The sequence below is a fragment of the Salmo salar genome, chromosome ssa15, assembly GCF_905237065.1.
Source record: "Salmo salar chromosome ssa15, Ssal_v3.1, whole genome shotgun sequence".
NCBI lineage: Eukaryota > Metazoa > Chordata > Actinopteri > Salmoniformes > Salmonidae > Salmo > Salmo salar.
Window position 1 is genome coordinate 72,798,038 of NC_059456.1, and position 243,793 is coordinate 73,041,830.

The following is a 243,793-nucleotide window of genomic DNA, read 5'->3' on the forward strand; positions in this document are numbered from 1 at the left end:
CACTGTGTACCCTCTATACCAGAGTTTTAAAAAGTATTCCTAAAACGACCGATGACAATGATGTAGGAAAAGGGACTTGTATACTGTGAATTCAGTTCAATACAACTTTATTTATAGACAATTTAGAAAGGTGGGTTATATTGGGTAGTTCAGTACACAGCGCCCCATGTCCCCCGTCCTCAATGTGGACACATTGCACTAGTATCAACCAAGCAGCATCAACAACACCCCTGTTCCCCTCCCTCTACACCCTTGTGCCTTATTAGACTTTCATCAAATGGAGGGTTAACCAATTTCATTCCCAAGTAGTTTGATGTTTTTTTGTTTTTTTTACATGCAGCATATCATTTTCCCTTGTTAGCAGGCCTATATAATATGATAATATTGTTATGTCGTGCATTTGAAGCCAAACGGTGCCATCTCCCTATATAAGATCATAAAATGGTTTTAGGGGAATTACCTATTGCGTAAACCAAATTGTACCAGAGTTGTGGACACTGGTGTCACATAATCAATTTATATTTAGCCCAATATTAAATTGTTATACATCCCAAAAATTTGGTATGAAACGGAATCATGTTCATTTCAGACCGAAAAATTGACTGATGAGCTAGTAACTACGATGAAAAGTCTTACATTATTGTATGTCACTCACCAATAACTTGACATTGACAGTGTCTTTTTTTATTCAGAAATGAATAATGAAACGTAACTGTTGGCTACTGTGAGCATGTTATGGTTTCAATGTGAGGTTTGTGTATGAAGATTCAGGACCCTCACCAAAGGGGATTTTAGACTCACTTTAAGCCTAGTGCCAATTAAGGGCAAAGCAGGCAACTTTGAGTGCTTTGAAATTCCTTTTAAACTCTCATTTACTTCTTTGACTTTGGATATTGTTACCATAACATTTGCTGATAACATCATGTAAATAATGATATGGAATGGGATCAAAAGGACAGTTGTGATCAATAACGTCTGATCTTTGTAATTGAATGGTTTTTGAATATCTGTTGGAGGTTCTTCAGATTAGGATGTTGATTGTTTGGCATTGGTAATAGTTCCCCCAAGTAACACCACGACTAAAAAAAGTGGTTAAAAATCACCTTTTCCTCGCTCACCATTTAGTCGTTTCACTTCACTATAAACAAGATGTGTGTGGGAATAACAGTTGAATGGACAGATACTATTGTACACACACAAACACGCATAGTCATCGTCGTCGTTTTTCAAACACTACCACTTAAGTCTACCTTCTAGATTGTGAAGTGTCGTTTTGCAATGTTTCTGACTTGTAATGACTCTTCCTTGTAGTATTTTAGTAAGTCCGAGTGACAATACCCATTCACGTAATGGTTGACAGTCTAAACCAGGGCTGGATCATTCCAAAAAGCTAATCCTGGATTGCAGAATGTGGACTATTCAGCAAGCACCAGCCAACAAACAGTTGAACCACAGCATATTGGGCATTTTCCCTGTGTTATCTATTCGCTTTTATTTTAAGTGAGCACGGTAGTTGACGATTGATTCATAGACGTGTTTCCAGGATTCAGTTGGGACCATATCTTGTGTCAAGGCAACCCATTCTTTCCTTTTTTATTAGTCCAGTCTAGTTTCCATTTTTTTTATTTTATTTTTTACGGCAATTGACAAACACTCAATCTGTGTTTTGATAGTCTGGTCCTACCTCAGTCTCCTCCTTCTCTGATCGTTGTCTTTCACTAGACCGTCTCACTAGATTACTTTTAAACTGGTTTCGGTCTAGACCTGTTTAATTTGCGTTTTTAGAGGGCCATTTCTTTAATTGTGATAGTTTTAGACCTGAGTCAGTTTTTCTTTAACCTCAACCAACCTCATTGGTCAAACTCCTCTAAAACGCTTTTAGATGGGTTTTTTGTTTCGCTACGTTAGCTACTCTGATCGCCGTTTGAGATTTTGAATACTTTACCTTCAACCTTCGCTGCAGATAACACTTAGCTTTTGCCTTTTTAGATTTTTTTTTTTACAGATAATCTCAGAAGTTAACACACCTCTTTCTCAGATACCTCTATTTTAATGTTAGACTGTACACCCAGTGACACTCAGCTTTACTTAAGAGACCAGTTTGTTACCTGGAAAACCTCTTGTAACCTCTGACCTCTTTCGGTGTTAACAAGTAAGTGAGCACTCCCTTTAACGTCATGGCAACGTCTACTGTTGCATGACTACTCTACGTTCATGTTTTACGTTGAAATAAACTGCAAATGATAAGGGAACTGAAGCTCTTTCCGCCACCTATTGTTCATACATAATGTTGTATCTTGTTGGGAGTAGTGAAGACTTTGTGTGTAGGTTACATGTGTATTGCCATGGTTTAAGGGGAGCACTAGTCATACAGCTACGGTAATGATTATGCTTAAAAACCAACACACTCCTCTATGCAACCTTTCACTGTACAAGGAACCAAACCATTTGTGGTGTTTGTTCTCCTGAACTACTACTACTTTCAGCACCTATGTCAAAGTGTGTATACAGTATGTATCATGTCAACTATGAACTTTTTGTTCAAGAAGCTAACTTGAGCCATTAGATGTTTTAGTAAAGCATCTTTTTTTGTTGCTGTAAATGTTTGACAACTTCAGTTTCTCTTGAAATAAATTATAAAAAACAAGTCTTATTTTTTTATTAGGACAATCATCAGACCAAATCTTTCATTACACATGACAACTGCATTTTATAATTAATTGTCCAATATACTGCTATCAGTCTAATCCTTTATGAACTGGTTGAACCACCAAGTGCATGGCACATAGTATCTAACCACCAAGTGCATGGCACAACTAGAATAGACAGATTGCATTATAACAAATTATACTCCCACATTTAAGAATGTATGACCATTTTGGTCCTAGTCTTTACAAATGTAATTTATTATAATTATAGTTGTCAACCTCTCAGACTAGGCTGTGTTATCTCTGTCTGTCTGTCCCCCCCCCTACTGTCTGTTAGTCTGGTGGTCATCTGATTGCAACTGATCTGCAGCAGACTGGGATTCCTGTATATTTGTTTTAGTCCTGCCACCCAGTCACTGTAGGGCAAACAGCCGCTCTGATCCAAAGGTGTGGGAAACAACTTAGTCCATTTGGGCCTCTACTAAATACACAGCATAGGAGGCTGCTGAGTGGAGGATGGCTCATAGTAATGGCTGGAATAGAATAAATGGAATGGTTTTGAACATTGATACTATTCCATTCACTCCATTCCAGCCACTATTGTGAGCCGTTATCCCCTCAGCAGCCTCCTGTGCTGTATTTGTCTGTAAATAAATGTGCTAACTAAATTCTTCATTGGCGTAGGCTACATTTCCAGTCTGATCATTTTATTTCAGTTGTAAGATGTCAGTCTTCCACGCATATTTTTCCTGTTTTTGATTTAGTTCAGATGGTCTGCTAGTTTTATTCTACAGTTGTTCGTTGCAACCAGGTTTTTTTGGGGGGCTCGGATTTCCCTGTAATCTCCGTTAGTAGCTGTTAAGAAATCCAGTGGTAACCCGCAGGTTCTGTGTCTTCATTGCAATACTATGGTTTTAATGAGCTCAACACATTACCCTGTCTCTCACCATTGTATTCCTCAAAAATAACATTACTGTTTGCACTGGTATTATATAACTGGGTGTTTATACGCTTTATATATTGTCCATTGAGGTGGATCCCTGAAAATGAAAACTAATAAATAACTTTTTTATATAGTCATTTTAAAGACCACAGAGACTACCTTTATTGGGGAGCCAAGCTGCAATAAAGCAGAGCGCAAACTGATAAGCATACAGTCGTGTTGAGGCATGGTGACAAACTTGACTCATTTTGGCCTGAGATGTCTCCAGTAGGGATAGATTATGTGACTTCTTGACTATTGCTTAGCTCAATATGTACAGCTGCGCCATTTAGCTACATTTGTCTAGGAACAGCCAAGGGCCATGTCTGTTCACAACGCTCCTTGAACCAGAATAAATTCACAGTGACGGGTAACGTCTTCAATGTCATCCAGTCTTGAGCTGGTTCTAACCAATTATTACAAAGATTTAGCCCATATTACCCCTGCATGTGTATACTAATGATAATGAGGATAATCCTGCATGTGTATGCTAATGATAAGATGAGGATAATTGCTCTTTATTAGAAAGCTGACAGAGAGAAAGGAAGAATTAGTGTAGTCATTCATCACAATTGAAGCTATTATCCAAACCAACTCTTTTCAATCATAGCCACTTCCACCCCCCCTCCTCCCCATCAGGGTTCAAAACCAAACTCAGTGAAAGCCATCCAGAGGACCCCTGTCTCTCCTCTTATTGTCTGACTGGCCTGTATTTCTTTCCAATAGAAGAGGAACGTGGGGAAACCTGCAGAGTGCCCCTTATTGGCCCCATACGTACAGAGTGCTGTCATCACACTGTCAGACCAGAACATGTTAATTGCCCTGCCCTGTCTCTAATACTGTATGTGAAAGACACAGGAGCGCACACGCTCTGCAGACAATGTGTAGCTCATGTTCCCATTTTCAGCTGGGTACACAATGTACTGAGAGTATATGGAGCGGTGAGGAGGTTTGGCAGGCGGGGCGGTGTGGGCTAAAGAGGAGTGAGGGAGGGGAAGTTGAAATGGGCGGGGGGGGTGTTCAGAGAAGGGCAGCTTTGACATAGGAGGTAATGACCCAGTAGGGATACCGGCAAAGAAGCGGAGTGTCCAAAAGCACCCAATACCCCAGCAAGCAACAACAAAAAGTGCTGCTTGCTGTGATACACCTTCCAAAAGCAGATGACTATCAAGTCCTAGCACCAGCGGGTGAGCAGTTTGCCGCTTATGGGTTGATTTGCATCTCTGATGGGTTAATTTGCACACTAAAGATGGCGGCCCACCAGTAAGGCCTCTGTACAAGGCTACTGACAGTGCGCCATTATCACTTTGGAGGGCCACCTGCCTGCCAATTGCTTGATACTAACTGGGACACTGTCAGGGATATTACAGACTACAGTGTTGTGTTATATGGGGCAGTGTCTGTTAGTATTTCAATAAATATCACACAGTTCCAAAAATATTATTTACAATTTTTACAATTGATATGGTGGTATACATAGCATAATCATTCTAATCATATTCTATTTTCTTTCAATTGTGGTCTTATTACAATTTCCTAGAAAACATAAAAATACATTTCAACGTGTTAAACGTTTTTTTTTAATTCATGTTCAATATGGAATTAAATTTTAGAATCATGTAGACAGCTGCTGCTGTTCATTTTGTCCTGTTCATGTTCTGCTACATAATCTAACACCTTTCTAAGAGTTCAACATGAAATAAATATTGTGGTCACAAACCAACTGCAGTTTGGACTACGGTGAAGTCACAGACATCTGGAGTTGTGTGTCACAGGTTTGCATGTCTTCACCAAGTGCATTAGTTTCTTTCCGTGTGTCACCTATATACGGCATATGTAAAAAATATATATATATTTTTTTTTTAAACTTAAGACTCCGATTCTCCAATCCAATACATTTGGTCTTGGACTGTGCACAGCTGGGAGAAAACAACACGAAGCTAGCGTCGCCTATAGAACAGAAGGGCGGCCTTTAACAGGGGAACGTGCCATGGTACAGAGTGTACTTTAACATGGGCTATAGGTTGGGAGAGTGAGAGAGTGCTGGAGATAAGTAACCATATTTGAACAGGAGAGTAAGGCTGGGAGTGGGTGTTGTTATGCCCATGGAGCTGCAGATGCAAAGAAAGAAAGAAAGAAAGGGAGAGTGAGCGACGTTGGTACAGCTGAGGGGGTTGTCTGGGTCGCAGTGGTGTCGGTGACACGTAGTTGAATACCCCCTACACACACACACCCCCCCTCCTCGCAATAGGAATGCAAACACAAACGCAAACACAAACGCATGTATAGACATACGGACATACACCACCACCCCCCCCCCCCCCCTTCCCTCAGAACAGTTTCAGTTCAGCTTCAGTTCATCGGGACATGGACGCTACAAGGTGTCGAAAGCGTTCCAAAGGAATGCTGGCCCATGTTGACTGCAATGCATCCAACGGTTGTGTGAAGTAGGCTGGATGTTGTTTTGGTGGTGGACCATTTTGTGATACACACGGGAAACTGTTGAGCGTGAAAAGCCCAGCAGCGTTGCATTTCTTGACACAAACCAGTGCTCCTGGCACCTACCGACTACCATATCCCAGTCAAAGGCACTTAATAGATATTTTGTCTTGCCCATTCACCCTCTGAATGGCACACACACACAATCCATGTCTTAATTGTCTCATCTACACTGATTGAAGTGGATTTAACAAGTGATATCAATAAGGCATTATAGCTTTCACCTGGTCAGTCTGTCATGGAAAGAGCAGGTGTTCTTAATGTTTTGTAAATGTAGACATGCATCGACCCACATACTCATGGAAACAAAGACACTTATATGCTTGCATAACACACGCGGACAACCCACACGGACCACATCCACACACTGCACACATTGGTTACTCATCGTATGATTTCTTATGGGCTACACACAGGCCGTACATACAGTCAGACCAGTCTCTCACTTCTCAATAACTCACCTCCAGGTAATGTAAGCAGAGTAAGGTGTTTCACGATCACACTGACTGGGGCTGTAGCCAAATATGTTCTCCCATGTGAACTACCTTGCAGGAGAAGCACATTAGATGAGGTGATGTAACTTGCAGTACAGCCACCTGACAGAGGATACACTGCACTGTTCTAAAAGTCACAGAACACCTGTCACTGTCTTGCCAATCAAAAGGGTTAAAGAGGTTTTATGTCAGTCATCACAATATGGCAACTTTTGACTAATAACTGATTGGGCCAAGAGCTGATCCCTGACTTCATTTGTAGACAGGGGAGTTTAGTGTACCAGTAAAGGCCTAAGAGGCAAATCCCTACTTCCAGTTAAGTCAAATTTTCACTTACTCTCCCATTGACTTAAGTGAAAGTTAGGATTCACCCCTAAGAGGGTGGCCCTTTACCTGCCTCTTGATTGCTATATTCCACTGTGGAACCACTTGTGTAGTATTCAAGGGCAAGGGCTGTTGTGCGATAAGGCACTGGCACTTGTGCCATTAGAGTATCAGTAACATGTTGAGACGTGGGCAGGGAGTCAATAGCATTGTTCTACAGCCTTCCGTGACCCAGATGAGTGGAAATTGAAAAAGGTTTTGTAAGAGAGACTGAGGACGAGGGGACTTCTGCGGTCTGAAAGTGGCACGTGCCATGAAAGCCTTTGACAGGAAATCATGGTTAGGACAGAATGTACTGTAGACTGACACGCACAGTACACACCACAGAAGGCTGCAGAGGGGAGGATGGATCATAATAATGGATGGAATGGAGTAAATGGAATGGTATCACACACATGGAATCTATGTGTTTGAGTTCGGTTCCATTGATTCCGTTCCAGCCGTTACTAAGAGCCTGTCCTCCCCAATTAACGTGCCACCAACCTCCTGCAGTACACAGTCATGCACCCAAACACAGACAGACAGTGGTGGCTTTTTCATGCATCAGCACATAACTTGCTCAACTAGCTCTCTAAAATCTGTAACACCCGCATTCCACTTAGTGTGATATGTGTGATAGTGTGATATGACAATAAGTCATATCACACAGCCACTTTGATCACATGCAACTTTTTGAGGACAGATAAAAGCATTAAGCACAATGCTCCTATAACAGTATTGCTTCCGCCCCTCTCCTCGCCCCTACCTGGGCTCGAACCGGGGACACTCTGCACACGTCAACAACTGACACCCACGACTGTCCCGTGTAGCTCAGTTGGTAGAGCATGGTGTTTGCAACGCCAGGGTTGTGGGTTCGATTCCCACAGGGGACCAGTAAGGAGAAAAAAATGTATGAAATGTATTTATTCACTACTGTAAGTCGCTCTGGATAAGAGTGTCTGCTAAATGACTAAAATGTAAATGTAATGTAAATGAAACATCGTTACCCATCGCGCCACAAAAGCCGCGGCCCTTGCAGAGCAAGGGGAACAACTACTTCAAGGTCTCCGAGCGAGTAACGTCACCGATTGAAACGCTATTAGCGTGCACCCCGCTAACTAGCTAGCTATTTCACATCGGTTACACTCACCCTCCTTTTCCGCAGCAACCAGTGATCCGGGTCAACAGCATCAATGTAACAGTATTGCTTCCGTTCCTCTCCTCGCCGCTACCTGGGCTCGAACCAGGGACCCTCTGCACACATCAACAACTGAAGCCGCGGCCCTTGCAGAGTAACGTCACCGATTGAAACGCTATTAGCGCGCACCCCGCTAACTAGCTAGCCATTTCACATCAGTTACACTCCCTTTTATGTAAAAATATGCATTGACAACATCAGGAAACAGTTTCAATTAGTTGAGTGAGACATCCATTAATCAATTTTTCTACCTCACTGAGCTCTATAGATAAAGCTAATGTAATATTTAATGCCAAATTTTTTCCATCCAAACACTGTTCCAGAATGTGGTTTAAAGACATGGTAGTTCAGAAAGGCAACAACACGTGTACATTTAAACGCCCACACCAGTAGAAATCCACTGTTTCGAGCTGAAAGACGATGGCCAGAGTTTACCCATGATGTTGCACAACGATTTAAGACAATAAGTCATCTTTTTAGTCAAAGTATGAGATATTTGGACTTGAATTGACAAATCCGAACTGCCTACTTGTGCATATCCGTGTGAATGTGCTGTCTTTCCTATGATATAACCTACAAATAATTTTCTACATTTAGTTTCGGGGCTGGGCTTTATTTAAATGTTACAACCCACCAGCATGGCATTGTTTATTAATAAGAAACAGCTGCAAAGTTCAATGTTATTTGCAGAATGCATGATCATGAGCAAAGTCATTGAAGCCTATCATTTCACTTGTACCACAGCCGAAGCTTGCCAGCAACCTACTTAGCAAAGGTTGCACTGTGTCCATTACAATGTTGAAAACCGCATATCAGCTATCGTTCAATCCATATTACCGGACCTTCATCTTATTCTTTCTAACTATTTCTATAGCGGATTCGCGGCCACAATTTATGGAAGATGCCAAAACGTTGGACATAACAATAGATGGCGAAGTCAAAGATAGTCCAAGATAGTCCATAATTCTTATGACAAATCCAGCTTCAGCTATAGAGCCAGCTGGCGAATCTTTTGAATACGGTGTAGTTATAAAAACAGCAACAACAGATAGCATGCTAACCTTATCTAGCTAGCTACACTGACAGCTGTCAGTGCCCTATTTGTTGATGTTTATCAAATACAGGTGGAAATTCCCACACTCAAATCGTGAATATGTATAAGTGGCCTTCGTCATTCTTCGGAGGCCTAACCTAAACCTGCATTTGCATATTTCCGTTAGGGAACACCTACTCTGGGAATTGCACCTGTGCAAAAACTCAATTTGCCTTTGCACGCCTTCTAAACAACACAATTTTTTTACAACTTTGGCAAATGATTAAGTATACACAACTTAGTCCACTCTGTTCATAACATATTCTAGTTTTGGGAACAGAAAACGGTATTGAGATCAAATGTTTAATCGATGAGAAAATTTGCAGAATGTTTGCCAAAATCCATCTCGTTCCATCTTATCCCGCTGCCGGCAATGGGCTTCCTCTCACTACCATATTTGGTAGTGAATGGAAACGCCAAGCGAATGCTTCACATTTATACATCCGGTGAAATATTTGTCTCATTGTTCTGTGATGATATGCTCGACGAAAACCCCTGAAGGAATAAACAGAACCCAGACAGGTGGAGGTGGGATATCAGAAAACAGCAAGCGTAGCGAGTAACAGCAGCAACAGCAATGGCAGCAAGAGACACCCGCGCTTGCGTGCGCGTGACATCCAGCGTCGAGGAAGCATCTGTCATGACGTTGCTCTCTCTCTGGGAACAGGGAGCACAGTTGACCCCCTCTCCCTTGCACCATCCCCCTACCTACCTCTCCCTACCCAGCCCCTGTGAAGGCGGTCGTAAAATTCTAAAGGACAATGTCCTGCCGCATGGCCCAGTTGAGACAGAGAGGGGTTTCATAGAGAGACAAACGAAATTCTTCCAACTCACAGAATTGGGGAACCGAACGACATTTATGTTCTGGAGAAGGTATAAAAGATTTGTGAAGAATCCAGCTACGAACTGGTCCGCTTGGTACAATTTTGTGATACCCATTGGAGACAATAGTACCATATTACCATACTAAGGTTTATATAATAGCCTCAGCTATGGGACTTGCATCTAAATGGTTGTATACAATGATTTAATAAGATTAAAGCTATTTGGAATATGTAGAGAGGCTATGTACTGATGTTAATGTGATAGAATTGTATTTCTGTTCAAAGCTTAACTCAGTCATCGTCACGCCCCCAGGGATACAGACAAGACCTGGCGTCATGAGACAGCCTTTTTCTGTCATTCCGAATAAAACCCCCACCCAGGGTTACTTTCTTCAGACCAGGCCTCCACTCCATTACGAGTTGGCCAATAGGTTTGACCATGTATTCCTCTACTGAACTTTAACCATACCACATGGTTAAAGTATCGATACAGAATAAGAACAAGTCTTTGATATTAAGTACTAGTCTGCAGCTAGAATTCGGTATCATCGAATGCGAAGACTGATGAAACATCCATTCTATAACGACGTTAATGAATGTCGCTTTGAAAGATCCATTCTAACCGAGAGAGAGAGAGAACGCGGACAAAAACTCTCCAACAGGACAAAAACTCTCCAACAAGGATCCCGACGACACACTGAGCGTAAATATATATTGATTGCAATTGTTCCCGAATGATTGAGCGTTCATGTGCAAAGGATTAGCATATCAATTGTTAATATACTGCTCAAAAAAATAAAGGGAACACTTAAACAACACATCCTAGATCTGAATGAAAGAAATCATCTTATTAAATACTTTTTTCTTTACATAGTTGAATGTGCTGACAACAAAATCACACAAAAATAACCAATGGAAATCCAATTTATCAACCCATGGAGGTCTGGATTTGGAGTCACACTCAAAATTAAAGTGGAAAACCACACTACAGGCTGATCCAACTTTGATGTAATGTCCTTAAAACAAGTCAAAATGAGGCTCAGTAGTGTGTGTGGCCTCCACGTGCCTGTATGACCTCCCTACAATGCCTGGGCATGCTCCTGATGAGGTGGCGGATGGTCTCCTGAGGGATCTCCTCCCAGACCTGGACTAAAGCATCCGCCAACTCCTGGACAGTCTGTGGTGCAACGTGGCGTTGGTGGATGGAGCGAGACATGATGTCCCAGATGTGCTCAATTGGATTCAGGTCTGGGGAACGGGCGGGCCAGTCCATAGCATCAATGCCTTCCTCTTGCAGGAACTGCTGACACACTCCAGCCACATGAGGTCTAGCATTGTCTTGCATTAGGAGGAACCCAGGGCCAACCGCACCAGCATATGGTCTCACAAGGAGTCTGAGGATCTCATCTCGGTACCTAATGGCAGTCAGGCTACCTCTGGCGAGCACATGGAGGGCTGTGCGGCCCCCCAAAGAAATGCCACCCCACACCATGACTGACCCACCGCCAAACCGGTCATGCTGGAGGATGTTGCAGGCAGCAGAACGTTCTCCACGGCGTCTCCAGACTCTGTCACGTCTGTCACGTGCTCAGTGTGAACCTGCTTTCATCTGTGAAGAGCACAGGGTGCCAGTGGCGAATTTGCCAATTTTGGTGTTCTCTGGCAAATGCCAAACGTCCTGCACAGTGTTGGGCTGTAAGCACAACCCCCACCTGTGGACGTCGGGCCCTCATACCACCCTCATGGAGTCTGTTTCTGACCGTTTGAGCAGACACATGCACATTTGTGGCCTGCTGGAGGTCATTTTGCAGGGCTCTGGCAGTGCTCCTCCTGCTCCTCCTTGCACAAAGGCGGAGGTAGCGGTCCTGCTGCTGGGTTGTTGCCCTCCTACAGCCTCCTCCACGTCTCCTGATGTACTGGCCTGTCTCCTGGTAGCGCCTCCATGCTCTGGACACTACGCTGACAGACACAGCAAACCGTCTTGCCACAGCTCGCATTGATGTGCCATCCTGGATGAGCTGCACTACCTGGGCCACTTGTGTGGGTTGTAGACTCTGTCTCATGCTACCACTAGAGTGGAAGCACTGCCAGCATTCAAAAGTGACCAAAACATCAGCCAGGAAGCATAGGAACTGAGAAGTGGTCTGTGGTACCCACCTGCAGAACCACTCCTTTATTGGGGGTGTCTTGCTAATTGCCTATAATTTCCACCTGTTGTCTATTCCATTTGCACAACAGCATGTGAAATGTATTGTCAATCAGTGTTGCTTCCTAAGTGGACAGTTTGATTTCACAGAAGTGTGATTGACTTGGAGTTACATTGTGTTGTTTAAGTGTTCCCTTTATTTTTTGGAGCAGTGTATTTATCAACTCTGTAGGGTCTTCTCAGCTGCCCTTTATGACCCTTTGTTTTAACAAGACACCAGCCATGCCGGTTTAGCCCACTAGGGTACATTTCTCTACCAATTCTTTGTGACGATATTTACTGTTTGTATGCTTTATGTGAATTACTTTGTTTAGTAAATAAATTATTTTAAGACAGTTGATGTATGGATGATTTAGTAAAGACTGGGTTCGTGCAGATAAAACAATTTACGACGTTTGGAATGAGACAGACGCGAGGTAAAATACACCATTTAAACCAGAAGATAATCGGCCTATACTATAATATAATATAATATATAATGTTATAATATAGGAAAGTTATATTAGGAAAATTATAACTTTGTAATCTGAATATTTTCCTTGGTGCCACGATCTCCTTGTTAATTACAGTTAAACGATTAATCAGTTTAATCGTGTAATAATAATAACAGGGAGTTATTTGATAAACATGTCTTCAAGTTAATGGTGCCCAAAGACACGACACATCCCATTGGTCACGTATCATATCAACGTCAATTCAACATTGTTCCCATGTCATTTCACAATGTTGATTCAACCAGTGTGTGCCCAGTGGGATGTGTAGAACTGGTCAACTTAAATAGACTGCATGTAAAGTAGTGTGAATCCAATTGGTGCAATATCTGCTGATGCCACCACACACGGGTTTCCCTGCTGAATACAATTGTATAGCACTGACAGGCAACTGGCTAGATGGCTTATGGAAAATATTATGGGAAAGTGAATGAAAAGCGTGTCCTTTTAGAATGTAACTCCACTCTTAAAGCCTCTACAACAGGGTTCATCCTCCAAACATCCTCCTCCAACTTCAGGACTGACATGGCTGGAAATCCAACTTTCCTTCCAGCGTTGCAATAACACACCTGATTCACCTAATCATGTTCCAAACTGCAGTTGATTGATATTTTAATCAGGTGTGCTAGTAAAGGCCCAGTAGCCCTCCAAGACTGGAGTTGGAAACACTATCTGGACAAGAACCTCACATGAACTTAATACACAAACCACCCAAAATGATTTTAGAGGGTTGAGAGAGATTTAGGACATGCTTTTCTACGTTCTGTATAACAAAAACAAGAAGAAAATGTCAGAAGAAAATGAGCCCCTATGTCAATCAGTGATTTTTTTAAAACGACACATTACAATACACAGATAAAGAAACAAATGTTCACTAGTACAATGTCTTCACTAGTACATAGTGTTCTGTACTGTGAGTGGACTGCGTGCTGTGAGCTGGGCTGGGACCAGTGGTTAGATAAGTGACGTCTATAGGCAGTAGGCTACAGACCACTAAACCCACACATGGCCCTGAACTAACAGACCGTGGCATGAGTGCCCCCTATGAGCCATCATAGGCATTGCATCTGTCCATTTTATGCACTTCACTGTTCTGTTGTTATGACATTTGAAGTTGTCAGGTGATGTAGAGTCTGGATTACCCTGGATGAGTTTAAATATATTGATTTGGCGGGGGGGGGCTTTTATTTCATCACATTCCCAGTGGGTCAGAAGTTTACATACACTCAATTAGTATTTGGTAGCATTGCCTTACATTTTTTTAACTTGGGTCAAATGTTTCTGGTAGCCTTCCACAAGCTTCCCACAATAAGATGGGTGAATTTTGGCCCATTCCTCCTGACAGAGCTGGTGTAACTGAGTCAGGTTTGTAGGCCTCCTTGCTCGCACACGCTTTTTCAGTTCTGCCCACACATTTTCTATAGGATTGAGATCAGGGCTTTGTGATGGCCACTCCAATGCCTTGACTTTGTTCTCCTTAAGCCATTTTGCCACAACTTTGGAAGTATTCTTGGGGTCATTGTCCATTTGGAAGACTTCCGGACTGATGTCTTGAGCTGTTGTTTCAATATATCCACATAATTTTCCTGCCTCGTGAAGCCATCTATTTTGTGAAATGCACCAGTCCCTCCTGCAGCAAAGCACCCCCACAACATGATGCTGCCACCCCCGTGCTTCACGGTTGGGATGGTGTTCTTCGGCTTGCAAGCTTCCCCCTTTTCCTCCAAACATAACGATGGTCATTATGGCCAAACAGTTCTATTTTTGTTTCATCAGACCAAAGGCCATTTCTTCAAAAACAACGATCTTTGTCCCCATGTGCAGTTGCAAACCGTAGTCTGCCTTTTTTTATGACGGTTTTGGAGCAGTGGCTTCTTCCTTGCCGAGTGGCCTTTCAGGTTATGTCGATATAGGACTCGTTTTACTGTGGACATAGATACTTTTGTACCCGTTTCCTCCAGCAGGTCCTTTGCTGTTGTTCTGGGATTGATTTGCACTTTTCGCACCAAAGTACGTTCATCTCTAGGAGACAGAACGCGTCTCCTTCCTGAGCGGTATGACGGCTGTGTGGTCCCATGGTGTTTATACTTGCGTACTATTGTTTGTACAGATGAACGTGGCACCTTCAGGCGTTTGGAAATTGCTCCCAAGGATGAACCAGACTTGTGGAGGTCTACCATTTTTTTTTGAGGTCTTGGCTGATTTCTTTTGATTTTCCCATGATGTCAAGCAAAGACGCAGTGAGTTTGAAGGTAGGCCTTGAAATACATCCACAGATACACCTCCAATTGACTCAAATTATGTCAATTAGCCAATCAGAAGCTTCTAAAGCCATGACATCATTTTCTGGAATTTTCCAAGCTGTTTAAAGGCACAGTCAACTTAGTGTATGTGAACTTCTGACCCACTGGAATTGTGATACAGTGAATTATAAGTGAAATAATCTTTCTGTAAACAATTGTTGGAAAAATGACTTGTGTCATGCATAAAGTAGATGTCCTAACCGACTTGCCAAAATTATAGTTTGTTAACAAGAAATTTATGGAGTCGTTGAAAAACGAGTTTTAATGACTCCATCCTAAATGTATGTAAACTTCCGACTTTAACTGTATATGCCTCTATGTGACCTCTATCTGGCTACATTTTCTCTAATTGTCCGATAGCATCTGGTTGTCTCGGTGGTGGCACAGGGCTACTCATTTCTCCTAAATAGAGATTTTTTATTTTCTCTCTCACTCATCTGTCCATTTTCTCATTTGAATTCCATGGTGTCACTTTCACATGTCCACTAAAGCTTAACATTGTTGTCATCTATCGCCCACAAGGTGCCCTTAGAGAGATCCTCAATAACCTTGACACCTTAATAAGATCAGTTCCTGACAATGGCTCTTCGTACATCTCAACTTCAACCTCCCAATATCTACCTTCGATTAATTTCTTTCCAACTCTTTCTTTCCCCTCCTTGCCTCTTTTGATCTAATCCTTTCCAAGTCCCCTCACCCTCACAAGTCAGGTAATATGTGTGACCTCAACTTTACTAGAGGCTGTTCATCTACTAATATCACGGCAACCCCCTCCAGGTCTTTGATCACTACTTTGTTTCCTATTCTGTCTCCCTCTCCTCCAAACCTAACCATTCAGCCCCTACCCAGATGGTCATGCGCCATCTCAATCTTTGTTCTCTCTCTCCCACTACTCTCTCCTCTTCTATCCTATCATCTCTTCATTGCTAAATCCTTCTCTCTCCTGTCTCAGGATTCTGCCTCTTTGACCCTACTATCCTCCCTTTCCGCATTCTATGACTCGCACTGTCCCCTTTCCTCCCGGCTGGCTCGAACCTCCCCTCCTGCTCCGTGGCTGAGTGACTCATTACAAGCTTACAGGTCAGGGCTGCGGGCAGCTGAGCAAAAATGTATCCGCTGCTAAAGCCACTTTCTATCACTCTACATTTCAAGATTCTGCCCTAGGAAACTCTTTTCCACCTTCTCCTCCCTCCTTAATCCTCCACCCCCTCCCCCTCCCTCCTACTTCTCTGCGGATGACTTCATCAACCACTTTGAAAAGAAGGTTAACAACATCCGCTCCTCATTCACTCAGCCTATTGAATCTACTGGTCCCGCTCACAAATAACTACCCTACGCCTTGACCTCTTTCTCACCTCCCTCTCCAGATGAAATCCTGCGACTAGTGAGGTCTGGCTGCCTGACAACATGCCCACTCGACTCCACCCCCTCCTCCCTTCTCCAGACCAACTCTGGAGACCTTCTCCCATTCCTAACTTCCCCCATCAACTCATCCCTGACCACTGACTTCAAAATGGCCCGAGTCGCTCCCCTCCTCAAGAAAGCAACACTCAACCCCCTGTTGTCAAAATCAACAGACCGCAATCCCTTCTTTCTTTCTTTCCAAAACACTTGAGTGTGCTGTCTCGCTATCTCTCTCAGAACTCAGAACGATCTTCTTGACCCTAACCAGTCAGGCTTCAAGACGGGTCACTCAAACAAAGACTGCTCTTCTCTGTGTCATGGAGGCTCTCCGCACTGCCAAAGCTGACTCTCTCTCCTCTGTTCTCATCCTCCTAGATCTATCCGCTGTCTTTGACACCGTGAACCATCAGATCCTTCTCTCCATCCTCTCATGGCTGGGTGTTTTAGGTTCTACACACTCTCGATTTGCATCCTACCTGGCAGGCCGCTCCTACCAGGTGACGTGGAGAGGATCTGTGTCTGCATCGCATACTCTCACTGCTGGTGTCCCGCAGGGCTCGGTTCTAGGTCCTCTCCTCTTCTCTCTATGCTTGGCTCTGTCATATCCTCACATGGTCTCTCCTATCATTGATATAAGGATGAAACGCAAGTACTTTTCTCCTTCCCCCCTTCTTACACCCAGGTGGCGACACGCATCTCTGCATGCCTGGCAGATATCTCAGCTTGGATGTCGGCCCACCACCTCAAGCTCAACCTCGACAAGACAGAGCTGCTCTTCCTACTGGGGAAGGCCGACCCTACCTCACACAGAAAGCGGCACAGGTCTTAATCCAGCCACTTGTCATCTCCCGTCTAGACTACTGCAACAAACTGTTGCAACTTATCCAGAATGCTGCAGCCCGCCTGGTGTTTAACCTTCCTAAAATTCTCCCACATCTGAAACCCTACCTCTGAAAAGAGTACCTTAAATAAACCCACAGCACCCCCCCAATAAAAGAATGAAGCCTTTTCTGAACTAAGATTTGCACTTGACTCGTTTCTCAAACTTTACTCTTTCCCTCTTACTAGCTCTGACTTTGCTAAAAGCTATGAGGAAAAATGTATTTACTATGTATTTACTATGACTGTGATATGTGGTTGTCCCACATAGCTATCTTAAGATGATTAATACCTTTTTTTACCCCCCGCTACAGATGGCTATATCGGTCTGCTAATACAGGACTAGTAATGGCCCAGTGCAATTATTATTACTTTTTTATATATCTTTTTTTTTACAAAATCAGAATTTTTTTCATGGGGAGCTGTAGCACCGTCAGCACCCCTATTTCTCGTGGCTCTGCACACACACGCAAACATACTCTACTATTTCTTTGCAATATCACTATTTCTCTTCACTCCCATATGGTAAAAAATAAATTTAAAATATTTTTTTGATACTTCACATGTATCCTACAAAATGTATTTGAAATTGGACAAACAATGTATATATATACAGCAGCAGTCAAAAGTTTGGACACACCTACTCATTCAAGGGTTTTTCTTAATTTTTACTATTTAATGCATTGTAGAATAATAGTGAACACATCAAACTATGAAATAACACATGGAATCATGTGGTAACCAAAACAGTGTTAAACAAATCAAAATATACTGCTCAAAAAAATAAAGGGAACACTTAAACAACACAGTGTAACTCCAAGTCAATCACACTTCTGTGAAATCAAACTGTCCACTTAGGAAGCAACACTGATTGACAATAAATTTCACATGCTGTTGTGCAAATGGAATAGACAACAGGTGGAAATTATAGGCAATAAGCAAGACACCCCCAATAAAGGAGTGCTTCTGCAGGTGGAGACCACAGACCACTTCTCAGTTCCTATGCTTCCTGGCTGATGTTTTGGTCACTTTTGAATGCTGGCGGTGCTTTCACTCTAGTGGTAGCATGAGACGGAGTCTACAACCCACACAAGTGGCTCAGGTAGTGCATCTCATCCAGGATGGCACATCAATGCGAGCTGTGTCTGTCACCGTAGTGTCCAGAGCATGGAGGCGCTACCAGGAGACAGGCCAGTACATCAGGAGACGTGGAGGAGGCTGTAGGAGGGCAACAACCCAGCAGCAGGACCGCTACCTCCGCCTTTGTGCAAGGAGGAGCAGGAGGAGCACTGCCAGAGCCCTGCAAAATGACCTCCAGCAGGCCACAAATGTGCATGTGTCTGCTCAAACGGTCAGAAACAGACTCCATGAGGGTGGTATGAGGGCCCGACGTCCACAGGTGGGGGTTGTGCTTACAGCCCAACACCGTGCAGGATGTTTGGCATTTGCCAGAGAACACCAAGGTTGGCAAATTCGCCACTGGCGCCCTGTGCTCTTCACAGATGAAAGCAGGTTCACACTGAGCACATGTGACAGACTTGACAGAGTCTGGAGACGCCGTGGAGAACGTTCTGCTGCCTGCAACATCCTCCAGCATGACCGGTTTGGCGGTGGGTCAGTCATGGTCTGGGGTGACATTTCTTTGGGGGGCCGCACAGCCCTCCATGTGCTCGCCAGAGGTAGCCTGACTGCCATTAGGTACCGAGATGAGATCCTCAGACCCCTTGTGAGACCATATGCTGGTGCGGTTGGCCCTGGGTTCCTCCTAATGGAAGACAATGCTAGACCTCATGTGGCTGGAGTGTGTCAGCAGTTCCTGCAAGAGGAAGGCATTGATGCTATGGACTGGCCCGCCCGTTCCCCAGACCTGAATCCAATTGAGCACATCTGGGACATCATGTCTCGCTCCATCCACCAACGCCACGTTGCACCACAGACTGTCCAGGAGTTGGCGAATGCTTTAGTCCAGGTCTGGGAGGAGATCCCTCAGGAGACCATCCGCCACCTCATCAGGAGCATGCCCAGGCGTTGTAGGGAGGTCATACAGGCACGTGGAGGCCACACACACTACTGAGCCTCATTTTGACTTGTTTTAAGGACATTACATCAAAGTTGGATCAGCCTGTAGTGTGGTTTTCCACTTTAATTTTGAGTGTGACTCCAAATCCAGACCTCCATGGGTTGATAAATTGGATTTCCATTGATTATTTTTGTGTGATTTTGTTGTCAGCACATTCAACTATGTAAAGAAAAAACTATTTAATACGATTATTTCTTTCATTCAGATCTAGGATGTGTTGTTTAAGTGTTCCCTTTATTTTTTTGAGCAGTGTATATTTTATATTTACAGTTTCTCAAAGTAGCCACCCTTTACCTTGATGTCAGCTTTGCACACTCTTGGCATTCTCTCAACCAGCTTCATGAGGTAGTCACCTGGAATGCATTTCAATTAACAAGTGTGCCTTGTTAAAAGTTCATTTGTGGAATTTCTTTCCTTCTTAATGTGTTTGAGCCAATCAGTTGTGTTGTGACAAAGTAGGGGTGGGAAGACCCAGAGTTACCTCTGCTGCAGAGGGTAAGTTCATTAGAGTTACCAGCCTCAGAAATTGCAGCCCAAATAAAGGCTTCACAGAGTTCAAGTAACAGTGCAGAAAAGTGTGAGTTCCATCGCTCCACCATTCCCTTTCTGGGCTACATCATCTCTGCTGGGAGTGTCCAGATGGATCCCAAGAAAGTGAGAGTGGTGGTGGATTGGCCTCAGCCTACGTCCAGGGTGCAGCTGCAACACTTCCTGGGGTTTGACAACTTTTATCGCCACTTTATCCGGGCTTACAGCACCCTGGCCTCCCCCCTGTCTGCACTCACGTCTACCAAGGTTCCATTCACGTGGTCCTCTGTCACTGACCGGGTGTTCCGAGACCTTAAACACAGCTTCACCATCACATCCGATGCTTCGGATGTCGGAGTGGGGGATGTCCTGTCCCAACGATCTGCGCTGGACCTTAAGCTGAAACCCTGCGCCTTCTCTCACCGCCACAACGACACGGAGAGGAACTACGATGTGGGGAATTGGGAGCTTCTCGCGGTGAAGATGGCGTTGGAGGAATGGAGTCACTGGCTAGAAGGGGCAGAACATCCATTCATTGTCTAGGCCGACCTCAAAACCTGGAGTATCTCTGAACTGTCAAGCGCCTCAACTCCAGGCAAGCGAGATGGGCCCTGCTGTTTACCCGGTTCAACTTTTCCCTCTCCTACCAGCCGGGGTCCAAGAACGTCAAGCCGGATGCCCTGTCTCGCAGCTATAACCCCACGGTTACCACCCCGGAGCCCGAGACCATCCTTCCCACCTCATGCCTGGCGCGGCGGTCCCAGCCGAACCCTGAGGGGGGCCCAGATAACCGGATGTTTGTGCCTGGCCAGATGTTTGTGCCTGGTGCTGTTCGCTCCGCGGTCCTGTTGTGTGCCCATTCCTCCAGGCTTGCCTGTCACCCGGGCTCTAGTTGGACCGTGGCCTTCGTGCGACAACGCTTTTGGTGACCTACTATGGTTCCTGATGTTGCCGCCAGCACGGTCTGCACACAGAACAAGACTCCTCGGCAAGCTCCGGCTGGTCTTCTCCAACCACTGCCTGTCCCTCACCGTCCCTGGTCCCATATATCGCTGGATTTCGTCATGGGTCTCCCCCCGTCTGAGGGCAACACTGCCATCCTGACTGTGGTCGACCCGTTTTCCAAAGCCGCCCACTTCATTCCTCTCCCCAAACTACCCTCGGCCAAGTAGACGGCCCAGCTTATGGTGCAGCACGTCTTCTGAATCCACGGGCTCCCGGTGGACATGGTGTCCGACCGGGGTCTGCAATTCTCGTCCCGGTTCTGGAAGGCTTTCTGCACGCTCATTGGGTCGTCGGCCAGCCTGTCCTCCGGATTCCACCCCCAGTCCAACGGCCAGTCGGAGCGAGCCAACCAGGACTTAGAGATGACTCTTCGCTGCCTAGTCTCTGCCAACCCTACCACCTGGAGTCAGCAACTGGTATGGGTTGAGTATACCCGCATCACCCTTCCTTGCTCTGCCAGGGGTCTCTCGCCCTTCAAGTGTTCCTTGGGATATCAGCCTCCGCTCTTCCCTGAGCAAGAGGAGGAAGTCAGCAATCCCTCTGCCCAGATGTTCATCCACCGCTGTCGCCGTACCTGGAAGAGAGCCCGGGCCGCTCTGTTGAAGACCACTTGATCAAAAATACAGTGTAGACATTGTTAATGTTGTAAATGACTATTGTAGCTGGAAACGGTTGATTTTTTGGGAATATCTACTTAGGCTTACAGAGGCCCATTATCAGCAATCATCACTCCTGTGTTCCAATGGCACGTTGTTTTAGCTAATCCAAGTTTTAAAAGGCTAATTGATCATTAGAAAACCCTTTTGCAATTATGTTAGCACAGCTGGAAACTGTTGTTATGATTTAAAGAAGCAATAAAACTGGCCGCCTTTAGACTATTTCAGTATCTGGAGCATCAGCATTTGTGGGTTCGGGTACAGGCTCAAAATGGCCAGAAACTGAACTTTCTTCTGAAACTCGTCAGTCTATTCTTGTTCTGAGAAATGAAGGCTATTCCATGCGAGAAATTGCCAAGAAACTGAAGAACTCGTACAATCAAGCAGAGTTGCAAAGAAAAAGCCATATCTCAGACTGGCCAATAAAAAGAAAAGATTAAGATGGGCAAAATAACACAGACACTGGACAGAGGAACTCTGCCTAGAAGGCCAGCATCCAGGAGTCGCCTCTTCACTGTTGACGTTGAGTCTGGTGTTTTGCGGGTACTATTTAATGAAGCTGCCAGTTGAGGACTTGTGAGGCGTCTGTTTCTCAAACAAGACACTCTAATGTACTTGTCCTCTTGCTCAATTGTGCACCGGTGGCTCCCACTCCTCTTTCTATTCTGATTAGAGCCAGTTTGCACTGTTCTGTAAAGGGAGTAGTACACAGATTGTACGAGATCTTCAGTTTCTTGGCAATTTCTCGCATGGAATAGCCTTAATTTCTCAGAACAAGAATAGACTGATGAGTTTCAGAAGAAAGGTCTTTGTTTCTGGCCATTTTGAGCCTGTAATCGAATCCACAAATGCTGATGCTCCAGATACTCAACTAGTCTAAAGAAGGCCAATTTTATTGCTTCTTTAATCAGAACAACAGTTTCAAGCTGTCCTAACCTAATTGCAAAATGGTTTTCTAATGATCAATTAGCCTTTTAAAATGCTAAATTTGGATTAGCTAACACAACGTGCCATTGGAACACAGGAGTGATGGATGCTGATAATGGGCCTCCGTACGCCTATGTAGATTTTCCATAAAAAATCAACCGTTTCCAGCTACAATAGTCATTTACAACATTAACAATGTCTACACTGTATTTTTGATCAATTTGATGTTATTTTAATGGACAAAAAATGTGCTTTCTTTCAAAAGCAAGGACATTTCTAAGTGACCCCAAACTTTTGAACTGTAGTGTGTATATATATAATCAGCACTGTAGAATGCAATGGCTATAGTTAATTCTTACATGTTCTATGTTTGAGCTGCTTTTGAAAGGAAAAGTCTAATTGGTTAGAGAAACTAGCAAGTCTGTTTGTTTGGTTACCAAGGCAACTACTGTAGCTATTTAGTAAACACATTTAACTGCTCATGAACACATTGCTAGCAGCAAATGTGTTAAATTATAGCCATGGTATAAAAGGGATAATCAACTCAGGGCTCTGCATTCTCTGGAAAATAATGCAACTCTAGCGCATCGTGGAACACACCTTCCATGTCGTTCATTATTTTCTATGGAACGCATTGCCCCCCCATTAAATATCCCTTACAGTCCTACTATGTTAATAACATAGTTATTACTGTGTTTGTTACATAGTAATAGGGGCAATTTAATGTAAAGTGTTAACCAGTTGGCTACTGTAAAAAGGTAGCACAGTGTTGTATTCCATTTCTGCCTAATGCAACATTGTACAAGATTACCTTTTCTGATACAGTATCGCCTGTCTCTGTGCTTGAAATTGATCAGCTTAAAGTGTATCAATGAAATTCAGATAATGAGTGGAATATATTGTTATATACAACCCAGGTATTTCACCACTGCATTGTACACTACATCATCATTTCAAATAGCAGCACACACTGACTCTTTCCACTTTGTCCTATTGAAGCACACTGGCTGATGGAGGATAATGATGTGTATTTACTGCCACATCCACATAGTATTTGGTATAGTTGTTAACCTTCCAAAGTAAATTGATGTCAGTTGTTTTATGCATGATTTAAAAATATTGAATTTACAGTGTTCAGCATTTCTCAAACTTTATACAGTACGTAAACTAAACACTATTCAATTTTGGTTCAGTAGTCATCAGTTTTGAGCAGTTTTATTAAGGGATAGTTAAATGTATTGTTAACAAATAGCAAGAAAGTCTTATCAAAAGTAATGTGAATATTTCATTTTGAAAAGCAGATACTTAAAATGATAATGTATACACATTGAAAGAGTGATTTGGTGCAGTGAACAAGTGACTTTGTTTGTTGTACTCAGTCAATTGAAAATGTACTTAGTTTGATTCTAGAAAACACTTGTACTACCAGTTCTGAAAATGTACCACATACTAGTGAAAAATGCACCAAAGAAATAAAAAAAAGTAACTAATGCTATCTGGCGTGTTAATTAACCTACCTAAAGTAAATCCACTCTATGCCTCATTATCACTGACAACTGAGTACAATTCTCGGGCCAATCTGAAACCACACAGCAAGGGACTCACAACATGCGTCCTTTGCCCTGCAGTGACGTGTCCATTCACACTTTATCTGATGGCGAGTCAAAAAAGCCCGGTGTGACGTTCGTCTGTCACCAAAAAGGTCCTGCATTGAGAGAAGAAAGGGGAGTAGATTGTTTGTAAGAAGGATTAGCACAATTTAATTAACTGGCTTATGTTATGAGTAAAATAAAAAAAGAATGATGTTTTATTGTCACATACAGCTACAGATGTAGGATCTTTATTTGAGCCAGTTTGCTCCAGCAGGAAAATGATCCTGCAGCAATAGGAAATGTGAATTATTATTTGGATTATAATTAATGGGGAATATTTTATGGGTTGAAATATTTTTCGTAAGGGAAAATCAATTCTGACATTTCAAAGTGGAAATTACAAACTTCAGAAGCCTTTTCAAACCTCAAATACACTACAAGTTGTAAATGTCCTGCATTGCAGGAAAGTTCTCCTGCAAGAGGGTGATCAAATTAAAATCCTACATCTGAAGCTCCTCCTAATCCTTAGCTCAGAGGACGCTAATCGCCTGGCCAATGTAGACCAGAGGAGGTAGACTAGCCAGCGCCTTAGCCCAGATAAGATACCATAGGATAGGGCCTGTCCAGTGCTATGGACTCTCACCATTGGAAGGAATGAGAACACTGAAAGGGATCAGGGCTCTATAATTGGGGTCAAGGGAAGGAGAGCACATTTCATTTCAATGACTTGAATGGTTTAAAGAACATAACTTTACTAGGGGAAACAGCAAAATAGGAGTCTTAAACTCAAGGCCTGGGAGCCATATCAGGTCCAAAAGCAGATTTTTTGTAGCCCCTAGACTGATTTCTATACTATTTGGAATCAAGCCATGTACACAAATAGGTTTATTTAGTACTATGGCATATTACAGGCCATATTTAAGCAACCACAAACCACATTGTCACGTGTGCTCCCTCTCCGGCCTCTAGATCACCAGGCTGCTTGTTATGGCGCACACCTGTGCATCATCAGACTCACCTGGACCCCATCATTTCCCTGATTACCTTCCTTATATATGTCACTCCTTTTGGTTCCTTCCCCAGGCATTATTGTTTCTGTTTCAGTTTCATGTCTGTGCATTGTTCGTGTTTCTTGTTTTGTATTACGTTTTCATTTATTAAAACACTCACTCCCTGAACTTGCTTCCCGACTCTCAGCACACATCGTTACACTCGTAAACCGGCACAACAATCACAATAACTTGTGCAACAACTCCAATCACTAACAGGGAATGTTAATGAGCCCCCGACATCACAGTATATGATACGATTTTGCGCATTGCTGCCGATACTGGAAATGGCCCCTATGTGAACAGTAAATAGAACTATCACATTGGCCACCAAGTAATTTGAGTTTGAGACCCCTGTGGTAAAAACAGGAAGAGGGATTGGCAGCACCTCCAAACATGCCTGCAAAAAGAAGGCCTGACCTTTTAGTTTGTAATTGCCGGACCACTAATTACAGCCCCTGTGTGTCCTCCAATCAATTCACCGGCTGCCCCTTAGAGCAATTAACTTCAAGGGCTATGTTAGATTACTGGAGTCTAAAATGAATATGCCTAGTGCCAAAATAAAAGTGCAATTATCTCCCAGTTATCGTTAACCTGTCTACTTAAGAGACCTGGAGGTTTGAGCATCGCCGTGTACTGTTCAATAGGTTTGTTATAAAACCTAACCTCCACCCTGGACCACAAACAGGGTTTATTCACAACAGACAAAGACAGGGATGACCTTGCCATGTAAATACAGTTGAGTGGGCGTCTTTTAGTCTGTCTTCCCTTACAGCTCCAGTTGGTCTATCTAATCTCTGAGTTAGCTGCCAGTGGCTCAAAAGACAAGGACTCTCCAAACACATCGCCCACATCGAAGCCGACGGACAGATGCGTAATAGAGAAACAAAGTGTGTTTTGTCATTGTTTTCTCATGACTCGGACCTTGGCATGGATTATCACTGTAAGGTTGCTGCTCCATGGTGTAGGAGGATGGACAAAACATAGTTTTGTGGCATCAAAGGAGGACTAGGGTGAAGAATAGGCCTATGCAGCAGCTATATTGCCAGAAGATAAACTATGTCTGTCTATCAAGTGGACTACAAAGAGAGTGTCCTTCAGCTGATTTAATGAGTGCTACATCATCGAGCCAGCATTGTTTGTTTTTTTCAATCGTTTTTTTTACACATCTTTTCTTAGGAAAGTGCATGGACCATTCGTCAACCTAAACAATAGCGCCTCCTATTGTTGAAATGAGAAGCTATTCATTGAAACAAAGCTTCCTGAATCAGTATCACCTTAGAAGTGGAGTTTGGCACTGTTTGTGTATTTCATGCCGTCCCTATAGCATTTAGACAATTATGTTATTTAAATTCTTTATGAAAGAGCAACATCTTCAGAAAACGATTACAAATGTTCTCCTGTCACCAAGTTCTTGGCGTTAGAACTTGCTTATGTACCGTATGCATAGGGAACTTCACACCCTGAACATTTTATTTCATTCCACAGGTTGAAGGGTGATGATCAAACCTCGCTCACACATAATTGGTTGCATAGTAGGTTGTGACAAATATAATTAAATTGTCTCATAATGTGTTGCAATCGCGTCGAAAACAAGAGACCACATTCATTATGTTCAATACCAATATGGGGTATTGAAATCTGAGGGGTGTGAAATGTAGATTAATAGTGAGCCCTGATTTGAATGTTAGATACTATGACAGTATTATCACCTTCTGGTCAGGTAGGAACACATACAGATGGATCACCTACAAACCTCAGACGATGTGACAAAGCCAGACGAACAGTCAAGACAGTAAAGGAACTTGACGTAAAAGTTTTGTATTATCTTTAAAAATGTGGCTGTCGTGAATGTTCACCCCAACCCTCAGGACAGACCTGACTCTGGCCGGTCTGCTTGAGTCTGATCAAATGTTAGCACTGCCAAATCAAGCATGGCCCCCAATGCAGTGGAATTCAATTCTATGTCCCCGCAAAAGAGAGGAAAAAATGACATGTAATATGTAGAGATGACATAGTGTCTTATTTATACATGACTGAGAATCGGGTTCTGACTTTCTGAATACAGCAACCCCTGAGTGCCAGGAATACAGTTCAAGACTTTATGAAAGGCTGGAACCTCTACACCAGGGATCATCAACTAGATTCAGCCATGGGCCGATTTCTTTCTTGAGCGGATGGTCAGGGGGACGGAACATAATTACAAAGAATTTTAGACTGCAAATTGACCGCAAAAGGCAAAACAGATATAATTTTTGACTAAATATAATCATTTCAAACCTTGCTTACATTTATATACGATCATGTGTCTCTCTATTATGCGTGGGAATACTTGGGAATGTATATATATTTATTCTCAGAAAACTTGGGAGACCAAATAAAACCACCCGCGGCCCAAATTCGGCCTGTGGGCCGCCAGTTGGGGAACCATGCTCTACACTACCCATTGCTGTACCAGGTTATTGGGTTTGCCATAGAATTAGATAAATAGTTCCCCCTAGTGGCTTCAGATGATCCTAAGCTAGACTTTCTTTTTAACACTGACCAAGCTGTATGTTTATAATATAGTTATTGTTGTATTGTTTATAAGTGTCTGGTCATCTCTATAGGCTATTCTATAACCTACTAATTTATCATCTTCACCCAAACAGCACCAACCTGAAGAACTAATTATATTATTTGAAGTTCTTTTACATGTGTGAGACAGAGACAGAGACAGAGACCGAGACCAAGCTGTCATAGAGCAGCACCATGAATAGGTCATTATATAAATTCACAGATATGTCATCTTGGCTCAGACATTAGAATTCATGTTTTATGAGACCATTCATTCATGAGATCTTGAGTCTGGAAGGGTTCTGCACAACACGACACTTTATAGTCTGTATTTATAGAGACTAGATGGAGTTGTCGAATCGAGAGGCTTATTTTTATAGTTGTGTATAAATATGCCGGAGCTGGGTTTGCCTTAATCCTGTAGGAGTATTGTCTTTCCTCTCCAGTGCAAATGAAAAGCCTGTTTAGGTTTGTCTAGTGAAATTATGAGCCTGTTTGATTTAGTATATGGCAGGTTTCTCCAAAGCCATACTGATGCTTGCTACTGGACCGGATCTCCATTAATCCTGGGGTTCCAGAGATTAATACCACCCAAAAAATATTGTATAGACTAAAGTTGTTTGGTTTAGAGTTTAGAAATTACCCACAGCAAATTGCTTCATATTGACTTCACAATTCGTCCCAAAACAGCTCTGGCGTTCATCAAAACAATGCAACAAATTGAGCGATGATTGGGGGATACTTTTTGGGGTGGATACTACCTTTTTTTCAGTGACAGCTTGCAGTGTTATTTTTACAACCATGCTTTACCCATGTTCTATGTCTTGCACTCAATACACTATTTTTCGAGTTGCATTAATGGATTCCCCATGGGACAATGGCTCTCTATATGATCCCATACCCCTGATTCTATCACTAACTTCAGCATCTAAATGTCAACACGATCTATATCAGACCTGGGTTCAAACACTATTTGAAATCATTTTAGATACTCTAGCTGGGATTGGTTGAGTTTGCCTAGCGCAATGAATCAATAGAATAGCAGCAAAACTGCAAATCTTGCCCACCTGGCACTCCAGGCAGGCTAAAACAAATGCTAAAAGTATTTGAAAGATTTTAAATAACATTTGAACTCAGGACTGGCCTGTATTCCTCTGTTTGGGAAAGATATGTCTAGGGTGGAGTATTTTTTTAGTGCTGGACACAAAGGAGTAGAAGAGGCTAGCAGAGACCAATAACACAGCCTTTACAGATCAATGCCGCAACAACAGCAATCTGGCTGGCTTATAAACCAGAGAGCCCTTTAAGCTTTTCAACTATTTGTTTTTGTGTAAATTATGTCAGTGGCCTGTATTGCTCCGTATGATGTTAATTGCACACACACCCACCATGCCACGTTTTGTGACAGTTGTTTTTCTGATCATTAACTGTTGTGACAGTTTAATTCACATGGATGGCAACTATTGGTCCCTGTGGTCCCTGTCCCTGGTGTCGGGTTCTCAATTATGACCACGGACTGACAACACAACACAATTCTTTGTTCCTAATGAGTTCCTCATCCCAAAGATAAGGGTGTCTTTGCTAATTAACGCATGCAAAGTTATCAATGGCATTGAGGGCTGCAACCCCATGGGCCGTTGGCTAATGGCTACTGTACATTGTTGAAAGGATGTTTGAAAGACGTTGAGCAAGACGTTAACGTCACCAATGACTGTTCATGAGTAGGCTTCGTATGTTGAGGAGAAAAACATAGGTCACAAGGCAACAATTCTAACCATTCATAAAAGTTTTACTTGACTGAAATGGCCATCTAAACATATGAAAACTCAAGCACAGTTATGGCCATGGCACACACTTGACTGAGGCTGAAGTTAATGTGTTCCTGTACCAATGGCACATATACTTTTATAGGCCTAACTCAACATTACTGCCCATGACATTTTCCATCCCAGCAGGCATTCAATATAACATCCAGTTTAATATCCAAGATAAACTAACCCTATCATTTATTCAGCAAGACCTGTGGAGACTATGCATTAGATGTTCCAAAACATTGATGGTCACAGGCTCGCTAGACTATGCTGTACTTGTTCAAGCACGCAATCACTGGGATTTTATGATCCTACTCAATAGAATGGGGTGCCCCTGACACATCATTTCATGGTAGGAAATCCTCTGCATTTTGGCCTCTATTGAAAATTACATCATATTTTATTCATGGTAGCGCCGAAGATCTAGTATTGAAGTTGAATGCCAAATCGGTATAATTACATACATAAATTCAAGTGAGTACCCACTGGGCACAGATGTCAATTCAACGTCTATTCCACATTGGTTCAACGTAATCTCATTGAAATGATGTGGAAACAACATTGATTCATCCAGTGTGTGCCCAGTGGGAAGAGAGCGATAAACCTTTGAAAAATGTGCTTTCAGACACTAAACAGAAAAAGCCAATGGAGAACATAGAGCACTTCTTTCAAGCTGCACTCTAAAAAAGAAAAGGTTCCTGGTGACACCTTTCGGGGATTCTCAGATGGAAACACTGGCGGAGCCCCTAAAGTTACTTCCAGGAACCTTTTCCTTGAGGAACCTTTTTAAAAGGTTCCTCAAAGAACCTTTCAGGGTGTTAAGGTAGGAACTGTAGGAACATTTTATGTCCCATGTATTCTATTCTGAATAATAATAATATTAACAATAATACAAATAACATTGAGTGGCAAACTTGTAAATTCACAAATTAATTTTGTTGACTTTAAAAGTCAGAGAAATCTCACTTGCAGACATCCCAGAAATCTCTGTTCTTCCGTATCCCTATCTACAGCAAAAAGTTTGTCATTCGTACATTTGTTGGTAATTTGCCCCCGTTATCAATTCCCAGAACACATTTCTGAATGAACAACATAGTGCTTTTCACTGATGCTGCATACTAAATATTTTTGAGTGTCACCTATTGCCACTCCCAATCCCATGGAGATGTCCTCCAGCTCTTCAGTGAGTAGCTCCTCTCCATCCAGGAAGAGTTGGATGTGGCTCTCATCCGCAAAGGGATTCCCCTCTATTCTTATGGTCGGCGATGGGAACTTTACACACTAAATAAAAAAATGTCAAATGAAGGTTACTCAAGTCATATTTTAAACAGTAAGTTGACAACTGAGCACAGTACACCTTACACAGTACTACTAACTTTACAATTATTCCTTTTTCTACTGGGAAATACATACCCTGTGTGTGACGTACAGATAGGGGAGGAGCAAAATGGCTGCAGTTATCTTCAGACCTTAAATTGGAGGGTGTGTAATAAAAAGGCTGGATTAGAATGAATAGAATTAGAACGGCTCCATTCTGTGAAAGGTACATTTTACATGCAGTGCAGTAACATTGATTTTTTTTAAAACTTTGTGAGCCTCCTCCGTGTGTGAGAGAAGTGCTGTCTTGTAGAGCTTCAGCAACTCCACAGCCATACCCCTCCTCTCCGTTTCTGCAATGATTTTTCCAGCCATTTTGCCAAATTAGGACAGAATATTTTTGTCCACAACCATACAGATTTTGCTTCTCATCTCTGAGAAAATCTGAAAGTCAATTTGTTTATAATGGATCATCAATATATCTTGGATTCAAATGACAGTACTTGGCTATGTTACATTAGTTGTGCTTTTTACTATTTCTTTCTATCAGACTTTTTGTATACTTACAATGGCTGACAAACGGAGTGCTGGGTACTGTTTTAATATGTCCTTGGTGCCTTGTTGTTTCATAAAAAGTTTTCTTTTTCAGTCCTTTTCATTTGGTCTTGTAGAGAACTTATGGTCGGCCTCTTTTTTTGGCACTTTTAAACATGTAACTTCTGACTGAAGGAATCCTCACAAGTCTCAATCTGAAAATGAAATACAAATATGATCAAATATTGATACATACAGCATCAAACAAGATCAAAGTATAGAAAAAGGCAAAATGTCCCGTATTCACAAAGCATCTCAGAGTGCTGATCTAGGATCAGGTCCTCACTGTTACATACAATCTTATTTATGATCTTAAAAACTAATCCGGGATCAGCGGTTCGGCTTTGAAACACTGAATATCGGCCATTATTTGTATGCAGTTACCTTGGCTATTTTAGTCGGGTCTTCATTTTTGGGTGTCATCTGGGTTTCTTTTTTTCCCTTGCCTCCCAAGCCTCTGCATTTCCTGCACTTGTGCAACGTGAGCAAGTGGCTGCCTTTCTTATTTGTATTTATTACTTATCATGCCTTGCCATGACTCCTTAAAACATTTTATATGGAGAGGAGAAATGTCATGGCGGATTATTGGGACTGAGGTCAGAGGAGCAGACTAGAGATGGTTTTCTTATGATGCTGGAAATGTGATGGTTTATAATGGTTAACAATGTGAGAAGGAAATATTCAAGCCAGCAAATGATGGTCTGGGTAGGCACAATGGTGTAAAAAGGTTATTAGTGTGAATTAATATGAGTAGGGAAACTGAAGAATCTCCCACATTGTATTGCGCGTTGTTTACTGCAATGGACTTTGTCTTGGTGACACATTTTACTCTGATGGCTTCTTCAAATCTGGCACTTAATACTGCACGGGCAGAGTTTACATGCAGCGGAATGTCTTGTGTCCACACTGTGTTGCTAAGGCAGCTGTTGTTGGTTTGCTCCCAGCATTGTCTGGGCTGATGTTTTTTAGTTATATTTTTTTTTGTTTTCCACAACTGCTGAGAGCCTTTTGAAATATTGATGTTTTGCTTCAAATCGCATGGTGGACTGGTGGATCAAAGGTCCATAGGCAAATAGCAGGCTAGGGTAGTAGACGAGGTAGTGCATCTTTGGGATTGTCTTCCCTGGAAACAGTTTTTGCTCAACCCTGCAATTGTATGAGGTTGAGGTTATCTGCTGAGATTGTTGTGATTTTGCCTCGGAAGGTTTTGTTTTCACCATTGCATGATAACTTCACACCCTGTGTTTCCAATTCTTAGATGTCACGTGTCAAAGGCTTGAATACTTTTTCGTAAGTGGTGACTTGTTTTTGAATGAGGCAGTGATGAACCAGTGTGGAGAGGTATACATTTTGGAGTTGGGAAGCGTCCTTGTCGTCAAGATATCCTAATCTAAAGAACACTGTGGTCAATTTGTGTTTGCCTTTTTTAGAACTCAGTGGATAGACAACTTCAAATGAATCTATATAGTATAAAGTAAAGTCTATATAGTATAGTATAGTATTAATCTATATATATATATATAAAGCAGACGGATGTTCTGCTTTGTTAGGTTGGGATTTGATTTGAACAATTAATCGTCAGTAAAGTCTTCTAGAATTTCATCATTATGTGGCTTTTGGTCTTGATTCAAGGTGGCCCAGACCTCTTCATTACTTGCTATTTTTGCAGTATGCTGACCAATGGGATGTACTGAAATGACCTTGTTTTATAACCTTCTTTGTTGCTCAGGGGTACTTCAATTGGCCTGACCATGCCCAAATCTTTCATACAGTAATGCTCCAGCATCCACTCAGAGCATATGCATCTAATGCATTCCTCAAATACTGCAGAGTTGTTAAGAAAGTCCCTGAGATCGTCGTCTTCATCCACATTTATTTGCTTATTTTTAAGGTGAAACCTGAGGGCATCACTGTAGCATGTCATAAATGCATAACAAAATAGTTATGATGTCCTCAAAAATTCTCTACTGTAGCTGGGATGCAGTGTTCTTCCCTGATTTTCAAAATAAAAATACATTATTTTTGAGACCTTCAAATAGCTGCTCAGTGTTGATCTCTGTGGCTTGAAAATGTTCAGGCTCTGGCAGACTCTACATCACTCACGTCATCTTCAATGGGATCAGTCCTAGTCTCAAATTCATCATGAGGGCAATTTTCATCGAAGTTGGAGCTTAAAAAGGCTCTCTGTGGTTTCGGTAGATGTGTGACCGATAGGCGCTGAAACATCTACGTATTTGTTTTCCCACAAACATTAAGTCCACGGGTAATAAGAAAATATGGTTTATGCTTGTGATAGAGGCCAATATGTGTGAGTCGTCTGGACACATAGAATGTATGTTTGTTGCAAAGTGGACAACTGAATAGAGTTGGCATTCTTCAGACAGACTGTGAACTTTGGAATGATGGGATGGAATCATGGAGATCATTGGTACTCAGCCACTTGCAGACATCATCAATGGACCAGTCTTCCACAGCCACACTCAAATTCAAGTTGACACTAAAGGCAAAAGTGAAATTTATTAGTGTTGAGGATAAAACAAAACCTATACCACTCTTTCCAGACAACCACCTGTCCTCCTGTTTTGTATTCATGGTTGTTCCATAAAGAAGCAGAGCTTGTCAGGAAAGGTGAAGATGTCGCTCTTATTTATCTGATGCCATATTTCTTAGCATGGGACATTATGAGATTCTGCAGTACCACATTTAAGTGCTGACTCAGACAATATGATGGTCCAAATGGGGCATTAAGTTCTTCTTCCATGTCAACCCAAATTGGCCTATTAGAGTTCTCAATAAAGAGAGCCTATTTGGGCAGTTATAAAGGCTTCTTGATATAATTAGGGAGCTTTAATCCTCCCTTCTAAATATTTGCCTGCAATCTAGCTAGATTAATCCATGCTATTTTAGTAGTCCAAATAAACTGAGTCATAATTTTGTCTATGGTGTGTGGTGGTTAATTTCTTTACTATCAAATGAGGAGAGACAAACTTATCACACAAGTCAGAGTTATATTTAAACTAAATCTTAATAAGGGAGCAGGTCAATACAACACATACATGTAAAGTGAATCGATTGAGTGCTCTACGATAACGATGGCTGGTCGACGAATCACCATCAGATGATTCTTTGAGAGCCCCGAGACAAAGGTACAAAGGTCTTTTATAGCCAAGATACACCCGTTTCAGTCTACATGACAAACAACAGATGTATGGAATGGGTCACAAGGTTAAGATTTGTATGAAAGATACTTATAATTCACAGCAGACAGTATCTGCTGTAAAAACTGTTCTCATTGTGTAGAAACCAGGGTCTGGCCACGAGCCATCTCTCCCTGGTACCTTATAGAATAGAAACATTAACTCATGCTCTGGAATGTCAGGTTTATCACCCAAAGACATCGTAAATATCCTGTCAGTGTTAAATCTCCCAGAGGCCCACTTTCAGTTCACACAGACACAGAGTTATAAGAACCCTCTATTCTGTTGCATAAAACAACCATTTGATGCAATTACAGTATTATAATATAATCTTGCAATTTTGCTCTCACAGGTGTTAAAGGTGTAGGCAGGTATGGACAGTGGAAACATGCTGATGACGTAATTCAATTTAAGAGCTTTAACCATCTTTATAACATGTGGCCTACCCCACAATGGGATTTGTAGTTTATCCCAGTTTTTAAACTGGAGTTGAATTTTTTTGAAATATACAGAACCAAAAATAAACATTTCCCTTACCCTAAGAAACAACTTCTCTTCTCACATACAACAAGACAAAATGACACCAGATATTCACCCTTCAGTTAGTATTGGAAAAGACAAAGGAATTACACAGAACACACAATCACACTGTATTAATTGATTGATTGTAAATACATTAATTCACTATTCAGTTGGTATTTCAAAAGACAAAGACAACGGACTTACAGAACAAACAATAATCACACTGTAAATACATTAATTCACCATTCAGTTAGTATTGGAAAAGACAAAGAAATAACACAGAACACACTATAACCACACAGCAAATACATCCGAAGACTTTATAGAAGCTAACCTGTTCGTCGATCCAGTGAGGTTTAAACATCGTCTTGCTTTGAACAGGCCGCCCCAATACACCAACACGAAAGACATCAATTAGACACAAGCACAACATGAACATTCAATATCAAATGCATCTAACTAATATGATCAGTTTTATGTTTTCTTCTTTTTGTCAAGTTTAACATAACCTACATTGGGTCGTGTGTGTGTCTTACCTGTTAGTGGAGGTTGATACATTTCTCTATTAGAGCTCACAGCTCCCAAACTCTCCACCACTTAACTGGACAGGGAGGGGCAGGATAAACCAGGTACTAAAAGGAGGGACTAAAGGGAGGAGCATGGAAGGAGATGGGGAGAGTGCATCATGGGTATAAATGAGGACAGAAATGTCTCAATATTGAATCTAACATTACAGTAACTTTAACTAGCTAACTTACTGTAACGCTAACTGGCTAATGTTAGCTAAAACGTATCAACACTTATACAACAATTACCAACTAACATTACAGGCTATGTAGCTTGACTAGCTGATGAAAAACGAAGAGTACATTACATTATGTATTGTTTATTAGTTATTTGACAGTAGTTTGATTAATTATTATCTTAGCTAGCTAATAGCTAAGGTTCACTCACCTTTCACGTCGATCCGTTGCAAGTCTTCTCTTATCTGTCCCGTCTCTTTCTTGTCTTTAGACCAAATTCCTCAATTTGAATTATATGCACGAGATACCTTTACGCGCGAGCGCACTGCTGGTTCCAAAACGAACCCCTCTTTTGAAAAGGGTTCATCAAAGCATCCCTTAAGTCTACAAAGGTTGAAAAACGAACTGATGGCAGATTATACAGTGGCAAGAAAAAGTATGTGAACCTGTCACGTGTACTCCCTCTCCGGCCTCTAGGTCACCAGGTTGCTCGTTATGGCGCACACCTGTCACCAGCGGTACGCGCATAATGACATTCACCTGGACTCCATCACCTCCTTGATTACCTGCCCTATATATTTCACTCCCTTTAGTTTCTTCCCCAGTCGTCATTGTTCCTGTTTCATGTCGATACGCTGTTCGTGGTTTGTTCTTTTATTTATTAAATGTATTCACTCCCTGAACTTGCTTCCCGACTCTCTGCGTACATCGTTACAGAACCCTTTGGAATTACCTGGATTTCGGCATAAATTTGATCTGATCTGCATCTAAGTCACAACAATAGACAAACACATTGTACTTAAACTAATAACACACAAATTATTGTATTTGTCTTGTCTATATTGAATACACCATTTAAACATTCACAGTGTAGGTTGGAAAAAGTATGTACCCCTAGGCTAATGACTTCTCCAAAAGCTAATTGGAGTCAGGAGTCTAAGATTAAGAATTGTTGCCTTGCATAAAGCTGAAAAGGTTTACAAAAGTATCTCTAATAGTCAGTCCACGGTAAGACAAATTGTCTATAAATGGAGAAATTTCAGCACTGTTGCTACTCTCCCTAGGAGTGACCGTCCTGTAAAGATGACTGCAAGAGCACAGCGCAGAATGCTCAATGAGGTTAAGAAGAATCTTAGAGTGTCAGGTAAAGACTTTCAGAAATCTCGATGCTAACATCTCTGTTGACAAGTCTACAACACATAAAACACTTGTAACGCCCTGGCCATAGAGAGGGGTTTTTTGTTCTTTATTTTGGTTAGGCCAGGGTGTTACATTGGGTGGGCGTTCTATGTTCCTTTTTCTATGTTTTGGTATTTCTTTGTTTTGGGCCGTGTGTGTGTGTGGCTCCCAATCAGGCACAGCTGAAGCTCGTTGCTGCTGATTGGGAGTCACACATAAGGAGCATGTTTTTCCTTTGGGTTTTGTGGGTAATTGTTTCTGTTTGAGTATTTTCCTAACAGGACTGTTTGCTGTCGTTTTTGTTCATTTTGTAGTGTTCTCTTGTTTATTTGAATTAAAATTCGAGGCGGCGAGAGCTGAGAGGCGCTGGTATGAGGAGAGGGAGCACAACGGACACGGGAGGCAGCCCCACAATTTTTTTTGGGGGGGGGCACACGGGGAGATTGGCAGAGTCAGGTGGTAGACCTAAGCCAACTCCCCGTGCTTACCGGAAGCAGCGTGGTACTGGTAAGACACCGTGTTATGCTGTGGAGCGCACGGTGTCCCCAGTGCGCGTTCAAAGCCCGGTGCGCTACATACCAGCCCCCCGCAAGTGCCATGCGAGTGCAGGCATCGAGCCAGGGCGGATGGTGCCAGCTCAGCGCGTCTGGTCTCCAGTGCGCCTCCTCGGTCCAGGTTATCCTGCGCCGGCGTTGCGCACTGTGTCTCCAGAGCGCTGGGAGGGTCCAGTTCGCCCAATGCCTGCTCTCCGCCCGTGCCGGGCCAAAGTGGGCATTCAGCCTGGAATGTGGGTAAAGAGTGTCCGTACCAGAACTCCAGTGCTCCCCCACAGCCCGGTTTATCCTGTGCCTCCTCCTCGGACCAGGCCACCAGTGGGTCTCCCCATCCTGGTCCATCCTGTGCCACCTCCCAGGACCAGGCCTCCAGTGGGTCTCCTCATCCTGGTCCATCCTGTGCCACCTCCCAGGACTAGGCCTCCAGTGGGTCTCCCCATCCTGGTCCGTCCTGTGCCACCTCCCAGGACTAGGCCTCCAGTGGGTCTCACCTGTCCAGAGCAGTCAGAGCTGCCCGCCAGTCAACAGTCGCCAGAGCTGCCCGCCAGTCAACAGTCGTCAGAGCTGCCCGCCAGTCAACAGTCGTCAGAGCTGCCCGCCAGTCAACAGTCGTCAGAGCTGCCCGCCAGTCAACAGTCGTCAGAGCTGCCCGCCAGTCAACAGTCGTCAGAGCTGCCCGCCAGTCAACAGTCGTCAGAGCTGCCCGCCAGTCAACAGTCGCCAGAGAAGCCAGACTGCGCTGAACTGCCGGAGTGGCCAGACTGCGCTGAACTGCCGGAGTGGCCAGACTGCGCTGAACTGCCGGAGTGGCCAGACTGCGCTGAACTGCCGGAGTGGCCAGACTGCGCTGAACTGCCGGAGTGGCCAGACTGCCCTGAACTGCCGGAGTGGCCAGACTGCCCTGAACTGCCGGAGTGGCCAGACTGCCCTGAACTGCCGGAGTGGCCAGGGACGCCCGCCAGCCCGGTGAGTCCTGTGCCTGTGCCCAGGGCCAGGCATCCATCATGTCTCCCCAGCCTGGTGAATCCTGGGTCAGTGCCGCCGGAGCCGCCAGGGACGCCCGCCAGCCGGGCGCCGCCAGGGACGGCAGCCAGGGACGCCCGCCAGCCGGGCGCAGCCAGGGACGCCCGCCAGCCGGGCGCAACCATCGCCGCCCGCAAGCCGGGCGCAGCCAGGGTCACCCGCCAGCCGGGCGCAACCATCGCCGGCCGCCAGCCGGGCGCAACCAGGGTCGCCCGCCACCCAGGCGCAGCCATCGCCGCCCGCCAGCCGGGCGCAGTCAGCGTCGCCCACCAGACCTTCGGCGCGGCCAGGTGCGCCACCTAAGAGGGCGACACCAAGGGTGGAGCAGAGGCCACGTCCCGCACCTGAGCCGCCGCCGTAAGAAGGCCCACCCGGACCCTCCCCTTCAGAGTTAGGTTTTGCGGCCGGAGTCCGCACCTTTGGGGGGGGGGGTACTGTAACGCCCTGGCCATAGAGAGGGGTTTTTTGTTCTTTATTTTGGTTAGGCCAGGGTGGTACATTGGGTGGGCGTTCTATGTTCCTTTTTCTATGTTTTGGTATTTCTTTGTTTTGGGCCGTGTGTGTGGCTCCCAATCAGGCACAGCTGAAGCTCGTTGCTGCTGATTGGGAGTCACACATAAGGAGCATGTTTTTCCTTTGGGTTTTGTGGGTAATTGTTTCTGTTTGAGTATTTTCCTAACAGGACTGTTTGCTGTCGTTTTTGTTCATTTTGTAGTGTTCTCTTGTTTATTTGAATTAAAATTCTAATGATGAACACATCCTCTGCTGCACCTTGGTTCCCTCTTCCAGACAGCCATTACAACACTAAACAAGAATGGTGTTCATGGGAGGACACCATGGTAGAAGCCACTGCTATCCCAAAAAAACATTGCGCGTATGAAGTTTGCAAAAGAGCACCTGGATGTTCGACAGCGCTACTGGCAAAATATTCTGTGGACAGATGAAACTAAAGTTGTGGTGTCTGGAAGAAACACACAACACTGTGTGAGGAGAAAAAAAGGCACAGCACACCAACATCAAAACCTCATCCCAACTGTAAAGTATGATGAAGGGAGAATCATGGTTTGGGGCTGCTTTGCTGCCAGCTTGCTATCATCGACGGAAAAATGAATTCTCAAGTTTATCAAGACATTTTGCAGGAGAATGTAAGGCTATCTGTCCGCCAATTGAAGCTCAACAGAAGTTAGGTGACAACAACCCAAAAGACAGAAGTAAATCAACAACAGAATGGCTTGAACAGAAGAAAATATGCCTTCTGGAGTGGCCCAGTCAGTCCTGACCTCAACCCGATTGAGATGCTGTGGCATGACCTCAAGAGAGCGGTTCACACCAGACCACCCAAGAATATTGTGGAACTGAAACAGTTTTGTAAAGAGGAATAGTCCAAAATTCCTCCTGACCGTTGTGTAGGTCTGATCCGCAACTACAGAAAACGTTTGGTTGAGGTTATTGCTACCAAAGGAGGGTCAACCTGTTATTAAATCCAGTTCGCAAATCCAACCTGCACTGTGAATGTTTACATGGTGTGTTCAATAAAGTTTAAGTTTAAGCAGACTGTGTTTGTCTATAGTTGTGACTTAAATGAAGATCAGATACAATTTTAGGACCAATTTATGCAGAAATCCAGATAATTCTAAAGGGTTCACATACTTTTTATTCTCACTGTAGGTTCTTAAATTAACCTGAATGTTATTTTTTAACCTTAAATTATCCTGAAGGATCCTCCAGGAACCTTTTGTTTTTAGAGTGTGCTTTATAGCATTTCCTGCAGCACTCTTTTAATTTCATGGAGCACAGTCCAGAAGTCAGTAAGAGACTTCAATTTACTATCCCTCCCTCCTCAGGCAGATATGAAGAGTGTCCGGGTCACTTTCTACACAACAAGTGCCTTCACATGAATTATGTTGATGAAATAGCACTCAAAAGTTGACACCAGCCAGAATGATGACCAAGGCACGATTTACAGATTCAATCTCATAATTTGCATTTTGTTTACCTTGCTCAGCTTTTGACCTCAACCTGAACCAGCAGTAGACCCCACTGACCCTTTGCTGACGAGATGAACTCTGACCCCACACCATCAGGCTTCCCCAGCCAAGCTAATACCATTACCCAATAAAATACACACATTTGGCATCTAGATTTCCTGGAGCATGGTGTTTGCAGTGTTGTTTGCAACACGAGGGTTGTGGGTTCGATTCCCACGGGGGGCCATTACGAAAAAAAAAAAAAAAGTATGAAATTAATTGAAATGTATTCATTCACTACTGTAAGTCGCTCTGGATAAGAGTGTCTGCTAAATGACTAAAATGTAAAAATGTAATTCAGCTGCTGTAGAAATTATGGTATTGTGAAAAATAGAGTTCTGTGGTGAAAAATATCAATTCAAATCAAATCAAATTTATTTATATAGCCCTTCGTACATCAGCTGATATCTCAAAGTGCTGTACAGAAACCCAGCCTAAAACCCCAAACAGCAAGCAAAGCAATTGGTGATTTTCCATTTGAACAACCTCAGCAAATAAAAATGAGAGGAGAACGACTTCATTATTTCAATTAATGATAAGGCTGTGTGCGAGGATAGCTAAATTGTAATGAAGTCGATGTGGCCCTACATCTGATGTTATTTCTACCTTTTGAATGCTCTTTCGAATGCTCTATATGTATGAGGATGACTCAACACTTTACAAGTCAGCTACTACAGCGACTGAAATGACTGCAACACTTAACAAAGAGCTGCAGTAAGTTTCAGAGTGGGTGGCAAGGAATAAGTTAGTCCTAAATATTTCTAAAACTAAAATTTGGGACAAATCATTCACTAAACCCTAAACCTCAACTAAATCTTGATATACATTTATTTATTTATTTATTTATTTCACCTTTATTTAACCAGGTAGGCAAGTTGAGAACAAGTTCTCATTTACAATTGCGACCTGGCCAAGATAAAGCAAAGCAGTTCTACAACATACAAAAACACAGAGTTACACATGGAGTAAAACAACATACAATCAATGATGCAGTAGAAAATACTGTGGAAATTGAGCAAGTTGAGGTGACTAAACTGCTTGGAGTTACCCTGGATTGTAAACTGTCATGGTCAAAACATATTGATACAACAGTAGCTAAGATGGGGAGAAGTCTGTCCATGATAAGGTGCCACTCTACCTTATTGACAGCACTGTCAACAAGGCAGGTCCTACAGGCCCTAGTTTTGCTGCACCTGGACTACTGTTCAGCCATGTGATTAGGTGCAACAAAAAAGGACTTTGAAAAATTGCAATTGGTTCAGAACAGGGCAGCACGGCTGGCCCTTGGATGTACACATAGAACTAATATCAATAATATGCATGTCAATCTCTCCTGGCTCAAAGTGAGGGAGAGATTTACTTCATCACTGCCTGTATTTATGAGAGGTATTGACATGTTGAAGGCACCGAGCTGTCTGTTTGAACTAATGGCGCACAGCTCGGACACACATGCATACCCCACAAGACATGCCACAAGAGGTCTCTTCACAGTCCCTGAGTCCAGAACAGACTATGGAAGGCGCACAGTACTAAATAGAGCCATGACTACATGGAACTCTATTCCACATCAAGTAACTCATGCAAGCAGTAAAATTTGATTTAAAAAACAGATTAAAAAAAAACACCTTATGGAACAGTGGGCACTGTGAGGCAACACATAGGCACAGACACATGCATACACACACACACACGATAGCATACGCACTATACACACACGTACACATGGATTGTGTACTGTATATATGTGGTAGTGGTGGAGTAGGCGCCTGAGGGCACACTGTCTGTGAATGTATTGTAATGTTTTTAAAATTGCATAAACTGCCTTAATTTTGCTGGACCCCAGGAAAAGTAGCCTTGGCAGCAGCTAATAAAAGTCCATAATAAATAAAAAAAAATTTGAGGATGTTTTTGTGTATTTCAATCACTGAAATATACCTTTACAATGTGTTTTGTAATGTACTCGTGGTAGGCCAGGGGTGGGCAATCCTTATTTTTGTTACACTCGGTTAACATCCTATTTAAAGTGACATTACACCTTCAAACCAAAGTTTGTCATAAGTTTTCAGACCTCAAAAGTAGGCTAATGTCAAGATGAATTCATGTCCCATGACATTAGTTGTGTAGATCCAGCTCATATGCCTCAATCCCAAATTAACTGAAAAGATAAACTCAGAATATAACCAGGAAATCAAACGGTGCTCATATTTTCCATTCATTTGGGTTGGAGGAATAGCTGGATCTACACAACAGAGACGGCCTGGGATGTGGACATATCTCAACATTATTCTACTTTTGAAATCTGAAAACATCTGACAAACTTTTATTTTATTTCTCCTAAAATGGAGATAACATTTTGATGTAGAACTGTAGTAGTAGTAGTTGTAGTAGTAGTGGTGGTGGTGGTGGCTGCCTGGTTTCAACAGCTGTGCATCAGCAGACAGCTTAAATGATGGATGTGTCGATCAGTGAACAGCAGCAGCTTGCCTCTGTCCAGTCAAATGGAACTAGTCGGTGGGTTATGACGAGATGAGCGCAAGCCATGATGATTGTAAATCAACGCTCTGCTCACCCCCGATGCGGCCTGCAGACAAACACCCACCAGCCATAGTCTGGTTGTTAAAGCACAAACCTCCTCGCTCTCATAAGGGATAGATTTGTGTTAGTGTGTATGAGCAACTGGGCTACAAACAATTGCAGTCCAAAGGTTTTACTTTCATCCTATAATGTCCTAACTGATTTGTTTATCTAAGCAAGCACAGTTTAAGTGTCATTCCCTTTGTCATGGCAATCAGCTTGTTTATTCTCACTTGTACATGAACAATGTAGAATTCAGCTTCAAAACCCAGAACAATCATTGTTTTCTACAAAGAGGTCAGTTGGGGGATGATTCAGCATTAATTGCTGAATAAGTGCTAACGTTTAACAATATTGCATGAATTCTGTGTTGATTGTGTAATACTTGAATATTGGTTTGAACAGATTGGTTGATTGCTCAATTGGCTTGTTGACATTTACACTTTTGTTAAGAGTAGCTATATTCCCTATATCTCCCATAACCTTTCATGTGGAACATGGAGAATTTCTCATGGTCTGGGATTTAATGAACTAATCATTTGGTGTTATGTGTATGTCACTTAGTACTAGGGTAAGGCCATACAAACTTGCTTAACAGATCATTTTTTTTACAAAGTGCGGTGAGGGAGCAAGTAAAATAGAGAAATACAAGTGGACCACCTTGTTAAAAATACTGTATCGACCTAAGGGACCTTAATACTATAGCGAACTTATACCTAGCGACCACGTCAACAGATCTGAGCCTTTTCATGTAATGGTTAAAGTTTGGAAATGACAGTCAGAGGGATCACGGTTTGAGTCCCAGGCTCTGAGGCACAGTTCATTTTTCATCATCTGAGTAGATGTTTGTTCTGTATTTCTTTACTGAAAGCTTGATGGCATTATTTGCTATAATCTTAAAACTTTTCAGATTTGTATTTTATTTTTGAGAAATGTGAGAGGCATCTGTTAAACAGTTAATTGAATTTGTTATACAAGAGTAGCCTATCGCATTTTTTAAAGAAACACTTGATTTAATAACCAAGATAGGAGGAAAACACTTAGAAATAGATCCTATTTAATTGGCAGTTTAAAAACCTTGACATTCCATCTTCCACAAATGCATAAATAGTCCTACAGTTTTTCCAAGGTGCAGGACTTTCTTCAACGGTTTCAATTATGCTTAAAATATATTGATCTCTTTTTCCATAAGTCAGATCACAACAAATGGTAGTTGGCTGAGGAACGCTCAACTGCATTCTCTTATGTCGAGGCGGAGTTGAGTGTTGATAACTAACTGGTCGTGGTATTTGCTAGCGCCAAAATTTAGTTTTTTAAAATATTATTTTAAGGTTAGGGTAAGGTAGATAGGGTTAGTAGTGTGGTTAGGGTTAGATAAAAAAATTAATCTGATTTTATGACGGTGCCAGCTACTGTCCACTGCAGAGCTTCCTCGTGAGTCATCGCAATAAATGCCAACCTGAGTATTGCACCGTCACTTGTCTTTGACAAACACTGCCATCTGCTGGATAGAAAAGGTCATGCAGCTCATTCCCTCTCCACATGGATGAAAAGTAGTCCCGCCTCCTGTGTTGTGGTGCGCCGAGGAATCACGTGACATGCCTATATTCTTGTTTTGCTCATCTCATTTCCTACACCGTCTCCGAAATTCTCAATATCGCCATAAAAATGGTGACACCGGAGAACTTGCCCGGCGAGACAGGTGCTCAAAGGGAGCCCAAATTTGACCGGGATACATCCACGACGGCCGTGGACACAGCAATCGTGCTTCTCGGAGCCGGGGTGACAGCGATCACACACCCGCTACTCTACGTCAAACTGCTAATTCAGGTAGCTAGCTAAACTTGCAAACTCAATTTATCTAGCTAAATCCACATAATTCGTTTGAGTTATGAATTATTTAGCTAGCGCGAAAGCTATCACTTTGAAGTGCCACCTCATTGGGGTGTTTGAGTTTGCTTGACGCTGGTTGTGCCGACAATCCTCTCCCCCTTCTACGACTTGCTTGCTAGTTGAGATTTCTGCTCTTCACTCGGTTGTCAGTTTAGCATACATTTCACTGATCTTAGTAGCAGAAAGCATTTTTGTCTGCAGTTTTCTGTTTGGCTATTTGTTTCAAGTGTATGTGGCGGTTGTAGCTTGTATGTCGCCCTGGGCGAACCCCCTCTTCGGGACTGCGCCCTGCCCATGTGTCCCGTACCTAAATCCTCTACTGATTTGTATTAGTCTATAAATAATTATCTTTGCCAAAATTCGTAATCTGTCCCATATCTTATTCGACTAGTATTTTTGAAAGTGTAAGGATAATAATTCAGCCATAGTTGTTCTGAGATGTTTATTGCTTGCCAACATTTTACTCCCTCATCCATGTTTAATATAACACACATACATTACTCATTAATTTCGGTCGCCTATCCTGACGTGAAGTTTGTTCTATAGAAAGTATTTGAAAGTATTGGACTCTAGCCACAAAATTAAGAAAATTAGAAGGGGGGGGGCGTGTGTGTTCTGGCAGGGGGGAGATTTTCGGCATAACACCGGCTAGCTGGGTGTCATAGGGCATCATCTCTCCTCCTTTGCCTAACCTCAAATAAACCGCGATGCTATCTCACATAAGTGTGTCTGGGGAAGACAGAAAGCAATATTTTCATATTATTTACATTAAATGTTAATGTAAATCATCATCCCTTCAAGTTCCTGTCACAATTAGATGTATTTGTTATTGTTTGTTTATTGGTATACACAATTCAGCTTTTGAAAAAACTAAAAAGATATGCTAAAATAACCTGCCTGCCGACCTGCCCTCTTTTCATAACTGTACTTGTCAAGATGATGCCCCTTCTTCTAACTGCAAGTGCATGCCAAGGTCCTAACACTACAACTAGCTATACGAACAAACATATAAACGCAACATGCAACAATTTCAAAGATTTTACTGAGTTACAGTTCATATAAGGAAATCAGTCAATTGAAATCAATTCATTAAGCCCTAATCCATGGATTTCACATACCTTAACAAACAAATTGGGGCTTGGATCAGAAATCTAGTCATTATCTGGTGTGACCACCATCTGCCTCATGCAGCGTGACACATCTCCTTGGCATAGAATTGATCAGGCTGTTGATTGTGGAATGTTGTCCCACTCCTCTTCAATGACTGTGTGAAGTTGCTGGATAGTGGTGGAAACTGGAACACACTGTCATAAACATAGATCCAGAGCATCCAAAACATGTCTGGTGAGTATGCAGGCCATGGAAGAACTGGAGCATTTTCAGCTTCTAGGAATTGTGTACAGATCCTTGCGACATGGGGCTGTGCATTATCATGCTGAAACATGAGGTGATGGCGGCAGATGAATGGCATGACAATGGGCCTCACGATCTCGTCACGATATCTCTGTGCATTCAAATTGCCATTCATAAAATGCTATTTTGTTTTTTGGTCTGTAGCTTATGCCTGTTCATACCATAACCCCACCTCCACCATGGGGCACTCTGTTCACAATGTTGACATGAGCAAACCGCTCACCCACACAACGCCATACATATGGTCTGTGGTTGTGAAGCCGGTTGGACGTACTGCCACATTCTCTAAAATGACGTTGGAGGCGGCTTATGGTAGAGAAATGAACATTCAATTATCTGGCAACAGCTCTTGTCGACATTCCTCCACTCAGCATGCTAATTGTATGCTCCCTCAACTCGAGACATCAGTGGCAATGTGTTGTGTGACAAAACTGCACATTTTAGAGTGGCCTTTTATTGTCCCCAGCACAAGGTGCACCTGGGTAATGATCATGCTGTTTTAATCAGCTTCTTGATATGGCATACCTGTCAGGTGGATGGATTATCTTGGCAAAGGAGAAATGCTCACTAACAGGGATGTAAACACATTTCTAGGATCTTTTCATTCAGCTCATGAAACATGGGACCAACACTTTACATGTTGCGTTTTTTTTCCTTCAGTGTAGTTACAGTAATAGCTAGCTAGAAAATATCGAAGTGCTTCCCCTCTAGTATGCCAGCTTGATTGCAGTAAGTTGTGTGCTTTAAAAAAAAAAAAAAATACACCCTTGCCTTTCATGAACTAACATTCGCACTTTACTTTTTTTCTTCTTACTAGCACTGACTTTGCTGATGTACTTACTATGACTGAGATACTGTATGTGGTTGTCCCACCAACCTATCTTAAGATGAATGCACTAACTGTAAGTCGCTCTGGATAAGAGCGTCTGCTAAAAATGACTAAAATGTAAATGTAGATTGGACATGAGCCCCTCACCCCAACTGTCGGAACCACCATGTTTGGGAGGAAAGTGTTGTACCTCCCTGGATTCTTCTCCTATGGTGAGTGGGTCTTAATGGCTTATCATCCTAATTCATCACCCTGAATGGGGAAGAAGAGGTGACAGGAATGTGATGTCTATATGTCCACAGCACAGCACATCATAAGGGTGGATGGAAAGAGGGGACTCTTCCGAGGTCTGTCCCCTCGTATTATGTCCAGTGCCATCTCTACCATGGTCCGGAGTAAAGTCAAACAGGTGAAGGAATCCTAGACCCAGAGGAGAGGTAGTTCATACTTAGTAGTAACATATTGCAACTGCTCCCAATCGGTCTTTGAAATGCGCAACTCTGGCCACAAAAGCTTATAATCCAACCAATCATTGGTGCTTGCTAACGTACAGTCAGAGTATCCTTATCAAATGAGAGACAGATGTAATTAAATAATACCTGTGTGACAGAATGCTGGAAGTACTTAATTTATGTAGTTATTGAAGGCCTGACATCTTTTTTCTCTCCAGGCCATTCCAGCAGAGCAGGTAGAGAATGTATCGAACAGAGATGACTTGAAGACCTCCCTCAGGAAAGTGGTCAAAGAGGTGAGAGGTCAAAGTGCGATAGGGCACATAAAATGACTGTATCAAATGTCAGGTGGGTCTATGTAAAGCCAGTTGAGTTTAGTAAATTGTGAGGAATAGTTTTGTGAATCATTCTTTTGTGAATCATATCATTCTCCCTTTCCTAAACATTGTTTAAGTATTATGATTACGATATCTGTGTGTGGGTGTGTATATTCCTATTTAAATAAACTCTTAAATAAAATAACTTGAATGGCCAGCATACCTGTAACAAGTAATTAACAAATCCACTCTTACATTATAGTTGATAAAGTATAACATTATGTTGAGAAATTCTTAATTTGCTGGTCTTATCTCCATCTTTGTTTGCACTAGCTTCCAGTGTAGTCTACTTGGTGATTTCTGAACGGATTAGATGTAGCAGTTTTGCATAACTATGCCCGCTGCACTGTTTGATTTCCTCTTTCTCTCAAGACCTCACATGAGATGGTCATCCAGTGCCTGTCGAGGATAGCCACTCATCCCTTCCATGGTAAGTCCTAAGGCTATTGCTGTTTTTGTCTGTCTGTTTATTTTCTCTGTTGGCAAGGAGTTCATAGCTTTGTATTTTAATGGACACTGCAGATTGGCCTAAACTAAGGTTTAGTTTCCTTGTGATGTTCTGCAGATCCAGTCGCTAGTGAAATCCTACACACCCCTTGCAAAGTCTTTACATTTTGCTGCCTTAAAATTTGATCTAAAAAGGAGTATATATGTTTTTTTACTCCTACCGATCTACACAACCTACTCCACATTTTCAAAGTGAAAGAAAAATGACAAACTTTTGAAATTGATAATAATAATTAAAAAAATAAAATATATATATATATATTTGTCTTGATTTGTATGTCTTCACGCCCAGAGTTAATACTTGGTGGAAGCACCTTTGGCAGCCATTACAGCTGTGAATAAGATTTTACCAACTTTGCACAGCTCAAGCTCAGTATATTTGGTTGGGAATCATTGATGGACAGCAATATTCAAATATTGTCTCAGATTTTCAAGCTAATTTAAGTAATGATTGAGACTGGACCACTCAATACCTCTTGGAGAGCCTTTCTGGTGTGTCTTTGGCATTAACATCTGTGTAACTGTCTTGCTGAAAAATGAAACTCTATTGTAGGTTAGGTTTTCAGAAGACTGAGGTGGGTTTTCCTCAAATATTTTACCTGGGCTTTGCTCCTTTTATATTTATTTTGATCCTGACAAACTCCCAAATCCCTGCAGGTGACAAGAATACCCATAACTTGATGCTGCTATCACAATATCTTAAAATGCAAAGGATCAACAAAATTGCATTCATGCCACATTACTGGTCTGTATGTCAAAGTGAAAAGATGAAAGCATGTGTTAAAGAAATCCACTCCAAATCATCCATTCTGTTTTTTAATTGTATTTATTTTTTTATTTAACCTTTACTCAACAAGACCGTTAAAGCCAGACTCAGTAAGTCTCAATTACATAATTTGTGATTATGAAATATCAAACTTTAGGGGAGACAAAACAAACCCAGGCAAGACGTCATAACGTGCTCTGAGAGTTCTCAAGCGGCCGCTGGGCCAGCCACCCTTAGATCGGTCAGTATCAGACAACTGGTGTGTTCGCGTTTGCTTGTAGCCTACAAAAGTTGTATTTTTCAGCGGGACAATTACACAAATGTTAATGCCAAAGACACACCAGAATGGCTTTCCAATAGGTGTTGAGTGTTCCCCCCCCCAAACCCCCCCCACATTTACTGAGCTTGAGCAATTTTTACAAAAACAATGGATATACTGTACACTACCGGTCAAAATCAAATGTTTTTTTTTTGTTTAATTTTAAGGCAGCAAAATGGGAAGACTGTGTAAGGGGTGTGTAGACTTTCACTAGGCACAATAACAATGTTTGCTCCCCTAATGTTCAGTTGTCCTGTTTTTAGTGATCTCAGTTCGCTGCATGGCCCAGTTTGTGGGGAGAGAGATCAAGTACAGGTAAGGTGTGACACATGCAGCATACCTCAGATTTTGAATGCAAATTTACAAAAGGAGTAGTTGACTCATACAGGGAGGAGGTGAGGGCTCTGGGAGTGTGGTGCCTGGAAAACAACCTCTCAAAGTCAACAAAACAAAGGAGATGATTGTGGACTTCAGGAAACAGCAGAGGGTGCACTCCCCCTATCTACATCGGCGGGACCGCGGTGAACAAGGTGGAAAGCTTCAAGTTCCTTGGGGTACACATCACTGACAAACTGAAATGGACCACTCACACAGACAGTGTGGTGAAGAAGGCACAACAGAGCCTCTTCAACCTCAGGAGGCTAAAGAAATTTGGCTTGTCACCTAAAACCCTCACAAACTTTTACAGATGCACAATTGAAAGCGTCCTGTCGGGCTGGTACGGCAACTGCACCAACCACAAGGCTCTCCAGAGGGTGGTGCGGTCTGCCCAACGCATTACCGGGGGCAAACTACCCGCCCTCCAGGACACCAACAGCACCTGAAGTCACAGGAAGGCCAAACAGATCAAGGACATCAACCATCCGAGCCACTGCCTCTATCATCCAGAAGGCGAGGTGCATCAAAGCTGGGACCGAGCGACTTAAAAACAGCTTCTATCTCAAGGCCATCAGACTGTTAAACAGCCATCACTAGCACTTTAGAGGCTGCTGCCTATAGGCATAGACTAGAAATCACTGGCCACTTTAAGGAATGGAACACTAGTCACTTTAATAATGTTTACATATCTGGCATTACTCATCTCATATGTATATACAGTTTTCTATACTATTCTACGGTATCTCATTCACTTAATGTTTACGTATCTTGCATTACTCATCTCATAAGTATATACTGTTTTCTATACTATTCTACTGTATCTTAGTCCGTTCCACTCTGACATCGTTCGTCCATATGTTATATAGTCTTAATTCATTCCTACTTAGATTTGTGTGTATTGCGTATATGTAGTGTAATTTTTTTGATATTACTTCACTGTCGGAGCTAGAAGTACAAGAATTTCGTTACACCCGCAATAACATCTGCTAATGACGTGTATGTGACCAATAAAATTTGAATTGATTTGACTTACCTGAATTCATCAAACATTTAGGAAGAATGTCATTACTGCAACTTAATGATTCCACTGACAGTGACATGGTGCAATACAGAATGTTTACTTATTATGCAAAAATGCTATATTAGAGGTCTACATTGGTTGAAGTAGTAGAATTGATAGCTTAGTTGCATTCGAGGAACTGAGGTTTTAAACACGTTGTAAATTATTAACATTTGGCTGAAACTTTTCATCTTTATTTCCTCTGGGATTGACTCTGGAAGGGGGTTGTTCAGCTGCATAGCCAACATCTTCAAGGAGGAGGGCGTTGGGGGATTCTTTGCGTAAGTCATGCTTTTTCATACCACTTTGTAAAGTAATTTCATTTCTTAGCAGTCAGACAAGTGGGAGAAGTGAGACACATTTTCTTCTTGGAATTAACCATCATTCTCACTGACTACATGACCGCAATGTTTGTATGGGTGTCCTAGTTTGTGTAGCACTATAGGTTAAAGGACATCATTATCCTTTATCTATGTATACTACCTCAGCAAACCAAATTCAAATCATGGTATGACTCAATATTACTGGTTCAAAACCTTAAATTGTTTTGGCCTGTACTATATTTACGGCCTTGTCTATTATTGGTGTGTTTGCAGGGGGGTTGTGCCCCATGTCCTGGGTGAGGTCATCTTCCTGTGGTGTTGTAACCTCCTGGCCCACTTCATCAACACCTACGCAGTGGACAACAATGTAAGCACAGTACAGACACCTCTAAGCACTGGTCTAAGATCAGCGGTCACTAAAATAACCTCAGTTGTAAACCCCAGTGAGAAATTGTTGAAATTGTAGATACTTTGAGGCCATATGGGTAGGAAGAATACAATAACCTACTTGTCTTGTTACCCACTCTTGAATAACATGAAGAGAATTCTTAAAACATATTCTACTTCATCCTTTGTCCAGTAACGGACATGAGTTTTCATCAGATGCAATCAGGAGTTGGAACCAAATGTATTTTATAAGCTTTTTATTCTGAACAGAAACACTTTTTTTTTTGTTCCGTTCCACTGTTCCGACCAGCAGAATACAGTTCTGAACCGGTTCGAACCAAAGAAAAGTACTGGTTTATATCATTCCTTTCTGTAGCTTTTTAACCTGTGAAGTCAACCGTTTTTAGCTCATTAAGTTACTTCACCGATCAGTGCGGATAGAGCAGGCAAGCTAGTTGTTTACATGCGTGATGGACAGACAAGCGTAGCCTATGGCGCAAGATGCGACTGAAATTTTGCAGGTGGTGAGAGAGGATTTATGAGGAGGCTTGGTCTGCTGGACATGTTGTTATGGCATGCATTATCTGAATTACGTCCACAGATTTATACCTAGGAGGAGCGGCTTCAATTAAGTTACTTTTATTGTAACTTGCTAGCTAGAAAGCTTGTGTGTATGCACAGTGGCACCAGAATTAAAAACGCGTCCAACCTTTTTGTAGTTATTAAATCCAACATGAAATGTTTATCCATTCATCTCAAGCTAATAAACATCTCTCTCCCTATCTTCTGAATCACACACGTAACGTCAGTATAGTAGCCTACGCTTCGGATGGGGGAGGGACAGGTAGCCTAAACACGCGCGCACACACACAGGCAAAGATTTTCAGCTGGCACTGGAATATGTTTCTGAGTGACAGAGTAAGGGCTTTGCATAGGTGCTTTGTTTTTTTTGTGGGACTATAAAAAAATGTCTAAAATGTAAAATAACGTTATTAACTGCTTCGCATGCTTTTAAAATAAAGTTTCTATTCCGGAACAGTGTGGATCACTTTCGTTCTGTTATAATTACTTTAAAAAATATACATTTTTGGGTTCTGTTCCCTGAATCGGTTCCATCCCCTGTCTGGATGCAATGTATCCTTTCTACTTTTTAATGAGCACAAATGGATAGGAATCGTAAAATATGGTCCAGGGTTCAAGGCCTTCCTTGAATCTGTCTGAGGCAGGGGCTGGTAATCCAGTGACAATGGGGTACAGGGTAGGGGTTGATACCTTGCAGCTGAACACTGGGCTGGAGGGTCTGATCAATCCAGCAATGACTGGGTAACCAGTTGACATCTGGCCCGCTTAACACTGGTTCAAGATCTAATAGCTCAGGGCAGATGCCCCAGAGTCAGGGATGATAGAGATCATGACATCATGTGTTGGAATACAGTATGTTCATGACGGAGCACAGTAGAAAACCAACATGATGAAGCTAAAGAGGAACATTTTCTGTCCACAAAACATGCCTTGCATCATGCAAAAGGTGACGACAAGAGTATGGAATACTGGATCTAGTGATTGCATCGCATGCAATACATTTTCACTGAGTTTAAATCCTCTTAAATAATCACAGCTTGCTTATGGACACAAGATACATTCTCACTAGAAATGTGAATAATACAGTATTTTTTTGGCATATTTCCAAGCTGTTTTGTGCACAGAAAATGCCTAACGCCATTATTTTATAAATGCTTCACTCTCACACCTTTTTACAGTTCAGCCAAGCCCCAGCAGTGAGAAGCTACACTAAGTTTGTGATGGGCGTAAGTTCAGCTGCACAACCTCTGCATGTCATTGTACTATATTTTTTATGAATGAACTGTGACGGCGGTGCTATTTTGACTATCTGTTTCCCTTGTTTATCTCAGTTCTAAAAGCCTCCTTGTTTTACAATGCTAATCAGATGGTGTTGCACCTATGACAGTTGTGTTCACCTTGTTGTCCCATGTTTGATCTCCCTATCTCTGTCTCCAGATTGCAGTGAGTGTGTTGACGTACCCATTTATGCTGGTGGCAGACCTGATGGCAGTCAACAACTGTGGGTAAGTGATTAGTAAGGCTGGGAATCACACCTCCGTTTTTTTGTCTGTTTAAAAAAGTTGAAATGTTTTTAACTCAAGATGACCAGAGCACTCGCAATACAGTGCAAAAACGTGCAAGCTTCTCGTTGAAAAAAATAGAGCTTTGATTGTCTGCTTAAAATATTCTGTTGGTAGGTATAATGAAGATCAAAATGCTGCTGCTCTTGTTGAAAAGATTGGGCTGAAATGTTGATTTTGGGGTGTTTTCATGGTCATCAAGATTAGTTGTGATGAAGCACAGTTGAGATCAAAATGATGCTCCTGTTGGGAAGTGCTGGCGATCTCATCGAAGAGAGAACTTTGTCTGGCCTCTTCTTTTTGTTTAGTTTACTTACGTGAATTCTCAATTTACTGTATGTTTGCCATTCTGCTGTGTTGTCAGACTTCTTTGCTATTCCTTTTGCCTTATGCCGCTCAGCAATTCATCATCTATCAATGGGGGTTTGGCAGTTCTAACAGTCTGTTTCTTGATGGGCGCAGTTTCATACATGATACAGACCAACAAATATTTTCTCACATCTTCAACATAGAAGTCATTAGAAAACCTCTTGTATGATTGCTTATACACAATTTTAGGCCGTCTTTGGAACTTAGTTTTTTCTAGATATGACTGTTATACTATGATCACTACATCAAATGGGTGTAGATACTTTTTTAGAACAGATTCCAGAAGCATTAGTAAAGATGTAATCAATACTCGTGGATGATTTTATTCCTGTTCTGTTTGTAAACATCTTGATATGTTGACTGATAACCTGAACCAGATTGCAGGCGTCAGTTACAGTTTAAAGCTTATTTTTGAGTGGGAAGCATGATGACAACGAGTCAATATTTAGGTCACCCAGAAAATATACCTCTCTGTTGATATCACATACAGTGCTTTCGGGAAGTATTCAGACCCCTTGACTTTTTCCACATTTTGATACATTACAGCCTTATTCTAAAATAGAATAAATAGTTTTTTTCCCTCATCAATCTACATGCAATACCTCATAATGACAAAGCAAAAACAGGTTTTTAGAAAACGGAAATATTACATTTACATAAGTATTCAGACCCTTTACTCAGTACTTTATTGAAGAACCTTTGGTAGCGATTACAGCCTCGAGTCTTCTTGAGTATGATGATGCAAGCTTGGCACACCTGTATTTGGGGAGTTTCTTCCATTCTTCTCTGCAAATCCTTTCAAGCTCTGTCTGAAGCGCTTCTGCACAGCTATTTTCAGGTCTCTCCAGAGATGTTCAAGTCTGGGTTCTGGCTGGGCCACTCATAGACTTGTCCCGAAGCCACTCCAGCATTGTCTTGGCTGTGTGCTTAGGGTCGTTGTTCTGATCGCTCTGGAGTAGGTTTACATCTAGGATCTCTCTGCTCTGTGCATCTTTCCCTCGATCCTGACTAGTCTCCCAGTCCCTGCCGCTGAAAAACATCCCCACGGCATGATGCTGCCACCACCATGCTTCACCGTAGGGATGGTGACAGGTTTCCTCCAGACGTGACGCTTGGCATTCAGGCCAAAGAGTTCACTCTTGGTTTCATCAGACCAGAAAATCTTGTTTCTCATGGTCTGAGAGTTCTTTAGGTGCCTTTTGCCAAAACTCCAAGCGGCCTGTCATTTTTATTTTACTGAGGAGTGGTTTCCGTCTGGCCGCTCCACCATACAGGCCTGATTGGTGGAGTGCTGCAGAGATAGTTGTCCTTGGAAGGACAGAGGAGCTCTGTCAGAGTAACCATTGGATTCTTGGTCACCTCCCTGACCAAGGCCCTTCTCCCCGATTGCTCAGTTTGGCTGGGCGACCAGCTCTAGGAAGAGTCTTGGTGGTTCCAAACTTCTTCCATTTAAGAATAATGGAGGCCACTGTGTTCTTGGGGACCTTCAATGCTGCAGACATTTTTCGGTACCCTTCCCCAGATCTGTGCCTTGACACAATCCTGTCTCGGACCTCTAAGGACAATTCCTTCAACCTCATGCCATGGTTTTTGCTCTGACATGCACTGTCAACTGTGGGACCTTGAATGCCTTTCCAAATCATGTCCAATCAATTGAATTGACCACAGGTGACTCCAATCAAGTTGTAAAAACATCTCAAGGATGATCAATGGAAACAGGACGCACCTGAGCTCAATTTCGAGTCTCATAGCAAAGGGTCTGAATACCTATGTAAATAAGGGATTTGTGTTTGTTTTATTTCTTAAAACCTGTTTTCACTTTGTCCCTATGGGGTATTGTGTGTAGATTGAGGCTGTAACATAACAAAATGTGATTTTACTTTACTACATTCCTAAAGAAAATACTGTACTTTTTACTTTACTTTTTACAGGAAAATAGTCCAATTCACTCATTTGTCAAGAGAACATCCCTGGTCATCTACTACCTCTGATCTGGAGGACTCACTAAACACAAATGCTTTGTTTGTAAATTATGTCTGAGGTTGGAGTGTGCCCCTGGCTATCTGTACATTTTTTTTAAAACTGTGCCATCTGGTTTGCTTAATATAAGGAATTAGAAATTATTTAGACTTTTACTTTTGATACTTAAGTTCATTTTATCAATTACATTTGCTTCTGATACTTAAGTATATTTAAAACCAAATACTTTTCGACTTTTACTCAAGTAGTATTTTACTGGGTGACTTTTACTTGAGTAATTTTCTGTTAACGTATCTTTACTTTTACTCAAGTATGACAAGTGGGTACTTTTTCCACCACTGGAATTGAGTGTAGGATCACTCACTACTCATAATGCAAATGTTGAACTTTTATTATTCAAAAACTAAAATTACCGTCAAATACCATCATACCGTCCAATTTTTTTTAAATACCGTGATATAATATTTTGGCCATATCGCTCAGCCCTAGTATATAAACATTGGGTTGTTATTTTACCGGAAATGCACAAGGTCCTCTACGACATGTAATCCACAGATAAAACTGTAAACCGAATTTGTTTTTCGTCATCTCCCCTCCTTCCTTCTGCCTTCTTTTTCTTCTTTGGACTTTATATGGCAGTTGGCAACCAACTTGACAGCATTACTACAACCTACCGGAGTGTGGACCTAAGTTCATCTTTCCATCACCCTTGTGGGTATATGCTCCTAAAAACCAACGAGGAGATGGGTGAGGTCGGACTTGCAGCGCGTTGAGCATCACAAAAAGAACCAATTTATATTTTAGCACCTGGCCACGCAGACACTTGCGAGCAGTGTGGGTGCAATGGTTGAATGACATGTATGTGTAAATCTATTACGCGACGCGAGCGGTGTGGTCAGCATGTCAGGCTACATATGTTAAATTGGGTAATTTTTTTGGTCAATTTCTGGGTTGCTTGCTTGGTTTTAGTGCTATTCTGAGAGGCTGATCCGAGGAAGACATTTACATTTGAGCCAATGGTACTGAGTGGGCTGCCCACAGTGGGCTTCTTCCTAAGGCAGACAAGACAGTAAAACTCACTGCAAATGGTGGAATTCAATACTATGGGCTTATGGTTATTGCTGACAATACCCTCGGAGCTAACACTTAAAGGGACATAGATTAGGTTACTTACATTGACATCACTTATATTTCTCTGGGATATAATATGTTTTCCATGACCTCTGATGCTTATTATGACAGGGAGGACTGGAGCGCTACCAAACCCAGACTGTCAGTCTCTTAAGCAGTTCGCTATGTTGATGGGTGAATCCCGTCTCTTTTAAAGAGTGTTGGTTGCTCCCACAGCAAGTCAAAATTGTCACAAAAGGAGACATTCCTGTCTTTGCAAAGTTTCTTCTGGAACTCGTTTAGGGCAGTGAGGAAGCTGTAAAGTTCCAAACCCCTTCTATAGCACGGCAGGGGGCCGGAGATGTTTATTCTCTTCCCTGTGCCAACAATGAATTGCAGTGATTCTAAATGAACAATGATTCCAAATGAATTGCAATGAAGCCAAATAGACGTTAGCCGATGTCACACGAAGCAGTCTGGACGCAATTTCTGTTGCTTGCAACAAAGTTGCATTTCGGTTGCTTCGTGTGTCATCCCCCAATTTTTTTTACAAAAATTGCTTGCAACTAGGTTGCATTGCATGACATAGAATTCAATTCTATTTCACGCAACTGATTGTATGAAATGTCCAGTTGGTGAGCAGAAAAAGTAGCTAACATGTCATAAATGACCGTTGAAACGTTATCTAGCTAGCTAACGTCAGCTAACTATCATCCCTACGTTTAGCTAGCTAGCTCTAAATACTTATCAGTATTTATTAGCTAGTATAATAATGGCGAAGAAATCAGCTGCCTTTACATGGACACACACCAAAGAGGTCCAAGTTATAGAATACTTCCAAGGTATTGACTTTTCTCAGTAGGCTACATTCATGAGTCATGAATGTCATGAGATCCTCTGAACTTTACAGGAATGTCTCTGAATATATATATATATAACAGCAACCCCTCCCCCGTTGACATTCCTGTCTTTTCTATAGATGTTACATCCTTGTATTTCTACTGCTGTATCATCAAAGGCGCTGTCTAAATGAGTCTCAGAAATGGCTGATATATTCATATCTGAAATGAACAATTTTTTATCATGAACTTTGTTTCTAAAACTACATATATTTATATGAGCAAATTTGAAACCTTTCCTGGGTAGCTTATCTAAAACTGAACTCATAATAATATTATAGGTTGTATTTCTAATTCTATTTCTGATAATAACAAAATGGATTTTTGGCAGATTATGTTCAGCAGATGCCTTATCTGGTTTAGCTCGGCTGCAGCAGGGTGCTCTATTTTTCCTGCCACTTCAGTATAGCTGTCTTGCTGGAAAGTTATTCAAAATCGTGCAGGGGGGTACTGTCCTGTCGGTATGGGGGGTAGTGGCGGGGGTATGGGATGCTCTCCTGTCGGCATGAGGGGTAGTGGTGTGAGGGGCTGCTGTCATGTAAGCATGGGAGGTAATGGGGTGTGGCGGTGCTGGCATGTCAGCATGAGGGGTAGTGGGGTGGGGGGTTTCTGGGCGAGTTAGTGTCTGGGTTTTATCATATAGTTGATTGGTTGTGGTTGGTAAAACTAAACCATTGCTCGAGTGGATATATTTAGCTGAACATTTTTAAATGCAGTCAATAAGAATAATAAATTGATTAGTTATCACTGTTCAATTCCCAACTGTCTGTGTACAACATCTCACTGTCAAAGTGTCATAGTATTATTTGCTGGAGGACAAGATTACTGTACATCATACATCATTTGTTATTACATAGGTAATTATTCAATTCAGTTTGTAAGGGTTCCAAGCATACCCGAGTCAGTGATCTCTCACTGAAGCAAGCCCATCTTCTTTAAGTCAAGAGCACAACAACAGTAGAAAGTACCAGTGATTATGCCCTTGTTACGGTCCGTTTCCTGTACTTAACTGTACTATAGCTGGTGCCAGTTGAAAATAGTAATAATGTTGTATCTCTTAACTTTCACATGAAGTCAATACATAGACTTGATGGGATATGGTTTCTATTGATTTGTTTGACGTCCATTAGATCAATCCTTTAGCTTGTGGGTTCAGCTTTTAATGGATCTCTGCCTTGTGTGTTCACAGCTTAGTGGCTGGTGTTCCCCCTAACTCTCCCATCTTCAAGTCCTGGTTGCGCTGTTGGGCTCACCTGAGCCATGAGGTACAGTCCACTTATGTGGAGCAAATGGAACCCACTCATATGTGTGAGTATATTTTTGTTTTCTCTGGTAGAGCATGTCTGAAACCTGTCTTTTTGTGCCTCACCCATCAGGGCCATCTCTTCCGAGGATCCAGCTTCTTCTTCCGCCGCGTCCCTGTGAAAGTGATGGCCTTGACTGAGGAGTGATGTCATCAACCACCGCACAACCTGTGCCACTGTTCTCCCTCCTAACTGGTACCTCAGTGAGACCAACGTACAGTCCACCAAGTCAAACCTTCCCCTCACGTTAAACACCCTGGTGGGTACAGCAGGAGCAGCAAGATATCAATGGGCTGGGTGATCTACTGAATCAAAGTTACTTAAAAATTAAGTTATTTTGTTTTTAATCTTAAGTATTAGTGTAGCCACTCAAAAGTAAGAGGTTGGAGAATTAATGTGAGCAAATCAAAATGCTATCCAATAGATGTCCTCTTGGTTGAATGCTGAGAGTATAATCTCCTTTTACTGTCCAAGCCTAAAGTTGCACAATTTTTTTTATTTATTCAAATCTATCACTTCATTTTGCCATTTTATTTATTTTTATATACAGTTTAAGTTATATGTAAGCTTTGGAATGGGATAGTTGATGACGTCATCTATTGAAATATGCCAAATGTTTATTTTTCAAATGAGCTTCTTCCCAGTAGCATGATAAGTGTGGTTGCATTCAAAGGGGATCCTTTGCCTCCTATCAGAAGTGCTTTAACCAAGAATTATACCTATTCAGAAACATCATAAGCCCACAATAACTGGAGTACTCTCCTTTCAACCATAAGACTAATTAGACAACCGGTTTCTCGCAAATTCTTACAAATTGCAGCTCCAGTGTTCGCCTGCCATGAGAGGAGTAAGAAACGGGAGGAATTCAGAGGGCAACCGGTGGTTTTCAGTGATGTCAAAAAACTTAGCCTTCCATCAAGAAAAGGTTTTCTGTGGCCATATTGACAACTGTCCTTGATGTATAATATATAAAATAAGTGATATATCTAACTGGTGCAAAATTATGGATATGTTTGTGTTACCAATGACAAAGAAATGCTAAATTATATGATGACAATGGCTGAGCATATTATGCATATTATGATACATTTTGCATTCAGGCTAAGGCCTGATCTTCGAACCGACCATGCTGTTTGTTGAGTTCCTTTTTGACTGCAGTTGAAGATCCCAATTAACCTGATCGTTTACAGTTAAACACTTGTAATAGCATATAAATAAAAGGAATCACCTTACCTCCTCGTTAACATTATCATATTGTGTCTCCCCCTGCCCCTATGATCAGTGTTAACCACAAAATGATCTTGACCGGGTTTGGTATGGGCTGTTTTTGTGTCCTTATTCCAGGTTTTTTTTTGCGATGGATTGCTCTAATCATGTCTACTTGAAATAATGTGTGGAAAAAAGCTTGCAGAAGAGACATGCTTTGCCAAGTGTGTGAGTGGGGTTATTATGTGTGCATCTTTATACCATGCAATTGAGAATATTGTGTCCAGTGCTTAATCTTTGTTTTTTTCTTCAAAATGTCATCAGTATTCACTCTCGTGTGTGTGTGTGTGTGAAAGTCAAACATTCCCTGTAAACTGATCTCCGAAAGAGGGAGAAGCAAGGGCGAGGCAGTTGCTTTGCAACCTTGCATTTCCGATGTCTATTATTTTCCTGAAATAATATGAAACCTGGCATTCTTGTCTATTCTACAGTGTCTGTGTTTGTTTTAACCTATACTTTGATCTGGTTTTATATTTAAAAAATGAAATGGCATGGATGATGTGATGGTCTACAAGTAGTCATTTCTCTGGGACCAACTGGGCAGACACACATACACACACATTTTTGTGCCAGGCAGCAGCTTGAATGAGAGGGTCAAAGAGTGGTAATTTCCTGTAAATGTATTAGTTGGGACACACACATACTTTTTGTTCCCTGTATAGTTAATCATTCATCAGCTTTTCATTAAACCCATTTGTAATATAAAATCTACCTGACCAGTTAAAATCCATTGTGCATGCCAGGAGTTGTTCTACATGTCCAGTCTGCACAAAGCAGTCTTTCTTGTACCCAGTGGGTCACAGAGGTGACCTGTCTTGCCATGAATGATGTTCAAAACCCCAAAATAACTAGTTGTCCCTGTTGATGAAATAACATAACTTGAACAAGGCACTCACCTTGCAACAAATCTAAAAAGGTTGCGTGTTTCTGATCCTAGCACCAATAAAAGTAAAATTAGCATGTTGAACTTACAATTTATAGCCAGACCAACAGAGCTCTTGCAAGGATTTAATAGAAGGTGGATTGAAAAGAAGAGTTGTAGACTGTTGGCCTAATGATGACACAAGGGCGAAATTTCTGGGTAGCTCCATCTCTAGGATTTTGGATATTTTACATGAGTAACAACTATAATATAGTTGATAGATGCTATATATCATTTAACAATGTGTTTATCCAAGCAGTTATCCAAAATTCGTATATGTACAAATTTGAAAGGGTAGAGGCACTATACTTTGTTGTTACACTGAGGTTATTAATAATTGTTTATAACGTGTGTTTATTCCTGGATTAGGAAAAAATAAACTCAAATACATTGATATGAACCTATGGCAATATAGATACAAATGTATTGACAAACACGTTCAATGCCGCATTCAGGTTCTTGCGCAGCTGAGGCCAGAAGACTTCCCCTTATGACAGGCGCAGTATTCTGGCCATCATTGGTTCAGTTTGTTACAGTACAAGGAAAGAACCTAAATGGAGCATATTTGAGTCATGGCGAAGGTTTTTCAAATTACTTGAAACCTCATGAGGTGGCACCATGGCACATTTGAAATACTGAACCGAAGACCGGAGCACCAAGGGCATGAAACTGGCGTAAGTTTTAATATTTTAGATACAGTAGTCTATGCAACATGTAGCAACTTGTCGCGGTATTCCAAGTGACTATGCAATATTTGTATTTTCTCAGAGTAAGCAACGAAGCTAATGTATCAATGATTTGACTAACGAATGGCTGGACGAAGAAACGAACGCGGAAAGATAGCTGACTGACCGTTTTTAAACTAGTTATCTGAATTAAGGCTTTCCTTCAGGACAAGTATGTGCCTATCGACTAATGTAGACCTATTTATGAATGATGACCAGGGACAATGCGACTGTATTACAAGACTTCAATGTAAAAGTCACATGGTGTTCTCACAATACAGGTTCCACACTACGTTCTAGAACTCCGGCGATACTGTAGATTGTAACACACATAGATATCCTATTTAATTACTAGAGCGGACTTGTCATAAACCCTAAACGTTCCAGAATGGTCCAAAAATGGCAGCCATTGTGGTCAGGGAGAAATCCAACCCAGTCCAGTTGCAATGAATGGCAGTAGAGTCATAGGTGATTCATTTCCTGATTTTACTTATGCAGGAAAATAAAAGTAAGGCAATTGTGTAATATTATTGTCAGCGTAAAATAGTCATATATATATATATAAAAAAAATGGTACACATTTTCTTTATAAATAGCCTCTAAAATATGTAAACTGACCATACATTTCGGCGGATTCCAGCCAGTGTATGGCCATGGATTGACTACATTGCTTACATGGAATGTTGGAATATTGGCAGTTATTTAGCAAATTTATGGAATCATTCCTCTAAATCTGTCGGGCTAGCTAGCTAACAAACAGAGTGCAGATAGTGTAAAGAAGATTATCTTATCACAGCAATGGCTGACCATGGTTGACCAACTCCCTTAGCAAAATGGCTGACCTTTTATACCACCATAAGAAGGTTTATGTTCATTCTAGTATTCTAATTCGTAATTCTATGGTAACACATTTGATATGACATATCAATTTATGGTAATTATTAAACAAATAATTATTTTATGAGAGTCTAGGCTATTTAACTTTCAATTCTATTTTAGACAGCTAGACTCCTTTGATGATTCAGAGGACAGTAATGTTGACTTGTCTAGCAGAACAGGAATGTACAAGTTGGTTCTGGTTGGTAAAGGGGCCGGGACAAACTCAATATTTATGCTGTTCACAAAATATGTTTCATAATTGTAATGTGCATGTTTCGTTTTTACAGTGCCTTCAAAAAGTATTCACACCCTTTGACTTTAAAAAAAAAATGGTGTTACAGCCTGATCTTCAAATGGATTACATTTATATTTTTGGGTCACTGCCCTACACACCATAATGTCAAAGTGGAATTATGTTTTTCAAAATGTTTACAAAATAAAAAAATTAAAGCTGAAATGTCTTAAGTCAGTAAGTATTCAACCCCTTTGTTATGGCAAGCCTAAATAAGTTCAGCAGTAAAAATGTGCTTAACAAGTCACAATAAATTGCATGGATTCACTCTGTGTGCAATAATAGTGTTTAACATGATTTTTGAATGACTACCTCATCTCTGTAACCTACACATACAGATAATTGTAAGGTCCCTCAGTCGAGCAGTGAATTACAAACACAGATGACCAGGGAGGTTTTCCAATGAATTGTAAAGAAGGGCGCCTATTGGTAGATGGGGGGGGGGCATTAACTTCACCATGCTCAAAGGGATAGTCATTAATTACACTTTGGATGGTGTATCAATACACCCAGTTACTACAAAAATACAGGAGTCCTTCCTAACTCAGTTGCCATAATAGCATTTCACTACACCCGTACAAGCATTTCGCGACACCCGCAATATCATCTGCTAAACACGTGTGTGACCAATATAATTTGATTTGATTTACAGTAAGGAAATCGCTCCGGGATTTCACCATGAGGCCAACGGTGACTTTAAAAGAGTTACAGAGTTGAATGGCATTGATTTGACAAAACTAAGGATTGATCAACAACATTGTAGTTACTCCACAATAATAACCTAATTTACAGTATATTACAGAATGTCCATATTTTCAAGCATAGTGGTGGCTGCATCATGTTATGGGTATGCTTGTTATCGTTAAGGACTGGGGAGTTTTTCAGAATACAAAAAATGTATGGAATGGAGCTAAGCACAGGCAAAATCCTAGAGCAAAACCTGTCTCAGTCTGCTTTCCACCAGACACTGGGAGATTAATTCATTTTTCTGCAGGAAAATAACCTAAAACACAAGGCCAAATCTACACTGGAGTTGCTTACCAAGAAGACAGTGAATGTTCCTGAGTGCCGAGTTACAGTTTTGACTTAAATCTACTTGAAAATCTATGGCAAGACCTGAAAATGGTTGTCTAGCAATGATCAACAACCAATTTGACAGAGCTTGAAGAATTTTGTAAAGAATAATGGGCAAATGTTGCACAATCCAGACATACAGACTTACTCAGAAAGACTCACAGCTGTAATCGCTGGCAAAGGTGCTTCTACAAAGTATTGACTCAGGGGTGTTAATACTTATGTAAATGAGATATTTCTGTATTTGATTTTCAAAATGTTTTCTAAAATGTTTAAAAACATGTTAACTTTGACATTATGGGGTATTGTGTGTAGATGGGTGAGAAAAAAAATCAATATAATCCATTTTTAATTCAGGCTGTAGCACAACAAAATGTGGAATAAGGCACTGTATGCTGCTCATTGTAACAGCAGTGCCATGTGAATAGGCTACTGTAATGTACCGATGATTAACTCATTCTTCATCTAATGTTGGTTTAAACTCTAGGGATTTAGTGAACGATGTATTACATTTTATAAGGTTTTTTGGGTGATGACTACCACTGTCATTATTTTTAAGGGGAATCTTGACAGTCAGATGAATTTTGACAGTCTGGATTCTAAAGCATTTTCATGCTAATATTGTTGCAGCCCATTCAATATTCTCTCATGAAATCATCAGAATCCTGTTGATTTTGAAACAGACCTCAGAACAGCTCCCAATGGCATCCTCCACAGTAATCTTTTTTTTTTTTTTTTTTACAGATCTTAGAAACAGCCAATCCTACAGTCATCTCCAAGTGGCCAGGTCCACCCACAGTAGGGGGAGAGACGGCTAGAGGAAAAGAGACGCAGAAAGATGAGCGGATTGAAAGAGGGAAGAACGGACCCGGGTACCGTTCACCGTGAGAGGGTCACTCTGGTTGTGGACGGTAGCCATTTTGTGGTGGACCCCGCCACCTTCACTGCACACCCCAACACCATGCTAGGAAGGTACAGTGGAAAATTAACTTAAATAATTATATTTTATTTCACTTACTTATGAATGTACAGTACATACAGACATGAAAATGTTACTTAGAGAAAACATAGTTGGTTAAGGTATCAGGGTTTGGGTTACATTTTTTCAAGTTGTCATTGCAGAATGTTTGGCCCAGCGCGACAGCACAACTTCACCAGGCCCAATGGGAAGGGCGAGTATGAACTGACAGAGGGCATCAGTGCCAGCATCTTTCAGGTCATACTGGTGAGTTGGCACAATTTGAATATAAGAACACTGTCCTAATGTTGAGTGGAACCCAACCTTTTGCAGGAAACTGTTGAGTGTGAAAACCCCAGCAGCGTTGCAGTGCTTGACACAGACCTGTGCGCCTGGCACCTACTATGTACCCCGTTCAAAGGCACTTAAATATTTTGTCTTGCCCATTCATTCACTGAATGGCACACATACACAATCCATGTCTCAATTTTCTCAAGGCTTAAAATCCTTCTTCAACCTGTCTCTTCCCCTTCACCTACATTGATTGAAGGGGATTTAACAAGTGACATCAATAAGGGATCATAGCTTTCACCTGGATTCAACCTAGTCAGTCTATGTCATGGAAAGAGCAACTGTTGTTATAGTTTTGTATACTCTGTGTATACTTTATAGCCTCGACTCAACTAACTTCTGGAGACCTTTTAAGTGCAACACTTAAAAGCTCTCTTCCAGTACTTGTGATGGGGCTGGCATTTTTAAAGCCGGTCTCTCATCTCAGTGAAATGACAGAAATTGCCACAGCTGTAGAGGTACCAAAAACAGTCAGTTCATTCATTCAAATGTGTATTTTTCTGCTAGAACTTTTATCAGACGGGTGTTATGAGGTGTCCCGATGGCATATCAGTGTCGGAGCTGAGAGAGGCTTGCGATTACCTCTGTATCAACTTCAGTGCCGGCACAGTCAAGTGTCGCGACCTCAGTGAGTATAACCACCCATTATGTGTACTCCATGTGTAAACTGACCAGATTAGGGGATTGCCCAAGGTAGGGGTAGTGGCAGGCAAAAGGAATGGGATATGCAGTATAGCAGGCATTACAAATATATCTTCACCAGTATGAGCAACTCTTATGACAGCACAACACGTCGCAAGGATACCCACATCTATGAATCTTAACAAGAGCAAGTTGAGGTACTAAATGTTTTTGGAGTGAATATTTTGTTTGAGAATGATTGCAAAATGACTTCATAGCATTCAAACCTCCTTGAAGTCTCAACAAACACATATCCTTCACTTGATTATCATGATAGTCACTTGACCAACCTCACTGTCTCTTTCTGTTCCCAGGTGCCCTGCTTCATGAGCTGTCCAACGATGGGGCACGGAGGCAGTTTGAGGGCTTCCTGGAGGAGCTGGTGGTGCCTGCCATGGTGTCATGTGCCCAGGGAGGGGAGAGGGAGTGCCACATCGTGGTTTTGGCCGATGATGACATTGTGGACTGGGATGAGGAACACCCTCCACCCATGGGAGAGGAGTATTCCCAAAGTAAGGCACCAGTCACAACACACATCACAAATCCTAAAGTACTCTGAAAAATGACCAACTTCCAAAATCCACGGCAATTCAAAATTGGTCACATTTAAAAGGTTACGCAACAGGAGACACCTCGTCATTTTTGGAAGCATGTTTTTGATGCAGCAGTGTTAGGGTTTCTATCAAGAGTGTATGTAGGAGTGGTTGCTTATTAACTGTTAACTTTAGGTACTAGCTAACCATCTCGCATAACTGTGCGCTGGAACAATTTCAATGTTGAGTGAATTAATGTTTCTCTCTCCTCTGTCCAGTTTTGTACAGCTCCAAACTCTACCGCTTCTTCAAGTACATCGAGAACAGAGACGTTGCCAAAACCCTGCTGAAGGAGAGAGGTTTGAAGAACATCCGGATAGGCATTGAGGGTGAGTTGGGCTTGTTCTACCCAAGCTACCCCTGGTAAAATTTGAATTGATATACATTACACATGGATTTCCACTGATCTGTTTCTGTGTCCCAGGGTACCCAACCTATAAGGAGAAAGTGAAGCGGCGCCCGGGAGGAAGGTCAGAGGTCATCTACAACTATGTGCAGCGGCCCTTCATTCAGCTGTCTTGGGAGAAGGAGGAAGGGAAGAGCCGCCACGTGGACTTCCAGTGCGTCCGCAGCAAGAGCGTGCCCAACCTTGCGGTGCCAGGGGAGGAGGGCGGAGGTGGGGCGGCCTGGGGGGGCACCATGCCCACCCCGCAGGTGGATGAGCTGGACAGGCTCAACGGGCCAGCGCCCTCTCGACTCCCCCAACTCTCCCAGACTGCAACCAATGAAAGCTGAGACTCTCGGACCACACCCCCACCTCAAATCTGCTGCTACCCATCTCATCCCGAGGCTCTTGGACTATTTCCTTCAAACCAGTGGAAGTTGTTATTCCCTTGGAAGCAAGCATATTGGCAAGAGCACAGTGCTTGTCTTCAACAGGGTGCACATTAAAAGTTAAGGTATTGTTGGCCATGTTGGATATATTGCACCTCTGATAACTGCAAGACTGTCCTCGCATACAGAGGGCTATGTTACTGTTCTAACTAGGCACTTCTATTGTTTGGAATGCGAAATCGTCATTTTGGTGGATAGCTTTGAATGTCATATGACTATTTCAGAGATAGCTTTTATACACATACATGTGCAATATATGCACATTCTATGACGTTATGTGTCGTCTGTGATGGTATGCATTTAAAATACCTGCTGTTTTAGTCACTGTTGTAGGCATGCAAATGAGATGTAGGCCTATGAATGAAGCCAATTTGTTTTATATTCCATTCCAAATGACATGTTCCCATGGCAACATGACCTTATGAATGTGTGCCACGTTCAACATGTTGATGCGTCTGCCATGTTATACTGTCTCCCTGAGCCTGTAGATCCTATAATCAGTTGTAGGCTAGATGAATGTGTGCCTTGAGTAATTAAAGAGCATTATACATATTTTTCATGACAAATGTGATGTGGGAAGTAGCTATGCCGCAGTTCTGTCTTTAGCCCCTTTTATACCTGGTGCTAACATGTGTCCTGATCTTGTCCACATGTTTAAACAGGTGGTGTAGATCTGAATGTGATCAGATCTTCATGACCATCACCAGAGGTAGTCTGGGATTAATTGATTGGTTGCATGAAAGCTCAGTGGGCAGAGCTTAGTGACAGGTTAGTGGGTGGAGTTTCCAAGTGAGAGTCAAATAAAGAAATTTGCTCCCAGGGAGGTAGGTTGGAGGTGTATGAAGGGTGTTAAAAAGAGTGTTGTGAGGTCGCCAGTTCGAATCCCAATGCAGCTTTTATTTATTTTCCAACCTTAGCCAATATTCTAATCTACTGACATTCTAAATGACGGCCTGACTGAACAGCTTTATATACACACAGTCTTTGGAAAGAATTCAGACCCCTTGACTTTTTCCCCACATTGTTATGTTACAGCTCTATTCTAAAACAGATTAAATAAAACAAAATCCTCAGCAATACACAAACTACCCCATAATGACAAAGTGAAAACAGGTTTAGATGTTTTTGCAAATGTATAAAACCTATACTACCTTATTTACATAAGTATTCAGACCCTTTGCTATGAGACTCGAAATTGAGCTCAGGTGCATCCTGTTTCCATTGATCATACTTGAGATGTTTCAACAACTTGATTGGAGTGCACCTGTGGTAAATTCAATTGATTGGATATGATTTGGAAAGGCACACGTCTATGTAAAGTCCCGCAGTTGACAGTGCATTTCAGAGCAAAAACCAAGCCATGAGGTAGAAGGAATTGTCCATAGAGCTCAGAGACAGGATTGTGTCGAGGCACAGATCTGGGGAAGGGTACCAAAAAAAAATGGTCTGCAGCATTGAAGGTCCCCAAGAACACAGTGGCCTCAATCACAATCCTGATTGTGATTGAAGAGTCTTGGTGGTTCCAGAGCTGGCCACCCAGCCAAACTGAGCAATCAGGAGAGAAGTGCCTTGGTCAGAGGTGACCAAGAACCCGATGGTCACTCTGACAGAACTCTAGAGTTCCTATGTGGAGAAACTTCCAGAAGGTCAACCATCTCTACAGCACTCCATCAATCAGGCCTTTATGGTAGAGTGGCCAGATGGAAGACACTCCTCAGTAAAATAAACATAACAGCCCACTTGGAGTTTGCCAAAAGGCACCTGAAGACTCTCAAACCACGAGAAACAATATTCTCTGGTAAGATGAAACTAAGATTGAACTCTTTGGCCTGAATGCCAAGCGTCATGTCTGGAGGAAACCTTGCACCATCCCTACGGTGAAGCATGATGGCGGTAGCATCATGCTGTGGGGATGTTTTTCAGCAGGCAGGGACTAGGAGACTAGTCAGGATCGAGGCAAAGATGAACGGAGCAAAGTACAGAGAGATCCTTGATGAAGTCCTGAGTGCTCTGGAGCAGGTTCTCAGACTGGGGCAAATGTTCACCTTCCAACAGGACAATGACCCTAAGCACACAGCCAAGACAATGCAGGAGTGGCTACGGAACAAGTCTCTGAATGTCCTTGAGTGGACCAGCCAGAGCACAGACTTGAACCTCTGGAGAGACCTGAAAAATAGTTGTGCAGCAACACTCCCCATCCAACCTGACAGCTTGAGAGGATCTGCAGAGGAATGAGAGAAACTTCTCAAATACAGGCTTGCCAAGCTTGTAGCTACTTACCCAAGAAGACTTGAGGCTGTAATCACTGCCAAAGGTGCTTCAACAAAGTATAGTAAAGGGTCTGAATACTTATGTAAATGTAATCTTTTTTTTTTCTTAATACATTTGCAACCATTTCTAAAAACCTGTTTTTGCCTTGTCATTATGGGGTATTGTGTCAATTGATGAGGGAAAATCAATTTAATCAATTTTAGAATAAGGCTGTAACGTAACAATGTTGAAAAAGCGAAGGGGTCTGAATACTTCACCCCCTCCCTTTTGAAACCTTCAGAGGGACAGAAACTAGGAGAGGAAATGTGGAAACAAATGGCTAGTAAGAAATAACTCTCCTTCTCCGTAGCGCATCAGACAAATTACGGTTAGAGGGGTGGAATCCAAAAATACATGGGTAAAGTCATAACAATACGTTTAACTAGATGTGCTAGACATTTTATAGAGAAAAAAGGTGGCATCATTTTTTTAATCTGTACATACTTTGAGGAATACGAGCTGTTTCAGAGGGGTTGTGGCTGATTTCAAAACGGTAGGAGACAGCGGAGCATCCTTCACGAGGAAAGGAGGAATCTCTTTACACTGCAGTTATTCTGCAATTACTGCGTCAAATACCAAAACTGCAATCTAGGGGGAAACCTTAAAACCGATATTTCTTCACTAATTTAAACCTAAGCCAACTGTACCCCTAAAGACAGGAATGAAAAAAATAAGTTCAACATAGGGGTTTTATTTAATGCTGTTCAAATCTACCACCATAGTGCAGGTCAGTATTGCTACCTTCAGTGAAACAAGTGGACTGCCATTGACTGGCTAAATGTGCTCTTTGAAGGGAGAAACAATAAAACTAAAAGCCAATTTAAGCCTGATTCAAAAACGTGGTCGGAGGCGCCATATGGATGGTGTGACGCAATTGCAGAGCCTCCGGAGGCATGCAGAGGCCAAATTGAGTGCCGTACTGCATCGCCTTGTGCCTCTCAAATGTAACAATGCAGAGGGGCTCCGTATAGCTCCACATTTACATGATTGGTTGACGGTAGGTGAGAGCGGGAGGTTCTGTATAAACAAACAAACTCACTTCCTTAACAAAAGCTCTGCATTGCTCGGCGAAGTATGAATTCCCTGACTTCTGCAGAGACCATATCCCCGTAAATACAGCACGGCCAATGCAGACGTCAGATTGATCATACAGCAACTTTTAACCCAATGTTAAGTGGCTACCATATTCAAAAGGATGCATGGTGTGTGAATCAAATGAACAGAACACCCTGCACACCTCGAACATGTAGCGTTCTCGGTTCCTCAGCCTCAAGTAGACTATTACTAGCTTAGCTAGTGCCTTTGTGGAACATTGGTAAGGAATTCTCTGAAAGCCCTGGTGGAATTGAGGACTACAGTTTCCACAGCTGGAAGGTAAATTCTATTACAAGACTAGTTTCTGCTGTTTAAAAACTGTGGCATACATGACAACTCAGCCCTGTAAGAAATTCTTCACAATATTGAGTGATGACAGAGCAATGACTGGGTGACTTTTCCATCATGGGGCTTGAGAAACTGGTTGGTCCTGCTAACTTTCCCCCTAGCCTCCTTTGTTTTGGAGGTTAGCCTTGCACAAAAGCCAAACATGGATAACTTCACCCTTCTGTTTGGATAGGAAAAAATAAAATAAAAACTGGTTCCACTTAATAGAGTCTGAATCGGTTGAGTAGCAAAATGTGGAAGCCAAATTAGAAATAATTCATATTCAAGCCCTTTGCCACAAGCTGTTAGTTCACTGCATTTCCATTATTCCACCTCATTGAACTACAGAAAAGTGCCAATTTAAGTTGTGGTTAGTTTATAGTAAAAACTATTTCCAGAAGAAAATGTTTAAGTCCTGCACATGGCTAGCTTGCTTGTTCAACCAGTGAAATGGCATTAATTCCACTGGTCCATCAAAGCAAAACACTGTAGAAATGCTCACTACAAAATTCTAAAGACAGCAGATTTCAGAGGTGCCCATTCTTTTGCTGTACAAATCAGACAGACATTAAGTGCAGGGTTAGTTATTGTCAAATATACACACATTAAATACAACCCCCTACTTTTGATTAAATGTTCACACACCACAAGTTGACACCTACTCATTCAAGAGTTTTCTGCATTGTAGAATAATAGTGAAGACATCAAAACTATTAAATAACACATATGTAATCATGTAGTAACCAAAGAAAGTTTTAAACAAATCAAAATATATTTTAGATTCTTCAAAGTAGCCACCCTTTGCCTTTGACAGCTTTGCACTCTTGGCATTCTCTCAAACAGCTTAACCTGGAATGCTTTTCAATTAACAGGTGTGCCATGTTAGAAGTTCATTTGTGGAATTTCTTTCCTTCTTAATGCGTTTGAACCAATCAGTTGTTGTGACAAGGTAGGGGTGGTAGAGAAGATAGCCCTATTTGGTAAGAGACCAAGTCCATATTATGACAAGAACAGCTCAAATAAGCAAAGAGAAACAGTCCATAATTATTTCAAGACATGAAGGTCAGTCAATACAGAACACCAAGAACTTTGAAAGTTTATTCAAGTGCAGTCGAAAAAAAACCCATCAAGCGCTATGATGAAACTGTCTCTCATGAGGAACGCAACAGGAAAGGAAGACCCAGAGTTACCTCTGCTGTAGAGGATAAGTTCATTAGAGTTACCAGCTTCACCAATCACTCAGATTGCAGCCCAAATAAATGCTTCAGAGTTTAAGTAAGACACCTCTCAACACCAACTAGTTGAAATCAGGCCTTCATGGTGAAATTGCTGCAAAGAAACCACTACTAAAGGACACCAATAAGAAGACTTGCTTGGGACAAGAAACACAAGCAGTAGACATCAGACCGGTGGAAATCTGTCCTTCGGTATGAGTCCAAATGTGAGATTTTTGGTTCCAACCGCAGTGTCTTTGTGAGACGCAGAATATGTGAACGGATGATTTCTGCATGTGTGGTTCCCACCGTGAAGCATGGAGGAGATGTCATGGTGCTTTGCTGGTGACACTAATTTATTTAGAATGCAAGGCACACTTAACCAGCATGTCTACCACAGCAATACACCATCCCATCTGGTTTTGCCTTAGTGGGACTATAATTTGTTTTTCAACAGGACAATGGTCCTCCAGGCTGTGTACGGGCTATTTGACCAAGGAGTGTGGAGTGCTGCGTCAGATGACCTGGCCTCCACAATCAGCTGAATTCAACCCAATTGAGATGGTTTGGGATGAGTTGGACCGCAGAGTGAAGGAAAAGCAGCCAAACAGTGCTCAGCATGTGGGAACTCTTTCAAGACTGTTGGAAAAGCATGACAGGTGACGCTGGTTGAGAATGCCAAGACTGCAAAGCTGTCATCAAGGCAAAGAATGGCTACTTTGAAGAATCTCAAATATATTTTTTGGTTACTACATAATTCCATGTGTGTTATTTCATAGTTTTGATGCCTTCAGTACTATTCGACAATGTAGGAAATAGTACAAATAAAATAAAAACCCTTGAATGAGTAGATGTCCAAACTTTTGACTGACACACACACACACACACACACACACACACGTATGCCTGGGGGAAAAGAACAGGTGACATCTACAAAATAACTTGAGGTTATCAGTGTGGGTTAATCAAACATCTCATTTTTACTGAGCATATCAACCATTCCTCTGAAGACAAGCAAATCACACACACCAAGCAGCATAAATTAACAATACAATTATCTTTAAAAAGTCATATGCACATTCCCACCTCATCCGCCCAAATAGTTTTTAAACCCGGCATTACAGAATCATTTGGACATCAAGCATCAGTAAAACATTAGACAGTCTCAAAAAAAAATAAAAAAATAAAATCAGCTGTCGCTCAGTTGTAAAAAATAAATAATAATCTGGCTATTCAAATTTAGCAAGTACTCTAAACTACCCAGAACACCATACAGGGATTTAAGAAAAGACCAGATGACATCTTCCCTGGGTGACAGAAACCTACCACTAATGGTGGCTTAGGCTACATTCCATTCAGCATTTTGGAATTAACATGGCATGAAATTAATCTGCCACTACACCTTGGGATTACATTCGATTCAAATGACACAGCATTTGGGATTTTGTTTTAAGGACAGTCACATATAGCCCTGGGTAGAGTTAAGGTCAGAGTTTCTCCCTCACACCTCTTGAAAAGTAAGGAACTTCCAGATGACATATCCTTGACAAAACTTCAGACAAATGCAATGTTAAAAATGTTACTCAAAGCTCAGTTGCTAAGAAAAAAAACAAGCGACCGCAAGAGGAAACTATAGACAAGACAGGAAGTGAAAGGTGACGTGAATGAGCCGAACCTGGGGTCAGAGTACACAGACCCTAAGTGTCACTCAATCTAAAAAAAGGTGCTCCTTTTCTATTCCCCGTTCCTTCCAGCTCCACTGAACCAACTTGCGCTGCCTGCCACCTCACCTACCAAGCCCCTACAGACCAATGGTCAGGAAGTAAAAAAAAAAAGTAAAGAGAGAACAAACAGAAGATTGATGTCTTGGCCTTACTTCTAGCTCCCCTACCACAAAAGGTCCATTGAAAAGTAAACCAAAGAAATGGTCAGTACACGCACATTTTTGCATTTGACTTTGCGCTCTAGCTAAAGGACATGCATATCCAGTAAAAGTTATAGGTCTAACAGAGTATTGGCGAATAATAAAAACTCAGGACAGCATGAATGCTACCCTTCAAAAGTGGATGATTGTCAAATCAAGAATGAATCTAAACAAGTGGGCTTCTGGGAGGTGTAGTTCCACTTCAAATGGAATCATATTCCAGAGAGGTGATTCTATTGCTATAAACACTTGCATAAATCCATGTATAAAAACAGCTCTACCATTGATGGTATTGAAGTGACAATGACATGGGGACAAAGCAATTACATTGAAACCCTAAAATAATCATCTCAGCGTCTTTGGTTAAGAGTTGCAACAGGCAACCTGTCGGAAGCACTAGCACCCAAGATGCTTCAGAGAGCTCACTAAAAACTCATTAGTTCCTGTCAAATGACACTCCATTTCTAATGGTTTTAATAGGGGGAACTCATTTCTAAAGATGGAGAATTCGATTGTGTGTGGAGCAACATTTTTCTCTCATTGAAAAAAAGGACTGAAGAGTAAAGCTAGCCCTTTGACAGAAAAGCGAGGCATATTGGATCCCAATCCCTTGATAATTGGCCGCTCCGCTAAGACTTCAAAGCCTGTTTATGACGGGGGAAGTGAAGGAGTGTGGGTATAGCCGGTTGAGTGTGGTCCGCTGGTGTGACAACGGGCTCTGGCCCCTAGGGTGACCGGTTATGCTGGTATCTTGGTTTGTTCCTGTGGAATAATGAATCAGTCTTGGCCGAGTTGGACCGATGCTAGTGGAGATCTATGAGAGATGTTATCGCCTTAGTTTGGGGAACATCTCCAAGACTGCTCTTTGGTGGATCCCACTTTAAAAAAAGCTATGGGAAATTAAATATTGGGGTGGAACAGCATGTGAGTTTACATATAGAAAAACTATTATTCCATTAAGAATTGAGCTTGCAGACAGTGTAATGGGAACACCGTCCATATCATCCAGTACTATACTGGCTTTTTTTTTTGTTGATCGACACAGACTAGAGTTGGAGTAGGCCACACTTCTCTACACAGAGCCCTTCAACAAGTCCCATGCAAGGGAAGGAGGAACGTCCCTTCAGCAGGAAGGGCCCAAAACAAGGCTAATTTAGTTTCTTTTGGAGTTTGGAGCGGTTGCTGGGTTCCATGGTGTATTCCTTTTGAATGCCAGTCTGAGGGGCAAGTAGAGTGAGTGAGTGAACAAAGAAATGATTCATCTCTTCCCTGTCTTCATGTAGGAGGGGATGGTCCCTCGGGCTGTGAGGCCCTCGAAGCGCTTGTAGGTGTAGTTGATGAAGACCCAGTCCTTGTTCTTCAGGTCTGCCTCAGAATGGTTGGACACCACAGGGGCAGCTGAGGAGGAAAAGTTAAGGGATTATTTCACACAGGGCAATGGAGGAAAACAAAGGATATATATTATTTTTTAAAAGACAGCCTTGTTTCAAGGTGGTTGACCAGCACTGTGTTCATTAGGTACCAAATGAAAGAAAACTGACAACCTGGGAGGGACTACCAGGGGTGTATTCATTAGTCGCAGACCATTGCAAAACATTTTGCTAGGGAAAATGTTTACAGTTTACTCTAGGAACCTAACGGAACAGAAGGAACCAAAAAACAGGGAGGGACCTAATGAACATGATCCTGTCGATCGATGACTACTGACAGCCACTGGTTTGTGACAATCAACGTACCCGTTGGCTGGAGGATATCGGAGTCTGGGAACTCGTCAAAGTTGGACGTGTCGTCGATGCTTTTGATCTGGATGGGAATGGCAGCGGGCCTCTCTCTGTAGGGACAACACGGGACCCTGGTTTTACAACAGGACTCTTCCCACCCCTTTTTTTAAAAGGCACCGCTACATTGTCAGAAAATGCTAGCCAGGAGATTATGGAGGTTGGTAAATAACCAGCTAATAAACTTTTTAAAAAAGATGGTTTGGATGAAAATACACAGACCTGCCAACCTTGAATCATCATTCGAATACCACTTCACAGCACACGCAACACCTACACTGCTCAAATAATAGGAACATGCCAATTCATGTTTTGCCTAATAATGATGTTGGCAGAAGACTGCCTCCATAGGAATAGTAGGCTATACAGATAGACTTATGGGTACTTGGCTGCTCTTCAGTAGCTAACAAGATAAAAAAAAGTTTATGTACAATCAGGGCTTTTTGTTGGACGGATATGGGGGAGGTCCAGAGGGGGCAGTCAACTTAAAGTTGGAGAATTTTGCATTTGAAAAACATGTAACTGACATTTCCTGAAACCTAGAGTCATAAATTATATATTTTTTTAAATGTAGCCAACACAGAAGTTTTGGGTTTGATCCTAAATTAAATTGAGTTGGTCTCAATGAATCTTTCATTTTTCTAGGTAAAACTTAGGGGTAATGATTATTCTAATTAAATAGAAAAATGTAAATTGTCTAATTTCATTTGGGGAGACATTTTTTAATAATTCAATTACTGGATGCAATGTAGTAGTCTAGCTTACAGTAGGCTATTTGGAATATGAAACAACTGAACTAGGCCTATATGAGCTTGTTTCAGATCTCCATGTTCTCGCCCAAGTCCTGACTCCACTCCAACTTCGGACGGTTATATCAAAAAACACAAAATGCCAATTTTTACATATTATAGAGTAGTTTTTCCATACCAGAGTACTTTGACCTCAAATTGCATGCATGGTATACAAAATGCATGCACGTTGGCAGGTCTGCACACACCAAAAAAATTAAATAAAGTGAAATATTATTTTAAGACCTACCTGATGTGGTCGTAGTCCACCCCTTCGAAGAAGGCGTTGCACTTGATTTCCTCCACCCCCGTCGCTCCAATCCTCTGCTCCTCTTCACAGCAAAACCTGAGGATGAGGTCCTTGGCCTTCTCGGAGATGGGCACTTCCGGGGGAAAGGTCAGCGTTTCCCGCCAGTTCATCACCTTTCTGTAGGTCTCCTGGGGGGTCTCCGAGCAGAACGGGGGATAGCCTGGAGCATAATACAAGGGATCAACACATAAGCCAAACATGGCCGAATGGCATTTTGTGACATTCATAATATGCACTATATTAGACAAAGTATGTGGACACCCCTTCGGCTGTTTCAGCCACACCTGTTGCTGACAGGTGTATAAAAAAATCAAGCACATAGCCATGCAATCTCCATAGACAATCATTGGCTGTAGAATTGACTTACTGAAGTGCTCAGTGACTTTTAACGTGGCACAGTCATAGGATGCCACCTTTCCAACAAGTCAGTTGGTCAAATTTCTGCTGTGCTAGAGCTGCTCCGGTCAACTGTAAGTGTTGTTATTGTGAAGTAGAAACATCAAGGAGCAACAACAGCTCAGCCGCAAAGTGGTAGGCCACACAAGCCCACAGAACCGGACCGCCAAGTGCTGAAGCGTGTAAAAATAGCCTGTCCTCGGTTGCAACACTCACTACTGAGTTCCAAACTGCCTCTGGAAGCAACGTCAGCACAATAAGTGTTCGTCGGAGCATCATGAAGTGGCTTTCCATGGCCGAATAGCCGAACACAAGCCTAAGATCATCATGTGCAATGCCAAGCGGCGGCTGGAGTAGTGTAAAGCTCACCGCCACTGGACTCTGGAGCAGTGAAAACACATTCTCAGGAGTGATGAATCACGCTTCACAATCTGGCAGTCCAACAGACGAATCGGGGTTTGGCAGATGTGAGGAGAACGCTACCTGCCCCAATGGATAGTGCCAACTGTAAAGTTTGGTGGAGGAGGAATAATGGTCTGGAGCTGTTTTTCCATGGTTCAGGCTAGGCCCCTTAGTTCCAGTGAAGGGAAATCGTAACGCTACAATGACATTCTGTGCTTCCAACTTTGTGGCAACAGTTTGGGGAAGGCCCTTTCCTGTTACAGCATGACAATGCCCCCGTGCAGCAAGCGAGGTCCATACAGAAATGGTTTGTCGAGATCGGTGTGGAGAACTTGACTGGCCTGCACAGAGCCCTGACCTCAACCCCATCGAACACCTTTGGGATGAAATGGAACACCGACTGCGAGACAGGGCTAATCGCCCAACATCAGTGCCCAACCTCCCTAATGCTGTTGTGCCTAAATAGAAGCAAGCCCCTGCAACAATGTTCCAACATCCCAGAAGAGTGGAGGCTGTTATAGCAGCAAAGGGTGGGGACCGACTCCATATGAATGCCCATGATTTTGGAATGAGATGTTCGACGAGCAGGTGTACACAGATTTTTGGTCATGTAGTGTATGTTTGATAGACAATTTCCAAAAACTACCATCAATGGCTTTGAGAAGGCTCCAAGTAGAACATGTCAATGAGAGCTCACCTATCAGCATCTCATACATGATGACTCCCAGGCTCCACCAATCACAGAGCTTGTTGTATCCGTTCTGCATGAAAACTTCTGGGGCGATGTAGTCAGGGGTGCCCACAGTGGAGAAGGCCTAAATGGAGAGAGCAAACACAGTATTTTAAAAAATATATATATTTTTTAACTTGATTCAAGGCTTCATAGTATTGTATAAATGTGACTACAAGACCACACCAATACAAGTGTGTCTGTAGAATATGCTACCTTCCCATCTAGCTTTATTTTCTCACCAGCTGTCTCCTGTTCCTCTTCCATGTCTCTGCTTTCCTCTTTGAGTTCATGTTATTGAATGCTGTAAAGAAAAATTAACAGTTCTATAAAATGATGCAACTTACATACTGGTTAAACCAGTTTAACTCGCCTGCAGGTTAAGATACGGTGCATTCAGACCACTACACTTTCAGCATTTTGTTACGTTAGTCTTTTTCTAAAATGGATAACTTTATTTATGTTTATTTATTTTTTTAAACGTCCTCAATCTACACACAATACCCCATAATGACAAAGCAAACTGTTTTTTTTTTTAAAATGCATAAAAAATTTCCGCAACAGAAATACCTTATTTACATAAGTATTCAGACCCTTTGCTATGAGACTCGAAATTAAGCTCAGGTGCATCCTGTTTCCATTGATCATCCTTAAGATGTTTATACAACTTGTTTGGAGTCTACCTGTGGTGAATTCAATTGATTGGATATGCTTTGGAAAGGAACACACCTGTCTATATAAGGTCCCACAGTTCACAGCGCATGTCAGAGCAAAAACCAAGCTATGAGGTCGAAGGGATTGTCCGTAGAGCTCCGAGACAGGATTGTGTTGAGGCACAGATTGGAGGAAGCGTACCAAAACATTTCTGCAGCATTGAAGGTCCCCAAAAATCACAGCTGCCTCCATCATTCTTAAATGGAAGTTTGGAACCACCAAGACTCTTCCTAGAGCTGGCCGCCCGGCAAAACTGGGCAATCGAGGACAAGGGCATTGGTCAGGGAGGTGACCAAGAACCCAATGGTCACTGACCGAGCTCCAGAGTTTGTTTGTGGTAGAGTGGCCAGACGGTAGCCATGACAGCCCGCTTGGAGTTTGCCAAAAAGCACCAAAAGGATTCTCAGACCATGAAAAACAAGATTCTCTGGTCTGATGAAACCAAGATTGAACTCTTTGGCTTGAATGCCAAGCATCATGTCTGGAGGAAACCTTGTGCTAGCATCATGCTGAGGGGATGTTTTTCAGCAGCAGGGACTGGGAGACTAGTCAGGATTGAAGCAAAGATGAACGGAGCAAAGTACAGAGATCCTTGATGAAAACCTGCTTCAGAGCTCTCAGACTGGGGTGAAGGGTCACCTTCAAACAGGACAACAACCATCAGCACACAGCCAAGACAAAGCAGGTGTGGCTTCAGGACAAGTCTCTGAATGTCCTTTAGTGGCCCAGCCAGAGACCGGACTTGAACATCTCTGGAGAGACCTGAAAATAGCTGTGCAGTAACACTCCCCATCCAACCTGAAAGAGCTTGAGAGGATCTGCAGAGAGGAATGGGAGAACCTCCCCAAATACAGATGTGCCAAGCTTGTAGCACCAGTCCAAAGAAGACGAGGCTGTAATCGCTGCCAAAGGTGTTTCAACAAAATACTGAGTAAAGGGTCTGAATACTTGCGTAAAACGTGATACGATTTTTTTTATACATTCGCAAACATTTCTAAAAACCTGTTTTTGCCTTGTCATTTATCAGCTCTAATCCAGTGATTTACAGTCAGGATATATTCAATGACTTTGTTAGTAAGGATTGTAACATGCAACAACAAAAATATGTACACTGGTAAATGCAACAATACTTTATATAAAAACACTTAATAAACAAATGTAAGTTCTTATCTTTAAAAAAAACAAAAAAACATTTGAAATCAGAACCAGGTTTGTAGAGAAACATTAAAAAGGCTCAATCTGGGACATTTCCTACTGTTCAAATACATTTCCAATTAATAGAATTTATAAATTCCTTTTGAGCTTAGAGTAAAACAGATGCACTATCATAACCCAAATATTATGTCATTGTCATTTGAAAGTTCGCAAACAAAGTAGCTCCAAAATATGCTTCCAAATATCATGTCAATCTCAACAACTATAAGGGCTCAGACACAATCTCCAGATTGTGGCTTTAACGTTGATACAGGGTGTTAGTATGTAAAGTAATGGATTGATTGGAGATGCCTGACTTTGCTTACTGAAGTCACTGGGGAGGCTGTGGTTGAGGTTCTTGTAGAACTCCGTACGATGGGCCCTCTTCAGACCCGTGCATAGACCAAAGTCCGACAGCTTCACATGGCCCTGAAACAATCAAAAGGCACCTTCAGTACAGGATCATATTCATTATTGCACACCAAAGCAAAACTTTCTGCGCCACAAAATAAAAACAAGCATTTCTTATTGGACAAGTTCAGTCCGTTTTCTTCAGTTTGGTGCCTTGTGAATTCGACCCAGTTGTGCAAACCCACTTATCCAAACCACCAGTCTGAGCTCATATTTATGTGTCTCTAAGTCCGTGCTCAAACTCACCCTGGAGTCTAGTAGCAGGTTGTCAGGTTTGATGTCTCTGTGGATGAAGCCTAGTTGGTGGATGGAGTCGATGGCTAGCACTGTCTCAGCGATGTAGAACTGAGTGGCCTCCTCAGTCAGAGTATCCTTCTTCATGAGCAGGGTCATCATGTCACCTGTAGGGGGCAGCAGCATGTTAAATCACCACATTGCAACTGGACTTTGAGGCGTATTCAGTGAGGCATTAGTTTGTTTTGGTGGAATTACAGATAGAAATGTGTTGCATAGAATTGTTGATTTTGGACAATGGCAGGTTGCTTGTTCTATACAAAATGTGTCTTTCTGCAACATTGCTTCTCAATACTGGGATTGTATTCATAAAGTGTCTCAGATTAGGAGTGCCGAGTTTGGATCAGTTTGGCTGAGTCAAGTGGAGTAGGCATGCCTACTCCGAAACACTATGAATACAAGCCCCGAGGTCTAAATACACATGCCAGACTAGCTAATCTGGGAGTTGCTCACTGGACAATAGTGCCTTAGTGTAGGAGACTGTTCAGGTTTTCGGGGGGGGTCGTACCGCCAGGCAGGAACTCCATGATGAGGTAGAGGTTCATCTTATCCTGGAAGCTGTAGAACATCTTGACCACCCACAGGCTGTCCGCCTCCACCAGAATGTCTCGCTCGGCACGGATGTGACCCACCTAGGAATACACGCACGGCACCATAATTTTTTTTCTTCTCAATTGCATGACAGGCAATCATGTTAGTATCAAAGACACTGCTTTGGATATTTGAGAGAAATTACTGGCCATCAATGTATACCTCCCCTACTCCTTCTCACCTGTTCCTTCTCCAGCATGTCAGCCTTACGGAGGATCTTCATAGCGTACACATGGCCTGTGTCCTTTTTCTGTACCAGACGCACCTGGGGACAAAGAGGACCAAAACGTGTCAATAATGTATTGAATGATAAGCTGAAAGTCTGCAAGGCTACATAAAATACGTTTCTACAAAAGGGATGATGCCTACCTCTCCAAAAGCTCCTCGGCCAATCACCTTGAGAGACTCAAAGTCCTCCAGGCCCAGGCGGGTTCGTTTGAGACGCAGGAAGTCTGTCTCTTTCCTGGCGTGCTGAGAACGCCGGATACACTTCTGCACAAGTAGAGGGGGCAATGGTTAGTGTGCACGTGTCAAAAGGTTGTGTGTGTCTGTATCAGGATTTCTGTTAGCCGGTAATAGCTGGCTTGTGTCTGAAAAATAAGTTGAAAAGCAGATAAATAAAAATTGGCACCGGCCAATTGTCCGGGAGAAGGAAAATAAATCCCATTGGGAAATAATGCTTTTAAGCCTATTCATTGATGGAAATACATTTGACTGGTGATGCTTAAATCTATAGGTTATTTGCATAATTTAGTGGAATTAAACTGGCGCATGTACAGCATATTCGTTACCTTATCACATGCGTACAGCAGAGAGCCTTTGAGTGGGAGACTACTGGGAACTCGAAAATACGAGGTCAAATCATGATGTCAGTGATCTTCAGGTCGGGAAAATCTGAGCGCTAGAAAGAGGCCCGATTCCAGAGTTGGAATTACAAGTTGAAGACCATTCAAAACGATTTCCACCCCAGTCGGAACTCGTTTTATTCCCAGTTGTCTTGAATGCACTGAAGCCTGAGATTTGAGTCGTTTTGAACACAGCATCAAATGGCAATGGGAGGCAGGCTTCATCAGCACGTCACACACCACTTTGCAATGAGCTGGAGGCAGTATGCATTTTGAAAACATATACTTAATTGTTTTCCCGCTAATTGCATTATGGAACTACCATTCGACTGGAGTCTACTGCCTCGCTGCGCTTATGTGAAGAAATAGTTATTCAACATTAAGCTAAATGTCCCGATCTGCTGCATCAGACTCATAGCTTTTTAAGTTATTTATTTTTTATGTAGCCTAGGTCTACTTGTTGTATGAATTTAGGATCTATCGTCCCACGACTGTCCCAGTGTGTTTGGAATAGACCATTTCTCGATAAGCTGCCCAATACAATAGGTAGCCTAAACCTTTGTACTATAGTAGATTGACATTGGCTAGCGATTTTACTGTTAGTTACTCATCTTGTTGGCTGAGGAAAAGTCAATTCTAACATGTTCAAAGTGCACATCAGAATTCAGTAAGGACGGCACACCGTTGCAATCTAGACTTGCATGTTCTGTTAATATGAATTCCCATATCCTAAATATGATTTGTCTTTCAGAGCACCGTGGGTGGACGCCCTAATAAAAAGTAATGCACTCAATGCATATGGGTCCAGTAAAAAAATTTTTTAAGAGTACACAACCTCACCTCTTCATCAACCAAGCCCTCTTGGTCCATCACCTTTTCCAACTTTTGCTGCCTGGAACAGAAATGCAAAAATAATTCACTTTCATCCAACTAATGTATATGGTGTTGGGTTGATACTTTGTTCAAGAACTGACACTGCTTTGAGAGGGGAAGAGTTCCAGCTGAGCCACATAATTATTCTCCTTTAACACCAATTAAGTGCACCATGTAAACACAGCCACACATCTCTACCTTGAGAGAAAGAGTAACCTTTCACTGGCTTGTCTAGCAAAATGTGGAAGGGACTAAGAGTTTTATTGCGTCATTGAGCAGTACCCTTCCAGAAAAACACAGACTGGTGTCGTTCAGTCCTTATGCCCACATGCTTTCTATGGATCAACCCCATCACCACAACATCAGGCTCGTATTCACTAGGAACAACACAGAACATAAGAATTGCTTGTTTTCGTTGCAAAATGATTTGCTACGGTGTGCACTAATGAATGCGACCCAGGGACTTACATATTAGTAGTGTCATTTCCTTCTCTGAAGCCGCTGAGATAAGAGACCGCCGCGTAACCTTTGGTTGCCAGTGATATTAATAGGGCTATGTGCTAGTAGGGGTTGGATTGGTGCCACTGTGTGTCATGTTCACTTTTTATCAGTTTCCTCTTGAAGTCGACACAAACAAGGTCCTCCTGTGGCCATGAGGGCGAAACCGACTCAGACCACAACTTCACAACAGCCAACTGTCATGTCTCCACCATCAGCTGCGTGTTTAATCATTACTCAGGTGACAGTTTTTGAACAAAAATGGTAATTTACTTACACACATACACACACTTTGAAATCATGTCAAGAATTTGTGAAACATTCTGGTTTATTTCACTCAACCTCTGCCTACTTTTTCCAAGATCACAAGTTTAAAAAAGCCCCCAGTCAGTGCCACACACATTCATTATTCACACATCAGTTGTTTTTATCTCAAAACTGAAATGACCTCAGTGTGCTAGAGCGCACACAGACAGGGTGTGGTTTCCATCAAAGAGAGCCAGGGAGGTAACATGAAAGACCGCAGACAATTTGCATTAGAAAGAGCATAGAGGCCTACCAAGCAAGACAGACAAGTGTCATCAGCCCAATATTTTTTTTAAACAGGGGAGGGAAAAGCTACTGTTAAAATGTGAATATCTTCTACAGATATAATGCAGTGGCCACCATTTCTTAGTCTAAATCGTCAGCCAACACATTCATAAAGCACAAATACCAAAGTTAGCAACCGCCACCTTGAATGTCATAACACATAAGAAGAATGTAGCAATAGAGAAATTGGAAAAGATGGCTGTCGGTGGAAAGCATTGGTAGAACGCTGCCCATTGGCTCAGCCCAGACGGGTGCATGCGTGTGCAGTCGGAGGCCTACCTCATCTCTCTCTCCTCGTGTTGGGCAATAAGGTTACTGTAGAAGTTCTCCAGGGTTACTTTGGCCATGGTCACACGCTCCTTGGTGTGGTTACTCATTGAGGAGCAGGAACTCTGGCCCATCATTGCCATGGTTACCTGAGGGATGTACAGAAAAGGGGGGACTTTACCCCTACCTACATGTATTACCTCAACTACCCTGTACATTGAATCGGTACCAGTACCCTTTGTACATAGCCTCGTTATTGTATTGTTGCTCTTTTATTTAGTCAATACTTTTCTTAATTGCATTGTTGGTTAAGGGCTTGTAAGTAAGCATTTCACAGTAAGGTTTACACATGTTGTATTCAGCGCATGTGACAAAACTTGATTTGTTTTGCAATTAAGCAGCCTTTATCCTGTAAACCAGTGGTTCTCAATCCTGGTCCTGGAGCCCCAAAGGGGTGCAAATGTTAGTTTTTGCATTAACACTACACAGTTGATTCAAATGAGCAACTCCTCGTCAAGCTTTGATGATTTTAGTGCAAAGGCAAAAACGGGTTCCCAGGACCAGGATTGAGAACCACTGTTCTAGACCAGGAGTAGGCAATTAGATTCAGCCACGGGCCTATTTTTGTCGAAGTGGATGGTCAGGGGGCCAGAACATAATTACATTGCAAATTGACCTAATAGAGCTTAAAAACAGACTGTATTTGATAGGGTTGGGAATTGCCAGGGACCTCACGATACGATATTGTCAGAATACTTAGGTGCCGATACTAAATGTATCGCGATTCTATATCTATTGCGATTTGATACTGTGATTTTATTGCGATTCGATGTTCCAAACATATTGATCACCATATGTCTGCTGCAGAAGGATGAGAGAACATGAGAAAATGAATTTTGATCAGTCAGGGAAATAAGTGCTGAAAACAAATTGGCTCCCTACTTAAAGATTGAAAACAAGCTATGAAGAAAAAAAAAAAAGTACTGGAGTTTTAGTGCAGGTAGTCAACTAGCGCAAAAACAATACTGTGATCTTGTCAAAACTATACCTATATCATCAAAAATAATATCCTGATGTCTTTTTTTGATTACCTTTCACATTGAGACAATTTTATTTGTGATAATATTTGGGAAAAGAAATCCTAAATTAAAGTCATTTTTGCTGAATTCCTGGTGATTTTACAGTTTTTTTTAAAACCAAAGGCTCACTCACAGGCAGGTTTCAGCCCGTGGGCCACCTGTTGCCAACCATGATAGACAGAAAGAACTGCAAATAGGCGTACACTAGCATGATTAACTTCAAGTCCAAAGGAAGTTGTATTCTTCATAGTCCCTGTAATTGTGCTGGTTTTCTGTCACACACACCAGCCTATAGACATACCCTTGCAAACACTTTCACTGGGTCATTACATTGCTTTTAAACTTTCACTACAACATTTTCAAAGTGCTGAGACCAGCTCTTTCTAAAACAACGTGCCAAGAAGAGTTAAGACAATTGGTCTCTTTCAGTCGTTGTACTGCAACTCAATGCCCACTACATGGCTGAGCAGCAGGGACACTGTACCCTTGAGGTAGCATGAAGATGGGCACGTGGAAAGAGTCTGCCGTTTGGCTATGAGCTCCAAGCATATACAAAGCCCTTGATTTGTGTCTTGCCGATGCTAGAAGGTCAGGGTAATTCAGTTCTCTGTCAGACATTCCGTTTGGCACTGAATAAGGTCATTAAAAGGAATGACTGGTGTCCTATAAAACGAGAATTAAAGTCGCCATGTGTATTGTATTACAATAAAGCCTGGTCAATAATATTGTGACAGAGCAGTTAAAATGATGGTGTGTAAATCAACTTCGTGCACCCAATGCTGGTGCGCATTACTGTGAATCAGAGACGGGTAGGCTGTGTGCACAATCATAGAGTGTAAACTGTGCAGAAAGCATACGTCACCTCGTCTGTCCAAGCTGTTAAGAAACCCCTACAAGACATGCAAACAATTCAAGCATGCCTTACTCACAAATAGCTACTTAATATATACAAATAAAATAGGCTAGCTAGCTGCAAATCTGTCATGTAGCTAGCTAAGCCAGAAATAGCTATAGCTAGCTAATTAGTACATTCAGTCTGGTTTAGTTTGACTGTCTGCCCTGGAAAGATGCATTCGTTAACTTGAGCTGCATGTAAATAGCTAGCTAGGTAACAGCAAGCCGTGTAGAGTTATTGGCTAGCTCAATGACAAGTACAAAGTGGAGAGTTTCATCACATATGAATGACAATTGGCTAAATAGCTAAAGTAAAATACCATCCAAGTTACCCAACACTATCAAACTTGTCACAAGGCAAGCGTGTCTAGCTAGGTAGCTAGCTAAGAGACCAGCCTACAACCAGTCAACCCGGCTAGCTATCAGTATCTTTGACCAAGCCATCAAATCCCATATATTTGACTTTGCACACGTTTGTATGTCTATTGATGTAGCTATCTACATCGTGGAGTTGAGGGAACACACTTGGATAGTTAGCGGTATACAACTAGCCTGTGTTGTTGTGGCATTAAAAGACAGCTTACTAACTAGCCTAGCTGTTTACTGCTGCCAGGTAACGTTAACTAGTTCCGCAAACCCAATCAGAACGTAACATACATAGCTAGCTATAGTAATGTTAGCTAGCAAGCAAACGTACTAAATTCCACACCAAAGTACATTGTATATGCATTTCAAAACGGTCTAACCACAGCCAGGTAGCTTGCTTAATCCAGCTAAGGTTAGATGGCATAGCTTCAACAAAGGTAGGTAGCTAGCTAGCTAAAATAGCACAGTTAGCTTAAAAGTGGGAAATATAACTTAGATAACTGACTACACTACTACTGATAGTTAATCATTGATGCCTGGCTGGCACTACTGTAACGTAACTTGCCCAAGAGACAACTAGAAGATACGACGGGAGGGGGCATATTGACCATAACATTTCATTTCACAAAACTAGTAGACGTGTTATCGTATAAAAATTATAATCGGTTTCTCAGCAAGTTTGTCTTCTGTTATCTTACCTTCGCAGGAACGACTCTCTCGCTCTCTCTCTGCTCGGCTGTGTGTGGCTCAACTCTGTGTTTCCCTTTCGCTTTAAAGTCATCATGACGCTTGGTGGCCAACAAGGCGATGCGCAACGATTTGATATTTGCCACACCGCTTCTTCTTCCGGTCACTCTCTCCATTAGTCTCTGCCTACAGGAATCCTCACCCTGTACCCATCTTCCTCTACCTCTCTCTACACTGCTTCAGCATTCGACACTTTCTGTACTACCTGACCCTAGCAACCTCAACATGCCTTTCTCTCACCGTACACCTCTTATCTCCAGCCCCATGGGCATCCCCACAACTAACACACAACTTCTCCACCGAAACTACACATTCCTTCTTATCATGCCCTCATGCACACGTCTCATATCTTGGACTCTTTCCCGTGTACATACTGCTGCAAACATGCCCATAAACTTGACACCTACAACGCTGAAGTATTTTAGGAACAAACGCTCGCAAGGGATAAATTACACACCTACCTTAACCTTATATGACAAAGACTCTACACCAAAACTCAACAGAACAGACATCTCCGTTTCCCCAAGCTCTCCAACAAATCTGCGTCGCACCAAACAGCGACTGTCACAGACAACGGGAATCTGTTTCGCTGTTGCTGTGTGCGTCAACGTTGAAATGACTGAGTTAGATGACCTGGTGAAAATATAATTTAGAATTGGCTTTATTAAGGAAACTCGGTAGTAATAACCATATTATTGTTTTGCCCCTACTTTTTAATAATATGGTTATTATGTTCTAAAAGAGCAAGTATTTCTCATCAATCTAATGATATAATACACTCGTTCAAACAGACGTTACTGCTCACTCACGTTTATCAATCGAATAATCTAATTACTGGCAATTTCAGACTATACGCATACACCATTCTAACCTTCATGGTGCGTTAAGAGAACAAACAAATAACGTGCTTGGCACTGTCACTGAATGCTAAGAAAACTGGGGTTCAGTCTATGTCAGTCTGCCCTCCGAATTCGCTACAACGTTCTGCTGTGTAGCCTAGGCCAAAACCTTGCATAATGGAAACTATTAACGATCTTATCCATGGTGCTTTACTGACAGTAGTATTTCCCCCTTATGGAAACTATCCTTCTAACAACTATAGGCTAGTAGGCTACGTGAGCACACCAAATAAAACACGATCCTGGAAACCGTGTGTACGTTCCATGTCAAGCAGCTCTCCAAATTCGCTACAACACCACTATTTTGCAGCCCATTATAAAACTATAGTGGCCCACTAGATTGAGTACCTTAACCTGTAGGCTAATCGTAAATTACAGTGGGAAAGTGAAAGTAAATTATAGGCCTATCCAACGGCTGCGGGAGAAATGAACAATTAAGCAGGGGTTTTACGCATGTGTCTGTGGGAGGAGAGGCAACTCAACGACCACTCCTGCATGCGCAAATCAACTAATATGAGGCGCTGTTTGATTGTTTCATTACAATATATTCATGGATGCATTCTGCCTTTCTTGAAATAATCATTGATCTACATATACTGTAGGCCTATTAGATAAATTATGATAGGTTATAAATAAATAATAACTGATCGGACATGTCTTGGTTCGTGGCCTAGCGTAATTTCTCATTTCACTATCCATCTATCGGTCTTTATGGATGGGAGGAATGAAGGATTCATAGGTTATCCCAAAACAGGGGCATCGTCTACGTTATAGGCTATTTGTGTCAGTTATAACGTTAATTTAGTCCACCACTTGTTCCCCTTATAGAGACTAGTGGCTAGACCTGTTGGCTTTTAGGTTACAATAATGGAAATTAAAATTACTGTCTCAGACAGGGCTTTACCTAAACCCCTGCCCTCTGCTCAGTGACAAGGTCCATGACAGGGGTTTGGGGGCAGCCCTTGAGCCCGACAGGAAGCGCAATTCTTCTCCATGCAATCAGTGACCTACATTCACAAGATAATAAGCATAGACCTACGAGGCTACTTCATTGAAAGTGTAGCCTACATAAAACACCATGCCATTACACACTCATTTGTAAGTTAACCTTTCATTTCGATATACACTATATATACAAAAGTATGTGGACACCCCTTCAAATTAGTGGATTCGGATATTTCGGCCACACCCGTTGCTGACAGAAGTATAAAATCCAGCACACAGCCATGTAATCTCTATAGACAAACATTGGCAATAGAATGGCCTTACTGAAGAGCTCAGTGACTTTCAACTTGGCACGTCATAGGATGCCAAATGTCCAACAAGTCAGTTCTTCAAATTTCTGCCCTGTAAGAGCTGCCCTGGTCAACTGTAAGTGGTGTTATTGTGAAGTGGAAATGTCTAAGAGCAACAACGGCTCAGCCGTGAAGTAGTAGGCCACACAAGCTCACAGAAAAGGACCACCAGGTGCTGAAGCATGTAGCATGTAAAAATTGTCTGTCCTCAGTTGCAACACTCACTACCGAGTTCCAAACTGCCTCTGGAAGCAACGTCAGCAAAATAATTGTTCATCGGAAGCTTCATGAAATGGGTTTCCATGGCCGAGCAGCAGCACACAAGCCTAAGATCACTATGCACAATGCCAAGCATCGGCTGGAGGGGTGTAATGGTCGCTGCCATTGGACTCTGGAGCAGTGGAAACACGTTCACCATCTGGCAGTCCAACTGACGAATCTGGGTTTGGCGGATGCCTGGAGAACACTACCTGCACCAATGCATAGTGCCAACTGTAAAGTTTGGTGGAGGAGGAATAATGGTCTGGGGCTGTTTTTCATGGTTCGGGTTTTTTAAATAATTTTTTACAATTTTTATTTCACCTTTATTTAACCAAGTAGGCCAGTTGAGAACACGTTCTCATTAAAAACTGCAACCTGGCCAAGATAAAGCAAAGCAGTGCGACAAAAACAACAACACAGAGTAATACATCAACAAACGTACAGTCAATAACACAATAGAAAAATATATGTACAGTGTGTGCAAATGTAGAAGAGTAGGGAGGTAAGGAAATAAATAGGCCATAGAGGTGAAATAATTATTATTTAGTATTAACACTGGATGTGCAGATGATGTAGAGATACTGGGGTGCAAAAGAGCAAGAGGGTAAGTAATAATATGGGGATGAGGTAGTTGGGTGTGCTATTTACAGATTGGCTGTGTACAGTGATCAGTAAACTGCTCTGACAGCTGATGCTTAAATTTAGAGAGGGAGATATAAGACTCCAGCTTCAGTGATTTTTGCAATTCGTTCCAGTCATTGGCAGCAGAGAACTGGAAGGAAAGGCGACCAAAGGAAGTGTTGGCTTTGGGGATGACCAGTGAAATGCTGGAGCGCGTGCTATGGGTGGGTGTTTCTATGGTGACCAGTGAGCTGAGATAATGCAGGGCTTTACCTAGCAAAAACTTATAGACAACCTGGAGCCAGTGGGTTTGGCGACGAATATGTAGTGAGGGCCAGCCAACAAGAGCATACAGGTCGCAGTGGTGGGTAGTATATTGGGCTTTGGTGACAAAACGGATGGCACTCTGATAGACTACATCCAGTTTGCTGAGTAGAGTGTTGGAGGCTATTTTGTAAATGACATCGCCAAAGTCAAGGATTGGTAGGATAGTCAGTTTTACGAGGGTATGTTTGTCAGCATGAGTGAAGGAGGTTTTGTTGCGAAATAGGAAGCTGATTCTAGATTTAATTTGGGATTGGAGATGCTTAATGTGAGTCTGGATGGAGAGTTTACAGTCTAACCAGACACCTAGGCATTTGTAGTTGTCCACATATTCTAAGTCAGAACCGTCCAGAGTAGTGATGCTTGTCGGGCGGGAGGGTGCGGGCAGCAATCGGTTGAAGAGCATGCACTTAGTTTTACTAGCATTTAAAAGCAATTGGAGGCCACGGAAGGAGTGTTGTATGGCGTTGAAGCTCAGTTGGAGGTTTGTTAGCACAGTGTCCAAAGAAGGGGTAGGCCCTTATGAAGGGAAATCTTAACGCTATAGCATAAAATTACATTCTAGACAATTCTGTGCTTCCAACTTTGTGGCAACAGTTTGGGGAAGGCCCTTTCCTGTTTTAGCATGACAATGCCCCCGTGCAGCAAGCGAGGTCCATACAGAAATTATTTGTCGAGATCGGTGTGGAAGAACTTGACTGGCCTGCACAGAGCCCTGACCTCGTCCCCATCGAACACCTTTGGGATTAATTGGAACGGCGACTGATAGCCAGGCCTAATCCACCAACATCAGTGCCCGACCTCACTAATGCTTTTGTGGCTGAATGGAATTAAGTCCCTGCAGCAATGTTACAACATCTAGTGGAAAGCCTTCCCAGAAGAGTGGAGGCTGTTATAGCAGCAAAGGGGGGACCAACTCCATATTAATACCCATGATTTTGGAATGAGATGTTCGGCAGGTGTCCACATACTTTTGATCATGTAGTGTATCTATAGAAAGATGTGTCTCAATCCAAAAGCAAAAGCAATTTCGATTATGGTACAAAATAGTTGACTTTGGGTATTTCAAAATAAGAGTCCATAATACCACAAGGCCTTCATTTGACATACCACTGTTCATTCCATTTACAGTTCATTGAAGTTATTTTGATATTAAACTAATGCAATGGTTTATTAATATATTATTCTAATATATTGTATATCATACTAAATTATCATAAAAAGCTATTGAATGCAGTCAAGGAACCGGTCTTTTTAAATTGTGCGACGGAAGTGGGAAATCCCTACACCTGCCTGTCAAAAATCTTTCCGCTCTTTCTCAAAGCCGCGGTTGAGTTTCGCGATATTCACCTGCATCAGCTGATTGTAGTCGTCCCAAAAACAGCTCTAACTCGTTGGGAACTCGACTGCTGTCGCTGCACTTGTTTGCTTGTTAGCTACATATAAGCTGACAGAAGAGGCCGAGGTTGCCGTAGTGTAGTAAGCACTAGCTGTTAGCCAGACAACGATAGAGGCCACCGCTTCCGTATAACGGAATCAAGCTAGGTAAGAGATTTCCGAAGGACAACTGCATGTCAACTAAGCTCTTCATAATCATGACATTATTGTGTTGACAACCTATTTTACATTTTATACATATGGTAATATGATAAAATATGTTGTGACAGTTACCTTTAGTTAGCTACAGCTGATATTGATACATAGCTAGCCTAGCAAGGTAACGTTAGCTAGCTAGCCAGTTGATTTTGCTGGTAGCTAGCTAACGACGTTACCTAACAAGTACTGTAGGGCAACATTACATGAACCTCCTAACTAATTATTCAACATTGTTTTTTTAAATGTATTTTTCGTAGACATGATTTGGTAATTATTCACTATAGGTAAGCATACAAATGTCTACCCAGGGTATATACCCTTGTAATTCAATGCTTTAACTATTCAAGTCTTGCATTTATTTATTTATTTATTTATTTATTTTTGTCTCACTGACTGCTGTTTGCAGTATTAGCAGAATTTATCAGGAAAGATATGATAAGCATGTATGGTCGAGTTCCTGTTTTACCAGCCCTCCCGCTGCAGCTTGTGCTCAGTATGCTGCCACAGTCAAATTATGCTTAACATTACAGTCAAATAAAAGATAAATCTTTCTTTCTCCTCATTAGGCTTCAACCCAGTAAAACGGTTGTGGCCCCACTGTGGATTCCCTGGATTGGACCGGGGAGGAGGCAGTCGTAGGCAGAGCAGGCGCCACGTGAAGTGCGGTTTCGACTTCCCCTATGAGTAGCAGCACCGGTCAGAGAGCACCACGGACCCGGGCGGCGAAGGCAGGCCAGGGGGCAGGGGGGACAACGACATGGACCCCTCAGGACCAGAGTGTGGACCCTTCATACAGGCCTACTACCACTGCAGGCCCAACGTCAGCCTGCAGTGGTGGGGGGAGTTCCTGTGTCCTGAGTAAGCTGATCCAACTGCCGGCTGCGCCGCTGTCGCGCCACCAGCTGAAGAAGTTAGAGGAGCACAGATACAGCAGTGCAGGCCGCTCACTTCTGGAGCCCTTCATGCAGCACTACTGGGAGTGGCTAGTGGCATGTGTGCCGGCATGGATCGCCCCCAACCTCATCACTATTGTGGGCCTGGCCATCAACATTCTCACCACATTGGTGCTGGTGTACTACTGCCCCACTGCCACTGAACAGGTAGGTCCATGCAGGGGCATCACTGGGAATTCTAGGCCCTGGAAAGAATTTGATGTTGGATCCCTTTCACACACTGTCACTCATATGGCCCTCCCTCCCACTGAGTATGCATATTTAAATGAATTAATCAGCAGGTATTCCTACTAAGTAATGACCATGGATTATTAGGTCAATGTTTATGTTGTAATGGCTGTAATAATATACACTACAGACAGGACATAGAGAGAAGATGAGGCCTTAAGTATTTCTTTCAGAATTTCTTGATTGAAAAGTATTGATTGGGTAATTGTCATATATAGCCTACCCTTTCCAAGCAAGGTTTATCAAAATGTCTGTCTCTGTTTTGTCAGTGTTGGGTGCAGTTTGTTGTAGATAAGAATGCTACACTATACCTACTGTCCTTGTTGTCTCTGAGAATCAAACTATTCTAAACCATTTTACAGTAACAGTATTTGATGAACATGGTGTTATGGTAAAATACCAGAATGCCACAGAGTGACTTTTTACATTTACAATTGAGTAATTTAGCAGATGCTCTTATCCAGATCGACTTACAGTAGTGAGTGCGTACATTTTCATACTTTTTTTTTGTACTGCCCCCCCGTGGGAATTGAACCCACAACCCTGGCGTTGCCAGTGCCATGCTCCAACTGAGCTACACAGGACCAACTCACTGAATTTGAATGCCACTTCCTTGGCTGTCTGAAAACGTTACCTGCTGTCAAATCTTCCCTCCCTCCATCCTAGTTTCCGCAATTCCTCTCAAAGCTCATTGGAGGAGGTCGACAGGATTTGGATCCTCACCTCTAAATGCGCTTTGAGAGGAATTGAGGAAACCAGAATGCAAGGATTTGACACCAGCTAATGTTTTCAGACACAGAACAGGTGTAGGTGTTTTGGCCGCTATGCAGTCTTGGACCTGTGACCTTCCATGTGCCAGTCTAATGTCAAGTGTGTGAGTTGGTACTGGTGACATGTTTTTGGAATCTGACCTGTTGAAGAGTGATGCTAAGACTATGATTTTTCACTCAAACACATGTACTCGAACAGTGCAGAGGCAAGTGTTGGTAACAGAATGATGGCACCAACAGCAAACTGTCTTTCTGTTACCAAACTTAGCATTTGCACTGTTCTTCAACAAAATGTGTTTTTGTAAAATTTCTGTGGAAATTGTTAAAATTAGTCATTGTGCATAGAGTTATGGTTTGTTTAGCTTGCCAATCATTGGTTTTTGTTTGACATTTTCAAGTGAAAAATCTGAGTTTCAGCATCACTCTGTTACTGTGGAATTGCCCCTACGTAACATGTTGTTGTGTTGGCCTCATGAATGTCTGAAGATTGACATTTCAACTACGAGTGATTGTAGATTATCAACCGGTTCATGAAAGGATGTGTGTTTTATGAATGTACAAAGCTGAAGAACATGCACACATTCAGGTACTTTCCGTAGGTGCTGGAGTTGTAGGCAAACTCATGGAAAACAGAAAGGAAAGCGCCGAACACTGCTGCTCATGCTCCCAGGTGATATTTATTTATGACAACATTTTGGCCCTAAAGTCTTCATCAGGCATCCATATCCCAGGTGGTGGTGGAAGGTCCTATATATAGGGGCAGTACTCCGTGACATATCTTCCTGAAACAGGAGGTAAAAAATGTATAACATAAGTTCAAAATATTAACGTTCAATGTATCAAAATATATGATCATACACAAGGAATGTGATCAATATTTACAGTAACATACATACAATATTCAATTAGGATAAAAAACCCCACAAAAAAACACAATTTGGACATATTGGAACTAGCAGCGTGCTGCGTTTTCCTTTCTGTTTAGGAATGTTGCCTGTCAATGCGAAACCAGTTAGCTTGCCTTAATGCTTTTGCTTAGAAGATGTGATACAGCAGGAAGTGTGTGTCACCACAAAAGTGTTGTGCTTAAAAATGATTTAAGCAACATTGTAGAATAAAAACGATCAAGGGCATTTTAAGGCTGTCAATTTTAACAAAGTAGATATGACTAGGCTATGACTTTGTGAATGGAAAAAGGTTGACCAATTATTGTTAGTTTATCAATATTTAACATGACACGTTTTGCTTTTCCTTTCTCTTGGTCACTGGGGTCAGGCTTGCGCAATGCTCCATGTCATGTGTGCTTGTTTTGCTTAGGTGCGTAGGGATGGGGACACGGGGTGCCTGTCCCCAAGAGCCTCTTGGGGACAGGCACCCCGTGTCCCCGTCCTTTCAGGTTACACATCTAGCCTCAGGCCCCTTCTCCCGCCTCCCGAACCGTAGAGGGTAGGAATAGGCATTTAGAACGGTCTCCCTCAGACTAGCTTACTCAAGCTGGCTTAATTGTGAATCGATTAGAATCGGATGTGGGTTATGTATTTTTAGCTACACAGTTGCATGGTCTTTAGTATTTGAGTCCTCTTAAGTCTGAGTCATATACATACAGTACATTCAGAAATTATTCAGACCCCTTGACCTTTTCCACATTGTTACGTTACAGCCTTATTCTAAAATGGATTCAATCTACACACAATACCCCATAATGACAAAGCAAAAACGGGTTAAAATACATTTTTGCTAATTTATAATAAACTGAAATATCACATTTTACATAAGTATTCAGACCCTTTACTCAGTAATTTGTTGAAGCACCTTTGGCAGCGATTACAGCCTCGAGTCTTCTCGGGTATGATGCTACAAGCTTGGCACCTGTATTTTGGGAGTTTCTCCCATTCTCTGCAGATCCTCTCAAGTTCTTAGGTTGGATGGGGAACATTGCTGCACAGCTATTTTCAGGTCTTTCCAGAGATGTTAGATCGGGTTCAAGTCCAGGCTCTGGCTGGACCACTCAAGGACATTCAGACACTTGTCCCAAAGCCACTCCTGCGTTGTCTTGGCTGTGTGCTTAGGGTCGTTGAACCTTCCTCCCAGTTCTGCTCTGGAGCAGGTTTTCAACAAAGATCTCTCTGTACTTTGCTCCGTTCATCTTTTCTTCGATCCTGACTAGTCTCCCAATCCCTGCCGCTGAAAAACATCCCCTCAGCATGGTGGTGGCAGCATCATGCTTCGCCGTAGGGATAGTGCCAGGTCCGACGTGACGCTTCGCATTCAGGCCGAAGAGTTGAATCTTGGTTTCATCAGACCAGAGAATACTGTTTCTCATGGTACTGTATGGCAAACACCAAGCGGGCTGCCATGTGCTTTTTACTGAGGAGTGGCTTCCGTCTAGCCACTCTACCATAAAGGCATGATTGGTTGAGTGCTGCAGAGATGGTTGTCCTTCTGGAAGATTCTCCACAGAGGAACTCTAGGGCTCTGTCAGAGTGACCATCGGGTTCTTGACCACTTTCCTGACCAAGGCCCTTCTCCCCCGATTTCTCAGTTTGGCTGGGCGGCCAGCTCTAGTATGAGTCTTGGTGGTTCCAAACTTCCATTTAAGAAGGATGGAGGCCACTGTGTTCTTGGGGACCTTCAATACTGCAGAAATGTTTTTGTACCCTTCCCCAGATCTGTGCCTCAACACAATCCTGTTTCGGCGCTCTACGGACAATTCCTTCGATTTCATGGCTTGGTTTAAGTTCTGACATACACTGTCAACTGTGGGACCATTTATATAGACAGGTGTGTGCCTTTCCAAATCATGTCCAATAAATTGAATTTACCACAGGTGGACTCCAAGTTGTAGAAACATCTCAAGGATGATCAATGGAAACAGGATGCACCTGAGCTCAATTTTGAGTTTCATAGCAAAGGGTCTGAATACTTACGTAAATAAGGTATGTTTTTTATTTTTTATAAATGTGCAACATTTCTAAAAACCTGTTTTTGCTTTGTCATTATGGGTATTGTGTGTGTAGATTGCGGAGGATTTTATTTTTTAGAATAGAGCTGTAACAATGTGGAGAAAGTCAAGTGGTCTGAATACTTTCAGAAGGCACTGTATGCCATTTATCAGACACTCATCCAAAGCGACTTAGTCATGAGTGGACATTTTTCATATGGGTGGCCCCCTTGGGAATCGAACCCAAAACACTTTCTCTACTGACTGAGCCACACAGGATCAGTGGAGAAATCAAGTTCATGGGTTTGTTTTGATCGCCTAAAGCTTTGGAGCTGGAGGCTTGACTGTAATATAGGCAAGGTTGTTAAGTTATCTCATTTTCAGACAAGATCACTTGAGGATATTGTTTAATCTGCAATTGACCCAACCTCCACTCCATAGTGTTACATTTCTTAGTCTACCGTATGTTGCATTCAAATATTATCAGCTACAGTTTATCAGGGAAGCTTGCACAACGGTTACTAGATCCCTCCATGTATTCCTCCTCCCACGTAGTTAAGGGGCAGCTGTTCAAACAAACTGGCCCTCTTAGTCTGATATTAAGTGCACTTTTGTCAATACTGTATGCTGACACTTGGGAAGGTTTCGGTTACTTTCAACCCAATCAGTTGAAATATATTTTGAATGGATCTGTTGTTGCCAGGGGTTAAATTGGGCCGGGTCAAATGAAAGCCTGGTGGCTTTCAAATTGTTGTCATTCTAATTTTCCTCAGCCAACAACACAAATAAGCAACAGCAAAATCAGACAACCCCATATTAGAATAGTTTACCTATTCAATTGGCCAGCTTGTCACATTCTTTTCGAGAAGTTTCTCTCCGGTGCTTTCAAACAGTGAGTGCTGCACAGCGCATAGGGAGAGAAACATGCATGCCCAGTTATTGCACAACATTGTTAATGCAGTCATAAGAGAACACACCTTCTGATAGCAGTTTTGATGGCCACTGTAGGACCTGAGAGCTTTCTAGTGTTACTACACTTTTCTTTCTCAAATCCCCAACATTTGTGAACTGCAGCTTTTCAGAATTACAGTTTTAACAGCGTCTGTGCTTGCCAATGTCGTTTTGATGCATAGGGTAGACCGGGGCTAAATGTAACACGAGTCAGGTGCAACGGGTAGGCCAACATTAAAGTAACTGTCCAGGGAAAATGTCATATTCTGTTAACTCCTACCCAGATAATGTTGTCAACTCATCCTATACTTGTATTTGTGGCCAAAGCATACATTGGAGAAACCCCCCCCACCTCAAACAGACCGGGACACACTTTTCACAGCATTTCGCCCGGTGGGAGGTACTATACATCACGGTGGGCTTAGATTTCAGCGTGCGTACGGGTGCACACAGTATCGAGTCCGAACCGAGCACTCGCTAATGTCCGGATCGTGGAATTCATTCACAACATTGCGCTTAGTCAAATATATCCCATTTTCACTGAAGATTTACCTCAGTGTTTTGGCCTCTTGCGGTCAATTTGCAGTAAAAAACATTATTTGTAATTTATGTTCTATATCGTGGAGCTCTGCTCCTAGTGGTTTACCCCACTGCCTAGGCCGCGAATAGCCTGAGAGAGAACTATGCAGACACCTGCAGCCAATGGGAGTACAGGTGTCCCTATGTAAGGGGATGCTTCCCCCGCAGTCAGCCTCCCATTATTTTCAGTGACTTGGACTAGACTGAAGAAGCCGAGAAGGGAAGATAAGTCTCAGGATGAACCCGCCGTCGATATCCAAGTCTCGACGTCGTCCCTCTAGAATGAGCACTCCAGGTTTTCCACCTAACTCAAAAGCTCTTAAGAGCTCAGTGTCGCTGCTCCACCATGGCGACTGTGGACTCACACGACTTATGTTTCGTGTGTCTAGGATCACAGCACGCTAGGGGCGGCCTCACAGACCCCCGGAATGCCCAAGCTGCGCCCTCCTATCTTTAAAGGAGAGGAAACAGTGATGGCCGTTCTTTAGGGAGGATATCCCTCGAGGATGCCATGTCTGTGCTAGCCTCAGGTTCTGAGGTATCATATGATGATGCCGCCTCTAGAGAAGAAGAGGATATTGGGAAGTGTGTGGATGTTTCTCCGGAACAGTCCACTGACCGATTTTTGATTTAACATTTTTTATTTTTTTTAACTCTCTAGGGAGAGTGCTGGGTTTTTCTCATCCTTGGGCAAGGATGAGACGGGCTCTGAATTTTCAGCAGCCCCCTCCTATGCAACCGCCTCTTTGAGCTCTGATTTTCCAGGGCTCGTTGAGCGGGCTGCAAGTCGGCTTGAGATCATGCTGTCCTCCAACCCGGAAGTGGACATGATGGAGGGTGGCCCCTACTCTCGGCCAAGAAGGGTGGCGGTGCCACTGGCATCAGCCATGCCCTTGCTCGGAAAATATGTGGAAGGTTCATGGGGGGTCACCTTTGAGGGTGAGAGTGCTTGTAAAAGCTTACACCCCATTCAAAATCTTACACTCGTACCTCGTCCTGGTTTGAGCTCCTGGCAGTCACCCAAAAAGCCCACTCTACCTACGACAAAGGACAGGCTCACAGCTCAGCTGGTAGAGAAGTCCTTTGCATTAGGTGTCCAGGCTGTAGCAGCAGTGAACAATATTGCCAACAATATCCTGGCAGCCTCTCTATCTCGTCTCACCACGGGCAAGACTGAGCTGTCATGAGAGGAGATAGAAGAGGCGTCGAATTTCCGGCGCTGTACTTCATCTCACCCAGGTGTCGGCTGTGTGTGCGGGGCACACTAAGGGCAGCCAGAAGCAACCATGACAGGACGAGAGGGAGAGGAGAGGGAAGAGTGCAATGCCCTGTGCAACAGCACCTACTATTCCCCCCGCTCCCCTACAAAGAGATGGGGGAGCCAACAAGTTGTTTGTTGAATAAAGACTGGATTCCACGAGAAACTATTTTCCATAACAAACCAGAGACCGTTCAGGTTCTTTCTCTCTCTCTCCACTCTGAGTGTAGTACAGCCCACCATGGGTGCGTAGCTGAGCACACACATGAGAACGCTGTGAATGGCAATAATAAGAGGGCAGCAACGCGGACGCTCTTGATGAGCCGCCGTGCTATACCTCATAAAAACCCGAGACCCCAGACTCCTAGGAGCAATATGGCTCAGGGTTTAAAGAACAGCCTCCGTACACAACCCCATGTTGGGTCAATGACGCAATCGCTGTTGGGAGACGGCGCACTAACTCAGTCAATAGCCTCAGTGCAGTTCAGACCCGTGCTGCGTTCACGGAGGGCTGGAACCTCAAGGTTACGAGTATAACCGTGTCGTCGCCCCCGTTTTCTCACAGAACGCGTTAATATTTCCTCCCCCTTTCGAGGGGGCCCCACCCTGGGCTGTGCCACCACTTCTATGTCAGAGGACAGCGGCGGCATGGGCCATAGAAGAATACAGGTCCTTCCCACTGAATGCACCACAACTTCGCTCTCCCGCTCTCAGAGTATTATTGGGAGTGGCAGCGAAGTTGCACCCTCTCCCACTGGTTTAGCCGGACGCTGGAGAAGGGTTACCGGACTCCTCCCCCGTTTTCGACCGTGGTGGAAACTGTGATGAAATCGCCAGAGAAAGTAGCGGCTCTTGTGGAAGAGATTACGGAACTTTTGTCGAAGGAGGCGGTCACAGTATTGCCCCAAGAGCAACGGAACAGCAGGCTATATTCGCCCTACTAACTAGTGCCAAAAAAGACGAGGGGTATGAGGCCATTATTGGATCTACGCATTCTCAACGAGGACTTAGCCAAACGGCCCTTTTGAATGCTTACGATAAAACGTCTGCTGGAATGTGTCCACAACAAAGACTTTTGTATAAGCATAGACCTAAAGGACGCGTTCTTCCATGTGCCGGTTCATCCACGTCACAGAAAGTCTGCATTTTGCCTTCCAAGGGGTGGAGTACGAGTATGCGAGAATACCATTCGGGTAAACACTGGCACCTCGCACCTTTTCCAAATGCGTGGAGGCGGCAATGGAACCATTGCGTCGTCAAGGGATAAGGGTCTTGGCCTACGTAGACGACCTACTGGTTCTCGCTCCGTCAGCAGAGCTGGCAATCACACACACAACACACAGTGATTCATCTCACGCTTCTGGGGTTCGCTGTGAATAGGGAAAAGGGCGCACCCTGGCCCAGTCATCGGATTGTCTACCTGGGACTGCAGCTAGACACTGACTATGAAGGCTTGAATTTCGGATCCTCGACGCGCTGCCCTGTTGCTAGCCCTACGAAGGTTTAATCCGAATCACACGGTGACGGCGCATTCCGTCATGACACTCTTGGGTCTCATGTTGTCTGCCCACTCTGTAGTTCCGCTGCACATGCGCAGAACACAGCGATGGTTCACCCAACTATGACTAGACACAGTGCGGCATCGTAAACGGTTGTTGGTGGTTCCCCTCTCACTCAGAGCGGACTTGAACTATTGGAGAGACCCGTGCATTCAGACGCAAGGGGTCCCAATAGGTAGTGTCCTCCTATATTCCAGTGTTTACGCTTGTCTGACTGGATGGGGAGGGACATGTCAGGCTCAAGCGATCGGAGGTGTGTGGCCTCCCTCGGGACACCACATCAACCTCCTGGAGTTGGAGACATTTCTACTGGTTCTGACCCACTTCGTGTCTACCCTACGGGGTTGCGACGTGTTGGTCTGGAAAAACATTCGAACCACAGTAGCCTACATAAATCACCAAGGAGGAGTCAGGTCTCCTGCACTCCACCGGCTAGCAGAGGAATTGTGGCTGTGGGCTCACGAGCACCTTCGCTCGTTGACAGCAGCACACATTCCAGGCTATCAGAACGTCGGAGCAGACCTCATGTCTTGAGGGGGTCCCCGAGACGACGAGTGGCATCTGCACCCCGACATTGTTCTCCAAATATGGGAACGGTTCGGGAGAGCCGCGGTAGACCAGTTCGCAGTCACGTATGAACGCACAGTGTACCCTATGGTTCTCTCTACTAGCCCAGGACGAACTGCCACTAGGGATAGACACTTTTGCATACCAGTCGTGGCCGGATGTCTCCTGTACGCATTTCCACCGCTGTCCTGCATTATCCCACTGTTAGCCCGCGTGAGAACAGGAGGTCTGTCAACCATATTGATAGCCCCCGATCGCCCAGGGTCTCCATGGTTCGCGGAGATGACTCAGATGCTGGTTGCGCCACCCTGGCCTGTTCCACATCGAGAGGACGCAATGTCTCAGGCGGGAGGCATGATAAGGCAATTGCCTTTTAATCGGCCAACCATTGATGGTCTGGCTCCTGAAAGGGACAGGTTAGAGCGCCATGGGTTATCTGATTCAGTAATCAGAACCATACAAGGCTCACGTGCCAGTTCCACATCCAGGATGTATGCCAGCAGATGGAATATGTTTTCACAATGGTGTGCCACAGAGAATGTGGACCCCGTGTGCTGTCAGGTTGAGAGTGTGCTCTCATTCCTACAGTTCATGTTTGATAAGCAGTGCTCACCTGCCACCATCAAGGTGTTTGCGGCAGCGATCTCAGCTTGTCATGAGGGGTTTGGCAGAGACAGTCTTCAGCCACCCTCTGATGAAACGGTTCCTATTGGGAACGCGGTGGCTTAAATTACATTTTAAATGAACCTTTATTTAACTAGGCAAGTCAGTCGGCTTAGGCAGATGCCTAGAGCCACGCTTCCTCGGTGGGATTTGGCTTTGGTACTCGAGGCGCTCTGCAAGACGCCGTTCAAACCATTGAATCAATACCCCTCAAGATGTTATCTCTGAAGACGGCAATGTTGCTCACTTTGACTACGGCTAAGTGTGTCAGTGATTTGTGTGCTCTTTCGACGAGACCTGACTGCCTGGCCATTAATGGCGATCTGAGCAGGGCGGTGTTACGTCCTAACCTGGCATTTATGCCGACGGTTATTAAGAGCTCATATAGGTCACAGGCCATTGAGCTGTGGGCCTTCTCCCCCCTCCCCATGCGGAGAGGCTTCATCGCCTGTGCCCAGTGTGCGCTTTGGCGTGCTACTTGAAGCTCACGGTGATGATTAGGTCAGCTGTTTGTGTATCACGGTGCTAGTACACTTGGTAGACCACTATATAAGCAGCGGCTGTCTCACTGGCTTTGTGAAGGCATTGATGATGAGGTGGCAGGGAGGCCACTGCCTCTGGGTGTAAGAGCCCCTCTACTCGTGGGGTAGCGGCGTCTACGGCCCTTTTCAGAGGAACAGTGGTAGAGGATATTTGTGCAGCGGCGTTGTGGTCGTCAGTCTCCTTTTATCCGGTTCTATCTTTTAGACATGTCTTCTAACTCTCTAGCTCGTTCTGTACTCAGCGTGGCTGATGGGAGAACTTGAGTTAAAGGGAAAGAGGTGTTGGGCTTGGTTCCCATTAGGTCCACTCTTTTTCCAAGAGAGAGACGTGTGATATGACTCCTGTCTGATATTGTTAGTACAGTAGAGAACATGTATTTTGACTGCCCACCAGTGTATCACTGTGTTTTGCATTAACATCTGCTAACCATGTGTATGTGACAAATACAATTTGATTAGGGCAGGGTGATGAAGGAAATAGTTCTGTAACTGGTAGTACATAACTATTAGACCGGTCACAAAATGTTTATAGAATATTGAGGTATCATCTTGAGGTATCATCTATCTGCTGAGCCAGGTTAGTATGGCCCATATTCTGTTATCTGCCCATGAATCATTGGCTTTGGCTAATGGATTGAGTGTGGCGGGTTATACTGAGGAATCAGCGAGTATGTCTTCTAACTTGGTTCAGCCTGCACTCAGCATTGCTGATGGGAGGACTAGAACTAAAGGGAGAGGACCAATGGACGGGGTTCCATCAGGTCTGCTTTTTCCTGTTAGAATGACTACATAGCATGACTCCTGGCTGAAGGTGTAGTACAGTAGAGTCATGTATTCTAACCTGCCCACAAGTCTATGACTGTGTTTAGGCAGAAGGATGAGGGATATAGTTTCTGTAACTGGTATTACAGTACTATTAGACCAATTGTTTAATATTGAAGTATCATCTATCTGCTTGTACAGATTAGTATGGCTCGTATTCTGTTTTATCTGCCCAATAGTCATTGGCAATGCCTTTAGACTGAGTAGGGCGGATTGGACTGAGGACGCAGTATATTGTGACAGTGTGTTACAGTACTGCGGGACTTAGTCGCAGCCATGGCTGAGCCCAACCTTTTCATTAAGTGGGAAGTGTTAGGCTCAGCAGGGAGTACATTTCGGTTGTAACTCCAGTTCTATGAGTGGAGCGGAGCCCCATAGGACTTATTTCTTGAGGGGGAAATTATATTTTAGATGTCAGTATAATTTTATTTTAATTCATTTTAGAGTAGAATGTCCTTTTTAAAAAAGTAACTTGAACTGACCTGTCTTTCTCCTAAAAATGAAAAGCCAATTTGACCTATGGGTTGGACATAACATCCTATAACTCAAACATAGAAATTGTGTTCATAAAGGCCGAAACCCATACTTTTCTGTGGAAGTCGAAGAGCACAGTAGACCATCTATTGTAAATGTTGAATGTTTGTTCCCTTTACCTTTCAGGCACCGCTGTGGGTGTACCTGTCTTGTGCAGTGGGCCTCTTCATCTACCAATCACTGGACGCCATCGATGGGAAACAGGCACGGCGCACCAATAGCAGCACCCCACTGGGAGAGCTCTTTGACCATGGCTGTGACTCCCTTTCAACAGGTGTGTGTGTGCTGGATCGTGTGTATACCGTCTCAAACTACCATAAACAACACACTCACAGACTACAAATTACATGGAAGACGGACACAACAAATATGCACTTAAAGACAGACACAATATACCCATAAATGTACACAACACACTTACAGATGTAAACAACATAATGATTTAAGACTGAGAAACATCATGTTGTGTAATTGAACTTTCTCTCTATCACTCTGTCGCCCTCTCTCTCCCTCTCTGCATGCATTGATGTCACTGGTACTAATATTTTTTTCATTTCCACACACAATTAAGACAAAGTGAGGAATCAGAATATACCTGCCTCTTTGACTCTTACTTTCTATCACCCACCCTTGCTCTCTTTCTCTCTCTCTCTCTCTCTCTCTCTCTCTCTATTCATTCATTCATTCATTCATTCATTCATTCTCTCTCTGACTACTTTCTCTCCCCTTTCTTAGTGTTTGTGGTCTTGGGCACCTGTATCGCCGTCCAACTTGGAACTAACCCCGACTGGATGTTCTTCTGCTGCTTCGCCGGCATGTTCATGTTCTACTGTGCTCACTGGCAGACCTACGTGTCAGGAACCCTGCGCTTTGGCATGTGAGTGGGTGGGCACCCCGTCTGAGGTTTCCTTTAAACTACAGTCTAGTCAAGAGTTTGGACACACCTACTCATTCAAGGATTTTTTTTTTTTTTTACTATTTTCTACATTGTAGAATAATAGTGAAGACATCAAAACTATGAAATAACACATATGGAATCATGTAGTAATCCAAATATATTTTAGATTCTTCAAAGTAGGCACCCTTTGCCTTGATGACAGCTTTGCACACTCTTGGTATTCTCTCAACCTGCTTCACCTGGAATGCTTTTCCAACAGTCTTGAAGGACTTCCCACATATGCTGAGCACTTGTTGGCTGCTTTTCCTTCACTCTGTGGCTCAACTCATCCCAAACCATCTCAATTGGTTTGAGGTCGGGTGATTGTGGAGGCCAGGTCATCTGATGCAGCACTCCATCACTCTCCTTCTTGGTCAAATAGCCCTTACACAGCCTGGAGGTCATTGTCCTGTTGAAAAACAAATGATAGTCCCACTAAGCGCGAACCAGATGGGAGGGCATGTCGCTGCAGAATGCTGGTTATGTGTGCCTTGAATTATAAATAAATCACACAGTGTCACCAGTAAAGCACCCGCACACCATCACTCCTCCATGCTTCACGGTGGGAACCACACATGCGAAGATCATCCATCCGTTCACCTGCTCTGCATCTCACATAGACACGCCGGTTGGAACCAGAAATCTAACATTTGGACTCATCAGACCAAAGGACAGATTTCCACCGGTCTAATGTCCATTGCTTGTGTTTCTTGGCCCAAGCAAGTCTCTTCTTATTCTGGTGTCCTTTAGTAGTGGTTTCTTTGCAGCAATTCAACCATGAAGGCCTGATTCATGCAGTCTCCTCTGAACAGTTGATGTTTGTTGCTTGAACTCTGTGAAGCATTTATTTGGGAGACTGGTAACTCTAATGAACGTACAGTGAGGGGAAAAAAGTATTTGATCCCCTGCTGATTTTGTACGTTTGCCCACTGACAAAGCAATGACCAGTCTATAATTTTAATGGTAGGTTTATTTGAACAGAGAGACTTAATAACAACAAAAAAATCCAGAAAACCACATGTCAAAAATTTTATAAAATGATTTGCATTTTAATGAGGGAAATAAGTATTTGACCCCTCTGCAAAACATGACTTAGTACTTGGTGGCAAAACCCTTATTGGCAATCACAGAGGTCAGACATTTCTTGTAGTTGGCCACCAGGTTTGCACACATCTCAGGAGGGATTTTGTCCCACTCCTCTTTGCAGATCTTCTCCAAGTCATTAAGGTTTCGAGGCTGACATTTGGCAACTCGAACCTTCAGCTCCCTCCACAGATTTTCTATGGGATTAAGGTCTGGAGACTGGCTAGGCCACTCCAGGACCTTAATGTGCTTCTTCTAGAGCCACTCCTTTGTTGCCTTGGCTGTCTGTTTTGGTTCATTGTCATGCTGGAATACCCATCCACGACCCATTTTCAATGCCCTGGCTGAGGGAAGGAGGTTCTCACCCAAGATTTGACGGTACATGGCCCCGTCCATCGTCCCTTTGATGCGGTGAAGTTGTCCTGTCCCCTTGGCACAAAAACACCCCCAAAGCATAATGTTTCCACCTCCATGTTTGACGGTGGGCATGGTGTTCTTGGGGTCATAGGCAGCATTCCTCCTCCTCCAAACACGGCGAGTTGAGTTGATGCCTAAGAACTCCATTTTGGTCTCATCTGACCACAACACTTTCACCAGTTGTCCTCTGAATCATTCAGATGTTCATTGGCAAACTTGAGACGAGCATGTATATGTGCTTTCTTGAATAGGGGGACCTTGTGGGAGCTGCAGGATTTCAGTCCTTCACAGCGTAGTGTGTTACCAATTGTTTTCTTGGTGACTATGGTCCCAGCTGCCTTGAGATCATTGACAAGATCCTCCCGTGTAGTTCTGGGCTGATTCCTCACCGTTCTCATGATCATTGGAACTCCACGAGGTGAGATCTTGCATGGAGCCCCAGGCCGAGGGAGGTTGACAGTTCTTTTGTGTTCTCACCAAGCTGCTTGGCGATGGTCTTGTAGCCCATTCCAGCCTTGTGTAGGTCTACAATCTTGTCCCTGACATCCTTGGAGAGCTCTTTGGTCTTGGCCATGGTGGAGAGTTTGGAATCTGATTGATTGCTTCTGTGGACAGGTGTCTTTTATACAGGTAACAAACTGAGATTAGGAGCACTCCCTTTAAGAGTGTGCTCCTAATCTTAGCTCGTTACCTGTATAAAATACACCTGGGAGCCAGAAATCTTTCTGATTGAGAGGGGGTCAAATACTTATTTCCCTCATTAAAATGCAAATCAATTTATAACATTTTTGACGTGTTTTTTTTCTGGATTTGTTTGTTGTTATTCTGTCTCTCACTGTTCAAATAAACCTACCATTAAAATTATAGACTGATCATTTCTTTGTTAGTGGGCAAACGTACAAAATCAGCAGGGGATCAAATACTTTTTTCCCTCACTGTATCATCTGCAGCAGAGGTAACTCAGGGTCTTCCTTTCCTGTGGCAGTCCTCATGAGAGCCTGTTTCATCATAGCGCTTGATGGTTTTTGCGACTGGACTTGAAGAAACTTTCAAAGTTATTGACGTTTTCTCGATAGACTGACCTTCATGTCTTAAAGTAATGATGGACTGTCGTTTCTCTTTGCTTATTTGAGCTATTCTTGTTATAATATGGACTTGGTCTTTTACCAAATAGGGCTAACTTCTGTATACCACCCCTACCTTGTCAGAACAACTGATTGGCTCAAATGCATTAAGAAGGAAAGAAATTCCACAAATGAACTTTTAACAAGGTACACCTGTTAATTGAAATGCATTCCAGGTGACTACCTCATGAAGCTGGTTGAGAGAATTCCATGAGTGTGCAAAGATGTCATCAAGGCAAAGGATGGCTACTTTAAAGAATCTCAAATATGAAATATATTTTTTGGGGTTACTACATGATTCCATATGTGTTATTTCATAGTTTTGATGTCTTCACTATTATTCTACAATGTAGAAAATAGTAAAAAATTAAGAAAATCCCTTGAATGAGTAGGTGTTCTAAAACCTTTGACCAATAGTGTATCAACATTGGCTTATCTTTTTGGCTTTCAGGAACAGCCACAACAAGGACAAGGGACGAATGTCCTGGGAGTATGGTTGATTTGATTTATCAATATAATTTGAAATGATGTAAGCCCTTGTACGAGTTAAATAGGTTGTCGGGCCAGAAAAAAATCTACATTATCAGGTTCTTCTCAGCCTTTCGATGGAAATGTTCTCTACATCCCCACATACACTCACAACTAACCCACAACCCAGAGGAATGGATGGCGTTTGTGCAGGACCTGCTAGGGGGTGCTATGTGCATGTTGATTTTGATAATACTGTGTGAAATGTGAAATCACTTAACCGTTTGCATATAATTCCTCTGTCTCTCTGCCTGTGCAGCATTGATGTGACTGAAGTGCAATTCTTCATTATAATCATGTATTTGCTGGCTGCCATCGGAGGACCAGCTTTTTGGCAGTTCTTGGTAATGCATTTAACCCATTTGATTCAGCAAATTATGGCCTGTTCCTACTGCTTGGAAATGAAAGAAATTACCTTAATGCTAATTGTTACATGCATTGTAGTTGTAGTTTGATGCATTTTTTTATCCTTTTTTTGTCCTTGTATTGAATCTAGTGTAATGCACTGTTATACATGCAATTAAACATTTATAGCCTCAAGAATGTCAAGACTTATGAAAGTAACGTAGGGAAGTTATGGCATGTTGGTTGACGTGTTAAGACTCGCGTCCTTGTTGGCGATTTTGCTGAATGCATCCTTTCCTTGTTTCCTGGAGGTAAGCACAGATCTATAAGGTATTGGATAGGTGAAAGCTCAGTTGCCGCCCTATTACTTCCACCAATCCAACCAATTCAGATCTGTGTTTACTTTAAGGAAGGTAGGAAAGATGGATGCGTTTCTAAAATATTGAAACGGGGCTATGCTATTACTAATCCCCCAAACACACAGATCCCTGTGGTGAACATCCAGATTAAGATAATTCCAGCCATCCTCACTGTGGCGGGAGCCATTTTCTCCTGCACCAACTACTTCCGGGTCATATTCACGGGAGGAGTAGGAAAGAACGGATCCACCATTGCGGTAAGCATGACGTGATCCGTCCTGGCTAACGAGGATCCAATTGAATTGTATGGCTGATTTTAAAAGATGACTTGGTGTGTGGAAGTATACAGTGTATGGGAATTTGTCGCAAACCGTACGATTTACTGCGGCTCGTTGCATTGGTTATTTAAACTTTGGTAGTAATATGATCCATATTACAATTACTATATATAGCTATGATACAGAGTGTATCAAGCTTAATTTAAAAACGTCAACAGAAAATGTTTTGGGTGAAGTAGCCAGTCTTTTCTAATGCTTAAATACCACAGCACTTGGCATGCTTCATTTCTAGGCCTCCATAAAATAGTGACATGGATGCCTATCATGCCCTTTTCATTGATATCAGCCAAGCTACTAGTCAGAACTTTACCTTGCGGTTTATTTATCACTTTAGAGACGGATAAGGATAGTGGAATTTTAAGCTAAGTACAGTGATTGTGACAGCCATGTCCCTTCTTCTTCCTCAGGGAACGAGTGTCCTGTCGCCGTTTTTCCACATAGGGTCAGTCATCGTTCTGGCCGTCATGATCTACAAGAAGTCTGCGTCCCAGCTGTTTGAGAAGCACCCCTGTCTCTATGTCCTGGCCTTTGGGTTTGTGTCGGCCAAGATCACCAACAAGCTAGTGGTGAGGAACCAGGTGACCTGGATCGTGTCCGTTAGGGCACACTGTAGCGAAGTGTTGTGTAACGGAACACAAGCGTTTTTTGATTGGACAAGTTCAGATAGTACCTCTGTTTCGCATAGATTTCTTCCATTCTGTGCCTACTGAACATGACTGTGAAACATGAAATGCTGAAAAAGCCAGTCTACATTCCAATATCCACACCCGCCACTTATTTTGGTATAGCTGTCGGGCTCAAGGGTAAATTACTTTTAAGTCTGTTATAGTGCGCTGCTCTATAACGTACCTTGCATTGAATTTCAGCTCTAGTCCAATGTTTTTAATTGGACTCAATATAGTTATTTGGTCTTTACTCTATTATACGTTGCCGCATCTCTCTCGTTTTTTGTTTGTTTTACAGGTAGCTCATATGACGAAAAGTGAGATGTATCTCCATGACTTGGCTTACCTGGGGCCAGGGCTGCTCTTCTTGGACCAGTATTTTAACAGCTTCATAGACGAGTACTTGGTCCTCTGGGTGGCACTGGTAAGTCACCATAGCCCTTAATAGCTTTATCCATGTGCACGTATAGTACCAGTCAAAAGTTTGGACACCTACTCATTCAATTTTTTTTTTTTTTTTTTACTATTTTATACATTGTAGAATAATAGTGAAGACTACCTCGTGAAGCTGGTTGAGAGAATGCCAACAGTGTGCAAAGCTGTCATCAAGGCAAAGGGTGGCTGCTTTGAAGAATCTCAAATATATAAAATATATTTAGATTTGTTTAACTTTTTTTGGTTACTACACGATTCCATATGTGTAATTTCATAGTTTTGATGTCTTCACTATTATTCTACAATGTAGAAAATAGTCAAAATAAAGAAAAACCCTTGAATGAGTAGGCGTGTCCAAACTTTTGACTGGTACTGTACGTTCCAAGTAGGGGTGTGAATGTTTTTAAACAACATTTTATTGTTGAGGTTAAGAAAAAAAAAACGAACCAAAAAACTATTTTCTCCACAGAATTTAAATCACAGCGCAGTTATCACAAAACTTAGCACTAACAGGTCCCGATCATCAAGGGAAAAATGTAACAAATAGGCCTACCTAACGCATCAATGCTGTAACGTTATTAAGGGGGGATATGCATCTTTCAAGTTATTTGCCACGGATATGAAGTACTCCGCACGTCATCGTTGTTAACAGTTAGGGTATAAAAAACACTAAATACAGAAATTGCTGCAGTTGATATGCAGTCATAGTCAATGGCCTACTTGAGTTGTGAGGTAATTGCCTAAATGAAAGACTGCAAGCGCCATTTGAGCCGCGACTCGCGCTACTGAAAATGTTGCGTCGTTCTCGTCAATATCACTGTTCACCATTTACTCCATTTTCTAAATGTGACACTATAGCAGTTCGCAAAAAAAACAGAAAATAAACGAGACAAATATATTATTCCTAAACTGTAGCTCATAGTTGGAACACGTTTCCCTACTTTAATCAACCAGTCCGTTTTTTATTTGTGATGAGGCTGTCATGATTTAGCAAGGAATGTAGCTTGTCTACAGTGTTTGTGTAGCCCATCAGTTGGGTACGTTTTTATAGGCCCTAATTTCTATAGGCCTAATGGGAGCTTGGGTTCGCAGCACCCGTGTGTGTGTGTGTGTGTGTGTGTGTGTGTGTGTGTGTGTGTGTGTGTGTGTGTGTGTGTGTGTGTGTGTGTGTGTGTGTGTGTGTGTGTGTGTGTGTGTGTGTGTGTGTGTGTGTGTGTGTGTGTGTGTGTGTGTGTGTGTAGAGGGAGCGGTCGGTTTGGAATTGAGGTAAGAAACACATAATGGAGAAGAACAGTGATAACTTGGCTAGGTTTATTTTGTGTTGTGAGTCGCTAATGTACATAACAGATGGAAAGAACACTAGAGTCAAAGTGAATTCGAGACAAAATTCCACCTGCCTGGAGGACGGGTGCAATTGTGGCCCACAATTCAGCGCATTCCTGCATCTGCAGGAGCCCCTCTTCATACTTTCATTGGTCAATTTTTAAGCCGGTACACAGGCGGGATGCAGTGGTGCTCCTGTACAGTAGGTGGCGGTAATGCACCATAACGTTGGAGGTCAACCGACAGAAGAAGAGGGAGGGGTGACAACGGTAGCTAGCTTGCTAGGACAACGGTCGGGTACTGTTTTCCCACAGTTCTGTTAACAAGGGCAGTTGTAAGGCAGGCGTTTAATACACTGGGTGCTAGCTAGTTAGCAAGCTAGGACTCCAGTACACAGTGGGTGGGATAGGTAGCTAGCTATTTTACACATTTTGCCATGAGGCTGAGACAAAATGTTGCTGTTTTTAGAGCTCAGAGATTCTTAAGACGGGACAATTAACTTTTTTCCCACAAATATTTGTCTTACTAATATTTGTCTTACTAACTAGTATGACCACTCTATGGAAAGATGACTCGCAACATGTAAAGTGTTGGTCCTATGTTTCATGAGCTAAAATAAAAGATCCCAGAAACTTTCCATACGCACAAAATGCTTTTTTCTCAGGTTTTGTGCACAAATTTCTTTACATCCCTGTTAGTAAGCATAACTTTTTTTTTCACACAACACAATGTCACAGATGTCTCAAGTTTTGAGAGACAAGTGTAATTGACAGTCTGACTGCAGGATTGTCCACCAGAGCTGTTGCCAGAGAATTGAATGTTAATTTCTCTACCATAAGCCCAGGACCTCCACATCCGGCTTTTTCACCTGTGGGTCTGAGACCAGCCACCCTGACAGCCGATGAAACTATGGGTTTGCACAACCGAAGAATTTCTGCACAAACTGTCAGAAACCGTCTGAGGAGCTCATCTGTGTGCTCGTCGTCCTCACCAGGGTCTTGACCTGACTGCAGTTTGGCGTCATAACGGACTTCGATGGCCACTGGCATCTTGAAGAAGTGTGCTCTTCACGGATTAATTCTGGTTTCAACTTTACCGGGCAGATGGCAGACATCGTGTATGGCGTTGTGTGTGCGAGTGGTTTGCTGATGTCAAAGTTGTGAACAGAGTGCCCAATGGTGGGGTTATGGTATGGGCAAACATAAGCTATGGAGAACAAACACAATTGCCTTTTATCGATGGAAATTTGAATGCACAGAGATACCGATTGTCATGCCATTCATCCGACGCCATCACCTCATGTTTCAACACGATAAATGGTTGTCATAGCCACATGTCGCAAAGATCTGTACACAATTCCTGGAAGCTGAACATTTCCCAGTTCTTCCATAGCCTGCATACTCACCAGACATTTCACCCATTGAGCGTGTTTGGGATGCTCTGGATCGATGTGTACGACAGCGCGTTCCAGTTCCCGCCAATATCCAGCGACTTCGCACAGCCATTGAAGAGGCAGGCCATGTCAACAGCCTGATCAACTCTATGCGAAGGAGATGTCGCACTGCATGAGGCAAATAGTTGTCACACCAGATAGGTTTTCTGATCCACGCCCCTACTTTTTTTTTTTTTTTAAAGGTATCTAAAGATACAAATCTGTATTCCCAGTCATGTGAAATCCATAGATTAGGGCCTAATGAATTTCTGTCAATTGACTGATTTTCTTATATGAACTTTAACTCAGCAAAATCATTTAAATTGTTGCATGTTGTGTTCATATTTTTGTTTAGTGTAGATATAGGTACAGACACATCAACCTTATTCCTTATTATTTATTTTGACTCTGTTTCACCATTTATGAATGTTTTATTCAATGTGTTTCTATGGGCTATAGTAGTAAAGGCCAAATTAAATATTTGATCAAATAATATAAAACATGCTTGGGGGGAATACCTACAGGGGCCCTAAAATTCAAAATCAAATGGCCAAATGATCCATGGTATGAACATCATAAAACAATTCCATATCTTAGCTTAGTATAATATTCGATTATTCAAATATGTTATGCAAATCTCCAAACTTATTTTTGTTTTGTCTTGTTCTATAGCACTATTAAATGTTCCAGGGCTAATTTCTTTAGACTTTCACTTCTCTGGAAACAACTTTGATGGACATTCCTGTAGTCAGTATTTCAATTGCACGCTCCATCAACTAGAGACATCTGTGGCATTGTGTTGTGACAAAACTGCACATTTTAGTGACTTTCTGTCCCCAACACAAGGTGCACCTGTGTAATGATCATGCTGTTTAATCAGCTTCTTGATATGCCACACCTGTCAGGTGGATGGATTATCTTGGCAAAGGAGAAATGCTCACTAACAGAGATGAACAAGAGAAAGCTTTTTGTGTGTATGGAACATTTCTGGGATCTTTTATTTCAGCTCATGAAACATGGGACCAATACTTTACATGGTGCGTTTATATTTTTGTTCAGTAGCTAGGAAGACTCCGGTACATAGCAGGGGAGGCGGGAGTGACACCGGTAGCTAGCTAGCTAGGACACCGGTGTCCTTCGCCCCTGAAAAACTCTGATAATGCTTTTATTTCCCTTTTAACCCACATTTTAAATTGCATAGACAATCAGGGACGCCTCGCAATCCCACTGTTGCCTGGCAGGTTCAAAGCAGATTCCAGAAGCCTAAGCCTACTGTAGGACTGCGAGAGAACTTCATTGCCCCCTATCGGTCATACCACACAATAGAATTTCATGTGGAATTTTATGACCGTGATAAGGAAATTGTCATATTGCAGATAAACATTTGACTTCACAGACTGATTCTAGCCAAAGTAAGATGTCAAAACCCCTTAGTTGAGTGGTAAAGTAGTATACCAGAGTCCATCACTGTTGTGTATTTTGCAGTGCAATGTAGATTGCCTAGCGTATATTCATGCAATTCTTTTCAGGGGCAAAAGATGATTGACATACAACAAATAACGCAACCAATTCTGTAAATAAAGAGCCTTTAAATGTACTTTATTTGACATCCATCCTGTCTTGTTTTATCTCCAGTTCCTGTCCATCTTTGATCTAGTGCGCTACTGCGTTAGCGTCTGCAACCAGATCGCCTCTCACCTGCACATCTTCGTGTTCAAGATCAAACCCCCCAACCTGCGGTCCGCCTCTGCCTCCCGGTCAGGCAAAGACGTCTGGTGTAACTGGTCTGGAGACACTACTGACAGGTGGTGACACCGTCCGGCTGGAGCTGGTGGAATTACCTCAACCGCCTCCCCCTTGTCTCCACAGGGTTCCCATTGGATGAGACGAATTGGAGGCAGTCTTTCTACGAATGTATAATGCTGCGTTCACAACATCTCGTCATTTCGTAAATACCAGCATACAACTGGGAAAAATCCACTTGAACACCCCTCCAACTGGTAATTACTAGTGGGAAACTATCATCCCTGTTCTCAGTTTCCCACTTGCAACTCTCTGACATCATTTGTCAACAAACAAGACAGCAAGCTTGGCGGTATTTTCAGCAGTTGTTGTTTATGGTAAGAACAAAATACAAATTGTTAATACAAGATTGATTCTGTTAATCTTCCTTTAGATTTAGAAAGTGAAACGAGCTCTGGATATACTTTTTATGGGCAAAAAATAGCGAAACAATCACAAGCCTTCTAATGACCTCCATGTTTGATAATATTTCCCAGTTCAAAACGTGAATACACCCAACTCATATTTGTGACTTTTCAACTGATAATTACTACCTTCCCAATTGGTTATGAACGCAGTATTAGCCAATTAAATTATGAATACATTGAGGGTGGGGAAAATATTAGATTTTTTTTAATGAAGATCATTTATTTGTCTGGTGTGCAATAGTGATCCGTTTTTGCAGATGTGTGGTGTAAAAGGTTCCTAGCCGAAGAGGAGAATGAGAGATACGTTTTCTGTTGAGGTTTAGTTTGTCATTAAAGAAGAATTTGGTTATTTGGTAACAAACTATTTGAGATTTAGAAGTTATCTAACCAAAGGTTATGGATAGGGGTTAATGTTGCTTACTATAACCATGCTACCACTATCCAAATGCACTAAAAATAAAATGTTATCCATAGGAAGGAGCAGGTTATACCTAACCAAATGATATACTTAGCTATGAGAAAAACGCGTACAGTGTATTCACGTGTTTCTGTCTGAGCAATATGAATGACTTAAATGCCTGTCTGTTCTTTCAGTATTGGTACTTGTTCAGCACATCTATGTACAATTCCCACCTGTATTCCACTCCAGAGAAAAATGCTAGTTCTCTGTTTTAAGGTGTAGCGCAGAGTATTTCTTCATAATATTTCTGCATTCTGTATGAACCATCTGAAAAGCTGTCATCATAGATTGCGGATTGCATTCAGTGGAAGAACACATGGTCATGAACGAAGACTGCCTTGCATTTCTGTTATTGATCCTATGCCATCCTTGTCCTGAATAGCCTACATCAGGGGTTTTCAACTCTTACCCTATGAGGTCTAGAGCCTGCTGGTTTTCTGTTCTACCTGATAATGAATTGCACACATCTGGTGTTCCAGGTTTAAATCAGTCCCTGATTAGAGGGGAACAATGGAAAAAAGGCAGTGGCTACAAGGTCCAGGCTTGGGTTTGAGGGTCATGCATGATCTATGAATTGTATTATGTTCAATAAGCCCCAAACAAGGGGACCATTGTCTCATCATAATTACATGATATGGCTGCATACTTCATTTTGTCCCATGTGATTGCAGTACAAATGGACCTGCATTATACTACTGTTTCTGAGAGATGGAACACAGTTCCTGCTGTATGCTTCCAGTTAACTTGTGCCATATGTGATGCAAGTCAATGGAGCACTTCTCGTTATCTGTTACATGCGTTCAGACTCTTAACTGTTAGGAATCTAGCTCATCATTTATGATATTCAAGCAACAGTTATGAGTATGTGTTCTGTCCACCGCAAGTCATTTTTGTCACCATGGATGACAAAAAAATATGTTTGGAATGTTTTAGTGATAGGTGTTACTCCAACCTCCTCACACTCCTTTTACAATATTCATCTGTTTTTTCTCTTTAATTTTTTATATATATATATATATATAAGATTCATTCAACTGTGTTGCTTTTTAGTTGAGCTTTAGTTATACTGTAGCATTGATGAAATAGGAGTCGGGTCAGGCTGGCACCAGTGTTACAATCGGTTCCTCCAAGTGGTGATGTATGTGAAAAATGCAATAGTCGGTATGCAGCAGTTGCCTTAAATGCTAAGTATTTGCATTAGATGGGAAGGTTTCAAAATGACTGCCTGAAAAGGCTAGTGTTAGACCTAAGTGTTGTGCTATGAATGCTTCATTAGTAACTGATGAATACAATGAAGGGTATGTTTAGATGTTCTCTTCCACTCCCTGATGTTACCCCTACTCTTCCACTCCAACTCCCCCACAGCAACACTGGTGTCATGGCAGCTGCATCTCTCTCTGTTCATAGTTAGTGTACTTTGGTCTGTTAAACAATAGCCCATCAGTTAACTCTCTGTGTGGAACAGTTCAATCCACCCATTTTGTATGGGGTCTTATCATTAACCAAGTATTTAACTATATCCGTAGGGACGCAGTACCGTCCATGGTCAAACATAAGGAATGTTTTTTTTTTTTTTTAAGCAAAAATTAAGGAATGTCTACCCTACCAATTTAGCTAATATCAAACAGTGATGCACAGAGTATTAAAATGTCTACCGTTTTAATGTCTCTTCATAACAAGAGAAGAGCTTGTCAATGTTTGTATCCGATGCATGGGATTGGCATTACAACCCACTGTAATGGTCAGTCAATAGCCACATGGATATATGTAACTGATAGTGTTCAACCAATTGAAACACTGCCTCAAGCGTAACTCATTTTCCTTTGGATTGTTTCTTTTCTGTGCAATGCAGAGATTTAAGATGACTTGCAAAGGGTGCATCATTGGTCGGTGTGTAAAAAAAAATGCTTTTTAGTGTTCAATGGTTTTTAATTTGTTGTTTGGTCAAAATTGTTACTTTTCTGTTAAAGAAAATCATTAATTTTTGAATAAACAAGCTTATGTAAAATAAAGATTGCTATATTTATAACAGGGGATCTAGTCTATTGCTAGCAGCCTTTTGTGTCTAACATGACCTTTTTCTTTAGTATTCTGCAATATTGTTCTCCAGTACAAATGTATTAGTGTGATGAAGATGGACAAAGTGACTAATGATCCTATGCGGTCCTTTGACCTTTTGGCAGACTCTGCAAAATTGGAAACAGACTTGGGGTTTGATGTGTAGCTTTGTGATATTCAGCTTGTGTTTTAACATATGTATAAGTGCCATAATGGGGCGGTTTCCCTGACACAGATTAAGCCAAATCCTGGACTAAAAAGCACTGAGATGCTACGCTTAATCTGGATCTGGGAAACTGCCCCAATATTTTAACTCTTAGGGATAATTGTTATCGAGTATTTTTTGTCATAATGTGTATGCCTCTTTGGTGCGTGTGGGGTCAGCCAGCATTAAGTTAAATGAAAGTCATACCGTCTGGGAGTCAGCTGGTTTTAGGCTGCGCAAAGAACAGCAGACTAGTCACAAGTCCTGTTTGAGGGGAGGGGTGTGTCTGAGTTCTTAGTCTGTCTGTATGGAACAGACAAACACATTTTCTCGCTCTCTCACACACACAGTTCTGTTCTCTTCATCTCCCATCAAAGCAGTTTCCCAACTGACTAATAAAAGCAGGGTTTCACAGAGACCGACCAACTTTTCTCACGCTTGAAACCCGTGTCTATCTAGAGCTATACTGCTCTTGCTGCGTTGAATGGCGTCCTGAGTCTCGCTCTGCCTACTACTGTGAGTGATACCACCATTGAGATTATGTGCTGTGATTGTATGAAAACAGTGGGACTAAGATTGTGAATGGTTGTATGGTGTCAGTATTGGGTTAGTGCATGTAGTAGGATGTAGAAATCTGTTCGGTTGAGAAAGCGTGGGTTTTTAAGACGATGTGATTTGTATAGCGGTTGTGATTGTGTGTGGCCTTTTGAACAGGAGGTTGACTTAGTGATTAATAGTGGAATTTGGAGTTTGCACATGATTATGTGATCTGTGTATTCACTTGTGCATGTGTTAGGGACTGCTCTGACAGGACCCCTTCCTCCCCCTGTCCCAGGGAGTATGTGGTGGTTCCAGAGGGGGGTATGTGCCCTCCCTGCAGCCCTGGTCACCTGGTCCTTAGCCACCTTCGTTGTCAGTTATGTCACCGCTGTGCTGCTGGGCCACGTCGACCTACTAGTGCCCTACATCAGGTACTGGACCAGGGCCTGCCAACCTGTGTGTGTGTGTGTGTGTGTGTGTAGGGCAAATCTTAACTTCCACTTAGTCATGCATTGATGTCAATTGAAGTTGGGATTCGCTCCTATGAGAGGAAGATGATGCTTTTGGACAGTGCACCACAGTCGAGACAACTTCTGGCTTGTGCTATAAATAATTACAGGATGATTCCAATAGCTTTCAATACCAAAAGGTTTGAAGAACGCAAAAAAACGTTTGCCCAGTAATGGAAAGGTTGCTGGTTCAAATCCCCGAGCCGACCTAGGTGATAACTAAAATGTAAAAAATGTTGCCCTTTTGGTCCTGTGTTTAACAGAGATGATTGTGGTGTGTTTCCTTACAGTGATGCCAGCGCCGTGGTTCCCGAACGCTGTGTCTTTGGGTTCATGCTGAGCATCTCTTCCTTTTTAGGTAAAACAAAATGGACACACTATATCAGGTATAATAGTTAAGTGGTCCCAAAATAAAAGAGCAATGCAAACTCCTTTCACTAGAATTTAGTGACTGAAAATATTAAAGTGGGTGATAGTTTGCAGGAGGGATATGTCTCCTCTGTGACCGCTCAAACACAGACTTGATTGTATTCCAGGTTCAACATTTCCAGGGAATTGTCATGGTGGAGAAAGAGTGCCTTTGAATGTCAGCCAATGAAATGACTGTTGCATACAAATCTAGTTTCATAGATGTTATTTGTGAAGCAAAAAGTATGTGTTGGCCCTGTCAGACCTACCAGGGGATTGTGGAGGAATTAGTGTAATGGATGTGGCTTCGTTGTTAAATCAGTTAAGTGGGGGGCGTTTTGTCAGTGGTTCACACATTAAAGACCAAGTAAGAATCACTTAAGTTCATATTCCGTTAACTCCTACCCAAATAATGTTGTTGAATCATCCTCTGGTCGTATTTGTGGTCAAAATTAAATTGTAAAAAATAAATATTAAACTCCACCTCAGACAGTTTAAAAAATGCTTGCCATTTCCTCATGAGCTGGCCAATCAGTGGACTACTCGCATACATTTTATTCATGACTCATACGCCCACACCATTCCAACACAATCTGCTTTTGAACATACTTAAAGATGACGATGTTGAAATCGCTCTGCCATTTCCTGGTTGCAAAGAATGTACTTTGTGACAAAGCAAGTAGTGTAGCAATCATTGTACCATCTAAAACGCTGTGAAATATATTTTTCATAACCAGCTGTCTGAGCTGGTGTACAAAGCCGAAAGTAAATTACGCAAAAACGAAACTTAAGAACAGGAAGCATAGAAATAGCACACAGAACAGATCTATTGCTTCTTAGACTTGCTTTCAATTAATGAGATCTATAACATGTGAAGTTGGTCAGGTCACCCAAAAAGTTACTTATTTCAGCTTTAATTGCCATTTTTGGGAAGGAAGACTCGCTCATTGTAATTGGTAATATTTTATCAATCTGGAAACACTGGACAGTTACATTAAAACACACACTTCCCATTAATCTTGTGTCCATCCCTCTATATGTGGTTGACCCTGTAGGTGTAGCCACTGTCTATGTGCGATACAAGCATGTCCAGGCTCTGGCACTAGGGGGCGAGCTTAAACTGCATCGACTTAACTGTGCTGGCATGGTCCTGGGTATCATGAGCTCAGTGGGCATGTGCGTCGTCGCCAACTTCCAGGTACATACAGCATTGCCTACCCCACTTTTCCATTATAACTATCCTCTTATATAAATACCCAATTCCAAATCAACCCCTACCACCTATAAGCAATACTTTTGCCATATTGCTTACACTTATCATACCCTCTCAGATCTAGCATAGGGGGTAAGGACTGGTCGATTTGGAATTTGACGAAAGATACAGCTGTCAGTGTTGAGAAGGAACACACATTTCAGTGTCCTCCGAATGATGATGGGCATATCACCTCCTCTTCTCCCCCCCGCCCCCTCTCTTTCTCACCTCTTGAGTCAAAGTCCCTGGATTTTCTTCCTTCTGGAAAGTGTGAAAGCTTGGGTCAGGTATGAAATCCATTGCCACCTTTGCCCTTTTGCAGAAAACCACCATCATGTCAGTGCACCTGCTGGGGGCGGGGCTGACCTTTGGCTGCGGGGCGCTCTACATCCTGGTTCAGACGGGGGTGTCATACCACATGCAGCCTCGCTTCCACGGCCGAGACATCCTGTGGGCGCGCACCGCCATGGGGCTGTGGACAATGGCCAGCGTCATCATCTGTATCTTTCACCATACTAGCCTGACTCTGGAGCACACACAGAGCCGTGTACAAAGGAAAGTTGCAGACATTGACACATTAGAAGGGGATACAACAGTGGGGAACTGAATGGATTTCTGTTGAAAACAACCGTGGGAAAGCATTGCATTTTGGGGACAGTTGGACCACCTGTAGGACCAGTTTCCTGGGCTCAAATTAAGTCTACACGTGGACTAAAAAGCATGCTCATTGGTTTGGGGAAACTGACTCAGTCCTAGTTTAAGATCTGATACTGTATTGAAGTGTTACGTCTGTCCCTCAATATGACTACATCTTCCACTGCTGCAGTTCTAGCCCTTGACCCTTTCGCCCTCTCTCAGTGTTTGTGTCGTCAGCCATTCTGTTTGATGACCTACCAGGTGTGGACAGAAAAATACGCTGGAGACCAGAAGAAATGGTGGGCAAACATCAGGGTCCTCTACACTGTGATCCTACTAAATACTAAGATTGGAAATAGTGGCTACTAGTTTCTTCTATGTAGAGATTGTTGTCCAGCAGCACCCGAGGACAATGTGAAGTACGTACAAATACATATGAAGCACATAGGAATGCTACTTCCTACTAAAATACTAGAACATGGAGATCCTTTCCTTATTAATATATTGTCTAATATGGCTCAGCAAGAGACCATAATATCCCTTTGTCCCATATAATTTCCATAACAATGCTACTATATTGGTTGGTATTTTACAAATTGAACTTAAATCATAGTCTCTCATATTACCTTTATGTCAAATGTTTGAGTTTGTTTCTAATGGTTTCCTCTGGGGTCAATGGTGCCATACCTTGCAGGGTTACACAGCCCATCTGGTCAGTGCTGTGGCTGAGTGGTGTCTGGCCTTCTCCTTTATCTGCTTCTTCCTCACTTACATCCGCGATTTCCAGGTACGGTCTTCCTGCTATCCCTTCTCTCTCTGCTCACAACCAATGGCAAAGCAAAATAAACACTACCATTGCAAGATTTCATTCTCAGATCTGTTTTGTATAACAAATTACAAAATACATTTGTATGAATAGAGCTGAATGTGATACATTTAATATGTTACAGCTCATTCTCAGTTGTTTCATCAACTAAGGAAGATGGGTTGAATGGCGTCTCAGGTGTATTCATGTTCTTTGCTCCCCAGAAAATCCAGTTGCGGGTACAAGTTGTCATGCAGAGTAATCACTTGTACGACTACGCCCATTACAACGTGAGAGAGCATGCCCACCATGGAGAGCACTCGCCACTGCTAGCTGGGAGCGTCTGACTACACTGCCCCCTTCTGTGGCCACACTGCAGTCCCACCCCAGGAAAAGCATCTCTGTGCCCGGGAAATTACTTCCCTTCATCTCTTGCTAAATGGAAGGATTGAATAGGTTGGAACAATAATGCATTTGCCCACGTGATTTGGAGTCTGTAATTTAAGGAAAGGAGGTAAGAGGATGCCATTGGAGACTCAGCACTTCATCGACCGAACAACTGTGTTGTGTTCATTAGGTCACACAATGGAAAATTTGTTTCCTTATTGGATCAGTCCAGGCAGTCCCTCCCTGCTTCAGTTTGGGTCCTAATGAACACGAGTAAAGATATTTAGTGGGTCAAAATGTTAATTGAAAGTGTGATGCATCAGCTTTGACTTACGGTCCATGAGTTAGCTTTTTCTATATCTGTATTGTACAGCTTGCTGAAAACATTTCTGGCATTTTACTTTTCTACAAATAAATCTGTTTTTAATGACTTGTCAAAATAGCAATCTTTCCCTGTCTGACCTCTTGTGCATGTATGCACACACGTGCTTATTTGGCAACATCATTCTTGAACCTGACTGAAAAAACACAGGAAAGTAGGCGTAAAGGTTCACATAAAAAGATTCAAAGTCTTTATTAGAATTTTTTTCTGCTTAATCATAGCAAGTTCAGATGGTGACACATTTTTGAATCCAACACTCATTCTAACCAGTGGTCTTGTCAACCATCTATCATATACAGTAGCAACACATAAAATACCCACTGTTACCCCAACACATTAAAAACTATAAATACAAATTATTCAATTCCAATATTTACATCTCAAATCTATTTTATCACATCTACAGTAAATCCCTTATATACACAACCATAGTATCTTGTGAATACACTGTAAACGAGGCTATCTCTTCTTTGCCTTCTCTCTTTTCTTCTTTTCCTGGTATTCAACAATCTTTCTGTGGAAAATTCCTGAAAAGACGAGGGGGTGACGATAAATGAGTAAATGAATGATAAGCGAACAAGAGGCATGTTATCCCCCAAGAACAACCCGGCTTCATTATCAAACTTTAGATATGTTATATAGCTTTCAAATTCTCATGTTATGTAAGTATGTATTAAAGCTCTCACGCCTCGAGGCGAGTGGGCCTTCTCACCTTGCTGGAGGCTCGCTGGCTGCTGCTGCTCCAACTCTTGGATAAACAGGTCAAACATTTGGGTCTGGAGGAACTTCTTGACAAAGTGCCGCGTGGTCTTGGACTCGATAGCCTTGTAGAAGGCCCTGCTCTGAAACACCCCCGGCTGCCCGTTTCCTTTCCGCGTCACGTATGAGGCAAAATGGCCGACAGTCTTCACGAAGAAGGGCAGGAAGGCTTCCGAGACCACCGTGTTCAGCTCCTCCACAGCTGCGTGGGAAATGGTACACACACACACACACACATGTTTAGCCACAGTCCAGGTGGTTTCAACCAAGGTGTGTTATTTGGCTGTGCTCGTGAGCCATAACGTTGACCTTTCACCTTGTGTGCGAACAACCAGTCTCTTATGACATGCTAATTTTCCTAAACCTCACATTACTTTGAAAGGATCAAAGAGAGCATAAAACAATCTATATTCAAAGGTTACAGTTAATTCATCAGTATGGCCATCCGCACACCTGAGCAATGCAATCTCTTGAATAAAGAAAGAAAGAAAATATCCCATGCAACAGCTCTTTTTCCTCTTGCAAAAACATCTGATAAACCTATTTTCCAATTGTGAAATCAACAAAACTAAAATGCACATCTTATAAAGCTGTTTTCCGTTTGTTCAGGCATTGGTTTCAAAGGCTATCAAAATATACTCACTGGCTTTTTCTTTCCTATTTCTTAGTGCCTGCAGTATTTCATCTTGGAGCTTAGGGGGCAGAATATACTTCTCATCTCCGCTCTATAAAACAGTTACAATAGTCAATGGTATGACAAAGCAAAACTCCCGTTTCCCTCATAGTATTAAGTGCAAAACAGTACAAATAATAAACTGAATTAATTAAAAAGAGCATACAAGGCATAAATGTTTTTTTTTATGCACATTTAGGCCATTGCTCCACTCTCGAGACTACACACTTACTTGAACTAGGAAAGTGTCCCCCTTATCCTCTGACAAGTCCACAACAAGCAGCTGTGTTGGGGAAAACAGAGCCTACAATCATTATTCCAACACCAATCCATCACTATTACTACCAAGACTCTCAAACTTCCCATCCAGTCATTCAGGGGCTCTTTCTCAATCTTTCCTTGATTCCTCACATCTTCCTCAAAATGCATTGGAGGTCTGAGGCTAGGGACCTTGGACCATCTCCTCCAATACATTGTGAAGGAGGTGAGGAATCAATGAAATAAATTGAGATAGAGCCAAGGTCTGATCCAGGAACAACCCCTTAGCCCCTACCCCCTGACTCTTCCTGTGCTTTCAGTCAAATAGGATAGCAGACTTCTATCCAGTCTTTTCAGATATATACATGGGGTTTAGGTGTTGTTTCTGGACAGGGCCCCATGTCATTAGTTCTATGTTTGACATTTAACTGGTAATGTGCTAACTTTGTTGTAGTCTCACTATTTATTTTCAAAGCCTAGGGGAGAAGAAGTGTATTGTTTGTGTAGTGTGACAAGGTGAAAGCTGTATTTTGTTATGATTTAAGTATGCATTTAACTGTAAGGAAATTAAATAAATCAAAAATAAATCACAGGGCCATCCTTCCAAATCTCGTCGACGCAACTATTAGAAGTCACTATTGGATTTTTGTGTTTTAATGTCTGGCTGTTAACACTCACATTTGATTGGCTCTGAGAAGACATGCCATATCCCCTCAGTAGAGACATTTCACTTTTATTGTTTTGTCCGTGCCTCTTTTCCTACCATCTAGGACAAATGTTTTAGTAGCCTATGCAGTGTTATTGTCCCCCACGATGAAATCGGGGAGGGGACTGTGGATCTGTCTCCGTCCATTCGTATCTTAGTCACACGCGATATCTCTAGACAGCACTGGCATGATTTTGGCTAAACTTGGGTGAATGATGCCATAGAGATCCGGCATTAACAAAATGACACGGATTGGCCTAAGGCAGGGGCTATAGTAATGAACTGAAATGTGCTAGTCACATAACTCAACTGGCCTAAGGGGGGGCTGCATCATTCGTGGGGGACGACATGTTTACTGTTGCTTTGGGTTTTTTGTATCTTATGTTAGGCATCTTGTTGCAAGTCAGTCAAATGTTCAGAAACCACCTCTGTTTGGAGTTTGACCCATGCAAAAATATGTGATTGGTTTGAAAAGTGGGAAATCATCATTAAGAGTTCATCTCGATTCCACCCCCCCCCTTTTTTTTTTTTTTTTTTTAAAGAGTTTTCCTGCCGACAACTTCCCAAGGCTTTCGTAACAAACGTGAGCGAAGCCAACATTTCTGTAACATTATCACAGGTGGGGGTGACTCACGTCGCTCTGGTCCGTGACCTGTTCCAGGAGCCGCTTCTGTACTCCCAGCAGGTAGGGGGTGGGGGCCATGACCACGTCAATGAGGATCTCGGGGACGATGGAGATGAAGGTGTGCTGCCAGGTGAAGGGGTAGAGCAGGGCGACCACGGCGTGGATCACCTGGGACAGGGTGCTGAGGAGAGACAGAAGTTAGACGTATTCAGTGCGTGTATGTGTCAGGGGAACCAGTTCAAGGACCAGAACCAAAAACAAAAGTCACCCATACTGTTCCAGAACCAAACTGTTATTTAAAAAGCATGAGAACCGGTTAACGTTATTTTAAAGTTCCAAGCATTTTTTTCTAGTCCCACAAAAAAAACACAACAAAGCACCTATGCAAAGCCCTCGCTCTGTCACTCAGAAATGTATTCCAGTGTCTGCCTGCCAGCTGATAGTGTGCTCTTAGGCTACCTGCCCCTCCCCATCCAAAGCATAGGCTACTATAGTGACGTTAAGAGCGTGATTCAGAAGATAGATTTTTTGATTAGCTTGAGATGAATGGATTAACTTTTTCAAAGCTAGTTAAGGATACCATAGGCCTAGATATCGCGGTTCACGTTGGGAACAAAAAAATAAGTAAGACAAGCACGCTTGTTTGCTAGTTAACTCAAAGGACATTCAAAGTTCCTCCATAAAAGCCGCTCCTCCTAGGTAGAATTCACTGATTGGTGAAGTAATTTAATGAGCTAAATGTAAAACAAAAAGCTTTATCACAGGTTAAAAAAATGAACGATATAAACCAGTACTTTTTGAGGGTTTGAACCGGTTCACTACTTTATTTCGCTGGTCGGAACAGTGCAACGGAACAACAAAAATTGAGGTTCTGTTCAAAATGAAACGATGGAACCAAAATTATTTTTCAAACCCCTGGTATGTGTGTCACTGTGTGAACAATGAACTTCTGATACCCCCTTGAAGCTTCTCATTGTGATTTTAGGTTTTTATTTCTGAGTGGTCCTCAACGTGTAATCAGCATCTCGTTTCATATTCATATGCAATGACGTTTTTATAATATGCTCCCATTGACAGAGTTGATGCATTCGTCTCAGATGACTATGTTGATTTGACTAGTAAGTAATAGCCTGCGTGTCTGTGCGTGCAGTACCTGAGCTCCTCTGCTATGAAGACGATGCGTCGCTCCATAACGGCGGCAGCGAACACGAGCAGAACCTCCTCGTCCGTCAAGCAGCGAAAGAGTGTGCGGAAGTCCACATGCTCTAGCCATGAGTCCAACGGCCGCGTCAGACTGATGATCTGGATGGGAGAGAGTCAATTCTTATCTACATGTCACCATTGTTACCAAGATGTTATGTACATGTCACCAACATGTCAAGAACATGTTATGTACAGTAAATGATACCACCGTCACCAACCGACCGCTACTGCTATCAACGTGGATGTTTCTCAACTCTTGGAACTGTGTGCTAGTTTTCATGACATCCAATTATAACCAATTATTCCAATCCTAGCATTTTGCTACAGTGTTCCCAAATGAATATGACCCAGGTCTCAAGGAACAGCATGTCATTGTGCTATGCCAACTTAGCCATGTGGCTACATCGGACAAATCAGGGTGCTAACCTCAGTGCCTTTGTCGGGGATGAAGCTCTTGATCTTGACTGTGTTGCCTGGGGCGGGGAACGCCGCCTCCCTCAGGCTTTGCATGAACGGGTAGATCATCGCCATGGAGATCTGGCGCCGCTTCTCCACCTCGTCAAAGATCTGCGTTAGAAAAAGACAGGAATAATCCAACTCCATCATGTGATTTTGCACCACCGGAATAAAATAATTAGCCTACACAATTTCCTGGGTGACCTTTTTCAAGACAGAGACTGACAAACCCCAATAAATGGTGTGGCAGTAATAAGTATATGATGAACTGTGGGGCTTAGTATTTCCAGTAGCCTAAGGGACAGTTTGGTGGTGATGTGTGTCAATATTCACTTCACAAGACTTGGGGCACCACTGAAAGGCAGCAAATTATGAACAAAACAAATACAGCGACTTGGATCACTGACAGGGGCTAATGATAAAGGGCCACTAAGGGAGAGAAGGTATGAACTGTGCTGCAAATAGGGCATTTCAAAACCCAAAGACCAGTCTAAGAGGCTCAAACTCGATTCAGAGTAATTTGCAAGTACCATAACACACTCTTACATAAACAGTAGTTATGAGAAATTCAATCCAATTTCACACCGATTAGCGTTATGAACGGCTGTCAGATTTACAAGAGGTCCCCATCACTTTCAGTTCCACATCAGTGGAGGAGTGTCTTCTTCTTGTAGTTTTTTTCCGATAGGGGAGATTGTACAAAAGTTATGTGCTGTTGACATTTTCAAGGGAGAACTGGGATAAGTGAGGACTACCTTTTCTCTTTAAAGAGAAAGTACACTTCATGAAAGATAAGAGTTGCCATTTCATCTAGAATGTTTTTAAGTTTAGCTGGTTAATTAAGAATGGACAGAAAATCCTGGCTAACAATTTTGAAGCATGTTGCAATGCTAGTGGAAATGGCTTGTATCTCTTTAAAATCTGAGCACGTGTGGTGTTATCCAATGTTGGCTTAATTCCTTTTTTACCACGTGCACAATGTTGTCAGCATGATTCCTAACTGAAGGTCCAAGTAGAGATTTACTCAGAAGTATGAAGCATCGTTACAGCCAGGGATCCTCCCAGTTCAACTCATCCAGGCTTACGTCTCTGGGTAAAACACTCATTTCTGACAGCCGAAAGCCAATGACCTTTGAGGCGTGTTACCTTGGAGAACAGTCCGAAACAAGCCAACCTGCTAATGATGCAGTAGGCCTCAGGTGGGCGAGCGCCGTTGCCATGGGGCTAGACGAGAACAATGGAGAAACAGAGAGAGAGAGAGACAGATAATGGGCATGGCATTCACTGCACTATAAATAATCTCAAGTGAAAACCCAAAGTTAAACATACCAGTAGCCTCCTACAGTATCCGTTCCTTCTGCTGCCGTCGATCTCAGTCAAGACAAATGAGAATGTCTCACTAGAGGGAACAAGTGAGAGAGAAAGTAAGTCTATTGGTAGCTTTAAGACATCAACATTGGAATGACTCAACAATACACCCATCTTTCCAAATTGATGGTGATCCTTCATATTGGGTGCAGTGTTACCTGTGGTACTCTGTTAGGGGGGCCCAGTTGATGCCCTCAGGGAAACAGAAGAGTGTGATAGCCTTCAGGGTCTTTTCCTCCTCCTCTCTTTGGAATCTCACCATCCCATCCCTCTGAGAAAGAGAGTGCGAGAGAGCAAGAGAGAGAGAGATTAACAGAGGGAGAGAGGGAAAGAGAGGGCAACAGAGAAATGGAGAGAAAGACCAATATATTTGTCAGAGGGATGTAACTTGGGCTCTTTCTCAATTAATCTTTATTCAATTCCTCTCTCCTTGCCTCAAAACGCAAGAAGGTCCTAGGGGAGAGACCTTAGACCTTCTCCTCCAATACAGTTGAGGAGGAGGTGAGGAGATGGGAAGCGAGGAATCGCGTAAAGACAAATTTAAATAGAGCCCAATTACATCCCTCTGACAAAGAGCTCTCCCTTTACAGGAAGACGTCATGTGACGTTGAAACGTCAGTATATCTAATGGAATAAAGCCTGGAATTAAAAAAATCTTAATAATCTTCCGTGCTGAAGGCCTACCTGAATTCTTCTCTCCTACCTCCCTCTGACTATTCAATGACTTCCCTTGCGCTTTTCATTTCTTACCCACATTTTTCTTCCTTTTCCCTTTTGGGAGGCATGCAGCGTTTATACTAATTAGCGGACTCACTTTGGGGAACTGGTAGGTGATCTGTGGCTCGTAGGCCCCCTCTTTGGATTTCTTGAGGCTGACCACAACCAAGTACTCAAAGAAGTACTGCCCACTCATGTAGCGCTGCTCCTTGGCTGGGGTGTCCACAGGAGCTGGCTCCAAAGACTCCTGAAGGGGTGGCTCCTTCATCACCCCTGTCGGGACAACAGAGTGTTGAGCCAGAGGCTTACTAATAACATATAGTAAAATCAAAGGCTTATGGTCTGGGTAGCTCAGCTGATTAGACCATGGTGCCAGCAGCAACAAGGCAGCAGGTTCTATCCCCGTACCGGACACATTACATCTTACTGATCATAACATTTCAGTACTTTTCAATAAATCTCTGTTGTAAGAAATATTTGAAAATACAATATCCACTTGAGGGTGAAAACAAACAACCCTTTTGAATATCTCTCCCTTTCCCCCCCTTCCACTGTGCTTCCTAGGCAGCAACAGATATACAGTATCAGTTACAATAGAAAAAGTATTGCTGCTCATTGCCTGAGGGAGAATCCCAGGAATGTGGCCAATAAAAATGGTATCCGGTTTGTTTGTTACTTTTCCAACACGGAATATTGAATTGAACTCAACTCATGTGCTGGTGCTGACAACCCCAAATCAAAAAACACAATGGCTGAGATTTGCAAAACTCAATACAGGTCGACTGACAAATACCTGTGCTGCCGTTGCACCATACAATCTGCACCATACAATGTGATTCCAGCCATAAGGATTTGTGTGAATATAACAGCTATGATCGGTGAATGTTTTTCCAACAACTTATACAATTATATTAAAAATGTATATTACATTTATTACCACTATGAATTGAAAATACTTATCATTACTAGCCAGAAGACACTTATTATTCTGAGATACTTATAATACATGCATGTTATTTATGCATTATTAATGAGAACAACCACATACCAGCAAAGTGAAAAAAGGCGCAACAGACACCATGCTAAAATAAAAAAAATGGAATGTTTTGCGAGGTTTCTAAGTATATGAGTACCAGCCTGTTTTAAAAGATTCTTATCAAGGGGTTTCTGAGATGTGAAATGATGACGCATTTAGTTCTTAATCTACTTATTGTCTAGAAACTAAGGACAAGCCCATCCCCCACCAACCTCTGCCACATGGTGTGTTTACAGTTGGGTAAACCCTGCAGCAGTTTGACAGAGGACCTGCTGAACAGCAAACAACACCAAAGATAAATATTGGCTAATCTTTTCTCTCCTCAGGGTTTTGTGAAAATGTTACGGGTCTCTTGCTTTTTTTTTTTCCATTGCTCCTTAGAAATAATAGTAGAGCCGGGCTGCCCAGACAAGTTCTTTGTGCTGCACTGCCGCACACACTCACAAACTCAGTCTGTCTCTCGCACGGACACACACACAAAAGAACCGTTCTGTGACTCAGCCTACTGTGACAGGTTTAACCTCCAACTGCTTTTACCATGGCAACAGTCCCTGTGTAAGGCATGACTAACCCATTACACTCCACATTTAATATACAGTACCAGTCAAAGGTTTGGACACCTACTCATTCAAGGGTTTTTCTTTATTTTTACAATTTTCTACATTGTAGAATAATAGTGAAGACATCCAAACTATGAAATACACATATGTATCATGTAGTAAGCAAAAAAGTATTAAACAAATCAAATATATTTTACATTTTTCAAAGTAGCCACCCTTTGCCTTGATGACAGCTTTGCGCATTCCTGGCATTCTCTCAATCAGCTTCATGAGGAATGCTTTTCCAACAGTCTTGAAGAAGTTCCCACATATGCTGAGCACTTGTTGGCTGCTTTTCCTTCACTCTGCAGTCCAGTGATAAAGCTAAGCTAAACAAATGCATTACTGGGTCTGCAATAACGTAGAGGTAATTGGCACAACTGGAAAACCAAATCAATCATAACTAGGGCTGTGGCTTTTATGAAATTGTCAGCCGGTGATTGTCAAGCAAATAACTGCCAGTCTCATGGTAATTGACCGTTAATTAACAAACACATTTAGCATCTCTTGGCTTCCACGCATAGTCTACTCGCCACTGACGCAGACCTTAAAAAGTTTAACAAATTCTTTGAATATACTGTAGCCTACATCATCACAATGAACCCATTATTTTAGACAGGTCTAAAGAAACATGAGGTGAAGAAAATGTAGTCTATTTCAGAAGAACAGAATAGCATACTCTGAGTTGTCCTTATGTTAAGCCCTGATATGGTTATACCATTTGGCTGTGGGCTACATTAGTTCATTTAGCAGACAAGATTTGCTTAAAATTCTGTGGCATTATTTTTTTATTATTTTAGAGTATAAAGAATACAATTGAACATAGCTGAATAAAATCGAAAGGATATTTTCTCCAAACGATTTCCAAGGTAGTGCACGTGGCTACTCTGTGTTGAGCGGTTAACAAAGAAACAGGTTCTCCTATATGCTTCATTTAGAGTTATTTATGCAACTTTAGTTGATTTTTAATACATTAATACAGTCTGCATGATGCGACTAATGATGATTTGAAAAAAAGTTGCATGAAAGGCATGAGCTCTGATTTGTTTCTTGTGCAGGCTGCACACACTTCATCAGTCTCTGATTCCCAATTTGACAAGCACTTGATAATATTCTCACCAGCCCTCGAATTTCCCAGTGGCATCCCCCTTGTGTGGCCGTAATGCCCCCAAAAGAATCCATGCCTTTTGCGGCCAAAGTGGCCGTTGTGCCCTTGGGCTGAATATAATAATTATAATTCCCTTCTCCTGGCTGCCATGCACCGAAGAACCTAACACTCACATGGCTCTCTCAGATATCTCAATTCTTATTAGCCAATGCCTGTCACGTGACCAGGTCCTTCTCACAGGCATCTCAGCTAAGAAATAGGCTACAAGTGAAGACAAAGACATCGGGGACGCAACTGCATGCATCCCTCTTATCAAATTCCGAGGTGCATATTGAAGATGTTAGATGGACTGTCCACATTTAGCCTACTTTTTGTCAGCCAACAAGATGAGTAGGCCTAATGAACAGCAAAAGCACTAGTCTGTGTCAATGACTACCCCCCATAGTTAAAAAGTTTACCTATTCTATTGGACAACTTGTCCTTCTGTGCAATAAATATATATTCCAAACATACTCTGGGACAGGTGTGGGATGCGATAGATCCCAAATTAATACAACCACTCATCTCAATTTTGTTTTTTTAAAGCAATGAGGCTGATGTACTAGATCAGAACGTTTAGCTTAAAATGTTGATAAACTATTAGCCTATTTCTTCACATTCTAAGTGCAGCAATGCGCACATGGCTGTAGGCTATAAGCGCAAATGTTCCAAAATGGAATCAATTAGAGGGAATACACTGTTCTCAAAAGTGACCGCAAATGCGATTATGCATGTAATGCTTTATTATAAAAAGGTGCCTTTAAAATATATATATATTTTTTTAAGTATCTTCCCCAAACTTGAAATTCACGTGCTGCCTATGTATGCCAGTTAGGCTCTACACTGGTTGTAAAGCAGATTAATGTGCTTATTTTAAGAAGTTATTTGGACACTTTAGTTGTGAATGATGCCCAGCGTGTTTGTATCACAAGTGATAATACATCATTCACAAGTGATAGGCTAATATTGTCACCCATCAGACTATTCTTAAATTGAATGTCTTCACATATACCAAATAATATATGTGTGAAATTAGTTTTGATTAAGAATGGACCATTATCATGCACCTGTCTAGGAACAGGGGCATTGGAAAACAAATCTGCGCACTTAAATAGCGAATCGAGGACACTTTTCCCGTGGTTCATTTTCATGCCAGCCAGGTAGGCTATACTCCTGTTGTAAAGCGAAGCAATGTGCTTATTATTAGGAAAGTTGATAAATAAAGTAGTCCTAGCCTATAGAAAGCTGATGGGATCCTCCTTTTTAATAGAGATATTCTCACGCAACTCTCATGAAGTGTTTGATTTGATTTTCCAAAACATTTGCATTGATGTCAGAGTGATCAGAGGGACAATAGAGTACAAGGCAATTAAGCAAGTTTGGTGGGCTACTAATGACCATCAGCAGCATCAGAGCTTGGAAAATCCTAGTTACCGTAACTAAACGGTCAAACGGAATTTGACTGCGGTCAAACGGAATTTGACTGCGGTCAACACTAGACTTGCACCTATCCATTCTCATTCAGTGTCACACTTGTCAAAGATCTAATTTACTTTGGAGTTAGGCAAACCTGTTGGTCCTGTCTAAAAAAAATGACACCTAGCTAGACAGAGTGTAAGGTGAGGCCATTACCTCTGCTTAGCCCACATCCATCCAATCATTTCAGATCTACTGTACACAAATGCCTATGCCCTAGGTGGGTAGGGGTTATTTCTGGACGGGGCCTTGGTTTTGGTAAATTAGGAAGTATTGTGTGTGAAATAGGAAGTACTTAATAGAAAACAAGAAGTGTTTCTAAGTAACAAAGTGTTTCTGTGGAGCCTTATATAGGGATGTTAATGATTAACCATGAATCGGTTAGCCACTGAAAATACATTTGACCAGTCATGCTTATCAGTCTGTAGGTTAATTTGCATAATTTGGTCAAATTAAATTGGCGCGTGTGTATTAGTCATTAGTCCTCATGGATTTTATTTATCACACTCGCACAGCATACAGAGCCTAGTTTGAGGAGCGGAATATGCTACCACCTGTCAGACAGCGTGAGAGCAGTTCCTCAAAAAGCTGGCACTGGAGTGAAACGTGCTTTTGTAAACCTAGACATTGCACAACAAATAACCTAAATGCAATCGTGTGTTAAACTGTTTTGATGGCCATGATTAAAAAGTGCTACTATTTTTATTTCTCAATCTCAACTCGTAATTAAAGCGCGCTTCCCATTCGCCATTTGAGTGCATAGTCAACCGTAGGCAGGCGATCAGCGCGTCACCCACCACTTTGCAATGTGAGTTTGAGGCAGTATAATTGTCTGAAACCTGAACCTTTTACCTTCCTTCAAATAATGAAGCATGTCTTACCTTGCTTCAAAGTAGTCTAGCCAAAATCCAACCATAGAAACGTGGTGGCAATTATTTTCAATTAACTTCCTCATGCCATTAAGCAGCATTTCTCTATTGGTTTTCATATCAACTTTTTCGTTGTCTAGAAGCCAAAGGCACAGTCCTAGTCATATTAGCAACCCGTCCTAGTTGTTGCTATATGATCCCCCCTCTTTCTACATTTCAGAGATTTTTCTTCTCTGTCACATAGGAATCTGCTCCTATTAGGTGCGCTGTTTAGAACAGTGTTTTCCCGCGAATTGCATTTTGGCAAAAACGTTTTATTAGCTTCTTCTTTACAGGAGTTTTATTTTCAATAATAAGATTGTTAATATGTGGCACGTCCAATTGTCTAGGGGAAGATTAGGTTCCCCAAAAGTAAATAGAATTTGCCAGAATTATATAATTAAGCTACTCCAGTCTATACAGAAATAAATGAAATCATTGAAATTATTACACTAGAGAACATGATTTAGGCATAGAGGATCATTCGCTTATTTTAAGAAATAGCTGTGGTTTGTTTTAAATCACAAGCCCATAGACTTCAGTTGAGAAGTGTCCCGTGTGGCTCAGTCGGTAGAGCATGGTGTTTGCAACACCAGGGTTGTGGGTTCGATTCCCACGGGGGACCAGTACGGGAATTTTTTTTTTTTTAAATGTATGAAATGTATGCACTCGCTCTGGATAAGAGCATCTGCTAAATGACTAAAATGTAAGTGCGCAATATTGGAAGCAGAAAATACCAGAGCTGAGTGTTGCGGCAGGCAGGCAGTGAAACGCATCTAAAATAGTGCTAGGCCTATCGAAATATTTCTAAATACAATCGCTGGAAAAACACATACGAGAAAAGACAAAGAAACAAGTCTAAAAGGTATTTAGTTATTTAAATTCTCAACTCCCAAAGTGAACAATAGCGGCCTATAGCCTATGTTATTGGCACTATCGGAGAGCATTGCGCATATACATCCCCATCCCCGGTGAGTCAATGCCACTGGAAAGTTATTTTAGGACAATATCATTTGGATGTCATATTGAACAATGTGTATCTCACCTTTTCGTGGGCCTAGATTAGATGGTTGCATTCAAGACAAGGTCGTTTTTATTGATGTCACTTTGTCATTGTCAGCAGAGTAGTCTACCCTGTCATGCAAGGTGTCGTAGAATTGCATGAAACGTGTTTTTAAAAAGGCAGATCTTGCTAAAATATGTTCCTCTAGCTGGGGCTGTGCAAAGGAAAAAAAACGCATTGTTCAGAACACATTTGTTTTGCAAACAGTGATTGAGTTATATTATAGGCTAATCCTAATTTATGACTATCCAATCTGTTTATCACGTTAGGAATATATATATATATTTTTTACATTAGTCTGCAAATGTGATGATAGATGCATCCAATGCTCATTGGCTAAAGGTGATGTTTTCAGTGAAAAGATAGCTTCCCTAAATTTAAAATGTTGTTCTATGGGCTTGCTATTGTTGTACGTTTCCATGAAGCTCCTAATGAAAAATGTAAATTCCTTGTATAGTATTTTCTGTTGGGCAGGTCATTTGACTGTTTAGAATTTTTTTTGCTATTTGTTGACCATTTAATAAGGGTTGGTTAGTCGGCAGCAAAATATAATGAATTTTTTCATCCCTAGCCTTATACTCACGGTCTTTGTCGTGTTTGCCCCGGAATGAGGACCACATGGTGCTTAGCCTCTTGATGGCACCTCTCTCACCCTTCTCATCCTCGCTGGGTTGGACGGTGCCTAGAAGGGACCACAGGACCAACAGATCATTAGTACCTCCTACACAAGGATCGTGTTCATTAGGCACCAAATGGAACGATATGGACTGTGCTCCTCTGACCTAATAGCTTAGTCATCAGCTAACTAATCTAGGCTCAAATAGCAAAACTCCACATGGACAATAGGGTCTGAGCCCAGTGATTTGGCATTAACATTGCATCCAGAAATTAGCAAAACTAAATTCATTCTGAACACTAACTCTCCCAACTTTAATCACTACAATACTAATGCACTAACATAATGCCCTGGACCAGAGCTAGGGCACAGACTGGTATGTCGAGTTCAGGCTAAGCACCCACATACCATATGAAATGCAAAGATACCATCTGAGACACACGAACATCCACTTTGAGATTCACAGACCAGGCGGTATAGATCCGCATAATCTGCAGCTAGATGCTTCTCTCCACGGGTTCCTCCAGAGTTATCATTATGTCATCTCTAATGTGTGTATTTTCCCCTGACGTCCCACTTTTGAACACACTGCTAGAGCTAAAGGTAAATTCACAATTAAAAAGGTGTACTGTGCCCAATGGGGCTACTCACTGAGGTCAAATGACAGGGCGTCTTTCTCTTTCCCATTGGCGGCGCTTTGAGGTTGCTCACCTGGACAGGAGAAAAGACACGCAGGTCAAAACACAACTCACGCAGGTAGTTCTGTGAATGCTGTGAAACTGGGTTGTCATAACGTTTCCACAACAGCAGAGGTTCTACGTTATTTCAATACGGATCATAGATACTGATCCAACACCACTACCTAAGGAAGTAATGGATGTTGGCTTACTGCCAAAATTACCATATGGTTTGCAATTTCATGTGTCTAGTCACACAATAGGCATTAACTAGTGTATATGTGTGTGTAATAGCTAAACCAGTAATGGACACTAGTGCCATAGCCAGCCAACTGACTGAACAAGTGCCAAATTTCACTTCCATGCTTGCTCATCGTTATGGGTCGCAGATCAGCACTGTGGAAGCACAAGGTCAAATACACGCACACCTCAGCTATATAATAAGTAGCTAAGTAGATTTCAGTTATGCATTTGCTCTTGTCAGCGACTTGGGCTACTTTTCCACAGTAGTGGTGCTTGGGTAAAATCACTGGGGAAGCCAAGCCAGGAAAGAAAAGCCATACAGTGCCTTTGGAAAGTATTCAGACCCATTGACTTTTTCCACTTTACAGCCTTATTATAAAATGGATTTAAAAAATAATAATTCCTCAGCAATCTATACACAATACCCCATAATGAAAAACTGAACAGGTTTTTTGCAATTTTTGCAATTTTACTACAAATAAGACAGAAATACCTTATTTACATAAGTATTCAGACCCTTTGCCATGAGACTCAAAATTGAGCTCAGGTGCATCCTGTTTCCATTGATCATCATTGAGATGTTTCTACAACTTGATTGGAGTCCACCTGTGGTAAATTCAATTGATTGGACATGATTTGGAAAGGCACACACCTGTCTATATAAAGGTCCTACAGTTGACAGTGCATGTCAGAGCAAAAGTTTTGGAACCACCAAGACTCTTCCTAGTGCTGACCGCCTGGTCAAACTGAGAAATCGGGGGAGAAGGGCCTTGGTCAGGAAGGTGATCAAGAAACTGATAGTCACTCTGACAGAGCACCAGAGTTCCTCTGTGGAGATGGGAGAACCTTCTAGAAGGACAACCATCTCTGCAGCACTCCCCCAATCAGGCCTTTATGGTAGACGGAAGCCACTCCTCAGTAAAAGGCACATGACAGCCAGCTTGGAGTTTGCCAAAGGGCACCAAAAGGACTGACCATGAGAAAAAATATTATTTGGTTTGATGAAACCAAGATTGAACTCTTTGTCCTGAATGCCAAGGGTCACGTGTGGAGGAAACCTGTACAATCCCTACAGTGAAGCATGGTGGTGGCAGCATCATGCTGTGGTGATGTTTTTCAGCGGCTGGGACTGGGAGACTAGTCAGGATCGAGGTAAAGATGAACAGAGCAAAGTACAGAGAGATCCTTCATGAAAAGCGCTCTGGAGCAGGTTAGGACTTCAGACTGGGTTGAAGGTTCACCTTCCAACATGACAACGACCCTAAGCACACAGCCAAGACAACGCAGGAGTGGCTTCGGCACAAGTCTCTGAATGTCCATGAGTGGCCTAGCCAGAGCCTGGACTTGAACCCGATCGAACATCTCTGGAGAGACCTGAAAAACGCTCCCCATCCAACCTAACAAAGCATGAGAGGATCTTCAGAGAAGAATGGGAGAAACTCCCCAAACACAAGTGTGACAAGCTTGTCGTGTCATACCAAAGAAGACTCGAGGCTGTAATTGCTGCCCATGGTGCTTCAACAAAGTACTGAGTAAGGGGTCTGAATTATGTAAAATGTGATATTTCTGGTTTATATAAATTAGCAACATTTTCTAAAAACCTGTTTTTGCTTTGTCATTATGGGGTATTGTGTGTAGATTGATGACGATTTTTAAAAATCAAACGTAGAATAAGGCTAACAAAATGTGGTCTGAATACTTTCCAAATGCACTGTATTACAACCTATGTGTTGTGATAATTACGTTGTTTTCTCTATAAACTGTTCATATGACTTGAGACTGATGTCTCAGCCTTAGGCCTATATAATAAGACACAGTGGAAGAATAAATTCAACCACATCTTTGTTTCATCACAAAACCGGAGAGCAACATCTGTCCGGTGAAGTCCATAAAACATATTGCATGTAACAAACAGTCAAGCAAGTTAATTTGGTCAAGCAAAACATTTTTCGGACTATTGATTTAGAACCACGAGTTACCACAAGTCAAAGAAAATAGCCGCTGCCTCCACTATTCCAGCACCATTTCATCATCTAATCACCTATTCTTAGTCTAATACAGTGACAACTAAAAGATACCAAAAATGATTTAGTCCATTTAGCGTAAGCTAAATATGATGTGGCTGTCCATGGTACTGATTTAACTGTGTGTGTGTGTGCATGCGTGCAAGTAGAAAAAACATGTTGACTCACCCTATTTGTAGAGAAACGCCAATGTCAGCCTCTTTCATGTTGCCTAAACGGTCTAGGACTCTGTTATATACGCTTAAAAATGTTGTTGTCCTAGGCTACCTGCTAAAATGCTTGCTCACTAGCCTAACTTCCTTTCATGGGCAACAATGCGCCAGGCCAGCTAGTTAACATTAGCCTAAGTTTACTACATCTAGCTACATGTTGAATTTCCATCCTCTCAGGCCATATAAATAAACTTCCAGTAATTTATTGGGTAAAACACCAACATTTCGGCATCACTGTGCCTTCCTCAGGGTGGTTGGATCAGTATCGCTATTATAATTATTGGCCAGTACGGAGAAGTAAAAACACAAGTCCAAATCCCTATCCCCATCCATGGCAAATTTAAGAAAGGGCCGATTTAGCTAGCTAGCCACAGGAGGACAATGACACGAGATGTAACAATTCAAATTCTGTAAATTACGTTTGGCTTCAAATGTGATGTGATTGGTGTGATGCCAAATCCAAACTGCCTTCCCGTGACACTTTTTTTGGTGCGCAAGGACCATTCACAGCTGAGCTCACTCAGTTGAGCTATTATTTTAGATTTTTTTTATCAAGCGAGGCCAAATGCTCGCTGGCTTCCGTTGCATTCAATGCTGTGGGTGACAACAATGTCATCCACTTTTTGACCAGACAGCATAGATGGGCAACACAAAGAAAGAGGGGTGTTGTTGTCACGGGATACTAGGAGTGGTGATAGGAGTCAGGCGCAGAGAGCAGAGGTAAGGTAATATGTTCTTTATTCTTTCCGGCACAAAACGGTCAACGCCAAAACAAACGGGCGCGTAAACAAACGACCAACCCAGAACAACGGGCACACAGTCCGGAGAGAGAATACACGGCGTAAGCCAGCACATCCAAAAAATACAACGACAGCAAAAGTAATCCCGCACAAACCTGGGCGAGCTAAGCAGGCTTAAATAAACACAAATCAAGAAACACAATAGGAAACAGGTGCAACCAATAAGACCATACAAACAGAAAAGGAAAAAGGGATCAGCGGTGGCTAGTAGGCCGGCGACGACGACCGCCGAACACCGCTCGAGCAGGCAGGGGAGCCACCTTCGGTGGGATTCGTGACAGTTGTTTTGTTTGCTTGGATGCTTTCTCCGGTGAGATACATTCAGCCTATTGAAGGACATTTATGAAACACAGAGATGAAAGATAAGTTATTTTGTATGTTTTTTTCCTTGGTCATTTTTTTTAGGGAAGCCTGGCTTCCCTTGGCATCCACGAATACATGCCACTGCTTTTCCAACCACTAGTTCCTGAGCTGGCAAAAGAAAGATGTAAACAAACGCTGTCTTTTAGAGACTAGTCCTCTAATTCCTAAACCTACCACAGCTCCTACGTTTATCCATACTGATCTAAGTTCAACAGTGTCAGTATGATCACAATTGTTTGAACACGCAGAAAGAGATGAAACATTACCTAATCATTATCACATACCTACGCAACAGATTTTTACCAGAACACCGACCGTTTCTCACCAAGTTTACGCCTCTTCTCACAGTTATTCAAATGGCTCTCTTGCTAGCTGCACTGCAGACACATTTACTAGGCACATCATTTGGACCTGACACAGTATGATAAGCTCTGTGTGGGTCTAAATAAATTGCTGGGAAACACGACAGTTGGGAAATTACTTTAGCTTTTTTTCTGTCCAGCAATTGGATGTGGTCCAACCACCTTTTTCTACACATTTATTTACCACCAATTTCAATGTGCAATACAGGAAACACACTTGGACCGCCAAGGAGGTTTTTCGTTCAGACCTAAAACACTGAACAAATACTGACTTTAGTTTAAAAAAATAAATACAAAATTGCACACCTAACTCAATTAGTCAACTAATCACCAAGCCCTTCAGTATTTGAATCAGATGGGCTAGTTCTGGAACTCATAAAATAAGTGGAACTGGCTGGGTTACTCGAAAAGAGGCTTGGGAAAATTGCATTAGAAGAATATAAGAACAGCAAGGCTTCCATACTGCGTAGGTGTAACAGCCATTCTCCATCACAGGGCGTGCTCCCTGCCCCTCAGGCTATATAACATGTTACAACAACATCTCTGGCAGCCAGCAAGCCGCAACTCCATCCAAAGAGGGATAGGTAACTTTATTCTGGCATGACTCTCACTCCCTCTTTCTCTCGCTCTCAAACTCACTCTCTGCTTCCCTAAACCTTTACCTGAATGTAATCTATTAAAGTATTATTACACTTGAGATATGACCATAATAGTTCGCTAAAGTCCATGCTTCATGGTTTTGGTCCTGCGGCTTCAAAAATGTACACCAAACCAGTCTCACGCGTCCCTAATTAATTTTTGTGTCAACAGCCACATTCCAGTCCCTAATATGTGCAGTCTGCTGTGAAAGGTCCCCGTAATGCCATACTAGTCGACCAACTGCAACTTATTTGAAAGGTGCAATGGCCTTCAAAAGGAGGGATCATCTGTAGCACGGGCAGTGGTGGGAAAAGTACCCAATTGTCACCCAGTAACATACTACTTGAGTAAAAGTCTAATAGTATTTGGTTTTAAATATCAAAAGTAAATGTAATTGCTAAAATATACTTAAGTATCAAAATAAAAAGTATATATCCTTTCACATTCCTTATATTAAGCAAACCAGACGGCACCATTTTCTTGATTTTTTAATTTATGGATAGCCAGGGGCACACTCCAACATAATTTACAAACAAAGCATTTGTGTTTGGTGAGTCAGTCAGATCAGGCAGTAGGGATGAGCAGGGATGTTCTCTTGATAAGTGTGTGAATTGGACCATTTTCCTGTCCTGCTAAGCATTCGAAATGTAAAGAGTACTTTTTGGTATCAGGGAAAATGTATGGAGTAAAATGTTCCTTATTTTCTTTAGGAATGTAGTGGAGTAAAAGTAAAAAAGTTGTAAAAAATATAAAAGTACAGATACCCCAAAAATCTACTTAATTAGTACTTTCAAGTATTTTTACTTCAGTACTTTACACCACTGAACATGTGTTACTAAATCAAGGCAATAAACTAGCAGACAGTTGGGCTACAAATAGAACAATATAGTAAAGACATATCACAAGTGAGGTGGAAACATATGGAATGTATGTTTCAACAAGGAAGTGATTTACAATGTTAGAAAGAAGAAAACCCCCCAACAAATATAGTGCTGTTAGATACATTTACATATATAATTCCACTGGCTGGGAAACATGCCTTAATCCAGGAATGGAATATGTCACTGTTCTCCTAATTATCCCGAAATGATGAATGGTAAATCGAGATGATTGGAATAATGCTCGTTTTTTTGTATTAAAACTGGACGTTTACATCAGCATGCTAGGCTAGCTAATGATTCAAAGCGACGGCCTAATGTTGGGGTGAGTAGCTACAGGAAGTGTTGTTGAATCCAATGGGTTGCTTTAACATTAGCTAGCCTAATGACAAAAACAGCAGTTGAATTAAAAACTAGCAGTATTTCAATCTTATCCATGTATAATTTTGGATAATGGTATAATCAGAGGAGTACAGGGCCCTCACACGTCAATGGATAGAGGTACATTTCCCAAGGCCTTTTCATACCAGCTCTTGCAGTGTCCTGATCATGTGGGAAGGTGCAATAATGGTGCTTTCAATCCAATTGGGAACTCGGCTCGGGAAAAAAACTATGTCAAATCATGACGTCAGTGATGTTCAGGTTTCAAAGTCGGAGCTCTAGAAAGATGCCCGAGTTCCCGACTTGAAATTCATAGTTGGATGACCGTACAAAGTGATTTTTCCCAAGTTCTCAGTTGTCTTGAACGTACTCAAGTCAAAGATTTCCGAGGTCCCAGTTGTTTTGAACGCGGCATCATAGACTACTCAGCCCAGCTTCATGCGTAGTGGCCACACCATGTTAAGTCAATAGAAAAGCTGTTCAGGTTATTTGCTTCGCTCAAGAGTCTTGTCATTGAAAAACTGTTCAGGTTATTTACTTCGCTCAACAAGAGTTTTGTAATTGAAAAGCATTTTCCGACGGCAAATAAACTTTTAAGCCGAAAATGACACAAATACAATGTTGCGATAGCCTATCACTTGTTGGCACGGGTGGAGTCGGACCGCGAGTTGTGACTTCATTGAAACAGTTTTTACAGTTGATGTAAACTACTTACATTTTTAAGACTATAAATTAGGCTGATGTAATGACAGTCTACTCACTCCATCTCTGCTTCATATGTTTTTGTCCATGTGTTTTTCGAATCCTCCTCTTCACCTCATCTCCACTCATAGCTCTCACAGGCTTAACACTCAATGTTATCTTATTTCCCTGGATCGTTTCCTCAGACTATTTGTTTTATCGACCTCATTCCGTTTGTAGCGTAAGGAGAGTACATAACGCATGCTGTTCACGGGTTGGCGTCGCTGGAAGTCGATCTGCATTGTAACTGTGCGCCTGCGCGCGCCTATGTTTTAGCAATTGTCACCCTTTTCCCTTCACGTGGATGTGCTTCATCGGATACAATTACGCGCTAAAATGTGTATAACTATTAATTTGATAGTAACTGTAGAATTGCAGGTTATTGCATCTCGTGAGTCAAGAAGACAATAGTAAAAATATAGCTGCGAGCAGCAATGAGCGGGGTACACAGGATGACAGAAAGGACACAAGATCAGTTGGATAACAGCAAGCACTCTCTTGTAAGAACTATCCTACATTATGTGCAATCAGTGATGGCATTATAAGAAGATTAAAGTATTTTTTAGCATTAGCATATGTGCTAACGTGCATCTATAGGTACAGTGTGGCCATATTTGAATGCTGCAACAATTTTTTCTCAAAACCATTAAAGACGATGTAATAAGTCTAAATCCAAAATCTGAAGTGAATCTGACTTATGGTTCACGAGGAGAAGATGATTGCAGATGAAGAATGAGTTGTTAATAGTTTCCTTGTTTTTTGACACAATACCAAATGTATCTTAAGGACATCCATGATAGCGATGACAAGTTTCAAGTTGATAGGCCACTGTGGAGTGGATTTATAGTGGTTTAAATGGACACATAAAATCAGATTTTGGATTTGTCAATAACTCAGCCAACACGTAGATTTTCTCAAACTAAGTTAAGACATGTACCATGCTGTAATTTGGTCCTATGGTTCATGAGAAGAAGATTTTTTTAAGTATTTTTTTTCTTCATATTAGTGTATGTGCTAATATGAATCTACTGATATAGTGTGGCCATCTTTGAATGCAGTAACACTATTTTCTCAAACTCTTTAGGGACTATTGTGATGATACAACATTTGGAGTGAATCTGACTTTTAGTCCATGAGAAGATTTTTTATGATTATTTTAAGCATTAGTATTGCATAATCAAAAAAGTGAATTGTTAATAGTTTCCTTATTTTATAAGACATCAATGCCAAACCTAACATGGTTCATCATGGTAATGTCTTTGATGACCCTAAACAGTTTCAAATTGATAGGCCATTATGCAGTGGAATTACAAAGGAATTAAATGGACACGTAAAATCTGATTTCCTGATTTATAAATAACTCAGCCATCTTTTAACCAATCCACTTGGAGATATTTGGACATATGGTCCATGAAAATACATTTTTCAAAAATATATATATTTTTTCAATAAAGACGAAAATCTATCCTGACAGACCTCATTAAGTCCCATTATGGCAAATTTGGCCAGCATGAGGAAAGATACCTACAAACAAAGTTTGAAGTCTCTAGGTCAAACGGGGCGTGGATATGAGGGTTTAAGTGAGACTGCTTATAACAGTGACATTATTTTTGACCAAGTTACGCATGGCCTCTAGTTTTTGTGTGCCAAATTAGAACAAAAGTTACCAATCTATGCTTGAGTTTGTATTTGTATTTATTATGGATCCCCATTAGCTGCTGCCAAAGCAGCAGCTACTCTTCCTGGGGTCCAGCAAAATTAAGGCAGTTTATACCATTTTAAAACATTACAATACATTCACAGATTTCACAATACACTGTGTGCTCTCAGGCTCCTACTCCACTACTACCACATATCTACATTTCTAAATCCATGTGTATGTATAGTGCGTATGTTATCGTGTGTGTGTGTGTGTGTGTATGCATGTGTCTGTGCCAATGTTTGTGTTGCTTCACAGTCCCCGCTGTTCGATAAGGTGTTTTTTAATCTGTTTTTTAAATCAAATTTTACTGCTTGCGTCAGTTACTTGATGTGGAAATAGTGTTCCATGTAGTCATTGCTCTATGTAGTACTGTGTGTCTCCCATAGTCTGTTCTGGACTTGGGGACTGTGAAGAGACCTCTTGTGGCATGTATTTTGGGGTATGCATGGGTGTCCGAGCTGTGTGCCAGTAGTTCAGACAGACAGCTCGCTGCATTCAACATGTCAATACCTCTCATAAATACAAGTAGTGATGAAGTCAATCTCTCCTCCACTTTCAGCCAGGAGAGATTGACATGCATATTATTAATATTAGCTCTCTGTGTACATCCAAGGGCCAGCCGTGCTGCCCTTTTCTGAGCCAATTGCAATTGTCCTAAGTCCTTTTTTGTTGCACCTGACCACACGACTGAACAGTAGTCAAGGTGCGACAAAACTAGGGCCTGTAGGACCTGCCTTGTTGATAGTGTTGTTAAGAAGGCAGAGCATCGCTTTATTAGAGACAAACTTCTCCCCATCTTAGATACTACTGCACCAATATGTTTTGACCATGACAGTTTGAAATCTAGTGTTACTCCAAGCAGTTTAGTCACCTCAACTTGCTCAATTTCCACATTATTTATTACAAAATTTAGTTGAGGTTTAGGGTTTTGTTCCAAATACAATGCTTGTAGTTTTAGAAATAGTTAGGGCTAACTTATTCCTTGCCACCCACTCTGAAACTAACTGCAGCTCTTTGTTGAGTGTTGCAGTCATTTCAGTCGCTGTAGTAATTGACGTATATAGTGTTGAGTCATTTGCATACATAGAAACTCTGGCTTTACTCAGTCAGTGGCATGTCGTTAGTAAAAACTGAAAAAAGCAAGGGGCCTAAACAGCTAACCTGGGGAATTCCTGACTAACTGGATTATATTTGACAGGGTTCCATTAAAGAAAACCCTCTGTGTTCTGTTAGACAAGTAACTCTTTATCCACATTATAGCAGGGGGTGTAAAGCCATAACGCATACATTTTTCCAGCAGTAGACTATGATCAATAATGTCAAAAGGTGCACTGAAGTCTAAAAAGACAGCCCCCACAATCATTTTATCATCAATTTCTCTCAGCCAATCATCAGTCATTTGTGTAAGTGCTGTGCTTGTTGAGTGTCCTTCCCTATAAGCATGCTGAAATTATGTTGTCAATTTGTTTACTGTAAAATAGCATTGTATCTGGTCAAACACAATTCTTTCCAGAAGTTTACTAAGGGTTGGTAACAGGCTGACTGGTCGGCTATTTGAGCCAGTAAAAGGGGCTTTACTATTCTTGGGTAGCGTAATGAGGTAGTTGACATTGTCAAGAAAAAAATATTCTAAGAATAAAAATAGGTTTCATGTGAAGCCCTAATAAAATGGGTATATACGGAGCCTCATGTTGGGATGTTATCTAAGATTTCGGGCGCGTTTCTCTTTCCAGGCGTTGCTGAAACATGCCAAATCTTACAAAGCCTGGATAGGTATTTTACGTTTCAGCTAACCACGTGTTGGTCCCGTTCCCCTGCTTTGATGTGGAATGCATCAACCAATGGTTGCGTGCCACGTCATTGACTGTGCCGTTGGGCACCAGATTGCTATAACATATGTGGTTAGCTGTTACATAAAATACTTATTCAGACGTTGTAAGATATGGTATGTGTCAGCAGGGGAGCACGACCCATATGTTATAGCAATCTGGTGCTCGATGGCACAGTCGATGACGTGGCATTGGTTGATGCATGCAACGTCTGAGTCGGGAATGTGACCCTCATCATGTTAGCTGTTTGTCTTGCACATGCCTTTTCATGAGGGGATTCACTATTTTGAAAATTCAAACATATATTTTATGGAAAAGAGATTACTGTTCAATTTGAGCAGGGCGCTCTTCCCTCACCGGTTTCGCCCCAGTCACGTGATGGGCCATAACCCAGTGCAACCCGGGCCAGTTTAATCGAATCCCCTCTATACTTTTACAGGTGTGCTTCTCCTACTCAGGTAAACAATGACTAATCATCAAGCACATGACCTTAGGTGCAAATTATTCATAATTCAAGTAATTACACTGTTGTTTTCTTTTAAAGAAAAGTAGACAAAACATATTTCATCCCTATTCTTTAAGTTTTCTTCCTTGAATAGCCTAATATTACTGGTTCACAGCCATAAATAAAGTGACACTTCTTGTTTTCAGTACAGTTATGTAGGCCTACTAGTGCACATAAAAACAGTGAATTATGACTGAATTGCAAGTGAGAGGAAGTTGAAGAACACACCAACATGAGGTCTCCAAACTCATTCCTAGATGTTACCAACTTGTATTTTGAACTATTATTTTGGTAGTAGCTTGTATTTTGGTAGTAGCCTACATGATCAAATGCCACTAATAGTTCCATAATGATGGTTCTCACCATGAATTGCCCTCTCTCTATCTCCTCTTTTTAACACAAGATCTTCCCCATCAGGAGGCTGCAAAGATTTGGCATGGGCTTTCAGATCCTCAAAACGTTCTACAGCTGCACCATTGAGAGCATCGTGACTGGCTGCATCACCGCTTGGTATGGCAACTGCTTAGCATCCGACCGCAAAGCGCTACAGAGGGTAGTACATACGGCCCAGTACATCACTAGGGCTGTACTCCCTGCAACCCACAACTGCTATACCAGGCGGTGTCAGACGAAGGCCTTAAAATTGTCAAAGTCTCCAGCCACCCAAGTCATAGACTGTTGCCTCTGCTACTGCACGGCAAGCGGTACCGATGTAGTCTGGAACCAACAGGACCCTGACCAGCTTCTACACCCAAGCCATAAGACTGCTAAATAGTTTGCCCGCGTAGCTACTGGTTAACTATTTAACTATTTGCATTGACCCTTTAAGCACTAACTCTTTTGACTCATCACATACGCTGCTGTTACTGTTTGTTATCTATCCTGTTGCCTATCACTTTATCCCTACCAATATGTCCATATCTACATCAATTACCTCGTATCCCTACAGATCAACTCGGTAGTGGTACCCTGTGTATATAGTGTTATTATGTTTTTCTATTATTTCTTTTTTTCTCTCTCTGCATTGTTGGGAAGGGCCAGGAAGTAAGCATTTCACTGTTAGTCTATACCTGTTGTTTATGAAGCATATGACAGATAACATTTGCTTTGATTTGATCATAGCATCCATGATGTTGAGAATAGTTAGGTGAATAGTAAGGTATGTTTACTCTTTAACCGGTCAGCCATCGGCCTCAGCTGGACCAGATGGGTGGGTCCTCCTGAGGCGCCCGTCACAGGAGCATCAACCTCCTCCCTCTCCTCTAGAACCCTCTCTAGAAGAAGAAGAACAACAACAATTCATCCTTTACTTGCATGTTCGGTATAACACTGTTCATGTTCAGAGAGAGAAGGAGAAAGAGAGAGCGATGGTAGATGTTTAGGTGATGGCCACTCACCGTTTCTTGAGGCCTCGCGCACCGAGGAGTAGAACTGCAGCCCTCTCCGTCTAAATCCAGTGTCTTGGCCATCTGTTAGCTGTTTACCTTGGATTGACATTAAGCATCAAGAAGTTTTACTTCAACCTCTTTTGGAATTACACCAAACTTCTGTGAAGGAATGTTTAATCACAGTTTCGAAAAATGGACAGTAATGATGAAGTACTGTATGTATAAACTTGGCTAAAATAATATTATAATAAATTAATAAATATTATTTCATAAATTATTACAATGACACACCGTCAAGACAGTTAAAAATTATTTTTGTCAAGGCAAGTGCCATCTGCCTGTTTTGAACACCTGGCCCAGTGAATAGAAGGATGACATGGATGCTCACGTTTGGGATAAAAAGAGGAAAAGCTCCAGCTTCTTCTATGAGGCCTCTCTCCCTCCATCCTAGCTCTCTTTGTCTGGAAGAGAGGGGGAGAAATAGTTTAGATTTCTTTTTAAAGAAATACAATTAATTGAAAGGAATGACTAAAATGTCAACATCCAAACTTCAACTACTTAAGATTGTTTGCATTGATACTTTTTTGGTTGTTGATTGTAGTCCGGGATACCGTCCCTGAATGTCATAGCAGCATCACTCCTGGACCTCAAGCACCTGATTCCCTGTCTCGTGAAGAAGGTCATCCCTGTGTCACTACTATCCAGTATTCATGCTCTCCCATCAGTCTGCCTGTCAGTTTCCGTACTGTACAAGAGACACAGACTGTATGTGCACATCATGGGTCTGGATGGGAATGCATCTAGCTAGACTATTTATAGCTGACCAAAATGACAGGACACGGAATGCCCCATGGGAAATCTCCCTGATGATACAACCCCACAGCGTTGGGAGGGGACGCTAACGTTATGGCCTGGTTGTAGTCTCTAGACAGATGGGTTGCCTCCCCCAATGTTCCGACTTACATGTCTGTTTAAGTTCCGGGGTCAGTTGGGAGAGAGAGGACAAGTCGGAAATGGGATGTGCGTCACCGGTGACGTCACTGCCGTATCTGCTTGTTGCCCTAGCTAAACATGAGCACCGCATTTTAAACCTGTTTCAACCAAACTCGTGATCTGTTGAGAGTTGTCTGAAGAGGACCGTCCCTGCAAAATGTTTTCTCCTTTTGAAATGAGAATCTGACATCGTCCCAAGACCTTGTGCCATTGTCTAGCTTACATTGGTCCAAGGTCTGGGATTTCCAAAACTAGTGTGGTTGTGGAAACATTGTAGGAATGTTGTGTGCTGTAGCTTAAGAATGACAGTTTGGGTTCCACTACCACTTTTTTCATCGAACAGGGTGTAGCATGCCCTGTGATGGTAATGGAATATTTAGTGGCCCAGTAGGCCTATATAACATCATAAACAAGTGGACAGAGTCTTCAGTGTCTTTTCCTAATCTTTGTCATAATGTGATAATTTGAAGGTTCTGAATTGTGTGCTAAATCGGAGGCTAATAGAGTGTGAATGCCAACACACAAACCCTTCACTTCAATGATAGATCCAGGTCTATTTTTACTGACACCTAAGTCAAAACAATAACTATACTGAACAAAAATATAAATAAAAAATGTCACATTTTTTACTGAGTTACAGTTTATATAAGGAAATCAGTCAATTGAAATATTTTAATTAGCCCCTAATCTATGGATTTCACATGACTGGGAGGGCATATGCCCACCTACTGGGGAGCTAGACCCGGCCAATCAGAATGAGTTTTTCCCCACAAACTGGCTTTATTACAGACAGAAATACTCCTCAGTTTCATCGGCTGTCTGGGTGGTCGGTTTCAGACGATCCCGTAGGTGAAGAAGCCAAATGTGGAGTTTCTGGGCTGGCGTGGTAACACGTGGCCTGCGGTTGTGAGGCCGGTAGGACGTACTGCCAAATTCACAAAAAGTATGTTGGAGGTGGCTTACGGTAGAGAAATTAAATTACATTTTCTGGTAACAGCTCTGGTGGACATTCCTGCAGTCAGCATGCCAATTGAACGCTCCCTCACAACTTGAGACATCTGTGGCATTGTGTTGTGCGACAAAACTGCACATTTTAGAGTGGCCTTTATTGCCCCCAGCACAAGGTGCACATGTGTAATGATCATGCTGTTTAATCAGCTTCTTGATATGTCACACCTGTCAAGTGGATGGATTAGCTTGGCAAAGGATAAATGCTCACTAACAAGGATGTAAACAAATTTGTGCACACATTTTGAAAGAAATAAGCTTTTTGTGCATATTTCAGTTCATAAAACATGGGACCAACACTTTACATGTTGCGTTTACATTTTTGTTCAGTATAGAATCTGCATCTGTGCTCTTCTGAATATAGAGGGAATTGCTCCTAACCGTACATTCTACATTTGGGTCATGCTGTCCTCTTGGGATCCCCTATCCAGTGAAATGTGACTGTGTGTAAGACAAGGACCACCCCTCTTCGCAAGAGCAAACACTGAGGGGGTATTTTAAGCCTCTGGGAACTCGGGGGCTGGACATTGTGTGTCTGAACTCTCAGTGACTGGATTGGCCTGTACACATTCGCCCACCCTGGGGCTCTCTGTCCACTGTTCACTTTGAATCTAACCAGTAGCCTACTGTAGGTACTGCACCTATTCCCAGACTCAACATTTGGGGCGATTCCAGATTGTGTGAAATTAACTTTGGTCAGATTCTGTGTCCTGTTCTCATACACACTACCCTCCTTCTAAAAGCAGAGTTAACCAGAGTTCACCAACTGACAAGCCCCTACTAGTCCCAGTGTCGATGTCATTCACTATCCCAATAACAGGTTACTAAGTATCATGAACACCTGCTTTTCACCCACTGAAGTGTATTAGGGCAAATAAAATAGCTGACTTGGTGTTAACTCTCTCGCTCTCTCTCTTTTACCTCATCTCCTAAATAATGGTAGTTGTTGGTAATCTGACTGAAGATTAGGTTTGAAAGCTTATCTAAACAAACCTGACATATTGTGCGCTTGCTGTATGCTGCAACTCGTGGTTGTGTAATGTTAGGACACTAGGAAAGAAGACACACATCTAACACGATATTGTTCTGTGTCACATTCTGACCAGTAAAGGGGTTATTTGTTATTGTAGTTTGGTCAGGACGTGGCAGGGGGTGTTTGTTTTATGTGGTTCAGAGTTTGTTGGGATATGTGTTTATGTAGAGGGGAGTTTGTTTAGAGTGTTCCAGGGTTTTGGTTAATGTTCTGTTAGTATATTTCTATGTTCTAGTCTTTCTATTTCTATGTTTGGTTGATGGGGTTGACTTTCAATTGGAAGCAGCTGCTCTTCATTGCTTCTAATTGAAGGTCTTATTTAAGAGGGTGTTTTTGTCATGGGATTGGTGGGAAGTTGTTTTTGCATAGCTGTGTGTAGCCTGCATTACCGTTCGTTCGTTTTCTTGTTTTTTCAGTGTTCTAATAAACGTTAAAATGAGCACTCAACCCGCTACGCCTTGGTCCATTACATACGACGACCGTTACAGAACTTCCCACCACCAATGGACCAAGCAGCGGGCCCAGGAGGAGGAAGGATTCTGGGCCAGGGAGAAAAGGGAGTGGAGGACATCTTGGACATGGGAGGAGGTAATGGCAGGGGACAAGACCCTGCCATGGAAACAGGTGGAGACAGCGAGGGAGGAACGGCGAAAGTGGAGCGAAGAGCGGGCCCAACGAAGGAAGCATGAGAGGCACCCCCAATAATGTTTTTTGGGGGGCACACGGGTAGTTTGGCTGGGCCAAGGGTGAGCCCTAAGCCAACTCCCTGTGTTTATTATGGGGAGTGTATGGAGTGGAGAGCGCCGGAGTATGTGGAAGTGGGCACGATCTCGCCCATGCGCACGCACAGTCCGGTGCGAGCGATCCCAGCCCCTCGCAAGTACCGTGCTAGAGTGGGCATCCAGCCTGGAAGGAGGATGCCTGCGCAGCGCATCTGGCCACCAGTGCGCCTCCTAGGCCCAGGCTACCCTACGCCTGCTCTACGCACGGCAACCATCAGGCCTCTGCACAGCCCAGTTCGCCCTGTGCCAGCACTCCGCTCGTGCAGGGCTGCTATTACCATCCAGCCAGGACGGGTTGTGCAGGAGGTACGCTCCAGACCTCCAGTGCCTACTCATGGCCCGGTGTATCCAGTTCTCGCTCCTCGCACTAGCCCTGAGGTGCGTGTCTCCAGTCTGGCGTGTCCAAAGCCAGCACCACGCACCAGGCCTCCAGTACGTCAGCCCAGTCTAGTACGTCCTGTTCCCGCTCCTCGCACTAGCCTTGGGGTGCGTGTCTCCAGTCTGGTACTTCCACTACAAGCCCCACGCACCAGGCCTCCAGTGCGTCAGCCCAGTCCAGCTCGTCCTGCTCCTGCTCCTCACACTAGCCCTGTGGTGCATGTCCCTAGGCTGGTGCTTCCTAAGCCAGCCCCATGCATCAGGCCTTCAGTGTGCAGTCCCCGTCCAGAGCTTCCGGCGACAGTGCCTTGTCCAGAGCTTCCGGCGACAGTGCCTTGTCCAGAGCTTCCGGCGACAGTGCCTCGTCCAGAGCTTCCGGCGACAGTGCCTCGTCCAGAGCTTCCGGCGACAGTGCCTCGTCCAGAGCTTCCGGCGACAGTGCCTCGTCCAGAGCTTCCGGCGACAGTGCCTCGTCCAGAGCTTCCGGCGACAGTGCCTCGTCCAGAGCTTCCGGCGACAGTGCCTCGTCCAGAGCTTCCGGCGACAGTGCCTCGTCCAGAGCTTCCGGCGACAGTGCCCCGTCTAGAGCTTCCGGCGACAGTGCCCCATAGAGAGACGGCCCACAGTCCGGAGCCAGCAGAGACGGCCCACAGTCCGGAGCCAGCAGAGACGGCCCACAGTCCGGAGCCAGCAGAGACGGCCCACAGTCCGGAGCCAGCAGAGACGGCCCACAGTCCGGAGCCAGCAGAGACGGCCCACAGTCCGGAGCCGAGAGAGACGGCCCACAGTCCGGAGCCGAGAGAGACGGCCCACAGTCCGGAGCCGAGAGAGACGGCCCACAGTCCGGAGCCGAGAGAGACGGCCCACAGTCCGGAGCCGAGAGAGACGGCCCACAGTCCGGAGCCGAGAGAGACGGCCCACAGTCCGGAGCCGAGAGAGACGGCCCACAGTCCGGAGCCGAGAGAGACGGCCCACAGTCCGGAGCCGAGAGAGACGGCCCACAGTCCGGAGCCGAGAGAGACGGCCCACAGTCCGGAGCCGGCGCAGCGAGAATCGCCCTACAGTCCGGAGCCGGCGCAGCGAGAATCGCCCTACAGTCCGCAATCGGTGCAGCCAGAGTCGCCCTACAGCCCGAGGTCTCCAGCAACGCACATCAGCCCGAGGTCTTCAGCGATGCGCCATAGCCCAGAGACTTTGGAAGGGGTAATATTTCATGGGTATTTAGCGGGGTGGACAGGTTAGGTTGGGGAGTAAGGCCAGCGCCTGATCCACCTCCATAGTAAGTGGGTTGGGGAGGGGGGGGGTGTAGCACAAGAACCGTCGGTGACGGTGGCCACCCTCCCTTCCCTCCCTTTAGTTTGGGATTATTTTTTTTTTTTGGGGGGGGGTGTTATTATTTTTTTTATTTTGTTTAGGTGCATCCGGGGTCTGCACCTTTTGGGGGGGGGGGGGTACTGTCACGTTCTGACCAGTAAAGGGGTTATTTGTTATGGCAGGACGTGTTTGTTTTATGTGGTTCGGGGTTTGTTGGGATATGTGTTTATGTAGAGGGGTGTTTGTTTAGAGTGTTCCGGGGTTTTGGTTAATGGTATGTTAGTATATTTCTATGTTCTAGTCTTTCTATTTCTATGTTTGGTTGATGGGGTTGACCTTCAATTGGAAGCAGCTGCTCTTCATTGCTTCTAATTGAAGGTCTTATTTAAGAGGGGTGTTTTTGTCATGGGATTGGTGGGAAGTTGTGTAGCCTGCATTACTGTTCGTTTGCTTTCTTGTTTTTGTTTTTTCAGTGTTCTAATAAACGTTAAAATGAGCACTCAACCCGCTGCGCCTTGGTCCATTACATACGATGACCGTTACAGTTCTGTCATGTATTATTTTATTATTACCTACCTTTTTACTGTATTATTTGATCATATGTGTTCATAAAAAGCTTACATGCAACAAGCTAACTCAGTTGAGCTAACAATTAAGGCTATATATTGGGCTTTTACAGTGGCTGCAATGTAGTACAGTTTTGCTGTATATAGTGAGTTGTTCCCTGCGCCGAAGACGTGGAAGTTGATTAAGGCAGCCCTCCACACCTTTCTGATTCAGAGGGATTGGGTTAAATGCGGAAGGCACTTTTCAGTTGAATACATTCAGTTGTACAACTGACTAGGTATCCCCCTTTCCCTTTCCCATCAGCATTGCAGAGTGTAGCCCAAACCGATGGAGGGCACAGAAACACAAGCACAGCCTTGTGTTTCAGTCACAACCACCTGTGGCACAAATAGTTATTTTTGAATAAAGCATATGGATAAAATGTACTCAAATAAGACTGTATTTATGGCAAGTCTGATGTCTTGATTTCGTTATAACAAGAGGAAGTCACCAAACACGGTGGTTGTGCTGTTACCACTAACCACAGGAAGTAAAAGTAAAATTGGGTTTGTTTGATAGCACCAGCATCCTGTCAAGTAGCTCACACATTTCTTCTCCCTTCCCATCATGTGATGTTTATTGACTGGAAATTGTGAGATATCAAAATATTTTAAATGTGCCTCTTACACAACTATTGAGATGTTTCTAAAGAAATCTGCTATGGCAAAAATGATCAAGATTTGTTAAAAACAGAATGCACTATACACTTTCTCTTGATCTAATAACACCCCACAAACTGTGCAATAGTTTATACACTTAGTGATTATTTTCAGGTTTTTGTTCTCTTTCTATCAGGTATTTATCTTACATTTACAGTGTATTTACCAATATCCATTTAGCTTTACTTTGGCTGGTGCAACATTATTTCTGTGCCTCTAATCATAGGCCTAGGCCAGAATCCCACAGGTAATGCTGCGTAGTGCAACCTTGAACTCAACACATGTAGAACACAGTTGAAATGGGTCAGACCGACTAACATACCGGTACTCACCAAGGTGCAATCTCTTGCCCAATCAGAATCAATCTGTAGGTATATCCACTGATCGTGTCCTCAAATTGTGGTTGATAGAACAATCCACTGCTTGGTTCGGTTTGTAGGTCAACTACTCCGTTCACCTCTACCCAGGCAGACACCACTGCTAGAGGAAATGGCAGCGGACCATTCTGTCAAGTTGAAGTCCCCATAACTTTCTCTCACTCTCTCTCAATTCTGTCCTTCCTTACCTCTTTACTTTCAACCTATATTTTTTATTTCCTTTATTTTTATTTCACTTTGAAGTCTTTTGTTCGTACTCTCCTTGTCTCTGTATGTTTAGCAGTTCCAAAAGGTTGCTGGTGCCCTACACTATGAGGAAGTGTGCATGTTGACAGTGTGTACAATGCACGCCTCAGTTAGCAGAAACAGACTTTACACTTTAACCCAAGCCCAGGGGAATTTCCTCTTTCAATATGAGTTGTGACTATTGCACATGCATCTGTATGCATAATACATAGACAGATGTGTATGATGTATCACCAATCTCTCAATTTCACCCCTTATCCTCCCTTCGCAGGATATCGTCGACAACCAAGTAATGGTGCTGAAAGTTGCTATCCCTTTCTCTAACCTAATAATTTCGGACACACCTTTCCCTATCCATTTTACACATAGCACTCTACTTTATGTGAAATGGATTACAACATGAATGCAGAATGTCCTTCATGAACATTTAGGTCAATGGTAAGCTACAGGAAGTAGCTGTAGACAAACTAAACTGCACCGCGTACTGGTTCTCTTCTATATGAGAGTGTGTTACAATTTGTTATCTCAGTCATCTGCATGTTGTTGTTGTGTTCCTTCTACTGTATATGACAAGATCAATGTCCACCAACTCCCAAGAAGCAGTTTCCTGGCACCAATCTAACCCAAAGGTGTGGTGGGGAGGAGGAGAGCGGCTCTACAATATTGGTCTGTGACCAGGTGCAAACTGGCCCGAAGTACTCCAAGCAAAGTATGCTTCACTATGCATAAACAATGCATCCTTTTCGCCCAAGTGTCTTCATATTACATAACCCGTGCCAACATCGACTAAGCATCTCAGCTAAGCACATCTCTTAACATTCAGCTGTTGTATGTTGGAATGACACATGACAATTCTGATAGAGTATCAAACAGGTGTGTGTGTGTGTGTGCAATAACTATACTGTAGGCAGGTCTGGGCTTCATGCACTGAATGATAAACCCTATGACTGCTTCTGGTGTATTGACGGGGTGGGATCTGAAAAGAAATGTAGTCCTTCTTTCTGGCATTTAGCAAAGGCTCTATGTGATGATACTGATCGCACTATACATTTTTTTGTGAGTGTCGATATGGTTGTTGTTGTTCGATAGAGCCATTGAATGTCTTTCAGTGATGTTCCTATCAGCGGATTAATTTCTAAATATACAAGCTGACAAATTTTTTCCAGTCTCTGAAAGACTACAACTCGCGTGGGGCGGTGCTTCGTGCTCTGGCCCCCGTCTCTACCCAAAGGCAGGCTTTTTTGAAAGCGAGGCGGACACTAATAACAATCCTTTGCTGTATGAAAAATGTGTTGTTTTTATTGTTTTTCCTGCAAGCCACCTAGCTAGCTAGCTAGCTGACTTTGGTTTATTTACTGAACCGCACATTGTGTATTGCTGGCTAACATACTACTGTGTTACAGTGGGGGGGAAATCTAATTATTTTTTTCTCTTTGCAACTTAGGTAGCTAACTTGCTAGCTAAGTTAGCTAAACAACTACAGGTAGCCATATCTATGACTAAAATAGAAGAGGTTTTACAATCTGAGATCTATTGAATGTTGATTAAAAAAACCTTTCTTTTTAGATATGACTACTAAACAGCAAGCTACAACATTACAACCAGCCACCTAAAGCTAGGTTTACCAGCAAACATTAGCACGTGACTGGAGTTGGCTAGCTAGTTAGCAGGCGCCAGGGTAACGTGTGCGCCACGCCTCGTGTTTGTAACTTGTTAGAAAATGTGTAACATAATTGACGAGGGTTGACATTGGTTATGATTATGACCGTGAATGCATTTCAGCCTCACATAATTATAGGCATTACGCAAGCTAGGATTCCAAACAGATGTAAATAACAATTATTGGCTTACTAGGTAACAGTGATGAGAAACAATAATACAACAATTTACTGTTATAAATCTGAAACTGATAAGCAAGTTTAACTCTAAAAATATTTGCCTAAGCATGCCTGATAGACATGGGTGTAGCTAGATAGTCTGGCTACCTTTTTTTTATTATTATGTTTTTTAACCTTTATTTATACAGGTTTTTCTCATTGAGATAACATCTCTTTTCCAAGGAAGACCTGGTCCAATAGCAGCAGGGGGAACAACGTTTCAGACAAAACAACTTACATACACTAACACAACATTAAACAAAACTATTAACACACAAAGAGTACAACAAAAACATTTTACGTTAAAAACACAAAAGTCTTGACTAAATACAGCTGGCCTAAAGACAATTATACTCTTCTATGATATGTACATCGATCAAGTGTTTAAACTCCACCAACGAAACTAGATCATCAAATTTTAAAATGTTCAGGAGAGAATTCCAGGACCACGGAGCTAAGTAACTAAAACTATTTCTACCATGGCCTGTTCTAATTTTTGTACTGTTAGAAGCAAATGAAAAATGGGACCGTAATTGAATATCATTTACCGACCTGACTAAAAAAGAACAGAGATTCAATGACGACCAGCCAACAGCTCTGTAGAGATCCCAATGATGTCTTAGACGGTTCTGAGGGCTGCATGATACACTGAATCAAGTGCTCTCAGAGTAGTAGCTGAGGCCTACATATATATAACATCACTAAAATCTAAAACCGCCAGTAATGTACATCGTATCAGCTCCTTCCTGACCTCAAAATAAAAAAGTCTTATGCCGGTAATAAAAACCTATTCTCAGCTTGAGCTTCCTTATCAAGTTCTCTACATGCACAGTGAAGCTCAGCTTATCATCAACCCACACACCCAAATATTTGTACACATTAACTTGCTCTATAGTATGTCCAGCCAATGTAGCAATGACATGATTAGTAACATGTCTGGCATTTGAAAATACCATGCAATTTATTTTACCTGAATTTAGAACCAGCTTTAAATCATACAGATTCTGTTGTATGATGTTAAATGCTCTTTGGGCATTTTCAAAAGCTGAAGATAAACTACTACCACTTGAATAAAGAACAGTATCATCTGCATAAAAATTAACATCCGCTGATCCCCAATGTTGTTTATATACAAATTGAACAAAAGTGGGCCCAAAATAGAACCTTGCGGAACACCTGAGCACACCTCTATGGACCTAAAGTACATATACAAAAGTATGTGGACACGCCTTCAAATGAGTGGATTCAGCTATTTCAGCCACACACGTTGCTGACAGGTGTATAAAATCACACAGTCATGCAATCTCCATAGACACACATTGGCAGTAGAATGGCCTTACTGAAGAGCTCAGTTACTTTCAACATGGCATCCTATGCCACCTTTCCAACAAGTCAATTCGTCAAATTTCTGCACCGGTCAACTGTAAGTGCTGTTATTGTGAAGTGGAAACATATAGGAGCAACAATGGCTCAGCCGCAAAGTGGTAGGCCACACAAGCTCACAAAACGGGACTGCTGAAGCGCATAAAAATAGTCTGTCTTAGATTGCAACACTCATTACCGAGTTCCAAACTGCCTCTGGAAGCAACGTCAGCACAAGAACTGTTCGTCGGGAGCTTCATGAAATGGGTTTCCATGGCTGAGCAGCCGCACACAAGCCTAAGATCACCATGCGCAATGCCAAGCGTCGGCTGGAGTGGTGTAAAGCTCGCCGCAATTGGACTCTCTGTAGTGATGAATCATGCTTCACCATCTGGCAGTCCGACAGACAAATCTGAGTTTGGCAGATGCCAAGAGAACACTACCTGCTCCAATGCATAGTGCAACTGTAAGGTTTGGTGGAGGAGGAATAGGAGGATCATTCATGGTTCGGGCAAGGCCCCTTAGTTCCAGTGAAGGGAAATCTTAACGTTACAATGACATTCTAGAAGATTCTGTGCTTCCATCTGTGGCAACAGTTTGGGGAAGGCCTTTTCCTGTTTCAGCATGACAATGCCCCATGCACAAAGCGAGGTCCATACAGAAAGGTTTGTCGAGGTCGGTGTGGAGGAATTTGACTGGCCTGCACAGAGCCTTGACCTTGACTGAAGGGCTTTGTAAATAAATTAATAAATTTGACCTCAACCCCATCGAACACCTTTGGGGTGTATTGAAACGTTGACTTCAAGCCAGGCCTAATCGTCTAACATCAGTGCCCAACCTCACTAATGCTCTTGTGGCTGAATGGAAGCAACTACACTCATCAATGTTCCAACATCTTGTGGAAAGCCTTCCCAGAAGAGTGGAGGCTGTTATAGCAGCAAAGGGGGGACCAATTCCATATTAATGCCCATGATTTTGGAATGAGATGTTCAACGAGCTTTTGGTCATGTAGTGTACCTAGGTACATTTGTACGGTCTGGTCACTGTGCAAAGGTTGAGGGTTACGCCATATTTCTTTTTATTAGGCTAGATATTGTTCTACCCTAATGTTGATGTTATGCTGGCACAGTTCAACTGTCGTTCAAACTGTACAATAGAGTATAATTTATTATATTTTTTTGTCTTGTAGACAATACTGTTTGGTGCCTGGATTTTTTCCTGGAGTGGGTTCTAGATGGAGAGAAACAGAATTCCTTTGCCTGCGTGTGTCATTGTAGCTGTATTCCATGAACTGTATCCCTCTCGATGGATTGGACATTATTCTAGATTTCAGGCAGAAGATGACTCGAGGAGCTGAATGACAGTTTGATCATGACAACACTCCTGCCACAGCTGTACAAGCATTCCCTGAACTTTACTACACTGATCATACTGTATTTTCTTACTCTGTTTTCTTTGTGAATGGCAATTTCATCATGACCACCTCTCCCATCATCTGCTGATCACCAGTTCTCATAGCTACAGATTATTACACCAGATAATGTGATTTAACCAAAGATTTTTGGTAACCATTACTGAGAGTTATAGGATAGGTACTGTTTGATGTAGCGCAGAGAATTTTCGACCAACAGCTTGGCGATGCTGTCTTCATCATATGTTGTTGTGTATGGGAGATTGAGGAGAAATGGCACATTTCAATCATTCTCAGACACAACAATACATTTACTGTCTCTAAGCACAACCCTGCACAATCAAAACCCCACCCCTCATTTCAAATGCCTATCTGAAATCCTTCCTAGCCCATTGACTTTGACAGGTCATTCCTGTCAATAGTAGCCCTTAGCAGGGGATTTTTGTAGACGTATCTTTATATTACATTTTGAGAATCTGCAGAGAAGAATGAGGTGGTTGTGTCATTACTGTTGTAGTCTTGATTTTATACTTTTCAGTGTCCCTTGCTGATTTTTGTCCCACAATCTTGTGGTGCTCCATAACCACAAGGTGCGTATCCCCTCCCTCATGCTCGTGTAACAAAAATTTTGCCGCGTTGGAGTATTTTTCAGCAGGGCACTGTGGAAGGACTCCAGATAACCTGAGTTTTACAAAGAGAAAAGGTAAACTAAATCTATTACATGGTCTGGAAAGTACTCTGTGTTTCCTCAGGCTACATCTAGCCACCTGTAACTCCATAACACAAACCCATAAAAACACTACCCAATTCATGTTTATTCCATGCTTACTGTAAATGTTGCTATCTTAGCCATCAGCTTGTAAATATTTTTGCCAACTTACCTTCACCTGCAGAGGCAAGAGTTGGAAGCACATGCTGGTGTAATCAGATGCTGTAGCACCTACAACAAAACTCACAACAATACACAATTTAACCATCCCAGTAATTGTATCGATCTTTATTAGACTGGCTAGCTTAGCACACCTAACATGGACATTTCAATATTTTCAGCTTGCTGTTAGCTAGCATCACTAAATTGACAGCAAGATTGCTAGCCAGCTGAAAACCAACTAACCAACCATAGACAATTTATACAAATGCATCATTGCTACCAACACATAAACAGAGAGTGAGTTAACTAGTGACAATTCAATTTTTAGGAACAGGGTGTTTTGCATATAAGGGTGGAATAGATTGCTACCAGATTGAGCTACTCTAATGTTAGCTAGCTTACGTTAGCTAACATTAGTCAAAGATAGAATGAACAAACAAAAATGTTCACTCTGCTGAAGGTACCAGTCTAGCAGTGACTACCATGGCATAGTGGACATTGATTGACAGTGTGTATCCAAAAGATAGCTAGCTAGCTATATGATTTAGCTGATGGCTTTCAGAGCTCAATACAAGACTTTAACGTTAGCTAGCTAGCTAATTTACCTAGTCCAGCTAGGTTAGCATGCTAGCTAATCTTATGTTTTGTTGTGAAGGAAAAAAACAATGGTATCCCATCACTTCTCAGGTGGTGTCTAAATGTTCAGCCTGAAAATCCCTCTGATAATCTTTGGTCACCGTAAGCATCATTCTTGATAGCCGCAAGCCACTGGCAGCATCGGGATAAATCTCTGCTAGGTAGAACGGTGAAAGATAACTCATTTTTGCTCTTGTTTTTAATTAACACAGCCAGACACAGAACACCACATGGGCATGATGACAAACATTAGTAAAAAACAAACATTCAAAAATAAAATCTTGCCTAGAGAAGTTCTGAGATTACTGTGTTTGTGGGCACGCACCATCCACCTAGCAGGTGGCATCTGCATTCGCTATGAATGCTGGACTTTGTGGTTCACTATGAGCAGCCGAATACACAGGTCGAAACTTCCCGATTCTACCAGTGAAATGAAAATGGGCTCATTCTAGCTTGTGGTTTTGATGTTTATGAAAAAAGCATAGTGTTTTAATATAGTAATGACTGTATGTCATGGCAGAGCCAGGGTGAAATGTCCCTTTTTAATATACAGTGGGGGAAAAAAGTATTTGATCCCCTGCTGATTTTGTACGTTTGCCCACTTACAAAGAAATGATCAGTCTATAATTGTCACGTCCTGACCAGCAGAGGGCGTAATTGTGTTAGTCTTGGTCAGGATGTGGCAGGTGGTTTGTGTTTGTTAAATGTTGTGTTGGTGATTAGGACTTCCAATTGAAGGCAGGTGTGTTGAGTTGCCTTTGATTGGAAGTCCTATATAGGTGTGTGTGTGTTTTTCTTTGGGGTTGTGGGTGGTTGTCCTTGCACTGCATTGTATGTGCCTGCAAGACTGTTGCTGTTGTAAGTAATGTTTATTGTTTTTTTTCAAGTGGATGCTTTACGTGTTTTATTTAATAAACATGAGTGTCCACAATCCCGCTGCGCCTTGGTCCTCTTCTCTCCATGACAACTTCTGTGACAGAACCCCCCCACCTCCAAAGGACCAAGCAGCGGAAGAGGAGGAAGCCACAGGAGAACAGGGTGGATGAATGGACATGGCAGGATGAAAGACGATTCTGGGAGGACAAGTTAAGGGAGCTAAGGGAACCCGAGAGGCAGCCCCAATAATATTTTGGGGGGGGGCACAAGGGCTGTTTGGCGGGGCGAGATTGGAGCCCCAGGCCAGCTCCCCGTACCCTTTTTGGAAGAAAACACACTGTACAGGTCCCCTGCTTTGAGGTAGGTGCTGTGGTGAGGCCTGGCATTTTCAGGCCGGTAAGCGCAGTACCAGCGCCCCGCATGTGCCAGGGGAGTGTGAGCATCGAGCCTGAAAGGGTGATGCCAACCCTGCGCTCAAGACCGCCAGTGCGCCTCTACGGTCCAGTGTTTCCTGCTAAACGCACTAGCATTGAGGTGCGTGTCTCCAGGCTGGCACGTCCAGTACCAGCCCCACGCATCAGGAGTCTAGTGCATCAGCCCAGCCTCGCCAGTCAACAGTCACCAGAGCTGCCCGCCAGTCAAGAGTCACCAGAGCTGCCGCCAGTCATAAGTCACCAGAGCTGCCCGCCAGTCGTAAGTCGCCAGAGCTGCCCGCCAGTCGTAAGTCGCCAGAGCTGCCCGCCAGTCGTAAGTCGCCAGAGCTGCCCGCCAGTCGTAAGTCGCCAGAGCTGCCCGCCAGTTGTAAGTCGCCAGAGCTGCCCGCCAGTCGTAAGTCGCCAGAGCTGCCCGCCAGTCGTAAGTCGCCAGAGCTGCCCGCCAGTCGTAAGTCGCCAGAGCTGCCCGCCAGTCGTAAGTCGCCAGAGCTGCCCGCCAGTCGTAAGTCGCCAGAGCTGCCCGCCAGTCGTAAGTCGCCAGAGCTGCCCGCCAGACAGGAGTCGCCAGAGCCGCCCGCCAGTCGTAAGTCGCCAGAGCCGCCCGCCAGTCGTAAGTCGCCAGAGCCACCCGCCAGTCAGGAGTCGCCAGAGCCGCCCGCCAGTCAGGAGTCACCAGAGCCGCCCGCCAGTCAGGAGCCGCCAGAGCCGCCCGCCAGTCGTAAGTCGCCAGAGCCACCCGCCAGTCAGGAGTCGCCAGAGCCGCCCGCCAGTCAGGAGTCGCCAGAGCCGCCCGCCAGTCAGGAGCCGCCAGAGCCGCCCTCCAGTCAGGAGCCGCCAGAGCCGCCCGCTAGTCAGGAGCCGCCAGAGCCGCCCGCTAGTCAGGAGCCGCCAGAGTGGCCCGTCTGCCCGGAGATGCCAGAGTGGCCCGTCTGCCCGGAGATGCCAGAGTGGCCCGACTGCCCGGAACTGCCAGAGTGGCCCGACTGCCCGGAACTGCCAGAGTGGCCCGACAGTCCGGGGCTGCCAGAGTGCCCCGTCAGTCAGGATCAGCCCGAGTGGTCCTCCTGCCCTCCAGCCCAGCCCGAGTGGTCCTCCTGCCCTCCGGCCCAGCCCGAGTGGCCCTCCTGCCCTCCGGCCCAGCCCGAGTGGCCCTCCTGCCCAGCCCGAGTGGCCCTCCTGTCCTCCGGCCCAGCCCGAGTGGCCCTCCTGTCCTCCGGCCCAGCCCGAGTGGCCCTCCTGTCCTCCGGCCCAGCCCGAGTGGCCCTCCTGTCCTCCGGCCCAGCCCGAGTGGTCCGTCTGCCAGGGTCAGCCCAAGTGGCCCGTCTGCCCAGCGCAGCTAGCAGCGTCACCGAAGTGGGCGACGCCAAAGGTGGAGCAAGGTCCACGTCCTGCACCTGAGCCACCTCCAGGATAGGTGGGTTGTGGAGGGAGGGTGTAGAACAGTGCCGTCGGTGACGGCAGCCACCCTCCCTTCCCTCCCTTATTGTTTAGGGGTTATTGTTTGTTGGGGTATTGGGGATTTTCTTGTGTTTTTCTTTTTTTAGGTGCATCCCGGGGTCTGCACATTGAGGGGGCGGGGGGTACTGTCACGTCCTGACCAGCAGAGGGCGTAATTGTGTTAGTCTTGGTCAGGATGTGGCAGGTGGTTTGTGTTTGTTAAATGTTGTGTTGGTGATTGGGACTTCCAATTGAAGGCAGGTGTGTTGAGTTGCCTTTGATTGGAAGTCCTATATAGGTGTGTGTGTGTTTTTCTTTGGGGTTGTGGGTGGTTGTCCTTGCACTGCATTGTATGTGCCTGCAAGACTGTTGCTGTTGTAAGTACTGTTTATTGTTTTTTTCAAGTGGATGCTTTACGTGTTTTATTTAATAAACATGAGTGTCCACAATCCCTCTGCGCCTTGGTCCTCTTCTCTTCATGACAACTTCTGTGACAATAACTTTAATGGTAGGTTTATATGAACAGGGAGAGACAGAATAACAACAAATAAATCCAGAAAAACGCATGTCAAAAATGTTATAAATTGATTTGCATTTTAATGAGGGAAATAAGTATTTGACCCCTCTGCAAAACATGACTTAGTACTTGGTGGCAAAACCCTTGTTGGCAATCACAGAGGTCAGACGTTTCTTGTAGTTGGCCACCAGGTTTGCACACATCTCAGGAGGGATTTTGTCGCTATCATCTTTACAGATCTTCTCCAAGTCATTAAGGTTTCGAGGCTGACGTTTGGCAACTCGAACCTTCAGCTCCCTCCACAGATTTTCTATGGGATTAAGGTCTGGAGACTGGCTAGGCCACTCCAGGACCTTAATGTGCTTCTTCTTGAGCCACTCCTTTGTTGCCTTGGCCGTGTGTTTTGGGTCATTGTCATGCTGGAATACCCATCCACGACCCATTTTCAGTGCCTTGGCTGAGGGAAGGAGGTTCTCACCCAAGATTTGACAGTACATGGCCCCGTCAAATGATGGGGGGATTAAGAAGGGAGGAGAAGGTGTAAAAGAATTTGCTAGGGTTAGAGGCAAAAGCTTGACATTTAGAGTGATAGAAAGTGGGTTTAACAGCGGATATAGACAAAGAGAAGGTAGAAAAGAGGGAGTAGAAGGATGATGGGTCCTCCGGAAGTTTAGTTTTCCTCCATTTTTGCTCAGTTGCCCATAGCCTTATTCTGTGAGCTCGCAGTGAGTCACTCAGCCACAGAGCGGGAAGGGAGGGTTGAGCTGGCTGAGAGGAAAAGGGACAGTGAGAGTCAAAGGATGCAGATAGGGAGGAGAGTGGGATCGAAGAGACAGGAGGGAAAGGATTTAGCAGAACGGAGAGATTATAGGATTGGAGAGAGTAGTGGGAGAGAGAGCGAAGATTGCACCTACTGGAGAGCTCTTATTTGTCTACACCAGTGATGGTCGCTGATGTTTTAAGATGGAGGACGATACTTTTTTTTCATGAGCATGGCCTTATTTCTATTAAAGCATATTGAATGACTGTCATTCATATTCCATTCACCCACTTCAATGTAACATTGATAGGTTTAGGCTACTACATGATACTCGAATATGCCCTATACCCATCATGAGGTTGCTACAACCTAGCCTATGAATGAAAGTTTACAACGTAGGCGCACACAGGTCGAGAGAAAATGTTGAGGTGACAGACAGTGGCACATTCAATACCACTTTGCACACTCTTGCCTGCATCTAGCTGCTCTAGGGTGTAATCATAAGTTCAACAGTTGCAAACATGAGTTTCTATTGGACAAAATCAGATATGTTTATCCCTGTATTGTTCCATTTGCTTCTGTTTAAGAAACGTTTTTCAACAGAATCGGCGGAATGAATACACCGCTGATAAGTATTCAGACCCTTTCCTATGAGACTCGAAATTTAGCTCAGGTGCATCCTGTTTCCATTGATCATCCTTGAGATGTTTCTACAACTTGATTTGAGTCCACCTGTGGTAAATTATATTGATTGGACATGATTTGGAATGGCACACACCTATCTATATAAGGTCCACTGCTGACAGTGCATGTCAGAGCAAAAACCAAGCCATGAGGGCGAAGGAATTGTCCGTAGAAATCCGAGACAGGATTGTGTCGAGGCACAGATCTGGGGAAGGGTACCAGAAAATGTCTGCAGCATTGAAGGTCCCCAAGAACTTAGTGGCCTCCATCATTCTTAAATGGAAGAAGTTTGGAACCACCAAGACTCTTCTTAGACCTTTTTTATTTTATTCATATTTACAGATAGTATACAAGTTTGTTATTAAGGCACATGAAAGTTCACATGTTCCAGAATGAATTTCTGCCAAAAGATGCATTTTGATTTAAAAAAAATATTATCTTCAAATATCTCTCCTGTGAAGTAGTGACGTGCGACATAGGCCTAGTTTCCTGAAACCGGTCACATATTTTGGGTTCTGATGGGGTACGACAGTTCAACTAAGATCATGAGGCATTTCTAAGTTATATTTTTCAAGAACCAATAGGTACATATCATTAATTTATAAGTCCAAAAATTGCTGTAGAAATTATTGATTACGCCTTTCTTAGCATTATGAAAATATTGTGCCACCAGCCGGAATAGTAACACCAATGATGGTAACATTAATGAGACATTTTAGTTTGTTGATGATTTTCTTAAACGGAGGTCACAGATGCTCAAATCTAAGGTCATTAACCCTTTTAAAATAATTTACTAAAGTGATATGATTGTAAGGACTGACGACGGATAGGAGAAGCAGGTACGGGGAGCCAGACATTTATCCGGGAACAGACAAGGAAACAAGACCGGAACAGCGTCGGAAACCGGGTAACACGGACATGAGACAATTAATCCCGAAGCAGGGAACAGAGCTTGGGAACAGACAGATATAGGGAAGGTAATGACACAAGTAATTGAGTCCACGTGAGTCCAATGTTCGCTGATGCGCGTGACGGGAGAAGGCAGGTGTGCGTACTGATGATGGCTTGAGTGCGTAATGCTGGGGATCCTAGCGCCCCCGAGCGCCGGAGGAGGAAGAGTGGGAGCAGGCGTGACAATGATTAGAATTTTGCTCACAATATAATTTCCCTTCATTCAAATTGAGTAACAGCAAATTATCAATGGCATCCTCAAATTTATGACAGGTGTGATAAGCTAATAATACAATTTTCTTTAATATAGACCTCTTCCCAGATTTGCCACTGGAGGAAATGCTCAAGGTCGTTGTATACGTTTGTAGTGAGTGGTTTTCAATGAGCGACATACCAGTACTTTTTATTTATTGTAATAGTCTTTGTTTTTATTGAACTATGCAATATATAAAATACTTTTGTTCACTTTCTAGCATTCAAAATAATAGATCTCTAAATGTCTCTACAACTTTAGTACTTTAAACCATGCATAAACAAAGTTTTGCAGTATAAAGGACTTGCATTATGTTTTATCATTGATAAACAGTTCAATATAAACAAAAACATGGACATTTTTGTTATTTTAAAGTGTTTTTCATGATCGCAAAGGCAAGAGATGCAAATGCCACCAAAGTTCATGAACGACTCTGGAGTATGAACAGGAGTTAATGGCCAAGGACCCCCATCTAGTGGACATGTGTGGCATGTTCTCTAACGGGAAAAGCTGCAGTACATGATGCATAGTCTCAGTCTAGCCTATCAATGTGTCTTTCATGGTATCATCAGATAACTGACGCAACCAGGCCATTAATTTCATTGTAGTTCATCAGTAGATTAGAACAGAATAGAATATAACTTACATCCTGTTAGAAGTAAAGAAACGTTAAAATATTACATTTTCTTCTCAACTGCAGCATAAATCCATAAAATCCATACAGAGAAAAAAAGCATCCATAAACCCTTAACCTGTTCCATATATCCTGAACAAAAATATAAACGCAACATGTGAAGTGGGTGGACCTGGCTCCCAAGTGGGTGGGCTTATGCCCTCCCAGGTCCACCCATGGCTGTGCCCCTGCCCAGTCATGTGAAATCCATAGATTAGGACCTAATTAATTTCAATTGACTGATTTGCTTCTATGAACTGTAACTCAGTAAAATCTTAGACCAATGTAAAGGGAAACAGCCACCACTCTGATAAAAATAAAATATACTGAACAAAAATATAAACGCAACATGCAACAATTTCAAAGTGCATCACTCGGATGCCCAGGGTAAATCTTTTGCAACATGAATGTTTTGAAATAATCAGAAATGTAGATATATAATGACATCAACATCCTTACACACACACACACGCACACGCACACAAACACACCCCTAGTCCATGTCTGATAATACCTCAGACATGTTTGTCTTTTCTACTTGTTCAAGGAGATCGAGATTGCTCTTCATAAACAAGCTTTAATCATACATCCCGCAAAAACTTTTGGCACCAAAATTGCATAAAACGCACTATATGAGACAAGATTGACTGGTGAAAACACATATAGGACCAGTCATGTCTGTCCTGTCCTTAGGATCTTCATGTCATTACACTCTCCTTTAATTCATCTCAATGGTCTTGCTCATCCTGTCACTCATATCATTCTTACCCTTCAGGCCCTGTTTGAGATAACAGAGATATTTATTTACCACGTCAGTCACTGTGAGTTCTGCAAATGCCACTAAGTCTGGTCACTCCCCCCAGAAAAGGTCAATGTCTAGACTTGGAATTTCACCGCCATCTAATCAACAGCGAATGGTCCTTGTCCTTCTTTTAAGCGTTTCGTCATGTTTCTCCGGTAAACCAACCAAGACGTTTTGTTTTGGACTTGATGCTAAACAAACATATCAACAGTCAGACTGACAGAAAAACAAACAAATATGTTTCAATCAGATGCCCCTGAAGAATTCATACAGTATGTTCCTATTCAGGACATTTAGTGGTTTTGCCCTGTCACACTATATAAAGATGATTAGGGGCTCTACTCAATCGACAAAGTGGAAGTTCAGCTTTACAGCATGATTGGAATTTAAAGGCAATGTTTCAGCTTTAGCAGAGACTGCATTCACAGTAAATGCTGCATATGTCGGCTCAATCAGAAATTACCTTAAAATGTATATAGCGGAATCTGTAACACTTTACAGATTGAATAGAGCCCTTGGTCTGTCGTTTTGAATGGCCAGCTTTTCCCACTGTCCTGGCTCAATTAGAAAGTTGTTGACAAAAACTCCCATTGCAACAAGCACAGCTGTGTGACACAACAGGTGCGTTTATCAGGACCAGGTGTGTTTCAGTTGACCATGGCTGTGTTCACACTCATGTTGTTCAAATCCGATTTCAGACTCATGTTATATTGTGCCTGTGTGGACTCAAGTAAGCATTATTCATATGGGTAGAATTGAATTCCTCTGTGAAATAGTACCATCCTTTAGCAAAAATAATGGTTTGTAGCATGTAGGCCTATTTCCTTGACGTCAGTAGAATGATATGTCCCATCCCTCCCTAGTGTTATCCCCAATTGGAGGCCAGACCTTTTTTGTGTGAATTTCATATGTATTGAGAATTTGCAGTGATTTTTTATTTAGAAATTGAGTACCTTGTTACTTTCCATGATTTACCTTGGTTTGCTGTGTTTGTCTTCATTGTTTTCTTAATTTATTTATTGTAGACTCCTGATGAGAATTGATCAACTAACGAGCTACCTGTGCTCCTTAAAATGGAGCTTCCAGTTTATTCTCGGGTTGCTACTGGAGGGATAACACCAATGCAGAACCACAGCTGCCGATGACCTGCAGCCAGAGGGGGACCAAACGTGTGAATGAATACTTGTATTCAGAGTAACTCCCTGCTCATGCATTTTTTTCTCTCCCATCTCTTTCGCCTGCATGGGACCGGCTCATGGTTTGAGTGCCATATACACTTGATGACAACAGACGATGCGGAACGACTGGCAACCGACTACTGACGAACGAATGAACCAACCAACCAACCAACCAATGGAGCGATCGTCGAGTGGTGGCAGTGGCCATCTTGATGACCCACCAGCAGCATGGGCAGTATTCTCTGGGACTGCGTTTGATGTGCGAGTGAATGGGGTTTTTGAACTTGTCCTCCGCAGGAATTTCCAGATAAAGAAAATGTTTTTTACCTTTACATCCTGATATCTCAGAACTTGCATATTGACAAATACATTGGACATTCCTTTTATGTGCGCATCTTAGAATAGGTGAAATACAGTGATATGTTAAAACAATACTTGATTATATTGAAGAAAAAAAAACATGTTAAAAACAAAAGGCTTTGAGATAAATGATGTGTGGTACAGGAGCAGCACTGACACCAGACACAGGACTTGTTGTACTTAAACGTGCCCATTGACTTTGAGGATTCTGTCAGCTGGTCCCAAATCGCTCTTTAGCCCTTTCCATTGGCTCAAACCCTTAGATGTTGGCAGATCGAAGCAGTCGGGTAAAATCAGTGTAGTGGTGGAGCTTACACCATCTTTCTTCCACCTTAAAGATACTTTTGGTAATGTAGTGTATGTGGACACCCACTCGTCAAACATCTCCTTCCAAAATCATGGGTATTAATATGGAGTTGGTCCCCTCTTTGCTGATATAACAGCCTCCACTCTTCTGGGAAGGCTGTCCACTAGATGTTAGAACATTACAGCAGGGACTTGCTTCCATTCAGCCACAAGAGCATAGTGAGGACGGGCACTCATGTTGGGCGATTAGTCCTGGTTCACAGTCGGCATTCCAATTCCTCCCAAAGGTGTTTGATGGAGTTGAGGTCAGGGCTCTGTGCAGGCCAGTCAAGTTCTTCCACACAATTTCAGTGTGGAAGAATGGGGGCAGTGTCATGCTGAAACAGGAAAGGGCCTTCCCCAAACTGTAGCCACTAAGTTGGAAGCACAGAATCGTCTAGAATGTCATTGTATGCTGTAGCATTGAGATTTCCTTTTACTGGAAGTAAGGGGCCTAGCCCAAACCATGAAATACAGCCCCAGACCATTATTCCTCCTCCACCAAACTTTACAGTTGGCACTATGCATTGGGCAGGTAGTGTTCTCCTGGCAGCCGCCAAACCCAGATTGAAGGGTGAAGGGTGATTCACCACTAAAGCCGAACTTTGGCATTGTGCATGGTGATCTTAGGCTGTGTACGACTGCTCTGCCATGGAAACCCACTTCCTGAAGCTCCAGGCGAACAGTTCTTGTGCTGACGTTGCTTCCAGAGGCTGTTTGGAACTCGATAGTGAGTGTTGCTACCGAAGAATAGACGATTTTTACGCGGTACGCGCTTCAGCGGTCGGCGGTCATGTTCTGTGAGGTTGTGGCCTACCACTTCGCGGCTAAGCCATTGTTGCTCCTAGACGTTTCCACTTAACAATAACAACACTTACAGTTGACCGGGGCAGCTCTAGCAGAGCAGAAATTGACAAACTGACTTGTTGGAAAGGTGCCATGACGGTGCCACGTTGAAAGTCTCTGAGCTCTTCAGTAAGGTTGCCAATGTAAGGTTGCTACTGCCAATGTTTGTCTATGGATATTGCATGGCTGTGTGCTCTATTTTATACACCTGTCAGAAACGGGTGTGGCTGAAATAGCCGAATCCACTCATTTGAAGGGGTGTCCACATAGACTAATATATATATACACACACACACACACACACACACACACACACACACACACACACACACACACACACACACACAAGTATGTAAACATCAAATGGTTAGGACTAAGGGAGAGGGGTAGGGAACAAATTATCTGTTGAAGGCAGCACTGGCAGGCAGGGCCCATGGCCATTCGGACTGTGTGTGCATTGTGCAGCTGGTCTGCAGGTTGATAACTGAGGTGAGGCTGAGATTGTAGCAGGAAGGGGAGAGCGGCATGTCCTCAGTGCCTCTGTTTTTAATTTTTCCAAAGGATTCTTTCCAACCACATTGAAAGACTCTTTGCAGCCCAACGGAGCTACAGTGGCTTGCGAAAGTATTCACCCCCCTAGGCAGTTTTCCTATTTTGTTACCTAACAACCTGGAATTAAAATAGATTTTTTGGGGGGGGTTGTATCATTTGATTTACACAACATGCCTACCACTTTGAAAATGCAAAATATTTTTTGTGAAACATACAAGAAATAAGACACAAAAACAGAACTTGAGCGTGCATAACTATTCACCCTCGTAAAGTCAATACTTTGTAGTAACCTTTTGCAGTAATTACAGCTGCATGTCTCTTGGGCTATGTCTCTATAAGCTTGGCACATCTAGCCACTGAGATTTTTGCCCATTCAAGGCAAAACTGCTCCAGCTCCTTCAAGTTGGATGGGTTCCGCTGATGTACAGCAGTCTTTAAGTCAGACCACAGATTCTCAATTGGATTGAAGTCTGGGCTTTGACTAGGCCATTCCAAGACATTTAAATGTTTCCCCTTCAACCACTCGAGTGTTGCTTTAGCAGTATGCTTAGGGTCATTGTCCTGCTGGAAGGTGAACCTCTGTCCCAGTGTCAAATCTCTGGAAGACTGAAACCGGTTTCCCTCAAGAATTTCCCTGTATTTTGCGGCATCCATCATTCCTTCAATTCTGACCAGTTTCCCAGTCCCTGCCGACTAAAAACATCCCCTCAGCATGATGCTGCCACTACCATCCTTCACTGTGGGGATGGTGTTCTCGGTGTGATGAGAGGTGTTGTGTTTGCGTCAGACATAGCGTTTTCCTTAATGGCCAAAAAGCTCAATTTTTGTCTCATCTGACCAGAGTGCCTTCTTCCATATGTTTGGGGAGTCTCCCACATGCCTTTGTTGAACACTAAACGTGTTAGCTTATTTTGGGGGCTTTTTTCTGGCCACTCTTCCGTAAAGCCCAGCTCTGTGGAGTGTACAGCTTAAAGTGGTCCAATGGACAGATACTCCAATCTACACCGAGGAGCTTTGCAGCTCCTTCAGGGTTATCTTTGGTCTCTTTGTTGCCTCTCTGATTAATGCCCTCCTTGCCTGGTCCGTGAGTTTTGATTGTGGTGGCATATTCTTTCCATATTTTCCATAATAATGGATTTAATGGTGCTCCGTGGGATGTTCAAAGTTTTGGTATTTTTTGTACTTCTTCTGTACTTCTTCACAACTTTGTCCCTGACCTGTTTGGAGAGCTCCTTGGTCTTCATGGTGCCGCTTGCTTGGTGATGCCCCTTGCTTAGTGGTGTTGCAGACTCTGGGGCCTTTCAGAACAGGTGTATATATACTGAGATCATGTGACACTTAGATTGCACAAAGGTGGACTTTATTTAACTAATTATGTGACTTCTGAAGGTAATTGGTTGCACTAGATCTTATTTAGGGGCTTCATAGCAAAGGGGGTGAATTCACATGCACGCACCACTTTTCAGTTTTTAATTTTTTGAAACAAGATATTTTTTTAATTTCACTTCACCAATTTGGAATATTTTGTGTATGTCCATTACATAAAATCCAAATAAAAAACCCATTTCAATTACAGGTTGTAAAGCAACAAAATAGGAAAAACACCAAGGAGGATGAATACTTTTGCAAGGCACTGTATGTCACCATCAAAGTCATGCACTGACTTATTCCATTGCACAAGCCCACTGTCTCACAAACTCTGCCTCACTGCTAAATGTCATATCTTAGATTTGCTGAGCTTGGCAAAACACAACTGTCTGTTGTGAAACAGGTTACTGAGCGAGAGTTATTACTATGTAGCCGTCAGTGACAGTGCACACTTTCCCTTCTTGTTTTTGCCCTGGGAACCTGGGTTCATTCCTGGCTATGGAGATCAAATATAACTGTGGGCATTATCAGAGAAGAGGACCGAAGTGAAATAGGGGAGTGAACGGCCCTATCTGGAGTAGCCTAATGACGCAGGCAGGCGCAGGGAAACAGGCTCTTTACTTAGGCGGTTATCAAGTGCCTGAGCAGCTGTTACTCAGTCGCTAAATTAAAAAGGCCAGTTCCATCTCCTTGTGCTGGAAAATGGATGTTTCAAACTGAATGATAGGGTGAAGTCTGGTTTGTACCAGTCTTGTTGATGTGTCTTGTCAATGTGAGGAGAGGGGGATTCAGTGAATATTATGTGAGACTACAGACAGTTTACGTTTGCGTTGGCAACAGCGTGTGAAATGCAGTAGTCACAGTTATGTAAAAGAAGGAAGCTATACTTGGGTGCTCAACAATAAAGTTAACACTGTTGAATTGAACGTGTTTAACATATAATTTCAACTTGCTCTGCACCTGCAGTTCTGAAATAAACCAAGTATTTTGCAGGCTGCTGTTGTTGCTTTCAGCCTTTTAAGGTGCAACATGTTGCCCTCCAGCCCATACAATATTCCCATAAAATCCTACTAATATCCTGCAGAAAATCCACTCTCCACACTAGGCGCATCTTGTAGAAGCACCATAAATTCTTAGAGAAAAGTTTCACTGCCCTTTGCACTCCTAACCGAAACTCAGAAACAACTGAGATTACCAACAACCTCATGAGGAGAAAGGGCACAATGCTACCCAGCATGGTGCAGAGGTCTTATAAGCCTCGTTTATATCTGGTGCTGACATGCATCCTTTGCTGACATGCATCCTCTGATTTAGACTTTTCATCTAGTAGGATTCGCTGCACACTATTGAGGAAGAGAATTGTCTTGTCACACTCACGTGTGTTTTTCTAACAGCTGTTAATAAGAATAGGGGATGAGCTCTACAAAAATGTATGAATGGCGAGGAACAAGCGGGATTGTGTATTGGATGACGCCTTCTCAGTATGGATGAGTAGTATGTTGATATTTGTTGCATACTTCCATATCCGCGGGAAGTAGGGGTGTTGCAGCACCCCTTGAAAAATCAGTTAAAAAAATACAAAAATTAAAAATACTTTTTCTTCACAAATGTAGTGCACTGGGCCTTTACTAGTCCCGATATAGCCATCTGTAGAGCATGCAAATGTAACCGATGTGAAATGGCTAGTTAGTTAGCGGTGGTGCGCGCCAATAGCGTTTCAATCAGTGACGTCACTCGCTCTGAGACTTGAAGTAGGGTTTCCCCTTGCGTTGCAAGGGCCGTGGCTTTTGTGGCGCGATGGGTAACAATGCTTCGTGGGGTGTCAGTTGTTGATGTGTGCAAGGGTCCCTGGTTCGAGCCCGGGTTGGGGCAAAGAGAGGGACGGAACCTACACTGTTACACAAAAAATAAAAAACCTCTCACCCCCTTCCTGTAGCTATGCATACTGCATATGTTTTTACTAAACACTACGTTAGTGTACAGTACAGTATGTAGTTTTAGTAAGGAGTAGGCAAGACCGATTTTGGACACAGCCCCTGTCATTGCTTAGTGGGGCGGCAGGTAGCCTAGTGGTTAGAGCGTTGGACTAGTAACCGAAAGGTTGCAAGATTGAATCCCCGAGCCGGCAAGGTAAAAATCTGTTGTTCTGCCCCTGAACAAGGCAGTTAACCCAGTGTTCCTAGGCTGTCATTGAAAATAAGAATTTGTTCTTAACTGACTTGCCTAGTTAAATAAAGATTAAATAAAAATGGTTGTGACATTTGATCTATTCAAGTGTTCATGGATCCCTTTTGGACTGCTGTAAGCATCCAAGTTAAACCAGCTCTGCCTCATTTTAGGTCAATTTCCCACTGCCATCAAATTTGACCAGATTTGCCACAATGGACTGCCATGAAGCAGATAACACCAAAAACCTTAGAGAGACACAATGATTTGTAACAGTTACACTACGTGACACATTTGTGTCATTCCGCTCTGCATCCTCTTCCTTTGGCTCTCTTTTTGCCACCAGTGATCAACCAATTTTGCTCTGGGAGGGAGGGAGAGGACCTAGTGTTTTGCTTATTCATATGTGAAACCCCAGATAGCACCCTATTCTTTATGAAAAATTATCAGGGTAAACCTTAAACCTTCCCAGCTCAAGGGCAGCTAAACCCTGACTCAAATCCAATTTTTTGGCATATCTGATTCGAATCTGTTCTTTTTCTTGCAGTCTGAACACCAAACAGCACTTGGAATCGGATATTTTAAGCCACATTTCAAACCACCTTCAAATGGTACAATCTGATTTATTTGCCCTCAAGTGGTTTTTAGACTATTTGTCATATCTTGTTGCTTGATAGCTACTCTGTTGACAGCTTTGACAAGAACATGTGGTAGCTAACTAGCTTGTTAATTGTTTACAAACAATTGTGTGAATGTGCTCAAAAGTTAAACAGCTACAGTGCCTAGCTAGCTAGTTGCCTGATGTGGCTAGCCAAAAATTACTTGTTTTTGAAAATTGGATCATCTTATCCTTTGAGGCTTTAAAAGTGTACTTACACTATGATTTTTAACATTCAAAGCAACTGGGAAATGACCATGGCAGGAATGTTGTCACCTTAGCTTGCCTCATAACTGCTGAGTGATAGGAAGCATGAGCACCAATCAGCATACACCACTGTGCACACCCGTCGTTACTATGACAATTAGCGTAGACATATCGGCAAATAACTGCTGTCTGAACACACACATCCGATTTGGTCACTTGTAACTTACTGTTTGGACAGTCAGTATTTTGAGTTTGCAGTGACCTTTTATTTAACATAGTTTGCGTGCCTTATTCTAATTTGCATGAATGTCTACGGTTTGCTGTGTCCGTCCCTCCTTATGAACTTTCTAATTGATTTATTGTAGACTCCTCCCCCTTGGCTTGTCTCCTTGGAGACCGGAGTTGGCTCAGGCCTGTCACACCTGGGCCTGATCAACTAACTTCCAGTTCTGGGGCTGCTGCTGGAGGAGGTACCAGTGGGCAAGATGGCAGATGGTGAGATGACACAAGGCAGAAAGAAGGGTGCAAGGTTCAAAGGTTAATCTGTGAAATACAAGCCGAGTACTTTCTCCTTTGAGTCAAGCACAGGACAGATAATTACATGTTCCGCTCCTGAAAACCCTGAGCAGTTGACGGACAGTGAACTCTCAGAAATTGAACCTGACAGAAATGAAGAGGAAGAACCTCTGCCAACAGGTGAGGTGAAGGCTTCCGAGCCTCACCCCAATTATCAGGAAAATGCCCGAGATGACTTTGGCCCAGTGGGAGTATGATTTGTGGAGAAAGTGGATCCATGTCTTTTGGTTATCCATGTGTGGTATCGGGCTGGGTGAAGAAGGATTTTGGTTCTGTCAATTTGGGCAAAGTATCCGGAAGTGGACTTGTGTTTATTACATTTTTTTGTGTGAATGCTGCCCAGAGGGAGAAGGCGCTACGTGACTCGGGATGAGAGCTGTGTTCCGCTCTCCAGAGCAGAGCGCCACTGAAAGGAGTGATAACTGGGGTGGCGCTGAGGTGGATTGACTGAAGTTGAGGATTCTGTGTCTGCATGCCGTTTGGTTCGATGCAGACCTGGTGGGGGCCTTGAGACTGACCTGGTCTGTCTTTCTGAGTTTAGATGCAGAGTGTTTGCCGGATAAAGTCATTTTAGGGTATATAAGTTGTGTAGGCCATCATTGTGAATAAGAATTTGTTCTTAACTGACTTGCCTAGTTAAATAATGGTAAAATAAATTTTACGTCATTTAGCAGACACTCTTATCCAGAGCGACTTACAGTAGTGAATGCATACATTGCATACATTTTTTTTTATTTACATTTTTTTCCCGTAATGGCCCCCCGTGTGAATCGAACCCACAACCCTGGCGTTGCAAACACCATGCTCTACCAACTGAGCTACAGGGAAGGCTAAATAAAAGTTATCCTATGGTAACCAAACCCACTATGGTGTTTCAGGTGCCAAGTTTACAGTTTTGTTGCAGCAGTATGTTAGAGGGAGATTCTGAGGTGTGAGACGTGTGTAGGAGGGCATGGAACAAAGGAATGTGTAGTTTCAGTGGGGAAAGTGTTTCAATTGACCATGTTGCTGGGGACCAGAAATGTCCTGTGCGAGTGAGACCAGTTGAAGTTTCCAGGCTGAAAGCAGTGCAAAAAGTGTTTTATGTTGAGGCAGTGAGGAAAGTAGAGGATCTGCCGGAAAACCACACGAAGAGTATGAAAGCTGCCGCTTCTGCCACAAACTTCACTGGGACCATGTCATACCCAGCCACCAATGACCTTGCAGCCAGAGGGGGACCAAACGTGTGAGTGTGGTCGAATACATCTGTTCAGAATGGCTCCCTTGTCATGCATGTTTTCCTCTCCCTCCTGCAATGGACCAGGCCATGGGCTGGGTCCCATAGACGCTTGATGACAACAGACGACAGGGAGCGACTGCCAAACTACCAACAGTGAAAGTAACCAACGGCAGACGAGCAACCGACGAGAGTTGGCTGTGGCCATCCTGGACACCCCTCCAGCAGCACAGACCTTTGATTTTGGTTTGTGATTGTGTACTTCTGAGATTTTAAGTAAAAAACTCTAAACATTTAAACCTTGTCTGTGTGGTGGCCTGTGATCCTTAGAAACCTGTTTTGGACATTTACTCTACATTCCACTCGACACTTATTGATGCTTCTTGCAAAGATGATATTCTAATTGTCTCAAAGTAACATTTGGAGTTATGGTACAATGGAGTTCTACTGGGGGTCGGGCTCTTGACTGTAGCAAATTACAGTTTGCTGCCATGCGCAGCCTTCAGACAAGAGGAAGGTAATGGAAAGATTAATAATGAATGTAGTTATTGTGGCAACTTGTGAATTGTACTAGCCTATGGCAAATTATATCAAATAGGACTTAAATGACAAGACACAAATAGCCAGAAGTCAGGTGGTGGCATACATTGTATTACATCAAATATTGTGAACACTTCCAACGTAGTCAAAGTACAAAACAAGAAGCATTGAACAAATTGCAATCTACACTTTTTGTATACGTCAAGCACTCAAATGCGGCTTGGATGGGTTGTTTTGGAGGACGCACGGCTCTCGACCTTCGCCTCTCCCGAGTCTGTACGGGAGTTGCAGCGATGAGACAATACTAACTACCAATTGGAAACCACAGAATTGGGGAGAAAAAGGGGTGTAAAAAAAGTAACAAAAAAATAAGCATTCAAATACATAGCAGCATAATGGTTCTCTTCATTCATCCAATAAACACTTTGGCTTTAAAGCAGATACATTGTAATAAATAGTTTTAAAAAGATTGTCTCCATTCATAAACATTAGCCCTGGCCTGAGGCATGGCAACAGTAAATAATTATAGTAAGTCATCAAGTCACCGAAGGGGCCTGAACATAAGGCACATACGATTCATATTCAAAGATAAAGACATGGTGAGACAAAATACAGGTAAAATGCAAATCAAGTGTACTGCTGCTGTTTAAATTGGAACCCAGTGCTGCTGTTTGCAGTGGTGATAATAGTATAAAGTGAGGTTATCAATACAAAATAAGTTATATGCATATGAAATATAATGGTAGTGCTTTAATTTGACATATAGTGGGGTCTGAAATGATTGACACCCTTAAAAGATGAGCAAAAATGATTGTATAAAATAAATAATTTAAATACTGAGCTACTGTATATTGTACATTTACATTATTTTATAATACAATTGTCCAGAGAAAGACTTTGTTTAACAAGTAATACTTATGTTTCTCAAAGTTAGGGGTCTTCCCTGTGGCTCAGTTGGTAGAGCATGGTGTGTGCAACGCCAGCATGGTGTGTGCAACGCCAGGGTTGTGGGTTCAATTCCCACGGGTGACCAGTACAAAAAAACAAATGTATGAAATGTATGCATTCACTACTGTAAGTTGCTCTGGATAAGAGTGTCTGCTAAATGACTAAAATGTAAAAATTGACAATACCGTTTTCAATACCGCACCTTGCGAGGATAATGACACTGAGCCTTATCTAGTTTGAGATTGGAGAACACATTGGGAGGGATCTTGGACCAATCCTTCCAGATCCTTGATATTCATCTGTGCTTATATACTGTACTCTTCAAGTCCAGAGAATGAGATGGCCATTGTTGATTTTGCAGCCAATTAACCATTTCTCTGTGGATTTTGATGTGTGCTTGGGGTCATGGTCTTGCTGGAAGATCCATTTGCAGCCAAGTTTCAGCCTCCTGGCAGAGGCAACCAGGTTTTTGGCAAAAATGTCCTGGGTAAAGTTCATGATGCCGTTGAGCCCCGGGACCAGTGGAAGCAAAATGGCCCCAAAACATCAAGGATCCACCAACATATTTGACAGTAGGTATGGGGTTATTTTATGCTCATTGATTCTCATACATGTCAAACCCACCACTGGTGTGTGTGGCCAAAGAGTTCTATTTTCACATCATACAACAAATGGAAACGCCTGGCGCATGCTAAACGGCACTTGGATTGGAACCAGTGCTTTGGTCAGATGACATGAAAATAGTGGTGGGTTTATTGTCGAAATGAGAACGCATGAGCAGAAAATAACCCTATACCTACTGTCAAATATGGTGGTAGATCTTTGATGTTATGGGGCTATTTGGCTTACATGGTGAAATTGTCATAATAACCTGTGAATTACTTGCTTCTTTCATAAGGAACTATATATTGTAATTACCGATTGGGTTGAATTATTCTAGGTATGATACCACAATTTTATTGTAAATACTTTTTACTTCTGGAATGCAAATTATTTTTGATAACTTCTTCCCCTTTATTTATAATGCATTCACATAATTGTGCTATTGTTAGAATGCAAGAAGAATCGAAACAAATGTACACTATTTGGCATGCTGCTAAAGAACATCAGGGGTACAGAACGATTCCAGGACAAGTCCTGCAACTTACGCATAATTTAGTATATACCCAAAATATCAATGTTTAATTTATAACATGACAAAGCAGAACTAGATCATTGTATTTTTTTCTTAGTTCCTCTGCCTAGTGTTTTAAAGTGCATTGGGTGTACTGGATTGACTTGTCAGTCGCACAGCCAAGAATAAAAAGATCAGAGATATTTTGTGCCGAGTTCAGACTGTTCATCTCAGTTTGTTGAAATACTGGACTCAAAAAAGGTCAAAGATCACAATGGCCGTGTTGTTGTTGCTGCTGCTGCTTTGAAGGGATTTCTTGAGTCTGAGGGAATCCTTGTCTGGTGTTTTTGCTGTGTTCCCCTCAGCACTAACCCTTTGAGGTCTCTGGTGTACATAATGCACTTTATTTTGATGATGCACACTGTGGGTCTGCCTCTGTTCATCATGACTTGACTCAAGTTTCCAGTGGTTCATTATTCTCCTCCGAAAAACAGTCTGAAATTGCTCCTCCTAGAAATGACAAAGTAAATACAGGTTGTTTTAAATTCAAGATTGAGGGAGCTACTAGTTTCAAATAGTAGCCACACCCTGTGGATGTGCTGTCCCCTCTAGTATGTGTGTGCATGTGTTAAACTTTATGGATGTGTTAGACGGATGGTTGGATGTGTTCAACTTTTCAAACACCAATTCCAAGGCTTTAGAATGAGGTTGACTTTTAACATTTCTATGGGACTGATACCAGTGGCGGTTCTAGCTTGTATGGCACCCTGGGCGAACCCCCCCCTCAGGAAACAACGCCCCCAAAAAAAGAGCACCATTCTGCACTAACTCATTTTTATTCAGACATTTGGAACATCACAAATAAAAATCTATACATAAATAAGACTCATAAATATCAAAAAGTAGTAACAAAGACAAATAGAAACAAATTTGTGATGATTTGCCACTGGAGCATCAATACATTACCCATGCCCCAACACTGTCAACCAAGAGTCAAGACTAAACCAATTCACCTTGGTGGTGTGCAGACTGGTTTTATATTTTTCTTTTATAACAATTTCGCACAACAACAAAAAAGTCAATAATGTGTCTGTGAAACTATATATTCACAGTATTATGAATGAATTGTGGTTTATTTGGTAGCATTTCGTAGTGTGACTGATTTTACTAATTGCATTAGTACTGTACAAAGTAACACGTGCGCTATTTGAAAGATTCCACCGCTTCCTCGGGCTTCCAGTGGGGAGACCTGAGGTCAAACTACCCCTGTCCCCCTCTCCATCTCGTACTTCTGAGTGGGAGACCTTTCAGGCAGTAGCCTGCCTAGCTCACAAACTACAATCAGGGCGCCCACTCCGACAAGGTTAATTGACCCACAGTCCCACACGGTGACATGATATCATTGACGTGATGTGCAAATGAGCGATAGAAAACCGATCGCGCAAATGACACCATTACTACTTTTTTGTGCGGGCGCCCCGTGCAAGATGCCGCCTATACCTAAATCCGCCACTGGTTGATACCCAAGTGAGGTCTCTTACCATAACTTGCTGAGACGTGAGGGGAGCGTGACGTCGGGTCCGCTTTGGCTTTGCGCAGTAGCTCTCCAAATGCTGCAGGTCGCAGGCCTTTAAGCAACACTGCTCCACAATTCCCTTCCCTCTCATCCGAGTCCCATTCCCTCTGAGGCGAGGACCATTCCCTCGGGTGGATCGAAGTCCGTTCGGTGCTGTAACAAGAAAAAAAGTATTTGGATCAGATCGTGAAACACTGCGCTGTCTTGAAGAGTTGCATACACATCTAGCAGGTGGGGGGCTGAAACTGAAAAATCAGGAAGTTGATCGATATACGTCGAGGGAGCAGCTGTTTTTTTGTATATGACAATTAAATATTATTATAAGTTTGTTGGCACCTTCATTCAATTCTTGCAAATTTCCCCAGAAAACGTATATTTCAACTGTCTGCTCAGGCAAATGCGCAAACTGCTAAACTTGGAACCAATCAGAACTCTCGTATATACCCCTCGTGATGAAGGCAGCCAATGACCAGCTTCTATCTAAAATTTAAACACAGCCTACCATGAAATTGTGATCTGCTGTCAATGTGTTAAGAGGAACTAACATTAGCTCCCAAAGACAAATAAGATAAATATCTGTTTGAGTGCACCTGAAATATGTAGCATACAATACGAATGGTCTTGATCATATGAAATACTAACTTCATTGACCAATTAGCAGTAGCATGAAGTACTTTTAATTACAAATATTTAAAAAAAGTACTTACAGTTGAAGTCGAAAGTTTACATACACTTAGGTTGAAGTCATCAAAACTTGTTTTTCAACCACTCCACACATTTCTTGTTAACAATTTATAGTTTTAGCAAGTCGGTTAGGACATCTACTTTGTGCATGACAAGTAATCTTTCCAACAATTGTTTGACAGATTATTTAACGTGTAATTCACTGTATCACAATTCCAGTGGGTCAGAAGTTTACATACACTAAGTTGACTGTGCCTTTAAACAGCTTAGAAAATTGCAGAAAATGATGTCATGGCTTAAGAAACTTCTGATAGGCTAATTGACATCATTTGAGTCAATTGGAGGTGTACCTATGGAAGTATTTCAAGGCCTACCTTCAAACTCAGTGCCTCTTTGCTTGACATCATGGGAAAATCAAAAGAAATCAGCCAAGACCTCAGAAAAAAATGGTAGACCTCCACAAGTCTGGTTCATCCTTGGGAGCAATTTCAAAACGCCTGAAGGTACCACGTTGATCTGTACAAACAATAGTACACAGGTATAAACATCAAGGGACCACGCAGCCGTCATACCGCTCAGGAAGGAGACGCATTCTGTCTCCTAGAGATTAACGTTCTTTGTTGCGAAAAGTGCAAATCAATCCCAGAACAACAGCAAAGGACCTTGTGAAGATGCTGGATGAAACACGTACAAAGTATTTATATCCACAATAAAACGATTCCTATATCGACATAACCCGAAAGGCCGCTCAGCAAGGAAGAAACCACTGCTCCAAAACCGCCATAAAAAAAGCCAGACTACAGTTTGTAACTGCACATGGGGACAAATATCATACTTTTTGGAGAAATGAAACAAAAAAAGAACTGTTTGTCCATAATAACCATCACTATGTTTGGAGGAAAAAGGGGGAGGCTTGCAAGCCGAAGAACACCATCCCAAACGTGAAGCACGGGGGTGGCAGCATCATGTCGTGGGGGTGCTTTGCTGCAGGAGGGACTGGTGCACTTCACAAAATAAGATGGCATCATGAGGTAGGAAAATTATGTGGATATATTGAAGCAACACCTCAAGACATCAGTCAGGAAGTTAAAGCTTGGTCGCAAATGGGTCTTCAAAATGGACAATGACCCCAAGCATATTTCCAAAGTTGTGGCAAAATGGCTTAAGGACAACAAAGTCAAGGTATTGGAGTGGCCATCACAAAGCCCTGACCTCAATCCTGTGGGCAGAACTGAAAAAGTGTGTGGAGCAAGGAGGCCTACAAACCTGACTCAGTTACACCAGCTCTGTCAGGAGGAATGGGCCAAAATTCACCCAACTTATTTTGGGAAGCTTGTGGAAGGCTACCCGAAACGTTTGACCCAAGTTAAACAATTTAAAGACAATGTTACCAAATAGTAATTGAGTGTATGTAAACTTCTGACCCACTGGGAATGAGATGAAAGAAATAAAAGTTGAAATAAATCACTCGCCACTATTATTCTGACATTTCACATTCTTAAAATAAAGTGGTGATCCTAACTGACCTAATACAGGGCATTTTTACTAGGATTAAATGTCAGGAATTGTGAAAAATAGTTTAAATGCATTTGGCTAAGGTATATGTAAACTTCCGACTTCAATTGTACGTTTTTTTGGCCATCTATACTTTATATATTTGACAAAATCATAAAGAAAATGCACTGGTTACCAACGTAATTAGAACAGTAAAAAGTATGTTTTTGTATGTATTTGTAATTATAAATTGAGTGGTTCAAGCCCTAAATGCTGATTGGCTGACAGCCGTGGTATATCAGACCGTATACCAAGGGTATGACAAACATTTATTTTTACTGTTCTAATTACATTGGTAACCAGTTTATAATAGCAATAAGGCTAAGGGCTGTGTCCAGGCATACATTTTCCATGACACCCAAAGGTACTCATTACATTTCGAATACTAGCAGGACAGGAAAACGGTCCAATTCACACACTTATCAAGATAACTTCCCTGGTCATCCCTACGGCCTCTGATCTGACTCACTAAACACAAATACTTAGTTTGTAAATTATGTCTGAGTGTTGGAGTGTGCCCCCGGCTATCTGTAAAAAAAATAAACAACGAAAAAATACATTTTTTTGCCATCTGGTTGGCTTAATATAAGGAAGGTGAAATGATTTATACTTTTACTTTTGATTCGAGTATATAAAAAAAACAAATAATTGTACTGGGTGACTCACTTTTACAGGTGTCATTTTCTATAAAAAAAGATATCTTTACTTTTACTCAAGATAAATTGTGTACTTTCCCCCCCCACTGCCATTTAGCTAACTTATTGAAAGCTTGCCAATGTTACAGTAAACTAGCCTAGCCATCTGTAAACGTCCAGTAGCGGTGCATAGATAAAAATCACTGCGGAAGCCAAGCCAAGCCAGTAAAAAAAGCCATATTACAACCTACACAACATGACCAAAAGTATGTGGACACCTACTCGTCAACATCTCATTCCAAAATCATGCACATTAATATGGAGTTGGTCCCCCCTTTGCTGCTATAACTGTCTCCACTATTCTGGGAAGGCTTTCCACTAGATGTTGGAATATTGCTGCAGGGACTTGCTTCCATTCAGCTACAAGAGCATTAGTGAGGTCGGGCACTGATGTTAGGCAATTAGGCCTGGCTCGCAGTCGGCGTTCCAAATCATCCCAAAGTTGTTTGATTGGGTTGAGGTCAGGGCTCTGTGCAGGCCAGTCAAGTTCTTCCACACCGATCTCGACAAACCATTTCTGTATGGACCTCGCTTTGTGCATGGGGGAACTGTCATGCTGAAACAGGAAAGGTCCTTCCCCAAACTGTTGACACAAAGCTCGATGCACGGAATCGTCTGAATGTCATAGTATGCTGTAGAATTAAGATTTCCCTTCACTGGATCTAAGGGGCCTAGCCCGAATCATGAAAAACAGCCCCAGACCATTATTCCTCCTCCACCAAACTTTACAGTTGGCACTACGCATTCGGACAGATAGCGTTCTCCTGGCATCTGCCAAACCCAGATTTGTCCGTTGGACTGTCAGATGGTGAAGCGTGATTCATCACTCTAGAGAACGCATTTCCATTGCTCCAGAGTCCAATGGCGGCGAGCTTTACACCACTCCAGCCGACACTTGGCAATGCGCATGGTGATCTTAGGCTTGTGTGCGACTGCTCGGCCATGGAAACCCATTTCATGAAGCTCCCAACAAACAGTTATTGTGCTGACATTGCTTCCAGAGGCAGTTTGGAACTCAGTAGTGAGTGTTGCAACCGAGGACAGAATTTTTATGCGCATCAGTGGTCCCGTTCTGTGAGCTTGTGTGGCCTAATTAAATTGGAAGTTATCAATTGTGATCATGGTCACTGCTCTAATGCAAATGTATAATTTGCCACCTTTAATGCCAGTTTCATTGTGGACTTTTCCCTGAAATTAGATGTTGGCATATTGGCCTATCAGGGACTATAGGCTAGCTCAGCAAACCATGGCAAAATTGAATTGCAATTCTAAACTCAGAATTTAGTCAGTAGCCTATGCCTATTGAAATAAGTCAATCTCGCAAATAGGCAATTCTTAACATTTCGTATTCTTAAAATCTGGCAAAACATTCGTTTTTTGAAGTTCGTCTAAGTGTTTTTTTTCATCACTCAAACGCTCCTGTCGGATATATCTGTAGTTATGCACATTCACAAACAGGGTTTATTTAAGGAATAAGGCCTGAGGAGGTGTGGTATATGGACAATATACCACGGCTAAGGGCTGTTCTTAGGCACGACGCAACGTATAAACTGGTTACCAACGTAATTAGAGAAGTAAAAAGAAATGTTTGTCATACCCGTGGTATACGGTCTGATATACCACGGCTGTCGAACCACCCAGTTTATAATTACATAACTACATACTGTTCTAATTACATTGGTAACCAGTTTATAATAGCAATAAGGCAACTCAGGGGGGCAATATACCACAGCTAAGGGCTGTTCTTTGTGGCATATGGCCAATATACCACGACTAAGGGCTGTGTCCTACAAACAGCCCTTAACCGTGGTATATTGGCCATACACCACACCTCCTTGGGCCCTATTGCTTAATCATTGCAGTCAAAACAAGTTAAATCGACATCCATTGATAGAAAATTATCTGGAGAGTTTAATAAGGTTATTTATCTGTTTTCTTGCGACATTAAACTCGCAAGAATTGTTATTTTGATGGTAACACTTTTTTTTCTTAGCCTATGGCGTTAAAAATGATTAATCATTATTCCTTAATTCGCTCTCTAAGTTATGGAAAAAGGGTTTATTGGATAAATTGCGGCAACATTTTTGGGGGGGCTTGTTTTCAGGCCTTGTGTGCGGGTTTTCAGAGGTCATTGGACTAGACATTTTAGCAATACCTGGCAATCCTGGTCTCAACGTCTAAATAGTGACATCAGGGCTAGTTCAAATTTAAATAGGATGGGCCTCCTCACATGTGAGTGAATCAACCCATGCTTAGTGAATAGCACTCGGTTAATCTCTGGGAGCATGACACAGGAAAGCTGAACAGATCACGTGAGACAAAAATGAATAGAAGAAAACATCACAGCAAAGGAATGTAGTTTGTGAGCTAGAAAATGAACATCTTAACATGCTGACCAGACCGGACACGTTGCGTGCGTGCGCGAGCGTCGCAAAATAAATTTAGAAATCCATGTTATTCAATTATTGCACCCACACTGCTCGCGCGCAGAAACAAGCGTCTGCGATGCCAACTCCTTTCTATTTCTGACCCAGATCTTGCTGAAAGTCCTGCCTCTCCCATCTCCTCATTGGTTTGAAAGACGAACTGTTGACGGTTGTCGTGGTAAACATATGAAAGTTTAGATGCCAATCGCCATATAAGTTAAATGATAAAAAAGCCTGGAAGGAGGAGAGCTAAATAGGACAAATTAGCTAGCAAGTGCAAGCTTACTAGCTAAATTGCAATACATGTTTAATGCTTTTCGACCTGTCCCTAAATTAATGTAATTGGTTTAGAGTTTGTTTTGATATTTTAACCTGCGTGTCGTGATCGCGTTTGGTGTATGGGGACAAAGTAAATGTATGCACGATAGAAACACGCGCAGCCGGTTTGGGTTCCGTGTGACAGTCTGAGGCAGGGTGCTCTGCAATCACCGACTCCAAGTATTGAAAGGGATATGTAGCATTTCTTATTTGTCAGTATGAATAAAATTAGTGGGTCCTGCCATGATATTAGCTTTACACAACTTGTCCTATTGATTTTGCAGCTTTAAATTATTACTTGGAATAAACATAGCTAAACCGCTCCTTGTCCCAGAATGACATGCTTGCTAGTGATAAAGTTATCTGCTGCTGCTAGTTAGAAATGATCTACTTATAGTAACTTGCTAGCTACATTACTAAGGTTGCGGCGTTCTAAGTCGGGAGTCATTTTACAGCTTGCACTGATGCGATGCCATCACGTTTCTATAACTAGTTAGCTAAATTACAAACAAATAAAAAAATACCATACAGGAGTCAAACAGATCTCTCTAGCTGTAACCCGCTTTCTACTACTAAAAGTATGGATCACGTGAATGGAAAACGTGTGCTTGCAGAGATAGTACACGAATTTTGTTTGGTTTACAGTTTAGTACTGGGCTGCGTTTGCCTGTCCAGCTAGCGAAGATAAAAGCAGAATTTATCTCGATAAAAGTACGTTATTTTGAAAATGTTCAATAATTGACATTGCCAACAAACGGAAATGTGTTCAGAAATAGTAAATATACACAATATGTAAAAACCAGCTCCTCCCTCAACAGAGATGGATGTTTGCATAGTAGTATGTTACGTTTGTGTGCATGTCTTTGTCTATCAGTGTTTTGTTACTTCTCATGTTTTGTTTTTTGTGGACCTCAGGAAGAGTAGCTGCTGCTTCTGCAAAAGCTAAAAAAAGTGGGGATCCAAATAAACTAATAAATATTGAAAAACAGAATTCCCTCCATCCACAGGCTATAATTCTCAACCTGTTTTATATAACAGGGGAGAGAGGTAAATTGAGACATTTTAACATTCAGCATAACTCTGTCAAAGGAAACATAGAAAGAATACTAACAAAGATATCTACACTGAACACAAATATAAAACGCAACATGTAAAGTTTTGGTCCCATGTTTGAAATCTGAGTAGTATCTCTGTCTGTAATAAAGCCCTTTTGTGGGGAAAAACTCAATCTGATTGGCTGTCCCTGGCTCTGCAATGGGTGGATGGCACCTTCTACTTGATGTCAGCGTAGTGGCTCCTACTACTTGATGTCATAGTCAGAGTAGTGGCCACTCCTACTGGATGTCAGAGTAGTGGCCACTCCTACTGGATGTCAGAGTAGTGGCCACTCCTACTGGATGTCAGAGTAGTGGCCACTCCTACTGGATGTCAGAGTAGTGGCCACTCCTACTGGATGTCAGAGTAGTGGCCACTCCTACTGGATGTCAGAGTAGTGGCCACTCCTACTGGATGTCAGAGTAGTGGCCACTCCTACTGGATGTCAGAGTAGTGGCCACTCCTACTGGATGTCAGAGTAGTGGCCACTCCTACTGGATGTCAGAGTAGTGGCCACTCCTACTGGATGTCAGAGTAGTGGCCACTCCTACTGGATGTCAGAGTAGTGGCCACTCCTACTGGATGTCAGAGTAGTGGCCACTCCTACTGGATGTCAGAGTAGTGGCCACTCCTACTGGATGTCAGAGTAGTGGCCACTCCTACTGGATGTCAGAGTAGTGGCCACTCCCTACTGGATGTCAGAGTAGTGGCCACTCCTACTGGATGTCAGAGTAGTGGCCACTCCTACTGGATGTCAGAGTAGTGGCCACTCCTACTGGATGTCAGAGTAGTGGCCACTCCTACTGGATGTCAGAGTAGTGGCCACTCCTACTGGATGTCAGAGTAGTGGCCACTCCTACTGGATGTCAGAGTAGTGGCCACTCCTACTGGATGTCAGAGTAGTGGCCACTCCTACTTGATGTCAGAGTAGTGGCCACTCCTACTTGATGTCAGAGTAGTGGCCACTCCTACTTGATGTCAGAGTAGTGGCCAGTCCTACTTGATGTCAGAGTAGTGGCAACTCCTACTTGATGTCAGAGTAGTGGCAACTCCTACTTGATGTCAGAGTAGTGGCAACTCCTACTTGATGTCAGAGTAGTGGCAACTCCTACTTGATGTCAGAGTAGTGGCAACTCCTACTTGCCCTCCAAGGCCCACCCATGGCTGCACCCCTGCCCAGTCATGTGAAATCCGTAGGTTAGGGCCTAATGAATTTATTTAAATGGACTGATTTCCTTTTATGAACTCAGTAAAATTGTTTTAATTGTTGCGTTTATATTTTAGTTCAGTATATACATACACTACCGTTAAAAAGTTTTAGGTCACTTAGAAATGTCCTTGTTTTTGAAAGAAAAGCAAATTTGGCTTTTTCTTCTTTTTAAGGCCAGCATCCCGGAGTTGCCTCTTCACTGTTGACATCTAAGGTACTTTTCCTTATGCTCACTTGTGCACCGGGGCCTCCCACTCCTCTTTCTATTCTGGTTAGAGCCAGTTTGCGCTGTTCTATGAAGGGAGTAGTACACAGCGTTGTACGAGATCTTCAGTTTCTTGGCATTTTCTCGCATGGAATAGCATTCATTTCTCAGAACAAGAATAGACTGATGAATTTCAGAAGAAAGTTAATTGTTTTTGGCCATTTTGAGCCTGTAATCGAACCCACAAATGCTGATGCTCCAGATACTCAACTAGTCTAAAGAAGGCCTGTTTTATTCCTTCTTTAATCAGGACAACAATTTTCAGCAAAAGGGTTTTCTAATGATCAATTAGCCTTTGAAAATGATAAACTTGGATTCGCTAACAACGTGCCATTGTAACACAGGAGTGATGTTGCCAATAATGGGCCTCTGTACACCTATGAAGATATTCCATTAAAAGATCTGCGGTTTCCAGCTACAATAGTCATTTACAACATTAACAATGTCTACACTGTATTTCTGATAAATTTGATGTTATTTTAATGGACAGAAAATGTGCTTTTCTTTCAAAAACAAGGAGATTTCTAAGTGACCCCAAACTTTTTGAACAGTAGTGAATATTTCAGGATGTTGTGTATACCTGGAAATAATCAGATTTATTTTATTTACCTTTATTTAACTAGGCAAGTCAGTTAAGAACAAATTCTTATTTTCAATGACGGCCTAGAAACAGTCGGTTAACTGCCTTGTTCAGGGGCAGAACGACAGATTTTTACCTTGTCAGCTCTGGGATTCGATCTTGCAACCTTCCGGTTACTAGTCCAACACTAACCACTAGGCTACCTGCTGCCCAAAACATCACAGTTTTGAAAACATAGCTTGTCCAAAAGTGGTCTTTTGGCACAACATAACCTGTCCCGTGGCTCAACTTACCCCATACCCAGGGTAACTTAAGCAGGATATACATTTCTGTGTTGAATTAAATATTACCACTGCCCTTTTAAAACCATCTATATCTTTATCTCCAACACTATGTGCTTTTTGTTTTTAACAACATAGGCCAGGCCCGGTTGTTACCTCATACCCAAGTGTTAATGCCTTGCTTGCATTACGCCTGGGAAGAAAACACTTAAATTCGCTCAACCATTAGCTCAACTTACCCCAAGCAAACATTTTGACTATATTAGCCCACACAGCTATACTGAACAAAAATATAAAATGCAACATGTAAAGTGTTGGTACCATGTTTCATGAGCTGAAATATAAGACAGACATTTTCTCTATACACCAAAAGCTTATTTCTCTAAAATGTTGAGCACAAATTTGTTTACATCCCTGTTAGTGAGCATTTTATAATTTTTCAAGATAAATCTATCCATCTGACAGGTGTGGCATATCACAGCATGATCATTACACAGATGCACCTTATGCTGGGGACAATAGGCCACTCTAAAATGTGCAGTTTTGTCACAACGCCACAGATGTCTCAAGTTGAGGGAGCATACAATTGGCATGCTGACTGCAGGAATATCCACCAGAGCTGTTGCCAGAGAATTAAGTGTTAATTTATCATCAACTATAAGCCGCCTCCATCGTTTTAGAAAATTTGGCTGTAAATCCAACCGGCCTCACAACCACAGACCACGTGTAACCACGCCAGCCCAGGACATCCACATCCCGCTGAAGACTATTTCTGTCTGCAATAAAGAAAAAATCATTCTGATCCCCAGTGGGTGAGCCTGGCTCCCAAGTGGTGGGCTAATGCCCTCCCAGGCCCACCCATGGCTGCGCCCTGCCCAGTGATGTGAAGTCCATATGAATTTAAATGGACTGATTTCCTTATGAACTAACTCAGCAAACTCTTTGAAATTGTTCTATGTTGCATTTATATTTTTGATCAGTTTACAGTAGGATGCACTTTCTTGCTAGGTGTAGGACCTCATATTGAAGTATAGAACAATCTTAAAATTATCTACTTTGGTGTAGATACAAGCATGAAACTCCTAACACAAATCCATTTGACTTGGTAAAAATATGTTTTTTGGACCATGTGGTTTCTTTCTTCACAGACTACATAAAATGATGACCCCTTCCTAAATATTTGGTCAAATGATACATTTTGTGTATGGTTTCCTAGAAACCAGCGTGGCTCAACTTACCCCACTCTCCCCTACTGCAGTTCTCTATGCTTTTCTTCCCTGTTTAATACACTTCCCTTTACATAAAATTGCACATAATCAGTTGTATTATTTATTGTTATAGCTACGGCTATCGCTCTAATGTAGGCAAAATGTTCTTGTTAGCACTCTGTCATCTTGTTGGATGAGAAAGAAGCATGATATCAGGCTGTGAAAGTAGCCTTGGTGGAATAAGGGTAAAGGTGATTAGGTGAGAGGGCTTATGGATAGTATGTCTGGTCATACTGCTAAAGTCTCAGCATGGGATACTTTTTTCCCCCTTCAAATTAATGGCTATTTGCCTGTAAGAAATGTCCCAGTATACATTTTCTTCTGAGCATTGAGTTGTAACACTGGTGTCAGCAGTGGAATTCAGTGACCATGTGGTGTTTCTCTGACAGAAAGAGGGAGCATACCATCTAAACAGCGGGACATTAAATGGCAAGTAGCAGCACAAAAGGTGACAACAGGGAACCTTACCTCTGTAAAATCCACGGTCTCCGCACACAAACTCTAGGTGGGCAACAAGTTCAGATCCACAGCGTGCTCTTGACTCTGCATGGTCTGGTAGAGCTGCAAGGCACAATATGGAGTACAGCACACCAACGCTCCGCCAACATAGCACCTAAGAAAGAATACACTGTAATAATCAATATCTAGCACCACTCATCGGACTGAGCACAACGGTCTTGTCCAAGCTGCCACTACATTATTAACACCAGCAGATTAACACATGCAAAAACCTGAGTTGACGATAAAACATTTTTTTGTGTTGGCGTAATCATACATTTCCACAGGTGGCATAAAACCTAAAAATAATAATTTATTTGCTGGTTATAAGTTTCACTGTAATAAAGCTTAACACTTGGCAGTTAGTAATTATAGATTACTATTTAGTTGATAAGCAAGGAAACTCATAAATATTCAAGACAAAGACATCCAACCAACAAAGTAGGAGGAGAGTCTCCATGCACACTATCAAAACAGCTATTACAAACCAACGCATGGGAACAAACACTCCCCCCAAAAAGTATCCTTATCAAGCAAAGAGCACATAGCGGTTACCCCGTATTAACCTTGATGCTTGTTTTAGTACAGCGAGTTACAAAATAAAGATTCATAATTCAGCTAGGATAGAATTATGGATGATAGCAGCCTTAAAATACAACCACCTCCTCCTTCACTCTGGCAAGGCTACTCTGCCCTCCCCTCTAGAAAGATACCGTAGAAAGGAGGATGCTACATTTCTACTGAGGCCTACATTTCACCTGTACACTTCCATTCCCATGTACATCTCAGGGACCCAAAAGTAGACAACTTTGCATCCAATCTTCTGATGCTTTACAACTGAGGACATAATTGCTCCTTCAATACCAAGTTCTTCCTTGCAGAAAAAGCAGCAAATATGCATGTAGATTAGATATGGCATCATAATGAAGTGTATACATTGCTCATAGAAAGTACATTATTAAGGGTGACAAGAATCACCTACTAATTTTGAGCTGCACTGATGTCAAAATTGTCCATGCAGGTAATTATTGCAATACAACAACAATGAACCCACTGGGCAAATGAGAGTTGCAGTGCAGAACATAAATATATTATATTTTTATGGTGCAGTCTGTTGATAGGAATGTCATGAGCTGGAGGTGAAGGGCCTCCAGCTCATGACACTCAGACAAATACAACACTTTGCAGCCTCAAAACCACTGGGTAGATATTTCACTGCATCCCACACAGCCAAAGATGCATCATGTGAACTTGCTAAACTGTGCATCCCTAAATTTGCCACCATGTAGGTGGATATTTAAATGCTATGTAGTGAAAATATCACATTTCAATTTCCGCAAAGCCACATAACTCCACATAAGAGCATGCATATTATACTGTTTGTAAACTAAAAACTGTTTTTAATATCTGTAAAGAAAATACATTGTCACTAGGGACCAATAGCTTGATGCAACTTCTACTTTGGGCCGGTTTCTTGGACAGATTAGCATGAATTTATTCCTGGACTAAAGCATGCTCAATAGACCATCTCCAAATCCAACCTCCTGGTAAAACTTCACAGTACAAATAAATGTCAATAACCACTGTTCCAGAATTAGTTCAATGTTCTCCTGGGTGACCGTACATACCTTCAGTGTGCATCCTCTGGCAGACGACCAGTGTAGTGAGGGCTCAGAGGAGTGCATCTTGTCGGTCGGTCTGTCTGTCTTTCTGTCCAGTCGTAGAGGCAGTAAGGCCTTGGAACTGCAGTCTTATACTCACAACCAGAGGGGGAAGGACCAGTAGCTCAGTAGCTCCCTCCCTCCATTCTAGGCATCCTCCCTGGCCGAAAGAGAAAGGGTGTAATCTATTGGATCGTGTCCAAATCAAAAGTACTATCATGCCAACTTCCTGCCTCTCATTGTCATGCCAAACAAGATCAGATCAAATCTGGGACCAGGATAATTGAAAATGTTTTGCAGGTTGTAAAATACTGTAACCCAGGATGACCTCCAGTGCTTACAAAGCCTGTTACACTGTATAGGCCAAGGTAAGCCTTTACTTTGCACACTATGATTGATTAGAGAAAAGTATTAGACACTAAGGGCTGGCTCTATTCAATTTGCAGCGCTGAAGATCCACTATCCACTTTTAAAAGGCAATGTTCCCATGGTCGCGGAGACTGCATTCCCACCACATCGTTAATTACCTTCACATTTTAATGCAGATTTTCGGTGATATGGATTGAATCCAGCCCGTGTCTTATTTTACTCTATTAGTTAATTGGCCAGAGTCCACACATCTGGCCATGTTCAGTAGGAGAAAATGCTTTGAAAACAAGGTACTACCTGAAGTTCTATTTTCCCATTGCCAAACAGAATAGTTTGATTCAGTGGGCCATACCGAACATGACCTTGGTATCCCAAGTCTAAATTTGCTGATTAAAAGCCCAATAGGCTTTTAATCAGCCTCAAGGGCCAAATTTGGTGTTACAAGAGAAAGAGATGGATTTACATTACATGTTTACCACTGCTATCATTTGGGACGAGCCAGGTCTTCTTTTTTACTGTCAAACTGTGCAACTCAGAGGATTGTAACATATAAATGTGGTTCCTCAGAACTTAGACACTTCCAGGGAAATTCTCCGTCACACAACAGCCCAAAAAATTACGACCCCATTGACTGCTGTCATGACCGTCGACCCATGGCCCTTATAGGCAACCGTCCAAATAGTAAACTGACAACACTGTACGTTCGTCATTACAGCACACTGTCTGGGAGTAAGAGTGAACACATAGCACGTGGCGTTCAGGAGAGATGTTACTGGTGAGGAAATGCAGATCGTGTGTGATACACAACCAAAAAGATAACAAAATGATGCCTTCGTACAAACATTGGTTGCTTTATTGCACAAGAACGATGTTATGAGACTACACAAAACAAAGTTATTTGGCAGAACTCAGACTTCCCATTGACTAGTCTATCATTGTAAGACTTTGCTGCCACAGGTGGCGACCTGGGTGTTGTGCTTCCTGAAAAATTCCTCCACTTATAAATGTAACAACTTGAGAGAAACTCATTTTCAACATCTAGTAATAACTTATGTAGTATCATCTAACAAACATCTTGAAAACAAAACAATATTCAACCCTCAGTATAAATACTGTTCCAATTGGAGGGAGAATAGGATACAACTTGAACTTTTAACACAAGATTCAAAATTTGAAGAAAAAAAATGTGACTAATTGTTTCTCTAAAGGGAGAATTCAGACCAGAGTTACACACGCATGAATGGAACTTTATTCTGTTTTTAGGCACTTCTCTCTATGCGTATTCTGACCTTGAACTTGTGCTAGGGGAAATGCCAGTGCCAGCTAAGGTAAGCATTTAATGTGGCGATCAAAGAAATGAAGGTGTGGTGGAGGTGTGTCTTACAGGTACGCTGTGTTCTGAACTTGACTGAATTCTCTCATAAATCCACCACCGTTACTCACGAGGAAACTGTGATGGTCGAGCAACCTGTCAGTTCCAAGTGGAAAAGCTAATCATTCCCCCCCCGATAAAAATAACACCAATCTCCATGCGCGGTCATTTATACATTGATAAGAGCTAGGTAAATGAGTAATCCATTTGGATAAGGGGGATTGTAAATATTATTTAATTGCTTTAGATACATTTTACCTTATGATCACTGGATACAAAATGTGAAACCAGTCATATTTCAGCAAACTGAAAAGCATGTCAACTTGTCAGGTATTTCCACAATGAAGTATAAACAGCAGTGATGTTATTCAGAATTGTAATTGTAGGCCTATGGCTTCATCATTTGAGGGGCTGAAATTTGGAGATCCAAGCCGAGGCTGTAGCCTATGGTAACCTGTGCACACTGACAGTAATTCCGAACCTACCGAGATGATTTATGCACTCGAGAATGTTTCAATTATATGCCCTGACTTTTCAGTTTGTTTTGACAATTTCTATTGGATTAAATATTAGCCACCGTCAGTAATACCCACATAAATAACTATCACTTTAGTTAGTTCTCTTTAAATTTGTAGCCTACATTTTGCATCCTTCCATTACATGGTTAGTTTACCATGTCTTTCCTCTGTCACATAAGTGTGGTTGATCCAGTGGGTCACTAGCAATAGGCCCTGAATGCAATATACATTGCATTCGGAATGTTCAGACCCCTTCCCCTTCCAACAGCACAACAACCCTAAGCACACAGCCAAGACAACGCAGTATTTGTGTCTTTCATTGATTCATATTCTGAACTCGTCCTCTCAATATATTCTAATGAGTATGTCGAGAAAATTTGAATTAAAGGTGCAATATTTAGAAACCTCTCTGCCATTTTCTGGTTGCTAAAATTCAAAGTTTGCCTTATTTCAGATTGTGACAAAACAAGCAATGTTTGGTGTAGAGAATCATTGTACCATCTAAACCAGCTGTCAGCTGTTTGAATCTGGTGTACAAAACCGAAAGACGCAAAATCTAAACTTACGAACAGGAAGCATAGAAATGGCACACATAGAACTGCTTCTTAGAACTACTTTCAATGAGAATGACAGATCTATAAAACACATTTCTATGTGAATTTGGTCTGGTCGCCCCAAAAATTTACATATTGTAGCTTTAAAAGGGTACACCGTATTTAAATGAATCCTCAACAAGAAAATCTGTTGGCCAGCAAGTGGGAGGGTTTTCAGTATTTTAATTATATTTATTCAGTGAGTGCAAGGGAGCCACACCTGCAAAGCCCTTCAATTCTGAATACCAGCAACGGAGAAGTGCGTAAATCAAAACGTGTATAAAAAAGTCTGAATTGGGCCCTAAAAGAATAACTGCAACTCTAATAACTAATCTTCAAATTTGATAGCTGGGCAAGCTTGATCAAACAAACGCTGCTTTCACATCAGATATAATCAAACGAAAAGTAAAAAGTCCTTCTGAATTTTCGAATAAAATTATATAATTTAGATTTGAGTTACTTCTAACGTAAAATATTTTTGCCCATCATAAGATGATGGATCACAGGTCTTGGAAGATAAGGAGTGGAGAAGTTTATGGGTTCGAAAAAAATGTCTAATAATAATAATACTTTACCAGTTACAGAATGGATGTTCTAGCAGCGCTTAGAAATGAAAGTGTGTGGAATAATCGTTCATGGCATTCAACATCTGTGAGGGCCCTTAGAAATAATTGTTTCCCACTTTGGAGACAGTCAACTTGGAGAGCGCAGGTTGTTGAGGGCAGCCTCTCTCTCTCTCAGTTTGGCCCTGATACGGTTGATCCTCTCCTCACGGGCCGAATGCTCAAAGTCAAAACCATGGTGCTGTTTGGGGGTGGGGGCTAGAGCGGGTATGATTGGGCACTCCGCCGTCCAACTCTGAACACTGTCCCCCATGAAGTCAACTTGCATAACCGTATCACTGCTTTGGTCTGCATTCAGGGCCTCTGGTGGAGGTGAGCTGTCACTCAAAGCAACAGCCGTAACAGAGAGATCTTCCACCTCAGACTCATCCCCATTGGTGGCTTGGCCCTCTGCCCCACTCTTACCTTTGTCCTCAACTCGTCGTTGTTTGACACTACCCAAATTGTGACATCCCTCTTCCTCAGGCTCCTCCTCCTCCTGAGCATCATCATCTGTCTCACTGGTAATCCCATCTCTGCCCTGAAAGCCTTCGTTTGAGCAAGGGTGACGATTTGCTGTCTTTGGTAATGATTCTTGGGTCTCCTCATTCAAAGGCTTGTCTTCCTCTTGAGTCACCAACTCCATCTCCTGTTCAGGACATCTGCCAGGTGTCTCCTTCAACAACCTGTTGGCGTTCAATAACTTCCGTATGACTTGATCCTATGGTGGAAAAGAAAAAATAAGAAAATAGGTAGAGACAGGATTTAAAATTTTGACAGACCAGTTGTCTTGTTCTCTATGAGAGGAGATGTGAGAATTGTATAATTGTACATGTGTGTTAAAGGACAGCTCCCTGGAAACTCCACTAACAGACTAAAAAAACAACAACAAAAATAGCTATATTTGAAGTCTGATAAGTGACTACCTTTGTGGGGTTTATCATCAGCATATATTAATCTCAACCTAGCCTTTATAAACTACAGCACACATACCACAATGTGGAAATAGGTTGTCCATTTTCTAATTATTTATTTGCCAAGTTCTAAGATATTAATTGATCAGCAAAATAAATAATGCAGTGCCAAGGAGATTCATATCACATACACATCTGGTATTGACATGTTATGGCACAACTGAGACAATAGTACCCACTTGCTCTGTGTTATGATCCTCTTCCGCTGAGTGACCCTGTTCGGCAGTCTGTTGTGGCTCAATGTCCCCCTGGGGGATTCTGGACAACTTCACCTGGACTTGGTGGGTCAGGCCGAACCCCTGCAGCAATGCCCACTTCCCCTGGGGCTTTTTAGGAGACGGCTTTGGAGATGCGGGGCAGGACTGAGGTGGTAAGACAAGGTGGTGGTAAGACAAGGGGGTGGGGACGAGGTCAAAATACAGGAATTCAGCTTTCTGTAAAAATATACACCTCACAAGGACGTCTAATTTCAAGCAAGTTGATCATGTTGATATCACAAACAGTTTCAAGTCTCATTAACATACATAAGCAGACATTTCTCAAGAGCATGGGGTACAGTCAGGAGGGAGCAACAGTAAGGATAGCAGGAGATGGCAGGGGCTTACCTTCTTCTGGCTCTTCCTGGCAGGTGAGAGGAAGATCAGTTTTCGCTGTGTGATCTGAGGGGCCTTGGAAGACAACGAGTTATTCAGGTCAGGGCTGTGCTGCCTCTTTCCTCTGCCAGTCTTTGCTTTCTTGAGTGACAGGAAGATCCTCCCCTTGTGGATGATGATGGCATCCTGGTGGGGGACAGGGGGCAGGCCATGGGGGACGGGGGCAATACCCTGCTGGAAGTTCTGTCTGGAGGGCAAGAACTCCCTGAGGACATTGAAGGCCATGCTGCTGGAGGAGACGAATGGCATCAAGAAGGGACCCTGGACTGCCTTGGGTTCTGTGGTCACCAGTGAGGTCAGGTTCATCTTGGCTGTGTCCACTGTGGGGCTGGCCGATGAACAGCCTCTCTCTCGGATGACCACTGGCGAGATCCACGTGGCCGAAGGCGAGGACCCTGTCTTTGCACTGCCACCCCGAGAGCAGGGCACCCCCATCCTTCTCAAGATGGAGGTTGGCAGAGTCTGAATAGAGGTGATTTTCACCTCTGCCTCTTTGGGGATGTAGATCTCAAAGTTCTCCAGGATGTCCATGCCCCGCATCTTTCCACGTCTACAGCTGGCTGAAAGCTATAGCAAAGATGGTTTACACTTATGCTGCATATAGTAGAACATTGCATACAGTTATTGACAGTGCTCAACTTGGACTGAAATAGGTGCAAATATTATAACCCATAGTAGCCATGTGAAAATGTAATGAAGGGATTTGCTCCATTGTTTATGTTTTATGATCCACTATTTGATGGTATGCATATTCCTGGCTAGTTCCTGAGATTGACTTTACCATTAAAGGTGCAACATACAGAAACCGCTCCTCCATTTCATGGTTGCTAAAATTCTAAGTCTGTCTAATTTCAGTATATGTGACAAAACAAGCAATCATTGGACTATTAAACCACTGTGAAATATATTATCATTAACAAAAAAATAGTATTTTCAACTGTTTTTAGTTGGTGTACAAAACCAAATGTAAAATACACAAAAACTACAGTTTCGGGAAGCATAAGGACCTTTTCTTTCGTATCAGCAAAAAAAAAAAAAAAGTTTAAATTGATACATTCCTTGATAGGGTTAGTGTTCCTACATGGCCATATCTCCATGTTCCGGAACTTGTTTACGGAAGACAAGGGGTCCACCTGTGCTAATTAGCTATCTAGCATGTTCCAAACACCTGAATGTAAGTGTAACTCGGGAAGTGTAGAGAAGGTGTAGTTTAGTCAGATGGAGTTGTAACAGTGTAGGTTCCGTCCCTCTCTTCGCCCCAACCTGGGCTCGAACCAGGGACCCTTGCACACATCAACAACTGACACCTACAAATCAAATGTAATTTGTCTGATGCGCCGAATACAATAGGTGTAGACACTACAGTGAAATGCTTACAAGCCCTTAACCAACAACGCTGTTAAGAAAAATACCAAAAGAAAAATAAATAAACGTAACAAATAATTAAAGAGCAGCAGTAAAATAACAATAGCGAGGCTATATGCAGGGGGCACCACTTAGTCGAGGTACAACTTCATCAATCTATGTAAAACTGCTAAATCACTTTTTTATTTGAAGGATTCTTTCTCGCTGATGAAAGGGCCATATGTTTCGAAAGACGAATCACTGCGATGATTATTGACTTTTTATAAAGCGTTAAAACAGAGAGTCGGGATTGTAGTTCACACAGTAATAGTGGACGAAGTTAATGACTGAAAACTGTAGGGAGAAGGCAGAATGCCGCCTAGAGTTTGAGAGCTACACCTACCCTTAGCAGTTTTGCACAGATCCACATACTGTGTGCCTCCAGCTGACGAACTACACTTTCTCACCAGTTATGCTTACACACAGGGGTTCGGAGCACGTCAGATAACTAATTAGCACAGGTTGGCTGCTTATTTATTCTGTAAACAAGTGAAGTAACACGGAGATATGGCCATGTGTGAACACTAACCCTATAAAAAGGTGTAGTAAATGTAACCTTTTGTTTTTGAAAATAATTTCTCGCTGATATGAAACACACGTCCCGTATGTTTCCAAAAACGTACAATAAGCGATGCGTGTTAATTAATATATGCCGCGTTCACACTAATAAGCAAGTCGGACATTTCCGAGTTTCATAGTTCCAACTAGCTTGTGAACGCGGCATAAATGTACACGAATAAAAACGACTTGATAGTTGATGCACTGCAGCCAGCCCAGCTGTAGCTAGTTGACTCATTACGTAGCTAACTGTTAGCTATGCAAACAATTTATAATGCAACGCACCTGCTAACTACAGTAGTTAGCTAGGTGACAATAGAATAGACAGTAGTTTATAGTTGTTTTGCATATTACCTGAGCTTAGCGTGGACCCAATAAAAATGGTTAGCTAAGCAGAAGCCCGACTAAACTTGAAAAAACTAACAAGTACCTAACATGTTTCCAGCAGCTAACGATGTACTTCCGGGTCACGGATTTTTGCACTCCTTCAGAGTGCCGTCCTGTGTACTTTGTAAATTAACAATTACGGCGAAAAGTATGGAAAATGTGCACAGTGAATGATATATTGTATATATCGAACTGTATAAATCAAAATTGTTACAAACAAACCTGTGTGAAACTAGTTACGAACCACTTCCGGGTCACGTTTTTTAATGGTCTTCAAAAAAATAGTCACACATTGTATGGCAAACTGTAGGCCTACAGTATATTAATTATCAGTGGTGTGTATTCATGGATGCCAAGGGAAGCCAGGCTTCCCCACATTTTTTTGCTTTAGTCTCTCTGTGTTTCAGAATGTTTCTTCAATTTGCAAGAGGCTGAATGTATCTCACTGGAGAAAGCATCCAAGCGAGCGAAACAGTGCCCCTCTGTCTCAGTATGTGTGGTGTATCTATCTGATGCTGTCTGGTCAAAAAGAGTATGACAATGTTGCTGCCCGTAGCATTAAATACAAGGGAAGCCAGCAGAGAAGGTGCAATTGTGGCCCGCAATTCCTGCATGTGGGCGGAAGCCACTCCTCAGTAAAAGGCACATGACAGCCCGCTTGGAGTTTGCCAAAAGGCACCTAAAGACTCTCAGACCATGAGTAACAAGATTCTCTGGTCTGATGAAAAATTTAACTCTTTGGCCTGAATGCCAAGCGTCACATCTGAAGGAACCATGGCACCATCCCTATGGTGAAGCATGGTGGTGGCTGCATCATGCTGTGGTGATGTTTTTCAGTGGCAGGGACTGGGAGACTAGTCAGGGTCGAGGGAAAGATGAACAGAGCGAACTACAGAGAGATCCTTGATGAAAACCTGCTCTAGAGTGCTCAGGACCTCAGACTGGTGCACACAGTCAAGACAACGCAGGAGTGGCTTCGGGAAAAGTCTCTGAATGTCCTTGAGTGGCCCATCAGAGCCCGGACTTGAACTCGATCGAACATCTCGAGAGGCCTGAAAATAGCCGTGCAGCAACGCTCCCCATCCAACCTGCCAGAGCTTGAGAGGATCTGCAGAGAAGAATGGGAGAAACTCCCCTAATACAGGTGTGCCAAGCTTGTAGCATCATACACAAGAAGACTCGAGGCTGTAATCACTGCCAAAGGTGCTTCAAAGTACTGAGTAAAGGGTCTGAATACTTATGTAAATGTAATATTTCAGTTTTTTATTTTTAATAAAAGTGTTCAGCATATGTGGGAACTCCTTCAAGACTGTTGGAAAAGCATTACTCATGAAGCTGGTTGAGAGAATGCCAAGAGTGTGCAAAGCTGGCATCAAGGCAAAGGGTGGCTACTTTGAAGAATCTCAAATATAAAATATATTTTGATTTGTCTAACGCTTTTTTGTTACTACAGGATTCCATATGTGTTATTTCATAGTTTTGATGTCTTCACTATTTTTCTACAATGTAGAAAATAGTGAAAATAAAGACTAAAACTTTTTACCAGTGGTCCCAAAATCGACCCTTTTGGTACACCTTTATGCACTTCAAGAAATTCTGATTTAACCCCATCCATCACGATAGCCTGAGTTCTGTTACTAAGATAATCATGAAACCAAGAACAGGCTCAGAGCTCAGGCCTATCTAGGACAACTTATTCAATAAAATAGTATGATCAACATTATCAAAAGCTTTTGACATGTACACAAACAAAGCATCACATTTTATTTTAGTGTCTAAAGTATTGACAAGATCATGAACAACTAAAGTGGTGGTTGTAATAGTACTATGCCCAGGCTTAAACCCTGATTGATTTATATTCAAAATACATTTCTCAGATTAAAAAAGAGCAAAGCTGTACATTTACCAAGGATTCAAGAATCTTAGCTAGACAAGGAAGTCTTGAAATGGGGTGATCATGTTTAAGATCACTACTATCCCCACCTGTATGGAGTGGCAGCACAAAAGCCTATTTCCCTAATGTTGGAATATTTCCTGATAACAATGTTAAATAAAACATGTGAATTATTGAGCCAACAATGATGGGCGCTACACACTTAAGCAGACCAGGATGCAATTGGTCGGCCCCTGTGGATTTCTTGTTGTCGATTGCTAGCAAAGCATCCAGGACTTCCTTTTCTGTAAATAGCCTAAAAGAAAAGCTTAAAACTCACTGATCAGTGACGTTTAAGATGAGGGAGGCCAATTTTTTTTATGAGCATGGCCTTATTTCTATTTTAGCATATTGGGTGACTGTCATTCATATTCCATTCACCCAGCTCAATGTAACTGCGATGGGTTTAAGCTACTACATGATACTCTCGAATAACTTAATTATAGGCTACCCCGGCTTTCTCTGTTTCCTATTTCTATCATGTTAAATATTAGCCACTATCAGTATCGACCTTCAGTAGGCCTAATAACCACACATATTCAACCGCCAATTTAGCGTTAATTCCCTTCGGTTGGTATAGCCTACATTATCATTCCATTAAATTATACTGCTCAAAAAAATAAAGGGAACACTTAAACAACACATCCTAGATCTGAATGAAAGAAATACTCTTATTAAATACTTTTTTCTTTACATAGTTGAATGTGCTGACAACAAAATCACACAAAAATAATCAATGGAAATCCAATTTATCAACCCATGGAGGTCTGGATTTGGAGTCACACTCAAAATTAAAGTGGAAAACCACACTACAGGCTGATCCAACTTTGATGTAATGTCATTAAAACAAGTCAAAATGAGGCTCAGTAGTGTGTGTGGCCTCCACGTGCCTGTATGACCTCCCTACAATGCCTGGGCATGCTCCTGATGAGGTGGCGGATGGTCTCCTGAGGGATCTCCTCTCAGACCTGGACTAACGCATCCGCCAACTCCTGGACAGTCTGTGGTGCAATGTGGCGTTGGTGGATGGAGCGAGACATGATGTCCGAGATGTGCTCAATTGGATTCAGGTCTGGGGAACGGGCGGGCCAGTCCATAGCATCAATGCCTTCCTCTTGCAGGAACTGCTGACACACTCCAGCCACATGAGGTCTAGCATTGTCTTGCATTAGGAGGAACCCAGGGCCAACCGCACCAGCTTATGGTCTCACAAGGGGTCTGAGGATCTCATCTCGGTACCTAATGGCAGTCAGGCTACCTCTGGCGAGCACATGGAGGGCTGTGCGGCCCCCCAAAGAAATGCCACCCCACGCCATGACTGACCCACCGCCAAACCGGTCATGCTGGAGGATGTTGCAGGCAGCAGAACGTTCTCCACGGCGTCTCCAGACTCTGTCACGTCTGTCACGTGCTCAGTGTGAACCTGCTTTCATCTGTGAAGAGCACAGGGCGCCAGTGGCAAATTTGCCAATCTTGGTGTTCTCTGGCAAATGCCAAACGTCCTGCACGGTGTTGGGCTGTAAGCACAACCCCCACCTGTGGACGTCGGGCCCTCATACCACCCTCATGGAGTCTGTTTCTGACCGTTTGAGCAGACACATGCACATTTGTGGCCTGCTGGAAGTCATTTTGCAGGGCTCTGGCAGTGCTTCTCCTGCTCCTCCTTGCACAAAGGCGGAGGTAGCGGTCCTGCTGCTGGGTTGTTGCCCTCCTACGGCCTCCTCCACGTCTCCTGATGTACTGGCCTGTCTCCTGGTAGTGCCTCCATGCTCTGGACACTACGCTGACAGACACAGCAAACCTTCTTGCCACAGATCGCATTGATGTGCCATCCTTGATGAGCTGCACTACCTGAGCCACTTGTGTGGGTTGTAGACTCCGTCTCATGCTACCACTAGAGTGACAGCACCGCCAGCATTCAAAAGTGACCAAAACATCAGCCAGGAAGCATAGGAATTGAGAAGTGGTCTGTGCTCCCCACCTGCAGAACCACTCCTTTATTGGGGGTGTCTTGCTAATTGCCTATAATTTCCACCTGTTGTCTATTCCATTTCCACAACAGCATGTGAAATGTATTGTCAATCAGTGTGGCTTCCTAAGTGGACAGTTTGATTTCACAGAAGTGTGATTGACTTGGAGTTACATTGTGTTGTTTAAGTGTTCCATTGATTTTTTTGAGCAGTGTACATTGTTTAATTTACATTCATTTGCTTCCTCTGTAAATGCTGTCACGGCCATGTGGTTGCTGCTGAGGATCATTAGTAACAGTTAATATAAAAATGTAGGCTAATTAAATCGTTATGGAGCGCAGCGCAGACCAAGCCATAAGTTTTAAAAAGACGCATGGCGCAATACTTGGCTGTCATCACACAGTTCCATGGTTACTGCAGGCAATAGACGAGGGTATAGCCTACTATTGTACACTATTCTCCCTATTATAATTTTATGTACACTAACCTTCCAACATTACCATGGGTTGAAGAACTGAATGTGGCAATGTTCATAATGAATCAAACCACCGTTTTCTTTCCTGGTCTTTGTGGTTGAATCTGTGTTTGTAATTCACTGTTCGACTGAGGGACCTTACAGACAATTTTCTGTGTGGGGTACAGAGATGAGGTACTCATTCAAAAATCATGTTAAACACTATTATTCACACAGCGTGAGTCCTTGCAACTTATGTTAAGCAAATGTTTACTCCTGAACTTATTTAGGCTTGCCATAACAAAGGGGTTGAATACTTATTGACTCAAGACATTTCAGCTTTCCATGTAGTTGTAAAAATTTATAAAAAACAGCTGTTTAACTACCCCCCCCCCCCCCCCCTTCAATTGGTTGAAATGTAAAAGGTTAAGGGTTATTGTTAAAGGGTGTGGGAGTATCACTGACTTTTCACTGCAGTCACTGTGGTGGTAACTTCCTGTCTCCACTAGGAGGGCTGTTTTCAGAGCCAGTGAAAATGTACAGTATAGTCACAGTCATGAGACAGATATTTCACTGGATGAATAAATGTGAAGTATCCGGTTGGCGTTTCCATACACTATCAAATATGGTGGTGAGAAGAAGCCCAGTGGCCGGCTTGATGGAGCGAGATGGATTCTGGCCCAGATTCTACTTTTCTTATTGATTAAAACATTTGATCTCAATAAAGTTTTCTGTTTCCAAAACTATAATCTGTTATGAACAGAGTGGACTTAGTTTTGTAGACTTTACCCTTTGCCAATGTTTCAAAAAAGCATTGTTTAGAAGGAGTACAAGGGCGTATTGAGTTACTGCAGGGTAGGCGTTCCCTAACGGAAATATGCAAATACTTGTAGTTAGGCTCTCGCTAGCTCGTGCTTGGCTCTGCCCACCTCCTTGCTTGTTTTGTCCATTGTGACAGGCTGTTGTCTATCTTGGGTTAGTTTAAAAAAACATATTTGGTATAGTCTACTCTAGCCCTACACTTGGGTGTATCACTTACTTCGTTTTAGAAAGCGCTGTACATTATTTTGATAGTGCACAAGTTCTTACAAATGCAGTCATTACAAAAAGCCAAATACACCCTTTTTATACTAAGTTGTCATTATACAAGTTCTATTGCACAAAATTGTTGGATATATTCAACTAAATAATGCATTTGTAGTAACATGTAAACATGTTACTTAATACAAAACAAATAAAGCAAAAAAGTACTTTATGTTTAACTGAGGATTTTCAGAATAGCTATGTGCACCAGGTTCTGAACAATATACTCAAGCCTTTAAAAACAGTCCTTGAGTCTAAATGTAGAAAACTTCAATAAAATAGTCATTCTCCAACCACCCTTCTGTTCCATGTTCCTTTGAGTGAGTCCAGGCCTACACATTTTAGTCATTTAGCAGACGCCCTTATCCAGAACGACTTACAGTTAGTGCATTCATCTTAAGATAGCTAGTTGGGACAACCACATATCACAGTAAGTACATTTCTACTCATAGCTATCAGCAAAGTCAGAGCTAGTTTCTGTACAGCACTTTGAGATATCGGCTGATGTAAGAAGGGCTAGATAAATACATTTGATTTGATTAGTAAGAGGGAAGAGTGAAGTGCGAGTCTTAGGTCAGGAAAGGCTTTTCTTGGATGGAGGGGACAGGGGGCTGCGGTGGGATTATTTAAAATATTATTTGAAAAGTTAATTTTCAAAAAATGGGCAGGAACTCTGCTGACCTAGCTTCAGGGGAAAGCTGGTTCCACCATTGGGGTGCCAGGACAGAGAAGAGCTTGGACTGAGCTGAGCGGGAGCTGCCATCCTGTAGGGGTGGGATGGCCAAGAGACCAGAAGTGGCAGATCAAAGTACTTGGGTTGGGGTGTAGAGGAGAGCAGAGCCTGAAGGTAAAGAGGGGCAGTTCCTCTTGCAGCTCCATAGAATCCAACAACACTGCCATCTACTGACAATATTATTTATTACATATTTTTTGTTACAATATTTTTATTCGTAGACAGAAAAACACTTATGCCTACCTAATCAAATGTTAATATTACATTAGTCCATTATAAAATAAATTACTCTAAAGGGAGCCAACAAGTATCTGCATGCATTTTGTGGATAGAATTGTGATCAATCTTTGCAGAACAAATAGAAAACCTAGGTGCAAAAGCTGATAAGGCAGAAATACAAACATTGTAAAAATGCTAATCAGTAAAACTGAAATATTTTCAGAAAACATATCTTAAGATGCTTAGTCAATGCATCAACATACTCAATACCTACCCCTCTAGGACTAAACAGGAAAACCTAGGAACATTGTCATAAAAATGTAAATTACATGTTATCACTGGAATTATTGTATTTTGGAATTAAACATTCAATACAGAAAATAAATGCATTTCCTGCAGGTAATAAAACATTACATTTGGAAACTATTCAGACCCCTTGACTTTTTCCACATTTTGATACATTACAGCCTTATTCTAAAATTGATTAAATAGATTTTTTACCCTCATCAGTCTACACACAATACCCCATAATGACAAAGCAAAAACAGACTTAGAAATGTTAGCAAATGTATTAAACCTAAAAAAACATTACATTTACATAGGTATTCAGACTAGGGCTGCCAAAGTTAATGTGTTAACGCGTAATGTTACTAGTACTTGACTTCATTATTTTGATAGCGTACAAGTGCTTACAAATGTAGTCATCACAAAAAGCCAAACACACTAATTTTATACTAAGTTGTCATTATACAAGTCCTATTGCACAAAATCGTTGGATATATTCAACTAAATAATACATTTGTAGTAACATTAATGTAAACCTCCCTGACCAAGGCTCTTCTACCCAGTTTGGCTCAGTTTGGCCAGCTCTAGGAAGAGTCTTGTTTGTTCCAAACTCCTTCCACTTAAGAATGATGGAGGCCACTATGTTCTTGGGGACCTTCAATGCTGCAGATATTTTTGGTACCCTTCCACAGATCTGACAACTGTGGGACCTTATTGACAGGTGTGTGCCTTTCCAAATCATGTCCAATCAATTGAATTTACCACAGGTGGACTCCAATCAAGTTGTAGAAATATCTCAAGGATGATCAATGGAACCAGGATGCATCTTAACTCTATTTCGAGTCTCATAGCAAAGACTCTGAATACTTTTCATTTTATATTTCTACATTTGCAAACATTTCTAAAAAATGTTTTTCGCTTTGTCATTATTGGGTACTGTGTGTAGATTCATGAGGATTTTTATTTATTTAATCGATTTTAGAATAAGGCTGAAACATAAAATGTGGAAAAAGTAAACGGGTCTGAATACTTTCTGAATGAACTGTAAATATGACAATTCAAATAAGAGTTCTACAAGGCTGAAGTTATGCAACGCAATACATTGGAATTTGGAAAGCGATTTAGTCCAATTCAGCCCATGTTCTTTCTAATCATTGCAAGAGCAGCCTCCTTCTCCTTCAAGAGTTCTTTCAGTCGTTTGATTCTCTCATGACGCTTGATTTCTTCAGGGTCCATGAGCGCTGTAGAGCAGAGATAACTGGTTGGGATCTCTCCAGCTGTACTACTTCCCTGCTCACTCACAGTTGAAGGACATTGGATCTCCACAGATGTTAGCTCTTTATCTTGCATTTGAGCCTTTGTGGACTTTCTACCCTTTCTTTTAGCTGATTTTGCAATTGCACTGGTACTGCTCCCTGAGAACCTGGTGTTTGGTGGTTTAGATGAACTAGGCTCCTCTTGTGAAGTGGATGATGAGCTCATTGCTTTCTCTTGTACTGGTGTTCCAGTCACCCCACATGGACATGCTGTGCATCTTTTCCCTTTTCCCCTTCTTCTAGAGTTCGGCTTTATGTTGCTTGCTGTGCCACAGAAGGGCCCAGGAGCGCAATCCATAGCTTCAGCGTTTGTTTGTGGGTGGACAGATGGAACGGGTAAGTTTGAGCTTCTTTTTGAAATATATACTGGATTGATTTCTGGCAGAGGTTTGGAAGGGACCCCTGTTTCAACTGCGGTGGAAATTAGATTATTGACAGTCAGTTCCTCAAAGCCAAATATATGTTCAGCATCAGATAAGATGTCTAGCTGAGGACTTGGACTGGTGAGGGGCTGCATTTCCAACTGAGGACTTGGACTGGTGAGAGGCTGCATTTTCAACTGAGGACTTGGACTGGTGAGGGCCTCCATTTTCAACTGAGGACTTGGACTGGTGAGGGCCTCCATTTTCAACTGAGGACTTGGACTGGTGAGGGCCTCCATTTTCAACTGAGGACTTGGACCGGTGAGGGGCTGCATTTTCAACTGAAGACTTGGACCGGTGAGGGGCTGCATTTTCAACTGAGGACTTGGACCGGTGAGGGGCTGCATTTTCAACTGAGGACTTGGACCGGTGAGGGGCTGCATTTTCAACTGAGGACTTGGACCGGTGAGGGCCTCCATTTTCAACTGAGGACTTGGACCGGTGAGGGCCTCCATTTTCAACTGAGGACTTGGACCGGTGAGGGCCTCCATTTTCAACTGAGGACTTGGACCGGTGAGGGCCTCCATTTTCAACTGAGGACTTGGACCGGTGAGGGCCTCCATTTTCAACTGAGGACTTGGACTGGTGAGGGCCTCCATTTTCAACTGAGGACTTGGACTGGTGAGGGGCTGCATTTTCAACTGAGGACTTGGACTGGTGAGGGGCTGCATTTCCAACTGAGGACTTGGACCGGTGAGGGGCTGCATTTCCAACTGAGGACTTGGACCGGTGAGGGGCTGCATTTCCAACTGAGGACTTGGACCGGTGAGGGGCTGCATTTCCAACTGAGGACTTGGACCGGTGAGGGGCTGCATTTCCAACTGAGGACTTGGACCGGTGAGGGGCTGCATTTCCAACTGAGGACTTGGACTGGTGAGGGGCTGCATTTTCAACTGAGGACTTGGACTGGTGAGGGGCTGCATTTTCAACTGAGGACTTGGACCGGTGAGGGGCTGCATTTTCAACTGAGGACTTGGACTCATGAAGGGCTGCATTTCCAGCTGAGGAGTTGGACTGGTGAGGGGCTCTGTGTTTTCTGAACTTTCAGATGCATTTTTAACCTTTTCTATTTTCAGTCTTTTAGCATCTATTGGGCAACTACCATCCTTCCTAGTTGCAGAGACCTGTGAAACAACAAGGTGCTTAATTAGATTGGGGAAATACAGTAACACATCTTGAAAATGCTGTTCAAATTAATGGTAAAACAATATACATTTTGTCTCGAAATTCAACCGTGACAATCTAATAGGCTAAGGTAGACCAACAGTACCTCATGCATTAGTAAGCTTTAGAAAAGTAGAAAATCATCAGTTACCTCTGTTTCCTTGTGTTCCCTCTTTTTTATCAAAATGTTTGATCCCTGTAACAATTTGCGAATAGCCTCTATGGTACGTTTGTTTGTGGTCCCAATCCGAGGAAACACCTTAGGGACAGCCTTGGGTTTAGCGTCAATCCTCTCCAAACATATTTTCACATCAGATGTGATCCCAAACATCTGTTTCAGCAGGCGATCACAAGTTTCCAAAGATTCCATGTCCAACACAGAAGTCCGCTGCTCTGGGATGGGATCTGATGAGCTCTAAAATTGGGGAATGATCACGATTAAAAGCCTTGGTGAGTTTACTTTATTATACTGAACAAAAATATAAACAATGTGCAACAATTTCAGAGATAGTACTGAGTTACAGTTTATATAAGGAAATCAGTCTATTGAAATAAATGTATTAGGCCCTAATCTATGGATTTCACATGACTGGGTAGAGGTCCATCCAGCGGGGATCCAGGCCCAGCAAATCAGAATGCATTTTTTGCCCACAAAAGGGCTTTATTGCAAACAGAAATACTCCTTGCTCCCTAGAAACTCGAGACATCTGTGGCATTGTGTTGTGTGACAAAACTGCACATTTTAGAGTGGCCTTTTATTGTCCCCAGCACAAGGTGCACCTGTTTAATGATCATACTGTTTAATCAGCTTCTTGATATGCCACACCTGTCAGGTGGATGGATAATTCTGGCAAATGAGAAATGTTCACTAACAGGGATGTAAACAAATTTGTGCCCTTTCTGGGCACATGGAACATTTCTGGGAAACATGGGACCAACACTTTACATGTTGCGTTTTGTTCAGTGTAGCTATCCTACCGATCATGTAGTAATCCGAGTAGTGGGTCGTCTTACCTTTTCTTTGTGAGTCTCCATTTCTGTTTGGAGAGAGGTACTTCCAGTAATGTTGTCCATTTCTTGCATGGCAGGATGGTGCTGGCTGTTTCCATTTCCCTGGTCAGTGGCATCATCCTGGACATTCCCCATTTCTTGGGTTGAGGCACTGGGATGACTGATTCCCATTTCCTTGCTAGTGGCATTACCCTGAATGTTCTCTATTCGGATTCCAGTTGCACGGCCATGAAATCTTTGCAGAATTTTCCTATACTGACCAGTGATGTTATGCTGGCGGGAGTTCAACTCTTGGCCTGTTGCACTACCGTGACAGCCTGCCATGTCTTGGGCAGTGGCAACGCTCTGACACTTTTCTATTGACAGGCCAGATACTTTGTTCTGACTATCCACTACCTGGCCATTCAAATGATCTTGACCGCATAACACTTCTTGTTCAGCTTCCAAGTCATTCAACATATGAGCCATTTCTTTGTTTTCTTCAGCTACTTTAGACACTGTTTTGGGTGGAAGGTATGAGACAAATATTACATTGGAGTCTTCGTCCTCATCGACTTCAGACTGTCTGAAAGGTTGCCTTGTTACGTCCCTTGTTGATATTGCCTGGTATGTAAGGTCATCTTGGGGATCATCGTCACAGAGGTCAATGATGTCATCTGGTATAACAATGTGTTTAGGATCTGGTCTGGTTTTATTTGACAATTGTGATCCAAGTGAGGAGCTTAAGGGTAGGGAGGGCGGTAAACTGATTCTCTGATTGAATCCAACACTTTCTGCTGCCTGTGTGGTGGAGTCACCCATGTTCCTACTGGCCTCCAAGGGCTTTGATGGTCGGTTACAAAGCTCAGGGGTTCTCTTGGCCACAAAATACACCTTCCCATTGTACATCACTAAGGCATTGTCCTTCTCTTGGCCAATTTTTGTCTGACTCTCTTGGGAAGGTGAATACTTTTTTGCTGTGTTTTCACAGGGTTTGGTGGCTTTTTCCATCTCTGCCAGAGTTTTCAAAATATCTGAGGTCATAGAAGAGGAATTCACAGGAACAAGGCATGGCGCAGGTGAGCCATCTGCCTCCTCAATCACCCACTTAATAGGAGTGACTGGTCTTTTGCCATCCTTAGCAGTAGTAGAACACGGTGTTGAGCCTGATGAAGAGCATGTAGAATGTGTCTGGCCAGATGACCTTGAAAATCGGCTGAGGGAGAGGGGTGCCTTCTGAGATGTTGGACATAATGGAGTACCACCCGGTTTCATGGTTTGGACAGGGGACACATAAAGAACCATTGGTAAATTCGAATTTGAGGCACAGCTCGTTGATGAAGTAAATATCTGTCTCTTTATGGCTGGGGGGAGTGCGGATGCTGGAAGGGTTTTCACTTGAGCATTAGGAGGAATTTGAAGGTATTGTCCATTTGGAAGCGCTGGAGATTTCACAGTGACTGGCAGCTGATCCTTATTCAAAAGTGTTAGCTCAGGTGATGTCAAGGATAACGCACTTTGGGCTACTTTTGTTGTTACTATAGGAGTCTGGATGCTCACTGATTTATATATTCCTGTCAGATTGGTTGGATTTTGAGAGGTACTCATGTAAAATGGCCTTTTATTCACTGATTGTCCTTTAGCTGTGGGTCCCAAAGTAGACATGTTAATCTTCGAAATTGATGGCACATCCAAGGTAAGATCTCGTTGAGGTTCAGCCATGTCCTTCATAGTGCTTGTTGGTGATCGAACAAACTGTCCGTTTACTTTTTGAACAGGGATCAGTTTCATAACATTTCTCCCATCAGTTCCCACAGCTGGCATCGCTTGGTAAAAGACACCTGTCCCACTGAAAAGGAAAAATGTAATACATAAGCATTTCACAGCAAGACAGTTCGGGCAATTAAAATCAATTTCTTGAGCGTTTTGATCATCTGTCCCTATAAAAAAAGAAAAATAAATTGGCCTTTGTGTTCGATACAATACAAAAACAATACAGGCCACCTCTTAATTGAGATCAAATCAACGCAGTTAGATTTTCTTGTATAGAACAGCTGCTCGCTTAATCATGCACTGACAGATCACACACTTTCCTTTTGTTGAATCTCACTTCCTACTTATTTGTTTTATATTTTTCCTTTGTCTTTAGTCTGAGGTTTTTGTTTCTTGTGTTTCTTTAATACCCTCTAAAGCATCTTTGGATCTTTGAAAAGCGTATTATTATTATTTATAGTGGTGGCTGGAAGCTTGCCTGATGACATCCTGAATTTAATTCCCCTGCTCTATAGATTCTTACATACATTTAGTCTGAAACTGCCATGTTTGAAGTAATTTGTGTGAGGGGTGTTCATTAGCGATTGGATCGTCTCTAACAAATCGAACCAGAGTATCAAAGAATCATCATGTACGCCAGCTCTGGCCAAACCCATCGGTTTCTGGGACCAATCAGAATGTGTTCTCATTCTAGAAATCTTAAAGGGAGGGAGGCAAATCCAGAATAATCGTGGAGAAGAAACGTCAGTTGGCCGGGGCGATGTGGATGGGTAGCCAGGCAAGCGGTTAGCCTTTTTGTTTTTGTGGGATTCTCTTTGCATGGGGCCAATATCCATATGGTTCCATGGTTGCCATAGCACCGTATGGAATGTCCATACGGTTCTGTGGCTGCCATGGCTTCGTATGGCAGCGTTGACTGTTTACTCCTGCTAATTTAATCTATAATGAATACTTAATTGTTTTCTATGTACACATTTTACGTCAACTTTTATTTTATGGTAGCTTATCAAGTTTAGATGGTAAATATATAGAAATTCTATCCCAAAATGCTAAACTGGATGATTAATCAGACTTCATAAACCTGCTCAGCATCCCAGAGCTACTCATTGACATTCTTAAGAAGTTTTCAAAAGAAGCAGACACCCATTACTTTGGACTTCAAGGATTTCCTCAAGGCTCTGGATATACTTCACCAGAGAGGAGGCCAGAGAGGGAAGAGAGCAGGTCATAACTCCAGCTATATTCAAACTGTTGGATATAGACCCTCCTCTGATCTGATCCTAAATACCACTAAATCAAACCTTCGGACCATTCAACCAGTTTTGCAAAAGCACATGCCCAAGGAAAGTAAATACTGCCTACACTGTGTTTTTATCAAACGCACAGTCTCTCTTAAACAAGTTGGAAAAGTTTGAGTGGAGAATGAGTGAATCAAAATTTGACATAGAAATTATTTCTGAGATGTGGTTTAGTGGCAACTCACCCACTGAAATGTTTGACATTTAGGGCTATACGACTTTCTCCCGCGCTCCTGAGGAAAGGAATGAGGGGGAGTGGCCATTATGTAAACAACAGCATCCCTGCATCGTCAGTGCATAAGGATTCATACTGGGGGTGGGCAGTATCCAGATGTTCATAATGTTCCTGTACCATACCAACGCTATTTCTTTTCAAACGTAAAAATGATAAATAAATATTTTATTTTTGGGGCCCAACAAATTACTATCAAATTCCCATAGCGGTCGCTAGCTAAATGCTAACAAGCGCAAGTGAACATAAACTAATTGCAAGAATAGACTGCTCTCTCAAATACTGGAGCCCTGAGACAGATATAATTCATTTGGCACATCTTAGATGGTTAACTTAAGTTATAAGCAGTGAGATTGCATGCAACACAAAAGCCCCTGCGAGAGCTTTAGGGGGCCCAGGGACGGTATTGAAAATCATACAGTCTATATTTAAGAATACGGTATATCGCTAAAGCCTAATTCATACAAGACCATACAGACTGCCCAGATCTTCACAAGTGTTGCACAAGTGCAGTGCAGTATGTGCAGTGTACTCTCCACCTGACTCACCCTATGCTGAACAACTCATTGCCCAGCTGGTAGCCTGTTGACTCCCTGCGGGTAAAACACCCTGCTATTGAAGTTATCATTGGTGGTGACTTTAACCTGTCAAGGTATAGGGGGCAGTGTTTTCGATTTCAGATGAAAAGCGTGCCCAGAGTAAACTGCCTAATACTCAGGCTCAGAGTCAAATATTTGCATATTATTAGTAGATTTGGATAGAAAACACTCTGAAGTTTCTAAAACTGTTGGAATGATGTCTGAGTATAACAGAACTCATATGGCAGGCAAAAACCTGAGAAAAATCCAACCAGGAAGTGGGAGATCTGAGAATTGTAGTTCTTTTGAATCCCTATCAAAACTACAGTGTCTGTGGGGTCACGTTGTCAACAGCCTTCAGAAAGTTTTTTCATCCTTCTCCTGTTACTGGGCAGAAAATAGTAGCTCAGTCAATGAGTGGACTGCCTGGGACCAGTGAGTTGTTTACCGCGAGGGCACGTTTGGCGCACTCCTCCTTTTTCTCCTGGAATGAATACGCTATTGTCCGGTTGGAATATTATCGCATTTTTACATAAAAAATACCCTAAAGATTGATTGTAAACAACATTTGACATGTTTCTACGAACGTTAATGGAACTATTTTACTTTTTGTCTCTGGTACTGCGCCCGCGCTTTATGCCTTTGGATAGTGATCTGAACGCACGAACAAAACGGAGGTATTTGGATATAAATATGGAGTATTTCGAACAAAAATAACATTTCTTGTGGAAGTAGGAGTCCTCGGAGTGCATTCTGACGAAGATCAGCAAAGGTAAGAGAATATTTATAATACTAATTCAGAGTTTTGTCGATGCCAGAACTTGGTGGGTAGCTGTATAGCTTGCTTCGATGGCTGAGCAATGTACTCAGAATATTGAACAATGTGCTTTCTCCGTAAAGTTATTTTGAAATCTGACAAAGAGGTTGCGTATCTATAATTCTTTCAATAACTGTTGTAAATTGTATCAACGTTTATGATGAGTATTTTTGTAAATTGATATGCACATTCACCGAAAGTTTTGGTGGGAATACATTTTCTGAACATCACGCGCCAATGTAAAATGCTGTTTTTGGATATAAATATGAACTTTATCGAGCAAAACATAAATGTATTGTATAACATGAAGTCCTATGAGTGCCATCTGATGAAGATCAAAGGTTAGTGAATATTTTAGCTGTACTTTTGGTTTTTATGATGCATGTCCTTGCTTGGAAAATGGCTGTATTGATTTTCTTGTGAAGTTTATGTCCTAACATAATCTAATTTTATGCTTTCGCCATAAAGCCTTTTTGAAATCGGACAATGTGGTTAGATTAACGAGAGTCTTAGCTTTAAAATGGTGTAAAATAGTTGATTTTTGAGAAAATGAAATTATGAGATTTTTGCTGTTTTGTATTTCGCGCCATGCTATTTCACTGGCTGTTGAATAGTGTGGGACGGTCGCGTCCCACCTAGCCCAGAGAAGTTAATCAAGTGAGCATGGACAAGCTGTGTAAAGGCCACAATCTTGAGCAGATCCATAAAACCATAAGGGGGCAAAATATTATTGAACTGATGATCATCCACCTATCATCCGTCTACTCTGAACCTGCTATTTCTGACCCACAAGTGACCAGTGCTGTTACAATACAACTTAAACTGAAAAGGTCCAAAAGTCATACTGCCAGAAAGGTATTCAGGCCACTGCGAGAATCAAGCACGCGTTCATTTGGGCAGTGGATCACCTCCCACCACTAAGTCCAACCACCTCGAAGTCAGATGCCAAAAGAGAAAGGAAGCATACATGGCAGCGGACAACAAAATCTGTTTGGCTACATTTCTGTGATAAGCCATGGATAACCCCAGAGATAAAGGCAATGGTCAGAGACCACCAGAGAGCATTCCATAACCAAATCACAACCCTATGGAAGGAATTAAGGAATAAGGTGCAAGGGAAAATTTTAACTGAAACAGCAAGATCCCGCCCAGTGGCATAAGAACATCAAAGACTTAGCCAACCTCTCCCAAACTGAGGCAACCTGACAATAGACATGGTACAGCAAATTAAATTAATAAAGCACTATCAAAAGCAGGGATTGTAACCGGTTCAGGGAACAGAACCAAAAACCGGAAAAATACGTTTTTTTTTCAAGGAACGGAACCTGAAATGAAAGTGCTCCATACTGTTTCGGAACAAAACTTATTTTAAAAGCATGGGAACCAGTTAATAACATTATTTTACAGTCCAGGCATTTTTTTCTAGTCCCACAACAAAATGCAACAAAGCAACCTATGCAAAGCCCTTACTCGGTCACTCAGAAACACATGTCTACCTGCATGCTGAAAAACTGTGTGTTTCGTCTATCTGCCCCTCAATGCTAGCTAAGGATTCTATAGGCCTAGTTATGTTTCACATTGGATTTATTAACGACAAACAAGGTAAGACATGTTTTTAATTCTGGTGCCGCTCTGCACACACAAGCTTGTTAGCGAGCTAGCCCAGCATGTCAAGCCTCCTCCTCAACCCTTTCTTGCTCTCTCCTCACCTGCAAAATTTCAGTCGCATCTTGCGCCACAGGCTAAATTTGTCTGTCCATCATGCATGTAAACAACTAGCTTGCCTGCTCTATCCGCACTGATTGGTGAAGTAATTTAATGAGCTAAATGTAAAAACCAGTTGATTTCACAGGTTAAAAAAGGAACCGAAAGGAACAATATAAACCGGTACTTTTTTGAGGTTCAAACTGATTAAAAACTCTTGCTGGTCGGAACAGTGGAACAAAATGAGAAAAAAAAGGTGTTCTGTTCAGAACAAAATGATTGGAAAATAATTCTGGTTCCAACCCCTGATCAAAAGTAACAGTTCCTACCACCCATCAACCCAGCACTGCTGCCCTCCATTTTACCAGCAAGCCCTGCTCCAACAGTCCAACCCTGGGAAGTCTACAGAAAGCTACAGGTGAAAACCTATAAAGGCAGCGGATCCAGATGAAATCCCAGGCAGACTAATAAAGGAGTTTGCATATGAACTGAGCAATACATTGGCTGACATTCTTAACCTCTCTCTACAAGAAGGCATCATACCTGACTAATGGAAAGAAGCTATAGCGGTCCCCATTCCTAAAACCAAACCAACCTCCATCAGTGAAATACGGCTCACTATCTCACTAAGCAAAGTAGCTGAGAGCTTTATCACAGAATGGGCTCTGACCAACATCCTACCCCAGATAGACACCCAGCAGTACAGATGTCTACAAGGCTGATCAACAGCACACTGTCTGGTGGGTCTAACCAACAAGCTCTTCAAGTCCCAGGATAAGCATAGTTCCACCTGCTCCCTGGTGACCACTGACTTTGGCAAAGCCTTTAGCCGTGTCTGCCACAACCTCGCCATCACCAAGATGTTAGAGCTCAGGCTCCAACAATCGCTCGCCAGACAGATATGCAACTTCCTCTCTAATAGACACCAGGTCAAATCAAATCAAATGTATTTGTCACATACACATGGTTAGCAGGTGTTAATGCAAGTGTAGCGAAATGCTTGTGCTTCTAGTTCCGACCATGCAGTAATATCTAACAAGTAATATAACCTAACAATTCCACAACAACTACCTTGTACACACAAGTGTAAAGGAATGAATACGAATATGTACATAAAAATATATAAATGAGTGATGGCCGGAAGGCATAGGCAAGATGCAGTAGATGGTATGGAGTACAGTATATACATATGAGATGAGTAATATAGGGTATGTAAACATTATATAAAGTGGCATTGTTTAAAGTGGCTAGTGATACATCTAATTACATCAAGATGGCAAGATGCAGTAGATAGTATAGCGTACAGTATATACATATGAGATGAATAATGTAGGTTATGTAAACATTATATAATATAAAGTGGCTAGTGATAAATTGATTACATCAATTTTCCCATTATTAAAGTGGCTTGAGTTGAGTCAGTATGTTGGCAGCAGCCACTCAATGTTAGTGATGGCTGTTTAACAGTCTGATGGCCTTGAGATAGAAGCTGTTTTTCAGTCTCTCGTTTCCAGCTCTGATGCATCTGTACTGACCTTGCCTTCTGGATGCTAGCGGGGTGAACAGGCAGTGGCTCGGGTGGTTGCTGTCCTTGATGATATTTTTGGCCTTCCTGTGACATAGGGTGGTGTAGGTGTCCTGGAGGGCAGGTAGTTTGCACCCGGTGATGCGTTGTGCAGACCTCACTACCCTCTGGAGAGCCTTCCGGTTATGGGCGGAGCAGCTGCCGTACCAGGCGATGATACAGCCCGACAGGATGCTCTCGATTGTGCATCTGTAAAAGTTTGTGAGTGTTTTTGGTGACAAGCCGAATTTCTTCAGCACGCTGTCTGTGTGGGTGGACCATTTCAGTTGTCCGTGATGTGTACACCGAGGAATTTAAAACTCTCCACCACTGTCCCGTCAATGTAGATAGGGGGCTGCTCCCTCTGCTGTTTCCTGAAGTCCACAATCATCTCTTTTGTTTTGTTGACATTGAGTGTGAGGTTATTTTCCTGACACCACACTCCGAGGGCCCTCACCTCCTCCCTGTAGGCCGTCTCGTCGTTGTTGGTAATCAAGCCTACCACTGTAGTGTCGTCTGCAAACTTGATAATTGAGTTGGAGGCGTGCATGGCCACGCAGTCGTGGGTGAACAGGGAGTACAGGAGAGGGCTGAGAACGCACCCTTGTGGGCACCCAGTGTTGAGGATCAGCGGGGTGGAGATGTTGTTACCTATCCCCCCCCACCTGGGGGCGGTCCGTCAGGAAGTCCAGGACCCAGTTGCACAGGGCGGGGTCGAGACCCAGGGTCTCGAGCTTAATGACGAGTTTGGAGGGTACTATGGTGTTAAATGCTGAGCTGTAATCGATGAACAGCATTCTTACATAGGTATTCCTCTTGTCCAGATGGGTTAGGGCAGTGTGCAGTGTGATGGCGATTGCATCGTCTGTGGACCTATTGGGTCGGTAAGCAAATTGGAGTGGGTCTAGGGTGTCAGGTAGGGTGGAGGTGATATGGTCCTTGACTAGTCTCTCAAAACACTTCATGATGACGGAAGTGAGTGTTACAGGGCGGTAGTCATTTAGCTCAGTTACCTTAGCTTTCTTGGGAACAGGAACAATGGTGGCCCTCTTGAAGCATGTGGGGACAGCAGACTGGGATAAGGATTGATTGAATATGTCTGTAAACACACCAGCCAGCTGGTCTGCGCATGCTCTGAGGACGCGGATGCCGTCTGGGCCTGCAGCCTTGCGAGGGTTAACACGTTTAAATGTTTTACTCACGTTGGCTGCAGTGAAGGAGAGCCCGCAGGTTTTGGTAGCGGGCCGTGTCAGTGGCACTGTATTGTCCTCAAAGCGAGCAAAAAAGTTGTTTAGTCTGTCTGGGAGCAAGGTATCGTGATCCGCGACGGGGCTGGTTTTTCTTTTGTAGTCCGTGATTGACTGTAGACCCTGCCACATACCTCTCGTGTCTGAGCCGTTGAATTGCAACTCCACTTTGTCTCTGTACTGACACTTAGCTTGTTTGATTGCCTTGCGGAGGGAATAGCTACACTGTTTGTATTCGATCATGTTTCCGGTCACTTTGCCCTGATTAAAAGCAGTGGTTCGCACGTCCAGTTTAGCGCGAATGCTGCCATTAATCCACAGTTTCTGGTTGGGGAATGTTTTAATAGACGCTGTGGGTACAACATCACCGATGCACTTGTTAATGAACTCGCACACCGAGTCAGCGTATTCGTCAATGTTGTTGTTCGCCGCAATGCGGAACATATCCCAGTCCACGTGAAAGGGGGGGGAATTGTACATGACTGTGATTATGATCGAAGAGAATTCTCTTGGTAGATAATGCGGTCGGCATTTCATTGTGAGGAATTCTAAGTCAGGTGAACAAAAGGACTTGAGTTCCTGTATGTTGTTATGATCACACCACGTCTCGTTAATCATAAGGCATACACCCCCGCCCTTCTTCTTACCAGAGAGATGCTTGTTTCTGTCGGCGCGATGCGTGAAGAAACCAGGTGGCTGTACCGACTCAGATAGCGTGTCTCGAGTGAGCCATGTTTCTGTGAAACAAAGAACGTTACAGTCTCGGATGTCTCTCTGGAATGCAACCCTTGCTCGGATTTCGTCTACCTTGTTGTCAAGAGACTGGACATTGGCGAGTAGTATGCTCGGGAACGGTGCGCGATGTGCCCGTCCACGGAGCCTGACCAGAAGACCGCTCCATCTGCCCCTTCTTCTACGACGTCGTTGTTTTGGGTCGCCGGGCTGGGATCCGATCCATTGTCCTGGGTGGTGGGCCAAACAGAGGATCCGCTTCGGGAAAGTCGTATTTCTGGTCGTAATGTTGGTGAGTTGACGTTGCTCTTATATCCAATAGTTCCTTCCGACTGTATGTAATAAAACCTAAGATTACCTGGGGTAACAATGTAAGAAATAACACATAAAAAAAACAAAATACTGCATAGTTTCCTAGGAACGCGAAGCGAGGCGGCCATCTCTGTCGGCGCTGGAAGTTGAAAAACGTGGTGAGGTATCATTGTATGCGGTCTGAGTGTCAGTAATCTCGTGGCCTACCTCAAGGAACTTTGCTTGGTCCGCTGAATGTTATTGCACACATCAGTACAGCAAGGCAATCAGCAGTCAAGCAATGGAAATTTGTGGATTACCTTAATAAACCTGTCAATCAACAACACAAAACTCCAGAAGTTAGAGGTTATCAAGATCCTAGGAATCTTCATTCAAGGCAATCTAAGATGGACAACACAGGTAGAGCACATCTGTGAAAAGGCCAGCCGACGTCTGTTCCTCTTCCGACGCCTTAAACACTTCCACATCCCTAAGAAGGACCTGGTAATGGTATTCTCCACCTACGTCCGACAAGCAGTGGAATATGTTGCCCCAGTATGGCATGCAGGGCTAACCAAGAGTCTGACACCATCAAGAGGGTCCAGAGAAGAGCAGTATGCATCTTCATGGGCACAGACTACACCTCCTACTCAGATGCATGCACCAATCTGGACCTACCATCACTCCACAAACGCAGGGAAAGTCTCTAAAGATCCTTCGCAAGAGCTTATCTAAAATCTGATCCCTATCACCACAGTTTAGTTGAGACCCACTTCTCAACTAAACTGGAACTGAATCATTGCAGCACTGAGCGTTTCCATTTTAGTGCCATCCCAGCCATGGTTCACCTCAACGGTTGACGATGAAACAATTTTTTCAATTTCCATGTTCTATTGTCTGCAGCCGTTGTATATCGTTTTAATATTCAAATGTTTGTTGTACTCACAATTCAGCATGTTGCTGCCACTTGTAGAATGTTCTGTTGAAAAACACTCAATATCTCAAGCCCAGATTGTCAAAAAGTTATCCCTTGCCAGGCAGTGTTACTTTGCGAGGTGGGATATAGGTTTCCTATTTCTTTGTGCGATTAGCAGCTATGAAACGAAATAGTAGAAATACCTTGAAAACAGCTACTGCAGCATTTTTCTAACCCTAACTCACACGTACTCATACTTGACTTTTGACTATTTATTTGCAAATGTAATGCTCACACCGTAAAGCCCTGAAAATTGACAATCTTACCCACCAATATCTAAATCCACCCGCATTTGGCATTTTATGCCCTGCTATTATTCCCGACCACGTTTGTGAAGGAATAGTGTCAGCGTCAAACATAGCTACTCCAAACCAGTTGATGGCGCTATAAAACCTTTACCAGTAAATTTACTGAACAGATTAATTTGAATTGTTATGCGTGCACTAAGGAAGGATTGTAGCTAGTATTAATGATATGAATAAATTCACATGGTGGCGCTGTTGCAAACATCTTTGCTATTGTGCTAAAATTTGAACACTGCCAGTAAAATGTTCCCTGAATCAAGTGTGTGTGTGGTATTCAAATAAAATAAAACAGTTGTGTCTAGGAGCCTTCGTTGCTACTTGCAGCTATATTTACAACTTGAATTTGTAGCATGATGATTGATTTTATAAACTCATTGCTTCAATCAGTAGTAGAAGAGCAATATTGTTATAGAGCAGTAGTCCATTGTTATAGTCTCTGTTATAGTTCAATAGATGTGTACAATATGATGGCTAGCCTTGTATAGCCTAATATTTCCTTTCATTGTTGGGGAGTAGTTTCAGTTCAGTCTACTTTCAGTGTAGTTTAAACTCCTGATGTAGGCAAACCCTTGTGGGACATTGATTACAGTATGTTGCCCTAATCCTGTAGAATAAATATTGGTAGCCAATAAATAATAAATTGCCAATGTATTATTTCATTTCAAATCATTAAGTTGTCCAGTAAAGCCAAATATAAACTGGGCGCTGTGGAATAAACCTACCGCATTCCCACCAATTGTTTTTGGTATAGGCTACAGCTGAGGGATGAGGTTGGGGAATCCCTCTCTCATAGAAAGTGTTCTAAATGCCAAGGACTGACAGTCCATTACATCCAAGAGATAGGCCACATTTTAACCATATGTTGAAACTGTATATTGTTTTCATTCTTGCTGTTTGTAAACAATGGAGTAATAAAACCTTGTATATTTTGGGTTATGATTAAAAAAAAAAGAGGGATTGAGGTTAGTCTTCCAGAATCAATGGCTTAATATCAAGAACTTAAATGAACATCAAACAGCTCCCCAAATTCCAGACTGTACATTTGTTTATTTTGATTGCACAGGACTGGGTCTTTAAAACGTCTTCGGGATCGGTGGCCCCTGCACGGGACAGTTGAGCTAACGTAGGCTAATGCGATTAGCATGAAGTTGTAAGTAACAAGACAATTTTTCAGGACATTGACATATCTGATATTGGCAGAAAGCTTAAATTCTTGTTAATCTAACTGCACTGTCCAATTTACAGTAGCTATTGCAGTGAAAGAATACCATGCTATTATTTGAGGAGTGCACAATTTTGAACATAAAAAGTTATATTTGCCCAAATGCCTAATTTGTCTAGTCTTGATACATTTTGAAAATAAATGCAATGGTTCATTGGACCAGTCTAAAACTGCACATACATTGCTGCCATCTAGTGGCCAACATGTATATTGCACCTGGGCTGGAATACTACATTATGGCCTTTCTCTTGCATTTCAAAGATGGTACAAAAAAAATACAAAAGAACAGTTGTTTTTTGCCCTTGTATTATCTTTTACCAGATATATTGTGTTATTCTCCTACATTCCTTTCACATTTCCAAACCTCTAAGTGTTTCCTTTCAAATGGTACCAAGAATATGCATAAGCTTGGTTCAGGGCCTGAGCTACAGGCAGTTAGAAAAAAGGGGCAGATCCTTAACAATAGCTAGGTCTAATCTCATTGTCTTAAATCTGTCAAATTTTAAAGCAGCAATCAGCAGTTGAAACAATAACAAACCACTCTTAAATTCATAGAGTTATGGATACAAAGACTGACCATGATATTAACATTCTAGTTTTAACCATGTTTTGAGGCTTTATTCGTGTTTGTTACATTTACTTTGGAGTAAAACAAGGTTATATTAAGGGTTCTGGTGGGATAGTTGAACTAAACTCATGAGGTATTTAAATTATACAAGTTATAGTCAATAATCATTGGGTACATATTAATTTATAAATCTAACAATGGATGTAGCTGTCAGATTGTCCCTTAAATGAAATGTATTGCATTTGAATAGTTTAGGCAGGGCTAGGCTACTTCCTTAAATTCCAATGTAATCCTTTCTTAAATTCAATTGAATTCACCCATTTCAAAAAAGAATGAGACCCCAATCCTCAAATTACATGTTTTGATACACGGATTAACTGTTTAATCTTACCTGCGACACGCGCCTTGAGATGCCATCGTTTTGCCTTGATTACTGTATGAGATATTCAAGTTACTCATGCTATCCAAGGTAGCTAGCTAGGTAGCTAGTTAACTTGTCTATCGAACCAGACAAAGTCGGCAGTGTGAAGCGCCAAAAAGCAGCGCGAACCCCTTGTTGTTTATATCAAGATACATGCATGCCTAACAGAAAAATATGGTAACGTCGTAGGTTATCTAATGTCTGGTAACGTCGTTTGTTGACGGCTGCGCCATCTAACGTTAGCTAGCTAGCCTAGAGCTGTCGGTCTCTGATTAAACAGCTCAGGCCAGGGTAACGCTCGTTACGTTGCTTTTGTATAAAGGACTGTCTAAATAGCTAACTCGTCTAATTTACATTACATGACTGGTATGCACTACTTTCTCCTGGAAAATAATGTCACTTTCCAAAACTAACGTTATCCAGCTGACTAAATAACATATAGCTGTCGTCAATCAATTTCCGTAGATATCCTTTTTTTGCGTTACACTTCCGTGAAACGTTACCAGGGTGTACGTTCAAGAAATTGAATAATTCAAGTTCATCAACAGCATCAGAATCCGCGTATAAAAGCCTGTTTTCAAGACTCAATTGAGACCAGTATTTGTATCAAACTGTAGAAATCAATACATCAGTATATTTCTCTCATCTCCATTCAACCCAGAGGGCGAACAGTCCAAAACAACGTTCATAAAACATCGACGATCTTGAATCCCCACTTGAGACGGCTACAATAATAAAACATAACTTCCGGGGACAATATACAATTTCCGGTGTGATTTGGAGACATCTTCGGGCCGTTTGATGAAGCGTTGCAGAAGCAACTGGTCATGTTATGTTCAGTTATTTAATTGTACCCCTCCCCCTCCCCCTCCCCTATAAGCTCGCAGGGCTGGGTTTTCATTGTTTGCAGGAAGCAAATAGCCTACAGGGTAGCACTAGCAGTGTGTTAGGGACATATATAGTTATTTTATTAGGCTATAGGATGTCTGATAGGGTGAATCGATCAACACATTTTCTGTATTTCGGGGGCATTCATTCTGTGGGATCTTTGAATCTTCCAGGGCAAATTCCCCAATTTTAAAGAGGTGGCCTATTTTTATTCAATTTATGTGACATGCAGCAGAACAATATTCCTCAAATATATTGAAATACTAGCCCTTTTATAAACCAAACATTTTGTTGAAATGAGCCAAAATGTTTTAGCCTTGTCCTAGTCATGGGGCCAGGGTTCCGGTCTGGAAGCATGCTTTCCACTGTGCTTAGAAGGCACTTTTGGTACTGCAGTTTAAATGAAGTCAGGGGCGCCACCTTGATTTTCAAAGTGGGGGGGCATAATCAGGACAGGGTCCTCCCCCAGAAGTTTTCGGGGTATCTAAAGCTCATTTCCTGCATTTTTACACAATCCAATATGCCATCTCTTCCCTGTAGCTCAGTTGGTAGAGCATGGTGTTTGTAACGCCAGGGTTGTGGGTTCGATTCCCACGGGGGGCCAGCACAGAAAAAAAAAAAAAATGTATGAAATGTATGCATTCACTACTGTAAGTCGCTCTGGATAAGAGCGTCTGCTAAATGACTAAAATGTAAATGTAAAATGTATTTAAAACAAAAAGTAAGCAAAAATGGCCACAGTCATCAAGAGATCAAGAGATCAATATTAAATATGCTAACTTAGGGATAGGTGTCCTGTCAACAGGGCAGCTGCAGCGTCGTGTGTCAGGATCGCATATTTTAGAGAAACAACAAATGCCGGGACATATAAGTGTCTTATAAGCTGAAAGCTTAAATTCTTGTTAATATAGCCGCACTGTCCAATTTACAGTAGATATTACTGAGAAGAAATGCCATGCTATTGTTTGAGGAGAGCTCCTAACAACAAAACACCTTTTTCACCGCGATAGGTTTGATAAATTCACCTCTGAAGGTGAAATGTATACTTACATTCTGAAATCTTGCTCTGATTTATCATCCCAAGGGTCCCAGAGATAACATGAAGTGTCGTTTTGTTAGATAACATCCTTTTTCATATCCTAAAAAGCTCCATATAGCATGCACGATCGATTTTGTATTTCCATTCGTTCAATTTGCAAGAAAGGAATCTGTGAAAATCTAACTCTAAACGTTGTTTCAACCAGTCAAATTACATTCGTATTTATTCCTCAGAGATCCTAGAACGTAACCAGACTTCACTATATCATTAGGAGTGTAGTATATCCTATAGGACACCAAATGTGGACAGAGAGCGATGCCTTCATGGCGCGCCGATGACACGGGCGGTCTTCACTTGATTGACTGTAACTTTGTAAAATAAGCACCAATCGGGGTCAAACAAAGCTAGCTAGATAGCCAATGAGCTGGGCTTTACGGGTGTATGCGGAACCCCGTATCTGTCACACAATTTTGCGACAGCAAGCCTTTTCCTTCTGAACAAAAATTGCAAGAACGTGGAGAGTTATGAAGTTATGAAAACTGGGTGTTTTGCAAATGTTGAACTTACAATATGGCTACTAATACTGGAAAAGCTAAATCAAAGTCCAAGTATACAGATTTGACGATATTCTTGCAGAAAAATGCAATGTAAATGTAAATGTCTCCTTCACGATTTTCCCAAATGTACCTGGGTGACTTTACACTAAATGTCATGTAGCTTGCTCATACTTCAAGTTATCAGTCTGAAACTTTGCACATACACTGATGCCCTCTTGTGGACACTTGTGAATTACAACCAGAGTGATGGCTAGATTTGGAACCTTTCTGTTGCATTTCAAAGATGGTGGTAGAAAAGAATGGTTGGTTTTTTCTTTGTATTTTCTTCTACCAGATCTATTGTGTTATATTCTGTGAATGGTTTGTCCTCTGACATTCATCGTTTGACATGTTTGACATCGTTTGACTTTTCGTCTGTACCCAGTGCATGCGCTTACTGCATTTGGAATAGTGAACTGAACGCGCGAACAAAAAGGAGGTATTTGGACATAAATATGGACTTTATCGAAACAAAACAAACATTTACTGTGGAACTGGGATTCCTGGGAGTGCATTCCGATGAAGATCATCAAAGGTAAGTGAATATTTATAATGTTATTTTTGACTTCTGTTGACTCCAAAATGGTGGGTATCTGTATGGCTTGTTTTGATGTCTGAGCGCTGTACTCAGATTATTGAAAAGTTTGCTTTCACCGTAAAGCTTTTTTGAAATCTGACACAGCGGTTGCATTAAGGAAATGTTTATCTATAATTCTGTGCGTAACACTTGTATCTTTTATCAACGTTTATGATGAGTATTTCTGTAAATTGATGTGCTCATTCACCGGAGGTTTTGGAGGCAAAACATTTCTGAACATTACACGCCAATGTAAAATGGTTTTTTTGGATATAAATATGAACTTTATCGAGCAAAACATACATGTATTGTGTAACATGAAGTCCTATGAGTGCCATCTGATGAAGATCATCAAAGGTTAGTGATTAATTTTAGCTGTATTTCCGGTTTTTGTGACGCCTCTCCTTGCTTGAAAAATGACTGTGTGGTTTTTCTTGTCTAGGTGCTGTCCTAACATAATCTAATGCTATGCTTTCGCCGTAAAGCCTTTTTGAAATCGACACTGTGGTTGGATTAACAAGAAGATTATCTTTAAAATGGTGTATAATACTTGTATGTGTGAGAAATTTGAATTATGAGATTTTTGTTGTTTTGAATTTGGCGCTCTGCTATTTCACTGGCTGTTGGCGAGGTGGGACGCTACCATCCCACATACCCCAGAGAGGTTAAATGAGGCATGACAAATAATTACCTTGGTGTACATTTATACATTATATTATCCAAGAATACAATCAATGGTTCAATAATTGAAATGACCGTTATTCCCAGATCCCAGACTGTAGCTTTAAGCTTAAGCTGCTGTCCCGTAGCTACTGTAGGTGTATCCATCTATTCAAGATAGAGCGTTCTATCATTCACTGATATTGCTAATGTACTGCAAAATTCTCCTGAGCTCAATAGACTGGTCTTCCCTGGCTGTCTGACCCTGCTGGGACTACTGTCACCATCTGATTCTTCTAAAACATGATGAGTATAGTGTTGTGTACTGACTGCACTAGAGAGCTGCATTCCCGTGGGATGCCTGCTGGACCTGCGAGTCCCGACAGAGATAATTTTTCATGATGGGTGCGGGAGCGGGCAGTCAGACAGATGACTTTGGGTTGAAAATATTTTTGTTGTCCCACAGACTATTTGGAAATGGTCCTTTTTCTGCTTTGTATGCGTTAGCCTACCTATTGTATTAAAATCACATATTTTCGCATTATTCACACTCAGAATTTGCTGCTTCAACTACAGTAACCTACCTCTCCTAGTTGGGCGTTATCAGCTCTCAAAAGCAGATGACAGCTACCAAGAAACCACAGAGAACAATGACTGCAGTCCAAACACTTAAAAGACACACCCTATCCCCTCAGCCCTCAAATTAAGTGGACACTTCTGATGACGTATTATTACGTCTGACGAGTATACACTTGTAGGGCAAGGGGCGAGGGAGGGAGGAGGGAGGACAAGGTTCCTGCAACACCTAAAGTTTTTGCAATTGTTTTAGATGCCATTCCCTCAGGTGTTGCTTTATTATTCAGGAACATGTCAAGACCTGACCATCAGAGCCTACTTTCCATTGACCCAGTTGACTCATCAGTAGGAAAAATGTGTTTCTCTTTTGGTCCATTCAACAAAAAATCAAATCAAATCAAATTTATTTATATAGCCCTTCGTACATCAGCTGATATCTCAAAGTGCTGTACAGAAACCCAGCCTAAAACCCCAAACAGCAAGCAAAGCATGTGAAAGAAGCACGGTGGCTAGGAAAAACTCCCTAGGAAAAACTCCCTAGAAAGGCCAAAAACCTAGGAAGAAACCTAGAGAGGAACCAGGCTATGAGGGGTGGCCAGTCCTCTTCTGGCTGTGCAGGGTGGATATTATAACAGAACATGGTCAAGATGTTAAAATGTTCATAAATGACCAGCATGGTCAAATAATAATAATCATAGTAGTTGTCGAGGGTGCAACAAGCACATCCGGTGAACAGGTCAGGGTTCCATAGCCGCAGGCAGAACAGTTGAAACTGGAGCAGCAGCACGGCCAGGTGGACTGGGGACAGCAAGGAGTCATCATACCAGGTAGTCCTGAGGCATGGTCCTAGGGCTCAGGTCCTCCGAGAGAAAGACAGAAAGAGAGAAAGAGAGAATTAGAGAGAGCATATTTGAATTCACACAGGACACCGGATAAGACAAGAGAAATACTCCAGATGTAACAGACTGACCCTAGCCCCCCGACACATAAACTACTGCAGTATAAATACTGGAGGCTGAGACAGGAGGGATCAGAAGACACTGTGGCCCCATCCGATGATACCCCCGGACAGGGCCAAACAGGCAGGATATAACCCCACCCACTTTGCCAAAGCACAGCCCCCACACCACTAGAGGGATGTCGCCAACCACCAACTTACCGTCCTAAGACAAGGCCGAGTATAGCCCACAACGATCTCCGCCATGGCACAACCCAAGGGGGGGCGCCAACCCAGACAGGAAGACCACATCAGTGACTCAACCCACTCAAGTGACGCACCCCTCCCATGGACGGCATGGAAGAACACCAGTAAGCCAGTGACTCAGCCCCTGTAAAAGGGTTAGAGGCAGAGAATCCCAGTGGAAAGAGGGGAACCGGCAAGGCAGAGACAGCAAGGGCAGTTCGTTGCTCCAGCCTTTCCGTTCACCTTCACACTCCTGGGCCAGACTATACTTAATCATAGGACCTACTGAAGAGATAAGTCTTCAGTAAAGACTTAAAGGTTGAGACTGAGTCTGTGTCTCTCACATTGGTAGGCAGACCATTCCATAAAAATGGAGCTCTATAGGAGAAAGCCCTACCTCCAGCCGTTTGCTTAGAAATTCTAGGGACAATTAGGAGGCCTGCGTCTTGTGACCGTAGCGTACGTGTAGGTATGTACGGCAGGACCAAATCGGAAAGATAGGTAGGAGCAAGCCCATGTAATGCTTTGTAGGTTAGCAGTAAAACCTTGAAATCAGCCCTTGCCTTAACAGGAAGCCAGTGTAGGGAGGCTAGCACTGGAGTAATATGATCACATTTTTTGGTTCTAGTCAGGATTCTAGCAGCCGTATTTAGCACTAACTGAAGTTTGTTTAGTGCTTTATCCGGGTAGCCGGAAAGTAGAGCATTGCAGTAGTCCAGCCTAGAAGTAACAAAAGCATGGATAAATTTTTCTGCGTCATTTTTGGACAGAAAGTTTCTGATTTTTGCAATGTTACGTAGATGGAAAAAAGCTGTCCTTGAAACAGTCTTGATATGTTCTTCAAAAGAGAGATCAGGGTCCAGAGTAACGCCGAGGTCCTTCACAGTTTTATTTGAGATGACTGTACAACCATCCAGATTAATTGTCAGATTCAACAGAAGATCTCTTTGTTTCTTGGGACCTAGAACAAGCATCTCTGTTTTGTCCGAGTTTAAAAGTAGAAAGTTTGCAGCCATCCACTTCTTTATGTCTGAAAAACAGGCTTCTAGCGAGGGCAATTTTGGGGCTTCACCATGTATCATTGAAATGTACAGCTGTGTGTCATCCGCATAGCAGTGAAATTTAACATTATGTTTTCGAATGACATCCCCAAAAGGTAAAATATATAGTGAAAACAATAGTGGTCCTAAAACGGAACCTTGAGGAACACCGAAATTTACAATTGATTTGTCAGAGGACAAACCATTCACAGAGACAAACTGATATCTTTCCGACAGATAAGATCTAAACCAGGCCAGAACTTGTCCATGTAGACCAATTTGGGTTTCCAATCTCTCCAAAAGAATGTGGTGATCGATGGTATCAAAAGCGGCACTAAGATCTAGGAGCACGAGGACAGATGCAGAGCCTCGGTCTGACGTCATTAAAAGGTCATTTACCACCTTCACAAGTGCAGTCTCAGAGCGATATGAACCTTGTTTCAGCAGGATGTTGTATCTATACCTTATGTCATGCCTTATTGGAATAGATTTCTTGATAATATCTGTTGGAAAAAAGTGTGGATGTTGCCAAACACATACCTACTTGTTAACAAAATTAAGGAAGTTTCCTTTAAAATTATTCATAAATATTATCCTGACAACCACTATATGAAGAAGTTTAAGGAAAACATCAACTCAAATTGCTCCTTTTGTAATGACGACCCAGAAACAGTGTTGCATCTTTTTTGGCATTGTATTCATGCAAGAAAACTGTGGCAAGACATCAGTAGATATATAATTGAACACATTTATGAAGATCTTACACTATTGTGGAGAGATGTACTGCTTGGATTCTTTACCTACGATAGAAATAAGATGAAACATTATGTAATTAATTTCATTATTCTTTTGGCCAAATTTCATATTCACAAATGTAAATTTACAAACAAACAAACACATTTTCTTACCTTACAAAAATAAATTGAACTGTATTTTAAGACAATTAAATACTCTACTAACAAAAAAGCTGTTAGAATTATAAGTGTATGTATGTCCCTAAAGGTCCTTATGTAATGTGATATTGTACCCCCTAGCCCAATTGTATATTATTCATATATACTTGTGTTCCCACATGTACTTCCTGTATTGATTTGTTGTTACATTTTTTTTTTTAATAATGTAAAAAAAAGGGGCGAGGGAGGAAGGAATGATTTTTAAATGGACCACCCTTGCCTGGAAATTCGTCACTCGCTCATCCCGTGATGATTGTGTTTTCAGCCACCGGTAGCTTGTGGGTGCTTTATATGTGCTACAGTCAATTATGATTGCATGTCTACTTACATTAAATATATAATTATTAATATATGCCTACTGTATGATAGCTAGCAAATGAATTAGCAAAATAACTTTAGCCTGCCCAGCTGGAATTTCTGAAGAAGGAAAATGTTTTATTTCAACAATTTCCAAAAGCTAACCAAACAAAAACACCATGACCTTTATGATACGTGTTAGCGCCGTCATGTGCATTAGTAGCACAATTTTTAACTTATTTACATTTGTTTTTACTTACACTTGTATGTTGACTCCATATATTTACGTTGGGGTTTTAATTTTTGGCTGAGTTTTCTTAGTCGCGAATTGAATTATGGAGAGTTTTAGGCCCCATTAAAGGCACACCCTCGTCAACTTACCCTCGCCTTATGCCCTTGGGGGAATTCCCGTCGCCATCTTGGAGGGCGGTCCAAATGATTAGCCAAGCAAGGGAAGTTTGCAACGTAAGCCCCGCAGTCATCGTTTCTAGTCGAGTTTGAGTGTACAATTATGTTCACTCCGGGGCCTGAAACTCCCCATAATTCAATTTGCGACGATTGTATATCCGCAAAGAAAAGTCTGCAAAAACTTAAAAACAACATCAATGGAGAAGTCAACATTGAAGTGTAAGTAAAAACGAATGCAATTAAGTTAGAAAATGTGCTACTAATACACATGACAGCACAAACACGTCTCGTAAAATGTAAATATGTTTTTGTTTGGTTATCTTTTGGAAATTGTAGAAATAAAACATTAACCTTCTTCAGAAGTTCCAGCTAGGCAGGCTAACGTTAGTTAGCTAATTAATTTGCTAGCTATTATACAGTATGCGTATATTTATAATTATATATTTAATATGAGTAGACACTCATAATTGATTGTAGCACATATAAAGCACCCACAAGCTACCGGTGGCTGAAAACACAATTATCGCGGGATGAACTAACGACGAATTTCTGGCCAAGGTCCATTTAAAAATCATTCCTTCCTCCCTCGCCCCTTGCCCTGCAAGTGTATACTCGTCAGATGTCATGATACGTTAATTTGAGGGCTGAGGGGATAAGGTATGTCTTTTAAGTGTTTGGACTGCAGCCGTAATTGTACACTCGCAAACTCGACTAAAAACGAGGGCTGAGGGGCTTACGTAGCAAACTTCCCTTGCTTGGCTAATCATTTGGACCGCCCACCAAGATGGTGACAGGGATTCCCCCAAGGGCATAAGGCAAGGGTAAGTGGACGAGGGTGTGTCTTTTAAGTGTTTGGCCCGTAACCAATGAGCCAGATATTTCACCGGATGTGAATCATTCGTTTGGCTTTTCCACTAACCAGGGTTGCCATGTCTGTTTTTTTCTGGCCAAATTGGGCAACTTTAAAAACGATGTCGCGGGTGAAAATGTATTAGTCGCATGTTGCAGTTTTTTGGGCAACTTCTAAATTGCACTGTGGCCGCCATGACATTTCTCAACAACAAAACATATATTTCACTGTAACCTGCTGCTGACTATCAGGCGGTTAACAGGTTGTTACTGAGTGAGTGAGTGAGTGAGTGAGTGAGTGAGTGAGTGAGTGAGTGAGTGAGTGAGTGAGTGATGGAGAGGGGTGTTAAGGGCACTGGTTGAGATTGCTGCAGCAGGCAGCTGAGTCATGGAGACAGAGCAGCATGCGAGCACGTTTGACAACTTTTTACCAGTTGTAGGTAGGCTATTTAGAAAGGCTAGGTGTCTCCATAATGGCCTATTTCCAACCCATTTTCCATAAAACATATTAACGCACTAGAACTGATATAACGGCGACAAAGCAGAGGAAAAAGACTTCAGGCACACTAGAGGCTTTAGATAAATTCGCTCAGAGGTGGTTTAAAGTAAACTGCATTCTAATGTAGACTTTTCTTGTGGAAAACCGTATCAAGAGAAGGGTTTTAAGCATGCTCAGTTCTTGGGTCTCCAGCGCTGCTGCTGTGTGAGTGGAAATTTGAAATGGAAGTTAAGGAACTCCCTCGTGTGCTTCTCTTATGGGAAAAAGTCTACAACATTAAATGTGGAGAATGATACATTTGCATCTGTTGGCCATCAAGTAGGCTATTACATTCTATGCCATTGTAGGCTACTGTATATGCTACCATTTGATACAATAAATATGTAAAAATTATACCACTGGAGACATTGCAAATCAATTTGTGCTACTTGTGTAGCCTACCTGGAGCTGGCAAACGGATATAATAAATAGCCTATAACTTCAGTTTGTTGTAGCCTTGTGTTATTATGCCATTATTAATGGCCATGTTTAGTTAATTCAATTGTAAGTTATCAATTGTGATCAAGTCACCGCTCTATTGGAAATGTATCATTCTCCACATTTAATGTCAGTTTCATTGTGTACTTTTCCCTGAAATTAGATGTTGGCCTATCAGGGTCTATAGGCTACCTGCATCTATACTGAACAAAAATATAAACACAGCATGTAAAGTGCTGGTCCCATGTTTCATGAGCTGAAGTAAAAGGTCCCAGAAATGTTCTATATGCACAAAAAGCTTATTTCTCTCAAATTTTGTGCACACATTTGTTTACATCCCTGTTAGTGAGCCTTCCTCTTTTGCCAAGATAATCCATCCACCTGACTGGTGTGTTATATCAAGAAGCTGATTAAACAGCATGATCATTACACAGGTGCACCTTGTGCTGAGGACAAGTAAAGGTCACTCTAAAATGTGCAGTTTTGTCACATAACACAATGCCACAGAGGTCTCAAGTTTTGAGGGAGCATGCAGTTGGCATGACTGCAGGAATGTCCACCAGAGCTGTTGCCAGAGAATTGAATGTTAATTGCTGTACCATAAACTGGCCTCCAATGTCATTTTAGAGTATTTGGCAGTACGTCCAACTGGCCTCACAACCACAGACCACGTGTATGGCGTTGTGTGGGCGAGCGGTTTGCTGATGTCAACATTGTGAACAGAGTGCCCCATGGTGGCGGTGGGGTTATGGTATGGGAATTTGGCAGTACATCCAACCGGCCTCATAACCGCAGATCAAATCACATTTTATTTGTCACATGCGCCAAAGACAACAGGTGTAGACATTTCAGTGAAATGCTTACTTAACCAACAATGCAGTTTTTAGAAAAATAAGTGTTAAGTAAAAAATAAATAATTAAAGAGCAGCAGTAAAATAACAGTAGCATGGCTATATACAGGGGGTACCGGTACAGAGTCAATGTGCGGGGGCACAGGTTAGTCGAGGTATTTGAGGTAATACGTACATGTAGGTAGAGTTAAAGTGACTGTGCATAGATAATAAACAGAGTAGCATCAGGGTAACAGAGAGAGGGGGGTACAATGCCAATAGTCTGGGTACCCATTTGATTAGCTGTTCAGGAGTCTTATGGCTTCGGGGTAGAAGCTGTTAAGAAGCCTTTTGGACCTAGACATGGCGCTCCGGTAGAGCTTGCCCATACAGTAGCAGAGAGAACAGTCTATGACTAGGGTGGCTGTAGTCTTTGACAATTGTTTGGGCCTTCCTCTGACACTGCCTGGTATAGAGGTCCTGGATGGCAGGAAGCTTGGCCCCAGTGATGTACTGGGCCATACACACTACCTGTAACGAGTGTGCTGAGAGTCGGGATGCAAGTTCAGGGAGTGAGTGTTTTAATAAATAAAAGAAACAATGAACACAAACAACGCACCGACATGAAAACAGAGTCAATAACACCTGAGGTAAGAACCAAGGGGAGTGCCAGATACAGGGAAGATAATCAAGGAGGTGATGGAGTCCAGGTGAGTGTCAGGTGGCGCAGGTGTACGAGACGATGGAGACAGGTGTGCAGGATAATCGGCAGCCTGATGACCTAGAGGCCGGAGAGGGAGTATACGTGACAGTACCCCCTCCACGACGCGTGGCCCCTGCCACAGGATGCCGTCAAAGGGGACGAACCCGGGGATCAGGAGCGGACCGGTCACCCCTGCTGATGTGCGAGAACCTGTCACACCAGCTGAGGCACGGGAACCTGTCGAGTCAGCTGGGGCCGCAGGAACCTGACAGATCGGTTGAGGCAGGGGAGCCTGGCAATCCGGCTGAGGCATGAGGACCTGGCGAGCCGGTGGAAGCAGGGAAGCCTGGCGATCTGGTTGAGGCATGAGAGACTGTAGCAGTTCCCGGACCCGAAGTCATTACTCTGACACAAATAAAATAAACTGTCACGCCCTGACCATAGAGAGCCCTCGGGGTTCTCTATGGTGTAATAGGTCAGAGCGTGACTAGGGAGGTTTTCTAGTTATTATAGTTCTATGTTGGTGTGTGAGTATGGTTCCCAATTGGAGGCAGCTGAATATCGTTGCCTCTAATTGGGGATCATACTTAGTGTGTCCCTTTTCCCACCTGCATGGTGGGATATTGTTTGTATGAGTGCCTATGTGCGCTACGTATTGTACGTTTGTTAATTCTTTATTGTTTTGAAGTTTCACTGTAATAAATATGTGGAACTCTACTCACGCTGCGCCTTGGTCCGGTTATTTATATAACGATCGTGACAGAATATCCCACCATTACAGGACCAAGCAGTGTGCCCAGGAGGTAAAGGAGAGTTGGACATGGGAAGAAATACTGGGTGGATGCGAGACCCTTTTTTGGCGGGAGTCGTCGAGGAGTAAACGGGGACAGCGGGGTCCGCAGCCACAAACAGCCCAAGGGCAACCCCAAGATTTGCTTATGGGGGGGCACAAGGGGCGGAGAGAGCCAGAGACCGTCTGGGAGTCGATGGAGCAGTTGGAGGAGGGAGATCGGTGAGAGATGTTGGTTAGGTGTATTCTGCAGCACAGACATCCTGAGGAGCGAGTCATCAGTCTCAGTCCGGTGCAACCTGTGCCGGCTCCACGCACCAGGCCTCCAGTGCGCCTTCCCAGCCCGGTACGTCCTGTGCCGGATCCCCGCACTCGCCCTGAGGAGCGTGTCATCAGTCTGGTGCAACCTGTGCCGGCTCCACGCACCAGGCCTCCAGTGCACCTCCCCAGTCCGGTACGTCCTGTGCTGGCTTCCCGCACTCACCGTGAGGAGCGTGTCATCAGTCTGGTGAAACCTGTGCCGGCTCCACGCACCAGGCCTCCAGTGCGCCTCCCCAGCCTGTACGTCCTGTGCCGGCTCCCCACACTTGCCCTGAAGAGCGTGTCATCAGTCCGGTGAAACCTGTGTCGGCTCCACGCACCAGGCCTCCAGTGCGCCTCCCCAGTCTGGTACATCCTGTGCCGGCTCCCCGCACTTGCCCTGAAGAGTGTGTCACCAGCCCTGAGTCTCCAGCGACGGTCTACAGCCCGGAACCTCCAGTGACGGTCCACGGCCCGGAGCTTCCTGCACCAGTGCCCAGTCAAGGCACGGTGTCCAGTCTCGCTCCATGGCCGGAGCCTTCCTCTGCGCTGGTGCCCAGTCCAGGCACGGCGTCCAGTCCTGCTCCATGGCTGGAGCCTTCTGGTGCTCAGTCCAGGCACGGCGTTCAGCCCGGCTTCATGGCCGGATTCGCGGTCTGAGCGAGTGCTACGTCCCGCAC

General features: G+C 42.5%; 10 protein-coding genes, 1 long non-coding RNA gene and 1 other non-coding gene across 22 annotated transcripts in view; 6 read left to right on the forward strand and 6 right to left on the reverse strand.

The window, feature by feature from the left end:
- LOC106572176 (serine/threonine-protein kinase 35) overlaps window positions 1–2,647 on the forward strand; it is a 25,339-nt gene extending 22,692 nt beyond the window's left edge. Inside the window, exon 3 of the mRNA XM_014146095.2 lies at window positions 1–2,647. This exon is cut by the window's left edge and continues 714 nt beyond it. The gene's annotated coding sequence lies outside the window, so the exon portion shown is untranslated.
- Window positions 2,648–44,791: 42,144 nt separating this feature from the next.
- LOC106572175 (mitochondrial carrier homolog 1) lies at window positions 44,792–61,801 on the forward strand. Of its 3 annotated transcripts, XR_001321068.2 has the most exons (13): window positions 44,798–45,148; window positions 47,581–47,665; window positions 47,756–47,862; window positions 48,124–48,201; window positions 48,655–48,712; window positions 50,138–50,189; window positions 51,534–51,593; window positions 51,909–52,002; window positions 53,783–53,830; window positions 54,042–54,109; window positions 59,714–59,789; window positions 59,901–60,087; window positions 60,649–61,801. XR_001321068.2 is itself a non-coding variant. In XM_014146094.2 (12 exons), the coding sequence occupies exons 1-12, from the start codon at window positions 44,987–44,989 to the stop codon at window positions 59,973–59,975; spliced, it is 963 nt and encodes a 320-aa protein (XP_014001569.1). In that variant the 5' UTR covers window positions 44,797–44,986; the 3' UTR covers window positions 59,976–61,801. The 3 variants fall into 3 exon arrangements, 2 of the variants coding, with proteins under 2 accessions (XP_045551995.1, XP_014001569.1); XM_014146094.2 differs by having other exon boundaries at window positions 44,797–45,148; window positions 59,901–61,801; XM_045696039.1 differs by lacking the exon at window positions 53,783–53,830 and having other exon boundaries at window positions 44,792–45,148; window positions 59,901–61,801.
- Window positions 61,802–62,457: 656 nt separating this feature from the next.
- On the forward strand, window positions 62,458–68,955 carry LOC106572174 (BTB/POZ domain-containing protein KCTD20). The gene is made up of 7 exons (XM_014146092.2): window positions 62,458–62,690; window positions 65,731–65,958; window positions 66,109–66,211; window positions 66,803–66,923; window positions 67,291–67,488; window positions 67,788–67,898; window positions 67,994–68,955. Exons 2-7 carry the CDS (start codon window positions 65,825–65,827, stop codon window positions 68,302–68,304), a joined length of 978 nt encoding a protein of 325 aa, XP_014001567.1. The 5' UTR covers window positions 62,458–62,690; window positions 65,731–65,824; the 3' UTR covers window positions 68,305–68,955.
- Window positions 68,956–74,306: 5,351 nt separating this feature from the next.
- LOC106572173 (serine/threonine-protein kinase 38) lies at window positions 74,307–89,568 on the reverse strand. Of its 3 annotated transcripts, none has more exons than XM_014146091.2 (13): window positions 88,993–89,568; window positions 85,968–86,104; window positions 84,567–84,618; window positions 83,251–83,373; window positions 83,063–83,146; window positions 82,799–82,922; window positions 82,243–82,397; window positions 81,912–82,014; window positions 79,920–79,981; window positions 79,645–79,762; window positions 78,090–78,309; window positions 77,010–77,104; window positions 74,307–76,671 (listed from the first exon to the last, which is right to left on the reverse strand). In XM_014146091.2, the coding sequence occupies exons 1-13, from the start codon at window positions 89,155–89,157 to the stop codon at window positions 76,532–76,534; spliced, it is 1,578 nt and encodes a 525-aa protein (XP_014001566.1). In that variant the 5' UTR covers window positions 89,158–89,568; the 3' UTR covers window positions 74,307–76,531. The 3 variants fall into 3 exon arrangements, with proteins under 3 accessions (XP_014001566.1, XP_014001565.1, XP_045551996.1); XM_014146090.2 differs by having other exon boundaries at window positions 81,903–82,014; XM_045696040.1 differs by lacking the exon at window positions 88,993–89,568 and adding an exon at window positions 87,897–87,950 and having other exon boundaries at window positions 81,903–82,014.
- A 4,151-nt stretch (window positions 89,569–93,719) lies between these two features.
- On the forward strand, window positions 93,720–120,094 carry LOC106572169 (choline/ethanolaminephosphotransferase 1). Of its 3 annotated transcripts, XM_014146084.2 has the most exons (10): window positions 93,720–93,986; window positions 94,604–95,137; window positions 106,531–106,678; window positions 107,140–107,281; window positions 110,417–110,455; window positions 110,753–110,837; window positions 111,323–111,454; window positions 111,943–112,101; window positions 112,499–112,624; window positions 117,026–120,094. In XM_014146084.2, exons 2-10 carry the CDS (start codon window positions 94,718–94,720, stop codon window positions 117,200–117,202), a joined length of 1,428 nt encoding a protein of 475 aa, XP_014001559.1. In that variant the 5' UTR covers window positions 93,720–93,986; window positions 94,604–94,717; the 3' UTR covers window positions 117,203–120,094. The 3 variants fall into 3 exon arrangements, with proteins under 3 accessions (XP_014001559.1, XP_014001560.1, XP_014001561.1); XM_014146085.2 differs by lacking the exon at window positions 110,417–110,455; XM_014146086.2 differs by lacking the exons at window positions 93,720–93,986; window positions 94,604–95,137 and adding an exon at window positions 102,396–102,910.
- On the reverse strand, window positions 96,647–103,275 carry LOC106572172 (uncharacterized). Its single transcript, XR_001321067.2, has 3 exons — window positions 103,138–103,275; window positions 99,760–99,828; window positions 96,647–96,770 (listed from the first exon to the last, which is right to left on the reverse strand). It is a non-coding gene; the product is annotated as an uncharacterized lncRNA (long non-coding RNA).
- A 512-nt stretch (window positions 120,095–120,606) lies between the features above and the next one.
- dram2a (DNA-damage regulated autophagy modulator 2a) lies at window positions 120,607–125,306 on the forward strand. Of its 2 annotated transcripts, none has more exons than XM_014146088.2 (8): window positions 120,607–120,839; window positions 121,159–121,294; window positions 121,663–121,730; window positions 122,836–122,978; window positions 123,355–123,532; window positions 123,891–123,967; window positions 124,363–124,455; window positions 124,698–125,306. In XM_014146088.2, the coding sequence occupies exons 2-8, from the start codon at window positions 121,164–121,166 to the stop codon at window positions 124,818–124,820; spliced, it is 813 nt and encodes a 270-aa protein (XP_014001563.1). In that variant the 5' UTR covers window positions 120,607–120,839; window positions 121,159–121,163; the 3' UTR covers window positions 124,821–125,306. The 2 variants fall into 2 exon arrangements, with proteins under 2 accessions (XP_014001563.1, XP_014001562.1); XM_014146087.2 differs by having other exon boundaries at window positions 120,655–120,839; window positions 121,120–121,294.
- Window positions 125,307–125,409: 103 nt separating this feature from the next.
- Window positions 125,410–161,714, reverse strand: LOC100196103 (DENN domain-containing protein 2D). 4 transcript variants are annotated; one of them, XM_045696041.1, is made up of 17 exons: window positions 161,422–161,714; window positions 151,985–152,057; window positions 151,606–151,692; window positions 151,378–151,482; window positions 139,504–139,563; window positions 138,820–138,918; window positions 132,105–132,280; window positions 131,449–131,561; window positions 131,252–131,321; window positions 131,069–131,146; window positions 129,893–130,033; window positions 129,417–129,565; window positions 128,273–128,444; window positions 126,907–126,957; window positions 126,645–126,726; window positions 125,955–126,203; window positions 125,410–125,769 (listed from the first exon to the last, which is right to left on the reverse strand). In XM_045696041.1, the coding sequence occupies exons 1-17, from the start codon at window positions 161,509–161,511 to the stop codon at window positions 125,702–125,704; spliced, it is 1,863 nt and encodes a 620-aa protein (XP_045551997.1). In that variant the 5' UTR covers window positions 161,512–161,714; the 3' UTR covers window positions 125,410–125,701. The 4 variants fall into 4 exon arrangements, with proteins under 4 accessions (XP_045551997.1, XP_014001557.1, XP_045551998.1 ...); XM_014146082.2 differs by lacking the exon at window positions 161,422–161,714 and adding an exon at window positions 158,702–159,087; XM_045696042.1 differs by lacking the exon at window positions 161,422–161,714 and adding an exon at window positions 158,692–159,087.
- A 20,924-nt stretch (window positions 161,715–182,638) lies between these two features.
- igf3 (insulin-like growth factor 3) lies at window positions 182,639–199,248 on the reverse strand. The gene is made up of 4 exons (XM_014146080.2): window positions 198,689–199,248; window positions 197,031–197,175; window positions 186,152–186,339; window positions 182,639–185,120 (listed from the first exon to the last, which is right to left on the reverse strand). Exons 1-4 carry the CDS (start codon window positions 198,743–198,745, stop codon window positions 184,863–184,865), a joined length of 648 nt encoding a protein of 215 aa, XP_014001555.1. The 5' UTR covers window positions 198,746–199,248; the 3' UTR covers window positions 182,639–184,862.
- A 677-nt stretch (window positions 199,249–199,925) lies between these two features.
- si:dkeyp-110g5.4 (uncharacterized) lies at window positions 199,926–206,249 on the reverse strand. Its single transcript, XM_014146079.2, has 4 exons — window positions 206,119–206,249; window positions 203,755–204,369; window positions 203,329–203,511; window positions 199,926–202,896 (listed from the first exon to the last, which is right to left on the reverse strand). The coding sequence occupies exons 2-4, from the start codon at window positions 204,340–204,342 to the stop codon at window positions 202,267–202,269; spliced, it is 1,401 nt and encodes a 466-aa protein (XP_014001554.1). The 5' UTR covers window positions 204,343–204,369; window positions 206,119–206,249; the 3' UTR covers window positions 199,926–202,266.
- Window positions 206,250–212,492: 6,243 nt separating this feature from the next.
- Window positions 212,493–231,187, reverse strand: LOC106572166 (uncharacterized). Its single transcript, XM_014146078.2, has 4 exons — window positions 230,419–231,187; window positions 216,745–218,569; window positions 215,882–216,145; window positions 212,493–215,690 (listed from the first exon to the last, which is right to left on the reverse strand). The coding sequence occupies exons 1-4, from the start codon at window positions 230,484–230,486 to the stop codon at window positions 213,960–213,962; spliced, it is 3,888 nt and encodes a 1,295-aa protein (XP_014001553.2). The 5' UTR covers window positions 230,487–231,187; the 3' UTR covers window positions 212,493–213,959.
- A 679-nt stretch (window positions 231,188–231,866) lies between these two features.
- Window positions 231,867–231,941, forward strand: trnat-ugu (transfer RNA threonine (anticodon UGU)). Its single transcript has one exon. It is a non-coding gene; the product is annotated as a tRNA-Thr (tRNA).
- Window positions 231,942–243,793: the final 11,852 nt, after the last annotated feature.

What these genes read in the sequence shown, in the direction of transcription:
- LOC106572174 (XM_014146092.2), top strand. Translation starts at nt 65,825, where the DNA reads ATGAGCGGATTGAAAGAGGGAAGAACGGACCCGGGTACCGTTCACCGT. An exon ending in GGGAGAGGAGTATTCCCAAA is followed by an intron (nt 67,489 to 67,787) that starts GTAAGGCACCAG and finishes TCCTCTGTCCAG; the next exon opens with TTTTGTACAGCTCCAAACTC. An exon ending in CATCCGGATAGGCATTGAGG is followed by an intron (nt 67,899 to 67,993) that starts GTGAGTTGGGCT and finishes TCTGTGTCCCAG; the next exon opens with GGTACCCAACCTATAAGGAG.
- LOC106572175 (XM_014146094.2), top strand. Translation starts at nt 44,987, where the DNA reads ATGGTGACACCGGAGAACTTGCCCGGCGAGACAGGTGCTCAAAGGGAG. An exon ending in CCCTGGATTCTTCTCCTATG is followed by an intron (nt 47,666 to 47,755) that starts GTGAGTGGGTCT and finishes ATATGTCCACAG; the next exon opens with CACAGCACATCATAAGGGTG. An exon ending in TCCGGAGTAAAGTCAAACAG is followed by an intron (nt 47,863 to 48,123) that starts GTGAAGGAATCC and finishes TTTTCTCTCCAG; the next exon opens with GCCATTCCAGCAGAGCAGGT.
- LOC106572169 (XM_014146084.2), top strand. Translation starts at nt 94,718, where the DNA reads ATGAGTAGCAGCACCGGTCAGAGAGCACCACGGACCCGGGCGGCGAAG. An exon ending in CTGTGACTCCCTTTCAACAG is followed by an intron (nt 106,679 to 107,139) that starts GTGTGTGTGTGC and finishes CCCCTTTCTTAG; the next exon opens with TGTTTGTGGTCTTGGGCACC. An exon ending in TGGTCCTCTGGGTGGCACTG is followed by an intron (nt 112,625 to 117,025) that starts GTAAGTCACCAT and finishes TTTTATCTCCAG; the next exon opens with TTCCTGTCCATCTTTGATCT.
- si:dkeyp-110g5.4 (XM_014146079.2), bottom strand. Translation starts at nt 204,342, where the DNA reads ATGCGGGGCATGGACATCCTGGAGAACTTTGAGATCTACATCCCCAAA. An exon ending in CCAGGAAGAGCCAGAAGAAG is followed by an intron (nt 203,512 to 203,754) that starts GTAAGCCCCTGC and finishes TTACCACCTCAG; the next exon opens with TCCTGCCCCGCATCTCCAAA. An exon ending in AGGATCATAACACAGAGCAA is followed by an intron (nt 202,897 to 203,328) that starts GTGGGTACTATT and finishes TTTCCACCATAG; the next exon opens with GATCAAGTCATACGGAAGTT.
- LOC100196103 (XM_045696041.1), bottom strand. Translation starts at nt 161,511, where the DNA reads ATGCAGCCCTCAGAACCGTCTAAGACATCATTGGGATCTCTACAGAGC. An exon ending in GCGCGAGGCCTCAAGAAACG is followed by an intron (nt 151,483 to 151,605) that starts GTGAGTGGCCAT and finishes TTCTTCTTCTAG; the next exon opens with AGAGGGTTCTAGAGGAGAGG. An exon ending in AAATAGGAAAGAAAAAGCCA is followed by an intron (nt 126,204 to 126,644) that starts GTGAGTATATTT and finishes TTTCCCACGCAG; the next exon opens with CTGTGGAGGAGCTGAACACG.
- igf3 (XM_014146080.2), bottom strand. Translation starts at nt 198,745, where the DNA reads ATGCACTCCTCTGAGCCCTCACTACACTGGTCGTCTGCCAGAGGATGC. An exon ending in AGACCGTGGATTTTACAGAG is followed by an intron (nt 186,340 to 197,030) that starts GTAAGGTTCCCT and finishes TTCTTGTTACAG; the next exon opens with CACCGAACGGACTTCGATCC. An exon ending in TCACGTCTCAGCAAGTTATG is followed by an intron (nt 185,121 to 186,151) that starts GTAAGAGACCTC and finishes TGTCATTTCTAG; the next exon opens with GAGGAGCAATTTCAGACTGT.
- LOC106572166 (XM_014146078.2), bottom strand. Translation starts at nt 230,486, where the DNA reads ATGAGTAACTTGAATATCTCATACAGTAATCAAGGCAAAACGATGGCA. An exon ending in TCTCAAGGCGCGTGTCGCAG is followed by an intron (nt 218,570 to 230,418) that starts GTAAGATTAAAC and finishes TTTCCTTTTCAG; the next exon opens with TGGGACAGGTGTCTTTTACC. An exon ending in TGGAGACTCACAAAGAAAAG is followed by an intron (nt 216,146 to 216,744) that starts GTAAGACGACCC and finishes CCCCAATTTTAG; the next exon opens with AGCTCATCAGATCCCATCCC.
- dram2a (XM_014146088.2), top strand. Translation starts at nt 121,164, where the DNA reads ATGTGGTGGTTCCAGAGGGGGGTATGTGCCCTCCCTGCAGCCCTGGTC. An exon ending in GAGCATCTCTTCCTTTTTAG is followed by an intron (nt 121,731 to 122,835) that starts GTAAAACAAAAT and finishes TTGACCCTGTAG; the next exon opens with GTGTAGCCACTGTCTATGTG. An exon ending in GCGTCGTCGCCAACTTCCAG is followed by an intron (nt 122,979 to 123,354) that starts GTACATACAGCA and finishes GCCCTTTTGCAG; the next exon opens with AAAACCACCATCATGTCAGT.
- LOC106572173 (XM_014146090.2), bottom strand. Translation starts at nt 89,157, where the DNA reads ATGGAGAGAGTGACCGGAAGAAGAAGCGGTGTGGCAAATATCAAATCG. An exon ending in CACGAGGAGAGAGAGATGAG is followed by an intron (nt 84,619 to 85,967) that starts GTAGGCCTCCGA and finishes TTTCTGTTCCAG; the next exon opens with GCAGCAAAAGTTGGAAAAGG. An exon ending in CATGGAGTTCCTGCCTGGCG is followed by an intron (nt 82,398 to 82,798) that starts GTACGACCCCCC and finishes TGCCCCCTACAG; the next exon opens with GTGACATGATGACCCTGCTC.